Source organism: Taudactylus pleione, unplaced genomic scaffold (genome assembly GCF_031769625.1).
Source record: "Taudactylus pleione unplaced genomic scaffold, aTauple2 ptg000214l, whole genome shotgun sequence".
Lineage (NCBI taxonomy): Eukaryota > Metazoa > Chordata > Amphibia > Anura > Myobatrachidae > Taudactylus > Taudactylus pleione.
This window is the reverse complement of record NW_028284616.1, coordinates 2976778-3265135: the sequence shown is the minus strand read 5'-3', so window position 1 is coordinate 3265135 and position 288358 is coordinate 2976778. Positions and strand designations below refer to the sequence as shown.

At 43.5% G+C, this 288358-nt stretch overlaps 1 protein-coding gene across 1 annotated transcript; it reads left to right on the top strand.

The window, feature by feature from the left end:
* The first annotated feature begins 69211 nt into the window (after positions 1 to 69211).
* DGKQ (diacylglycerol kinase theta) lies at positions 69212 to 282892 on the top strand. Its single transcript, XM_088478399.1, has 23 exons — positions 69212 to 69518; positions 120797 to 120876; positions 164802 to 164904; positions 192864 to 192949; positions 199086 to 199211; positions 205638 to 205791; positions 207338 to 207406; positions 237503 to 237603; positions 237750 to 237973; positions 239542 to 239632; positions 240113 to 240167; positions 241278 to 241339; positions 241529 to 241679; positions 242836 to 242874; positions 246244 to 246359; positions 250908 to 251059; positions 262376 to 262524; positions 263803 to 263984; positions 271212 to 271312; positions 271520 to 271666; positions 273623 to 273734; positions 280281 to 280433; positions 280980 to 282892. The coding sequence occupies exons 1-23, from the start codon at positions 69215 to 69217 to the stop codon at positions 281079 to 281081; spliced, it is 2859 nt and encodes a 952-aa protein (XP_088334525.1). The 5' UTR covers positions 69212 to 69214; the 3' UTR covers positions 281082 to 282892.
* The last annotated feature ends 5466 nt before the right edge of the window (positions 282893 to 288358 follow it).

Genomic DNA, 288358 nt, shown 5'->3' with positions numbered 1-288358 from the left:
ATCTGCAATAACATCGGCCGGCTAAGTGATCTATAGGGTCACGCAAGCCGGCCACCGAAGTTACAACAAAGAGGCCAGAAAATCTCTGTCAGCCGATGGAGATCTTGACCTCTTCCCTCCCCCCAACAGCGGCGACAAACTTCTGTTTCAGTATGCTGCCACAAATGGCAGCAGGCTATCATATGTACATACTACTAAACACATACATAGTATACACATACAGAGCATACATACAGATATCTAGTATACACAGACACACATGTACATACTACTATACACATACATAGTATACATACAGATACCTAGTATACACATACAGAGCATACATACAGATATCTACTATACACATACACACATGTACATACTACTAGACACATACATAGTATACATACAGATACCTAGTATACACACATGTACATACTATACACATTCATACATATACATAGTATACACATACAGATATGATCTATACACATACACACATGTACATACTACTATACAAATACATACATATACACAGTATACACCTACAGAGCATACATACAGATACCTAGTATACACAGACACACATATACATACTACTATACACATACATACATATACCCACTATACACATAGACACATGTACATACTACTATACACATAGAGCATACAGATACCTACTATACACATGTACATACTATACACATACATAGTATACATACAGATACCTAGTATACACATACACACATGTACATACTACTATACACATACATAGTATACATACATTTACATAGTATACACATACGGAACACACATACAGATACCTAGTATACACATACATACATGTACATACTACTATACACATACATAGTATACATACCTATACCTACTATACACATACATAATATACATACAGATACCTAGTATACACACACATGTACATACATAGTATACATACATTTACATATTATACACATACAGGAACACGTGGGGGGAGGGTTTGGGTCATACTTATCAATGTTTTTTCTCTCCTTTCTTACCTGCAGCCATGATCAGGACAAGTGACTAGAGACATTTGCTGGAAGGAGAGATACCGTTAGGCATGCTTCATGACACACAGCAGCCATCAGCCAGGATCTCAGTCACTGTGACAGAGAGCAGGCAGCTGTGCAGGGGAAGGTATTGGAAAGCACTGCAACAGTCCGACTCAGTGGAGAGGAGGGGGCGGAGCCTGACTCCTCTATGTCAATATGATCTCTCTGCGCTTCCTGTTCCTACCTCCTACACCTCTCCCCCGAAGCAGCATGGGCGACCACACCCTCACACCCCTGCAGCAGCCTAAACTTAATCAGTGCAGCCTGCTTCCCAGGTTCTGCTGCTCCCGACTCCTCATCCCCTTCCCCCACAGCGTGTGATGTCATCAGTGGTGCTGGATTGGTGCAAACAGTGCCAGAGAGGAGCCGCCCACTGCACGCAATCACCCGCCTTCTGCCACCCGCAACTACAGTGACAGGGGGGACACTATAGCAGCCGGTGACCAGCGCTAGGCCACGCCCTCCAGCAATAGATGGCGTGGCTATGAAGCAGGGGGGCCCACCGGGGAATCCCCCGAATCCCCGGGAGCCCAGTCCGAGCCTATATCAGTGAGTGAGGTGGAAGCACTGTGATGGGGCTCTGAGTCCTGCCAAGTCCTCCTGACTCATGGAGACGGCTATTGCGTGGATGTCTTCTTCACTACTGTGTAATCCTGTGTAATGAGAGAGACATCAATAAACCGCTAAATTAAAATGCAGTTTACATACATTATACATGTGTATATATATATAGACCAAGTAAACAGCGGCACTCACGGGACTCCCAATAACGACTTCTAGACACAACAGTGTAGTTCAACGTTTCAGTCTCGGTAGACTTTTATCAAGAACGAGGGAGGGCACAAGGGCAAGTAACCCCCTTTACATTGTGGCGTGCCAGCACACATTGACTATATATATATATAAGTTAGAGGGCCACATTCAATTGCCGGCGAAAAGTTCTCGCTATGAAGTTAGAGGGCCACATTCAATTGCCGGTGAAAAGTTCTCGCTATGAAGTTAGAGGGCCGCATTCAATTGCCAGTGAAAAGTTCTCGCCGGTGACGTCATTTCGCCAGACGAGAACTTCTCCCCGTGTTCAATTCCAAAGACTTTTTGCCGGTGCGAAAAATCTGAGTCTTGTAACCAGCGGAAAAGATTCGCCTCTGAATGGAGGCCGAAAAAAGTGCAGAGTTGGGGGTTTGGGATGCAAAGTTGCAGGAACACCCCTGCAGCCTTGGGACAGTCCCCCATAGGGAAACTGCGTAAATTAAAAAAAAAAAAATACTTCAGATCACCCCAAAAAAGTACTTTCATTTTAGGGGCGGAAAAAACAAAGTTGGGGGACAAAGCTAAAAACTAGTGAACTAGACTCCATGGGGGTCCCCAAGTATGCCCCAGGTGTTTTTTTGATTGCAAGTGATTGCTGAAGGTGCGTTTTTTGCGATTTTTAAAACAAATGTTAGCGATTTTCAACCATGCTTGCACCCATTTTCATGTACCCCAAATTTGCTGGGACTACTTATTTTTAGCAAAAAAACCTGCTAAATGCTATTCTTCACCTCTTGAGCAAAGACGCTAAATAGCACCAATTGAGAGCATTTAAGCACCCCATTCAGCAGGGATATTCGGGGGGTATCCATAGTGATCCCCCATGTCAGTGCATCTTTTGGGGGGTGTCAGGCTGATTTCCCCAAATCTGACAGCACTTTTCGCCTATTTGAGTTTCGACGGGACGCATTTTCACGTCCTTTGCAATTGAATAGGGTGAAAAGCGGTGACGAGCACAATACTTTTCCGGAGGCAAAACTAGCAATGACGACGGAAAGTACACCATGCAATAAGTCCGGGAGTTTTCGCTGGCAATTGAATACGGGCCTAAGTGTTAATTGTGCAGCATAATATATGAAGAGTTTATATTACAAATACGACCCTTATACTATCTGTTACTGCTTACTACATATAGTACATTGGAGAATATATAGCACATCCTCTGCAGTTCCTGCCATATAAACATACTATGAGAAATGTGATATGTCCTATCTATAATGTATGAAGACTGTGGGACAGATACAATTATCTGAGACTCTATACCTCAGACCTAGGCAACCAGCGGCTCTCCAAGTGCTGTGACTAAAAGTGGCCCTTAGGCTTTGCTGTAAGTAGACCATGACACTCTGTGTGTGAGAACGGCCTCAGGAATGATGAGCAGAGGCTTAACTAAACTTTTTAGTGCTCTGTACCAGAGAGCATTGGCGCCCACCCCCCCTCCAGTTTTTAAATAGGGACATAGGACATAAGATAGTGCATCTGAAAAAGGGCCAAGGCCTCCTGGGGAAGGGCCAGGGAAGAGATAGGAGAGGCCAAGAGATACTGGGGATAAAAGAAGAGGAAGCTACAAGTGAGAATGATAATAAACAGGAAAATTGACAGGCCCAAACAGCGCCCCCTGCTCTGCAGTGCCCTGTGCCATGGCACTGGTCGCACTACCTTAGTTACTGCCCAGATGATGAGAGCAGGAACCAGATTGCTGAGCTTAGAATACAGCGACAGGACAGAAATAATAATACTTCTCATGATTGAAAAAATATCAGTAGTGATAAAGTAGTTTTGAACTTGCCAAGAGTAAATTGTAAAAACCAGAGCCATTCATCGATACTCCTTTACTAAAATATCACTTCTGAAAAGTTGCTCTTTCTGCGGAGACAGCTTTTCAGAAGTGTGAGACACTTCACCATTTCCCTTGCTGTTCTGTTAATATTCTCAGGCTTTTTTCAAACTACGCAATCGATTGTCAGTGTCCCCATAGCCCTCTTCCGTACCGTCTGCCAGTGTCCTCACAGCCCTCTCTCCCATATCCTCCGTATCACCTGCCAGTGTCCTTGCAGTTCTCTTCCATACTCCATCAGTGTCCCCGCAGCCCTCTCTCCTGTATCACCTGCCAGTGTCCTCGCAGTCCTCTCCCTTACTCCATCAGTGTCTCTCGTACCCCGTCAGTGTCCCCACAGCCCTCTCCTCCCATCCTGCTAGTGTTCATTTGGGCATACAGGCTGTGGGTGCAAAGGACGGAGGGGAGGAGGGATAGAGGTTGAGCCGGAGAGCCAAAGGGAGTGGAGACACAGCAGGGAGGGATGATAATTGCCAGCGGGTAAGGCTTTAACAGCAGGACTTTAGCCTTACCCACAATTAACATCATCTGCAACCATTATGGCAGTGCTAGCCAGCCGGTAGTGCTAGTGCAGTACCTGCCGGTCCTGGGAGATCCTGTGTTCAGTGGGAGATTGAGGTTGTTGGCAGGAGGTAGGGTGGGCACAGGGGGCAGCATACTCTGGCACAGTGTTCCCCAGAGCACTTAGCTGCCTGCCTGATGTGTGCCCAGCAACAGGAGCTGTGTCAGGCTTGCCTACCTTCCCTATTTGTCTGGGAGCCTCCAAATATCGGGTGCTGCACCCGGCCCCCCGGAAAGGCAGGCAAGCCTCCCGGCTGCTGCCTGCCCCCCCGGACTACTAATAGGAACCCCCACAGCAGGGGGGGAGCAATTACTTGATTCACACTGAATTGAGTCAATGAGGCACCGTCCCCTGCTTCACAATGCCTTCATTTCGGCATTATGAAGAGGGGGCGGGGCCACAATGACTCAATCGTGTGATCCCGCCATTGGCCCCCAATATGGGGTAATTACCTGGCCACGGAAGGAGGGAGCTGAATATCGGCAAGTATGAGCTGTGTAGCAGGAGACAGATACTGTCAGCAGGAGGGTCTCATGGGGGGCAGCAGAGTGTGCGGTGAGCTGGAGGCAGTGGGAGCATGATGTTGAAGTATGAGTATCCTAAAGAACGGCCTTTTATATTCATAAATATGTCCTCAGTGCTGGGACGTGGTGGCCATGTTCATGAAGTCCGGCTCATGCAATGTTTCAAATCAAGCCTGCCTACACACCTGCTCTTGATTTTTAACTTAGCCTCCCGCTGCCCCGCAAATTATACCTTAACACCCGTTTTTTTAAAATCCGGACTGCACATGCCCGAGTCCGGAAATGCCAGGGCAGGACCTGCATGGGAGACATCATAACGGCCAGCCACAGCGGAATTTTGGATAGCCGAGTCCGGTCTAGCTAGCAGTGCACGACTTACCTCATTCGGGCACGCGTCGTCCTGGATTCCGGCGTCGGGATTATGATAGGCGTTGGTATTTCAACGCCTATCATGAATCCCTAGCCGGCATTCTGCCATCCGCCGGTTACATAACTACATCCCTTTCATGCCCTGCATACCTTCAGGCCCTGTAGTGGCCACACACAGTGTGTTTTCATCAACAAGTAGATCTTACTAACAGCTCTGGGGCTCATTTACATTTGGATGTAAGTCACTTTTATGACACGTCCCTCAGATGTAGCAGTACATGTCCTCTTTACCGCGCGCTCATAGATGCTGCTTTCACCATCTCCCTGAAAATGCTTTTTCAAAAGTAGACCAGTATGTTTCTAATAGGTCGCTATACAGCGGCCATGTTCCTGTGGTCTATAGCATAGTTAGAGTGGGAATAGTCATTAGTTACTATCCACATGTACATAGAGGGGGAATATGAACCTGTGGCGAGGGGACAAATGTCATCTTTTGGTGGCCTTTATGGGCATGGGACTGCACTTCCGCCTTCACTGCACGTCACTTCCAGGTACATTTACTGAAGCCCGGTTGTGTACAGATTACCTTCAGTATTTGTACCAGGAAGTGACATAAAGTGAGGGCGGAAGTGCCTCTATGTTCACATGGATAGTAAGGGGAGTCCGTTCGATGAGGGGCATCTAGATGCTACCATAATGACGGTAGACACAGCCGCGGACAGGTCACTTCCTGCTCTTGGACCGCATAAAGTGCTTCCGCGAGTGTGGAGCTCCTGGTTTCCACTGGGTCAGCTCTCTGAGCAGCAGCATGATGTCCTCCGATCCCGCCGGGGCTCACATGAGTCATCTCCCCCGGGCAGCGGGGAGAACGGGAGAGCTGGGGAGGGAGCGGCGGCTGCCGGGGACAGAGGCACTGTGTACCCTCCCGCACGATGCACTAGGGCGCATTATAGCGGTTGCAACGCCCGTGTAACACCGGTGCCCGCCCCGTACAGGGCTCAAGGAATTAATCGTCACCTTCCCCGGGCACAGAGACTAAGCCAACGTGTTAGTCACTACGTTTGTTTGTCATCATTAGGACAGTAACATGAGGGTAGGTGTGATAGGTACAGTGTGTGTATGGTGTAATCATCACTAGGACACTAACACGGGGGTAGGTGTGATAGGTACAGTGTATATGCTGTAACCATCATTAGGACAGTCACATGGGGTGTGATAGATAGTGTATATGCTGTAACCATCATTAGGACAGTCACATGGGGTGTGATAGGTACAGTGTGTATGGGGTAACCATCATTAGGACAGTAACATGGGGGTAGGCGTGATGGGTACATTATGTGTGTGTATGGGGTAACCATAACTAGGACAGTAACATGGGGGTAGGTGTGATAGGTACAGTGTTTATGGGGTAACCATCGTTAGGACAGTAACATGGGGGTAGGTGTGATGGGTACATAGTCTGCCAACTGTCCTGGTCCTGGCAAGATTCTGGGAAACTGTCCGCTTCATGCTCCCTCTAAATGAGCCCCTGCTAGCAGCTCTTCCATGATGTAGGTGGTGTTAATAATGTTGGCTTTACAACTTAAAACATGATTCTTTACTATCATGTTTGAAGTTGTAAAGCCCAGTGTTAAAATGCTTTAAATCACATTATTACCAGGTCGGCATTATGGGTTCCACCTCACACTGAGTGTCGACATTGTGATTAGAATACCAAACCCATCATAGACAAATTACTATGTGACTGTGAGATATCCTATGTTGCTCTAAGGGAGCTTTCGGGACCACAAGGGTTTGGTATAACAGACAATGGACCTGATTCAGAGCTGGTCACTAAGGCGTAATCGCTTGATGCCAGGCGATTGTTGCTCAGTGCGCATGCGTAAGCCAGTCATTGTGATGGGGAATCGTGTGCTCGTAGCACAAAGCCAGAGCGCTACTTTGAGTGACAGATAGTGCCGTTTGTGGGTGGTAACACGGTAAGGTGCTTGTAAACGGTGGAGTGGTGTAGCAGACGCAGGCGTGTCTGGCCGACAAAACGCTGTTTAAAGGGCGTGCATAATTAGCAAAGTAGCGTCATTGTACACGTCACCTGCATGTGTTTCAGCCAGCACTGATCGCAGTGCTTGTGGCGGGGTAGGACTACCTCAAGGGCTGTGAGCAGCTCAGATGGCTCTCGATGTCACCGATTAATCCAATTAATCCTGGAGATGACGTGTTGCGAGGGGAAAGGGGGCGTCTTTATACGCTAGCGAGCGCTCAGTGCCGTAGCTCGCTAAGACATAGAGGGCATCCTTACGGCACGCAGTACGAGTGTGGAATTTGAATATCCGGCCCCTTTTTGCCAGCGAGCGGCTGCATCTTGCGAGCAGGTCTGAATGAGCTCCAATGTCTAGATCAGGGACATACAGCCAGAGGAGGCAGAGCCTCCCCTGTCATACTCCTGAGATTTGATATAAAAATGATTAGAATAATACAAAGAAGATATTTATAACATCTAAACATCTTCTTTGTTTATAGTAATCATTTATATAGTTAGCACTCACCAGCTTTGTGGAGCTCCCTGGGACTGCAGCTCAGCCTCACTTTTTTATAGTCAGATACTGCTTGCAGAGCTATGGGCAAGGCCACACAATGGCCAGTAAGCTACACAGAAAGAGAGCCAATAGAGGCATGCCTCTGAGTATGAAGGGCATGCCTTGAGTACTCATGGACACCTTGGATGTGTCATGTGATCAGGAAGTGCACTGCAGTGTTTAGAGATCGGAGCTCAGTCAGCAGCAAGAGAAGACATAGTGATGCAGGTAGGAGAATCAATGGATACTGAAGCTTAGTGTAGTGAGGGGAGAGTTACAGTGACTAGGGGGTGAGACAAGCTCCCAGCACTCAGACCCATCTCCATGTGTGCCTCCCCAGCCATGACCCTTACCACACGTCAGTGGTCTAGATGGATGTCCAACAGATGTTAGACAGACAATAGGTTGACAGGGACAAAAGTTCAAACACACAACCATTTTTTGTGTGTCAACCATATTTTTTTGCGTCGACCCTTTGTACCTGTCGACCTTTATCCATGTCAATCTTTTCTGTGTTGACCTTTTGTCCCTGTCGACCTATTGCCTGTCTGACATATGTTGTCTATCTAGACATTGTCTATTTACTGTCTATATATTGACTAGAACCCGAACCACAGATAGTATATTATTACTATCATCATGAGTGGATTATTTTAAGTGTAAAGCAATTATTGATGTTGCACACCATGTATGCATAACTAGTTTAGTTGTTTGCTTAGACACTTCTCGGACCTGGAGGGGGAAAAGCAAAAATTCAAGAGTATTGGGTGCGTAAATTGCTGTGATTGTAAGGATCAAGTGCTCCACATCTTTCCAGAGGTACTCCCACCAGCTATGACTAAAGCTGGATACACACTGGCTAATATATTGGGCTTTTAATTGAACGGGCGATATATATTGTGAGTGCGTTGGCAGATGTGTACCAGCGATACGTTTGTGAACGACATCATTCAGACATATTGTGTCGACTGTGCAGCAGATATATTGGTGCATTGTGCTGTGTGTGCGGGTGGTCAGTCGACAACCCGTACACTTGCTGCAGAGGCCACCGGTGATTAATGGCTGAACTGGGCAGGCATATGTAAATGCCCAGTTGTGACATCGATGTATCGTGCCGACGATTGGTAAGTGTGTATGCACTTACCAAACGGCGGATCAGCCGGAAAGCTGATCCATCATCCTAGTGTGTACCCATTAAGTGTACCTATCATGCCACGGTGTCTTCAACAATGACTGGAGGTGGTGGAATATACAGTACAGAGCGTAATCTGAAGATGACTAGATACCAATAATAGTTCATTTTGTAGGTGTTCTCATCTATGCAAATGCATATAGAACACTTTGCCAATTTGTTTCTACTCTTGTTCCAGTATTCAGGATTTAGGACCTGTTCCCATATGACTTTGTGATTTTCTTTTGTTTGTAAACTGCATATGAGGAATTATGGCCCTCATTCAGAGCCGTACGCTCTGAGCAGAGCGCACGCTCTGAATGAGGGCCGGCCTCCATGAAAATGGAGCGTCCTCCTGGCTGGAATGACAGGGGCCTGGAGGGGAGACAGGATGACAGGGACCTGGAGGGGAGACAGGAGGCCGGAATGTTGTGGGGCTGGAAGGGACACGGGGCTGGAGGCTGGAATGACAGATGGTTGGAAGGGACACAGGGCTGAAAGCTGAATGACAGGGGGCAGGAGGGGACACAGGACTGAAGCTGGAATGATGAGGGGACAGGAGGCTGTAATGACAGGTGGCTAGAGGGGACACAGAGAGCTGAAGGCTGGAATGATGAGTGGCTGGAGGGGACAAGAGGCTGGAATGACAGGTGGCTGGACAGGACACAGAGGGCTGAAGGCTGGAATGATGAGGGGACAGAGAGGGATGAATGGCTGGAATGATGAGGGGCTGGAGGGGACAGGAGGCTGGAATGACAGGTGGCTGGATGGACACAGATGGGACCCTTCTGCACTCTGTGCCAACATCTTGTGCTGGTTTCGGCCTGAAAATCGGCCTTACTATCTTCTCCGCTGTCTGAGCCATATTACCCAGTGCATAATATCAGTCAATAGCAATTGCAAGCTCTTCAAATGACAGTGGATAGCTCAGCAGAACTTATCATTGCAGCTCCAGTTTTAGGTTCCACACGCAAGTTTCTGACTGGCCAATTTCGTTTGGGGTATGACCAGCTTGCACATTGCGGACCCTGGCCTAAATTGTCATCTGCCTGCCCCAGAATCGCGGCTTTTGTCTGCCGTTAATTTGCCCCCTTGTCTTTGGGCATATCCACATCCACACTGTGCTCCACCTGTCAAATAAGAAGCCAATTTTGCCACCCACTCTTCTATTGGACATCTTCTCGAAGGACAACAGAAAGGCCCCAACATTGATATCATCTTCTGCATCACGGCAGGCCCGTGTTCACACAGTCGGAGCTGACTGAGCTCTGCATGCAACAATTTGTTGCTCTACAATTGGGCCTCGGCGATGGCTAGCATTTGGCCCTGCTGAACCTGTTGCACAGTGGCCATATAAGTTAAGTCCCTGAGGATTTCCTCCATCTTGTTGTCCGAGCCAACAGAGTAGCAAAATTGGACGCTGCAAAATGCTTTGTGCGTCTTTAGATGCCACCATCAGTTGCATCATTCCAACTTGCAATAGCCCTATGCTAGGTACAGATCATCTGTCTGAGTATGGCCTCTAAAGTGAGCAATTCAGCGTCTCTGTACACAACGACTTTCAACAACACGACCGTGTCACTCCAATAACACTACGTTACAACTACGTCTGATTAGCCAACCCCCTGTAACTGCCCAGGAATGCCTAACACATTTTAATACACTTCTTTCTGCGTGCATCTGACTCTGTACGAAAACCATTGGAATTTATGAGCAGTGCAACACAGACGCATACACAGATGAAAAACATTGATCAGGAGGAAATAAAACATTGGCCCTCACAGGAAAAAAATAAAAAAACACATTGGCCCTCACAAGTAATGGTAATATAGAAAGAGAGAGATGTCAGAGGTAAGATAGATGGTGATGTCTCAATATAGAAATCTCAGCCCAGAGACTGACTATGGCTGTGATAAATAAAAGGGACAGCTCTAGTCACTGCCAGGCCTCTCTCTCCATGCTGACCCTCATTATTCCTCGGCCTAGTGAGTGCTGGCTCTGGGAGCTGGGCTGGACAGAGACGCCGAGGTCTAATCACATCTGCAGGCCACCTTGTATATATATTATCACAGCCGGCAGAGTAGGAGTGCCTAGCCATCTGCCTGTGTGTGTCCCTGGGCCGAGCTGGGGAGTGTGTACTCTGTATTTAGGGGCAGGCTTTCTCTTCCCTGGCCAGGCTGGGAGCTGTGTCTCTTCCCCTGTGTATTCCACAGTTACTAGCCACCACTACCGCCCCTCTTCCCGGGCTCCCAGCGAGGAGCCTCGGCATGTCAGGAGAGCCAGACCAGGGACCTGCAGAAAGGGAACACTGTATGTGGGTTATATTAATGCTGCTGCTCCCGGGTAACAGCAGCTGGAAGTGCCTTCTAGCCGAAGCTTATGACTTCTGGTTTGTGTTCCACAGTGTGGAATGCAAATCTCGGAAGTGTGGCAACCAGCCGGGCAGAAGCATGCATCAGCCCGGGCTGGTAGGCAAGGTGGGCCGGCCCAACAGGCGGGGTAAGCCAGCCCAGATAAGAGGGGAATGGGACTAGCCCAGCAGGAACTTACCCACTGTCCTGGTGGCCCAATCCGCCCCCGTTGATGAGAGTAAAAAGTGAATGGAGAGGGCATAGAGTCATTGAAAGATATGAGGTGTTGGGGGTAACTTACTGAATGCATAATGTCTATATTGCAGATACAAGAAAAACTGGGAATTGGGTAAATCATGCAGCCCTGTAAGCTGTTGCACATATTGTGTTCCTCTTGGGTCAAATATATCACAGATAGCTGCAATCCCCTTGGTAAGCCAGCCATTGTAGTGGGAGATAGTGAGTGATGGTGTGAAGTCTGGGTAGCACTACAACAACAATGGTAAATATTTTGTAAAGTGAGATTAGAACCTAGGCATTTATGTATAGCCAACCAAGCAGTATTAGTATGCCTAAGCAGAATTTTAGTAGTAATTCCTGTAGGGAGTTTAGAACCTGGCATATGTAAGAGGGCTGCGGGCAAGTATAGGGAGAACAGAGATTCTTTTAAGGTTTGATGAAGCAATCATAGCCCAATCCGAAATGTAGCTAAAGGACACAACCCAGGAGAATGTCATTAAATCAAGGAGACCAATTCCCCCTTTATCTTTGGGCTGGATTCATCTCTGCCTAGCTATCTTCAGTTTCTTGCAGTTCCATATGAATCATAGGAAAGCTAGGATAGGCTAATTTGAGAAAAATAATAATTTTAATAATAGCAATCTTTCCCAGAAGAAACACAAGTAATGACTTGTTGCATAATTTGTATTATATAGATAGTATAGTATAGATACAAGGTATATCATTTTTGAAGTAGTAATGTGGACCTAAGAGGAAAAAACAGGGTGTTGGTGCAAACAGGTCAGGTCTTGTAAGAGGAAGAAACTCTGACTTTAATACATTTATTTTGAATCCAGTAAATGAACTGAAACAGGAAATATCTTTCAATATGACTGGTTCTGATATAGAAGGCCAAAAACTAAATAAAGTCATCATCAGGAAATAGGAAAAATTTCAATTCCATATGGCCAACCTTGATACTTTGATCATGTGCATTTGCACTCAGGGAAATGGCCATGGGTTCTAGAATAAGGGCAAACAACAGTGAGGGTAAAGGACAGCGTTGACAGGTGCCTCTTTGAATATGAAAGGGAGAAGAAATTAAACTGTTCACTACAATGCGAGAGGAGCAGGCAGAATTCAATGTTTGGATGCGTTGGGGAAGCCAAATCTATGCAAGGTTTCATAGAGATGAGCCCAAACAACCAGATCAAATGCCTTTTTGGCATCAGGTAACAAAAGGATATTGAGATCATCTTCATGAATGTCCTCTAGGATCTGCAAAGCTGCCAAGACTTTGCGTATGTTGGAAAGCGAGCTCCTGCCCCAGACAAAGCCAGTCTGGACCCAATGCACTAGAGAAGGAACTACAAGTTTGAAATGTTCCATTATAAATTTGGTAAAAAATGTACAGTATAGTTCACATTTAATAATGAGATGGGGCGATAGGACATCATCAATGTTGGATCCATGCCATGTTTAGGTAATACTTTGATTATAGCATCATTGTAATGAGCAGGGAGACAATTATCAGTAAAAATAGAACTGAAAAAGTGTGTGAGGGGTTCAACAAGGGAAGAACAAACATTTTTATAGACTATACCTGTAAGGTCACCAGGATCAGGAGATTTAAAAGACTTAGGGGAGCTGTATCAAACATTGGAGAGAGATAAAGTGGACGGAGATAAAGTACCAACTATTCAGCTTCTAACTGCCATTTTATAGGCTGTGTTTGAAAAATTACAGTTAGTTGGTACTTTATCTCTCTCCATTTTATCTCTCGACAAGGTTTGATGCATCTCCCCCTTAAGGCCTATGATGGCTGTAGCAACCTCCAGTTCAGTAAAAGGTTAAACTAAATAGGCAATTTGTGCTTCAGTCAATTGGGACAGAGAAATCTCATTCCAAAAAGAGGCCTTGCTAATAGAATGGAGTTTGTCTTGGGAGTAGAGGCTAGAATAAAAAGTATGGAGAATATTAATTTCAGGACCATTACATTGCAAAGAACGCGGGGGGAGCGGGTACTAATTATCCGGGTCTGGGCATGCTGGTGGGGCCTGGCAGGGGCCCAGGTCTGCCGCCACGCCCCCTCCCTCTTACATAAAAGCAGCCCAGCACACACTGCAGTGTGCTGGGCTGCACTGGTAGACTGCTCGCGGCTGCTAAGCAGCAGCCACAGCAGTCTCCAATGCCTGTGGGGAGAGCGATCACACTGATTGCGCCCCCCACTGGCTATGCGTTGGGCTGAGGGGCTCACAGCGCCCTCCTCCCCAGCGCGCACGTAGTTTAACCCATATCATGCAATGGTCTGAAAGACTGAACGTTTCTATAGCCAAGGAGAAAGTAAAGTCTATCCTAGAATGGTGTGGTGCATAGTAGATTGTAAATTCCTTATCTGGTGAGTGGTATAGATATCTGACATCAGAAAGGTGTAAAGGGTCAAGGGGTATCCAATTACCACTTTACATTGCCGATGAGGGCCTAGTGTAGAGGATTGTCTACCCATAAAGTAAGAGGCTATAACATTAAAATGTATAGCCCACCCCCCTCTCCCTTCCCAACATGTGATGTATCAGCAAAGGGATGGAGTAGTGCAACTATGGAAAGGAAAAAGGATTTATCTTATATGGCGGGTGCAAAAGTATTACAGAGAGTATAAAGAGCACCATTAATCTCAGTTTGCAGTAGCATAAAATGGTCTTCTGGGTGTTAATATATGCTGCACAATCATTAAGGGAAGGCTCTTGCAGGCATCAATAGCAACGCCACACAATTTGGTATTATACAAAGAAAAACCAAAAGTTTAAGATGTTCAGAATCACAGAAAAAAGAAGATTCCCTCCAGCACACTGCAGCAATATTAGCAAAAATACTTGAATCCTACATGATAATAGAAATTCAGAGGTATTGGCTGCATACATTTGTACCTTTTTACAATATGTACCTTTTTACCTCATTTTATCTCATTTAAAACATATTAAACACGTACAATCCAACTATTCATGTAATCTTATTTATTTTTATCTTCAAGTACTGTACCACCTATTTTGTTAGATACACCATCTGTGCGCCCTATAAGACCCAATCCACAAACAATCAAGAGAAGACTTCACAAGAGTGAATATAGAGGGTTCACCACAAGATGTAAACCATTGGTGAGCCTCAAAAACAGGAAGACCATATCAGAGTTTGCCAAACAACATCTAAAAAGCCATTACAGTTCTGGAACAACATCCTATGGACAGACGAGACAAAGATCAACTTGTACCAGAGTGATGGGAAGAGAAGAGTATGGAGAAGGAAGGGAACTGCTCATGATCCAAAACATACCACCTCTTCAGTGAAGCATGGTGGTGGTAGTGTCATGGCGTGGGCATGTATGGCTGCCAATGGAACTGGTTCCCTTGTATTTATTGATGATGTGACTGCTGATAAAAGCAGCAGAATGAATTCTGAAGTGTTTCGGGCAATATTATATGCTCATATTCAGTCAAATGCTTCAGAACTCATTGGACGGCGCTTCACAGTGCAGATGGACAATGACCCGAAGCATACTGCAAAAGCAACCAAAGAGTTTTTTAAGGCTAAAAAGTGGAATGTTATGCATTTCACTTGATGAAGACAAAACTGAAGGGAAAATGCCCCAAGAACAAGCAGGAACTGAAGACATTTGCAGTAGAGGCCTGGCAGAGCATCTCCATGGATGAAACCCAGCGTTTGATAATGTCTTTGCGTTCCAGACTTCAGCCTGTAATTGCCAGCAAAGGATTTGCAACAAAGTATTAAAAAGTGAAAGTTAGATTTAGGATTGTTTAGTTTGTCCCATTACTTTTGGCCCCTTAAAAAGTGGGAGGCACATAAAGAAACCGTTGTAATTCCTACACCGTTCACCTGATTTGGATGTAATTACACTCAAATTAAATCTGAAAGTCTGCAGTTAAAACACATCTTGTTTGTTTCATTTCAAAGCCATTGTGGTGGTGAATAGAGGCCAAAATATGAAAATTCTGTCAATGTCCCAATGTTTATGCACCTGACTGTATATACAATTCTAATCTCAAACTAATGTACAAGGAAGAGTCAACTCGTCTAATAAATTTCAGACAACAGAATAACATAATTTGGCATTATGGAGTCAGAATAGTATAAATGTCAGGATTCAGACAAAATGAATGTTTTAATAGAACAGAAATAGTCAACAAACAAAAGAGCAATGAGAAACTGCAAAGGCAAAATGGGTATACACACAGATGCATCAAGCAATAGTATACTTAGCAAATATTATGGAGAAGCATGCCGGGTCACGGTATTTGCGCAATCCAAGAACTCTACCTCTAAAATGCACTTAATTCTGTTTTTCAATAAACTTCTGCATTATATCCATCAATTTACATTGCATCAGTGTTTATAGTTTTACCTCTGTCCCTGGGAGGCAGCTTTGGTGAAAGTTTACTTTCATTATATGTTTATTACCCGTGGCAGAACTACACAGGTGCAACTTACAACATTATTGCTGTATTAATAAGGCCGGTATGCATGTATAATTACGATTATGATCGCAAAAAACAGTTCTTCCTTTGCGAAGAGAGGAATTGTAGGTCTATGACTCGGGAGTCCTTCTGCGCATGCGTGGCCAGCAGGGGACACTGGGAGGGATCCTTTTTGCACATTCGGACGCATGGATGTACACAAGGGAAGGACTTTGTAGCAGAATTTGCATAAAGTCGCCGACCACTAATAAAAGCAGCTGTGGGCACTTCTGCGTCCACCTCTATTCTACTTCAGGGTCCATAGTAGGCCCACAGGAAACCTTGGGGGTATAGGTGATGACATAGACATCCGGGCACCATGCAGTTATTTTTTTTCTCCCAGGATGCAACGGGGCCTCCCTCTATACACCGCCCCCGGGACGGAGGCTCCTCAGTTTCGTTTGGTGCCCAGCCGGAGTTGGGTCACTGTATTGCAGTGGGGCTATTACTAACAGCCCTAAAAAGTTCAAGTTTTTTCTAAGTGCGGTCAGCGTGAACAGTCCAGTGGAAGTCTGCACGGCCGCATCATCACTCCGCTGGTACTGATCCGTGCCTCTCGGCTGGCCTCAGGGGCTTGGCTAGCAGGGACCCCGGAGGATTCCTAGACTGCAGCTGGACGCTACGGGGTGCAGGCAAGCGACACGCACCTAGGGTTGTGCGTGCCGAGGCGCAGACTTTTTCCTCTAGGGTTGGGGGACACCCTTGTGAGGACAGCAAGTGTGGCCAGGCACTGAGTCCTGCATCCACACTAAGCCACCTGGGACTTGGGACTGCAGTTCTGCGGAACACTCCAGTGTCCCTGGGGTTAAACACTGGCCAGGGGAGGAAGCCTTCCCGGTTTAACAGCCGGCTCCTCCCCAATGCTGAACACGCCTTTCCACTGTGGTCTGGCTTGATCTGTGACAACTTTCTGTTTCCGGCTCCGCCTCCCCATGAGTTCTTCGACAGTCATTCTTCTGGCCCCCAGGGTCGGAGGCAGACTTCTTCAATTTGCGCAGTACTGGTGTCAAACTACCACGGATTCCTGTGTGAAGGAAGTGGTCTCTCTGGGTTATGCCCTCTCTTTAGACAGAAGGCCTCTCTATCAATTCTTTTGCACAGGGCTTCCAAAAATCTCGGACAAGGCTGTGTCTATTCAAGAGGTGGTACAATCCATGCTGTAGGCAGGGATCATTGTACCGGTCCCGTTGTCCCAAAGGGGAAGGGGTTATTATTCCAGCATTTTTCTAGTCCTGAAACCAAACAGTTCTTACCGTCCTATTCTCAATCTCAGGTCCTTGAACAAATTCCTCAGGGTACCCGGGTTCAGAATGGAGACTCTACGCTCATTTATACTGGCTATGGAACCTGGGGATTTTATGGTATCCCTGCATATTACGATTGTTTCAGCTCACCAATGTTTTCTCAGGTTCGCTGTGTCAGGAGCCCTGTTGGATTCACAACAGCAAAGGATTTTTCTGACAGCAGAAAAGATCTCCACTTTGCAGACGCATGTACTCAGATGCCTTCACAATCGCAGAGTGTGAGAATACTCAGCAATGCAGTTACATGGATCCATGGTATTGACATTCGACATGGTGGAGTATGCCCAGTTTCATTCCCAGCCTCTGCAGCTATTGATCCTCTCCAGGTGGGATGGATTTCCCCATCATATATGGACTCAAATGATGGTGCTCTCTCTGGAGGTATGCCTGTCGCTGACCTGGTGGCTACAGACGGCTTACCTCAACAAGGGGCCTCCCTTTTGGATCTTTGACTGGGTCCTTCTGATGACGCATGCCAGTCTTCGGGGCTGGGGTGCAGTGACGAGTCCACACTCCTTTTGCGGGTAGGTGGACCGCAAAGGAATCTGCACTTCCAATCAATATATTGGAACAGCGGGCAGTCTTCAGGGCTCTGCAGCAAGCCAGGCTGTTGCTTCACGGAAAGCCTGTGCAAGTACAGTCAGACAATGCCACGACAGTGGCTTATCTAAGCAGTCAAGGAGGAACTCGAAGTCTCGTATTCTGACATGGGCGGAAGGCCATCTACCAGCCATAAAGGCATTCAGGGGAATGGTCTCTTCACCAAGAAGTGTTTCAACTCCTAGTGGACAGGGGAGGCCTTCCAGATGTGGACCTCATGGCCTCTTGACTAAATCACAAGCTGCTTCAGTACGGGTCCAGGACAAGAGACGCCAGTGCTCTCTTGGTGGACGCTCTGTCAGTCGAGTGGACTTTCCAGTTTGTGTACCTGTTTCCTCCAATCTCCCTCCTTCCTTGAGTAATTGGAAGTTCAAACAAGAGGGAGGCATGGTCCTGCTGCAGGCTCCAGCATGGCCCCGACATCCATGGTACTCAGATCTTCGGAGTCTCTCCATCGACACTCCGTGGCTGTTGCCTCAACGTCCGGACCTGTTTTTTCAGGGTCCTTGCATCTACCCAGATCTGGGTCGTCTGTCTTTGATGGCGTGGCTCTTGAGACATCCCTCTTAAGGTCCAAGGGTTTTTCCGGCTCTGTGGTTAACACCATGCTCAGAGCACGTAAACCTGCTTCTGCTAGAATTTACCACAGGGTATGGCATACCTATTTTGAATGGTGTCCTCCAAAAAGTTATGACCCCCAGGTGTTTAGGATACCCAGAGTGTTGGCTTTACTGCAAGCGGATTTAGACCTTGGTCTCCACCTTGCTACACTGAAGGTCCATATCTCGGCCCTTTCAGTGTGGTTCCAGCGAAGGCTTGCTCCATTTCCTGACATCCGCACTTTTCTAAAGGGGGTCCTTCGTATCCATACTCCCTTTGCCCCTCCTGTAGCGCCTTGGGATTTGGCTGTTGTTCTTAAGGCTCTCCAGAGCCCCCCATTTGAACCACTGGGCTCAGTGGATCTCAAATGGCTTACTGCCAAGACTGTTTTCTTCTGGCCATTGCTTCCGCCAGAAGAGTTTCTGATTTAGGGGCTCTCTCTTGTCATTATCCATTTCTAGTTTTTCATAGGGACATGGCGGTGCTTCGAACTCGCCCTGGGTTCCTTCCTAAGGTGGTTTCTAGTTTCCACATTAATGAGGAAATTATTATGCCGGCCTTTAATTCCCCAGACCTCTCGGCAGGGAAAGCCTCATTTGATGTGGTACATGCCCTCAGGATTTACGTGGATCGTACCAGTTCTCTTCGGAAATCGGACTCCTTGTTTGTTCTTTATGGTTTCCACAAGAGAGGATGGCCAGCCAATACACAAACTTTATCTAGATGGCTTCGCATGACTATCTTTGAAGCTTACATTCATGAGGGCCTTCCAGTTCCACCCTCTGTTACTGCTCATTCTACTCGGTCTGTTGGCCCTTCGTGGGCAGCTAGTCATAGTGCCTCGGTTGTACAGCTTTGTAAGTGGTCTTCTATCCAGACTTTTTTGAGGTATTATGCCTTTGATACCTTTGCCATTCAGGATGCTTCCTTTGGGCGGTGGATTCTCCATTCTGCACAGGAGCGTCCCCGCCCTTGAGGGTACTGCTATGGGTATCCCCAAGGTTTCCTGTGGACCTTCTATGGACCCTGAAGTAGATAAGTAGAGATATGGTAAGAAATTACCTTTGTTATCTCTTTTTCTACGAGGTCCATAGGGTCCACAGGGCGCCCGCCCTGACACACTTGTGCTTCAGATGGGCTTCGCTCTGGTCACCGGTTTTCCGTCTCTTTCTGTGTTAGAATGTGATTCTTGAGTGTTCCAGACTTTCTTCTCTCTTTTATCCTCCTCCGGCCTTTGGCTTGCTAAGTAACTGAGGAGCCTCTGGCCCAGGGGCAGGGTATAGAGAGAGGCCCCATTGCATTATGGGAGAAAAAAATTTAACTGCATGGTGCCCGGATTTCTACGTCATCACCTATACCCACAAGGTTTCGTGTGGACCATATGGATCTCGTAGCAAGAGAGATAAAGGTAAGTTCTTACCATATCTCTACTAATCAGGCCCTATATGTGACTTATTTCATTTCATTACTGTAAAATTCCCAGGAAGTGCCAATGATTCCTTTGTGATAAGGAAATCAACTATAGTTCACAAACTAAAGGGGTCAATCTAATTAACCACCAATGTATCACGGGTGCGAGTCAGCGTGGCAGCAGACCTGCTTTACGGCAGTCTGAATGCACTCAAAACTGCTATCCGTTCCATAGGGCTGCGAGGAAATATGAGCAAATTTGTGCTGGGAGCAGGCCGCTAGGGGTGCGAGATGCGTTTTAACATTGTAGCAACAGCAACTAGCACCTTTTGCGGCTAATTGGATTGACCCCATAGAGTCAAGGTGAAGACACGTGACTATTAGGTAGTAATATTTAATTTCATAAAATTACTGAACATGACTTTGGCCCTGTGAATATTGCTAACCATAAAATTGCACTGCCACCCCATCCACCCGGAGCTGTGCCGTGAAGGAGGGGACAGGCATATTTACACAGTGCAGAGGAGGAGGATATACTGTAAAATGAGCCCAGGGCTTTCTTTTTCTTATGGCATTCAATGGTCATACTGAGTAGCCAGCACCTTTTTTTTCTGGTAACAGATAATTCTTCTACAGTCATTGATAGTGTATTTTAACACTGCTTCATAGAACTTGTATCCCCAGAATATTCTTTTCCAGCTACTTTGTAAACACTAACCTGGACACAGGACAGTCTGCAGTATAGGTGAGTACTGGTATCTTTTTTTTTTTTTTTTACTGAATGAGCACCTTCAAATCCCATGGCACAAATCTATGAATATCATTGATTTTGACAAATCAGCACTTATATCCTTTCAGCCCAAATGTTAGCACTCACAAAGCTGTATTTTACAGTTAGTTTTTCAAATAAGTAAGTGTAGTCCTTCCAGCTGCTAGTAATCAGAAAAAGATCTTCCCAGTCCAGACACCATATAATCCATAATCATACACAGGGGAGATTCTGGTTGTCTGAAAACCTCCATATCCGGCTCACACCATGACCAAAATAGCAATATTATATTTATAAATTTACTAGATCTGCATGTTTTACAGATCTCTTCTGTGTCAATTAAAAAAAACTGAACGGAACCGAGTAGAACCGAGCCTGCACATCCCTACAAATAATTTGCACCACCTGTTGATCTTTTAAAATGTGTCAGCAAGTAATGAATACACTGTGCGCCGACTAGATCTGGAAAACATGCACTCACGGCCGTAACTAGGGTAGTGCGATCTGGGCAGGGCCTGCTGGCCCGTTACGCCAACTACGCAGGTGCGTAGAGCGCCAGCTGGCAGAGGGCGCCGTGAATAGCCGCGTTCCCGGCACAGCCACAGACACTGGAGTGGAAAGATAACTCTCCAGCTCCGCATCCAGTGTCTCCGGTGTGCAGGCAAGCAACGTGGTGACATCACGCCGCACATGCGCCCGCCTACCCGTGCTTCCTCTGGTTCCACTAGGTAGGTCTACCAATCTTCACTCTCCCATTGGTCACATCAAACATAAAAAAGAAAGAGAGGGAGAAGGACTAACATAGTGTAGTACCTTTTAATAAATGTTAAAACAGGTGTTCAATAAACATATATATCCACCATTTCGACTCAAAGCATGAGTCTTTTTCAAGGTGAAACGCGTTGGTGCTATTTCCAAAAGGCAGACCATCAGGCGGTGCGGATTGTTCAGAGACACTGGAATTTGCTGATATATTACGGAGTCCTGTTCCCAGGAAGTTTATACTAAGCGACTTAAGGTGTATTTCTTTACACCCACACCATCCGATACGCCTTGATTTTATTTAATGGTGGATTTATATGTTTATTGAACACCTGTTTTAACATTTATTAAAAGGTACTACACTATGCTAGTCCTTATCCCTCTCTTTCTTTTTTATGTTTGATGTGACCAATGGGAGTGTGAAGATTGGTAGACCTATCCTATCTTTTACAATCATTTGTTTATTAATTACTCAATTTAGTATTTAATTCAAAAGCTAATATCCATCAGTTGTTTATTAATTACTCAATTTAGTATTTAATTCAAAAGCTAATAATGATTTTATATATATATATATATATATATATATATATATATATACACTGTATATAATAATTATTAGCTTTTGTATATATATATATATATATTTTTTTTTTTTTAACTCCCAAATGTGTGTAGTGTATGTATATATAAATATATTTATACACATATACATATATATATATATATATATATATAAATAGTGTGTGTATATTATATATATATATATTTTTTTTTTTCATGGTGCTGATACCCTGGAATTTACCTGGACAAACATTATCTTTTTATAGGTATTTGTTGACTGGAGGCATGCATCCAGCGTGACGAAAATGGGGGGCGTGACTTTCCCACGAGACCGTGCCTCAGGAGCGTGCGACGGTACCCGTTGGGGCGCCAAAATAATATTTGCTTACCTAAATTTTGCTCGGGCCAGCCCTGGATCTGGGCCATGGCACCGCAGGGCAGGGGGCGCTGTTTGGGCCTGTCAATTTTCCTGTTTATTATCATTGTCACTTGTAGCTTCCTCTTCTTTTATCCCCAGAATCTCCTGGCCTCTCCTATCTCCTCCCTGGCCCTTCCCCATGAGGCCATGACCCTTTTTCGGGTGCATTATGGGCCCGATTCAGAGCCGGATGCTCTTTCAGAGTGCTCGCTCTGAATCAGTGCCCTCCCTCTCTATTTTTTTAGAGCGGCCTCCTGGCCGCTCGCATAGCTGTGGCTGACCACCCACAGGTATAGCGAGCGGCCAAAAAGATGGTCGCGATGGTCAAGACCATCGCGACCATCGTGCTTGCGACGAGACCCTTGTGATAGGGTCTCGTCTGCAGCAAGCCCTGGAGTGCTTTTGGCTCTATCAGAGCCAAAAGCACACCCACTGACATCACTTGTGATGTCAGTGGGGCCGGTCCCAGACGGTAGGCGTTCCCATGGGAACGTCTCCGTCTGGGCAGCAACGCCCCCGGCATGCCCACCAAAGGGGGCGTGCTGTCACTCAACATCGACAGCACGCCCCCTTTGTAGCTATGCGGGTCTCGCGCATGCGCATGACGGAGCCGGCTCCCTCGTGCGCATGCGCACTTGGCCAACATCGACACGCTTGCTTGCAAGCGGGTCTGAATCATGCCCTATGTTCCTATTTGACACATGGGGGGGGGGGGAGAGGGTGCCAATACGCTTTCTGGCACAGGGCACCAAAATGTCTAGTTACGGCTCTGCATGCACTGTTAGGTATACACTGCTGTAGGCATCAATATTGTTAATTAGAAATACTGTTTAACATACTGTACACTATCCAGTGTATGAGGAGACCAATGTGTATTGTGTACACATATGTCCAGGGACGGTGCTAGGTTCTTCTGTCACTCCTTCGGACTCTCTTTGCTGACATGTCCTGGCAGACAAGTGGAGATGTTGCTCACAGCTCATAGATTGTAAGCTCCTAGGCACAGCCTTCTTCTCTAGCACTTCTATGACAGCCTTCACCTTCAGAGCTGTACTGTGTATGGAGAATTGTGTTGCTAATTGTTGCTTGTGTTCTGTTTATATTTTGGTTACTGTATTGTAATGTAATGTTCTATGTACCCTTTACTGTATGTACGGCACTGCGGACCACTTGTGGTGTGTAATAATAATAATAATAGCAACCAATCAGATTCTAGCTATTATCTCCTAGTATGTGCTAGATAAATAATAAGAATCAGATTGGTTTCTGTGGGCAACAACTCCACTTCTAAAAACCCAAACTTTAGTAAATATACCCGAGGAATCTATGTGCAGTGCAGAGAGATAGCTGGAGGATGTGCTCCTGTTCTGTAATTGACCTGTAGTGGGAGAAGAATCTGTTCTGGGAGCAGCTAGAGACGTTCACCACCAGGTGGAAGTAGTGAGTCAGCCACGGCATGCTGTAATCACATATACAGTATTAGAAGGTCACACTGACTAAATACATATTGTGGAAGAGTGAGGCAAGGGACTAAACTGAAATTCCCAGCCGGCCGTATTTGGCCCACATGCCGTATTTTGTTCACCCTTGCTTTATACTAACAACACTATCTAAGTATATTACCTCAAAAATATTATAGACAATATAAATTGAGTCAGCAGTCAGAGTAGACATTTATTTGTACTGTTTAATTATCTACTATCACTACAGAACCCACTGACCTCTATAAGATGTTTTGAGGTTTATATAGATAGATAGCCGTTATACTAACATTGCTGTTGCAATCATTATATATATATATATATATATATATATATATATATATTGTGACAAGAATCACATAGATCGGGTAAAATCCATCAGTAGCTATATTGCTCACCACGGGCAGCTATACAGGATATGGCAGTTTCACAGGCAAGATGTTACTCAAAGTCTTCCAAACAGCAATATTTCTTCAGTGGACTCCAGGTCCAGGACCACTAACACTAGTCACCCCCGGGCCTATAACCTGGGCGACTATCTCACCATCAGGATCAGTTTCCCCAGTGTCTCTGCCGTTTTTAAACCAGCCTCACACAGGTGTCTGTACTCAGCTGCCTTTCCAGACTCTGATTGAGTAAACACCTTAACTGGACATTACACATTCCTAATGCCTTTGCTCTGCCAAACCTGGGAGATCTGGATATTCCACATTTACTTCATGTGGAATTATGCTGACCCTGTCACAAAATATATATATATATATATATATATATATCGTGCGTGTGTATGATATACAGATATACATACTGTGTGTGCGTGTATGGTATACATACTATATCAGAGGTTCCCAAACTCCGCCATTACAGTCCATGTTTTAGGGATATTCATGCCTGAGTCCAGATGGTTAAATCAAATTGACTGAGGTTCTAATTAAGTCACCTCTGCTCAAGCATGGATAGCTTTAAAACATGGACGTAATGGCGGAGTTTGGGAACCTCTGTACTTTATACTTGTGGCATATTCTTTTGCTTTATGGAAAACTGCTCTCTATACCATACACAAGGCTAGATTATAGGGGGGATGACAGGGGCACCCACACAGGAGAGCAGAACAGCATATCGTTGCCTGCACTCCGGTTCTCCTCGGAGGCGGCTCAGCTGCTCCATATACAGCGGCCGCCGCTGCAGAGCTCCCTGCCCTGCTGTCTTGCAAGATGCTAACTTCTTGCGAGAATGTCTGTGTGTGTGTGTGTGTCAGAGGCTGTCACAGTGCTTACTGAGTCAGTCGGGCAGTCCCATAGAGAGCAGTGCTGCAGTGTTGGTTATGAGCACAGGACACCAGTGGCTACGGCTGAGCTGCTGCTGAATCCCAGAGAGTGGTCAGGAACCATTCAGTCGGTCAGGCAGGTACAGGTTGAGTCTCCCATATCTAAAATGCTTGGGACCAGGGATATTTTGGATAACGGAATATTCCGCATTTTGGAATAATTGCATACCATAATGAAATATCTTGAGAATAGGAACCAAATATACACACAGAATGTATTTATGTGTTATATACACCTTATATAGTGTTCCTTCTAGCTCCGGCGGGAGGCAGGGCGCCGGAGCTAGAGAGGGCATGCCCGCGCGCCTTCAGAGAAGGGGGCGTGGTCATCGGAAAAGGGGGCGTGTCTATAAGACGCGTCCCCTTTTCGTCACTCTTGGGGGCGTGCCCGGCACTTACGGACACGCCGGGCAGCCCCCAAGCCCTGCAGACAGGGAGAATAGATGCCGGGCGCATGCGCCCGGCGTCTATTCTCCGGCGGTGACCGGGTCACCGCATGTTTCTCCACCCGCGGGACATTGCGTCTCGCGGGTGAGAACGGCTCCCGCAGGCTGTGAGGGCAGGGCGCTTTTTGCCCTCCTCCTGGAGGGCAGGGTGCTTTTTGCCCTCCAGAAGGAGGGCAGGGCGCCGCGCCCCGCTAAAACAGCCTAGTGGGAACGCTACTTATACACACAGCCAGCAGGTAATTTTATACAATATTTTCAATAATTTTGTGGCTCAAACAAAGTTTGTGTTCAGAAATGAAATTCATTTACAGTCAGGTGCATAAATAGTGGAACAATTTTCATATTTTGGCCTCTATTCACCACCACAATGGCTTTGAAATGAAACAAACAAGATGTGCTTTAACTGCAGACTTTCAGATTTAATTTGAGGGTAATTACACCCAAATCAGATGAACGGTGTAGGAATTAGTATAGGAATTAGTGTTTCTGTCCCCCCTTCTTCCGTCATCTGGAGCCTGATCTATTACCATATGTTTTAGGCTCGACAGATTATGCTTGGTTTCCATGAAATGACGAGCCACCGGTTGCTCTGACCCCTTACCATTGATGACAGATCAAATTGCCGATCTGTGTAGGGCCATGCGTTCCTTAAAGGAGCGCATGGTTTTCCCTACATACTGTAGCAGAGTCGATAAGGGAATTTGATTAAATATACTACGAACGTACTCTAACAAGTCAGACGATGCCTTATCACATATCTTTCGAGCCTAAAACATATGGTAATAGATCAGGCTCCAGATGACAGAAGAAGGGGGGACAGAAACAAAAAACTGTTGATGTTGGAATCAAAATGGATTCATTATTTGGATATGTGCGAGACCCAAGGGTCTGAATGATCAGCTGAATTATAATATTTTTTCCTAGTTAATGTCTGCCTAGTTAAAGCTTTCTCCATAGTTAATTATTTCCATCTTTACAGTGGAACATTGGTTGAGTTGGTACAATTACTAATAATGTTTTTATGTACTGTTATATTGTTATCTCTACAGTATGCTCCATGCGGGCACCATAAGCACTTATTACCGTTTTTTAGATTTAAGTTCTGTTTTTTTCAGTTGTATCTATGTTTATTCACGAGGTGTTTGTGTTTATGTTTCCCCCGGTGACGGCCGCATCATCGATGTGCTGATGTGTTTCCGGTCTGACCGGAAGCGCTGCACGCGGGACGATAGGTGATCACTGGGACCCGACGCAGACCGGAGAGACAGTGGGTACATAAGGTGAGTATTACACTTTGCTCTGTGTTGAGGTTTGTGCAGCCTGATGAAGGGCAATAAAGCCCAAAACGGTGCAAATAAGGTGATGTGATGCCCTTACTTGAGGTCCGCTGAGTGCCGCACTTGGATCAGTGTGTGTGTGTATATATATATATATATATATATATATATTTATGCTTGGAGCCACCCCCGCCAAAAGGAGGATGCAGGCCACCCCGTCCACCTCCACCCAGACCCACTCTCCACTGGAGACCCACCTATCTTCTTATATTAATAGCCCCCCCCCACAAGTTTGTGGCCCAGGGGCCCCCATAAACCTTAAACCGGCCCTGACCATAGGTCACAGGCAAGTGTATGAATACAGCAATATAATCAAGTTGAAGAAAGCTTCAGAGTAATACAGTCAGATAGAGGATGACTGAAGAGTGATGGGTGTGACTGAGAGTTAGGACAATTCAACTTCAGAAATAAAAATGTACAATTTTGCTTTTGGTGGTTTTTTTATGTGAGATTTTGGAAAGGATATTTCTAATGCTGGGCATACACTATACAATTATCGATAATTGTAGTGTATGTGTGGGCAACTGAGGGTTAAATATCGATCGGTCAGGCATGCCAGATTGTCCAGCATGCCCATCAGATGCGATATTTTGTAAATTAAGTGTCGAGCACGTCAGGCAGTGTACTGCATGCCCAGCCACGGCCGACAGACATTTCCCCTGTTCCTTCCCATGGAAGTAATGGGGAAATGTGTCCTCCTTGGGGGAGGAGCGCAGATATCGGGGCCAAAACACTGTGAGACATCTCATAGTGTATGCCCGCGATATCTGCAGGGTGTCAGGCTGCCAGATAAAATGTCTGTCGGTCTGACAGGCATTTTATCTGGCAATATATGCCCAGCATAAGAGTGATATATGTTGCCAGGGAATGGTGGTGGATGAGGGGTATTGCAATGTCTGAGGTGTGGCATTAGGAAGTGATTGTAAAAGGATTTACAGTGGGTACAGCATTGTGACAGGTTTATTGGGTAAAGCTGGGTACACAGTTGTGTGAATATCATCCGTGCTGATGTCCAGGGACACCCTACAGCAATTAATGGAGGACAGAATTATCACTCGTTCCGACCATCATTAATATGCATGGTGCAGCACATCAAACCTGACGATGTCGCATGTGATCACATACCCCAACTAAGGGATATTACAGTTGGTGAGGTATGGGGTCAGGTAATGATAGTGAGGGGTATTACAGTGGGTGATGTATGAGGTCAGGGGTGGTGGTTAGTGATTTTTGTGAGTGATGTATGGTGTCAGGGAGCGGTGATGAGAGACGTATTTTAGTGTTTGAGGGTTGGCATCTGCTAGTGGGTAGAAGGTACTATATACTGCATTGATGGATGGAAGAGCAGTATTTAAGTTGTTGGGTATTTGGTGAGAGGTGTGTGTGGGGAGTGAGGTCAGAGGGGATCAGGTACTAATTACTTGGGCCCAGACTTGTCCACAGCCTCACCCTTCCTTACGTGTCAACAGCAGCAGCTTCTCTCCACGGCCCAGGCCATGCTGTTGTGGGCTGGGCTGCTGTGAGTTGAGGGAAGTAGTCTCCTCTGCCTGCATGGTGTGCATGGAGGAGGTAAGACCGCACTGATCGCTCCATCCTGGAACTGCCCCTGGATGGGGGTTTTGCAGTGCACATTTTTTCATGATTTTTTTTTTGTAGGGAGCGTGACCACGCCCCGTACAGTACCCAGGCCCGACCTTGCTCCATATGGTCCTGGGTGAGGTGTGGGTTTAGGATGTGGTGGTGAGTGGTATTTCTGTGGGCGATGTCTGGTGTAATAAATGGTGGTGACTGAGGGGTGTATATCTGTGTGTGAGGTGTGGTGCCACGTTGGCTGTGTCCTCAAACTACAAACATTTCAATGTTTACAATGACGTTATCTGTATTTCAGCAGGGAGTGTTAACTGTATATATTCTACTATGATACATGACTATTCAAAAAATTGCAGTGAATGGTTATGTGGTACTTGAAATGCTAAGTAAAATGGAAATGATCTTTCTATATAGAGAACTATAGCTAACACATGGGACATGTGCTATCTTCAATGGTGACTCCTATCAGCCAAAATGAAGGGGTTAGTGCCAGTATTTTCTCGCCCTGGGCCATAACATTTTTAGTTACTATAAGGATTCAGAATTTCTGGGCTTCTTCTTCTGCTATATTTATCTAGGGTAATATCGGCTCCTCATGCTTTGTATCAGAAGGATGTAGTCGGCATCCCGGCATGCAGGATGCAGACGGTCTGAATGACGGCTCCGAAATCTCAACAGGTCGGGGTCCAGGGACAAGTATCCTGGCCACCGGCATCCTGAAGGTAAGTATCGGGGTGTTAAGGGGAGGTTAGGGTTAGGCATTAGGGGGGGGGAGGTTAGGTTTAGGCACCGAGAAGGGGGCTGTTAACTTTAGGTGCGGGGAGGGAGAGGTTAGGTATAGGCACTAGGAGGGGAAGTTAGGGTTAGGCACCGGGGTGGGTGGGTTAGGGTTAGAAAAATACTTAAGTTACTTCCTATGGGTGTTGGGATTCTGGCTGCCGGGATTTCATACACAACCGGTATCAAATTGTGCATACTGATACAGTATATATGTATTTTTTTCATACAGGATGACAAAAATGGACACTCATCACAAAAAAATATATGATATCCAGATGCCAGAAGAAAAGGGTAATATAATCCAAGAAACAGAGGGCACTCCAGGAGTTTTCAATGAACATGTAAATTTATGTACCTGTAGTTTCAAAAGCAACATTTCTGAGTTGCTTCTGCAACTAACTAAAACTAATATGTTCAATCTCCTGGACTATAGTTATTTCATACCATATATATGTATAGATTATGTATTTCATGATATATATATATATATATATATATATATGTAAATCAATATCACCCGGCACTCCTGAGGCAGCTAACACCTTGAGTATATATGCTTGGGTGCCTTCCTTAAGAGTATACCATACCCCTTTTGCACATCCAAATAAATGAGGAGGCACTCCGAGTCTTGCGTGAAAAACGTGTATTAGGAACAGTCAACGTTTCGGGGACAGTCACCCCTTCGTCCTGACGAAGGGGTGACTGTCCCCGAAATGTTGACTGTTCCTAATACACGTTTTTCACGCAAGACTCGGAGTGCCTCCTCATTTATTTGGATATATATATATATAGCGTTCCCGCTAGGCTGTTTTAGCGGGGCGCGGCGCCCTGCCCTCCTTCTGGAGGGCAAAAAGCACCCTGCCCTCCAGGAGGAGGGCAAAAAGCGCCCTGCCCTCCAGGAGGAGGTCAAAAAGCGCCCTGCCCTCACAGCCTGCGGGAGCCGTTCTCACCCGCGGGACGCAGTGTCCCGCGGGTGGAGAAACATGCGGTGACCCGGTCACCGCCGTAGAATAGACGCCGGGCGCATGCGCCCGGCATCTATTCTCCCTGTCTGCAGGGCTTGGGGGCTACCCGGCGTGTCCGTAAGTGCCGGGCACGCCCCCAAGAGTGACGAAAAGGGGACGCGTCTTATAGACTCGCCCCCTTTTCCAATGACCACGCCCCCTTCTCGGTCGCGCACGCGCCTTCGGCGCGCGCATGGGCATGCCCTCTCTAGCTCCGGCGCCCTGCCTCCCGCCGGAGCTAGAGGGAACACTATATATATATATATATATATACATACACACATACATACACATGTAGTCCAATACAGGCAATCCGCACACCTTGATAATATGCCAAAAATATTTTTATAACTCTGTGTATGTATTCCATCAGCCAGCAGATCAGCAATAAAAAGTGCACAAAGTGCATTGTATTAGAAATTACAGAGTGCTTATCATCTAAATATCGGATCTGTGGCAGATGACCGGCAGCTTGACGTCCGACGGCTGTTTCGGTGCAAAAAAGCACCTTCTTCCATATATTGTACAATTGATTTATTATTTGGGGTGTAAAGTCTAGAGGGTATATTTACTAAAGTGTCGGTTTTTAGAAGAGGAGATGTTTCCCATAGCAACTAATAAGATTCTTGTTTTTCCACATCAAAATAATTAGTACGGTTACTTAGAAATCACGATTTATGTGTTTATATTTTTCTTTATTTAGCACCTAAGTTTTTGTATCTATTTTTCTGAATATGACATAAGTAAATACCTCCTAATGGTCCTGATTTCAATGGTACACTAAAAATTTGAGGGAAGTGTCTGTAAAGTCAGGACTTTTGTTCCAATTGCAAGGACTTCTGGGAGGTCTGTCCCATTTATCGCAGTGTGCAGCACATACCTGCCACAGGTGCACCATGCAATACAGGGAGAGTTTTAGGAGGAGGGAGGGCTTTTGGGATCAGCTTAGCAGAGACTATAGACAGGCCCCTAAGACATGTGGCATGCCCCAAAGTGACCATGCCCCGTTTTTGTGTGCACATGCTGTGGCTGATGCTGAATCACATGCAAAGTGGCTGTAGTTGGGTACAGCAGCAGACACCTGATTAACTACCGTATGCTAATGCGAGAATTTGTAGGACTAATGCAGGGGTTTGTGTGTCCACCATTGGAAACCCAATGCGGCCCCAGGATTTTTGCCAACCGACACAACCATCATCATTAGTATTGCCATTTGCACAAGCCTCATGTTAATTGCAAGAGATCCATAAGAAACAGGTTTCCCTTCCCTGTACGCGTGACTTGCACGGAGCTTTAGATACATGCCCACGACACTTCCATGATGCTCCCATAAGTTAGGGCTGATCTGTGCAATCACATTGTCACCACACAAGTTCCGTTACAAAACATGCTATTTTGTGGAAAGAGATCCAGTCGAGTTCCCTCCAACTCAGAATAGGACAGACATAGGCAAAAATGCATAAATCTTCATTTGCGCCTGTGGAAACAGATACGTCCAACGCAGACCCACTATAACAATTTGCACAGGGACATTGTTGGGAAGTACAGAACAAGAAACATATGCAAGAGATTAAACCACAATTAATGCAAATTTATTTTCTTATTGTAATTTTCTCCAATACAGATTTTCTTTGCAGGGAGCTTAATAACCATTACCTTAGTATGCGTTATATTTAAAGATGTATACAGTATACCAGGAACTTTGAAAGACAAATTGGATAAGCATTGCTTAAAAAAAAATTCTAATATTATTTTATTTGTCACATCATATTAACATCTACACAATGAGCTGGCTTTAAAGAATAATCTATGTCCCAGGGGATGCAGGGCTGGTTAGCAAATAGGAAAAATATGTCATAAACTGTATCACAACTACATGATGTACAAAAATAGTTGCAGCCCCTGTAGCACTCTTTTATAACTGGTTGCTGTAATGACACAGGAAAGTAGAAACAATATATACATTGTTGCAAACAGTCTGGAAAAAAAAATCGAAAATAACCGGTTATGCAGAAAACAAAAAAGTCTGACCATTAACACAGAAGTATCAAGTTAATTAATATATAGCATCTTATTATTCATTTTGTTAAACTATTAAATACTGTGTATTGCATTATTTATATGGAATGTGGATGATTAATTCTGAAATACTTAAAAAAATGCATACATTTGTAAGTCATACAGTATATGATATAATAATACTTTGGTAATGTTTCAAACTGCACTTTGTCTAATAAATGTGATTCACTAGACAACTGGGAACCTTTGGGCCCCACAACAAAATTGTTGTGGGGCCCTCATTGCTCCTTTGTAAAGTCATACCTACCACAATGCCTGCTCCATTCCTAGTTATCTAAAGGCCCCCATACACGGTGCGATGGCACCGTGCGAGGCGACAGGGGATCAGTCGTCCGACATATTGGGTGGTCCACACACACAGTGCGATCGGGTGGCCAACCGCCCGATATGCCGGCTCCCCCCTCTCTTACCCGCATAGCATTCCATAGGATCGCACATCGGATCCTCTGATCTTATGGTTCTGCAGAAAGATCAGGGGGTGCGATGTACGACCCCACCTGAGCGCACTCTGCCCAACATAAGGGCCATACACTGTGCGATATAGCAGGCAAATCGCACCAATCAGTCGGATCGCCTGCTTTACCGCCCCGTGTATGGGGGCCTTAATTGAGCAGAATGCTCATTGCAATCTGGCACATTACATTGCTATTATTATTCATTTTATTCTATTTCTTTATCTCGATCTTACAAAATAGTTATCAACCATTAACTGTACAGATCATGAATGCAATATGCTCCATACGGCTTTTTAAAGGAAAAAAAACTGCAATACAGTGAAGCAAAGAAAAATCATTTGTTATACGGATCAATCAAGGAGCTCAGGGCAAACACCACTGACAAATATAAAAATGACCAATAATATGTACCTTAATATTGTCACTTTAATAAAAATGTTTACTTTTAAGACAAACAAAATGATATCCCGCCGTGGAAAAGCTGCCACCAAGTTAGTTCCTCATTATAGGTACCCCCCTACCTGCAGTATAATCTATGGTACCCCCCTGGTTGCAGTATAATCAATGGTACCCCCTGGTTGCCGTATAATCAATGATACCCCCCTGGTTGCAGTATAATCAATGGTAACCCCCTGGTTGCCGTAAAATAAATGGTATCCCCCTTTTTGCCGTAAAATCTAATGTATCCCCCTGGTTGTGGTAAAATCAATGGTATCAACCTGGTTGCGGTATAATCACTGGTATCCCCCCCCTGGTTGTGGTATAATCAATGGTATCCCTCTGGTTGCAGTATAATCAATGGTATCCCCCTGTTTGTGGTAAAATCTATGGCACCAATGAATCCAAGCAAATAAATTAAAGCAGGCCAGCAGCACATTGGAAATAATACATTAGAATGCCCAGAAACTGTAACATGAACATGAACATAGAACCTTTAACTGTTTTGATGCACCTGGTGTGTGTATGACCGCTGACACATAATTCTGCAATTAGTACAAGCAATGTTCAAAAACAATGTATGGTATTCTTCATACCTAAATCACTAAATTAATCATCTGATTAAGTTAATATGAGACAATATAAAGATATTTATTAAGATTGCTGAAATGGTCATGTGTACATCATACTTGCCTACTTTTGAAAAAGCATTTCAGGGAGATTGTGAAAGCACCACCTATGAGCGCGGTGGTAAAGTGGACGTGTACTACTACATCTGATAAGTGTGTCATAAAACTGACTTATGTCCAAATGTAAATGAGCCACAAAGCAGTTATGGTGCGTACAGATGGTCAGATATTCTGGTCGATATAAACGATATCGTTTATCGTTCGATCGTTTATATCGTCCTGAATATAGCCCCTTTCAATGACCAAACGATGGTCGATATCAATCATCACCCGTGCATGCAGGCCAACCTGGTCGATATCGACCAGGTTAGCCTTTTTACTATAGGGACCCGCGATCATTGATCGCGGGGTCGTTATATTAGTTAGGTGTTTGGGGCATGTGCTGGATGCTCAATATCGAACATCCAGAACATGGAGGACGATCAGACAACGATATCTGATCGTTGTCTGATCGACCCCTGTGTACGGGCCATTAGTTAGATCTACTTGTTGATGAAAACATACTGATACTTTTGCTCATGTATCGTGTTTTATAAGTGGTTCCATATAAGTGGCCAAGAGAAACCTTATACGGTATGTAAATGCATGTAGCCATAGGGATCATTGTGCCTTATAACAGGGACATGGTACTGATTATACCATTTATTTTTCTTCCCAAGTATATAACAGCTACTTAATGGGGGTAAGGTGTAATCAGGGAGATTGCTGGGGGTATATTTACTAAAGTGAGAGTTTTTAGAAGTGGAGATGTTGCCCATAGCAACCAGTCTGATTCTAGCTATTTTCTTCTAGAAGGTGCTAGTTAAATGTTAAGTAGAATCTGATTGGTTGTTATGGGCAACATCTCCATTTCTAAAAACTCTCACTTTAGTAAATATACCCCCTGGACTCTTCAGGAAGTCAGGGAGATTGCTACTATTTCAGGGAGTCTCATTGACAATCAGGGAGAGTTGGCTTACACTAAGCCATATGTGCCTCCATTGTGCGACCTGTACTATACAGAAATAATGTATTTATGATGCTTTCTAACAAGGGTGAAATTATAGGGAGTAGGGCAGGCAAGGAGTCCTAGCAATGCCAGGTTAACCTCACCTCTGCGGCCCCAATTGTCCCACAGGAACCCCACATCTCCTGTCAAAAGAGCAGAGGAGAAGCTTCTAACAACTTTAGTAGACTCCTGCATTTTGTGTTCAATGCTAGGATCTGTTACTGTTATTTTTCTTCAAAATTATTGTTTTCGTTTCCATTTTAAATTAATAAATTTCTATCAGAATTTTGTACCAGACCAGTTTTTCTATGGCCTTAACATAATATAATTTAATAATCCCAAACTATAAGAACAAAGGTGCTCAACTGTAGAATCATCAAAGCAAATACGTTATATATAGAAAAATTATTTACAAGTTTTTGTGGTCTGGAAAAGTCTATAACAAACTAATCCTACAGATCAAAGGAGGTTTTTTTTCAGCAGATAACATGGACTGAAGTAAACTACTGTTATCTGCTGTCACATTGTACTTAATGCTCTTTCATTTAGCAGTACCACAGGCTAGTGGGACCAGGCTGAGATAAGTAGCTGCTGTGTCTACATCCATAAGAGAGTACAGCTAATAAGCAATTCATTGTATATTATAAGGGCATTTAGTTCACATCCTATAGTATATGTTCTTATGATGTGTGCACATTATATATGTATGCTTACATAAATTCTAAACATCAGTTTAAACTATTTAGTAATTGTTATATTTAAGTTTTGAAACACAGAAATTGCGAAACAGTAATATATCACTACTATTAAAAATATTAATTTCCTATATAAAAAAGCCATATACAGTACATACTTCTTGCTATACCGGCAGAAGGGATGAGCTGTAGTTATGTGGTTTTCCTGCTGTGGAAGGCCTGTGCCTGTGTAGGTACCTATACATGGCAGATACAGCATGACAACTATCAGAGAGAGGTTATTAGGAGATCAGAAAGCGCTCTGTGCTAGAATGTAGGTTCAGCTGGGTGTCTACACACAAAAAGTTGCTTGACAAAAGAAAAAGAACGGTGTAGATGCCTGGCGCTCCTTTCTAGGGCCAAAATGGTATGGGAACGGGAAATAGTATTCTAAAAGTGGTATTTTGAGACAACAGTCCCTGTTACAACTAATAAGAATTCATACAAAGAAGAATACATCCCTGTGTATAATAAGGTGTTCTCCCTTAGAATGTGTCTTGCTCTCCCTTTTGTGATCTCTTACTCCGAAGATTGTGGATCCATATAAGACAAATACATAAAGACAATGGCAATACGGAATCAGTTTCAATAATGTAGTATATGTAAACAGATTAAAATTTTGGGATATTTTAGGCAGACGATAAATATCACTTCTTTCCCAATGCGTACCCAGACTCACAATGGAGAGGGTAACCGAACATATACAAACTTATCTTTTGAAACCCTTCCAATGATGTTGTGTTTTGGGGTATCTGTATAGTATGGTGCATATCCAGATTCAATTTAGGAAATGTAGTACGGATTATATAAAGGTTTCTTTATGCATCCTCTTCTAGATAAAGGTACGACGTGCCAATAGTCACAGTGAGAGGGGGAAGATTATTCTTATAGAGGTATCTTTCCTCGTCCGTGCCGATTGTCTTCCATGCCATACACGTGGTGTATAAAAAGTATTTATTGTATTCACTAAACAATATATACAGCTTGTAAGAAGAATAAAAAAATGTATACAAAGATCTAAAAACAATTCTAATTTATAATCCCACTTGGATGTAGTCAGTCTGCCTTCCTCAAATCAACTTGCAAAGTCCGGACAAGGTTATGATAGAGGTGGGCTATACATACCTCTCCTGGGGTAGAAAAAGTAATCCACTGGTTACTGCAAGGCTGACATGTTTCGAGACACGCTTCTCTTTCTCAAGGCATGAGAAAGACATGTGTGTCTCGAAACATGTCAACCTTGCATCCAAGTGTGATTATAAATTAGATGCCTGCCAGGGAATATGCGTCACTCTGAAGGTGCAAACCCAGGCCTCAGCACGCCTACAAAACGGTGGCCACCAAATGCTGCGACTTAGGGGTCACTGCGTGTGATGACCCATTGGGTTTGCCTACAACTACAAATCAGGCCCATAGCCCACAAATGCTGGGAAGCTTTGTTTTTACACTGCGAATTAGATTTAAGTTTGGATACACCCCACCCAAATCTGAATCTCTCTGCACATTTTCCATCTGCCCCATCTGCAGGGCTTACGCTGAAGTCTATGCTAAATAAATTCTATATACAACCATAGTCTATAGGTAAAATACATACACATTTAATTGCACAGTAAAACATCTAGAACACAGGTTCTCAAATTCGGTTAAACTCGGTCCTCAGGACCCCAAACAGTGCATGTTTTCCAGGTCTCCTCACAGAATCACAAGTGAAATAATTAGTTCCACTTGTGAATCTTTTAAAATGTGTCAGTGAGTAATGACTACACCTGTGCACCTGCTGGCTGACCTGCAAAACATTAACTGTGTGGGGTCATGATGACCGAGTGTGAGAACCACTGATCTGGAAGATATAAAAATCACATAATGAATGCAGACACACACAATATAAGGCACAAATGTAGCTGATTAATAAACCAAAGTGAAATATCTCCTTTCCTTTCAATATAAATGTGAATGATAACAGAGAAAACCTAAACTATATCTATGCAGCACCTGTAGGTATATTGCAATGATTCAAATACCAGCAGGCATATAAATAATAATAAAGAATACCAAGCGCACTATCAAGTAGCAGCTGGAAAGAGGATGTCAGCCTCTAAAAAGTCAATGGACCATAAAACAATTTAGGAGTCCAGCGTTTATTGTAGCTTAGTAATACACACAGTATAGATGTAAACTCTTAGAGAACGGATCAGTTAATAAAAATATGACTTTTATTAAAAGAAGTATATACTCTAACATAATAACAATTCATATAGTCAAATTAATGTCTCATACAGATATAAGCTAATAGATCCACTAGGTCCCTCCTGAAAGAAATTTAAATGAAGACTTGCTCCAAATGTCCCTTCAAAAGTCCAGTATGCAGTAGATATTTATTATTTACCAAGTGGTAAATCACCAGATCCAGACAGTCCCATAGCACTAATTCCGCAGATGGTGGGTTGTGTCACTTTCCACTTGTAGCAATCGATGGGTCCCAATGGAGCAGATAAAGTCCAACATATATAGAATCGTTAAATCCAGTCAGGAGTGGACCAAAAATGTGGCCAGATGGCAAGGTAAAGCTTTACGCATTATGTTGGGCAATGGACACCCAGCTCCTCAGAAGCATAGTCCTAATGTCTCAAGGAGACTCCTTATATACCCCTTTGATTAGGGGAATGCATTACACCTGTACAACCATAAATTAGTGTGTAAAATTACTCATCTGTCTCTCATATTAGAGATCTCACATTTAGGCAATCTTACTAACACCCTTTAGGGATTGACATAATAAACTAGTTATATTTATTTTAAATCTTATAAAAATAACCAAATGCAACAAAAAACATTTTCATTTCCATCGGTCATTTGCCAAATCATGGTCATGTGGGAGGTCTAAACCTATTCATTCATAATCATATAGATATTTTATATAAGAAAACACTTTTATACCAATAAATTATTAAAGACAAAGAACTTGTAATAAAGATGCTAAATACAGTCCGGATCATTAGATAAAGTACAACATACTTAATTTATAGACCTATTAAGGTCACAATTAAGGTATACAACATAGCTCCATGTCACTTTATTTTAGATACAAATAGGAACTGGTTTAGCAGAGACAAAATAGAATAGGAGGTAAGCATAAGAATCAATGTATATGTGTTCTGTCCCCTGAGTTAGGTCACTAAATCACCAAATTTAATTCTGTAGCTTAATTTAGACCTATAAGATGTAAAGAATTGAATTGTAGCATCCAAAATACCTCTTTGTGAAAGAGACTATTAAAATGGTCACCTCCCCTAGATGTATGTGGGTCTGTTTATAGACTCAAAATTGAAAGACATACAGGGTCACTGTTATGTTTAATTATAGTGACGATGTACACTATGATTTATACATCGATTAAGGATGTTTCGTCTGTGTTCCATAAAGCGAGTACGTAGTTTTCTTGTGGTGCTGCCCACATAATGTAGACCGCAACCACAGGTCTTGAAGCTTTCAAATGATAAGCTTCTTTTTGTGTGGGTAGGGAGATTGTAGTAGTCCTTCTATCCATGTGGGAACACATTACATCTGGATTTTCCACAATTATAAAAACACGGTGGTCTTTGTACTAGCCAATATGAATCTCCTCCTTCTTTAGTATTTTATGAATTATTTGTTGTTGTTATAGTCCTTAGATGACTTGGTGCTAGTACAGTATTACGTTATCTATTTTTCCTATAGATAACTTGTGAATTGGGGGATAAATTGATACTGAGTATCTGATCCAGTCTCAAGAGTCGATAGTTACATATTACAATGTTCCTGATATCTCTAGCACAATTATTGCATTTACATACAAACGCTAGTTCTCTATCATCTCAGTTTTAGTATTTTTAGAAGAGTTATTTTGGAGGATGGATTTTCTGTCCATATGTAGAACTTCAGTATAGGCTATTTCTAACAAATTCTCAGGATACCCACATCTTCTAAAGGAGTCAATCTTAAACCCTGCTTGCATTGTGAAGGTATCTGTATGTGTACAATTGCACCTCAATTGCCCCTTTGGACTATTTCTCTTCCAAGAGATCATAATGTGCGCTCTTATAATGCAAGTAAGAGTTAGTGTTGACACTCTACAAACTTCGATAACATGATTTGATTATTAAGGATTTCTAGCGTCACATCCAGGAAATCAATATTTGATTTGAATAAATTGTAAGAGACGTGACAAAAGCAGTGGCAGAAGAACGGTCCCCATCTCAAATAATAAAAAGATTATCAATGTAACGGCCATAGTAGACCAGGGACCCACTCACTTCCCCACACATTGGACTACTCAAATTCTCCCATGTATAGGTTAGCATAGCTGGTCGCAAACCTGGTCCCCATGGCTGTCCCCATCACCTGTAAATAGTAGGTATCAAGAAAAAGAAAATAATTGTGAGAAAGAATAAAAGATACTATTCAAAAGAAAATATCTATGTTCATCACTGGGGTATCCATCAAGGGACAACCTTCTGGAAATGACATCACGGCCCTTATGATGAGGAATGTGTGTATATAATGATGTCACATCCAGAAAGAGAAAACATTATGAATCCCTATACTGGATCGATAGGATCTTATTTAGATAATAGGTAGTGTCCCTTAGATGATAAAAGGTGGGTACAGTGGGAAAAGAGGGTAGTAGGAAACCACGTTCCTCCCTGGATATGACCCCTGAAGTGATCATGGAATCCAGAAGGGTCACCCTCTAGAAGTACATAATTGGTGTTGTTTAATTGTCTTAATGATTCTGATATATAAACTTCATGATTCATGACCACCAGTTCACCTTCCTTGTCAGCTTCTTTGATGACAAGGGAGGACTCATGGGTCAATAATTTAAAAGCTCTTTTCTCTCTCCTGGAAAGATTATTATGTAATTTACTATTATTTTGGCTCTGGAAGCATAGATTCTTAAAGTATTTCAATGTAATCATATAAAAATCTTCAATGCTACTGCTTTTGGCAGAAATAGGGAAGAACTTACATAAAAAAGAACCACAGTCAATTTAGATTAAAATCAAATAGTTTTTTTCTCAGATGCAGGTAAAACCTGACTAGTATTATCCCCTCCTTCCACAATTCCTCCAAAGTAGACAGAAGAATGTCCGTACTATTAAAAATGATTGGAATAGAATCATCACAAATAGATAAAAAATATTTGGATTACTAGAGGGGAAAAATTAAAGACTCTTACTCAGTAGGGACAATTGTGACTCATCAAGATTTTTAGAAGATAAATTAAACACATTCTGCAGTGGAATATGATATTTATAGTGTTCTTATATTGTCTATATTCTTCTTGGGTTCTTTTTTCCCACGTTTCCCTCCTCTATTACCTCCGGGCTTATGTCTCTCTGTCTTTTTGGAGTATTTGTGTGTCTTTGAGCAAGTGTGTTGAGTAGATCCCAGCTTTTGTATCTTGGTCTTAACCATAAAAAATTCCTTTCAGTTAGGTGATCATTTCCATCAATATTCTTAGTTTGTCTCTTGGACCTATATTTAGGTATTCTGGGCCTGACTCAGATCCGGACTCTCTTTCAGAGCGCTCGTTCTGAATCAGGGCTTTTTTTTGTTTGTTTCAGCCTCCAGGCCTCTCGCATAGCTGTGGGTGACCATCCACAGCTTTTGCGAGCGGCCAGGTGATGGTCACGATGGTCGCGACCATCGGGGCATGCGACGAGACTCTTGTGGTAGGGTCTCGTTCCCGCAAGCCCCAGTGAGCTTCCGGCTCTAAACAGAGCCGGAAGCTCACCACTGACATCACTGGTGATGTCAGTGGTGCCTCTCACAAACGCCTCCGTTTGTGTAGCCACCCCCCCCTGCCTGCCTCCAAAACGGGGCGAGCTGTCAATCATAATCGACTGCCGCCCTGTTTTGGTGCGAGACCCGTAGCGATGGAGTGCCCGTCCCTGGCCGGGTCTCGTGCATGCGCACGCCGGAGCTGGCTCCGGCGTGCGCATGCGCAGTGGGGAACCATTGAAATGGGCCCTCTGTTCCTGGTAAACTCCTTTCTTCTAAAGACAGTAGTGGAAGGGGATTGATGGAATGCAGGGTTTGATTCCTCAGGAAGGACTTCATACCTATTGGGATTTACAAAATTAGTTGCCTCTAGAGGTTCTCTAGATCAATAGACATATTTTGGTTTCCTCCTATTATTTAATCTAGACCTGAATCCCTTAGCAGTTTCTAATATGACATTGGATCTATTTTTAAATCTATAGGTCCTCACTATATAATATTTATAATCAGACATATCCCTCCTGAGTTTTTTCTGTTAAATCTCCATCGGGTTTCTCAAATTTAATTACTCTCTCATTCACCTGTGTCTTCTCATGACTATATTGTTGTAGATTTATGCTATCCATCCAATATCTGGATTCAAACTTAAGTAAATCTTCTAATTTATAGAATGCTTCATTCATCTCAATTTTATCAAATTCAGGTAAGTACTCTTTGTGTTCTTCCCATTGGGATAGCAGCAGGAATAATACACTTTGAGAAAGTCTAGTCACGTGGATGAAACGCATTAGTGAGCTGTTTCCCCACAGTGAGTCCAACCACACACTCACTAGCGTGGTTTCTCCTGCATCCAGCATGTACTGCTGCCGGCGTTCCACTATCAGTGTCTGGTATAGCAGAATACACAAGGCATCCTTTAGCCACAATGACCAGGCACTATGTATCCATCTGAGTGGCGGGTCCACCAGCACTCAGCGCACCAGCCGCCGTCATCCAGCTCTCTGGACCCGGTACGGAACCCCCTGTATCAGCGCTATTCAGCTGTGAGGACCACAGACCTACAGCAGCAGCAGAGTTTCTAGCTCTGAAAGAGTTCAGATCTACATCGGACATAAATGGTTTCTCCACAAGGATGGTCACCCAAACTACCGGTAGTATGAATTTACAGCCCGCACAATTTGCTACTAATTAGCTATTGAGTGACACTTCTGCTGCAACATTGTATCTGAACCTCTGTTTCTAATGACTCAAAAGGTGACCCTGCTGATACTGGAATTATTCCTGCTGGTATTTGAATTATTACAATTACCCACAGGTGCTGCATAGACATATTTTAGGTTTTCTTCGTTATCGGACACATTTATATTGAAAGGAAAGGAGATCCTTCACTTTGGTGTATTAATCAGCTACATTTGCCTAATATTGTGTTTGTCTGCATTCATGATGTGATTTTTATATCTTCTAGATGTTTTTACTATGCAATTAAATGTGTATGTATTTTACCTATAGACTATGGTTGTATATAGAATTTATTCAGCATAGACTTCAGCGCTAGTAACCCCTCTTTTTTTCTTGTTTCTGTCTGCACCATTTTGGGAGGTACTGGCAATCGCCTCCCAGTTACAGCTGTAGAAGTTTTTATGCACCTGTATAATATTTCATACTTGTGATAGGATCACTGGTAAAGTGGTCTGTGGCACGGACATTTATCCCAGATTCCTGTCCTATGTGTTTAAAATCCCCAGGAGAAAGTCTGCAGTGTAGCAGGCTTGAGTTTCGGCTTTTTTGAAAAGCCGGTTTGGGACCTGGGGGTTGTGGGTGCGAGGAGAGGGAGGGCTCCACCCACGGCCACTCCAGGTTTTGGTTCTCTTAGCCTGGTAACAGGCTTGTTAGAGTTTTCCACCTGAGAGTGGCCAATATAAGCCTAGTTTGTTTAGGGCTGATGGTCTCATCTGGGAGAGCAGACAGGGAGTTTGCTCAGAGACACTTGAAAACCTAACTGTAAGTGGTGTGCTGTGCTTTTGTTGCTGGTGAGGGCAATAGGCCCTGCCAGGTTCTGGTAGTGAGGGAACTACCTGTGAAGTTAGTGCCCCGACAGGGCTAGGATTTACGTTTATATTTTCTTTGTGTTATTTCTGATATTGCACAATAAAGACTGGCGCCGACCAGCTTGTACTTGCATCCAGTCTGGCGTACTGTTTCCCAGCTGCTGTGTGTGAAAGGAAGGAGTCCTCTACCCAGGAGAGGGACCCCCTAACCTAACTGTGTCACAAAATGGTGGAGAATGCGGGCACCCACACACACTGAAGTTGCAGCGAGAGGAAAACTTTCCGTTTAAAAATTAAAGGGACAGACACCCAATTTGTGAGTGTGGAAATAACACTGTGTCCTTGAAGTCCCATAGAGGAGGCGTCAGCCAATGCTCAGAGAGGCAAGGTTCAGCTTCCAACCTACACCCCAGAACAAAATGGAGGAAATTATTAAGGCCTTGCTTCAAGCTACAGGAGCTCAGCAGGAGACGAACAAACTTCAGCAGGAGACGAACCAACTTCAGCAGGAATCTACCAGGGCTCAGCAGGAAGCTACAGCAGCTCAGCAGGAATCCACCAGGGTGCAACTGTTGGCCTTGGAGACAGCCCAGAGGCAACAACAGGTCGCCATCGCGGAAAACAGCCAGGCCATAAGAGAGGTGGTACAGCACCTGGTCGCCCGGCCCAGAGATGTTAATACTGGTCCTCCCACCACCACTCACTCCGTACGAGCCAGTCACTTCCTCCAAAAGATGACTTCGGGCGATGATGTGGAGGCCTATCTCGCCGCATTTGAAAGAACGGCCGAAAGGGAGAGTTGGCCCCAGGAGCAGTGGGCAAGTCTGGTGGCACCTTTTTTGTCTGGGGAGCCACAAAAAGCATATTTCGACTTATGCCTGGCTGATGCCAAGGACTATAAAAAACTAAAACAGGAGATCCTAACTCGCTTGGGAGTCACCACCTTTGTTCGTGCCCAACGGGTCCACCGCTGGGAGTTCCATATGGACAAGCCTCCACGTTCACAGATGCATGACCTCATCCATCTGTCCTCAAAATGGCTACAGCACGAGACGCTGACGGGACCACAGATCGTGGAAAGGGTCGTGATGGACCGGTACCTGCGATCATTACCCGCGACTCTGCGCAAGTGGGTGAGCCATGCAGACCCTAAGACCGCGGACCAGTTGGTCGAGCTAGTGGAGAGGTACGTGGTGGCTGAGGAGCTGAGGAGTATGCCCCACCAAGCCCCGATGGCGCACCGGCGAACTCCCACAGACACTGGTAAGACTGTTCCAGGGGAGAAGGGTGCTGGGCGGTGGGATGTACCTTAGACTGAGGGTGTAGAACCTGGAGACAGGTCTGCCAGGCCAGGAAGGTTCTTGCCCCGTAAACGACTAGACATTAATATGATTCAGTGTTTCCGGTGTGGTGACTTCGGCCATATTTCCGCTAATTGTTCACTTACAACTGAACCTATGCAATGTGAATGTGCTCATGTCTACCGCAGGGGGTCTTTCTTTGCACAGACAGCCTATACGGCTGACCGGCAGGCTGAGTCTGATAAGCACATGTGTGTACTCACTGTAGATGGCAACCGAGTAGAGGCACTGTTAGACTCTGGTAGCTTGGTGACACTTATAAAAGCTGAGCTGGTGAACCCCTTGAGGCATAAGGGGAAAACTGTTGGTGTGACCTGCATACATGGGGAAAATCGATATTATGTTACTGCCGAGGTGAACATCGAGACACCATGTGGCTCTGCTATAGTTTCTGTGGGTTTGGTGTCTGGTCTGATGTACGATGCAATATTGGGGAGAGACTTTGCTCACTTCTGGAAATTGTGGGAAAGCCGTTTTGTTCCAGAAGTGAACAACCCCGGTCCACTTGAGAAGGTTGTCGATATAGTGGAGGAGGGAGTTTCTTCTGAGTCAGAGTTATTCCCTTTTTCTACTATGATTGGCGAACTAGAGAATGCGGAGCGTGACGGTGGCCCGCCAACTGATGTGCCTCCCATTGAGGTGGGAAGTGTTGTTGGGCCAGTTGATCGTCTGCCTGATTTAGAGGTCAGAAGAGAGGTCTTTGCCGTGGAGCAGTTGAAAGACCCTACTTTGGTAAAAGCCAGGAAGAATGTAAAGGTAGTTGATGGTAAACCCGTAGACCCTGATAGTCCTTTGTCCTATCCCCACATGGCAATGTGTCAGGATTTATCCTGCCCTGAGTGTCAGTATCATGCTCCCAGACCACGTTTTAAGGGTCCACTAGTTCCATTGCCTATTGTAGAGGTGCCAATAGTGAGAGAGCACTTGAAACAGGCTCAACAGGCACAGCAGAGGGTATACAACCGCAATGCTCGGTTACGCAGCTTTGCTCCTGGGGACAGAGTGTTAGTGTTGGTTCCCACTGTGGAAAATAAACTTTTGGCTAAATGGCAAGGGCCCTTTGAAATCTTAGACAGAGTGGGACAGGTCAATTACAAAGTTTACCAGCCGGGGAAAAGAAAGCCGGAACAGATATACCATATAAATCTGTTAAAGCCATGGAAAGATAGAACGGTACTGTCGGCCGTCCGAGCCCCTCCAGTAAGTCCAGGGCCCTTAGTTCCCGAAGTGACAGTGGCAAAAACCCTGTCGGCAATTCAACAACGAGAGGTCAAGGAGTTTCTGGTTAGAAATAGGGTGCTGTTCTCTGACGAACCTGGGAAAACCTCAGTCGTTAAACATGACATCATCACTGACCCAGGGGTTAAAGTTAATCTAAAGCCCTATAGGTTACCAGAAGCACCAAGAGCATCGGTGTCGAAAGAAATTAAAAATATGCTAGAGTTAGGGGTTATTGAAGTATCACATAGTGAATGGTCAAGTCCCATTGTGTTGATTCCAAAGCCCGACGGGAGTGTGCGTTTCTGCAATGACTTCCGAAAGTTGAACAGTGTTTCAAAATTCGATGCCTACCCGATGCCACAGTGGAGAAGGAGGCGTTGGCCATAAAGTGGGCGTTACAAACTTTTAAATTTTCGGTGGAACACAGGCCAGGGGGCCTGTTGTTTAAAGCAGACGCGTTGTCACGCGTTCATTGTTTGGGGGCTTCAGTTGTTCCGCCCCATAGGTCGAAACAAAGGGGGGGGGAATATGCGATAGGATCACTGGTAAAGTGGTCTGTGGCACGGACATTTATCCCAGATTCCTGTCCTATGTGTTTAAAATCCCCAGGAGAAAGTCTGCAGTGTAGCAGGCTTGAGTTTCGGCTTTTTTGAAAAGCCGGTTTGGGACCTGGGGGTTGTGGGTGAGAGGAGAGGGAGGGGTCCACACACGGCCACTCCAGGTTTTGGTTCTCTTAGCCTGGTAGCAGGCTTGTTAGAGTTTTCCACCTGAGAGTGGCCAATATAAGCCTAGTTTGTTTAGGGCTGATGGTCTCACCTGGGAGAGCAGACAGGGAGTTTGCTCAGAGACACTTGAAAACCTAACTGTATGTGTTGTGCTGTGCTTTTGTTGCTTGTGAGGGCATTAGGCCCTGCCAGGTTCTGGTAGTGAGGGAACTATCTGTGAAGTTAGTGCCCCGACAGGGCTAGGATTTACGTTTATGTTTTCTTTGTGTTATTTCTGATATTGCACAATAAAGACTGGCGCCGACCAGCTTGTACTTGCATCCAGTCTGGCGTACTGTTTCCCAGCTGCTGTGTGTGAAAGGAAGGAGTCCTCTACCCAGGAGAGGGACCCCCTAACCTAACTGTGTCACATACTATACAGTAATTATTTCTTGTGCTAGCAGCGCCATACCATCCTTTCTTTTAGCTTTACCACCTGCAGTGCAGCATGGTTTTACCAAGACACTCACTTACTTTCTCTTTTTTAGCTTTACTTCCATCTCAGAATCATACCCTAATGCTGGGCATACACTATACAGTTATCTGTCAGATATCTGTCCAATCTGGCTGGTTGGAATGGAAACCTGGCAATGTATGGGAGCAAATGACAGTCGATCATATGGTTTTAAACACTGGAAAACAGACAAAAGAGAGTTGTTCAAATTGGTTAAATTTGTGTGTTTTAACCAATTTGTCTGTAAGACCATTTTTGTCTGTTTTTCAGTGTTTGTGAGCAAATGGTCGATTGTCATTTGCTCCCATACATTACCAGATTTTAATTTCAACCAGCCAGATTGGACAGATATTTGACAGATAATGCATAGTGTATGCCCAGCAATAGTGTGCACTGCTTTATTCCTCTGAAGTTTCATAATGGTGCGTACTCACGGTACGACAGGGGGTCGATCAGATAACGATAACAATCATTATCTGATCATCCTACATGTGTTGGATGATCGTTATCGAACATCCAACACATGCTGCAAGCCCCTTACAATTATAACGACCCGCGATTAACGATCGCGGGTCCCTATAGTAAACAGGCTAACCTGGTCGATATTGTCCAGGTATGCCTGCTTGCACGGACTACCAATGATGGTCGATATCGACCATGCGTGGCAGCGCATCGACCATCATTTGCACGGGCCAGAAGCTGTCAGATTTAAACAATAACGATAGGATCGTTATCAGACAAATCTGAAAGCTTGTTTGACCATGTGTACGCACCATAAAAGTTACATTTCAAACTCACCATTAAGGTGAAATTGTTAATTTTGCTTTTTACATTTTTGCACTTTCAAAGATAAAAAAGGAAAAACCAAGAGGCTCCCCTGAATCACACCAATGCCTACATCTCAAAGGCTATTACATTTCACCTTTTATATGTGATAAAACCACTTTGCACAATCTCACACTCTTGTCCTAGGGTGGTTGTGATAGCAACGGAGTGTTTTCTAGGTCCTCTTACACCTCAGGTGCCCAAGAAATGATTAGAAGAGTGTGTACCAATGGATATAAGGGTCCCAATTTTCCCAAAAGGGGTGGTTAGTTATTCTCACCCTTTAAGGAGATTCTCTGCACATTGGACATTCATTTAATGGCCCAATGTCCATCAGTTTATAAAGCAAAATAATATATTTGGGGAGATGTATCTAATAAAATGGATAAACATATAAAATGTAATTACTGCATAGATTATGCTTAAAACTACATACATTTATTAATGATACTGAGAAACTCAATTAGTACATATAAGAATCAGATGAATAAAAATCAACAAAGCACATCTAAATTTGGATATTGCTTGCCCAGTAGCCACTTTTTAAATTATGTTCTTATGTTGATTTTTATTAATCCATTCTTTTCATATATTTTTTTTTAACTTAGTTCAATATGATTCTCCACATTGGAGGATCTCTTGCGGCACATCTTAACCTCTTACACACAGAGAAGCCTCTGGCACGAGTCATCCTACATTTCCACAGTATCTTGTTAAATATGCAATAACTAGCTTTCCATGCTTTCCATGTAGAATATATCGCCTGATATAGCTGGGAAATGTTATTGCCAGAGATTCCCAGCAATAGCCATTTACAGGTGTGCAGAGGGGCATAAGTTCATACCAAGAGCCTGGAGGCGAGGTAGTTGTTGATGTCACCTCCACTTGCATTTACTACCAACACCACAGTCCCAGCAGCACTCAGATACACTCCCCCTAAACCACATTAACTACCAACACCCAGCAACATCCAGTCACACACTCTCCTCCCACTGCATGCACTTCCAGCACCCATACACATTACCCCCTTCAGCATTCACTACTAACACCCCAGCAGTACCCGTACTCTCCTCCCACTTTCACTGCCAACACCCCAGCAGCACCCTGACACACTCTTCCAAACACATTTACTATTAACACTTTAGCAGAACCCAAATACACACCCTCTCCCCTGCATTCAATGCTAACACCACAGCAGCACCCAGACACTTACTCCTTTCACTACTAACACTGCAGCAGAATCCACTATCTTGCCCCCCTGCATTCAATGCTAACATGCCAGCAGCACCCATACACACACTCTCCCCCTGCATTTACTGCCACCAATCCCAGCAGCACCCAGACACACACTTTCTGCCTCCTGCATTCACTGCTAATACCCCAGCAGCACCCAGACACACAGCCTCCCCCCTTTATTCACTACTAACACCCCAGCAGCTCCCAGACACACACACTTTCCCCCCTGCACTCACTATTAACACCCTAGAAGCACCCAGCCATACACCCTTCCCCCCTGAATTTACTGCCAACACTACAGCAGGACCCAAACACACTCTCCCCATCCGCTGCATTCACTACTAACACCTTGGCAGCACCCAAACACTCTACTCCCTGCATGCACTACTAACACCCGAACACACAATCTCCTCACCCCGCATTCACTGCCAACACCCCAGCAGCACCTAGACATGCTCTCCCCCTCAAATTACTACCAGCTTCCCAGCACACAAACACTACCTGTTGCTGATCAGGGTCTTCTATTCTTGCTATTTTCTGCTCCCATAGCAACAGCAGAGGAAGCATGTCCTGCATGTGTGAAGGGGGATGAACCAACAAAGGAGGTAGGGGCCATGAACTCTGGCCTCTGCCCTGCCTTTTTTACATACATTTGGTTAGATCCCCTTCACCTGCAGTGCCGCCCTGAAGGACCTTCTTGACAACAAGTGCTGGACGGAGTTGGGGGGAGGGGCCACAGGCAGTGGTGAACCTCGGGAGTCGGAGTGGTAATGACTGGTGGAAAGGACAGAATCCAAAGGACCTCTGTGCTCCGTGGTGTCTGTGCGGTGTGGCAGCTCTGATTGTGTGGCAGGTGGGTGGCGGCGGGACCCCAAAAGAGAAGTGGCCAGGACCTGGTGGCTCTCCACCTGGCTGACCTACTGTGCACAGATGAGCAACACAATGGTAAATGTCTGTGGTATGCCTAAAAAGAAGGGGGAGGTTGTGTGGGCAGTGTGCCCAGGTAGGGGTGTTAGCTAAGTGCGCTCAGTAATGGAAGGAGTGCCGTGTGCCCAGTAATGGAGTGGGGGTGACAAGTGTGCCCAGTAAGGAAGTGGGGGAGTAGAGTATGAATGAGACTGTGGGAGCAGAGAGTGTGTGAGGCTATGGGGGCTGCATGTGTGTGAGGCTAGAAGGGCAGCGTGCATGAGTGTGAGACTATGGAAGCAGAGTGTGAGACTATGGAAGCAGTGTGTGAGGCTATGGGGGCAATGTGTGTATAAGCAGTGGAAGTGTGTGTGAGGCTATGCAGGCAGTGAGTAAGTAAAGCTATGGGGGCTGCATGTGTGTGAGGCTATGGGGCAGCATCTGTGTGGCTTTGAGGGTCAGAATGTGTGTGTGAGGCTATGGGGGGGGCAGCATGTGTGTGTGAGGCTGTGAATGCTGCATGTATGTAAGACTATCAGAGCAGAGCATATGTGTATGAACCTATGAGCATGGCCGGTGTGCTGGGGTGTTCAGAGCCCCCGTACAAATTATAAATTTGTGCCCTCATATAGTTATCATTCACACATTTCTAATGCAGGAGCAAATGGCTCTATTAATAATGTGTCTAACTACAAAGTATGAGGCACTAGGTTCGAATCCCAGGTATGACTGTATTTTAAATAAATAAGAATGTGAAGTAGCTTCATATAGTTAGAACTCTCAGATTTCTGGTGGGGGCCCAGGGAGAGGGGAGGCTGGTGGCATATTCGGTGGGGGGGGGGGGGGCTGACTGCTCTGCTGCTGTATCAGCCTCTCTCCCTAGTCCAGCAGACAGCAGCATGTGCTGGGCTGGGGAGAAAGGCTACTGCAGCCTCTTTAATAGTTGAGAATGCTCTCTCAACTATCAACTCAACTATTAAATCGGACACTACTTTGCGTCGCCGCAATCCAATGCGCACAACTGCGAACCCACCACACACATACACTAATTTACATAACGCACACACAACAGACTTATATGCTTACACATAGACGCTCGCTAAAGACCTTGCTAAATTAATAGATAATATCACCGAGATGTATGATGAAATGTTCAGGTATACAGGTAAGGAGCTGCAGGCTTATAAAAAGGAGTTAGTACAACATAGGCTAGTGCTAAACTATTTAACATCTATTACTGGTGGATATTGTGTGACTTTGGCCACCCAATTTGGTGTCAAGTGTTGCACATATGTTACCAATAATACCAATGACCCCAAGGAAGTGATTTACCGGAAGATGGCTGAAATTCTCCAGCTGAAATGGGAATTTTGAAAGAACATAATTCCTCGCTAATTGAGACGGAGGAGAAGGTAGCAGAGTGGTTCTCATGGTTGAACCCTGTAAAATGGTTCTCGGGTCTAGGAGAGTGGGCACAGGAAATGGTTGCTAGCATACGTAAACTCCTTATCCTTATACTTGTTGTCATCTTAGTAATTGGTATATGTGTCAGGTGTATCTTTGCTGTGTTGAAGTGTGGACAATGTACCACTAAGGTGAACAGTAAAAATTAAATCTTCATGGTGGTGGTGATATGGGTACAAAGGTTGATAAAGAACTGCATTACAACCCTAACATTGCATGTGCCTACAGATAATAATATGCTAATAGGCTAAGTCATGTATAATAATAATTATTGTAAATGTTCCATTAAACATCCTAGATAATGTAGTCTCAATTTCCCCAGACTTCCTTTATAGGTTCTATGAGATCCCACATCCTACCCATGGTCCCGTGTAGATCCGCTGAGTGCGTATAAGGGTTGTTCTACCCTCTTGAAACACATTATTAACGTTTCGATGACCGAATGTGTCACGCTGTTTAGAACATTGAATAATACATTATTATGCATGACTGGAAAGGTTAAGATCAGAATGTGATAGTTTTGTTTGCTATCAAAGGGTGGACTGTCAAAGTCAAATAATTGAATATGATCGTTTGTAACTATTATCTGATGATCTAGTCGTCTGTTGTCTGATAAAGGGTAAATCGGACGCAACTTTGTGTCAGCGCAATCCAATGCGCACAACTGCGAACCCACCACACAGACACACTGATTTACATAATGCACACACAATAGACATACGCTTACACATAGACGCTCGTATGTGTAACCACATGCGTACACATAGACACCCACGTGCGTCCTCACATACATATGAACATTTCCTACATCAATGCACTGACGAACATATGCGAACGCATATGTATATAATCGTTCCTATTTACAATAAGTTAATAACGAGAGTTATTAAAGCTCTTTTTAACAACTAATTATGATGTAATGTGTACGTAAATAAGATCTACGGTTTAGAACATAGTAGACATGTCATGTTTGGTATTATATTAAATCACTGTTCATTTGCAGATCTCCAGTTCTATCGGCAAGGAGATCGCATCATGCATCCGCAAGTTATGAACTATAGAGAGTTATTGGTTAGCATGTTAACATTTTGTATGTAGTGTCTGTAGCCAGTTTAACCAGTTCTTCGGCGAGAAACTACACAAAGAAACTGCTGGAGAACTAGGACATACCTCTGATGACACCATATGAACTACCCAATGACCAGGATGACCAGGAGCAAGGACCATTGGAATTATGCCAGCTTGTCTCTATTGTTATATCTGTGACTGTAAGGTATATAGGCTAGTGCTCTGGACAGCATAAGGAAGTCATTTCCCTTCTTAGATGACCACAGGCTTCAGGATTGATGACGGAGAACTGGAATCCAGAGCGCTAGCGTATGTATCGGCTGTACCTTTGTATTTACTTACTTTTTGCGCTAATTGTTTAGATCAAACAGTGTTATACTTTTTCTTGAATAATATAACTTTTTGTGCTTTGGAACCACACGATTGGACTGGAAAGCAATTATTTCTTAAGCGACTAGTAGCACTAAATAGCGACAATTAGGTATGCCGATTAAGGGGTATCCATAATACATACATACACACATACAAATGTTGAAGGCCGGCACTCCGCATTAAAGCCTCAGCAAAAATGCCCTGGTGCCCTCCATGATATTCCCTAAGGATCAGTACATGAACAACAAAAATGAATGGCGGCACTCACGGGTCTTGGTAAAGTAAGGATCACACTGACAACTGTGTCAATCTTATTCGACGTTTCAGTCAATAAGTCTTTTATCAAGAACTAAGAAAGTCTTATTGCATGAACCGTTGAACAAGATTGACACAGTTGTCAGTGTGATCCTTACTTTACCAAGACCCGTGAGTGCCGCCATTCATTTTCTTTGTTTAAATATATATGTCAAAAATCCACTGCACTCACAGATTTGGGGTGCAAGCCTGCACTTGCCATTATCACAGCTGCCGACACTTGAGACTCCTGGGAGGAGGCAGGCCTACTAGGCACAATAAACTGGGGTGACTTTAGGAATTACCTTTTCATGAAATCTCGATAGCACGGAATAAAAGTAAATAGACTTTATTCACAGGAGAAATATAATAGCAACGTCTCACATAAAGTCTCAACAACACTGAGGTTCACATAAGCGATAATGAGAATAGGAGAAAACCCCCCCATATAGTCTTTAACACAGAAAAGTTAATATGGTAGGGAACCCGGAGTCCAGTATGAGGCTAACACTTCAGGATGGTATAGAGGAGCTTCACCTTGGTGGAACCCTGTAGTGATGGAGATTTGGAGCAAAGTGAGCACTGTGATGCGGTGAAAGATGGAGCAGGGTTTAGCCCTGTGATGCTGTGAGGTTGAAGCAGGGTTGAGCCCTGTGATGCGGTGAGGTCGGAGCAGGGTTGAGCCCTGTGATGCGGTGAGGTCGGAGCAGGGTTGAGCCCTGTGATGCGGTGAGGTCGGAGCAGGGTTGAGCCCTGTGATGCGGTGAGGTCGGAGCAGGGTTGAGCCCTGTGATGCGGTGAGGTCGGAGCAGGGTTGAGCCCTGTGATGCGGTGAGGTCGGAGCAGGGTTGAGCCCTGTGATGCGATGAGGTCGGAGCAGGGTTGAGCCCTGTGATGCGGTGAGGTCGGAGCAGGGTTGAGCCCTGTGATGCGGTGTGGTCGGAGCAGGGTTGAGCCCTGTGACGCGGTGAGGTCGGAGCAGGGTTGAGCCCTGTGACGCGGTGAGGTCGGAGCAGGGTTGAGCCCTGTGATGCGGTGAGATCAGAGCAGGGTTGAGCCCTGTGATGCGGTGAGGTTGAAGCAGGGAAAGCTTCAGTTTTTTGGCTATTTATTGTCAACTTAGCCTCTGTTACATATGTTGATTTACAAATCACAAAACCAAAACAAATTGCAGAACACTGGTGACTTTACCAAATAGCATTATATAACATTCCCGCCTAAGACTCATTTACAGACATGCAAACATTGGCCTCTGCCATGCATACCACTTCTTAAATGTACATAGTGTATTCACCTTTCATAAACATAGGTATATATCCATATTCTTTCAAGCTTGAAAAAGTCCCAGGAACAGGACGAAACGCGTTGCTGCCCATCACACCACTATGCTGATCTGTGCTTTACTGGCTTGTTGCACGCACATCCAAGAGATTGCTGTTTTCCCTCTCGGTGCGGGGAGTTCCTTGAAGTCGCGGCTGCGCTTCACTGCACGACTGGAACCATTATCTGTTCCCCCTTACCTCATCTCCCCAGCCGGCTTTTTCATTTGCTAGCCGGACAGGAAGCAACCCACTGGATCTCCTGTAACAGCGTGTCACCTCTACGCTGCCGGCTTCCACTCACCTGCAAGCCAGGCATCGAGCCACTCACTGGGGCTTCCAGAACAGCTTGACACCTAATGCTGATTACTAGCCGGACAGGAAGCCACTCACCGGTACTCCTACAACAGCCTGCCACCTCAACGCTGCCGGCTCTCACTTTCTATAGGCCGGGAAGGAAGCCACTGCACCGGAGCTCCTGCAACAGCTCATAACTCTTCGGCTGGTCAGTAACCTCCTATCCATTTCAATAAGCACTGTGGCGCCCGACGGAGCACACTTCAGCTATACACAAACACGCTATCCTGTGTTTTCTATTTACAAGTTCCATGCTGTTCTGGACACTATATGTGGATATAACTGCTACAACACGGTGGACACATTGTTGCTATACACAGGACACTATTCATGAATCTGTCAAGTGACAAGAAATGTTGCACTTTAACCATCTATCAATTTATGGACTATCATTTGGAACACAGCACAGTGATATTTATCACATTGGGTCATTTATTGCATTAGTTCAACATTTTTTGATTTTTTCCATTACCCCTTTTATCAGCCCTGTAGTTCTTTTTTTTTCCTTCATTCTCCTATATGTCTTGTTATTCTATTGGATATGTGATTTTATGTTTTATTAAATTTATATTTTTTACATTCCATTGTCCACCAGCGTGGTATTTCCTTTTATGTATATATCCATATTCTGGCATTTGGAAGTGCCCTTGTAACATAACTCTGCACACACTTTTACAGGACTGCAATCCTGGCTGGAACGCGCATGTTGAAAGGATCAAAATCATCCGTTCAAAGTAAAGATTAACATTTTACCAAAACCTTATTCACTAATTTAAATGTTTTTAACTTGTTCATAAAATATTCATTCTTTAAGTCTAATGTATGTTTGTTCAGTCATGAGAGTGATTGACTTTATAATACGTATCATAATTCTGTACTAATATTTTATTAGATGGGCCCTCATATAAATGTGCTTATCAACATCATGTGTGCATTGTAGATTAAGTCATCCCATGAAAAGTAGATAATTCCTGATGACACATCTGTAAAAATGAAGTCCTTTTACAGGAGAGCCTTGCTGCCATTTAAAAAGTAGTTAACACCAACCATGAACTCAACCCCATGAATCTCACCTAAAATAGCTCATGTTGCAAAATGAAATGAATGCAATTTCTGGTTCTAGATATCTTTTAGCTTAGAATTCCCAGACGTAGCCAACTTTTAACTGGGATGCAAAATGTTGTACCCCTACAAAAGCTACTATCTTGACATCAAGATCCATGAGCTTCCCATAAAAATAAGCATACACCCACAAAAAATAGGCGCATTCCATCCCCAAATAGTAAAAAAAAGTTGTTGTTGCACATTTGTGTAAAAAAAAGTGACTTGAAAGTGTTTATTCCCCTTAAAGCTTTGACCACACTGTATTGCAAAGGAGAAGTGTCTGCTTCAGTCAGCTTAAAATTACTGTATGTACTTTTGTTTTTAATACAACTTTGAAATAAATTTTTTTTAAAAAGCATTGTGTAGTAATACTAACAATTCGACTGAAACACAGATGTCAAATATATAATTTCACCACAGACAGAAATAAGGAACATCACTGCCACAATTAAAATGGTAAGAGTACATAAGTTACATGTGTTTGTAAATAAGACATACCGTTCCTTTGCTATACCAAAAAGGTGAGGGATTTCTGCGGCAGGATTTAAAGCATCAATTTTTTTTTTAAGACAATTTTTGACTTTAAAGAAAATTACCACTCTAATTCTCACAGCAAAAAAATTTTTTTTTTTTTTTTTTTTTGGAGAAATAACATTTTCCCCTTTATTTTGAGAAGGTATTGTACTCTTCTTTGACAAATTTTTATTAAAACACGTGATAAAACATTGTTTTGTCCCATTTATATCAGTATGTGCTGCCTAAAGCAGGCCACACACCTAAAGATTGTCTTTCCAACCAGCCAAGTAGCTAGCTGGTTGGAACGAAAATCTGGTAATGTATGCAAGCAAATAACAAGCAACCATTTGCTCCTAAACACCAGAACACCAGAACACGGGCAAAATCCATTTGATTTAAAAAAATTTACCGAACGATCGTTTTTTTGTCCATTTTCCACTGTTTGGGATAAAATGGTTGATTGCCATTTGCTCCGATACATTACAAGATTTTCATTCCAACCAGTCAACTAGTTAAATAATCTTTAGGTGTGTGGCTAGCTTTAAGGCCCCTATACACTAGGGACAGATTGCTGCGATCATGAGATGCCGGGTTGCAGGATCAGTGAAATCCATCATGTTGGTTTTCACAGATTTGCCGATAACGATCAAAATATGATAGTGATTTGCAAATTGGTGAAATTTAACAAGTATAATTTCACCGATCCTCCGGCTGATCACGGAACATCGATGGCCGCCTGTCGGCATTTCCGTCTGGTGGATTGGCGCTTCTAATCCGAATGCATGGGGGCCTTTAGTCATTATTAAAGCTTCACTTATACAAAAATATATATCAATAAAATAGTCCCACTCATTTAGCTTTTATAATGAAAAATTATTGCTTGCAATTACCAAATAGCATAATCTCTCAGATACTAAGACGGTATAGTTTTTTAAAAATAAAATTGTAGTCTTTTCATCACAAAGATTATTAAGATCATTTTTAGATGTATCCACTTTTATACAATGATAGTTTACTCATCAAGAAGAGTCATACAAATCAGGGGTTCTCAATCACTATCCTCAAGCACCACTAACAGGTGATATTTTGTCGATTTCTGTCTTTGGAAGCAGATGGGAAAATTACTGACCCAGCAACATAGACTAACTCACTTGTGCATGAAGAAATCCTTAAAACATGATCTGTTGGTGGTCAGGAGTGCTGAGAGGGGGTGGCGGAGAGGGTACAAAATCCACAGGCTCAGGGTTGTTGGAGGGTCCCAGCTCCAACGCTACCCCCCTTCTTATATATCAGCAGCAGCCTCTCTCCCAGCACATGCTGCTGTATGCTGGGCTGTCGTGCTCCTCTGCCTGCCTGCTGTGCAGGGGAGGGGGGGAGCTGTCACACTAATCCAGCTGAAATCTTAATAAAATAGTAGCTTTGAATAAAGTTAGTAAACTTAGGCCCATATTCAATTTGAAGCGTTAAGTCCGGATCCGCGTTAAGTTACCGCCGATGACGTCATTATCGCCTGTTTTGGTTTTCCTCCGTATTCAATTTGAAAGACTTTCTGCCTAGGCGGAAAGTCAATGCAATGTAATAGGCGGTAAAGTATCGCCTATGAATGGCAGGCGGAAAAGAGTGCAGAATTGGGGTTTTGGGGTGCAACGTTTCGGGAACCCTTCTGCAGCCTTCAGACAGCCCCCCAAAGGTAATCTGTGTCAAAAAAAAAAAACTTAAGGACACCCCAAAAATTGACTTTGAAAAAGGGGGTGAAAAAAAAAAATTGGCGGGTACAAAGTTAAAAACTAGCGGACCTGACTTGTTTGTTTGATTGCAGGTGTTTGCGGCAGGTTGGTTTTGCACGATTATTTCAAGTTCACTTTTTCAACTTTAAATATGCTGACCCCCATTTTCAAGTACCCCAAATTTGCTGGGATAAGTTATTTTCTGAAAAAAATACTCCTAAATACTATTCTGCATCAGGTATAGAAAAACGCTATTTAGCAGCTATTGAGCCCATTTAAAAACACCAAATACCTTCACCAAGCCAAATTGGGGGGTACCATAGTGATCCCCCATGTCAGAGCATCATTTGGGGGGTGACAGGCTGATTTTACCGAAAATGACAGTACTTTCCGCTTGTTACAGTATCGCCGGGTGCCGTATATGCGTACTTTGAAATTGAATAAGGGGTAAGGCGTGCAAGCGCGCGATACTTTAACGCCTACAAAACAGGCGAAGTCGGCGTTAAGTCCGGGCCGCGTTAACTTAATGCGGCTCGGCTCAAATTGAATACGGCTCTTAGAGAGATAAATATCAAGCAGTATAAAGAGTGGAGGTTACCCATAGCAACCAGTCAGCTTCGAGGTATCATTCATCATATACATTCTGTAAATAATTGATTGGCTGCTATCGATAACTGCTCCATTTTTCCACTCTTTACACTGATAGATACATCCCCCACCTAACCTCTGATCCAAAGAGATTCTTTTAGACCAATAATCCAGCGGCCAGTTCTTCATGTATAAATTCTTCTCCTGAGGCTCCTAAACTGTCTATCTGGCTAATACATTGAAAGTAAAAGTACCAGAGGGGAAGGCAATCTTGAGAAACTGATAAAACCCAGTATCAGAGAAGTTTGTCTCTCCATTAAGTGTAAATTCATGTGTTCTTCTACATTAGCTTTGTCATATAACTAATGCTCAAAGCAAGAACAAGAAAAATAGAGTGTAAATATTTTTAATACACAAAAATATTTGTAAAATATTAAGTTCATTGCTCATAGTTTTCGTTCTATATGGAAAACAATATTAAACAGTTTTAATGGAGTATACACACGGTCAGATTTGTCAGATGAACGATTTGACCAACGATTTGAACTATGAACGATTTTTGACTGCATTAAAATGAATGGAATCGTCCAAATCTGACTGCAAACACGTCAGATATCGTTATCGGGAACGTGCATTGTTCAGAAATGTCAGATTTTCCTTCAGATATGATCGATTAAACGATTTTTTAAATCGTTATCGTTCAGATCTGAAGAAAAATCTGACTGTGTGTATGCACCATAAAAGTGATTTATATGTTGATTTATTAAAGTCGAACTGAACAAAAAAACAAAAACTAATTATTGAAAAATCTCTGAAATCATTAATTTCTCAATGATATAGAACAGGTGAATGAATGAAAATTCTGCTCAGTAAATACATATTGGAAATATCCACAAATGTTTTCACTGTTTTCAGACACTAAAGATTAAGTCAAAGGTTCCCAAACGCAGTCCTCAAGGTACTCCAACAGTTCAGGTTTTAGAGATATCCATGGTTGAGCACAGATGGTGACATTTAATTGACTGAGGTACTAATTAAGTCACCTGTGGTCAGGCATGGATATCCTTAAAACCTGGTCTGTTAGGGTGCCTTGAGGACCGCATTTTGGAACCTCTGGATTAAGTCAAAACTATTGAGATGAAACAAAACAAAAACTTTTATGCATGTACAAGGATTTCAATTAATTAGCCCATTCATTTGAACGTTGTTTCCACAGGTACGTTAATAACTGTTGATAGGAATGGGGAATGAAGTTAATGTAAATAGTTACATCTATGGAGTTTTCCATTACTAGCCATACTAGCCATAATGATTAAAATAGTGAGCATGGTAAAGTAAATATTTCAATGGGCTCAATAATGAAAGCTTACTCTATCGTCAATACATTTTTAGTTGATGTTTCCAATAATCACTTTAATCACAAAATTAACTCAGGGGTGGGCAAGTGCCCTGGGTGACAGAGGAAGGAGCTAGCAGGAGAGCTGGTGCCACGATCTTGGGTGGTATTCAGTGTTTTATTTAACTGTAAAACCATGGAGTGAAGGGGTTTGGGGAGGGGAGGGGGGGTGAGGTCAGTTAGCAGCATATACTTCCACTGCAGCAATAGAATAGGCTGGACAGACCTGTCTCTCTTCTGATGGCCTATTTTTCTTGCAGTTTTGATGCGGGACACTATTCTTCCAGAATGCTGCGGCTGCAACAACAGGAAAATTAGATGAGATCACCTACAGGTAAGTTATACCCCTTATACTGCTTTTCCATCTGAATGCCGGGTTGCAACCAGGATTTTGTTCACGCGCCCATCCCGGCTGAGACCCCATAGAGACAGTTGCCAGACCTGGCACTAATGCTGGGTCGATGATGCCATTGGTATCACGTGATGAGCCGACGCTTGGAGGTACAGGACCCGAGTCGCATTGACCCAGGTTACCCGTTCACACTGCATCACGAGCTCGAATCGGCTGAATCAATCGCTCAAACTGGCTTTTTTGAACTTGCGCCTTTCACACTACACAGTTAACCAGGTTTCTGCGCGTTCACATGCAATAACCCGGGTTATTGCTGCTAGTGTAAAAGAGGTATTATACACCTAAGTCCCAGGTCTGACCCGGGATTTGGAACACAATTCTAAACTGGGTCAGACCTGGGACAGAGCCCTTTCACACTGTACCCTTGTTCAGTGGAACTCTTCTACCAGTGCTTTGAGATGACATAATCTCCAAGCACTAGGAAATCCGGATCTCCCCATGCTGTAAACAGAACCAGGGTCAGATTACCTGGATTACCCGTTTATACTGCAGGGTTACACAGGTTGTTCCTGTGTTAAACCCTGCAAGCTACCCGGGCTGGAATACCGGGTCACTCGACCCGGCATTCGAACCCTGGCCCACTGAGCAGCAACCCAGGTTAACCCGGCAATAACCCGGGTTTTAGCTGTCATATAAAATGGGTATTAGAGTATAGGGAGGAATAGGTATACTTTATGGAAGCTAATATTAAAAGTAAAGCGGTATTGGGATGAATTAAGGCAAAGGGTCTTTTATGAGATTGAACGAAGGCAATTAGGGTTAATATACTGTACATGAATGGAATTATTTTATTATGTTGGGGCTAATTAATAATGGGGATTTTTTATAGGTAATGGTTGTAACGTGGTTAATTATATTAATTATAACGAAAGGGGTTGTTACTATGATTGTAAAGTAGATCATGTTTTTTGAGGAGGGGTTAATAATTGATGAGGGAATGATATTGTAAGACAATCAAAAATACTATCTGTATTATTTTGTGGTCACAACTACTCTCATATCATGGTCACTGATGCCCTCTGTATTGCATGGTGATCGCTGATAGTCTCTATATTATACCATGATTACTGTGATGCTCTCTGCATTACATGGCTGTGACTGTGATGTTCTCTGCATTATATAGCAGTCACTGCAATGCTCTGTGGTGGGTGAGGTAGTGTAGTACAGGCAGCAATACTTTGAGTCTTGAGATAGTGGAGTCTGTGAAGACACCCCAGAACCACAGATAAAATGCAGCAGGTGCTGTCACCTTAATGTAACAGGATTAAAAATGGATTTTGACCTCATCCTATAAACATTTCAGTCTGTACAATGTTGTTGTCTGTATTCAAGCAAGCTGATGGTGACTAGATCTTTCTGGGATGAGAGGGGGGGGGGGGGGGGGGGAGTGCCGAACAAAGCCAACACCCCCCCCACCCCCCCCATGAAAAATTAAGAACAAATTAGTTAGCCATTATATCTATTGATGTGGTTTAAAAGAAAATAATAATTAATGCTGCTTGGGGGCCCTGGTAATATACCTCAATGTGAGCATTAATTTCGATGGAAACACCTTTGAAATTAATGGAAATCAATTAATTCTCTTTTTGAATCAATGGAAATCACTAAAAATTGCTGCTGTTTAGAAAGTTGGGACAAGAATTTTCCGTGTCAAAGAAACTTTCCTAGGTTCAAAAAAGTTAGCAAAATTTACCTCTTGTATATTACCCCCCATCATTGTGACTCTGAAACTATCTTAAAGTGTTGGCAACTATGTGGTTCGAAGATTTTAAGGGTCTATATCTCTCCTCCCCTTTGCCTCTAAACACCATGAGCAGATTGTCCACAGTCGCCTTACGGCATTTCTTTCCTCTCACTCCTTGCTTGACCAATTTCAAACTGGCTTTCGTCCTCTTCACTCCACACTACAGTCAGCAATTATCTCCTTGCTGCCAAATCCAAGAACAACTACTCTCTGCTCATTATCCTTTACCTCTTTGCTGCTTTTGATACCGTAGACCACACTCTCCTCCTGCAAATCCTACATTCACTTGATCTGTGTCATACTGCCATCTCCTGGCTGTCCTACCTTTCTGACAGTTCTTTCTCTGTCTCCCCCACTTCCGCTACCAGCATTTGTCCACCAAGGTTCTGTACTTGGACCTCTCTTTTTCTCCCCTTATACATCCTCTGTAGGGGTGGTGGGGGTATTAATGAAAGCTTGTAGAGAGATAAAATTGTGAGAAATAAAGAACCAACCAATCAGCTCCTGTCATTTTGTAAACGTGTCAATATAATTGCAAAGAGAACACAAAAAGAACAAAAAAAAATGTTTTTGGGGCACTCTTAAACTTGTATATCAAAATAGTACAAAAAAAAATGATATTAAGGGCATCAATATGCAAAGCATATACTGTATAAAATATAACTTTTAATGCACAATATTAAAAAGGAGTGATATATATATATATATATATATTTATTTTCACTCTAATCACATAATATCCATGAAAATGAATTGTAAACAATCTAAGTGATAAATTTATCATATAAATAAGAGAAAATTATATAGGGCGAAAATGTCTGATGTCCCCCTTATAGATATATAAATTAGTCTCAGAGACTTATAACTATAATATATAATTGTCCCGGAAACCTATAGGGAGATTCACACACAAATTAACATTGTTAATCAATTTGATGGCTGATTGAAGGAACGTGAATGCAAATCACAGGTATAATAATGATGTTTTGTTAACGTTATATATAGTGTCGATCACAATTAATCCAAACTTAAAGGAAATATAAACATCAATAAATCTGAATAACTTGTCCCTTATTGCATTAATATATTTATATTCACATTAAATAATTCATAAAAATCAGCCATGATTTCCAATATTATTCACCAAATCTACTATGATAAACTGTTGTGTCTGTTTGATTAAACAAAGAGAAGGATACTAATAAATAGATACAAATAAATCTTGTGTTAAGCAGTTTGGTGTCATTAGTCAGACAAGGCTTGTGACAGCATGTATTATTATATAGTGATTTGGGTATGATGGCAATATATAGGTTTGTATGATTCAAACAATCTTTAAATCAGTTCTGATAAATGTGGATTGATTACAAATGTTGAGTAACAGAGATGCTAATCAGCATGTGATAACACAGTAATAAATACAAATTAGCCCTGTGTACGTTGTAAATATATAGAATGAAGCAAGTAAAGCTCCAAACCAAGATGGTATCCCTCCACTTCTGCTTTCACCTGTCTCTGATTCAAACAGGGAATGAGAGAGTGGGGAACGCCATGTCTGGAGGAAACAACAGGAGAGTGCTTCTACTGTTTGGGCACCTGGTTGTATCACTCCCCTGTTACCGGAGGCATTGCAGAGGAGGGTACTTGCTTAGCCCACCTGAGACTAATTTATATATCTATAAGGGGGACATCAGACATTTTCGCCCTAGATAATTTTCTCTTATTTATATGATAAATGTATCACTTCGATTGTTTACAATTCATTTTCATGGATATTATGTGATTAGAGTGAATATATATATTATATCACTCCTTTTTAATATTGTGCATTAAAAGTTATATTTTATACAGTATATGCTTTGCATATTGATGCCCTTTATATGATTTTTTGTACTATTTTGATATACAAGTTTAAGAGTGCACCAAAAACAGTTTTTTTTTTCTTTTTTTGCTCTCTTTGCAATTAAATTGATGTGTACTGCACAAAATAAGTTTGGGAGCAGCACCAAATAAGGATCATCTAAGATAATGTTGATAGATAGATCATAACGTTGGTTCAGAATCATTTTTTCGTTAATTCATCAATTTATTATATTTTGTGACTGGTGCAGTCTCTTTTTCTGTATTTTTTAAACATGGTCTATAAAGTGACAGGAGCTGATTGGTTGATACTTTATCTCTCACAATTTTATCTCTCTCAAAGCTTTTGTGAATAACCCCTTAAGTGAGCTCATCAGCTACTTTGGCCTCCAATATCAGCTCTATGCTGATAACAATCAGATCTACCTCTCTTTCCCAGAACTCGCCCTCTCTCTCTTCACTTGTATCTCCAACTAACTGGCTCTCTACCATTTCCTCTTGGGTGGCCCAGGACTTCCTTAAACTTAACATGTCTAAGATTGAACTGATAATCCTTCCTCCTTCCCAAACAACCTCACTTCCCACAATTTCATTATCTATTGACAGCACCACCATCTCCTCTAGCCCGTAAGTGCGCTGTCTTGGAGTTATTATTGACTCCTCCATCTAATTTAAATCATATCACACGTTTCCATCTCAGAAATATCTATAAAATCAGACCCTTTCTCACCCTGGAGGCAACTAAGACCCTTATACACTCAATGAACATTTCCCAACTGGACTACTGTAACCTCCTTTTATGTGGCCTCCCTTTCCAATTTGTCCTCATTGCTGCTGCCCGGCTCATCTTCCTCTCCAAATGTACTACATCTGTCTCCCCTCTACAAGCCCTACACTGGCTGCCTTCCCCTTTTGAACCCAATCCAATTTCCCACACTAACTTACAAAGCCCTCACCCAGTCCTCTACCATTTACATCTCTGATATCATCTCCCTTCACACTCCTGCCTGCCCACTTCGGTCCACAAAAGAATGCCACCTCTCCTCCCAACTGATTACTTCTTCCCTCTCCTGCCTCCAAGACATTGCCCGTGCTTCTCCTTTCCTCTGGAACGCTCTCCCTCTCCCTATCAGACTCTCTGCCTCTCTACATATCTTCAAATGGGTGCTTAAGACCCACTACTTCATCAAAGCTCTCATCCTAACCCACTGCCCCATGCTTCTTGGTTACTGTCTCTCACCTCTGTTAACCCTGTCTGTCTGCAGCCTGCCACATCCCTTTAGACTGTAAGCTCTAATGAGCAGGATCCCTCTTCCCTCATGTGCTTTGCCTTCCCTCCCCACTGCCTAAAATGGCACTTATCCCTTGGGTTCTGCCTCCCTGCTGCGTTTTTGGTTATTTTGACTGCTGATGCAGCAATGTCTATAAACCATGTCTATTTACTTATTTATTAACAGTTTCTTATATAGCGCAGCATATTCCGTTGCGCTTTACAATTGTAGCCATTAATAGAACAAAACTGGGTAATAACAGACAGATAAATAGGTAAGAAGGCCCTGCTCGCAAGCTTACAATCTATAGATGTCTATGTCCTGCAATGTTACTGAAAGTCATTTTTTTCTTATTTTGTTCATACGGTTTCTGTACTTTATAAGGTGCTGTGGATCCCTTGTGGCTCCATATAAATAAGGGATAATAAAATAATAAAAACTGAACATTATTTCACTAGAATTGCATTTTAAGAAAAGCCTAACAGGAAATATCAGAGAGGTACTGACACTACAGGCTGCAGTTCCATTTATTCTCAATGGGGACAGCAGCCTCTGCCAATCTAGCGAGCTCATAAATGACTTAGCTTTTCAGATATATTGTGCGCTTCTGCCTGTGTGTATGGACAATCCTGACTATGACTCAGGGCCGTAACTAGGGGTGTGCGATCGATGCTGCTGCAAATAGCGCAGGGCTCTGTGGGCGGCATCATCGCTGCCCCACAGTCCTTGCTTCTGGCTAGCAGGGTGCCTGGAATAGTACTTTGCAGCCAAGATCACTGCTTTAGACGCTCCAGACAGGCACCCTGTACAGCTGATCAGTGTCCTCAGTCAGCACTGCAAATACCGGTGCTGCCAGCCCAGCCCCCTCCATGTGACGTAATGACATCATGCGCCCCACGTCATGATGATGGGTGCTAAAGGGGCAGGCTGGCAAAGGCCTGTTGCGGCTCTGCAATGATGTCCACCCTGGTTGCTCTGGTCAGACATATCGATCGGCCGATTGGTAAGTGTGTATGCACAGGCACATACTTAACAAAATCAAATCGTTCAGTGGATGCATCGGAAATTGTGTACCCCACATTACCCTATGTGTTGGAGAGCATCGTTGGAGAGGGATCTTGGAAACCTTCCTCAGCAGTCTCAATGCTCCTCTCCCAGGGAATACAAATTTGTATTGTGCAGTGTCAGAGTCGGCAATTGCCAGGATTAGTTGCTATCAGGACCACTGTTCAGGTAAAGGTTTTTTTGCTAAAAGTTCGGGGCACGATTGCTACCCATGATAAATGTACCCCATAGGTTTACTATATAATATTGTGGCTGCTCAGATCAACTTATACCACTTTCAGACATAAGACCCGGGAAATACACAGTAACTTCCTGGGTCTATCAACCCGGGAAATTCCCAGGTCTCAGTGTGAGACCCCCATTCACACTACACCAAATACCCAGGAAATCCCAGGGTTGGATATGTTCACACTGAACCCGGGTCTGCCCTGGAATTTGGTGTGGATTTAAAGGGAACACTTTGTTTTTTGTATACAATATAAAAATTAGCATTTTTAGAGTAATGGTGGGTACACACTGGGCGATATTACTGAGCGACTGCACGATTATGACATCGCAATCGTGCACTGTTATGTCGGAAACGACCAACGATGCGCACTCCCGCTGGTCGTTTCCGACATTGTCCATCGCCTGAACATGCAGCACAATCTGACGATAACGACAGATTGGCAAGTTCAGGAATGATGGACAGTGCCTACACTGAACGACTGATCGTTAGCGCCCCTGTCATTTACCACCCAGACCCCGATCATACATTGGGGAGAAGTGGTATCAGCACACATAACGTGCGCTGATACTGTTTATGGTCTTCATACATCTTCCCCATTATGCCACACGCAGTAATGCCCTTTAGAATACATTGCAGGAGCCATTCTTCTGTGAATGGGACTGCCTCTAGTAGTCAGTGTCAGTCTCTAGGGTTAAGTGGTACTTGGGTATGTGGTGGAGCCTATTTCCAGTGGCAAGTGGTACCTGGGTGTGCGGAAGAGCCTGCCTCTAGTGGCGAGTGGTATCTGGGAATGTGGAGGAGTCTGCCTCCAGTAGAAAAAGGTATAGAGGTAGGTGGTGAAGCCTGCTTCCAGTGGGGAGTGGTACCTGGGTATGTGGAAGAGCCTACTGCTTCAGTGGTAAGGTGTACCTTGGTTATGTTGCCCCCTCAGTGATAAGGGTTACAGGTGTATATGGATGCCTCTCAGCGGTAAGGGGTACCTGCCTGGGTATGTTTCTGAGCCTGCCTCCATTACTCGCTACCCCCTTGACACCACCCTAATACCAGCAGCAATTACACCCCCCCTTTACACCAGCAGCACCACTTACAAACACCCCAGCACCTGCAACACCCCCCCCCACTTACAAACACCCCAGCACCTGCAGCACCCCCCCCACTTACAAACACCCCAGCAGCACACTCCCCCCCTCCCCCTTTCCCAACACCCCAGCTGCACATCTCCCCACCACTTACCAACACCCCAGTATCACTTACAAGAGTACACTGGTTTAAAAAAAATCCTTACCTGATGCTGGTTTTCCGGTCCTAGTTGGCTCTGTAGTCTGCTGTCATCCACCCACACACTCGATGTAAGTAGCCATGCCCGGGCGGGAAGCTCCCAGAGCAGAGCACTGACTGAGAGCAGAGGAGGCGGAGCTTCTCAGGCTCAGCCTCCGAATATGCTGCTGCTATATAAATCCGGCTGCCAGTATTTGCAGCCCGGCAGCCAGCAATTCTAATGAAATAAAAAAAGCCTGCAAATGACAGGGTGACTCCGCGGCGCCCTCTAGGGGCCGGCGCTCCGGGTGACGGCCCTGTTAGCCCACCCCTAGACCCGACTTGCGCCCGTGGTGCAGTCACCGCAGCTCGCACAACTGCTAAAGATCATTGATCCCAGCAGCGAGTGAGACTGTAGTAAATGTGAGTGTTGGGTGCACTGTGAGAGTGTGATCTCTGTAGTACAGTGAGGGGATGGGCGGGGCCTGTAGTCACTGCCTAGCGTGGCCAGCAGCAGCACAGAGCACACCCTCACACAGACGCGGCTGCTGCTCTCCCAGTAGCTGCTGCGCTCCGTGCTAAGGAGGGGAGATGTTTTCCTACCATCACCGTCACCCAATCAGTGTGCTGCTCTCCATGGGAAGCCCCAGGCATTAGTTACCTGCCGCCGCGGCTGTGACCCTGCCAGACACCGTGCCCAGCTCTCCCTTCTTCCCGGCACGTTTCCTCCTTGTCTGCCTTTCGTGTGTTCTCCTTGGGCCCTCCTCCTCCCCCCTGCCTGTCTGCCCCTTTCTATGCAGGAGGGAGAGATGGCTGCGGACGGAGCTAGATCCAGGCTTGGGAATCTGGGCCACCGTGGAGGAGGAAGCAACAACAGCAGCCCGTCTTCCAGCCCCAAGCTGGGGGGAGGCAGGAGCAGGACACCCCCTCAGCAGCAGAAACACAGCCCTGCCTCACCTGGCAGTAAGCACCAGCAGCTCAGACAGGGGGTCCCTGCTTCCCCGGGGCATACCTTCAGGAGAGTCACCCTGACTAAGCCCACTTTCTGTCACCACTGCACGGACTTCATCTGGGGTCTGGCTGGCTTCCAGTGCGAAGGTAAGGGGCAATCACTACACTCACTGTAATGGGGGACCTTGTCTGTGGGTGACAGTGGGCTGATAGTAACCTGATGTAGGAGGCATGTACTACTGTGTATATAGCTTATATAGATCTCCCATGTTTACCTGTGATGCTTACTATGATTTCTAGTGGGGAAATGGTTACAGTGACGATTTGTCAGAGGATAGACAGAGGTGTGGCTGCCAGGTAATGCTGGAGGATATGTGAGCAACAGGGCAAACATCTCCTTGGCTGTACAGCAGGATGGTGTGTGTCAGGGAGAGGGCATACTGACAGTCATAGCATTTCAGGATACTACCCCATCCTGTGCCAGTGCTGCGCAGGCAAGCAAGTACAGTGCACAACAAGGATATGGCCAGTGCTACCCAGCATATGCTATCCAGTGCTAATTGCTCATGTCAGTCACCCAGACACAGCATATTGTTTGTTTGTAAATGCATTGCTCCTGATCATTGATTCCCCTCCCTCCCCTATGATTCTATGATATACTGTCTGTCATACATGCAACAGTCCTTATCGTGTGTGCCCTCATTTGATTATTTCTGTGTATCGCGCTGTGAGTTTATTTATTTTTCTATTTGCAGCGTGAGCCTCCATGTATATACTTGGCATGATCTAATGTATAAAACACATGCTTCCTCTGCCTGGCCGGGAAATTAGATTGCTGCAATTGCATAGCTGGCATGTCACCCTGAGCATTATACAGCTTTTACAATAGGCTCAACAGGTCATCTTCACTTTAGTTTTGTTTGTTTTGCAAGCAATCAATCATAGTAAAACAATGTAGTAAACCATATGGTGGTAAATCTGCTTTTCTATAGCTATGATTAGATTACGCTTATCTGTTGAAGTACTCATTTTGTTGACTGATTCAATACAATTAACACATTATATTTTGTTGTCACTAAATGAGTGAAAGTATATATTTTTTTCTGTTAGACATCCATACATAATATTAGGAAAAAATACATTCTGAAATGTTGTTTTTAAATTACTATGCAATTTTAAGTGCTATTTCATAATATTCTAGTATTTTAACATTGACCATCAATGTGATTAACAAAATGGTGTAGACTCTACGTATCTGTCCCCTGTTTTGGCCAGGGCAGACCACGTTGGTTTATTAAATACACACAGAAAAGAAGGAAAACATATATTATTTTTTTGGAATAACGATTTGTAAATGACATTTGCGTACAGAATTACATTGTAATTGGTTGATTCACATTGAAAGTAACAATGTTATCATCTTGACAGCAGTTGTGCTGCTCCTTGCCTTATGCTGAAACCCTTCATGCAGATTGTAGGGATGGTCTTCAAATTTAGTACATATTGTGATTAATTGCTCATCCACCGTGGCTGAACTAATTGGCAGACAACCGCTCAGCTCCAGATCATTGTTGTCTTTCCACTGAATAAATATTCTATCTCGCATGCTTCTAATAAGCCATACTTTAAACATAACCCTGTATGGGCACAGAGAATTTAGTCCAGTGCAGTATAAAGTTTTTAATTAGAGCTTGCAGAGGCCCAGTCTGAGGCAAAGGGCCACAGGAAAGCCCTATAGGACTTGCTTGGTTGGCTCTTTGAATGTATGGTTAATTTGCCAATTTTTGCATATTTGGACATGTACAAGCTTGTACTATAGATAATGTGCATTAAGATGTAATTTCCCATTGATAAAGTCCAATAAAATGTAGTTTTGGGCCAGTAATGTCTAAAAGAGTAATATATCATTGTTAATGTTTACGTAATGTAATATGGTATAGTAATGGCCATTACAGAGCAGTGTATAGTATGCCGTTCTAATGTTACTAGATACTAATGCCCCCTTATACTTACCCATGGTCCCTGTTTACCCATGGTCCCTGTTATTCCCCCCTCCCCCCCAATTAGTTCCTTTACCCCATCAATCTGGACTCCTATGTAAGGTGCCTAATATTGCATGACAATAGTCAACAGTGGACACTCTATCTGGCCACTATTATGTCCAAACAGAAGATGACGGTGTACATCACACCTCTTTTCAATTGCCGTATGGTATAAATGTTTTTTTGTCAGAATTTATAACTGGAAATTGTACCAACTCAATCCCAACCATTACAATAATTTGCTGTAGCCCTGCCACGGTTACTGACTCGGGGGAGTACTGTGGATATAACTGCGCTCTCCACTCTTGCAGCTTTGTATTTTTTCAATGGATATATTAGACAATAGGCCATTGAGCCCAGACCCTCTGGAATGGAGATTTTATTTTTCAAAACTGCAGTTAGAAAACACAGCACCTAAAGCAAATTACTCCTGTATATTAAGGAACTTTCTAATATTATATATTATGAAAAGAAAGGGCCTCCACTTTAATATTTATTTCTGTAGTGATTTCACTTTAGTTAAATAATTATCACATGTCTGTATAATTGATATTAGTGGTGGCCACAAGAGAGCACATGCAGTCTTCAAAAGGTTCTCTTAAGGCCTTTTTGATCAGTAGTATATTATCAGTTTAAGGAACAGTGCATTTTTCTCACCTTGCAGCTTATTTCCACCTATAAACATACCGTGCTGATACTTTGGTTACAATTGTAACCCATTATAACAGCTAAGTGGAAGTGCAGTGTTAATTTAAAATCCCAAGATGCTCCACTGTAATGTGTGGGCCATTTCAGTTACATGTGTGGCCCTTTATAAACTTTTATGTTTCTCAGCGCTAGGAAATTTGACAATTATCACATTAAAGTGCCAAGCTTTATTTTTTGAACAAGCTATCTGTAAAAATTACATTTATTTATTTTTATTTTAACTCCACTGGAAGAGGCAAACAAAGCATGCATTGATTCCAAAATAAATCAAACACAAGTTTTTTAAACAAAATGCCTTTAACTATTTTCTAAAAGTCTTAAGCTGGGTACACACTAAACTATGTGTGTACCCGGCGATGCGACTGCCAATGCCACCGGGTCAACATATCGGGTGGCTGGTAAACATTATACTATCTGGTGCCCGACTGCCCAATATTTTGACCCCTTCCACGTCCCGCAACATGGGGTCGTCAGCCACATCATCAGGTTGAGCTGCATGTAGGGCCGACCTGACGATGCGGCTGACGTGCCCCACGGAAGCGCGCACCGGCCGACATAGTGGGTACACACTTAACGATTTTGTCGATTTGTTGTTCCGATCTGTTGGAATCGGACAAATCGTTCAAAAAATCACTGAGTGTGTACCCAGCTTTACAGTTTCGCTAGGAGGACAATTCTATGTAGAATTCATGAGACCAATGACTTATGGCATTTTAATGAGCCCGAAGCCTTAAATGTGTATTTAAAAATCAAAAGGTACTCATGGAATATTAGTGTGGTTCCTTAATCTTGACGTGTTTCTCTGCTCTCCTCAAAAATAAAATGGATCTCCATTTCTCCTGTAAACTGGTTAGTTATGGTCGTCTACTGGGTTATTCCGTGTCAAATCAACACACTTTTTGTTAAAATTTTACCTCACCAGCTCAGATTTTGTTCAAATTTGGTATATGGAGAGTACATATGTAGTCTAAGAAAAATACAACATTTTAATTAAATATTTCATACAGTTTCCAAAATATGTAATATGTAAAGTTTTAAAAAATCTGTCAAAAACGCACAACCAGCATGTTTTCAAATTGCCATTGCAGCTCTCCTAATTAAGCTAGAGGGGTGGAAGTGGTGTTATTTTACTGGGTTTTTTATGCCTTTTTACTTATGATATACAACACAATAGGCTTTGAGGAAAAACCTTTTCCAAATTCAAACTGAAATTCTTGATCATGATTATCTCAAAAAGTGCATCGACAAAAAATTTCTGGAAATAGTCTATACTAATGTTTGTCAATTTAAAAGTGGAGGTTAATCGTTTCATAGTTAAAAATAATTTTAAGTCAAGTTAGTTTATTAAAAAAAGCCAGGTGTATTACAATTAGTAATAGGTAATAATAGATTTGATTGCTTCCTTAGTTTAATTATATAAACCAAGTTGAATAGAAATACTTGACATTGTATTAGTCAGTCAACAATGTTAGCTGAAGATAGTTTGGCAATGCCTCAGTGGTTTTTAAAGTGTCCTCAGGAGACATGACATAAATTCTTCCAGTTGGAGTTATAGGGTCGACTTTGCATAAGGCATCTATTAGACGTATCCATAGTACATCAGGCTTCCTTGGATAAAAGAATGATGGTGAAGGTCCAGCTGGATGAAGGAAGGTCACTTTTAATTAGTGGCTATATATCCGTTGTGTAGAACAAGAAATGGTTACTTGCTTATGTGATGGACAAGAATGAAGATGGGGGAGCGTGGTCTATATGCCACGCTCCCCCCACTGCAGCGCACACCAGGCACTTTGTGACACCCACCAGACCCTATTGCTACACCCGCCGGCCCCCTAGTGACACTCGCAAGACCTACCCCCGCCGCACATTCAGGGCCTCACATATCACCTGCCGGACTCCACCCGCCGGATCCCTCGCGTCACCCACCGGACACCCCCGCAGCACACACCAGGCCTCCTGTGACACCTGCCAGACTACCCCGCAAGGTATTCTGAAAACCGATATGATCCAAAATCCGAAATGCTCCTGGTCCCGAGCATTTCGGATATGAGACTCAACCTGTGTGTGTGTGTGTGTGTGTGTGTGTGTGTGTGTGTGCGTGTGTGTGTATGTGCTACATAAATTGTTAGTTACTAAAGTACATTTCTGCTATATCTCCTGTCATATATAATAAAAAGGCCATCCTGCAATCATTTGTCTCTACAAATATTCTTGATAATATAGTTGTAATAAATAATTCTGGTGTCCAAGTCTTAAATATCTCGTTGGTAGAAAGTATACACCAGAGAAAATTCCACTGCAGTAAACCATTCTTCTGGATTTTTTTAAATCTCTGCGTGATGGCCATTTCTGCTACTTGCAGGAGCCATTGTAATTTGGGGCCAATGAGAGGTCTGAGAGAGATAAAAGTAGCGGTCTAGTTGTGCTGTTGTACTGGTGGTGATGATGCACACATTGCAATGGAGCTCATTGTCTCTTCCAGCTGTTCACATTTGTTGATATATCCAAATATAGTACACTGAGTATCAACAAAGAGCTTTTTGCTGCTGGGCAGTATCATTATAGCCTTTATTATTTAGCAATTTATTAAATGCGGTGCTTAAAGTTATTGTCACAGCACTGAAATATCAACAGTAAATATTGTATTTCAGATGTTTTGAAACTGTCGCTTTTGTTGCAAAGTGTGCTACTATATATTGGTTTTGTGCAACAAATCACTTACATGTATATAACATTTCTTTTTGTAGACTAATTGCTGACTTTAGAAATATTAGCCATTGGGAATCCTGATGTTATTAATGTACTGTATCTGAGAAATTACTTAAGAAACACCCTTAACAGAATGCTCACATCTCAGTCTCTGCCATTCCTTTCTAGTCCCTTAGCTAAAAAAAAAGTGAAAAGCACTATGTAAAGAAACAATTTAATAACAATTATACAACTATATTTGAGTTTGCAACTAACATAGGGGTTAATCCATATTCCACGCTATGTGCTCGCGGGTGCGAGTCATCACGACAATGGGCGCTTTTGTCGGCAGCCCAAATTCGCTCGAGTCCCATAGAGCTCAGAACGTTTAACGCCTTGGCAAAGGCAACTTGCACCCTTCGCATGCAATTGGATTGACCCCATATTAAAAATCAGCAAGTGCACCTCACAAATATTTATGTTCTTAACATGCCTTGTTTAAACAATGTTCCTGACCAGAGGCGGTCAAAGCGACGGTCAATTGGTCAACCACAGGGCCACTCGACCAGTAGATCGTGATGACGTCCAGCAATGACTAATAAAGATCAGGGTGACTCTTATTGGCTGAGCGTCTCAGCCATTAAGATCATGCCTAACTTCAGCGGCGGCTCCCGAGCCCCAGAAAATCTATCCATGTTCCATCTGCCCACCCTCAACTTCTCAGCTGAGCAGGTGGCCAGCATTTGCAAGATGCTGGAGGAGACCGGTGACTTTGAGAGGCTGGGACGCTTCCTGTGGTCCCTGTCCGTGGCCTCTGGAGCGTGCAAGGCTATCAACAAGCATGAATTCGTCCTGAGTGCATGGGTGGTGGTAGCCTTTCACACCAACAACATCAGGGACCTCTACCACATCCTTGAGAAGCACAGGTTCACTAAGGAGTCCCATGTGAAGCTGCAATCCATGTCAAACATTTTCCAGTTAAAACTAGACCATAATTAACAATATACCTATATTATATATACATTTAAAACATGTTTGTGCATATGATCGTTGAGATAAGTTAAAATTTTTGATGCACTAAATGCTCCCAAATTTTAAAAACCAGTTCAGAATTACCATACCCAAAACACCTTACTAAGCATAGCAAAACATGGCCACAAACTAATTTGTTTTAATAATTTATAATAATAAAATTATGACTTAAAATAATTTCATTTACAGTCCTATTACCCCCTTCATTCTTTTGGTTCACTCTTAATCCTCTCCTTTGTGTGTAGTGGTCCCGATAACACATCTTTATTTTTGTTTGAGCTTTATTAATTAAGGCTAATAATATTTTATTTACTTTGGTGCACAGTTATCTGTGATCATAAAAAATCTTCTAAACTTGCAAGAGGCCTCCACAATACTTCACTGTTGCCTGCAGACATTCATTATTGTACCACTCTCCAGCCCCTCTGCAAGCAAACTGCCTTCTGCTACAGCCACATTTTTCACATTTTGACTTCTCAGTCCAGAACACCTGACATTTTTTCCACCCCTGTTCGTATGTTTTCTTGCATAGTCATGTTGCTTGGCCTGGTTTCCACGTCAAAGGTATGGCTTTTTGGCCGCAATTCTTCCACGAAGGCCACTTCTGGCCAGACTTATCAGAACAGTAGATGGGTGTACCTGGGTCACTGGTTTCTGCCAGTTCTGAGTCAATGGCACTGCTGGATATCTTCCGATTTCGAAGTGAAGTAAGCAAGATGTGTCTTTCATCTGATACACTAAGTTCCCTTGGCAGACCACTGCGTCTATGGTCCTCAAGATTGCCAGTTTCTTTGTGCTACTTCGTAAGAGCTTGAACAGCACATATTGAAACTCCAGTTTGCTTTGAAATCTTTGCCTGGGAGAAGAGACCTTACTGATGCAGTAAAACTACCTTGTGCCTTGTTGCAGTGCTCAGTCTTGCCATGGTGTATGACCTGTGACCTAAAACGGTCTTCCACAACGTTGCCTATGTAGCAGAGTTTGGCTATTTCTCACCCAGTTTTAAGCCTCCTACACAGCTGTTTCAGTAAATGGCTTTGTTTCGACCTACATATGAAAATGATGATCATTATCACCTATTTGGTATGATTGGTTAATCATACACCTGACTATAATCCTACAAAATGCCTGCCTTTGAGCTAGTGTACCTAGAATTGATGCTGTTTTAAAGGGAAAGGGTGGTCACACCAAATACTGATTTGATTTAGATTTCGCTTCTGTTCATTCCCTTTGTAATTTGTTAATTGATAAAAATAAACTATTAAGAATATTTTCAAAAATAGAAGTGTTAAGGGGCACATCCACTAGGCATCTTGTGAAGGACTGAACTACAACGATATCATTATCGTTCAGTCGTTCATTAAACTGTGCAGTGCCCACACCGAACTATATATTGTTCTGTGTAGCACCCTCCCTCATCTCTGAACATGGCCATTGACCGGCATGTTTAGACGATAATTGATATCGGAAACGACCAGCGAGAGCACGCATCGCTTGTATGTTCCGTCATTTTAGTGCCCGATTCTTGCACAATTAATGAGCGATTGAACGATAACTATATCATTCAATCGCTCATTAATATCGCCTAGCGGATGTGCGCCTATACTTTGCATTATTTTTTGCCACAATTGCCTAAAACGTTTGCACAATATTGGATATTTCTCAATGGTATTCTACATAATGCAAAATTAACTTAAAGTGCTGGTTTAGTCTTCCCTACAGTAACTGCACAAAGTATTTAAGCAACCTTCTCGCATTTTGTTAATAGGAAAACAATTAATAAAAATCTTTAACTTACACTTTTAACAGCAAAAACAAAATGATGTGCAATCAGGGGTGTAACTTTGAATAAAGGATCCCCTTGGCAACATTTTCAAGGGCTCCCATCCCTCGCATCATCTCCCCACAAAACACTGCTTGGTGATAACAGCGCTCATGTTGTTTTTCTTGCACATACCAAGCAGTTTGTAAACGCTAAACTAGTGACACACACAAGTTGCTGGTTGAACAGCTTTATTGTGTGTGTAACTCTTGCTCACCTACTTCTGTCTCTTAATGATAGGGACAAAGAAATGTAACTATGGACTGTTGATGATTTTCCTTTTGGTGGTGCTTCCACCCATATCTTCTGTCTTTGAAGGAAAGAGGGTTCACCAGAGTCTTCTCGGGGAAACCCCTATGACCTATGTTATTGGTGCAACAAATCTTATGCTTTTCTCTTTACAAAGAAGATCACACAAAATAATCCCAAAATAATGATGTGGATTTTATTAAATAAAAATAGGATTTTCAAATAAATGCAATATAATACAACTGCCCCTAAATTGAACTATTTTTCAAATTCACTTTCTTAAAAATAATAATTTACAGCTTGCACACTTGCAACACTTTACCAAGAATTACCCATTATCCAGATTCTTTCCTCCTTACCTAATCCCCAATATGCTTAAAACTAAAAACTAATATCAATTATGCCCAGCATACCCAATTTCCTCCCTCATCTAATCCCTCACTTCAAACACTTATTACCGTAACACTATTACTAGTCAACCTACTTCCCTTCCTTTTGACGTTCACCTACACACTCTAAATAAATAATACTTGACATATACTTGATCAGTAATTTAAGAGTCCTGGCAATTTTTGGTAAATTTTTTTTGTTGGTGCATTTTCTTTGGGTCAGTTAACCTGTCTTTTAAAGGATTTAACCAAAGTATCTTTTTGTTAGCTCTTAACTGCCCAGCGGAGGGTCAATTTGAACCTACTCGCTCTTGCAACTATCACTATTGGCCTCCACTGCCTGTAATAACACATGAGCAGGTAGCAATCCGGGTTATTTTGCTGTGTGAAAGGGCAGGGTTGACATAAGCCAGGTTGAGTGACCCGGCATTTCAACCCTGGTCACGAGCAGGGTTGAATGCGGGTTTAACCCGGCTCGTGAAGCAGTGTGAATGGGTTACCTGGGTCAATGCGACGTTCTCTGCTTAGGGAGAGCCAACTCTGGGAGATGAGTCGGTGTTTTTAGATTCTCTCATCACGTGATCCCGATGGCGTCATTGACCCGGCATTAGTGCCGGGTTTTGTTGCCTGTCTATAAGGGTCTCCGCCGGATTGCTCCCGGGATGGGCGCATGAACATCATCCCAAGTGCGACCTGGCAAAGCAGTGGAAAAGGAGTATTGTTGCGAGTTTTGTGGCAGCATACACTAATTTCATATACACTGCTGTATCTTTGCTAGTGCTATCTTCATTAATGTCTCTCTCTCTCTATTTCGGCATACACTGCTTTGACTTTGTGACTGCCCAGTGGAATGTTAAAACCTAGTGTTATTACCTTTTTCTTACATATTACCAGTCCTTGGAAGTGTATGGTTGAAGCGTACATACCTGCAGGTTTCTGCTGCATCGAAAATGTATTACAGTACTTAAAACAATTAACAAACGTATAATTTTGTTTTTGTTATGGTGTGCTTTTTATGTCCGCTCTTTAGGGGTAAATGCGCCATTCTCTAAATGAGCCCAATTTTATATTACAGTGGAACATAATATATTAATATACTGTCCATTCACATTTTAATAATTTGTGCTATCACTTCTTTATGGAAAAATATATATATTTTTTTTTTATCACGTTTGGCGTCAGTCTATTAAGTCTCTGCCACTCCGTGTGTCACTAGCTGTTACTGCATAAGAAATACATAAATGGAGTGATCTCATTTAAAAAAAGTGAAGCTCCCCAACATTTCCTCCCTTCGAACCATTAAAAGACAGTTTTTGTTATTCATTTGTAGGTTTTATGATTTCACAACCCAGGAGACCTGGGTAATCATTCAAATATATCGGCCATTTGAGGGACACTTGTCTCCTCTGCAACTTCATGTACAAGCATCTACAGCATTAAAACATTATTTGTGGCTGCATGTTGTCTAGTTGATATTACAGCCTTGATGTAACACATGAAGCCTTGATTTAGGGCTGACATTATAACCTTGACCTCTTCTGCAGTAGATAAATAATGTGAGATGTAGTTTATTACTCGTCGAGGGCTGAACACTGTATCTCAGTGAAGAATGAAAATTTACATACAGACTATTTGTATCCAATTGTTAACAGAACTTAGAGGTCTGTGTAATTTGCTCCTTTAAATTCAGTGACTTGCAATAATTTAAAATGTGAAATGTCAAACCCTTAGATAAATCGCATGACCTCATTTTATGCACTCTTCAAAAGTGTAAAGGTGGGTACACACCTGATAGATATATCTGCAGATCGACTGATCTGCAGATATATCTGCAGACTGTGCAGAACATATGTTCTGCATACAGTCTACACGATCCATGGTGACTGACGACACAGCTGGGCAGGCATTTACATGCGCCCACCCAGTTGAGCTGTCAATCACCGCCGGCCGGTGCAGCAAGTGGACCGCCCGTACACACAGCACAGTGCTCCAATACATCTGCAGTTATATTGGGACAATACGACACAGTTCAGGCATATCGCTGGTAAACACTGGCCGATGCACACACGATATATCGCCAGTTCAATTAAATGGCCGATATGTCGGCCATTGTGTACCCAGCATAAGATTCTCCATCTTACAGGGTTTTTCTGCAGCTGGGTTTCCTTTTCCTCACATGGGAAACTGTTTTTACTATTTATTATCAATGCATATGTGTATAGTAAAGTGAATGTACAAAATAAGAAATGATCATCTGGTGGTCCAGTGGGACCTGGGTGGCAATGCTAGAATCGGGAATAAGAGAAAAGCTCTTCAGGACATCCTTCCAGTAGCTCCAGAAATGTTTCATGAACCCACAAGGAGTACTACAACCCTACTGTTTGTTCATGTGCCACAGTGGAGCTCATGCATCCAATCCCCTTTATATTTGTAACACCAATGTCAGGCAGACTTATGGTGCGTACACACGGGATGATTTTAATGAACGATAACGGTATTGCTCATGTTGTTATCGTTCAGATCGGTAATTCTGTAATTTTTTTTTTTGTGCCTTCCAACCCTCCAACGACCAGCGATGCGCGGGCACGTGAGGCAGTCGGGAAGCCGACAGACGAAACCCCGACCACCGACTTCCCGACTGTCTAATCCCGGCAAGGTACAAATGACAGGCGTCAAAATCCCAACGTCTGTCATTAGACCTACGCTGGGAGCCTGAAACCCGGCTTACTGATCAAAGGTGAGCCGGGCGTGGACAGCCGTGGGGGTGGGGGTTAGTGGCTCCCGGGAGGAATTATGGTTAGGCACCCCCCGAGAGGTTAGTGTTAGGCTAGGGGAAAGGGGGGATTAGGCACCCCCCCCCCCGGGGTGACTTAGGGTTAGGCTGTGGGGAAGGGGGAGTTAAGTTTAGGCACTTGGGGGGAGGTTAGGGTTAAGGCGCCCCTAAAGGAGGGTTAGGGGGTAAAAATAGGTTTGTTTATACTAGCCTTTCTAGGTTCGTTGTCTTCACCCCTGCCGGGCTTCCACTGTCGGGATTAGAAACATGCGGCCAGCGGTAAATCATACTGATTCCCGTATGGACGATAACAATATCGTCCATCGGCCATGCATGCAGGCCAACCTGGACTGATTGTCCTGTGTGTACCCATCATTATGTTGTTAATTAGGAATATGACCTACTGCTATCTGACTGAATAGGACTATGCTCCAAAACTCTCCTGAAAAAATGTAAGGAAATCTGTCTGCTTGTTTCAGGGGTTGCAGATGACACGCTGTTTCACATTTAGGGGCCGATGCCTGTCCTAGAGTTATGTGATATAATCTGTAGGGTAGGGTATTTTTCACATGTCTTCAGCCTCAGAATTAGACAGCAACCATCTACTTTACTAGTGGGCATAAGTTTCAGTGCATCTAAGCGATAAGTTTCAGTGCATCTTAACACATTTTAGCTCTTAGGGATAGATTTACCGATCTACTGTATATCGATGTTGTGTTTCTGGGCCTAAATCTCACATTTACTAATACTTTAATAACAGACAATTTTTTTTTTTTTTTTTAAGTGTGTTTTAGCCCCAGAAACACATTGATGATGTTTGAGTGTGATCGATTTCATTGATTTTAAATCGATTCAAATCGACCATTAGTAAATATACCCCTTATAGTCCAAAACAAAAGGTATGCATATGGACCTTTTCATATACACTCACACTTGTGATAAGCTTTCACTTTGCTTTGCTGCAGTTTCATCCTCATCTGCAGCATTAATGTGATACCCCTGAAAAAGTTTGCTGACCCATTTATAAAATATGTATATTAACCCCTCACAGAGGGGAACATGGATTGGGCCGCCCACACTGGACTGTACAGGCAGGTGGGCGCGCGGCCAGGGACAAGTTAACCCACCGCTACAGAGGGGGAAACGTGCCCTATACAGAAAACATTGGCAGCCAGTGGCCAAAGCGGCGCGTGCGGGCGGCGGGAATCGGACCCGCACGCGACCGCCTCTATAAAGGGATGACCTGCAGGGGCCGTTGAAAAATTTGGCCTGAGCCAGTGCAGTGGAGTGGAGCGGAGCTCCTGTGTAAAAGTGTCCGGTACCTCAGGGACAGCAGTGACGGCGCCGCGGGCAGAGGGAGGACTCGCGGGTGCCGCTGGGGGAGTCCAGAGATGGAAAGGTCTGCGCACTCACTGTGGAGCCTGGAGAGGACCATCGGCGGGTGCCACTGATGGAGAAGCCACGGCATCGCGTAGGGAGTGCTGGCCGGGACCTGCGTGAGCAGCCAGGAAGCTGGGAGGGCCAGCCGGGGAAGCAGCATCAGCAGGGGCCGCCCACCAGCCTTCCCCCTCAAAAGTGACTGACAGCCGTGGGCTGGCTAAGAGGAGAGGGAGCTGTTCCTGGTACTGGAGCTGGGAGTCTGAGTGGCAGCCTGGGCGGAGCTGCAGAGCTGGAGAGACGGAGCATGCAGAGGAACTGGAGGGGGTAAGAAAGCAACTGCAATCCCCACAGACACTCAGTGACTCTAGTGCCCATTAAATAGAGGAACACAGTGGTCCATCGTTGCTGACACACTGTAGTAACCCCAGTCTTGAGTTTGGGGTTTACAGACTGAACTCCTAATCTTAAAATTAACCCCTGCTATAACCTATTGGAGAACAGGTACAACTGTTATCAGCAGTGCTAGTATAAAACTACAATGCCAGTATTTGTAATACTTCTGCTAGGATCGGATGTTGCTAAGTAGAGGACATACTGACTGAAATACAACCAGATAAATCCTAATGCAGGTGCAGGGAAACTAGCCAGGAGAGATGGCGACTGAATAACTATAATTAACTCTAGTTGGGTTTAAACAGCCACAGTTTCTTTGTTACCACAGTGATAGTGGTGCGTCAAACATTGGCCCTCATTCAGAGCCGCTCGTTAGCGGCAGTACGCTCGTTCCGAGCGATGTTTGCACATCTGCGCATGCGTACGCTTTTTAGTACGCATGCGCGAACCAGTCAGTGCGGCCGAAAATCGTTTGTACGCTATATAGCGAGTGCCTGCTATTTTGAGTGACAGAATGAGGCGTATGTGGGTGGTAACAGGGGAAGGTGCTTGAAAATGGGGAGTGGAGATCCGAACGCAGGCGTGCTTAAAGGTCAAAACGGGCGTTTTATGGGTGTGTATATTTAAAACAGCAGCGTCATTGACCACGTCACTGGGTTATTTTAGAGCCAGAACTGCTCGCAAATTTGTGGTAGCAAACACCAACCACAAGAATAGCGAGCAGTTCATACGCTGGTCGATGTACTCGATTAATCTAATAAATAGCGGACATGACGTATGGTGCGAGCGGCCAGGGGGCGTTTTTAACAAATAAACGAGCGTATGTTTTGCTCGTTCGTTCAGACTTAGAGGTGTGAACAGACTGCAATGTGCGTACGGATCATTTGAATAGCCACCCCTTGTTTTTAAACGAACGACCGCAAATAGCGAACGGCTCTGAATGAGGGCCATTGTACCCAGGCAAGTTGTCAATATTACTCCGCAAGAGAAGTCAGAGAGGATTACATTGTGAACATAATAGCAGCGGCAAGTAACTGTTTAAAAAGCATCAGTGCAGGACCTTGCATAAATAGAGAATACTTCATCTCATCCTTTAATGTTACCCTACAACCCGGGCAACGTTTGCAAATAGTGAACACTAGTTAGCTAATCCCTTGCATGCAGGGAGGACTAGAGGCTATTGTATTTTGTTCTCTTTCTCTATTGGTGCACCAAGTAGTTGTAGGTCATAGTTTTCTTTACTTATGCCATTGCCTAAGAATGTGATGCTATATGTATGTTTGTTTGTTTGTTTAACTTATTATTCCTGCAGTCGGATTGTGAATCCAGAGTTCCGGTTTTAATTAAATTTATGGATCCTAGTGAAATTTTCTGACTCAAATGTGTGTACTAAATTGTATTTAAACTTGTTAAAAATGTATTGCTAATTGTAGAAAGTTCTCATTTGACTAAACTGCAATTGTTTGAATAAATATACTCTTTTGTTGCACACTATTGCCTGTATCTAAATTCTCACCTTCCGGAAGAACCCAAGGAGATTCTGAGAAAGAGTTACTCGGTAAGGAAACACCCCAAAGAAACCACTAATAGAACAGTAAACCCTAATTGGGGTGATACATTAACACTAATGGTGCGTACACACGTAGCGATATAAATGAGCTATTTGAATGATAATGATATCTTTATCGATTAAATCATTAATTTTTAGGTCCCTACAAACTCACCGACTACTAGTGATGCACGGCCACGTATGGATGATAGCGATATCGGCCGTGCATGCAGGTCAACTTGCTCGATATCGAGCAAGTTACTATAGAGACCCGCAATCATTTATCGTGGATCGCTATAGTCGCCGGTGAGTATGTGGTGTGCTGGATCGATATTGATCATCCACCACACCAGGGAGGGAGCAGGACGATCAGCCAGTGATATCGTACCGCTGGCTGATCGCTAGGTGTGTATGCACCACAACATGATTATATACGAATACTAATATGACTCGATTAACAAAAAATTGACAGCATATTGTACATCGCTAGTAGATCTTGCTGCAGACGAGGTATAGCTACATCTACTAAGAAAAGTTCCTCAGGATAGTTGGGTGGCGCTCATCTGCCTGACTATACTGTCTGGCAGCCAGTCCTTTAAAGCTTCTGTACATGTGTGATCTGGCATTGCCAGTTCACACGAGGTCAGTGGACTGGAAGCCTGGATTTAGGCTTCATGTTCCATTGCTATACTGAAAATTCAATGGCAAAAGGACTGTGGGGACAGTTTGAATGGAGACACTTTCAGTAATATTTCTCACTGGCGACTTTTGATGGAGCAAAGCCCTATCTCCTGCAAAAATAGGTGGATGTGTGCACTTTGTTGCAACAAGGCTTTAAAGTATAATAATAATAATGCATGCCATTGAAATTTAGGCCATGCAATTTGTGGCTGCACATGCACCTTCTGTTTTGGAATTAAAATCAGTCTACTATTTGCAGCAACTGTTATATTTTTTGTCAGCCGCTCAAAGAATAAGAAAAACACGTAATTTTTGTGAAAACTGATTAAATAGATGGGTAAAACGTGTATGTATATATATTACACACACGTCATTCCATGTTAATTTTTAGAAGTTTAAATGCACCACACAAAATTAAACTGAAATTCAACATTTTAAAAATATTACAGTAATATATGGGGTACGTAGTCATAATATATTTTAAAAAAAAGAATACGCTTAGTAGTTAAGTTTTGTTTGTATGCGTGACTCATGTTACAACATAATGGACATAGCAACTGATGGGACTTGTATATTTAAACCTGCTCTCCTAATTATTTTTACAATATGATTGTTATATTATACACTGATAACATCCTAAACATTTGATTGACACACAAACAAAATGAATGTTACCCAAACTATACTTAAAATCAATTTTTATGTGACTCATGTTACATCTATGTCAGCGGTTTTCAACCGGTGTGCCGCGGCACACTAGTGTGTCGTGGCCGGTTGTGAAGTGTGCAGCGGGGCTGTCAGAGCCACCGGGCACATTTTACTGTACTTTAGCATCCCGGGCCACTGAGCTCTTCTGGGAGACTCAGGCGCGACCGGGTAGTGACCTGCAAAGATGCGGCGGCATGACATCACAGGTCACGCACGCGTTGTCCTCCAGCCTGCTCTGCCAGCCAACGCCCTGCACCAATCAGCCAGCCCGCGCTCTGTCCAGGCAGGCTCTGGAAGCCCGCCCGCACGCGATCCTGCTGCAGTGTGAGTGACAAGGGGGGTAGAAATGTGGGTTTTGTGGGGACCAGACATTTTTTTCTTCTTCGTGGGTACCAGCCATAGTTTATTTTTTCGTGGGAACCAGTCATGTCATTTTTTTTAAGTGAGAACCAGCCATATATTTGCCTATTTAATGGGGAACAATATGTTTTGTTTTTTGTTTCTGTGGGGCCAGCCATAGGTTTCTTTTTCTGTGGGGAGCAATTCTGTGGGGCGCAATGTGGTATGGTTGTTTTTTTTTGTGGGGAGCAATGTGGTTTTTTTTTTTTGTTAGGCCAGCCAATGGGATTGTTTTATTCTTGTGGGGGCCAATGTAGTGTGTTTTTTATTCTTGTGGGGGCCAATGTAGTGTGTTTTGTTCCTGTGGGAACTAATGTAGTGTGTTTTTTCATAGTCCGCGCACACCGCATCGCCGGATAGTGTGCCTTGGCAATTTTAAAATCTTGTGTAGTGTGCCGCGAGTTAAAAAAAGGTTGAAAATCACTTTTCTATATCCTCAGTCAAAGGGCTCTGATACCAAAATACTCAAATCTGTAGAATCCAAATGAATTTATGTAGGCCTGTTTATCTTCCTGATTAACTGTGAAGATATATAAAATATTTCACCTGGTGATGGTGGCCATTTCCAGTTGCTGTCCGCTTGCTCCATTATGCTCACTCAGTATTCACCATCTGATGTCCTTGTTCTCACCTCTTTTCATCATGCTAAACATAGAACTAGTCACCAACGTTAACTGCATCATCTGTAGTCACTGTCAGTTACATGAAGTTCATCAGTAAAAGGAAATGAAGTTGAAAATGGCCTGGCACCTGTTGTGATACAATTTAATTTTCATGCATTGTGTCCTATATTTCATGGAAATATATATATTATAAGTAAGGCTGAATCGAAAAAAAATCCCCAAAAACTAATATTAATAAATAAATATATATATATATATATATATATATATTAGTGTGTGTGTGTATATATATATATATATATATATATATATATATATAAGCACCAATCCACGGCACTCACCATTCCTAGATTTGGGGCGCAACATGGCATGTGACCACATTGTTTAAATAGAAATCACAGGGGCTCTGCACTCACCATAATAACTAATAATAATAATACACATAATAAACAGTGGGGTTTTGGTCAATGAATTGATCAATGCATTTAAGCTTGCAGCCCCCGTCACGGGACCCCACTTTACTACAAGTCCCTTCTCTATTGCTCAGAATTATAACATGGATATAGCCATCACATTAGTGTTAAACTCAGGGTATGCTATCAAGGTTTAAAGCTCACAGCAACTTTGCTTTTAAATGTGCATGCACCCCTTTTAACTAGTTATCTAACTTGTGTCAGCTGTTTTCCTAGGTGCTTTGCAACAGGTGTGCTTGGTAACTGTCTCACGTTTTAAAACCAAAGTTTTTAGTATAAAAACTTATACTTCAAAGAAACCCTTTTAGACACTGCAGGGACAACATCAGCGGAGGAATTGTTTATTCAGATTCTCAAATTAAAGAAAAAAGAAATTGATTATCATTTGCATGGGGTCACATTATCGGATTACCATAAGGAAAGAAAAATTCCTAGAGGTTTTAGGATTAAGAATGTTCCGACCATTGGTCGGAATAATGTCGACTTTTGTAGGAGATGGGTGGCGATTTTAAACAAATGTTCGCTTGACCTCATTCTTTTAGTTATAGAGGAATCCAGCAGAGAACTTAGCTTTATCCGCGATAAGATCAAATCCTTTGATACCATACATAAATCCTACCTTGTCAATGATAGTTCCAACAATTGGCTTGAGAAGCTGAATATCCAAATAGATGAATATAAAAGGGACCTAATTAAATATAAAAAGGAGAAACTAGCCAAAGTCAACACTGACTATCAGGAACAACGTGTCTATTCCTGGGCAACAGGGAGAACTCTTAATCCCAAATTCCAAAGGAACCGTTTTAGGAACCCTCGACGACCTTTTGACACAGAAGGATCCAGTGGGGCCAATTCGTCACAAAGTGACCAAGATCTCCCCTCCACTTCACTTCCAATCACACAACGTCCCCCTTTAGGGGTAGCCACACGAGCACAAAAAGGAAACGATCCCGCTCTAGACGTGGCAAACAGGGGTCGAGGCAGAAGGGTGTACAAAAAGAAAACGTAATTTTGAATCTATCCTCCAGAACACTCACCATGGCAGAATCCACACTATTACAAAAAGGTCTAACATTCATTCCCACATGCACATTCAATAGCTTCCATTGGAAGAAGGATCTATGGAGATTACATAGGAGTCTAAAACCCAAAGAGTACTTTAGTAATTCGGAGGCCATTCCTACAATGACACCCATTTCACATTTCAAAAAAAACTCTTCTTTTGATCCCTCTTCAAACAATGCCTCCATCAAGAGCTTTGTTAGAATGTTGGATCAGGAGGTAAGCTCACATTTTAAGGGGATGACCCCGATACGACACAATCTATCCAAAGAAGAATATAATGCGTTGATCTCTCTGAGCAAAGATAACTCTATAGTGATTCGATCAGCTGACAAAGGGGGTGCCATTGTTATCCAGGATAGAGCCCAAATGACTGCACGGAGCCTCCCCTGCCGAGAAAAGGACCCCGACCACCCCCTTCACATCGACCTCGGCCAGCAGAGCGTTCACAGCACATGGACAAATGGAGCCTGTCCCAACAGTCATGGGTCATGGGGGTGACCAGGACAGAGGCCTGGTAATTACAGGCTGTACTCTCTACACGCTTTCTCTGCGGGTTTGGTCTGCCCCAACCCAGAGAGCCCCCGCAACTCCACCCCCCCCCCATCGTTCCTGATCCGCGCTTATATATGGATGAAATGGGTGATCACTTTAATGTAATGGCCAGAAAATATTAAATTACGTAACATGTAACTAGAAGAGAAATAGGTTGGTGAGATTAACATTACATTTTTGCAGAGTGAATGTTTCTGACCTGTAAGGGAGCAAAATCCATCTGGACACTAATTGGACAACAATAATTTGATTGGAATTTCATCCAAACCAGGCTCTTTTATTATTGTAGAAATGTGATATGCTAGGGGGTATATTTACTAAAGTGAGAATTTTTAGAAGTGGTGATGTTGCCCATGGCAATCAATCAGATTCTACTTAAAATGTATCTAGCACATTCTAGAAGATAATGGCTAGAATCTGGTTGCTATGGGCAACATCTACACTTCTAAAAACTCTTAGTAAATATACCCCTAGAAATCAAAAGGCAGTCTAGGTAATCTTATTCCTGCAAGTTATACCCCTCTTCACACTGCCATCAAATAACCCGGGTTGCTGCACATGAACGCGCAGCAACCCTTGTGACTGTGCAGTGTGAAAGGGGCCAGTTGAAATTACCCGGCATTTCAACTCTGGTAGGGAGCAGGGTTGAACACGAGTTCAACCCGGCTCGCTGTGCAGTGTGAACAGGTAATCCGGTGACGTCATCGACCCGGCATTCGTGACTGGTCGGGCCGCCAGTCTCAAAGGGGTCTCGGGCGGGTCTCACCCGGGATCGACGTGTGCACAGATCCCGAGTGCGACCTGCCATTAGCGATGTGAAAGAAGTATTAGTAACCTTCAGAATAAATCAACTGGTATGTCATGTGTATAGATTTGATTTTTGTTTTATTTTTTTTTCTAAAAAAAATAAATAAAGAATCCTTGGCAGTATTGTTAAGCCGCATATCCACTACACGACTGAACGAGAACGATGTTGTTATCGTTCATTAATCGTTCATTATATTGTTCAGTAAACATTGAGCCCACACTGAAGATATATCATTCAGTGTGGGCACCCTCCCTCATCCCCGAACCTGCACAACCTGACTATATTGTCAGGTTGGACAGCAGGTTCGGGCGTTGAGCGACAGCATCAACTACCAGCGGGAGTGCGCATCACTGGTCGTTGACGGCATATCCACTGCACGACTAATGAACGATAACGATGTTATCGTTCAATTGTTCGGTTATATTGTGTAGTGGATATGCGGCTTAAGATGAGTCATTTAGGGGTCTATGTACTAAGCAGTGAAAAGTGATAAGTCTGTGATAAGTGCCAGCCAATCAGCTTCCAACTGTCATCTCACAGGCTGTGTTTGAAAAATTACAGTTGGGAGCTGATTGGCTGGCACTTATCACAGGCGTATCACTTTTCACTCTGTCACTTATCACTGCTTAGTAAATAGACCCATTAGTGTCCTTATCTGAAAAATCTGTGATGGTTTTATTTGATATTCTTACCTTCCTGGTCTGACAAGCAGACCACAAAACAACCCCTCTTTTCTGCTTGAGTGTAATTAGCATGTCTGGAGAGAAGCAGATCTGTGATTGGACTTGTCAAAGATGTGCTTATCTTCCTTTCTATCAACTGATGGGTGTGTTCAGCTTTAAGGGCCCGTCTTATGTGCTGTTGGGGATTTTTCCACCCGTTCAGACACACACATTCAAGGTTAAATTTAGTAATGTAATCATTTTCTATTTTGAACCTGTATAAATTATAGGTTAACCTATATTGTATAATTACATCTTTTACATAAGATGGTCAATTCCAAATTAATGGGAGACTCCTTTTTCCATGCATTATAATCAGATTACTAATGCAACCTTACAGATTCCTTTTTGAACACTCATATCTAGTTAACCTAAACCCAAATTGGGTTCTAGGAATCTGGCTCCACATAGAGGTACTTTTCTTACCTATATCATAGCGTTTTGTGTGTTGTTGTTTTTTTGTTTTTTTATTACGAAATCAGGAAAAATCATACATGAATAATAATGGGATATCACAATAAAAAAAAGTAAATCTAAAAACTAATTATGTGCATACTGCACATAAACAAAGAATAACATGCTAGATAATGAAACATAGCATAACATGGGGTAGCTTCATAGTGATAAACTTTATCCTGTAAAGGAAAATTTAAAATTAATAAAGGATTGAGGTAGTAAATAAGATAAAACCCTTTGTAGGAAGTAAACAAGTAAAATAATTAAAAAGTGGGGAGGTAATTAGAGGATCACAATTTGCAACTGCAAATAATTGTAAGAACTCTGCAAATATCCAGGTGGGATAAAAAAAAAGCAGAAAAGAAAACAAATAGAGAAGATAAAGAAATGGAGACTAAAAGAATTTCCAGAAGACACTGTCAGAGCGGGTGGGGCGAGCTGGGGGAGACAACTAAAGGAGTCCCTGAGGCAAAAGAGGGAAGGGGGGAGGAAGGACAACAGAGAGAAGATAGGAGTAGGGAATGATAGTTTAGGATAGACCAGGGATGGACACATTTTGAGATCTAAACCATGGTAATCAAACTGCTTGAAACCTATCCACCATGTTGTTTTGGAGGCTTGTTATATACAGTAACAAAATACAGTACAGGCCACAAACCAGATGCGGTTGAGGAGCTGTTGACGGGTCGGAAAGAGTGGTTGCTTCCATGATCTAGCAATCTTATATTTAGCAGTGCAAGAGATATGCAAGATTAAATTATTTTCATGTTTGGAGAGCTGGCAGGCCGGGGCGCACAGAAGGACCGAGGCTGGAGTGAGAGGAGAGCTATGCCATAACTGTTTTTATTGCACTTGTGCTGGTACATATCGTGACTGTAATAATACATTGTTTGCTTGTTGGTTCTCGCACCACCTGCTTTTAACCTAAATACAAATAACTGTATATAATATTCCCCTGTGTAGTAGCCAGATGAAATATGGTATGTTCACATTCATTTATATTCTTTAAAATTATTGTAAACAAGACTGCTCTCAGATGCGTGATTGGTTAAATACTTAATTTCTCCGAAACATATACCATGTGCCCCCAATCACATTATTATTATTATTATTATTATTATTATTATTATTATTATTATTATCCTTTATGTGGCACCACAAGGCTTCCACAGTGCCTTACAAAGTACATAAACAAATGAGCACACAGAAAATAGTTATTAACAGTACAAACAATACAGAACACATACATGATTTATAAACATTGCAGCATAACACTTAAATGAGCAGCATGGTGTCAGCAAACCAAGGGTTAGGTGCTGTTGTAAATTAAAATAGAATGGAAGGAGAAGCACATGAGGTAAGAGGGCCCTGCTCGTGAGAGCTTACATTCTACATTCTAGCCAGCACACACGTCAGGTATTTTCCTATGATTTCTGAAGCTCCCCGCTATTTTGAAAATATCTATTTTATGTCCAAAAATATAAATTTTACGTCCAGACAGAAAACGTGTGTATTGAATATCCTCTGTATTTGTATAAGTCTAGAGTTGCTCTTGGGAGGGCTTCTGCCTACAACAACCGCCCGTTGTTCCCATAGAATACAACTCACTCACAGGTACTTAGAATGCTGCCAGGTCTTAACCTCTGGACAGTAGGGGCTTATACAAACAGTGGGAGTTTGTAAGGTAAAACTGGAGTAGTAGTAGTACAAAAATAATACTGACCACGGAGCAGCCTGCAGCCGTGGACACAAGCAAGGTAGAATGCACATTAATAAACAGCGTGAAAATCCGCAATACTAAGTAATAATATTGCAATAATATTACCACAGAGCAGCATGCACTGCGGACAATAACAGAAAACAATTGCAAATAAACACAACTACATAAAACAGTTACAATCCCAAACAACAGATATATTGCGAGATGGTATAGCAATAAACTCAGATACACATACAGCTGGCAGTATGGAATTGCAGCATAACATATAATGCAGAATGGAATTGTAACATATTAACCAGCGTGTGTTTTTCACAGTATAATAGCAGCAAGTGGTATGTACATATATTACAGGATGGAATAGCAACTGTACACAACACGAATGTCTTGCAGAGTGAATTAGCAGGACAATAAATGTTCCAGGTATACTTGCAACAGGTACAAGTGACACAAGGCAGTACCAGGACAGGAACCAGGAACACCAAACAGATACAGGGACTGGATAGCACGATTTCCACAAGAAAATATCTCCGGCAAGGCAGGAATGGGCTCACTGCACTATAACAGAAGTCAGAGCCTATCCCGTGTGAGCAAACAAGACTAGCCGCTGGTAATTGCCACTATGACCACCTGAGTGCTGCATATTCACAGAGGCTTCCCAGCTGAGAGCAATCAGCCTGGACCAACCTCACTGTGGCTGTCTTTGCCTGTTAACCCTCTCAATTGCCCTTGACCATTGACCTATATTTGCATACTGTCACCAGGCTGTTGTTAAGTATACGTGTTGCCATCCTCTGCATTAATGTTTTGCTTTGCTGCCTCTATGGCATTTCTTCATTTGGCTGCAGCTCAAGTATACATGTTGCCTCAATACATTTGTGACATGCATGTTTTGGTGGACTTTTACATGGCTGTATTTTTAATACAATAACTTTAATTACTATTTGCATTAAGGTGGCGTGCTGGTCTCTCATTTCTGTTCTTTGAAACTGAATATATATATATATATATATATATAATCTATCTCTAATCTCCAGTGGAGAACCGCGCACACACAAGTACTTTCAACATCCGGGTGCTGTAATCCCGTAATCGATATATGTAATCTACTGTATGTGTGTGGTGTTCCTTTTTCTAACCTATAAGAACAGGTTATAAACACATTAATAAGCAAATATTTTATGTATAGTAGCTTTTCTTGAATGATCCAAGCCAGCAAATGATCTGAAATAGAGATGCAAAAAAGAGAAAACCAAGAAAAGCGCTTATGGTGTAGTATTTTCACTTAAAATATGGCCCTCCTTAGCTGAAAAAGAATTATGCATACCGGACCCAAACGTGTTTGTTAGCTTGTCAGGGTATCTTTTCCATGAGGAAGTCGAGCAACGAAATGCGTTGATTGAGTCCCTACTGTCTGGTATTGGACAGTAGGTACCCTGACGAGCTAACAAACCAGTTTTGGTCTGGTACGCATAATTCTTTTTTGGCCAAGGAGGGGGCATATTTTAAGTGAAAATACTACACCCATAAGCGCTTTTCTTCGTTTTTATATATATATATACAAGGTTACATTATTGCAATTATTAGTACTCAACTAAAATAAAAACAATCTTGGGCCAGACGAGCACAGAAATATGACAGCATGCAATTAGTTTACAGAGCTATTTTAACATACATAATATTCAAAGAAGTGTAATTCACACTAGTATTAAGCTGGCAGCACAGGGATAACTGCTTATCGTCTGGATCTGTGTTCAATTTGGCCACATGTAGGTGTCCAGTATTGATTTATCTTATTTTTTATTTTTTTCCAGGGGAGTTATTTCCTCTTTAGTCTATTTCACATTTTTTACACACTAATATTTCAATACAAAAAAAAACCAAAACTCACTTTACAAGTACCGTGTTTCCCCGATAATAAGACCTACCCTGAAAATAAGCCCTACTCTTACTTTTGTAGCCCGGTCTAAAATAAGCCCTACCCCGAAAATAAGACCTACCTTATTCTCTTTTTGAGCTGGGAACGCTGCAGAGCCCAGCGTTCCCAGTCATGCAGTGCGCGGGTGACGTCATGACGTCACCCGCGCGCTGAGGATCCTGTGCGGCCGCGCCTGCTGGATCATGTTAGATCCAGTCAGCGCGCAAGTGAGAGGGACATCCCGGACGGTGGCGACTCAGGTAAGTACCGTACTGTACTGGTGGGGGATCAATTACAGGGGGGCTTGCACTGCAATAAGGGGGTCTGCATAAAGGACACTGCTACAGGGGGGGCCTGCATAAGGGGCACTGCTACAGGGGGGGGCCTGCATAAGGGACACTGCTACAGGGGGGGCCTGCATAAGGGGCACTGCTACAGGGGGGGGCTGTATAAGGGGCACTGCTACACAAGGGAGGCTGCATAAGGGGCACTGCTACAGGGGGGCCTGCATAAAGGACACTGCTACAGGGGGGGGCTGTGTAAGGGGCACTGCTACACAAGGGAGGCTGCATAAGGGGCACTGCTACAGGGGGGGCCTGCATAAAGGACACTGCTACAGGGGGGGCCTGCATAAGGGGCACTGCTACACAAGGGAGGCTGCATAAGGGGCACTGCTACAGGGGGGGGCCTGCATAAGGGACACTGCTACAGGGGGGGCCTGCATAAGGGGCACTGCTACAGGGGGGGCTGTATAAGGGGCACTGCTATAGGGGGGGCCTGCATAAGGGGCACTGCTGTCAATGTTAGTTAAAATAAGACCTACCCCGAAAATAAGCCCTATGGTGTTTTTTGGACCCATAAAAAAAATAAGACCGTGTCTTATTATCGGGGAAACACGGTATGTATAAATAGTTGGCTGTATAGGGCATTTCAACATACTGAAGTAGTTGGACAGAGGCCAATTACGCATGTTCTAATTTGTAGTGACTCACTGAATGTAAAAATAACTCCTTTACAAATCTTTACTTGTGCTGATGACTGCACTGATTTTCTCCCCATGAATCACGATAAATAAACTGCCTATGTCACACTGTTATGCATTAGTCAAAATAGTTTGCCTATAATACTAGCAGTAGATGTGAAAATTACGGTCTAGTACTTGATGATGACATTGTGCTTTGATTTAAGGATGAGAATAAAGTCTTGCAACACTCTGTAAGGCGTGATTGATTACTGTCTGTATGTTATACAGTAATCATTGGTTGTCGTCACAAAATAAAATAGAATTGAGAAATGTAGTCACACACGAAAATATATGCTTTTTATAATATAATGTTTCCAGGAACAAATCCTCTGCCTACAAGAAAAATGTGAGGAAATATATTTTTTTATTTAAATGTAATAGTTATAGAAAGGGGCAATGCTACTTTTTATGTTATTTCATTTAACTTTTGTTATAATTTTTAAAATTTTTACAAATGTATTTGTACGTATATTTTTATTTAGTTGTATAAATACATAACTCAGCTATTGGAGCATTGTATGAAATTGTCAATATATTGTGCCTGTAATTTTCTTTACCTGTTATTTGCTAATGTAAAAATCAATCCATTTTTTTCATTGTTCTCATTTGGTGAGTATTGGATCTGAATTGTTTTGTAAATCAGTCACTCTGGAATGTAACTTAGTTCATCCAGGCTTTATGAATAAGGATGATGATGAAATTGGAACAGGGGAGTTACATGGTATGTGGGAAATAGTTAACTTTTTTATTTTAAACTGTAGTTGGCATATTTATGAAAATAAAATACTGTTTTTGTATAAAGATGCTAATAGGTGTATGCTGTCTCAGTTGTGATATTACCATTATTAATATTATAATTCTATTTATCCTTTTATATAGGACTAACCTATATTAGTGTTCACTCTATGTCCGGCGTCGGACCTAGAGAAAGGTCAATCTGGCGCGCGCCTGAAAAGGGGGCATATTCGTGAGAAAAGGTGTTTCTTTAAGACGCGCTCCCCCTTTTCATCACTCTTGGGGGCCGTACTTACGGACATGCCAGGCTGCCCCCAAGCTCCCCCTTTTCTGTGAATAGATGGCGGGCGCATTCTTCCGGCATCTACTCACCGGCGGTGACCGCTGCACAGCAGTCTTCCCCACCTGCGGGACACTGTTGCCTGTGGGTGGGGACCAGGCAGGCTGTTTTAGCGGAGCGTCGCCAAAAGGGGCACGGCGCACTCGGCCTTTATGAAATCTGGCAGGGGGTAGCACCCCACTAAAACAGCCTAGCGTGAACGCTATATGTTATAGCAGTGTTATACAATCAGGGAGAACTTGAACCTTTGGTGCAAGACAAAAAAGTGACTTGAAACAAAGTAACACGGCTGTGCGTGTTTAGGTGTGTGTAAGGAAATAAAGATGGGGCAAAAGTATATATATTTTTTTTTTATGGCATCAATATATACATCAATCAGCCATAACATTAAAACCACTGGCAGGTGAAGTGAATAACCTTAATTATCTTGTTACAATGACACCTCTCAAGGAATGGTATATATTAATCAGCAAGTAAAGTCAGTTCTTGAAGTTGATGTATTGTAAGCAGGAAAATGGATCTGAGCAACTGCCAAATTGTGATGCCTAGATGACTGGGTCAGAGCATCTCTAAAACGGTAGGTCTTGTGGGGTGTTCCCAGTATGTAGTGGTCCAAGGAAGGACAACCAGTGACTGGGTCATGGCGTCCAAGGCTCATTTATGCTGCTGTTGCACAAATTGCTGAAAAAGTTAATGCTGGCTAGATAGAAAGATATACGAATATACAGTGCATTGCAGCTTTCTGTGTAGCTGCAGACCGGTCCGAATGCCCATGCTGACCCCTGCCCACCTCCGAAGGTGCCTACAATGGGCACGTGAGTGTCAGTACTGGATCATGGAGCAATGGAAGAAGGGGGCCTGGTCGAATGAATAACATTTTCTTTTACAGGATGTGGACAGCTAGGTGCATGTGCGTTATTTTACCTGGGGAAGAGATGGCACCAGGATGCACAATGGGGAAAAATGAAGGCCAGTGGATGCAGTGTAATGCCCTGGGCAATGTTCTGCTGGAAAACTTTGGGTCCTTGCATTCATGTGGATGATACTTTGACATATACCACCTACCTACACATTGTTGCAGACCAAGTACACCCCTTCATGGCAATGGTAGTCCCTGATGGCAGTGCCTTTTTCAGCAGGATAATTCACCCTGCCACACTGCAAAAATTGTTCAGGAATGGTTTGAGGAACATGACAGAGTTCAAGGTTTTGACTTGGCCTCTAATTTCCCCAGATCTCAATCCAGTCATGCATCTGTGGGATGTGCTGGAAAAACAAGTTTGAGCCATGGAGGCCCCACCTAGCAACTTAAAGGATCTGCTGCTAAGGTCTTGGTGCCAGATACCACAGGACACCATCAGAGGTCTTGTGGAGTCCATGCCTTGACGGGTCAGCAGCTGTTTTGGCGGCACAAGGGGGACCTACACGATATTAGGCATGTGGTTTTAATGTTATTGTTGTATATTCATGAAGTTTCTTTAGTACTTGATAACTACAAGGACCAGCAAACAAGCTAGTTCTTGTAGTCGAGGCTCCCATTCAGACCCGGACCTGGGTGCTCTTTACCCACCCTCCCACTGGGCTTCTCTGTACACAGCAGTAATCCCATTGAATGGCACTTCAGTCGGCCTGTTAGTAAAAAAAAAATAGCTGATAGTAGGGTAGTTAGTCCTCAACTGTACAAATCATGTAAATATAATATCACATATTGCAAGTGCTGCCAAGCTTTTGGAACTTTTACATACATTTGTGAGAATGTTTAGTATTTATTTTTAATTTTCTGCAATTCCATTTTAGGTTTAGTGGCCCTTTTTAAGTGTTGCAGACAAAGCAAACCTATTCTTGAAATACCTAAAATAAAGTTGCAATAAACTTAATTTTCATCAGGATGTGGCACATCTACTAACTGACATTAGTAGTTGCTGCCAATGCTAGTCATTCAGCATAGCTAAACTGCTGTCATAGAAACATGAACATTCACACTGCTAATAAAGAAAATAGGTCAGTTACTCCGCTGCATTGAGGTACAACAGGGAAAATTGATAGGTTAAGAATAAAACTCTGCAGGTGTAGCGTAAATTAAGTCCATTAGCATTAGTTGAATTTCAGCAACTAGGATGAAAATTGCATACTGCGGTTTAATAGAATTTAAACCATTGTAATGGTGAAATGGGTCACTTTTATTGGAAACGTTCTGATGTTTTACCTTCGAGACTTGCCATAGGTAATTTATTTATTTTTTTCTTTAATATGGAAATGCCACTGGCTATACTGTTTTAATTTTATTTTTTTTTTCTTCTTTTTTTAATATATGTTAACTACAGACCCTTCCACTATTCACTTTGCTGTTACAAACATGGAGAGGAATTCAGTTTTCTTTACAGGGATGTAGCTCCTGGGTTAAGTGTCCAGAGCTATTCAATTGACATCGCATCGGCACATAAGCCGGGAGAAGCACTTTACCGGATCTCCCAACTTAAGTGCCTGGCGCAATGCTGTTACCGCATGTGTTAGCACTGCAACTAGCTCTGAGGCATTAGTTAGTGCGGATTTCTGCTTGCACCTCAGAGGATGGTTTTCGTGGGTTCATCACAGGTTTATCAATTGAGTAGCTATGGGCATTTAAGTCGGGAGTTACATCCCCATTAAGAGAATTGAATTCTCCCACGGAGTGATATTTCTCTGGGGTTACTTGTGGAATAATTTCTGCACCATTTTATGTACGACTAGAACTGCTCAGGACTTATTTATTTGATTAATTCCGCCTTGTGCTCAGCATATGTTCTTGCCAACATGATCAGATTAATCAAATAAACACTAATATATTATTTTACTAAATTAATTTAACTGTATTCAATTAATAATTAGAATTAAAAAGGCTTTTATTTCCTAACAGTTTGACAAACAGCTATTATAAAATGTTTCATGACAACATCCTTCCAATTCTGCTAGAATTATATTAATCTGCTTACATGACCTCCCCTCATTTTCTCACATTTACTGTGTATAGGCATTCAATACAGTTTGAGGACCCATCTTTTTACCGCTTTGGAATGTAGTGCTTTTGACCCCGATTTCATACGTTTGATACATTTTTTTCTATAGGACCCCTTATACCTCATTTATATTAATTGGGATACGGGGAGCAAATTGCTGATTGTCATTTGCTCTCATGCATTACCGGATTTCCATACCAACCAACTAGTTGGATGGTTGGAGGAAAGTTGGTGTATGGCCAGCATAGGGTCTCATGAGGTCAAAATTTTTGCTTTCGATGACTACAGTATCTCCTTCTTTGACTTGTCTCAAGCAAAATCCATGCTTTTTTTTTTTTTTTTTTTTAATTTCTTTTTATTTCAGAACTTTGGAAAATAACACAAATTATATACTTTCTTCAACAGTGTCGCAATTAACATTGTATAATCGAAAAAGAAATTAGATGTGTGTATATATATGTATATTTACATGTATACATACAAATATAAAATGACCAACATTTCTCAAAACAGAGTGAGAAACATAATAGGCTCAAACATCAAAGTCAAAATCAATAGGCGCGGCCGGCACATCCCCCAATGTCTAAGAAACCGTTGTTTGCATATCAATTGGTGTATCTCCCGATAAAAATCTGGTTTCATTCCAACTTGTGGAGTGAAAACATTTATGTAACTGAGGTAGGTCATTGCGAATCGTCTAACCTGTTTCCAAAAATAATTTACAAGTGGGCAATCCCACATACAATGTATGAATGTGGCATCTGGGCCCTTGCACTTCGGGCAAGCCCCAGAATCCGAGATCCCAATCAAAAATCTGCGATGTGGTGATAGATATCCATTATGAAATATATTGTAAAACGTTTCCCTGTACATTGAAGAAGATAATGTTCGTATGGAGTAATTAAAGGTTTTCAAAAGAATATCTATTGTTAGAGTAGGAAAAATCTGTGTCCAAGAAAAGATTCCTGCCTTTGATTTTGTGAGATCTACAAGGACATGTAGTATTTGGTAGAATGTGGAAATGGCTTTCCTGTCAGACGATTGTCTAGTTAATGTGACATCGAGAGGTTTGGACCAATCATCTGCAGAGAGGCACCTCGCAATCGAGCTAGCGTAATGCTGAGCTTGGTACATAGCTAGAGCATGTGATTTGGGTATGGTATACTTATCTGCCAGTACTTGTATCTGAAGAGGTGAATGAGATGTTATCTACTAGAGCTTTAACCTGAGATATACCTTTAGAACACAAGGAAAGGCTGCGCTGCTTGGCCATTTTGGAATTCGGGGTTGGCTATCCATGGGAGAAATAGCGAGTGGTGACTATGAAGACCCATTTTGTTTCTGGTTTTGTGCCAAATAATCCAAGAAGACATCAGCAGTGGATTTTGAGACTCTATGGAGGTTATTTTCTGCCGATGATTGTGTAGGCTATGATAAAAGGTGCCGATGTGGTAAAAAGGATTGATCAATGTTCGAAGTTGTGTAATGATCCGTACCATGAATCCAGTCTCTGATGTAGCGGAGAACACCTGCCTGGTTATATAATTTTAAGTTTGAAAGGTTTACCCCCCCCATTGGCTATAGGCTGTTGTAATTTGATTAAGCTTATGCGTGGTCTCTTATGCTGCCAAATAAATTTTCTAAATGTGGTGTTTATTAGTTTTTCATCCACTACAGACAACCATATCGGAAGCATCTGAAGTGGATAAAGGAGTTTTGGGAATGTAATAATTTTTAATATATGTACCTGTCCTTGGTATGATAACATTAAATGCTGCCATTTCCCCAATTCCCCCAGTGCTTCTTGAATTATCTTTTGTATATTCAAACTATATAAATTATGTATGTTTTTGGGAAGACAAATTCCGAGATATCTAATGGAATTGGAGGTCCATTTAATCCTATAATCTGCACACCAGGGGGGGTGACCCTGGGAGCCCAGCAACATGCCCTGTGATTTATCATGATTAAAGGTAAAACCAGAGATCTGGCCATAATCTTCCAAAATATGTAATACAAAGGGTAAAGTGGTTTCCGGATGTGAGATATATTTAATAAAAGGTCGTCCGCAAAAGCTACGATCTTTGTTTCTCATGAACCTAATTTAATACCTGTAGGAGTCTTAGGAGAGGGTCCAGGGCTATATTGAATAGGAGGGGAGACAAGGGGCAGCCCTGCCTCTTACCTCGTGCAGTGGGGATCGGGGAGCCTTTTTCACCATTAACTATCAATGAAGTAGACGGTGAGGTATAAGCTATCTAAAGAGTTGGGAGAAATCACTTCCGAAGGCAATGATCTCGAACACCTGCAGCAAATGTACCCAGGAAAAGAGGTCAAAGGCTTTCTCAGCATTTAAGCTGAGAAGCATGGTTGGGTTGTTATTCATATCATTGGCTGCTGAGATAATCGCAGCCAGGGCAATTCGGACTCCCTTCACATCAATTGGGATTTACCCATGGTAGATATTCAGTGAAGTCAGAATATCTGGCAGAATAGACTGAAGACGATTTGCCATTATTTTTGACAATATCTTGAAATCCTGATTAAGCAAAGTTATGGGGCGGTATGAAGATACAAGTTTGGGGTCCCTGTCTGGTTTCGGAAGCAAGATAGTGTGGGATTCTTTAAAGCTTAGGGAAAGGAATTTGATCTCTATGAAGCAAAATCCATTCTTCTAGCAACATCTCTGCACTGGTTAATACTAACAAATTGGTTGGTTTGTATTTATGCTTCAGATGCACGATCCCTCAGTGGGGTCAATCATTTCCAATACAATGAGAAGCATCTTCTCTGAAGTTAATTACAACAAGGGAAAACTGGCGCTCAACGTAACAGATAAATTATATAATTCTGATAAATTAAGACTGCAGCCTAGGAAACCAATGTGGGAATTATACCTCCCCACTATACCAACAAACTAAAAAATCACGTATTCAAGGCGCTGTCAATTAATACACATTTAATTAGCATATACTAGTCATTTAATTTGCATAAAATAACACACCAAAGATACAATAAACATATATATTCTCACAAAAAGAGATTGACCTATATTAAATGCACAAAAAAAGCCTACTTATTCCAAAGTCATTTGTTAACTCCTCGCAACACAGCTTAAATTGCCCTTTAACGATTTGTGCAAGGATTGGCAATTGTATTGTTAGTATCCAGTCTCTGAACATATGTAGCACTTTGATTTTCAGTAGTTTCCAGTTTTTATATCATGATTTATTTTATCAAAAAGAATGTGGTTCAATCCTTTTAATAAGGTGCACTGTGTATCCAAAAAGACACAATGTCAGCTGTGATCAATCTCCGGTTATCGGCAATATAGAATTAGTTGTGCAGCCACAACTAATCCTTTGCAGGTGAGATGTTTAATTGAATCAATAAAATGGAAGTTAGTCCTTCCAAAAGTGCGCACACTATCCAAATAAAAACACAAATATCACCTGTTTCATATAAATAACAGTATCTGGTCACTGACTATATGGTACCTTTTTGTACAGCCACATATGGACATTTGCAGGAGGGGGAGAATTTTACATAGGAGGATGTCTGCTATAACCTACATCAGTATTTAGACACCTCTTCCCATATATTCGAGTCCAGGTACTCCAGCAATGCCAACCGGACTAGGTATATCTCTCACCACCACTCCTTGATGGTCTCGCGGATTCAGTGCTGTATTCCTACAGTGACCGTTTTGTTGGCCACACAGCAAGACGTCTTCTACGTGTTACTCCGCCTATCACTCTCTCTGCGGCTTCCTCAGGAAATAATGGCCATCATTCTCAGTGGGAAACTTTGTGCGCACAAATGCTGGCTGTGTTCCATTTAACTATTAGTATTGATAGTCTCCTTGTACTCCGCATTTTGCAGCATCTGTGTGTTTTTCATCAGTATTCACCAATTGCTATTACCTATTTCTATTCCAGTATATATTTTTATATTCCTTCTATTACTAAGACGGCCTGTAAACTTTCAAATCTACACAGTTTAACATATACAATACATAAATGTATAAAAATTTACAATTCACAATTTTTTTAAGAGAAAATATATTTTCTTAAAAAAAACAATATTTTTATATCTTACTGTTCCACACAATACAAATGGTCTCATTGAATTAATATTCATATATACATATCAAACTATTGAACAGGGATATATACAGTATATTTGTGACCCATGAAAATAAATGACCACCCATATATTCCCCTTTCGTGTATGCCTCAATATTATCTAAACATAAGATGAGATTTACTATATATGAAGACCCAAATTGGGTACAGATAACAGGAGAAATAACATATAAAATATATATAAATATACATGATTTAATAAACATATATATATATATATATATATTAGTCGGGTGCATAAATATTGGGACATTGATAGAATTTTCATATTTTGGCCTCTATTCACCACCACAATGGCTTTGAAATGAAACAAACAAGATGTGCTTTAACTGCAGACTTTCAGATTTAATTTGAGGGTAATTACATCCAAATCAGGTGAACGGTGTAGGAATTGCAACGGTTTCTATATGTGCCTCCCACTTTTTAAGGGGCCAAAAGTAATGGGACAAACTAAACAATCCTAAATCTAACTTTCACTTTTAAATACTTTGTTGCAAATCCTTTGCAGGCAATTACAGCCTGAAGTCTGGAACACATAGACATCACCAGATGCTGGGTTTCATCCCTGGTGATGTTCTGCCAGGCCTCTACTGCAAATGTCTTCAGTTCCTGCTTGTTCTTGGGGCATTTTCCCTTCAGTTTTGTCTTCATCAAGTGAAATGCATGCTCAATCGGATTCAGGTCAGGGGATTGACTTGGCCATTGCATAACATTCCACTTTTTAGCCTTAAAAAACTCTTTGGTTGCTTTTGCAGTATGCTTCGGGTCATTGTCCATCTGCACTGTGAAGCGCCGTCCAATGAGTTCTGAAGCATTTAACTGAATATGAGCATATAATATTGCCCGAAACACTTCAGAATTCATTCTGCTGCTTTTGTCAGCAGTCACATCATCAATAAATACAAGGGAACCAGTTTCATTGGCAGCCATACATGCCCACGCCATGACACTTCCACCACCATGCTTCACTGATGAGGTGGTATGTTTTGGATCATGAGCAGTTCCTTTCCTTCTCCATACTCTTCTCTTCCCATGACTCTGGTACAAGTTGATCTTTGTCTCATCTGTCCAAAGGATGTTGTTCCAGAACTGTAATGGCTTTTTTAGATATTGCTTGGCAAACTCCAATCTGATCTTCCTGTTTTTGTGGTTCACCAATGGTTTACATCTTGTGGTGAACCCTCTATATTCACTCTTGTGAAGTATTCTCTTGATTGTTGACTTTGACACATATACACCTACCTCCTGGAGAGTGTTCTTGATTTGGCCAACTGTTGTGAAGGGGTTTTTCTTCACTAGGGAAATAATTATTCTGTCATCCACCACAGTTGTTTTCTTCCAGGTCTTTTGGTGTTGCTGCGCTCTCCGGTGCGTTCTTTCTTTTTAAGAATGTTCCAAACAGTTGATTTGGCCACACCTAATATTTTTGCGATCTCTCTGATGGGTTTGTTTAGATTTTTCAGCCTAATGATGCTTGCTTCACTGATAGTGACAGCTCTTTGGATCTCATATTGAGAGTCGACAGCAACTGATTCCAAATGCAAATGTCACACCTAGAATTAACTCCAGACCTTTTACCTGCTTAATTGATAATGAAATAATGAGGGAATAGCCCACACCTGTCCATGAAATAGCTTTTGAGTTGATATTCCTATTACTTTTGGCCCCTTAAAAAGTGGGAGGCACATATAGAAACCGTTGTAATTCCTACACCGTTCACCTGATTTGGATGTAATTACCCTCAAATTAAATCTGAAAGCCTGCAGTTAAAGCACATCTTGTAATATACACACACACACGCGTATGTAAAGATCATATGAACAATGGAAATCAAAACTCTCAATAGAGTTTATATCTCTACATAAATATCATAGTAATGTCTATGTATGTGGAGGAACTATATAAGAGAGCCTAGATATTTCAAATTATTCGGAACCTACATCTACTATTTAATGATTTCTATATAAATCAGATGTTATTAAGCTCTACAGTGTCATTCAGACCTTGTGGCATTAATGTCCTCAAATGGAATATCCAATATGCTTCCCGTTTGCAGAGCAAACTAAACCGGTCTCCCCCTCTCTTAGTAGGACCAATAAATTTGATTGCCATTATTCTAATATGGTCTAACTTATCTTTTTGGTATTCCACTATATGTTTGGATAAAGGATGAGTTTTTGTTTTCTTAATCCAAGGCCTTCTGTGTTCTAAGAACCTGACATGTAGTGGTATTGTTGTACAGCCTATATATTTCTCTCCCCTAGAACTCAGCAAACTTATGAAGACTCAACATTTCCCATGCAATGAAAGTATTCGCTGTTGAGTTTCAGAACTGGTATCCTCTTACCCTTTCCTATCTTGGCAGGGCTATTATACTTAAGATGGTCACTTTTCCTAGGCTGTTGTGTTTACTACAAGCTTTGCCCCCTTTACCCATTCAAAAAGATATCCAACCAATAAATGCCCACTTTCACACCTTCATTTGGCATGGGAAGAGACTGTGTATTAGTCTCCTGAAACTGTCAAACGAGATGGAAATAGGGGCATTCATTTCAATTACATCATGAAGTTTAACCATGCAGCTCAATTGCACTATTTAAAGAAATTACTTCAAGCAAGAGACCTCAATGCTAATACCTCTTTAGAATCACAATATTTAGACAAGATGCTATCACTAGCTTCTTGCATATTCATGTTTAAGTATGAATGCAGAAGCATATAATGTATTTATGATTACTGTTATGTATGATCTACAATGTAAAAAATATTTATTTATAATAAAAACTATTTTAAATTTAAAAAAAAGAATGCAACACATGCAAGATAATCCTCTTTTTGTATACAAGAAATGTTTGGCACCTTCATTGACATCATTTTGGTCTGAACACCCACATATCCCTCCATCTCTCGCTGCTTCGCAATTTGGAGTTTCAGAACGGAATGGCTACCTACCCTTTAGTAATATGGCAGGTTGTGGGAATTAGTTATATACACCACCTAAACAACTAAATGTCCTCTTACATTTACAGAAGCTTTGGGGAGTTATGAGACCTTACGGGCCTTCCAGGTGACAGTTCTGCAGGCACAACAAGATGTCTCCACAATTATACTGGGCCTAACAGCTAATGACTGCGACAGTCCCTTAGATAAGCTGAATTTGCAAACTTCCATATCCAAAAGGACCATCTCTTATTATACTTTCTTAAGATAACCCATTGACCATGACTGGGTTAGTGGCTTACGCATTTCACTTTCTTTTTTACTCAAGATATTCTAAGTATACTTATATTTTGTAAGACTTTCCTAGCCAGTATGTACCAAGAATACCATCTAGATTTCAATGTGTTACTAAGAAAAGTAAGAAGCTCCTCCTGGCAATTAATTCATATTACAGAATTGGCGCCACCCAGGCTTCCCTGTATTTTCATCAAATACAGAGCATTTATATTATCTATTTCAGATGGAAACCATGTTTGAAGCGGAAAAATGGGTTCAATGTTTGTTTGATACCTGGGAGAGTTGTATTGGTACACTACTTCCCACCATGCAAAGTCAGATTCATTATAGCTTCTGCCATACATCTTAGTATGAACTACAGATACTTTGGAAATCCTCTGATTAGTCTTGTGTAGCAAAAAATACCTTTTCCATCTAGTTGTACATTGTTAACGGCCATCTTCCTTTTTATATGCCTAATAATAACAAAATATTCTAGAAAACCACAAGTGCCTCTTGTTGATGTTATTGATACCATACTCTTTAGGTTGCTGGATCTCATGTTGTCCTATTATAATTTAATTCATTGTTGTATTTATTGATGCCCTACTGTATGTTGTACAATCATTGCTGATGATTCATTGATATATCCAGCCATCAGGTTGATGCAGTCAGGAAAACTAACAGGATGCATTTAGCACTTTTTGTGTGTGTGTTACAGCACTGCCTGCTGCATTATTCCACATTGTATCTTGATTGGTTGCCTGAAGTTCCCTGTAGGGGAGAAGGCAAATACCAGCACTCAGTAACCAATGGAAGAAATAGAGATCACAGGAACAGCATTCTATAATGCTGTGAGGTTACAGAAGACCAAACTGCACTCTGTATACAAATTCCATGTGTCCTCCTTTAAAATGTTTTATACATCTCACCCTTAGGGCAGTATTGAATTTGGCTGCGAAAAGCCGATAATTTATCGCCGATGACGTCAATTTTGTCTATTTTAATTATCCCCGTATTCAATTTCAAAGACTTTTCTGCTTCAGGGTCCATAGGGTATCCACAGGATACCTTGGGGTATAGGCGATGGCGGCAGACATCCAGGCACCACAGAGTTAAACTTTCAGCCTCCCAGGATGCACTGGGGTCCCTCTCCTATACCCCGCCCCCGAGCCTCAGGCCACTCAGTTTTCGTCGGTGCCTGGCCGGACCGGTCGCACCGTACAGAGGGGGGGTCTTTTTAAGGCCCCTGAAGATTTCTTCGCAGCTGTGGCTGCACAACTAGAGTGCTCCAGCATAGGACAGTCAGTATTGACGTCCATGCTGTCACTCCTACACCCCGCCGGTACCAGAACGCCGGTACCGATCCGGGGATGCTGGTAAGTAGCTGGGGTCAGAGCTAGAGGTGACCCCGGCTACCTGGACTGTGGCCGGATGCACGGGGATCAAGGTAAGCGGCGGGGTCCCGCGGTGGGCACCCGCCGGTAACACAGTCCTGTTTGGTCCCCAGGCAGGGGGCTCCCTGGGGACCGGCTGCGCGTGGGGCCAGGTACTGATCCTGCGCCTTCCACTAGACCACCAGGGACAGCGGACCGCAGCATGTACGGTACAGCGCGGCGTCCCAGGGGTTAATAGCAGGCCAGGGGAGAACGCCTTCCCTGTCTCACAGCCGGCATCTCCTCCGCTGCACAGTGCCATTCCACAGCGGTCTGAGCGGGCTGTGTCAGCGCTCCTCCCCCGGGCCCGGCCTCCTCTCTGCTCCTCGGTGGCCATTTTCTCACTACATGTGCTGGGGATGGCAAACGCTGCTGGAAGCTGATACAGGTGCCATTGCGGTCCGGGTCCCCCGCATACCTCGCCTTCAATTAAGGTCAGTGTATGCAGCACTGTTTCCTACCAGGCTCTGGTCTGTGTAGTTGTTCGCAGTGCTTCTAATGCAGGATGTTATCTGTGCATTGTATGTGACTTAAATGCTAGCGCTGTGTACTTTCATTTCTGACTGTCAGCCTTTTTCCTATCCCTGTTCTTCTGCTACAGCCCTTGCGGTACGGTGTTGCAGGGTGTTTATTACCTCACAGTAAACGTGTTTTTTCTGTGTGGGAGGTCACATACGCTCCGTTCACACTCCTCATGTCTGAAAGTGAACGAGGATATCCTCTTCCAGCTATAATGTACTGATATCATGTGCAGTTAGCGGAGGGATATGTAGACGCTCAGGGTTTATGGAGGGCATGTTGTATTCTGTCACTGTGCCTGCACAAAAAAGGGGACCGCCCTCGGCTAGCTAAGATGCTTACAGCCCTTGTGGGCAACGCCCCCTGCGTTTCCCCATAGGGGTTATCGCAGCCTGTGGTGGTCTCATCACATGCTGGGGTCCCTGGACAGTTGATGGTACCCCAGTGTATCCTGTGTTTCGCCCCCCCAGGTCTCGCAGGAGCCTGTGTGGGTGAATTTATTGTCCAAGTGGTATAGCACCTGATGGACGTTTTATAAGGGGAATCACCATTTCTGCCTTCTAAACGGCCTTTCGGGTCTCAGACGGGTAAAGGCATGACGTCTGATGATGGAGACGTTATTGACTTTTTCAGACACAAGCCCCTTAGTGCAAAGGAGGCGTAGTCTGGGTCTAAAGTCTATATACCTGGCCTTATACGGGCAGTCCGTGCGGCTTTGGTTATTACATATCCCCCGTGGCTAAATCCAAATATGCCTTCTTTAAGGATAAGGGTGTTGCCACTGTAATTCCTCTATCTGGTCAGGTGGATCATTTAGAGGAGGCGTGGAAAATCCGGGTAAGCGGTTCCAGCCTCAAAAACGGTTGACCTTTTGCTTACCCCTTTGCGGATAATTACATTTCCGAATGGGAGTTACCTTTACGGGTAGATTCTCATGTTACACGCCTAGTGAGGAGTGCTACGTTGCCCATGCCCTCCAGGTCCTCTTTGAAGGAGGTTCCAGATTGCAAGGGGCAAATATATCTAAAATCCAATATTCCCTTGCTGGATGGGCTTCCAGGCCGGCTATGGCCCTGTGCTGGGGGGCCAGAGCCATGGAGCGCTGAGTAGGTAACTGGATCTCTGCACACTGACTCTCCAGCAGAGCAGGTGGATAGTGGCAAATTCTCAGAGACTTTGCCACGTTCATAATGAGACGGTTTTACATATAGCCTACTCCTTTCCAGAATCTCCTCGGCAGCAGTAGCGGTTTGCCGCTCCCTGTGGTTGCGCTCTTGGAAAGCGGATGCAGATTCCATTTGGAATGCTTTGCCTTTTACGGGACAAGTCCTGTTTGGCCCTCGTCTGGACACAATTGTGGCCCCGCAGGCAGCAGCTACGTCTGCGTGTCTGCCATCGGCTACAGTCCCATCAGGGTCTGGGGCTTTGTCTTTTCGGCCCTGTGAGGCCAGGGTGAGTCTAAAATACAGCTTTCCAAGACAGTCAGTAGCCAGGAAATCTGCTCAGCCATAAGAACAGGCTTGGAGTACAAAACGTCCTACTCCCAAGTTGGACTATAAGCCTTCAGCCTCACTGGACGGGCCTCTTCTCGGGAGACCCCAGAGTTGGAGGCCGGCTTCTCCAGTTCGCCCAGTGCTGGTGTCTGACCACCACAGACACTGGGGTAAGAAGTATTTTCTTGAAGGTATGTCCTCTCCTCCCGGTAAAAGCCTCCCAGACGGTTTTTCGTTACAGGTCTTCTGTCAATTCAGGACAAGGCCCTGTAATTTTTGAGGGTGTTACACTCTATGCTCCAGGCAGGAGTTATAGTACCTATTCCGTTGCCCCAAAGGGAAACGAGGTATTACTCCATCCTCTTTCTGGTACAGACACCCAATGGGTCTTACCAGGACATTCTCAACCTCGAATCCTTCATCAAATTCTTAAGGGTTCCTTGGTTCGGGAGGGGGACCCTGCATTCCATCATTCAATGGAGCCTGGGAATTTTGTGGATATATTCAGGGTGACTACCTGAATATCCCTCTTTTCTTAGCACACCAGTGTTTACCTCAGGTTTGCAGTGGTCGATAAGCATTTCCAGTTTCTGGCATTGCCCCTTGGTCTGGCCTCCACGCCTCACGGTTTACCAGGGTCATTGCAGTTATGGCAGCCCACCTGCGGATGCAGGGGGTCCGCTTGTTACCCTATCCGGGCGACCTCCTGTTGTTACCACGGTCTCCAGAGATACTTCAGTGCCATATGCAACGGACAATATCTGTGTTGCTACATTAGGGCTGACTGATAAACTGGAAATGGTCCTCTCTGATTCTTCACAGAGGATGCTCCATATCCCAACATCTGAGGATCTTTGTGATTGAGGAAAAGATCTCTGCATTACAGGCAAGGGTACGCAGTTGCCTGCAGAGTCGCCGAGTGTCTATTTACTTGGCAATGTGGTTCCTGGGTTCCAGGGTGTCGCTGTTCGACATGGTGGAGAGTACCCAGCTTCACTCTGAACCTCTGAAAAACTTGATCCTCTCCGGATGGGATGGGTTGCCCCATAGGATAAAGTCAATAGGCTTTCCCCGGAGGTTTGTGTCTCTCTGGCCTGATGGCTGCGGAAAGCTCACCTAAACAAGGGGCACCCCCTTTGGGATTGCGGACAGGGTCCTTCTGACGACTGACACCAGTATCCGTGGCTGGGAAGCAGTGACGGGTCCACACTTGTTCCAGGGCAGGTGGACACCAGTAGTTTTTGCGCTTCCCATAAACATCTGAGAGCTCTGAGCAGTATTCAAGGTTCTCCAGCATGCAGGACAGGTCCTCCACGGAAATACCGTGCAGGTACAGTCTAACAACGCCATCATGATGGCTTATGTAAACCACCTAGGAGGTTCCCGAATTCTGGCTCTGGTGGAAGGCTATATCCCTGCCGTCATCGGCAGTGTTCATTCAGGAATCCTCAGATGGAAAGCAGGCTTTCTCAGCCATCAAGACGTGCATTCAGGGAAATGTCCTCTTTATCAGGAGGTGTTCAATCTTCTGGTGAACAAGTGGAGCCTTTCAGAGATGAGACTCTTCTGATAGATGTAGGTAGGTCCAGTGGACCTTCCAAATTGTGTACCTCGTCCCTCCGTTATCCCTTCTTCCTCCAGTAATAGCAAGAAGGAGGCACGCTCCTGCTGATAGCTCAAGCGTGGGCCAGATGGCACTATTACTCAGATCTTAGGAGCCTCTCAGTTAACACTCCGAAGCTGTTGCCTCTACGCCCGGACCTGTTGTCTCAGGATTCTGGCTGATACCCAGACCTGGGTTGTCTGTCCTTGACGGTGTGGCGGTGGAGACTGCCCTCTTAAGGTCTAGGAGTTTTTCCAGCTCTATAGTTAACAGGGGCTCTGTCCATGCTAAGAGCTCGGAAGCTTTTATCTGCAAGAATTTACCATTAGATATGGTATACTTTCTTTCAGTTGTGTCGCCCTAGAGGCTAGGCTCCTCGTGTATTCCGGATATCCAGAGGTTGGCTTTCCTACAGGTGGGCTTAGATAACGGTCTTCGCCTTGCTTACCTGAAGGTGCAGGTTTCTGCCCTGTTAGTATGGTTTCAGTGTAGGATTGCTACTCTTCCTGATGTCCGCACCTTTGTGCAGGGTGTACGTTATATTCAGCATCCCTTTGTTCCACCTGTGGCTCCTTGGGATTTGGCTGTGGTCCTTAGGGCTCTCTGAGGACCGCCATTTGATCCACTGGGCTCAGTGGATTTCAAATGGCTTACGGCTAAGACTGTATTCCTTCTGGCTCTTAATTTGGCCAGTAGGATCTCAGAATGGGAGGCTCTGTCATGTAGACCTCCCTTTTTCTCATCTTTCCTAGGAACAGGGCAGTGCTTCGCACTTGCCCTGGTTTTTTACCTACGGGGGTGTCTAGTTTCCACATCAATGAGGAAATTATAGTACCGGCCTTTACTTCCCCAGTCCTGTCTGCTGGTGAGGCCTCTTTGGCTGTGGTACGGGCGCTAAGAATTTAAGTTGACCGTACCAGTCCATTTAGGAAATCAGACTCTCGGTTTTGTCCTTTCTGGTTTCCATAAAAAGGGTTGGCCTGCCACTACGCTAACTTTGGCAGGATGGATTCACAGGTCTTCCTGTTCCATCCTCTATTAAAGCTCTTCCACTAGGTCTGTGGGTCCTTCGTGGGCAGCTCGACGTGGCGCCTCAGCGGTGATTGGCAGCCATGTGGTCATCTGTCCATATTTTTGTAAGGTATTATGCTTTTGATACCTTCGCCTCTCAGGATGCTTCCTTCGGGCGGCGGATTCTCCTTACACCACAGGAGTGTCCCCACCCTTAAAGGATACTGCTTTGGGACATCCCCAAGGTATCCTGTGGATACCCTATGGACCCTGAAGTAGAAAATATGAGATATGGTAAGAACTTACCCTTGTTATCTCTATTTCTACGAAGTCCATAGGGTTCCACAGGACTCCCGCCCTGTCGCACCTGTACTGCAGATGGGCTTTGATCTGGTCACCGGTTTCTCCTTCTCCTTCTTCTGGTGAGAATGTGATTCTTGTGTGTTCCAGACTCTTCTCTCTCTTTTTTGCTCCTGCTCCGGCCTATGGCTTGCTACGAAACTGAGTGGCCTGAGGCTCGGGGGCGGGGTTTAGGAGAGGGACCCCAGTGCATCCTGGGAGGGTGAAAGTTTAACTCTGTGGTGCCTGGATGTCTGCCGCCATCGCCTATACCCCAAGGTATCCTGTGGAACCCTAGGACTTCGTAGAAATAGAGATAACAAGGGTATCTCAGTGCGAAAAGTCTTTGTTAAAAAACGGGGATAACTTTTCACAATGTTTTTTACATGGTGAAAAAAGTGCAGAATTGGGGTTTAGGGGTGCAGGCTTAAAAAAAAAAAAATTGGCTGCACCCCTGGGAATGTCAAAAGTAAAAAAAAAAAAAAAAATCGAGACACCCCCAAAAAATGTACTTGAATTTTGGAGTAAAAAAAAATTTGGGGGGATAAAATCCTAAAGTAGCTAAATAGATTCCGCAGGGGTCCCCATGTATGCGGCAGGTGTTTTCATCATTGCAGGTAGTAGCGGCAGGTGCATTTTTGAAAACTTTTTCAAAATAACTTCAGGGTCTTAAAAATATGCTTGCACCCATTTTCATGTACCCCAAATTTGATGGAAATAGATTATTTGAAAAAAACAAAAAAACTAAGTGCTATTCTTCACCCCTTCTTCTTAAACTGCATTTATGCACCTGCTGCGGCTATTACAAACCCCGACTTCCTTCAGAAGGCAAAAATGGGGGTGCCCATAGTGAACCTCCATATCTAGACCTCTTTAGGGGGGTCCCAGGAACAATTCCCGAAAATTCCTGATTTTTTGCGATACTTACCTTTCCGCCGGCTCCCGGTTTCGTTGATTCCTAATTGAATCCGGGGATAAAGAGGGCACGCGCCCGATATTTTATCCGTGTCAAACCACCGATGTGGAGTGAAAAGTCCAGCGCGGACTTTTCGCTCAAAATTGAATACCCACCTTAGTCTGTAGTAATAGTATAGGTTTGTACTGGGAGACATTTTTTTATATATTTTTGTTTTGTTTTGTTTTTTCTTCAGGAAAATTGTATCCTCGTTAGACTGTAATTTAATGAGTTTATATCAACAACAGTTTGTCGCAAGGCTACTTCAAAGTAGACAATATACCAATGATTTTCAACCTTTTTCAAGTCTAGGCACACTACACAAGATTTTCAAATTGCCAAGGCACACCATCCAGCGATGCGGCGTGCGTGACCTATGAATGATCACATAATGTACGACATTGTTGTTCTGATGGTGATCTGATATGTAACACAAGAAACAAAAATTTTATGTAGATGTTTTTCTATTGTTATAACTTGAATAGTAAACCCGTTTAGATATTGATTTGATTCTAAACCAGTCTACTACAGGTTGAGTCTCCCATATCCAAAATGCTTGGGACCAGGGGTATTTTGGATAACGGAATATTCCGTATTTTGGAATATTTGCATATCATAACGAAATATCTTGGGAATGGGACCCCAATATACACAGAATACATCTATGTGTTATATACACCTTATACACACAGCCTGTAGGTAATTTTATACAATATTTTTAATGATTTTGTGGCTCAAGCAAACTTTGTGTACATACATGAAATTCAGTTATGTTTCATATACACCTTCTACACATAGCCTGAAGGTAATTTTATATAATAATTTAAATAATTTGTGCCTTTAGACAAAGTTTGTGTACATTAAACCATCAAAAATCAAAGGTTTCATTATCTCAGTCATGCCAAAATTATTCCGTATTTCGGAATAATCCGTATTTCGGAATATTTGGATATGGGAGACTCAACCTGTAATATGCTAATAGGTAAAAAGAGAAAAAAATCATCAACACTCTTTATGTATTATAAACATAGCTGGTTAATTGCAAATTACAATAATTATATAAAAGATTACAGCATATTCCCTAACAGTGTGTCCTGCACACATCCAGCAACACAACACAACACACTCAGGACTGGAGGTAAGAGAGAACCGCATGCATGTCACAGAGACCCGAGAGCAAAAAGTGTCCAGGCAATGAGCAGCAGTAAAGTTGTGTTAGTATAGTACCATGCCGTGTTCCCCGGGGTTACAGTGCCCCTCACCCAGCACTGCCCCAGCCGCAGGTAACATGATGCAGTGGCCTCACCTTGTACACATTCTCAGTCAGCCAGTGCAAATCCTCTGTGCGGGACATCTAGCTTCCATATATCGAGGGCCCCCACATCCCGCACTCCCAACGCAGTGGTGTGCATGCCTGAGCCTCCCAGAAAAATGCTGCAATAGACTTCTGAGCCTTATATTATAAACATAATATAACCTAAAAGTAATACAATTTAACTGGCAAAGTATCAATTTTTTCTATTCCTGTTTTGTTACTTTAGTAAAACAATATTGATATTAGTATTGTGATGCAGGGTTTTTTTGGGGGGTCTTTTCCGACTAATAGTTGACAAAGGTAATTTAATGAAACTTACATCCTTGTTGTCTGCGCAACTTCTCGGATCCTTTAAATTAATATTGACCTGGAAAACCTAATTAGGATTCCTTTTGCGTGCCTCCTCTCTTGTTTTGACATACTCCCACAACATGAATATGCCAGTTCCGAGATCAGCTTTCAGCATTCTGTGCTTCTAGGGACTGTGCTTGTCAGACTGACAACAATTACCCCTGATGTGTAGTCGCTATCCGATCAGTTTTATTTCCCTTTTCAGGAGATCAAAGACAGACTGTACAGAATTACAAACTAAGCAACATGAAAAGGACTGTCTTATCGGGACCCTTTCGCTTACAGAGGCTTTATGTTCTTGTCACTCCACTAGATGCTTTCTTTCTTCAACCACTGTTAATTAAGCATTCTGCTTCCCCTCTTGGCTTGTACTTTGTACAGTACTCAGAAAGTAACTATGTTCCAATTTTAGATGCTGCACTTTATAAAACTGGCACTGAAGACCTTTCTTATTTCCCATTGTAGTACAACATATGTGTGGAGAATAAATATAGATAGGCAAATGGCAGATAACCCTTTGTAATGGTGCATACACACGGTCAGATTTGTCAGATGAACGATTTCTGACCGTATTAAAATGAATGAAATCGTTAAAATCTGACTGCAAACACATCGGATTTCAGAGATCGCTATTTGACATGCGGGAACGCGCATCGTTCGTCGATGCATGCCCCACATGTCAAAGATATGAATGATTTTTACAATCGTTATCGTTCTTATCTGAAACAAAATCTGACCGTGTATGCAGCATAAGTCTTGGCTGCAGATATCCACAAGCCAAAGTATGAAAGATCTTTGTTTTAGTAAAAGATACATTAAGCGGTGCTATAAAACCGCAGTTAGAGATCATACACATTATATTTAATGTGACGATCTAAACCGTGATGTCAGACAGTGTAACAAAGTTCTTAAGCTGGGTACAAACTATGCAATTATCGGACCATTCAGCCAATATCAGCTGATAAGTATGTATGTATGTATGTATGCTGGAGAGTCTGCTGGTAAATGCTTCTGCAACAATCTGATTGGAAGTTTGGGATGTGTAGTCCTGATTAATATGTGATGTCTGACCTCCCGATCCCATTAAAGAAAGCACACATTGAGCTACAAAATAGCTTGGTTTGTACAAGGATCAGAGTGTTTATCTGGTCTGCAAAGTTTGTGCCCATCTTTACACATAACCATGCCATAGATGTTATTCAACAGTTATTGTAACATGGCAATGTTTGATTTTTTTCAAATTAAATAATGAGAGGGATTTATGTTTATTAAAAAAATATATACTGTCTGGGATGCTGCCATATTAGCATCTTCATAAGCAAGCTGGTATTGTGTTGCTATGTACAAAGTTAGATTTCCACAAAAGCTATTGTGAGCACAAGGGCTTACTCTACTGTCTGGGTTCTACACCTTGTAAATATACAGGTTACGTCCTACTCTTAGTAACGGTCTGTTACCAATACCTCACACTGGAACATTATTCAATTGTGGGCGATATTTTGAAAAAAAACATGTATTTCCTATTTAGTTGAAGCAGAGAAAATCAGGTGTGTTAGGAAATAACACTGTTTTATCGCAGCTTCAGAGCAAGTCCATTTATTTCTAAACTCATTATTTTAAGGAAAAATTGTTGGAACTTGCTTCAGAACCCCTTGGGACCTTCAATATGATAAATTAAACAATTGCAAGTTTACAACTAGCTTAATAAATCCATAATTACCTCACCATCTGGCAGCGCTGTCCGCTGCCACCCCAACATGTTGAAGGTCTCATTAACTTAGCGTTGTCTAGGGCATCGCAGGTCGGAGGACCACTTCCTCTCCTCTTCCACCTTCTGCAGATTCTCCAGCAGACCACGCATGGGCTGGGGCTGGAGGGCCGGACACTGCTGCTGGGCTGCAGTTGGGAGCTCTCGCTGGTCTGGCTGTAGGCCAGCGCCTGCATTCCTCCACAATCTCATCCAGTTCCTCCCGCTGGAAGACTGGTCCTGCATGTCTGCGGGAGGTGAGAAGTTATGGGTAGCGGGACTGTGCACCAGATAATCCCGGGCAGCAGGCTGATTTTCAAAAAAATCTGTATTCTCTGCGGGTTTTGGCTGCAGAAAAATTTGCCCCCAATTTTTTTTCGATTTGAATACCGCGTGTCTCGAGAGTACGTATATCTCAGTATTTCAAAATTGGTTCCGATACCCGAGGTAATTTTGTTGCCAAAATTATGCGCCCACTTGAATATTGCCCCTGTATGGTAAGAAATGTTGTCACTGCCATAACCATAATAGCTTATTCTAGTACCTGGCCCTCCCCCTCTGGTTGAAATTGGTTCCAGAAAGTGGCCAGGTCCTAGGACAACATCCCCTGGCTGCTGCTACTGTAGCTCTCAGAGCAACATAATTTATTTAGACTGGCTGGCATTAAGCATGTCCTGCATTTCCTGAATTAATTTGAATTCAGGAGGCACCATTGGAAGAGCTCTCCTGCAGCTGTTCACAGATGCCAGCAGGAGTGGTCTGTGTGGAGGCTAAGTGCGCCCACAGTTTACCATTGTACTACAAGAGATGTGGAAATCCCCCTCTAAGCACTGCAGATCCCCAGTCCACGTGGACAAGAACTGGAGTACCACAGCCACCACAAGGATGCCACAGGTCCTCATGGAACACATTAAGAATATTTTATTTGGCCTCAATGTACCTTGTCTCTCCGCTCTTGTGCATTAGCAGCCAACTATAGAATTGCTTTAGACTGGAAAGGAGGGCTTAGTGTCTATGCATCAAGGACATTGGAACAATCTTTCTTACCAAACTGGGATTTAGTCTCTCTCTTGCACACATCGCCACAGTTCATTCCAGAGACAGTTAAAAATTATGTATTGTTATCAACCACTTGTATGGCGTGGCGGGCCATTCGCTCAAAATTAAAAATTTCTAGATATTCCTCTATTTTTATGTCGTTATGGGGTAACCCTCATTTTACCCCGCACAAATTTTATCCAATATTTCATACATGGTATAATGGGGGTCTCGGTTATATCTATCAATTTCTCCAAATAGAGACCTTGACTATTCTTACTCTTTCTCAGCTAAAAGAGAAATATCCATTACTAGTTATTCCTTTATTTAACTTTTTACAAGCTAGTAGCTATATACAATAAGTTTTGTCAACCCTAACTAATGAAGATAGAGATTGCAGGATGGATGAGAGGGTACGACGCATGTCTGGAAACCCCTTTTCTACCTCTCTCATTTACGGGTACTCCCGTTCGTTAATCAATTTGGACTCTGGTAATGTGGGGCTACTTAAATGGAGAGCGGACTTCCCTGATCTCACGGTGAAAATTATATTAGAAGCCAACATATGATTAAACAGTTAGTTTCTATTTCTTATGCTGAAATGCATCATAAGATTCTCCATAGGTCTTATTTTAAAGTTTCTTATTGGGGATGCTCCTAATTCCAATTGCTACAAATGTGGATCGCCTGAGGCGGACATTGTGCACTGTTTATGGTCCTGCCCAAAAGACTATTTGGGGGTCACTCCAAACTTATAGTAACACTGATTTAAAGATTGAATTCACTGTTAACAAAACATGGGCTTTCTGGGGCATTTATACTAACACGTCCTCCCATAAATTGTCCAAGGGTAATCATGTTACTTGTTAAATTAGCTGCAGCTACAAAGAAAGCTATACTTTCTAGTGGATAACTTATGATCCTGTCCCTATATCTTTGTTGTATCCCCGAATCTCATTCCTGTTCCTAATGGACTGGACTGATACCACATTGTTGAAGGAGAAACACACTGCAAAGTTTTTTGTTTTTTTTTTGATGTATGGCTTCCATATATTCTTACCTTATCGACCACAGTCAGAGAAGCTCTGAGGAAGTGCTTTTGTCTCACTTCATGGTACAATATGGAAGTACTAACTTCTGGAATCCCTTTTTAAAGAGTTGTGAGATACTTATCTTGTTCTTTTCTTTTGATAATGTCTCCATTGTTAACATAGGTACCCTGGGATATAGTTTATTGCTTTTTGGGTATTATTCTGTATTTTGACATGTAATTTAAGTAATAGATACAATTATATAACCATTGCTGTTGCAAAATATATCTTGGTTGTACATTGTACAATGTTGATTTTATGTTGTATACCTGTCAATAAAAATGCTTGGAAAAAAAAAAAGAATATTTTATAAATATGTTTAAAGACAATTAAATTGCGTGCCAGGACTTAACCCCTGCAGTGCCTCAGCTGTTGGATTCAGTCCTGGTGTTTTGGTGCAATACTTTTAAAGCAAACACAAATTAAATAAAACTCAAAGGGGTGTGTGTCAGCAGAAATCCTGTACTTGGACTTACAAGCACGGTCACCCGAATCGCTACGAGAGCACCTTCCCAGGGCTATTCAGCATTGCACTGAATTGAATCGCCCCTCATAGAATTTGTCTAAAGAAGTTTAAATTACAGGTCTATCTAGTCAGCCCTTTCTGTGTGTGTGTTTTTTTTTTCAGTCTTTCTTTAGAGACTTTGTTTTTTTGTTTTTTTCAGATTTTTTTTTTTTTTTTTTCTGACTTTAACAATAGCAGTGTATTTGTCCCATGCATTATTTAATTATTTTTATGGTAAGAATCCCTGCCACAACTGCAGGGGGATATATACCTTTCTGTAAATAACTTCTTCCTTTGTTTTCTTTCATTTTCTTTAGCTGCTGCTAGACTGAAATACATAAGATTGCATTAATATATTTGATTATCAGAAATATTTTAAAAAGTAATGATTAACTTGAATTTCTCTTTTCTTTTAACAGTTTGCAATTTTATGTCTCATGAGAAGTGTCTAAAGCACATGAAGACCCTCTGTGCTTGTATGGCACCAAGTCTAGTCAGGGTAAGTAATCAGCAGTCCTTCATGCATTAAGCACTAGTTATCCTTTAAAACTGTTATTTTTGCAATCGATGTGTACAACCTGAATAATGGCAACATGACACAGTATGATACCATAAGGGGAAAGGTCAAAGAGAATGCCATTTAGAAGCTGTAAGGACAAGTCTAAATTTACTACAGGGTTGCTTTAATTAGCATCTATATAATCTCAGAACTGAAACGGGAATTAATATTTTTCTGCCAAAGCCGCTATTTGGATACGATTGCTCAGTCTAAACACAGTATTATATGGGGATGTAGTTATGAGGCCGATGGCTGTGATGCCGCCGACCTAAATCCCGATAAGATACCGATAGTCGTCGGTATTTTGACTCCTATCTTAATCCAGACTCCGGAATTTAGAAGGACGCCAGCCCGAATGAGGCAAGTCCGGGGCACCATTAGCTGTTAGCTGCAGTGGGGGTGGGTTAGGTTTAGGTAGCATAGTGGGGTTAGCATTCATTTTTTTGGGGGGGTGGGGTTTAGGGTTAGGCCCCCTAGGGGGATGGTTAGGGTTAGGCACCTGGGGGGTTAGGGTTAGGCACTAAGAGGGGAGGGTTAGGGTTCAAGGTTATGCTACAAGAAGAAAGGGTTAGGGGGAGAAGGGGGTAGAGTAAGTATATTTACCCAACCCCTGTTGGGATACCAACCATCAGGATGCCGATGTCGGTATTCTGACAGGAGGCATCCCGACAGCCGGTATTACATACCCATTCCATTATATGTACTATTTACCATAAGCTAATTGTTTACTGAGACATTGTGACTTGCTAAAGTAGACCTCCATTTCTGAACTGCTGACGTCCTTGCATTTCTGAAGTTAAATAACGAAATAAGACTACATGAGTCGACAACAGATATGGCGTGTAAACAATGTTTCAAAGCTTTGCCCTCCTCCAATACTTCAGTGTTATGGTAATGTTTAGCTCTGGTAATACAGTATGTCCACCATTAAAATATCGGTAACTTCCCACATAACTAACGATGCTTGTTATAACGGATACTGGGCTTGATTCAGCAGTGTTCGCAGATGCAACTGCGTACGCAGATCAGCCGATTGTTCACTAGTGCACGAGACTTACAGTTTCTGTGGCTGGCCAGACCTGGAGTAAATTGTGCGTGAAGGGCCAATGTGCGTCAATAGTACCGATGTATACTCCGTAGTGCGGATGTGAGAAAGCAGCAGTGGGCGTCTCTATGCCCACTGCAATGTGGCAGGCATTAGCATACATTCGCAGCTGCGTTCCGTAAGAATTCACAGCTGCTTACGCATTAGCAATCCTTGCTGAATCAGGCTCACTGTCCACTTTCAAAATTCATGAGCAATAATTGAAAAACAAAATAACATGCAAAGCACGTAAAAAAAACAATTAAAAATTATATTTTAAAAGAAATAAGTAGTACTAAACTGCAAAATACATTAAGTGGTACAAAGCAATAATTATTAGTGTATAAACAATAGTGAAGGGTGAAAACAAAAGAGGGTGGTTTATATGAAGAACAAGGTAGTTGCAATATAAAATATATTCATAGGCAGATTCAATAGATGAGTAAATCCCAACACATTGAACGCTTTTTTTTTACTTTAAGATTATTTTTAATAATGGTAATGCAGACTGTATTTGGATACCTGTATATTGCATGAATACCTCCCAAGTCAGTCAAAATGCTGATGGAAAAAGTATAGGTCGTTTACACAAATCTAAGAATTCGTGCCACATTTTAGTAATGTTTGGGCTAGTACAATCAATAATTCTTGATACTGTACATATTATCTATGTTAGCATATGTAGGTATATATAATTGTGTGTGTATATATATGCATCATGAGAAAATCAGCACTCATATAACTACTACTGCACCAACTTGCTCTCCAATGTAGATAGACAATAAGAGCTATAAATGGCGGCACTCACGGGACAAGAGACAAACCAGAAAATCATGCAATTGCGCTTCCAAAGTTTGAAAGCTGCTTAAACTGAAACGTTGGCAAACTTTATAGAGTGCACTCAACCATCCATCAAGGTGGATACACCACCTGGACACTGTGGCTCCAAGAGGACTTAACAATGTAATCAGTATCCCGACAGAGGAGATGCCGGCTGTCAGTACACTGACAGCGGCATCCCGAAGGTTGGAATCCCGACGGAAATGTTGAGTACTGTTCCCCTATCCGATTTACCCCCTAACCCTCCTTTTTTGTACCCTTATACTAACCCTCCCTACCCCGCACCCTAACCCTCCCGGTAAGTGCCTAAACCTAACCCTCCCCCCTTAGTGCCTGCTAACCCTCCCCTCTTAGTGTCTAACCCTTACCTCCCCCCCAGGTAGTGCCTGAACCTAATCCCCACTGTCTGGAGCCTAACCTTTCCCTTCCCACTGCCTAACCCTAAATCCCCCCTGGGCGACTAAGCCTAACCCTTTTTTTACTAATAAGTGTGACCTTATGCTTCTGTTCAGAAGATATTATATGGGACTGGACTAAACTGCATTCGAAATATGTAAATTTAGTAATTTTGATTTGTTCTTCTTATTTTTGTCTTGTATTTTATTTATTTTATTGGTGGCAGCACTTAACTTTTAATCCTATATAAAGTCCGCCGCATACTTGTAAGTTTCACTCAGTTCTTTAGACTCAATTGGTGGCTGTTTCTGGTTGTAATTAGGAACTATAAATTAGTTGACATGCCCTCTGTGCAGTCCATCCTGACAAATTTAGAAACTGTTGTTAAGCTTAATATTGTGATCAGGTGCATCAACAGACCTTTTCCGTTTGGATTTTATTTATTAGATATGTGTGACAATGGCCTGTTTGATGGTATTAAGCTGGTTGATACCATCATGGAAACCGGTTTGGGTTTGGTGCACAGCCTTTGATAACGGCAGGACAGACATTCAAGTTGAGCCACGATCTGGCCTCCACCACAGATGGACCATTGGTGCTGCATTGAAGGTCTGATTCAGGGAGGCAGACGCATTCGAGTTAGTGGGTACTGTGTACAAAATCGTTCATTAGCAACTTGGGTATAGGAAAAGTGTTTAAACTGGGTACCGAAGCAACTCGCAGAAGTTCACAAAACCAATAGGATGGTGTTGTCATTCACGCAGTACCCTGAGGAGGAACTGCAGCTTATTGTTACAGGTGATGAAACGTGGGTGCATCATGTGGCACCAAAGACAAAGCAAGCATCCATGACTTGGAAACATGCATCATCCCCACCTTTTAAAGACATTCAAAACAACTCCATCAGCAAAGAAGGTCATGGTGACCGAGTTTTGGGACCATAAGGGCATACTTATTTTTTTTTCTTTACCAAAGGAGTTAATGTGAACTGTCCACTATTAATGCTGTCCACTATTATGACACATTAAGCTGGTTGAGGAGGGCAATTAGTTGAAAACGGCCTGAGTTGCTGTGAACAGGCGTCGTATTGCTGCTCGATAACACCATGCCACACTCGGCCAACCACACGCGTGAGTTGTTATGGCGCTACCGTTGGGAGGGACTGGAAAGGAGTCCTGATATGTTGATTTCCATCTCTTTGGACCATTGAAAATGCCAACTGTCCTGACCTGGCACCTAGTGATTTCCATCTCTTTGTACCATTGAAGAAGTGGAAGGTGATTTGTAACCGACTGTGAAGTTTAGCAAGCCATTGTGTCCTGGCTTCAGACGCTTGACACTGATGCCTACTATTCTTGGATAGATTCCTTGGTGAACCGTTGGAACAAATGCTTAGACAAGTATGGAGACTATGTAGAAAAACAATCTGTACCCAGGCCATACTGTTCATAAACGTATATGTGCGAGTAAAATACATTTGCGCAATGAGAGTTCTGGTTACCTTATTTATTGAACTACCCTCGCGTATATGTATGTATGTATTATTTTCCAAAAGGAAAAGCACTCAGGGACAACAACGAAATTACATGGTATGTTGAACCATGTGCGCCTTTCCTTTAGGCTCCCATTGACTTTACAGACAAACAATACAAAGGGCTTACCAAGAATATAGAGCGCCCTATGAAGTGCGCATCTCCACCATTACCGAACTGTTTGTCTCCATCCACAAGATCCAGCCCACTGATGCGCTACTATGTGTTTATGGAGACCAGCAGCTTGCGTCCCACAGACACCGGCAGTACAGGTTTGTCTCCATGGGCTGTGTCTACAAAAAACACAGTACATATACAGTCATTTGTGAAATGCACAGAACCCACATCCATCCAGAAAGTCTTGCATAATGCATATAAAAACATATAGAACATGTAGATAAAACTTCCATATAAAGGATACATATGAAAAGTACATAAAAATCTATCATTTATAACCGTATAGAGCAAATTGGACAAAATATTCACAAGTATTGGATACACATGCTATAATTTTGAAGGCCAAGTGCATTCAACCATCTAAAATATGTGCATATCAGAGTGCGACTGCTCACCCAATGGTGGATCTTATAAAATGGCCCCCTTTTGTGACTAAATAGTTCTACTTGGCGATGACGTAGGGTGAAACAGATACAGAATATGATGAAAAATAGTCTAGAATAGGCTATTTAATTTTAATTATTTTTAATAAACATTTACCTGGGGAACAGTTTAAGTTAATAAAACAGTTGAATTTTTTTCTGTCAGAAATTTGTATTTTTGTCACTGAGGCAGTGCTTTTCTGTGTAGTCTCTCTGAGAGTGACAAGGACACTGAGAAAGGGTGGGGGTGAAGGTACTAATAACCCGTGCTCGTTGGAGGGGCCTGACTGGTTCCCTGTGTGCTAGGGCTGCGGTGTTTTCAGGAAGCAAGCATTTTCTGTGAGGGAGAGGGGGTGGCACTAACAAACCCCCCCTCTCCCCCTAAATCTGCCCCAGTTCAAGGGTGCATGGCACAACGTTGCATACTGATTTTATTGTTTATTTCTTGTAGGGGATGTGGCCCACCTCCACAATGAGGCCACACCCTTACAGTACTTGGGCTCGACACCACTCTCTATGGCCATGGTGAGTGATGCCATTTTTTAACACTTGTTTGGTGACTGTTTGAAACAGTTCAGGCATGCAGTTAAACTTGGAGGTGTACACCTGCTGTGAAATAATGCATGGTCATGTGATTTTAGTATGTCCAATCATGTTAAAGGGATTTCTGTAATTTTTACCACACTATTTAATGAATGTGTATATGTATGTGTGTTATATATATATATATATATATATATATATATATATATATATATATATTATAATATAATATATACAGTGCCTTGCTAAAGTATTCACCCCCCTTTGCATTTTTCATATTTTGTTCACAACCTGGAATTAAAATGGATTGTTTGAAGGTGTGCATCATTTAATTCACAGAACATGCCTACAACTGTGAAGTTGTGTTTTTTTTATATATTGTGAATCAAACAACATTTAGGAAAACATAACAGAAAACTTCAGTGTGCATAACTATTCACCCCCTGTAAAGTCAGTACTTTATCGAGCCACCTTTTGCGGCAATTACAGCTGCAAGTCGCATTGGATAAGTCTCTGTGAGCTTGCCACATCTTGCCCCTGGGATTTTGCCCATTCCTCAAGGCAAAACTGCTCCAGCTACTTAATGTTGGATGGTTTCCGCTTGTGAACAGCAATCTTCAAGTCTAACCATAGATTCTCAATTGGAATGAGATGTGGGCTTTGACTAGGCCATTCCAACACATTTATATGTTTCCCCTTAAACCACTGGAGTGTTGCTTTAGCAGTATGCTTCTCGTCACTGGAGCTCATTCAGAGTCGGTCGTGAGCGCTCACAACTGACTCGATGTTGCCCCACAGCGCATGCGCACGACGGAGTCTGCTCCGTCGTGCGCATGCGCGAGACCCGGTTAACGGCGGGCGCTCCGTCGTTAGGGGTCTCGTAGCAGAGGGGGCGAGCTGTCGATGTTGAGTTTGCTAGGTGGGCAGGGGGTGTGCCCGGCCAAACGGAGGCGTTCCAATCGAATCGCTTGTCGTTTGGGGGCAGCCCCACTGACATCATTGCTGATGTCAGTGGGAAACTTCCTGCTCGAGCAGAGCAGGAAGCTCCCTGGGGCTTACGAGTGCCCAGACCCTACCCTAGGGTCTGGTCGTAAGCCCTGATGGTCGCGATGGTCTTGACCATCGCGACCATCACCCATGTCAGTCGTTAGAGCTGTGGGTGTTAACCCACAGCTTAACGATCGACAAGGAGGCGGCCATTCAGGATGCAAGCGTCCGCCCTGATTCAGAGCGCCCGCTTGCATCTAACGACCGCCTCTGAATGAGGCCCATTGTCCTGCTGGAAGGTGAACCTCTATCCCAGTCTCAAATCACAGGCAGACTGAAACAGCTTTTGCTCAAGAATATCCCTGTATTTAGCACCATCCATCTTTCCCTCGACTCGAATCAGTTTCCCAGTCCCTGCTGCTGAAAAACATCCCCACGGCATGATGCTGCCACCACCATGTGTCACTGTGGGGATGGTGTTCTTGGGGTGATGGGATGTGTTGGGTTTGCTCCAGACATAGCGTTTTCCTTGGTGGCTGAAAAGTTAAATTTTAGTCTCATCTGACCAGAGCACCTTCCTCCATACATTTGGGGAGTCGCCCACATGCCTTTTGGCAAACTCAAATCGTGTCTTCTTACTTTTATCACTAAGTAATGGCTTTTTTCTGGCCACTCTTGCATAAAGCCCAGCTGGTACAGCTTATTGTGGTCACATGCACAGATACACTAGTCTCTACTGTGGAACTCTGCAGCTCCTTCAGGGTTACCTTTGGTCTCTGTGCTTCCTCTCTGATTAATGCCTTCCTTGCCTGGTCTGTGAATTTTGGTGGGCGGCCCTCTCTTGGCAGGTTTGTTGTGGTACCATGTTCTCTCCATTTGATGATATGGATTTGATGGTGCTTCGGGGGATCATCAAAGATTTGGATATTTTTTTATAACCCAACCCAGAATTGTACTTTTCAACAACTTTGTCTCTGACTTGTTTGGAGAACTCCTTGGTCTTCATGGTGATGCCTCTTGCTTAATTGTGTTGTAGCCTCTGGGGTCTTTCAGAAAAGGTGTGTTTATACTGACCGATTAAGCTACACTTAGATTTCACACAGATGGACTTCATTTCACTAATTACATGACTTCTGAAGGTGATTGGTTGCACCAGAACTTTTGAGGGGCTTCAAAGCAAAGGGGGTGATTACATATGCACATGCCAATTTTCAGAATTTTATTTATAAAGATTCTTTTTATATATATTCTTCTCATTTCACTTCACCAGATTAGACTATTTTGTGCAGATCCATCACATAAAATTCAGATTAGAAAAATAAATAAATTACAGGCTGTAATGTAACAAAAAAGGTAAAAAGCCATGGGGGGTGAATACTTTTGCAAGGCTGTGTGTGTGTGTGTGTGTATAATATATATATTTATTTATTTAGTCCAGGTCCAGTTACACACACAAATAAAAATGTGTAGGAGTGCCTGGCACATAAAGGTATTGTAAAAGTTCAAAGAAGGAGCCAGCACATCCACTTATAAATGCAGAACAAGTATCTTTATAGAAAAATCAGCAGCATCGTAAAGTGCATACAAAAAGGGTGTAAACCATAGAACATCAAGAGGCATGACGGAATGATAAGGTACTTAGCACAAGCGAGGGTGGTCAGGGGAACTGCCAGTCTGTCGTCGTCAGTGGACACACACAGGGCCGTATTCAGTTGCTGGCGAAAAGCCGTCCTCGGAGAAAAGTTTTCGCAGATGACGTCATTTCGCCTGTCGGAATCTTTCCGCCATATTCAATTGCAATGACTTTTCATCGATGTGAAAAGTCCGCCTTGCAACCAGCGGAAAAGATTCGCCTGTGAATGGAGGCAGAAAACAGTGCAGAATTAGGGGTTTGGGGTGCAAAGTTACGGGAACACACCTGCAGCCTTGGCATAGTCCCCCAAAGGTAAACTGCATCCAAAAATGTTACAAAATGCTTTACAGTACCCCAAAAAAGTACTTTAATTTTGGGGGCGAAGAAAAATAAAGCTGGGGGACAAAATTAAAAGAATGTATAGAGAAATACCCTTGGCGCTGGGAAGAATGAGATATAATTAAGCCGGTGCAAATTAATGATTATTGAAACCAGCAGCTGCTACCAGATGGTAGCCACCATCTACTGTATATCAATATAAAACTCAGAAAAAACACAGCAGCGCTTGGTATTCAATTAGAAACTATTGGAGGTTAATGGGTAATAAGTGTAACTGATAACCACAGGTGTATAGAGAAAATTAAATCAATCACAGTTTTAGTAATTACACATAAAAAACACATATAAAAACATATATAAAAAACACATGTAAAGATTGCATATAAAAACTGAATAAATTCAACCAGTGGTGTCGATGGTTAAACTTGATACATATTAGACTGTATATAAATACAATTGTTCCTCATATACATCGACTGCCTGTGATAATTGATCCAAATGTATGGTGGTATAAGGATATTTTATTCCCACAATGAAAGTACGAGTCCTGCAATGTGCAACAATTTTGATACAAGTAACTTCAATTGGTTGTGGCTTATTTGCATCTTTATAGAGCTCTATTTGAAACCGCATATTGCCCCTATGTGACTTTCTCCTGCTTTTTATTTATGCTAAAACCTACAGAGGATTTCTAATTATACAGATATAACAGTGGAGATCGCAGCTACGACTGCTTGAGGATTTCTCTCTGTATAGGAGGCCTCTATACATGAGATAACAGTTGCTGTTTCAAATAGAGCTCTATAAAGAGGAGGACGGCACGGTCACATGGGATGCCACCTTGTCAGTGAAAGCCCATCTAGCTGCTGTTGCATCCCAGGCCACTGTGGCAGGCAAATGGTTAAAGCTGAATTTTAGTTAGTTTTGTCTGGACTTCATAACAAGCAGGGGAAGCTATTGCTGCTCACTAGTCTGAAAAGGTTTATATTGCCATTTCCAAGCCGGATGATATCCGTAATCCTAAAGGTAGAATTTGCAGTAGCCTGTTTTCCTAGATGTCTCTGCAAATTAATCCAAAAAATACTGTAATTTTACTACTACTACTAGAGTTCTGTTGAAGAAAGTGTGACTCTGTAAAACAACTACAGCTTGGTTGAACATTGGATCATGCAGCATGACAATCTTACCAAGTACATCAGTAGGTGCACATCTCAATCGGTAAAAAATAAAGCAAATCAAGGATTTTTTAGTGGCCAACTCAGTTCACTCCTCAAGAGATGCTGAGGCAGGATCTTCACAGTGCTGCTCATAAATGAATGGGGCCAAACCGCATTATACTGACAGCAAGAATGGATCAAAAATGCTTAAACGTGATGATACATACACTCACACAGAAAACTGTTATTTCAGATTATTGCTGCTAATGCTGTTCTGCAAGTATGAGGGGGGGGGGGGCATACCTTTTTTACATGTAATGTTGGCTTATTATATTGTTGTGTTAATATTGACAAAATAAAATCTTGTTTGTCAGGTGAGATTAGATTTATCTATGTTCCAATACGTAAAAACTCAATGTCTGGGCATTAGTAAGCCACCCCGTATAGCAGAGCTATGTAATATAGTTTATTTTATGACTTGTTAAGACCCCTTCTAGAACTCTTCACTGAATTGCAAGATAAGATAAACTATAAACTACAGCAGTAGCTGCAAGACAGTACATATGAAGCTGTTGTGATGTTAAAGTGTCTTGGCAACAGAGGAGCTCTGTATAATATGACAGGGAGGCTGAGGGGAACGTTGTGTGTCCTTCGCTTAAGTCAAAGCAGGAACCTCAGTTTGAGACTGTGACCTTTTGTGTTAGCTAATACATGTGGAAATGAAATATTTTCAGATCAGGGCATCACCAAAGAACAATGGGTCACCTCCAGTTACAGCACTGATTTATCCTTTCTGTCAGGATTGCCTGGGGACTGATATTGGGAACCCCTACGTTGGTATTATGAGTAGGAAAGTTTATGTATTCCTGTCCCTTCAGCTCTATGAATGAATTAGTGTGTTTCCTGCTGTGTCAGTTCTAACTCTACATGCTCAACACAGAAGAGCAAAAAAAGTAACCCTTTTCTTAGTATGATGATACTGGAATGAATCCCACTTTTTCTTATGGCATTTGTACACAGACCATTGTTCACACACCAGACCATTTTGTCTATTGGTGAAACAGGAATTGAAGACGGCAAAATATATTGTTAATAGTCTGATTTTAAAAGTGTGTTCCCTGGGGTTGGGTATGAGATCCCGGCTGTCGGATTGCCGCTTGCCAGAATATCGACGGCAGCATCCCGACAGTCAGCATCCCGACACCCATAAGGAACAAGGTAAATCTAACCCTTACCCCTCCCTCACCATGGCCTAACCTCCCCACTAGTACCTAAACCTAACTTGCCCCGCACCCTAAACCTAACCCTCCACCTAATGCCTAACCCTGCACCCTAACTCTTCCTCTAACCACCAATACTTGCCTTCGAAATGCCGGCAGTCGGGATTCTAGTGCTGGGATCCTGACTCTTTTGGGATTTTGGCCGTCGGCTTCACGCACGCCAGGATGCTGACTACATCCCTTTCCCTACACCTGTCATTTATATTAGTAATTCCACTGATGTGGACTGTTTCCTGCTTGCTATAACTGTCACTCCTTTTCTGTTTTAATAAAGTGGAGAGAAGATCAAAATTATTACGGCTGGAGAGCGACTTGCATTTTCATCTAGTACAAATCTTCAACCTGTTAAATGTCATAAACTCTCATTGTTATAACCTATACGTAGAACAAACCGATAGGTCAATTTTTTTAAGCACAAACGCTAACGTAAGATAAAGCACTATAAATGTGTGACAACATATATGTTTGAGGGCAGCGGTCATTTTCCTGTGCAGCCTCAGGTATTCAAGAGATTAGCTTACCTTCCCAGCAGCAGTCTGGGGGGGGTTTCTCCTAATGATCCAAGAGTGCATTTTGAGAGAGTAGGCAAGTATGGTCTATATGCGGCTTAAAGAATATTGCTATATAGATAGGTCGGCAAATAGGTGGTTGTTTTTGTTGATTCGTGCTGCACCTTGATTTTGCACATTATACAGCACAGAGAATAGCAGAAGAGATCAGCTTATGAGTGAACAAATAGGGCAGCCTTTAGTGAGTTTTGCTATTTTATTATGAACTTACCTACAACCTTATCTAGAATATTTACCACCCGTAACCATGTTAACCTAAAATATTATCTTGCACCCCTTTTACTTTTGCGCCTTGGCTAGTTGCCTAGCTCACACAGCCCTAGGTTCTGACCGGTAATGACCATAAGCAGTTAAAAGGGGTGTTGTATGTTAGGTCAACATGTATCAGGTTGACATGAGAATGTAGACATATTTAGCATGTCATATCATGTTGACATGACAGTGTCGACCTAACCTCCCTGGTGGCCCAGCAGTCACTTACCTGGTCCTGTCGGCAGCAGAGTCTCCAACATCATCTTTCGGGTCCCGACGGACATGTGAGCAACAGTTTCAGCCCAGACGGGAGACTTGATGTTCCGTTTAGTATTTTTCCCCTAACTCTAACCTCCCCACGCAGTTTACCTGTAACCCTCCTGGCGGCACATAACCCTAACCTATGGCATTCTGAGAATGTCAGCCTGTTGAAACCTTGTCGACAGTCAAGTGTCAGCATTATCAATGTAACACGATACCATTAATAGTTCATTTTTAACTTGTGTGTGGAAACTCTCAACTCCAAATCATTTTGCAAGTGTGACTAATTTTATATGTATTAGTAAAGGTTTAAACTGCCTAAAATTATAACATTTGTTTGTTTATTACATAGCTGCTCTGTAATAGTTCAGATATATATTCAGTGCGGTGTGGTCAATGGCTGGGGAGGCACACATGGAGATGGGTCTGAGTGCTGGGAGCCTGTCTCACCCCCTACTCACATTAACACTCCCCTCACTACACTAAGCTTCAGTGTCCATTGATTCTCCATCACTGCATCACTGTGTCTTCTCTTGCTTCTTCCGTCTAAACACTGCAATGTACTTCGTGGTCACATGACGCATACAAGGTGTCAATCAGTGCTCAAGGAATGCCCCCCATACTCAGAGGCATGCCTCTATTTGCTTTCATTAGTTGCAGCCTACTGCCTGTGTTGCGGCCCTGCCCCCTGCTCTGCAAGCAGTGTCTGTATAAACAGAAGCGAGGCTGAGCTGTTGCTGCATCATTTCTCATCTCCCTGCAGTCCCAGGGAACTTCACAAAGCTGGTGAGTGTTAACTATAAAAATTATTACAATAAACAAAGAAGATGTTTATAAGTTATAAATATCTTATTTGCATTATTCTAATCATTGTTATATCAAATCTCGAGTATAACAGTGGAGGCTCTGCCTGCTTACCCTGGCTGCATGTACCTGGTGCTGTGATATATAAAGGAGAGTGGTTTGTTAGTCATTCCATATTAAGCTAAATTCTTGCTGAAGATGGCATTGAAAGAAGATGTTTTGAAGCACATGCATTTGATCACCCATAACTTGTAGAAAGGTCTACTAAATGGATCTTGATTTTGTTTTGTAGTTAATTTATGGCCAAATAGTCCCAGTGAGGTTCATAACTTGTTCTAGTAGAGCTTTAGTGTAGCTCTTTTGTCCAAATGGTTTATTAAGTCTGGTAGTGGTACAAATATTTGCTGTACTAAAAAGTGTTCTAAATCCATTGTCTATCTGTGTGTGTATAATGGTATAATATGTACACGCACTGGCAGGCCACTTAGCAAAGGGTGTAAGAAGTGTTCTCCAGCTTCAACAAATATTTTCCATAAAAGGTATATAATGAAAGAAAAACAAATATTACCAATACCTTAAATATTTGGGATGAGTACAAAAATTGTCTGCCATTCAAAAGTTAAGGTTGAATAAGGAACACAGTAATTTTGTCCATTTAATGCAGGGATGGGGAACCTCAGGCCGTTATAAGGCCCGCGGAATCATTTGGTCTGGCCCTCTGAGCTTTGTCCCTCTTGCCTCATCTGGCTGGCAGGGTGCCTAGAATGGCACCCTGCAGCCAGAATATATGCAGCAGTGCCGTCTGGAGTGTCCTTTGGACGCTTCAGACGGTCACATGACTGCCCTTACAGCTCCCCTGAGGATGCTCCGGGCATTGCTGTAATCACCGGCGATTGTGATCTCTTCCCCCATGTCACACTGCCTGCACCGGGCCAGCGAATAATGTCATATATTTTAAAACTGCCCTCGGTAGAAAAAAGGTTCCCCACCCCTATTTAATGGTTAACTTATAAAAGGAGTATAATCTTTATTCTATTATTATCCACAATATAACCTATATATATATATATATATATATATATATATATATATATATATATATATATAATATATATATATATTTTTTTTTTTTTTTTTTTTTTTTCGTGTATCATGATAGATATTAGACCAGTTCGAGGCACCCCTAGAGTCCTCATCATTTTTTAAAGGCACCAATAAGCCAAAATTATTACCGATCAGTAAAATTTTTAGTGGTTGGGTCAAAAGTATTTTGTTCAGGACAGAAATACTTATTATATTAAGTTGTTTGCAAAAATAATACACATAAATTCAAGGAACAGAATATTTTATATTCATGTTTATCGATCGTAATGGGTAAATACAAGTTTATGCTTGACATGCCAAAAGCAGTTTGAATGAAGTAGTGATGGCCAAGTCTGCAAAAGTAATGTCACTGCTGAAGGACAACAGCAATTGGGTGACCGGAATGATTATTTACTTTATTGCATATTATATGACTAAAAATTCTATTTTATCTGATGCATGATCTCTTTTGGAAGGATTATATTACTTGGGCACCCTCCTTGTGCTTTGTCACCTGGCCTTAACAGTACTATGTAAATGGACCTTTCTGGGCATCTTCTGTGAGGTTTCGGCTCTTCTGACCATAGAGATGTACAAAGCCTGCAAAATTCTATCTGCGCCTATATGCCCAAAACTGGAGCTAAAATTCGAGAATCTGGTCATATTTTATCACATTCCCTAGATATGCTATGAATTGCGATGCACGTTTTCTGTATAAACACAACTACGGCATTCTCTGATTTACCTTTTACGTTCCTTGCTATTTCTTTTTCTTTGGCTGCCCCCCTGAGGCAGGAGCGTAGCCACAATGACGAGATTCAGCGCAAATAATCGGCCACACTGGTAATCTGAGAGAGTAGGCAAGTATGAAGTAAAATGCTCTGGTTTAGACCAAATATGTGCTGCCCGAAACAATGAAACTATTCAACATCAGTTCCACGTGGAATGAAAGCAGTTGCGGGGAAATGTCCTGGCATTTTTAGGTCTGGTGGATGTTCTTTTGTAAAAGAAAAAAAAAAAAAGACAGAAAAAATCCTAGTGTATATGTATACTATCTGTATACAATCGGGAAGCCGGCTGCCGGAATCCCGACAGCTGGCTTCCCGACTGCTTTATCCCGGCGTGGGATAAATGATCGGGCATCTATATCTAGACGCCTGTCATTTCCCCGACGCCGGGAGACCAGCGTCCGGCATCCCGATCGAAGAGTTGCCGGGTTTAGGGCACCCTGGGGGGGACTTAGGGTTAGGTACCCCCCCAGGAGGGTTAGGCTAGGGGGAGGGAGGGTTAGGGTTAGGCACCCCCGGGGGGGACTTAGGGTTAGGCACCCCCCGGGGGGACTTAGGTTTAGGCAGCGGGGAAGGGGGGGTTACAGTTAGGCACTTGGGAGGGCCATGCAGCCCGCGGTATTTCATACCGATTCCATACTATCACATCAAATTGAACTGAATATTGTGCTCACCATATGAATGAAATCAGGCCTAAAGCTGCGTACACACTGGCCGATATCCATGAGCGATATGAACAATAACTATATCTTTCAAGTTCATATCATCCGGTGTGTATGCACTGACCGACAAACGATGCTCGCTCCTGCGGGACGATAACGATATCCTCAGTCGGTTGTACATGCAGCCAAATCTGGGGATATCATTAACGAATGCTGCATGGCCTTGTCCCCCCCCTCAAGGCCCCCCACCGTTGTTCATCGTGGCCAGCATCGGCAAGTGTGGATTGACTTGCTGATGCCGGCAGCACGGCCGGGCCCTGACGCTGCCGATATAATCTCATACACACATCGTCTAGGGTACTGTATATGAGCCTTTAGACAATCTTGCACCCTTGTCTGACAGTGATGCAATGATGAACTGAAGGTGGCTTCAAGGTATACAGCTGCAGGTATTCAAAGGGTTAGAGAAGCCGACAACATGGTGAATTCTTGTAAATTGCGCTCACCTTAATATAGTAAGTACACTATATTAACATTGTATTGTACCATCATGGTTGCTACATTACACTGATTTGGAACAAAGAATTCTACATTAGATTGTATAAGATGTTATTGAAGCCTCGTTAGAATGTCTAAATAATTTACAAAAGCTTTATGAAGGACATGGCAAGTTAATAAACTCGAAACGTTGACTTAGTGACTGGCATCTGTGCATGATTTACTTCAAGTCCGGAAAGTGACACCTACCCTGCCTGCTGACTACCCTCTATGTGTGTGCACCACGGCGAGTATTCTGTTATATTAGTGCCTACACCCTATGTTTTGCTATATATATATATATATATATATATATATATATATATATATATACACATATATAATCCCCCTCCCCTCTCTCTCTCCATATTTTTTTTATAATATGCTTACTACTCTGGTGGGGAAAGGGATGGCTTCCCATATGTTTTGGCTTACCACAATCAGTTGTATATTTGTTCGATTAGTATTTTACGTTCTCCAAGTGACTTGGGTACTTATCTGTACTATACATTTATTGAAATGTGTATGCATTATGTACGGAAAATTTTTTTTTTTTCTTAAGCATCTTTTCTACTCGGTGAATTCACACCACTGGTCGTATTCCAAGACCATTTCTGATCTTGCTACATGCAAGTGCAAGGAGATAAATGTTGAGATTACCCAAACATCGTCCTCTGAAGAAGGCCCTATGTGTAGTCCCCGTTTTTATTTTTTGTTTTTAGTCTTTATATTAATCTGGTTAAAGGATCAGTAATCCATATTCATCTTCAGTGTGAGATCCCTTCCTGCACAACACGCAGCCCACCCTGTTGTATGAGCTTTTCTGCTTCTCGCCAATACCTATTTACCATCCTTCTAACTCTTACTGGAGCAATTGTTGTGACGAAACCATCTGACGTCGCTGAGTTCTAAAATGGTTTTGTTTACATTTATTACAATAGCTGGTATGATGCATTATGACATGTCATTATAGCACACATAGCCACGTAGACATTCTAGGTTTGTTCCTTAGGTAAGCATGCTACACAGATGCATGACTTTTTTTGTATTTGCGCCTAAAGACTGATAAAGAACAATACCAGTAAAAGCTGTTTCCTGTGTCTGTGTGATACTGGCATGCTTGTGGTTAAAATGAGTCAGTGTGTAGATGCCTTTTCATCTAGTTGATTTGAAACAGCTTTTCGCTAATAACACACCTTGCTTTCAAATACATTTAGGCAAAATACTATAATATTTGCATATCCTACAATTCACAGGAATAAGTTAATGTGCACATGGTATTTAAAAATGTTTGAAAGCGTACAGGCCTGTACCAAGAATGGGAAGTGGTTGATTACCTTGTGCCATCAGTTTTGTTTTCCTGTAGTGAGACCTTTCACTAATGGTTCTTATGAACCTCAGTGTATTGTAGAAGTATGCAGTCATTTACTGTAGAAGCCAAACCTTTCTGGTCTCTTAAAAATGTTATATATATTATACTGTTGTACCTCCCAAATGTCCCGATTTTTGGTGTGTTTGTGCAAACTGAAAATATTGCAGATCCTCTTACATAAGGGTTCATATTTGTAGTACATTGGAAGCTGGTCCCTAGGCAGCAAGAAAGACCAATTTTAACCTGCATTTAAGAGAATGATAAAGCAGAAGTTTTATTTGCATTAACTTGCAAATGTTTAACCCCTTCACTACTGAATCTGTTTCAGCACTTTTTGTGCTGGTTACATTCTAACATCAATACCTGTAAATATTTATGCAGTTCCCATTCAAGTTATATGTTGTTGTTGTTGTTGTTGCTATGAATTTGCTTGGTTTGCTAATTTCTTCTCGTACAGAAAAGACAATTCAACTGAAATTGTCAAAAATGTCTTATTTTAGTAAAAAGAATTTGCGAAGATGTGAAATAAGAGTGTTTTTCTTTACTAAACGCCACACAGAAATCATTTGTGGGTCTTAGTTCAGCATTAGTATACCTTTCTAAAACGGCAAAAAGCCAGATTCTACACCAGCGGTTTGCAACCGCTGTGCTGTGGCACAGTAGCCGTCATCAACGGATGCCGGTGCGCAGCCGCTGCCTGTTTAACTTCGAGCCCGGGATGTGACCTATGAAATGTGGCGGTGTGACATCATAGATCACACGCCACGTCTCCGTCCCGCCTTCCCGAACTTACTGTTCTGCAATAAGTGCTTGAGTGTGACTGAGGCTACAATCCAGTGCCGGATGCCGGTGCCATCCCTGGCTGAGGGACAGGGATGACAGGGATGTCCTATCTCTGCTACCATTAGATCAGGTAAGTTTTGTGGAGAACTGGGGCAATAATTGAGTTTTATCTTTTGTTTTCTGTGGGGCCAATGTCTTTGAAATTTTTCTGTAGGGGCCAATGTTTTTTTGTTTTTTCTGCGGTGGGCACTGTCTGTTTTTTTGTGTGTGTGTGTGTGTGTGTGTGTGTGTGTGTGTGTGTGTGTGTGTGTGTGTGTGTGTTTTTCCCCATGGGGACTGATGATGTGCCTTGGCAATTTTAAAAAAGTGTTCGGTGTGCCACGAGTTGAAAAACACTATTCTACACGTTTGCTTTCAAAATACAATCTGCACTTACTACATATTCTATATAAATTATTAATAATGGGGTAGCCCAACTAGGCATACCATTTTGAAAAGTAGACAATCACACTCATCCTTATCATGGAAGAGGTTAAGCCACCCACCTCTTGCCAATGTCATTACCAACAGTTAAGCCCCATATACACTAGACGATGTGTAGGCCTGATTCAGCAAGGATCGCTATTCTGCTAGAACGTACGCACCGCAGTTGCTAATAATAGCGGTGAAATACAAATGTTTGCAATCTCATTGCGATCCCAGCTTACCATAAGGATGCCCACTACCCCTTACACACTTCCATATACTTGGGCAGCATAGCGAAATAATCGGTAACATTGGACCCATACGCACAGTTAGGGCAGGTCAGACCTCAGTCAGGAATTGCTAACTTCAGGTCATGCTATGAGGCCTCAGGCTGCGTATGGAATTGCAATGGATAATTTATGCACGCCCCTGCAACGCCGTCCCAACGCACTGGCATGCCTGCGTTTGCCCGACACCCCCCCACCGTCACCATCGACACACGGCAGTTCCTGTCGATCACTGTGCTCAGGGTCTGCGTTGCCTCTGATAATTAATTTCCCATTGCAATTGCTAGTTTGCACACGAAGCATGTGCAATACGAATTAATCGACCGTTTGCAACTGCGAATCTTGCCGAATCAGGTCCTGTGTACAGAGCGATATTGGCAGCGACGGGCCCGGTGGGGCTGCCGGCATCGTTAAGTGCATCCACACTTGCCGATGCCGGCATCGACTAACAACGGCAGGAGGGGGGTAAGTGGGACCATGCTGCATTCGGCAGCATGGCATCATTAATGATATCCCCCGATTGCACTGCATGTACAGACGACTGGGGATATCGTCGCCGACCCGTAGGAGCACGCATCATTCATCGTTGAGTTCATACACACTGGACGATTTGAACGATATATCGTTCAATTATATCGTTCATAAAAATCATCCAGTGTGTATGCGCGCCATTACACCTTGGTTGTATTGCTGTTCTGATATAGGCACATACTCGCCCACTCGCCCAAAGAAGCCTTTACATCTGGGAGACACAAGAATTATCAGGGAGTCCCCCAGACCTCCTGAAGAGTATGTGGCCCTCCTCCATCCTGCCTACTTCCTATTCAAATGGATGGGATGGGGGGCATTTTACTGTAAATTGCAAGTCTATGGGGTAGATCACCAATTCTCTGCATTATGCCATGGGTGGATGAGGCCTAGTGACGAGAAGCGCACAACACCTCCTCCACCAGAGGCCAGCTCCTGTAGTGGAGAAAATAGAAGTAGGCAAGTATGTGTAGGCAGGACATATATGCTGGCTGCTGAGAATATTGTAAATATTTGATTCCAGTATACGATCAATACTAAAAAAATATAATTTGTGCTGTGTAGCTCCCACTGGATCTCTCATCACTGCACATTTTGGCTGCCATATTGCCATATGCATTCCTGTGATTTGCTTTTCTAGAAGCCTTTACCACCTTCTGTTTTATATCATATAAACAGTTGGCCAAAAATAAAAACTAAACGCAATTAAAGTTAGTCCTGCTTTCAGAGAGAGATGTGAGCTCCATGATAAAACACTTTCACAATGTGGGAAGTGCATATTTCGTGAATACACAAATGGACGAAAACCTGTTGAATACAGAAGTTGCTTTTATCTAAAAGTTATGGTTTTGTTTTTTAAATGTAAAACATTTTCTGGCAAGTATAAAATGGGGGTGATTCTTCTAAACAGTAATCTAAGCAAAAACTACACAAAACATATCAAATTGTAATAAAAATTACAAAACAAAATGGCTTTAGGCTTCACTTTTGCGTTGAATATGCTTGTGCAATTGATGCCCACACATGGAAGTCATCAATGTTTGTTCTGGTTTCAGTCACTATTGGCAGAAATTATATATATATAATATATATATATATATATATATATATATATTATAGAGAGAGAGGAGTTCGAATCTACCTGTCTCTTTAAATTTTCCTGCAGATCGGCGCGTGTTCCGTAGAGGAACCGCGGCTGCATGCATTTCATAGCCGCGGCACCACAGGATGGAGCTGGAAGCGGGGACTCCAGCAGTGGGACTTCCCGCCTGCTGCCGACCGGGACTCCAGTGTACGTAACCACCTGAGGTGGGCCAATCCGCCTGAATAAACGGAAACACTGATGCATGTGTGCTGTCCTGTAACCAGCTTATTTCATGCCTGGAGTGCCACACCACCTGCTATATATATATATATATATATATATATATATATATATATATATATATTACAGTCAGGTGCATAAATATTGGGCCATTGACAGAATTTTCATATTTTGGCCTCTATTCACCACCACAATGGCTTTGAAATGAAAAAAAACAAGATGTGCTTTAACTGCAGACTTTCAGATTTAATTTCAGGGTAATTACATCCAAATCAGGTGAACGGTGTAGGAATTGCAACGGTTTCTATATGTGCCTCCCACTTTTTAAGGGACCAAAAGTAATGGGACTAAAACTCAAAAGCTGTTTCATGGACAGGTGTGGGCTATTCCCTCGTTATTTCCTTATCAATTAAGCAGGTAAATGGTCTGGAGTTGATTCTAGGTGTGACATTTGCATTTGGAATCCGTTACTGTCGACTCTCAATATGAGATCCAAAGAGCTGTCACTATTTTTCATCATTAGGCTGAAAAATCAAAACAAACCCATCAGAGAGACAGCAAAAACATTAGGTGTGGCCAAATCAACTGTTTGGAACATTCTTAAAAAGAAAGAACGCACCGGAGAGCTCAGCAACACCAAAACACCCGGAAGACCACGGAAAACAACTGTGGTGGATGACAGAAGAATTATTTCCCTGGGCAGTTGGCCAAATCAAGAACACTCTCCAGGAGGTAGGTGTATATGTGTCAAAGTCAACAATCAAGAGAATATAGAGTGAATATAGAGGGTTCACCACAAGATGTAAACCATTGGTGAGCCACAAAAACAGGAAGACCAGATTAGAGTTTGCCAAACAACATCTAAAAAAGCCATTCCAATTCTGGAACAACATCCTATGGACAGATGAGACAAAGATCAACTTGTACCAGAGTGATGGGAAGAGAAGAGTATGAAGAAGGAAAGGAACTGCTCATGATCCAAAACATACCACCTCATCAGTGAAGCATGGTGGTGGTAGTGTCATTGCGTGGGCATGTATGGCTGCCAATGGAACTGGTTCACTTGTATTTATTGATGATGTGACTGCTGACAAAAGCAGCAGCATTAATTCTGAAGTGTTTCGGGCAATATTATATGCTCGTGGATTAAAGGGTGGTGAACCGCGCTCACTGGTATGACTGTGGGGGTGGATTGGGGCAGGGGGGAGAAAAAAGGGGGGGGTGCCTCCATGATTAAGGCACAGCCGAAACGCGTTTGGAGATACACATCAGCCACCACGTCCTGGAACCAGTCTTTGCCGCCAGAAACCCCGACCCCTGCCGTACACAGCAACCGCTGTTCACAAGGCGCCGCCAGCACCTCCGGCGAGCGGCACCCCAGCCTTGTGACCGCGACGGGTCCGGCTCATAGCCTCCCCGCCCCACACTTGGCGCCTACAGCCGCAGGAACCACGAGGAGCCAGCGCACATCGCCAGCTTACGGCATCCCACATCCGAATATCCACCCTCCGGCCGCCCCGCTGCACCACGCGGTACATGCACAGGTACCGGTGCGCATCCCACATCGTGGAGACGCCAGCCTGCCGCAGTCCGCTCACCCAGCCAGGTTCCATCCACCACGCTTACCAAGTGTGCAACACCTCCCATCCTGCCAGCACAAACAGGATCGCTGGTGCCACCATCACGGGGCACAACCGCACCAGGAGCCACAGCACACCAAGAACGGCCATCTGACCTGCTGCTGCACACCATCAAAGACTGCCGATCACCACCCCCACATCGCAACGCCTACACAGGCACCTACCGGTAGGCAAGTTGCAACATTTGCGGGACGCCGCTACAGTATCCACCCCTATCAGACTTCCACCAACACTGTGCCGGGCGATAAGACTGTCGACCAAAGGTCCAGCAGGGACAACGTGCTGGTCCAGAACTGCACGGAAAAGAAGCCCCCTAAAAGGGTCCACCCACCTTCCCCCCCCCGTGCACCCATCCTGTTCTACCCCCCCCCCACTGCCCCTGGGTCAGTTGCCCTCAAGCAGCATTGTGCCTACTTAATAAAAACCTTGACCCAACACCGCCGTCTACGTCTCTCTGTCATACAGTCCATTCTGACCCAAGCACATTATACACCGCCCCATCATATAGAGAGCGCGCCTTACCCAGTATCTGCCAATATTATAAGCTCATATTCAGTCAAATGCTTCAGAACTCATTGGACGGCACTTCACAGTGCAGATGGACAATGACCCGAAGCATACTGCAAAAGCAACCAAAGAGTTTTTTAAGGCTTAAAAGTGGAATGTTATGCACTGGCCAAGTCAATCCCCTGACCTGAATCCGATTGAGCATGCATTTCACTTGATGAAGACAAAACTGAAGGGAAAATGCCCCAAGAACAAGCAGGAACTGAAGACATTTGCAGTAGAGGCCTGGCAGAGCATCACCAGTGATGAAACCCAGCGTCTGGTGATGTCTATGCGTTCCAGACTTCAGGCTGTAATTGCCTTCAAAGGATTTGCAACAAAGTATTAAAAAGTGAAAGTTAGATTCAGGATTGTTTAGTTTGTCCCATTACTTTTGGCCCCTTAAAAAGTGGGAAGCACATATAGAAACCGTTGTAATTCCTACACCTGATTTGGATGTAATTACCCTCAAATTAAATCTGAAAGTCTGCAGTTAAAACACATCTTGTTTGTTTCATTTCAAAGCCATTGTGGTGGTGAATAGAGGCCAAAATATGAAAATTCTGTCAATGTCCCAATATTTATGCACCTGACTGTGTGTGTGTCTCTGTGTGTATGTATATGTGTGTGTATATATAATATATATATATATATATATATATATATATATATATATATATATATAAAATTTAGTGTGTGCGTGCAAAAACTAGGGGATGCTAAACAGAATACATATAAGAGTGATAAAATCATATAAGATCAGTAGGTCGTCTTTACTGTGTCTTCAAGTCCTTTCCATTAGGATACCCCAAGATGTAGAATTGTGGAGGCTGATATGTCAGGGTTGTTCTTAAAAATACCCTCTCACCAAACATCACCCAACAAGAAAAAGGCCTAATGGCCAATCCGTAAATAATTGGCTTTTTTTTATTTTTGATAAAAAACAATGCATAATTTATTAAAATTGCTTATGCTGGCCATACACTAGTATGACCAGCATAAGATAAGATTCATCTTACGATTTCCCTTGAACTCCCTGGCAGTCCTGAACGCACCTTGGACACACGATGGACACCCGATGTACATACGATCTCACGTTACGATAGATTCTGTGCCTGCTGAAAAACTGATCATCATTCTTCAAAATGTCACTGAAATTACAGCGGTCGGCATACGAATACGATGGATCATATGGGCTGCACATCTGATCATATGATACGTTTTAGGAGCTGCGGGATAATGCATAATATCATATCCTACTTAAAAATCCACGATTTCTAAACAAGCTTACGACGCATCGAAAATCGGGCAATCAGCCCAAAATCGTGCTAGTGTATGTAAGTATCCACAATCACAGTACAATTGAGGTCATGATCTACAGTGTTCACTGGCAAGGGTGCCGGACCTAGAAAGAGGCACTTCTGCGTGCCCCCTTTTCATCACTCTTGGGGTGTGTCTTGCACTTATGAACATGCCGGGCTGTCCCAAGTTCTTCTTGTCTCTGTGAATCGATACCGGACGCATGTGCCCGGCATCTATTCACTGGTGGTGCTTCACCGCTATTTTTCCTACCCGCGGGACACTGTGGCCCATGTATTGGGATGGCAACCGGTAGGTTGTTTTAGCGGGGTGCCACCAAAAGGACAGGGCGCATTCTGCCATTTTGAAATCGGGCAGGGTGTGGTGCCCTGCTAAAACAGCCTAGCGGGAACACTAATATAATCCTGCCATCATCCTTACGGGTGTGAGCTTGACTGTCAGGATCCACCTTAGTGTATGAACGTGGCACCAGAAACCCTACGCGTTTGGCTAGCGAAAAAAAGTGCAGAATTGGGGTTTAGGGGTGCAGGCTTAAAAAAAATAGCCTGGACTCCTGGGAATGTCCCCTAAAAATGATCTGTGACAAAAAAAGTAAAAAAAAATAAAAAATCGGGACACCCCATAAAAAGTAAGTTTTTAATTTTGGGGTGAAAAAAAAAAAAAAAAAGGGTGACAAATTTCTAAAGTACCGAAATGATTTCCAGAGAGGTTCCCAAGTATGCGGCAGGTGTTTTCTTCATTGCGGGTGGTAGCGGCAGGTGCATTTTTGAAGAATTTTAAAAATCATTTAAGGGACTTAAAAAAATGCTTGCATCAATTTTCATGTACCCCAAATTTGATGGACATAGTTATTTTTTATAAACAAAATTCCAAAATGCTCTTCTTCATCACTTCTTAACAGTCGCATTTAAGTACCTGCCATGGCTATTTAAAATCCCGGCTTCCCTTCAGCAGCCAAAACGGGGATACCCATAGTGATCCCCCATGTCTGGACATCTTTAGGGGGGTCCCAGGAACATTTTCCAAAAATTCCCTATTTTTGCCAATACCTTTCCGCCGGCTTCCGTTTTCACTGATTCCTAATTGAATGCTGGGATAAAGCGGGCACACACCAGATACTTTATCCCCGTGAAACCTCCAATGTGGAGTGGAAAGTCCAGCACAGACTTTTCACTCCAAATTGAAAACCCCCGTAGTGTATGGTTGTGTGTGTACTTGGAGAACAGACATATGTTTGGAGGGCACTTTCACATTGTTCTAAATTACTTGTTGAATATAGTCCAAGAGTAAATGGAATGTTGGCTGTGCTAATTTAACACCACTATCAGTTCTACAGCGTTCTATAATACATTTATTACCATAAAAATATATTATGTAAATATATGTGCAATACAATTAAGAACAAATGACAAACAATATAGTAAATTTAAATAAAAGTCTAAAATTTTGATCCAAAGGTAGTTTCAATATGGATCAATATTTGTGATTCTGTGTATTCCAGGTTAATGATTTATATGAAAAGGATTGATTTAAATTGAAATCCAAGATATTTGAGAAAAATAGAAAAAATTTTATGAAAATATAATAGAGTTTATGGTGAAGCTTGATTAAGGCTAAAATGTGTGCGTATGTATGTGTACATACAGTGTTTTTATATATATATATATATATATATATATATGTATATATATATATATATATATAATAGAGTATGTAGGTGTAATATATATATATATCAAGAGATATGGTAAGAACTTACCTTTGTTATCTCTGTTTCTACGAAGTCCATAGGGTCCACAGGGTGACCTTGGGGTATAGCTGGATCCTGGATCCTCGGGCACCACGGAGTTAAAGCTTTCAGCTGCTCCCAGGATGCACTTGGGTCCAACCTCCCCTATACCCCGCCCCCGAGCCACAGGCACCTCAGTTGGTAAGCAGCCCAGGCCGGAGGAGGAGACGAAACAGAGAGAAGGAAGACTGGAACACACAAGAACCATACTCACAGAAATGGGAGACGGAAAACCGGTGACCAGTCACAGAGCCCATATGAAGCCAGGTGCGTCAGGGCGGGTGCCCTGTGGACCCTATGGACTTCGTAGAAACAGAGATAACAAAGGTAAGTTCTTACCATATCTCTTGTTTTCTACTTCAGGGTCCATAGGGGTCCACAGGGTGACCTTGGGGATGTCCCAAAGCAGTACAACTAAGGGCGGGGACGCTCCTGTGCTGATAGGAGAACCCGGCGCCCAAAGGATGCATCCTGAGAGGCAAAGGTGTCAAACGCATAGAACCTCAAAAAGGTCTGAATGGAAGACCAGGTGGCCGCCTTACAGAGCTGAACAGCAGAGGCGCCACGGGTAGCAGCCCAAGAAGGGCCCACAGACCGAGTGGAATGAGCCTTAACAGAGGCTGGAACAGGTAAACCCTCCTGCATATAAGCCTCAATAATAACAGAACGAGTCTGTTTGTTGGCAGGCCAACCCCTCTTGTGAAAACCAAAGAGGATAAACAAAGAATCCGACTTCCTCACAGAACTAGTCCGGTCCACATAAACCTGGAGTGCACTGACAACGTCTAAGGAAGCCTCCCCAGCTGAAAGATCAGGTGACCGAAAGGCTGGTACAACAATTTCCTGATTAATGTGGAACCTGGAAACCACCTTAGGCAGGAACTCAGGACGAGTGCGAAGCACCGCTCTGTCCTGATGAAAAATCAGAAAAGGGGGACGACAAGAAAGCGCCCCCAAATCTGAAACCCTCCTGGCAGAAGCAATTGCCAAGAGGAAAACAGTTTTAAAAGTTAGCCACTTGAGCTCCACTGACTCCAAGGGCTCAAAAGGCGGACCCTGTAAGGCCCGAAGAACCACCGCCAAATCCCACGGGGCCACAGGTGGCACAAAGATAGGCTGGATTCTCAAAACTCTCTGGAAAAAGTTGTGTATGTCCGGCATAGCAGCGATCCTGCGCTGGAACCACACCGACAGAGCAGACACGTGCACCTTCAGCGAGGAAAGACGTAATCCTAAGTCCAAACCCGACTGAAGGAAAGCCAGAATACGCGAAACCCGGAACACCTGGGGATCATAGTTTCTGGCCTCGCACCACTGAAATAAAGTGTGCCACACTCTGTGATAGATCCTCGCGGAAGCAGGCTTGCGCGCCCTCAGCATGGTGGTAATAACGGAGCTAGAAAAGCCCCGAGACCTCAGGACGGCTGTCTCAAGAGCCACGCCGTCAAAGATAGTCGACCCAGATCCGGGTGAAGACAGGGCCGCTGAGACAACAGGTCCCGCCATTGAGGTATTAGGTACGGAGCGTCGATGGACAGGCTCCGCAGATCGGAGTACCACGGGCTTCTGGGCCACGCTGGGGCCACCAGGATCAGTGTGCCTCCGTCCTGTTTGAACTTGCGCAGGACTCGAGGCAGCAGAGATATCGGAGGGAACAAGTAAGCCAGTTGAAACAGCCATTTCACCGACAGCGCGTCTATCAGACTTGCGCCTGCGTCCCTTGTCCTTGACCCGTACACAGGCAGCTTGTGATTGTGACGGGACGCCATCAGGTCCAGCTCTGGCAGCCCCCACTTGTCCACGAGTAGTTGGAATACCTCTGGATGAAGCAACCATTCCCCGGGATGCACGTCGTAACGGCTGAGGAAGTCTGCCTCCCAATTGAGGACTCCTGGGATGAAAACTGGCGAGAGAGCTGGAAGATAGCGCTCCGCCCAAGCCAGGACGCGGGACACCTCCGACATCGCAGCTCGACTGCGAGACCCTCCCTGGTGATTGATGTACGCCACCGTGGTGGCGTTGTCTGACTGCACCTGAACGGCCCTTCCGTGAAGAGCGGTGCCGGACAACTGCAGGGCTCTGTATACTGCCCGCAGTTCCAGGATGGTGATGGAAAGAATCGCTTCCTCCGCCGACCAACGACCCTGAAGTGACAAGGAGCCTGTCACCGCCCCCCAACCCCGGAGACTGGCATCTGTCATGAGCAGAACCCATTCCGGGATCCAAAAGGGGCGCCCCTCTAGGAGATGAGCCGTCTGCAGCCACCAGGCTAGGGACAGACGCACTTCCGAGGACAACACCAGCATCTGAGAGCGGATCCTGTGTGGCAATCCGTTCCATTCCAAAAGAATCAGCCCCTGCAGGGGCCTGGAATGGAACTGGGCAAACTCCACCATGTCGAATGCCGACACCATGTACCCCAAAACTCTCATCGCTGAGTGCACCGACACTCTGCCACTGCTCAGACAACTGTGAATCCGCAGCTGTAAGGAGGAGACCTTCTCTGGAGTCAGAAAAATCCGTTGCTGACGAGAGTCCAGCAGGGCCCCCAAATGAACCATCCGCTGTGATGGGATGAGGGAGGACTTCTTCCAGTTGATCAACCAGCCGTGCGCCTGTAGACAAGCGACCGTCAGGTGGAGATGCTGGATCAGTACCTTCGGGGAGCTTGCCAGCAAGAGGAGGTCGTCTAGATACGGTAGCAACCGTATTCCCTGGCTCCGAAGATGAGCCGCCATGACCGCCATCACCTTGGTAAATACCCTTGGTGCCGTGGAGAGACCAAAGGGTAGAGCCCTGAATTGGTAGTGGTTGTGGAGAATAGCAAACCGCAGAAACCGTTGGTGCGATGTTGCTATAGGCACATGGAGGTAGGCGTCCTGGATATCCAGGGAGACCATATAGTCCCCTGGTTCCATCGCCAGAATGATGGAACGCAAAGTTTCCATCCTGAATTTGGGAACCCTGAGAAACCTGTTCAGGGACTTCAAATTGAGGATGGGGCGATGAGAGCCATTGGGTTTCTGCACCAGAAGCAGCGTAGAGTAATACCCCATCCCACGTTGAGACTGTGGCACGGGTATAATGACCCCCGCCGTCAGCAAGGCCTCTATGGCTTCCTGAACCTGCAAGGCCTTGGTTTTGTCCTGAGAAGGACTTGTGCAAAAAAACTGGCCAGGCGGCCTGTGCCGAAAAGACAGGGCGTACCCCTGGGAGACCACTTCTCGCACCCAGGCATCCGTGGTGGTATTGTGCCAGCACTGGGCGAATTGAAGAAGTCGGCCTCCCACTCTGGGGTCCCCCAGAGGGAGGCCCGTCCCATCACGCAGAAGGCTTATCTTCTTGCTTGGAAGAAGGGCGCCTAGCACTCCAGGCTTCTTTGGCTTTGAGGCGGTCTTGGGTGCTGACTGCCTCGGGAAGGACTGACCCTTTGCCTTGCCCTGAACCCAAAAGGAACGAAAGGCCGAGCTCCGGACCTTAGCAGGTGTAGTAGCTGAAGGGAGGAAGGCTGACTTGGATTTTGCCAGGGTATCTACTATTTTGTCCAGGTCCGGACCAAATAGTAATTCTCCATTAAAAGGTAAGGCCTCCAAGCCTTTCTTTGAATCCGCGTCTGCTCTCCAAGACCGCAACCACAAGGATCTACGAGCAGACACTGCTGCCGCCGAAACCCTAGAGGTCAACAGGCTAGCATCCAACGATGCTTCTCCAATGTAGGAGGCGGCATCTCTCATCTGTCCTAACAACGCCCTCTGGACGTCCGGAGCTTCATCCGTAAACGTGTCCTCCAAGGCGTTGGCCCACCCCTCAATGGCCTTGGCCACCCAGGAGATGGCCATGGACGGCCGGGCTACAGCCCCTGAGAGAGAATAAATAGACTTTAGACAAGTCTCCACCTTCCTGTCCGTAGGATCCTTCAGCGAGGATATAGACGGCAATGGCAAAGTAGCACTCCTGATGAGGAGTGTTACATGGGAATCGACTGCAGGCGGAGTTTCCCATTTCTTACAATGCGCTTCCGGGGATGGATAATTGGACGCCAAGCGTTTCTGTGGCAGGAAACGCTTACTGGGTGTCTGCCAGGCCACGCCATGTGATCAGTCAACTGATCAGACAAGGGGAGCGCTGCAGAAGTAACCTTAGCTTTTTTAAAACTAGGATACCTCGACTTGGGAGCGGGTGCCTCATCCTCAATCAGAAGAATGGCCCGCACCGCCTTAACCAGAGCCCGCACATTGATGGAAGACTTAGTGTCTACCTCCTGGACTGAGGCATCTGAGGCTGTCATCCTGCACCTCACCATCATCCGAGGATCCCTCAGAATCCGAAAGATGCGCAGCCTGCGCCATGACTGAGCGTTTAGACGCCCTGGAGGGCACGTCACTGCGCAACATCGACTGAAAAGCCGAAGATGCTGCCGCCAAATCTTGGACAGTGTGGGAAAGCGCATCCACCCAGGGTGGAGGAGCTGCCACAGGAGCCTGAAACGGCACCACAGCCTGCTGTGCCACAGGGGTGGACTGAATATGCATTGGCAACCCCGCATAGGGACCAACAGGCTGAGACCCCGGGGGAGTCTGCAATAATTGTGGGACACCCGGGGAATGGGGGATGGCAGGCAGGGGCAACGCCCTAGTAGGGGCGGCAGTCGGGACCGACAGACGGTCCGCGATGGACACCAGCACCTGGGAAAACATCGCCCATGGTGGCTCCTGCGACATGGGAGGTTTAGACATACCAGGGAGCGCCTGGCACCGTCCGCACAGGCCGTCCTGTGACAAATCCCCCCTATCCACTCCTGCAGAACAGCGCCTGCAGGATAACAATACCGGAGCCCCGGAGTGTTCAATCTCCTCCTCAGACATGACTTAGGAAGAAAACGTGCGCACTCACCAGTGTGCTGAACAACAGCCCACAATATGGTACTGTGTAGCACACAACTGTATGTGACGGACCTCACAAATACGTGATTTATATAGGCGAGGTCTGTAGAAACACCCTTCCCCCGCACACCTGTAGGGCTTGTAGGAGAAGGAAAGGGATAGGTATAGGCTGACAGTAAGTAGAAAAAAGACACAGACAGGGCAGCACTAGCAAAAGTCACATACCATGCAGGAAGATATACTCACTGCACCTTTCCACTACAATCAACCTCCCAGATTCAGTGTCTGGGAGGGCTATAGTGCTGTGTACACTGTCCTTGTCGGGGGAGAGGTACACAGGGGGACCGGTCCGCGTGCTCCCTGAAGATCTGCGCTGCCACTTGAAGAAAATGGCCACTGGAGACCTCAGAGGAGGAGTGGCCGAGTAGCTGCAGCTCAGCGACGCCAGACTACGAGCTGAAAGGCGCGCTGAGCTGAGGGGAGGAGCCGCTAGACAGGGAAGGCTTCCTCCCCTGGCTAGCATATTAACCCCCGGGTTGCCGGCATCCCACTTGCCGCATAATTTACCCTGGTGGTCTAGTGGTCTGGTGGGGTATGCCTCCGCTGGAGGGGGGGCCCGCCGCCACCGCTAGTGCCCCGGTCTGTCCCCTAGACCGGGGGCATGGGACTGCATTTACAAGGAACCCGCGCACCGCCGCTAATCAGCGGTGCGCGGCTTACCTTAATCTCCCCGGCGTCTTCCGGCAGCAGTCCCGGGGGAAGCCAGAGTCCGGCTAGTACAGACTCTGGCTTCCCCCGCCGCGATCCCCAGTTCAGTGCTGGCGTCGCGGCGCCAGCAGGGTGAAGGAGCGGCAGCGCGGGCGTCTGTACAGACAGCCCATCGCTGCCGCTCTGGAGAAAAAAACTATAGTAAAAAAATTAAACTAAGTTAAAAAATAAAAAGCTTTAGGGGGCTGCTCCTGCAGCCCCCCCCCCCCCCCGCAGGGTGACCCGACTCCGGCCGGGCACCATCTTAAACTGAGGTGCCTGTGGCTCGGGGGCGGGGTATAGGGGAGGTTGGACCCAAGTGCATCCTGGGAGCAGCTGAAAGCTTTAACTCCGTGGTGCCCGAGGATCCAGGATCCAGCTATACCCCAAGGTCACCCTGTGGACCCCTATGGACCCTGAAGTAGAAATATATATATATATATATATATATATGTGTGATATACAGAATCAATTCTTCTAGGTACACTTAAGGCCCCCATACATCAGAGATTGATTGCAGCAATCGTGCAATTTTGCAATCATTTGTGTATAAAAATCTTTCCCTTTTTCAATCGATTGCAGAATTGCCACAATTGATTGAAAAAGGGAAAGATTTTTTTACACAATCGATTGCAAATTGCACGATTGTTGCAGTCAATCTCTGATGTATGGGGGCCTTAAGTGTACCTAGAAGAATTGATTCTGTTTTGAAGGCAAAGGGCGGTCACACCAAATATTGATTTGATTTAGATGTCACTTCCCATTCATTCACTGCATTTTATGAATTGCTAAAAATAAACTATAAACTTCTATTTTTGAAAGCATTCTTACTTTGCAGCATTTTTTCCACAGCTGCCTAAAACTTTTGCACAGTATTGTACGTATGTTTTAGTATGCGTGTATGCGTGTGTGTGTGTATATATTTTATTATAGTTTTCTTACAACAGGTAGTTTTTTCCCTTAAGGGGCAGCAAGTATTAACTTGTTAACACCTCACTTGGTCTAACTAGCGATGCATATGCAATATGTTTCTTTTGGCACTGTACAGATGAGCAATGTGATACACTTTCCATGCCACATCACAAAACTAAAGACGCAGGAAGAAACACTATGACATGGTCTAACAAAAGAAATTATCTATTTTAGGGACTAAACTAGTGATCAGATTTGCAGATCTGTGTAAATTGTATTTGGGCAGGATCATGCCCTCTGCACATGTAGGCAAGTACGGTTAAATGGCCAAAGAGGGCTAAATATTTTCATTAAAAGATTCACTTTTTTTAATGAATTTATAGATGAATGTTCAAAGCTTCCAAAATGATTGTATACAGACATGGCTGGTGCAAGGTTTCTGGGCGCCCTATGCAACATTTCACCAACTGCCCCTGCTCCCTCTCATAATTCATAATATGCCACGCATCAGTGTCCCCAGTTTATAATATGCCACAAAGCAGTGTCGAAATTCATAATATACTTTATAGAACATGGCACACAGCAGAGCACAAAAATCATAATTTAGCTCATAACACTGCTGCCAGTTCATAATGTCACATGGAATGGGTATGAAGTCCCACCAGGAGCCCGAAGGGAGAAGATACCAACAGGGATCCCCCCAACCCTCCCTTAGTGGTGCCTAACCCTCCCACCTAGGGCTGCCTAACCCCCCAAAAAACTTATCCCTAACCCGCTACATTCCTTAAACCTACTTCTCCCCCCTGCGACTAACAATAAGGGCGCCCTAGACTTACCTCGTTCGGGCTGGTGTTCCGGCGTCGTGATTAAGATAAGCATCAGTATTTCAATGCCTATCTTAAGTCCCTTTATCGGGATTTCTCTTTCATCCACTAGGGGACACTGGAGGTGCTTACGCTGGGGTATAGAGGCGTGGATAACTGGAGCCGGCACTTTAAATAATTTAGAAGTGTGAAGCTCCTCCCCCTCTGTCCCATCAGCCCTCAGTTTACAAAATGTGCCTCTAGGAGCTGGTCACATTATGCTGTGCTCCAGCAAATACATTTATTTTATTTAATTTTATTTTATTTTAAACATCTTTTACACTCCTATAGGTACCCTTCGCCACCTATCTAAAAGGTGGGGTCCGGGTACCTGGCGCCCTGGTGTTTTAGCAAACACCAGGAAGGAGTGCGCAGGGCTCATTACAAGAGCTCCTGACAGCTCCTTACCGCTACAGCAGGTCTTCACACAAGAAGAGAAGACGCTGCTGACCTGCCGAGAGAAGCCTCTCCGGGGACACGCAGTGAGTAACAAGCTGCGCATCCCCCGGCTCCTGCCCCCGCTGCCCGGCGCTGACACAGCATGCTGCACTGTGTTGCTGTGTGCATAGCGCTGTTAGCGCTACGAGGTCCCGCTGTCAGCGCTGCCCTGCACTGTGTTAGAGATACACAGCGCTACACGCGGCTCCCTGCTTCTCCCCTCTCCCCGCTGATACACGCCGGTAGCGCGGAGGGGAGGGGGGGATGGACATAACAGCTATAATGGAGCCCTTAGGGCATGAAGAAGAGGGTGGGGCCTAATTAACGCGGGCTCTCTCTATATTCGGCAAGCGGCTGTAGATAACAGCGTGGCTGCCATTTATTAACTCGTAACTGCCTGCATCTCTCCTTTACACAGGAGAAGTGCAGCAGAACTGAAGGCTGGATTCTTTGGCTCCCCATTCCTGGCTACAGCAGCTACAAGTTAAGCAGAGGCTGTGCATAATACACTGGGGGTGCAGGGAATCTGATCTGTGGGAAGGGAGTGGGGTGTGCTCCTCCTCTGTGTCCCAAGCCAGCCTTCTGTTTTTCTTTACCTCTGTATATACTCTGTCCCTCTGTGTGTGGTGACTGTGTGTATCCATGTCAAACAGAACAAAAGCGTCTCAAAAGATGTTTGTTTGTTCTAGGTGTAACAACAAACTATCCAAGCCTTATGCTGCTGGGTCCACGTTATGTGATGCTTGTATAGCAATTGATCCACCTGTGGCTAATACTGCCTCACCTGCGGCTACATGGGCCGCTGACATGGTAGGAGTAATGACGGACTTAACGTCTGAGTAAGCTGAGGCACGCAAGTCTCAGCCTCCCTAGGTTGCTGGGCTAACCAAGTCTCTAGACACCCTGGTACATGTAATGGGTACAGCTGTGTCCGCACCCTCCACTTCCTTACAGGGACCGACACAAAAGCATCCTTTATCGGCTATTCTCCAGTCAGAAGAGTCTGACGAGGAATTCCTCGCTACGGAGGAGGATACTGTGGAAGGGGAATTGGAGGAAGCATTACAGGACGATACCCCTCTAGAGTTAGAGTCCACCTCTCCCGGGGTGGAATCTTTAATTTTGGCGGTCAGAAAAATCCTTAACTTACCTGAGGATATTATTCCTGCATCCCAGGAGTGTGAATTATTTCATGAACAACCAAAGAGTTCGGCGGTTTTTCCGTTCTCACTTCATCTTCAACAGCAGCTCTCAGTGGCCTGGAAGCAACCGGATAAACAGTTCCAAATTCCGCGCCGGTTTCCTTCTAGCTACCCTTTTCCATCATCCATGATGGAGAAGTGGGAAACACCCCCTCCAGTAGATGCGTCCGTCTCCCGTCTTTCTAAAAAAACAGCACTCCCAGTACCGGGAGCTACAGTACTAAAAGATCCTTCGGATCGTAAATTGGAGACAGATCTATTTATACCGCAGCGGGTGCTCAACTTAGGTCCACCCTTGTTACTGCTTGGGTTAACAAAGCGGTGGTTTGCTGGGCTGACCAGTTGATTACAGGTTTGGACTCTGGTACTTCTAGAGCAGAGTTACGCTTACTAGCTGAACACATCCGCGAGTCTGCAGTTTTCCTGGGAGAAGCGTCAAAAGATATCAGTCAGATTAGTGCTCGCATATCTGCTTCTGCTATTTCCGGCCGCAGAGCCCTCTGGTTGCGCGCCTGGCATGCGGATGCAGAATCCAAGGTTGCGGTGGAGGGTTTACCATTCAATGGCGACATGCTGTTTGGCCCGGAATTAGACAAATGGATATCCCAGGCCACGGGGGGTAAGTCTTCCTTGCTCCCGTCAACTGCATCGGCTCCCAGACGATCTTATACTGGACCTTCCTTTCATTCCTTTCGTGCGCCACATTCCTTTCGTGGTAGAGCCAGAGGTGCTCCCTCCCAAGCAAGAGGCAGCAGAGGTAGAGGTCGCCCACACTCGGTTGCACGTAGACAGGAGCCTAAGCCAGCTGAAAAACAGGTGGCATGACGGTCTTCCGTCCCACCTGGGACCACCTACAGTGGGAAGCCGCCTGCAAAGATTTCAACAAGTTTGGAACCAGACATCTCCAGAGCCGTGGATCCGCAGACTAATTTCCCTGGGGTACCGAATAATAGTTCGAGGTCCCCCCTCCACCTCGGTTCTTCACTACAAGTCTGCCCATACCTGCAGACAAGGCCAGGGTTCTACAGGAGGCTATCCAGTCTCTAGTAGTATCATTTGTGCTAGTCCCAGTTCCAGAACATCAACGAGGTATGGGGTTTTACTCAAACCTGTTTGTAGTACCCAAACAGGATGGATCGGTGAGGCCCATCATGAACCTCAAGTCATTGAACCTGTATCTGAAGATGTATCGGTTCAAAATGGAGTCTCTGCAGTCCGTTATTGTGAGCTTGGAACCAGGAGAGTTCCTATTATCCATGGATATCAAGGATGCCTTATCTCCACGTTCCCATTTGGGAACCACACCAAGCCTTTCTGCGTTTCGCCATATTGAAGGATCATTATCAGTTTCGGGCATTGCCGTTCGGGTTATCCTCGGCTCCCCGCATCTTCACCAAACTCATGTCAGTCATGATTGCTCTCCTTCGGTCATCGGGAGTGAACATAATCCCTTATTTGGACGACCTGTTACTCAAGGCGCCGTCGGTATCTCTTCTTACAAGTCATGCCTTTACTGACATATCAGACTCTAATCCAACACGGTTGGATAATAAACTTCAAGAAATCAAATCTCAATCCATCCCAGAAGCTCCTGTTTCTGGGCATGATCTTAGATACGGCATCACAGAGGATCTTCCTTCCAGTAGACAAGGCCCGGGATATCCGGTTGTTAGATCAGCTGGTCCTCAGACCAAAGAGGGTGTCCCTCCTTCTTTGCCTGCGTCTGCTGGGGAAGATGGTAGTGGCCTTCGAGGCAATACAGTTCGGGCGGTTCCACTCCAGGGTGTTTCAGCTGGACCTACTAACACAGGGGTCAGGGTCTCATCTGCTCCTACATCGCCAGATCCGTCTGAGCCCAGCTACCAGAGTGGCCCTTCTCTGGTGGACACAATCCAACAATCTTCTTGCGGGCTGGAGATTCGGAGTGTGGGACTGGATCATCGTAGCAACGGATGCCAGCCTTCGAGGATGGGGTGCTGTAGTCCTCAATTATCATTTACAGGGTCGATGGTTCCCTCTAGAACAAAAGTGGCCCATAAATGTATTGGAACTCAGAGCGATCTACAATGCTCTGATAGAAGCAACAGAGTTTCTAAGAACTCGTCCGGTAAGAGTTCAGTCCAACAACGCGACGGCCTTCGCGTACATCAACCGCCAAGGAGGGACTCTGAGTCGCATGGCCATGCGAGAAGTAACTCAGATTCTCAGGTGGGCCGAGAGCCAGTCAGTAATCCTGTCGGCGGTATTCATCACGGGTGTGGACAACTGGGAAGCAGATTACCTAAGCCGACAGGATATCCACCCCGGGGAATGGATGCTTCATCCAGACGTGTTCAACGCGCTGATACGTCAATGGGGATGTCCTCAGGTGGACCTCATGGCGTCACATTTGAATCGTCAGCTCCCGGTATACGTGTCAAGAACTCGAGATATGCAGGCAGTGGCAGTAGACGCTCTGACAGTTCCATGGAACTACGACTTGGTTTACCTCTTTCCTCCGATTCCACTTCTTCCTTGACTGCTAAAAAGGATAAAACACGAGTCCGCCTCTGTCATTCTCGTGGCTCCGAACCGGCCTCGGAGGAGTTGGTTCGCGGACCTTCGGTCCCTATTGTCAGACGATCCATGGCCCCTTCCTCTGCGCCCGGATCTGCTACAGCAAGGTCCTTTAGTACACCCCAACCTAGCGCAACTGCGTTTAACGGGGTGGCTCTTGAAACCGATATCTTAAGATGCAGAGGAATCCCAGACTGTCATTCCCACCATGCTACGCGCCAGGAAACCAGTTTCGGCTGTGCATTATCATCGCATCTGGCGTTCTTATATCTCGTGGTGTTCCAGTCAGGATCTTCCATCTAGGACTTTTCGGTTGTCCCGGTTTCTGCTTTTTCTTCAGACGGGTCTGGATTCTGGCCTTCGTCTTGGAACTTTAAAGGTGCAGGTTTCTGCCCTTTCCATTTTCTTTCAACAGAAATTGGCCCTCATTCCTGAGGTGCAGACGTTTCTTCAGGGGGTCTTGCGGGTGCAGCCTACTTTTGTACCTCCGATTGCTAACTGGGACTTGAACTTAGTGCTTTTGTTTCTTCAGTCGTCCATGTTTGAACATTTGGAAGAGGTTGATATTAAGTACTTATCTTGGAAGACGGTCCTTCTCTTGGCTCTAGCTTCGGCTCGTAGAGTTTCGGAATGGGGTGCTCTATCCTATAAGCCACCTTACCTTGTGTTTCATGCTGATAGGGCGGAACTCCGGACGGTAGCCGCCTTCCTTCCCAAGGTAGTGTTGGCTTTTCATATTAATCAGCCTATTGTGGTACCGTATCTATGTTGATAGGACTGCTTCCCTCCGTAAGTATGAGTCACTTTTTGTCCTCTCTGATGCGGTTCGGAGGGGTTGGCCAGCGTCTAAGCAGACTTTGGCACATTGGATCCGACTGACTATTCATCAGGCTTATGTTGGTGCCGAACGCCGGCCTCCTTCGTCCATTTCGGCTCATTCCACAAGTTCTGTGGGTGCGTCCTGGGCGGCTGGTAGGGGAGCCTCCACGTCACAGTTGTGCCGTGCGGCCACTTGGTCTTCTGTGCACACGTTTGTCAAGTTTTACAAATTTGATACGTTCACGGTTTCGGCATCCCGTTTTGGCCGTCTTGTTCTGCAGGCCCCGCAGAGCGCTCCCGCCCGTGGGGAAAACTTTGGGACGTCCCCAGCGTAAGCACCTCCAGTGTCCCCTAGTGGATGAAAGAGAAAATGGGATTTTGGTACCTATCGGTAAATCCTTTTCTCTGATTCCACTGGGGACACTGGACGCCCACCTCTGCGCTCTTAGCCTGCCTGTTCGGTTTGTTCCATATGTTGTATGTTTTGATTATTGTGTGTTCTCTCCCTTTTTACTCCGCTTGTTCTCCATCTCCTCTCGGTCTTCATTTTCTAAACTGAGGGCTGATGGGGCATAGAGGGGGAGGAGCTTCACACTTCTAAATTATTTAAAGTGCCGGCTCCAGTTATCCACGCCTCAATACCCCAGCGTAAGCACCTCCAGTGTCCCCTGTGGAATCAGAGAAAAGGATTTACCGGTAGGTACCAAAATCCCATTTTCCTTGTTGGTCTTGAGACCGGCGGCATCACGGCCGCCAATCTCATATCTACATCCCTGTCACACAGCTGTGCCACAAATTCATTATATGCCACTCAGGTGTAAATTATGCCATACAATGCACCAATTCATGTGCTCACATGTACCCCCAAAACATTATGCCACACATCAGTGCCCCGATGCATATTTATTTTACACATCTGTGCCCCAATATATTATTCTACAGGAATTACATCCACACTAGTAAGTAGGAAAATAATTGCAGATTATGTTAATAGACCAATATACAGAAGTGTCACAACCAAATAAATGCAGGATAATACATGATTGGTGGTGCTCCCAGAAGTTTTTGTAGACAATGAGCTACATACTGGTAGATTATCTGAGGCATAAAGGAAAAAAAAGTCTTTCTCTTTGTCAATAATATCAATAAGCAATTAATTAAAATGGAACTTTTACTATTATACTTTTAAACCGTACAATCCTAAGGGTACTGTTAGAAATTATAAAAGGGAAATTTGTCCCAAATAAGTACCCGTGTTAATCAGAATTATCAGGTGCAAAAAAATGCACTCAACGAGGTGAAAATATATGAATTAGTGTTATGGGGCCCATCCAGCAGCGATGGATTGCCGCGATCCCGCAATGCTGCAACCCGGCATCGCGGGATCACAGAAATCCAACATGTTGGATTTTGACGATTCGATCAAAAAATTATCGCGATCGATAAATCGCTGACATTTAACATGGGAAATGTCTGCGATCCGGCAACGGTTCGCAGAACATCGATGGTGGAAGGTCGGCGTTTCCACACGGAAACGCCGGCACTTCCCATCGCATCACCGGATCGCAAAAACCTGTCTCTGATGTATGGCCACCTTTAGTTGGATTTCCTTTTTTCAGATGAACATGCAGAGTACCAATAATTAGCATATGTGGGTTCTAAATACAATCTAACATTCAGAAGAAAATATGCACTGTCACAGAGGTAGTCCCTTACTTCTAATATTGTACTCCTAATGGTCTGGTTCAGATGGCCATTCTGATCCCATATGTATTCAGATACAATTGGTAAACCTAGATAATTAGCAAATGCCAAGGGCATGAACATGGGGTTAGTAAATTAACTGTAGGTGCAGCAAGACCAGTACACAACACGTGCATGAGTAAATTAATGAGTTAATCATCAAAGCAATATCACATAACTTAAACTTACCAAATCCCCCCCCCCCCGCCTGTCAAGACTCCTTAATCCACTCTCACACTCCCCCTGCTAACACACACACACACTAACCAACCCTTTCAGCATCTATACACACGCGCTAACCCGGTCAGCACTCATACTCACTCACCCACTCATTCTTTCTCCTCAACAAAAAAGCATAACGGACACACCTTACCTGGCTCCATTCATCTGCAACAGGCTCTCGTGTTACTGGCGGAGCTTCCTATGTTAATGACGGGCTGGCAGCACCGGAGGGAAGCAGGAGCATGCAGGAGAGAGAAAGGGCTGCCGCTACTACTGCTGAGTTCTGAATCAATCGCACTGACAGCTGAGAGTGCAGTGGCGGGGATGGAAAGAGGCATCCATTTTTTTTTTTTTTTTTTGTGGACTCAGAGGCGCTCTCCAGTGGCAGCTGCCTAATGGTAGCGCCGACCCTGTATACCAGGCATGTCAAACTCAATCTACCAACCGGCCCAAATATTCAAGGTCTAAGAGTGTATGGGCCGCAACAAAAAAAAGTCTTATATGCAATTTTGATTAGGTTTATTAATAAAAACCAAAGCAGTGCCCCTTTTGCAATTCCCCCCTGTATTAGAGACCCTTATGCAATGCCCCCTGTAGTTGTGCCCATTATGCAATGCCCCTAGTAGTGCCCCCAAGTAATGCCCCTTATGCAGTGCCCCAAATAATGCCCCTTACGCAGTGCCCCAGTAATGTTCCTAGTAGTGCCCCTTATGTTGTTTCCCTTATGTAGTGCACCTTATGTAGTGCCCCTAGTAGTGCACCTTATGCTATGCCCCTAGTAGTGAACCATTATGTGTGCCCCCTCCCAGTATAGAACAGGCCCCACTCACCTGTGCAGTACTTGCCTTTCTTCACGATGGCCGCTGGGCACCGCTTCAGTACACGCCGTCATCACTCCCACCATCCCGCGTAGACGCTGCCGCTGACTGAATCTTATTAGATCCAGAGCAGCAGGAGCAGGCTCCTCTCATTGCGGGAGACGTCATGACATCACCTGCGAGCTGCATCACTGGGAACGCTGGTCTCTGAAGCGATCAGAGGCTTCTTTAGTCTCTGATCGCTTCAGAGACCAGTGTTGCCAGCTGAGCTCCAATCGTGGCAGGGGTGTAGGCCGCATATTATATATATTTAGGCCCACACTGAATAACCTGGGAGGTGCACGGTAAAAGGGGTCTGACCTGGGTCTCACACTGCTTTTTCCAGTGTTCAAAATACTGTATCGGACCTGGGATTTTGGTTTAAAAGGGCCATCAGTCTTTAAACGTTTTGTCATATTAAGCCCCTAATAATAATCTATGCAAAAATGACATTGTTGCACCTTGGTTACTGGTAAGATATTAAGACATCTTAATTGGTATAGCTTTGTCTCAAAGTGGGAAAGCTGGGAGGAACCTATACAGAGCCGCAGTGAATTGGTGCCTCATGGTGTATGTAGCCATGAAACAGATGTTTGTAGGAGAGAGCATCTGGACATCCTAGTGCTACATTCAACCAGTGAGTGCCCACATCCACAGTCCACCAAATAAATGCCCACATCCACAGTCCACCAAATAAATGCCCACATCCACAGTCCACCAAAGAAATGTATCTTAGCAACCACTCTCCTTTCATCTTATTTCAGTGATCTTCACAAAATTAGGTGTGTTGGAACACTTTCTCCATACTTTACAAGGGACGCCCTCTATCCTCCCTAACCTCTTCTCTGTATGGGCATACTTCTGGTTCTCCACAAACATTTTCTTGATTTGTAAATAGCCACACTGTAATGTTTTTGGGTTTTTTTGGGAATAGACTCATGAGTACACATTCACCGATGATGTTTTGCTTCGCAGCGTGCACAGTAGATTGTTTGCAGCGCTAATACAAATAAAAATGTCAGTAAATGACCATTAGTGAGTATGGTTATTGACTAACTGCAGCATAGCTTACGTTCCCTTGGTGTAAATTAGAGATATGTGGTTTGGTTCTCCATAAATTCAAATCCATCCAAATTTCGTGAATCCGGGTAAATCCGAGTCGCGGTTCTAATCTCTTGAGGAGATCTGGGTAAATCCAGATTGCGGTTCTGATCTTTTTGCGGTTCGGAGGATTTTGGATTGCATAAATTACATGATTTTAGCTGTTTTTAAAACTTTTTATCTATTTTTTATTTAAAAAAATCCAGATCCAAAACACTTGAGGGTGGTTTTGCAAAACCAAATCCAGATCCAAACTTTTAAGGAGATACAGATCCAAAATCAAAACACAGGGGTCGGCGCACATCCCTAGTGTAAATCATGCTTGCCGACTATCTGGCTGCCCCTTCCGGGAGGGAGCAGCCAGATCGGCTTTACTGGGGGAGGCGTGGCCACCAAACGGGGCGGGGCCGGCCAGACTAAAAGAGTATGCTGGCTGCCCGGGGGTGGAGCCACGTGATCGCGTCACATTGGCCCCGCTACACACTGCCGATATTACAGGTAGCGTGAAGCAGGGGGCGGGGCCAAAATGACTCGATTCGATGTGAATCGCGTCACGGGCCCCCTGCTGCCGAGGATTTTACTGTAATTGCGGTGGGGGGCAGGAGGGGTTTGCAGCCGCCGGGAGACTTGCCTGCCTTCCCGGGAGGTCGGGAGCGGCACCCGATTTTCGTGAGGCTCCCGACCAAATCGGGAGGGTAGGCAAGTATGGTGTAAATGCACCCAGTTGTGTGTCTGGTGTATAACCAGGTACATGCCCACATTTTACTTTTTGGAAACTGCACCCACTTTGAAAATCATAAATTACCCATGCTAAGTATTTTAGGACGAGCCAGATGAACTTTGAATGCAGAAAAAAATTAACTCTGATTAGTCCTAATGCCTAGAAAATTGCATACATGACGCTTATTACAGTAGAAAATCTAATAAGCAAAGCATTACAGTTCAAACTTATGAAAAAGTGCAATCACACACCCGAATGTCATTTTTCTGTGTACACATTAAGAGATCTATGTACTAATCATCGCGGTACTGCCGTGATTATTATGTATAGAAGCTCACGGGGGATATTTTCATTTTTATTGAAAATATCCCGGCTTTGTACAAAGGGGAACTCTCAGGGACAGCGGTTGCAGTAAACGCTGTACCTGCGAGTTATATCCCCTGCATTTATATAGAATATGCATTTTATAGAAGTGAAAGACTTCTCCAGGGGAATCCGATACTGCGCATGTGCACAGCGTCAGCTTCCGGGGGCTGCGGGGGAGAGATCAAAAGATCTTTCTCCTGCCCTTGGAACCCCCATAGGCTTACAGTAGCTTACACTATCTGAAGATGGGGCTAAACTCCAAAAAGCTTCACTTTTTGGAGTTTAATACATAGGGGTCAGATCATAGGGGACTGTGATCAGTAGCGCTAATTAGCACTTTGCTGGAGATTCCTGTGAAATCTTCTGCATTGTGCTATTAGTACATAGGAAATATATATAAATTTATGCTTACAGTAGTGTCTGTATATCAAAAAGCCTGTCCCCCAATATCCTATTTTCTATCGCTACTATTTGTCAGGGGAATTTATTTAAAAAATCTTGCTGGGGCAGCAGATTGTTGTTTAGCCCAGGCAATGCTGTCCAGCAGCAGTAATCTGTTACATTCCATATCGCAGGCCGGTCTAGGATATCTTTTGAACATGCGCACTGCACCTGGTACAATACAAAAATGATTCTTTTAATACAATTGCAACTAGAAATATTCTTTATTAGAATAATAATAGCATTTTTATCTGCAACACATCTGCTATTGCCATCCTGAAATGGTGAGATTTGCACAGGAGGACAGCCAGCGGTACAGGGACAAAACCACTTTTGTCCTTTAATATGTGGTAATAAGCTTCCCAAATTATTACATCAGATATCCTGTGATGTCGACCACCAACATTGCCTTTTTGATGACTATTACAAATGGGAAGGATCACTAAATCTAATGAAAACGGCAATTGGGGGCTTTAGGGATCTTCTCCCTTTTGATACATAGGCCCCTGTTTGCTCTTTAATGACTGCCAGAAGGATGCTGTGACAAAAGATGCTACAATGAAGACTAACCATATTTTCTCCTTCTTTTGCCAGGTACCAGTTTCACATTGTTTTCGGCCACCTGGACATTACAAAAAGAAGTTCTGCGCAGTTTGTAGAAAACTATTGGATGATGGCTTGGCTTTACGATGTGAAGGTAAGACTTTACTCCACACATTATTTACTAATGTAAAAATAAATGTAACCAATAACCAAATAAATTAATTATATTCAATCTTGTTCTTTTGGACATTAAATTAGACTTTTTACTCTAGGCTAACTGTGGAACTTATTTTACATAAAGATACTTTTTGCTTCTCTTACTTTGTAAGCTCTTAAGGGCAAGATCTTCAAGCCAGGTGTTGTTGTAGCAGTTATCAACGTGATCAAAGACCCAATGTTAAACACACTGTAGTTTTCCACACATTAGGCCTGCTTCATAGGTGCACGCTATGACGATGCCGCACGCAAGCAGCCAGTGTTTTCAGTCTGCGCACATATCCCAATGGGTACTGTCGAAAGATGCCGAACGAATTTGGATGCAAGCAGTGGCAATTTCAGTGGGTGTTTCTGAGGGTTCAGATGGAATTCTGAATATGTGCTATTGTGTTTGAGTGGTAAATGCGTGTGGAATGCTATTGCAATTTAAGAAACCAAAAATATTAAATAGAAAAAACCTCAGCGCTCAAAAAAATCACACTTGTACTTCACAGTTAACCTGCAGCGATAAAAGATTAAAGGGGAAAAAACTGCCACCTCACAAAAAACATAAGGAAAAAAAGGTTACAATACCGCGCTGGTACGAACATAAAATCAAATTTTATATATTTTAGCAGATATCTTTATATTTATTGTCTTTAAATGTAGCAAGTATCAGAATACTAAAACCAATCATACTAACACAATAAAACAGTATAATGAATATATACATAAAAAATAGATTGTATGTCACTTTATTTTTAGAATATTAGAGAATGCTATATCCCGAATTCATAATAAAAGTTATTTGGCTTGAAGTAGTAGAGTGCAAATTGTTTCCATCAAAAAGATAATCATGTCTGTAAATCAATTACAGTGTATCCACCACTTGCTTGCGTGTAGAATAAGTCCGTGCTGTTAACTGAGAGCAGTGGGGAAGGTCTAATCGTCAGCATAAACACAGACTGCCGGATCCCACTGCGGCAGTGTGACTCCCCGCCGAGCTCCACGAATAGCTTGGTCGGCTATGTTACCTCACTAAGTAAGGTCATCAACGTAGAGGACACAAGCCCCTGGATAGAACTACGGCTGTGTGATTCTCTGAGCTCTCAAATAGTAATGGGGGTGTTCTTACCACATATGAGTGTAGTAGCGCGGCCATGACTTTAGCGGGAATCCCCACACCAGAGAATGTACAGCTTGTTCCTGGACAAAAGCGGCAATACAAGTGTGGCTTCGGGACATCAGCTAGTTCTAGACAATGGGCAGCAATGGTTGCCGCTTTTTGTCCAGTAACAAGCTGCACATTACCTGTGTGGGGATTCCCATTAAAGTCGCGGCAGCGCTACTACACTCAGATGTGGTAAGAACATCCCCATTACTATTTGAGAGCTCCGAGACAACTGTTATCTAGCACCCATTTGTGGTGCCTGGCGGGGAAATCACACAGCCGCAGTTCTATCCGGCGGCTTGTGCCCTCTACGTTGATCACCTTACATATGCTGGGCATACACTCTACTATTATCTGTCAGCAGGGGCAGTTTGGGGATTTAAAGTGGCCCTGGAGAAAAAATGAAAGTGGCCCCATGTGCGTGTGGCCTTGTGGAAAGGGGTGTGGCCGCATATGAAATGCTATGCCCGCAAGCCTGTCCCCTCGTTTTCATTATGCTGTGGGCATGCCCACCGCTCCGGGAGCTGATGGATATGCCCCCCCCCCGTCCCTCTCCAGTGAATAAACACAGCGAGCATGTGAATAAGTATTTTCTTACCTATATGATTTCTCTGCAACAAGGAACCTCTGAAAGAATTGCTCCTCCCTGGACAGGCAGTGTCTTGAGTCGGTATTCACTATTCACGCAGGAGATCACATGGTCTGGAAGCCGCCTGTTAGCATAGGAATAAAGACAATGTCATCAACATGCAACAGAGGTTCTCGCCAGCACCATCCCCCTGTCACTCTCCAATACCATCCGCATGGGTCTCTCTGTCCAGCTCCTCTTTGTCCCCAGGGCCATCTCCTTTTCTCCCCAACACCATCTCATCTGTGCCCCTAGTGTCAACCCCCTATGTGCACCCAATGCCATCTCTTCTCTGTGCCCCCAAGCTCCACCACCTCCTGATCAGTGTGACAGGGTGTGAGTGGACCATGGTCAGTGTGACAGTGTGTGAGTGGCCCCTAGTCAGTGTGTCATTATTTGAGTGGCCCCTGGTCAGTGTGAGTGCCTGGTTAGTGTGAGAGTGGCCCCTAGTCAGTGTGAGAGTGGTCCCTGGTCAGTGTGAGTGCCTGGTCAGTGTGAAAGTGGCCCTTGGTCATTGTGAGTGTCCTGGCCGAGGCTGGTAGATCCAGGGTGATGCTCTGAGCTCCGGCAGACATGACCTCCACTCTAATCCCCCTCTCCTGTCCTGGCTGGCCATGCACATTACCTTGTGGACATGGTGAGGGCCGCTGTTTGGCCTGTGTACTGCTGAATCTGCGAAGCTGGAAGGGGTGAACACTCGGCGGATGCAGCTGCAAGGGGAGCACAGGATCCATGCTGCAGGCCGCACTGGACGCAGGGCAAGAGGAGCTTCGGACAAGTGGATCCTGAATACTGCTGGGTGCTGCTGCTGCAGGCTGCGATGGCCATGGGATGAATGGACAGGCGCTCCAGAAGGGACTGGTGGACGGGCTGCTGTACAGGGGGGGTCCAACTGTGATGGACACAGCGCGGCATCCACAGCTATAGTGGTGTGCCTGGGATCAGGAAGAGGTGGGCTGGATTGATCCTGAAGCACAGCAATAGGTGGCTGGTCCCTAGGGTGGGAGGGGCCAGCCACCATCAACAAATCAATTTCCATTACAGCTAGCTCCCAATTAGTGCTGGCGGGTTCATGAAAAAAAAAAAAAAATTGATTATTCATTTCATCGGCCCCAAAACAGACCGGCCCACCGGGAAAAATCCCGCTGAGGTTTAATGCCAGTGTGCCCCTGTCTGTCAGATATCTGTCCAATCTGGCTGGTTGTCATGAAAACCTGGTAATGTATGGGAGCCAAATGCAATCGAACATATGGTCTTAAACACTGGAAAATGGGCAAATATGATTGGTCAAATTTGTCAAATTCATTTGATTTAACCAATTTGTCTGGATGACAATTTTTGTCTGTTTTCCAGTGTTTGTGAGCAAATGGTCGATTGTCTTTTGCTCCCATACATTACCAGGTTTTCATTCCAACCATCCAGATTGGACAGATATCTGACAGATAATTGTATAGTGTATGCCCAGCATTAGTGAGGTAACATAGCCGACCAGGCTATTCGTGGAGCTCGGCGGGGAGTCACACTGCTGCAGTGGGATCCGGCAGTCTGTGTTTATGCTGACTATTAGACCTTCCCCGCTGCTCTCAGTTAACAGCACGGACTTATTCTACACACAAGCAAGTGGTGGATACATTGTAATTGATCTACAGACACTATTATCTTTTTGATGGAAACAATTTGCACTCTACTACTTCAAGCCAAATAACTTTTATTATGAATTCGGGATATAGCATTCTCTAATATTCTGAAAATAACATTTTAGTTCATAAGTGACATACAATCTATGTTTTAAGTATATTTTCATTATACTGTTTTATTGTGTTAGTATGATTGGTTTTAGTATTCTGATACTTTTTATATCTATGGTCTTTAAATTTATCTGCTAAAATGTATTTAATTTGATTTTATGTACGTACCAGTGCGGTACTGTGATATTTTTTCCGAATGCTATTGCAATGCTTGTAACCCCTGTGACTGCGACAAGTGCTGCCTGGCCAACACAGATGCCTGATAAAGGCATTTTATATGGTGTCAGCCCGCAGCAGTTGTTGAAGATTAATAGGCTTTATAATTAAAAAGTGTCTATCCTGATAGGAAGGACATGCTGAGCAGGTGTCTAAAAACCTATACCTGCCTCTTACTGAAACCTTGCGCATCTGCACGGTTATCTCCATAGATGTCCTAAGTGCTGCTGTCTGACAAGCATATGGTTCCTATTCGGTAGTGCTAATCATCATAGTGATGTTGGTCATGGAGGCTAGCTAATGAAGGGAAGAAAACCATTTTGGACATGAATACCTGGTATTAGAGAAATGCAGACTTTGTTGAGAATATTTCTTTTTTCACAATTTTTTCTTTGTCATTTTGTAAATCATTCATTTTTTAGATAATACACTATATAGGGGCCAGGGCCGGACTGGGACTAAAAATAAGGCATTGCATTTAAATCACACAGGCCCACCTCATGTCAGCATCTGGCTCCTGACAGACTTCTACCCTTTCTACTCCTGACTCCTCCCACTTAGCTTATGCCATTACAAATATAATTAATATTAGAACATACAAGAGTACATCAATCTCTGTATTAATATACACATACAGAGAGCTCACCTTGCAGGGGATTCAAATGTGCCATAGTCAGACATTTGGTTGGTTCTGTTAGGTAAAGCTGGCACTTCATTGTTGTAAGTCACAGGTTCCAAAACTCGGTCCTCAGGACTCCAAACAGTGCATGTTTTCCATGTTTCATCACAGAATTACAAGTGCAATAATTAGCTTAACCTGTGGATCTTTTAAAGTGTGTCAGTGAGTAATGAATACAGCTGTGCACCTGCTGGGTGACCTGGAAAACATCAACTGTGTTGGATCCTGAGCAGGGCCGTAGCTAGGGTGGTGCGGCTGGTGCCGCCACACAGAGCGGAGGATGCTCTGGGGCGGAACCGGCCACCGTTACGATCTCAGTTTGCCAGGCACCCGCTGTGATGCTCATGACAGTGGTGTGCCCGGCTTCTCTGCAGCCTGCAATATCCGGAGTTCCGCTCCCCCGGCTCAGTCTTATGAACAGAGAGTTCACTGCTAAATAGCTGACCAAGGAGCAGTTTCCTGGTAGTGGCAAGCGCAACACGGCGCTCTGTCACTACTGAATCCATGTGTGTGTGCAGTCTGCAGTGTGCGGGAGACAGCAAGGCTGAGCTCACAGATGCCGGGTGGTGAGTGCTGTCACTGTCATGACTCACCCTCGGTAAAGGCAGGCAACTGCAGAGCAGTTAGAACCTGCCATGGAGGGGAGGGGGAGAAAAATCAACTGTCAAATCAATAAAGATCAATAAAAGGAAAAATCTAGTCCTGCTGCTAGATCATCAGGCAGTTTTTGCCCAGCTGCAACAGATAAGCCTGATCTAGCACAGGACTAGTGTATTATAGTAAAATTCATACGTATTCCTAATAATCATTATAATTGTCTGTGGTATGTGACAGTGGGGCATTGGAATATGTGACAAGGAACAGGGTTGGCTGTGATTGGGGGCAGTGATGGCTTTAAGTGGGGTGGTGAGCTGTGAGGGGGGCTGTGATTGGGTGTTATAACATATATAAATGGCACTACTGCGTAGTGTAATGTGTATTAAGGGGTTTGGGGTACTACTGTGCAGTGTAATGTTAACAACAGACACTAATGTGCGGTGTAATGTGAATCGGTACTTTTGTGATGCCACGCCCCCCTTTATTTTGGAGCAAGCCTTCACCGCACACTATCCTTGTTTGCTCTTTCTGGCACAGGGCACCAAAATGCCTAGCTATGGCTCTGGTCCTGAGGACAGAGTTTGAGAACCACTGGTGTAAGTCACACACAAAGAAAAGGGAAGGCATTTTCCCAATTGACCAAGCCCTAGCATAGCAGTTGTAGAGGATTAGATCGTGATCACTGTAGGAAATGTTTAGAATAGGAATGCTGAACACAGAGAAGGACACATCTGTGCACACCAAAGCAGAGTTGTAACTACACATTCTGGTGCCTTGTGTACATAAAGAGCATTGGTGTCTCCATCCACAATTGAAGGAGGGAGATAGCAGCGTAGGGAGAGTGCTCACCGTAGGCAAAAAAAATCTGGTGTCTCATTGCGAAGGGGCCTGATCACACAATAGTACCCCCAATTCAAATTACGCCAAACAGTAGTGCCCCTTCATCACATTGCACCCATACTTGTCAACTCTCCCACATTGTCAGGGAGACTCCCTGAAGCAGTAGTAATCTCCCTAAAGAGATCTATACATTCAAATGGGATTATCACTGCCATTTCCCTGCATTGGTTATAAGGCACAATGATCCCTATGGGATGTAGTCGGCATCCTGGTGTGTGGGATGCCGTTGGTCTAAATACCGACGCCGAAATCTCGACAGCAGTATCCCGACCCCCGGCATCAAGATGGTAAGTATCGCCAGTTAAAGGAGGGTTAGGTTGCGGAGTTAGGGTTAGGCACTAGGGGGAGGGTTAGGCTTAGGCACCAGGGAGGATTAGGATTCGGGAGCGGGGAGGGGGAGGTTATATTTAGGCACTATGGGGGGGGGGAGGCTAGGTTTAGGCACCACTGGGGGGGGTTAGGGGTAGGCACTAGGGGGGAGAAGGTTAGGGTGTGGGTGGGGAAGGTTAGGGGGAGGGTAAGTATACTTACCCGACCCCTGTTGGGATACCAACCATCAGGATGCTGCTGTCGGTATTTTGACAGGAGGCATCTCAACAACCGGCATTAGATACCGATTCCTTAAATATCTTGAATTGCAAAGATAATGCATATTTGTATGCCTAGTTGGCACTCAGCCAGAAACAACCCCTACCCGTCCAGCTTTTCCCATAGAAAGATGAGAACATATTGCACCCGTGCAGAGACCACCCTCGTGGCCAGCAAATCTATTTTCACTATAGAAATGGGTTAATTTATATAAATACGAGTGCAGGTATATCTGTCTGAAATGTACATGTTCCATTTTTATAAATAATCTTCAGAGAAATAAGAGGAAGGATCGAATAATAGAGGGCTCCTATGGGGGGAAACATAAGTGAATTGAAATAACAACACAATCAGGTATAATGAGCAAATATAAATGAATAAGTTTGTGTTATGACATAAGACCAGATCTGGCTAATATTTTAAAATTACTGGTACTGTACATTACATGTACGGCCCCGGCGTCTGCATTTGCCTGGCATCTGTAGTAGGTGGCATCCATCAGGTGTCTCTGAAGAAGGCTTTGCTCACTTTCCACCCCCACCTGCACTAGGCTTTTCATACCTGACCACATCGTGACGCAGCCGCACATCACACTCTCCTCAGCACGGTGCTGCTAGGCAGCTCACAGGAGCTGTTAGAATGGCTTCCAGCCAGATTAACTCTGGGCCTCACCCTCACCGTACATCTTCATATCTGGCCACGTCATGACATCATTATGTGGCCGCGTAATGACGTCATGACGCGGCCGCACATAACAGTGGGCAGCCCTGCACGTTGCCAGCTCTCAGGAGCTGTCTGAATAGTGTACGACCGCCCGCCCGGTTCCAAATGGTAATGTCTAAATCTCCTTCACGGAGAGGACCCTGATGTCATCAGCCAGTGTCCAGCCTCATTCCCTACCATCCAAGTGGGCATAGAGGGGGAATATAACCTTGTAGCGAGCCACTGAGCCCAGGGGGGGCGAATTTCTTCTTTAGGTGGCCTTAATGGGCATGGAACTGCACTTTCGCCCTCACTCACATCACTTCCAGGTCCCTAGCATGAAGGGGAAATGAGCTCTACTGATTCCAAATGTCCAAATGTTTCTTACACACAGCTTCCAGCCACGTGATGTCGCGGCACATAGTAAACATGGATGCAGTGCCGGGTAAGCCTGCGCTCGGCCAGATTGCCCTTCTGATATTTGCCAGAAGTGCCAGATGGCCAGTCCGATAAGCCCTGATAGGGGCTTATTGCATTCCCTAGTAAATCTATTTGTAACAACCAAGTCAGTATTTTAAGTCGTCTTGCAAGAGATAATTGACAGAGAAAATTATATCACATGGGAATTCCCTCTAAGCTGGGAGTTAATTATTCCCTTGGGCCCATACATATGGTAACAATTGACAGAGTATCTTTATAGAACATTCAGACTATCATAGAACAGTGAACAACTGCAATTACGGTCTTCCTCTAAGCATATCCCAAGAGAGTGGTGTCTGTTATGCATGGTTTCTTTAGACAGGTTGAAATGATGGGTTGTTTTGGCTTAAATTACTTAAAACATGTCCAGAAAGCAAAAGCAGAAAACATAGCTGCATAGAGAATATGCTGTACTATATTCCACACAGGAGAAAAACAGGTTTGGCAGCTTGTTAATTTTGATTAGAGTAACAAGAATTTGCTGGGGAAGCTACAGATTTGTATCTGTAGAGTAGCGGTGGCTTACTGTTATATCTCACTTGCTTAATGTGCTACTAAACATACATTTGTATTTCCAGAAAAATGTAGCTGAGAGATTTTGCAAAGAAGACTAGCGTATAAGGATAGACTATTCTAAAATATTTTTTTTAGCTCCAAGGAAAGTTTTTGTTTATGTATAAAAACCCCTTTCCCCATGGGTTTCTCATTATACTTACCCTTCCCACTGTCGGTGATGGTCCACCTGACACCTGGAGAACCTTCAATAACATAGGGCACAGCAGCCTATCTAATAAGTATTCTGATTAGATGAATTTAAAATGTAAATGTCCTGTGCCACAGATAACTGCAGGTGAGATTCTGTAGCAGTGTAGTTTCAGGGATATGATTCCCAATGTCTGGTAGATAAAAATCAAGGACCAAAATCCAGAGGTTCAGTACAAGTGTAGACAAGCACGGTTGCAGCAGATAGCCAAAGGATTGAGCAGAGCCAGTATGTAGCCAGGGGTATTAGAGCCAGACAGGTTGTCAAAAGAAAAAGCCAAAGTCAGAGTCCAAGAAATCCAAATAACAATCTGGAACAGGTACACCGAGATCAAGGGTTAGACCACAATAACTGGGCACAGGAATTAATGACCACCTCACCACCTGCTTTTCATGCCCACAACTGCAGGGGATTGGCTGCAGGATGCTCAAGAATGACCAACAGCAGCTATCATGGCTTTGACTGGTAGCAATGCATGATTTGAGAATTAAGATCTGTGAGGCGCATCAGTTATTTTTCTTGCGTGACTCTGATATCCAGTCAAGAAAAAGCTCATTGATTTTGCTATTACAATTGAAGACATATTTGAGGATATTTTTGGAATGTCTATTTCAAGAATGCAGCGACAGTTTGTGCCTAAAAGAGGAACATTTAAAGATCTAAAAATGCTTGTCTTGTCCTATTTAGACTTTTTTGTTTTCCATCCTTTTGGGAGAAAATCACATTTTAGCCGTCTTGTTATTATATTACAAAGGCGACACTTCCTCATAGCTTCATATATTATATGGGGCACATATTAGTTTCTGGAAGTTTTGCGTTTGTTTTTAGTAATTTGCACAGCAAACCTGAAGGAAGTTATTACTATATGACTCCAATGGGTTGGGTGTTCAGCCGCTGGGTGAAAAAGTATACTAACCCTACCCTTCTCCTCCCCCCCCCCAACCCTAATCCACCCTTAGGGGTGCCTAACCCTCCTGGGGGGGGCCTACCCCTAACCTCTCCCCGGTGGTGCCTAACCCTAACCCTCCTTCCCCTAGCCTAACCCTCCCTGGGGGGGTGCCTAACCCAAAGTACCCCTGGGGGTGCCTTATCTTACCCCCTTACCTTCGTTCGGGAAGCCGTCTGTCGGGTTTCCGTCATCGGGCTAAAGATAGGCGTCTGTATTCAGACGCCTATCTTTAGTATTAATGCAGGATTTCGATGCCGGGATTCCGTCAGGCGGCTTCCCATGCGGCAGTATTCAAACTACGTCCCAAATCGAACACATACAGGAAATTACCCCTAGGATTTGTGAGTTGTGATGAGGACTTGACAGTATTATCTGCCTTTCTTGCAGACTGTAGTAACACTGCAGGGTCCTTTCCACTATTTGTGATATTTTTGTGTGCACCTTACTATGTGTTTCCCATACTGTACTGTGCAGTATAAACAAAAATAATATATTTAATTCTACTCATTATGGAGAACACCACTGGGTATTATTTCCTTGTATGCCTCTGTATTCAGAGCTGTTTCTTTCTTTGCACCAAGATCTAAATCTATTTCTTTTTTTTCTTTTTTTTTTAAACACTCTTTTGATTGGTAGCTGATACAGAAGGGAAATAATGGAGGGAGAGGAGCAAACTCAGTATGCAAGGGAACTTGACTTAAAGATTCACTGAAACAGATTTATTAGAGGCAATGAGAGTATAAAAACTCTCAAATGGGATCATATTGCAGATATTGTATCAGAGGAGTTCCGTGATATGTACATTTTATAAACAAACCTGATCTTTGCAATAATGTAACTAAAAGGTGGTGGACATTTGAAGCGACATGAGACTGTTTAATATAGCGTGATGGAGTGTTTTGTACTAAGAGGGATATTACAGGACAGGGTGTCTCTCCTTAGCCATGCCAGAGGATAGGCAAAGTGTTCGGTATATTTTATGAAGTTGAGAAGGAAGAAGATACCAACAAAGGTGGTATTTTCACATATAGGAATACAACAGGAGAAGTTACAGCATCTGAACTGAAACATGACCATGTTTTGAGCGACTTCTCAAAGTCAAATTCCCAGGATAACTAATGTGGGTCTTTATGGAAGCATTCATTAACATCATAACACAATGAATTAAGGAAAGTAAATCTGTGGCAAGAGATTTGAACCGGCAGAGGGATTCAAGTGGGGTATGCTGGGGTCTTGCACGATATCTACAAAGTGTTATAGAAGTGGTACCTATCTTGAATACCAATAAAAGAAGGGAAGCTTCTGAGAGAAACAATATCACTAAGGAAAATGAGACAGTTTTGCATTGGCATGCGACAGTGATTATTTCCGGGGGTGTGGGGTGTCTGGAGATAAGTTGTACCATATTGGGGTTGCGGGGCTGGAGGGTTTTTTTTGAGTGTGCATATCCCAGATTATGAGAACTACCGTGGGAACACAGTTGAATTCTGGACATCTGCCATGGGGGGAAATAAAGAGCCAGACTGGGTAGGATTCTAAAGAGCGTGAGATCCTAGAGCAATGTGGTGAATGCCATAACACACATTGAGTATGAGGACTAGCTAGGAAGTCAAACTGTAAGTTAGGGACTCCGAGGGCTCTCTCCTTATTTGTAGAACAACCATTTGTATCCTCTGACGTTTGCCAAACCAGATGAATTAAGATAATTTACACTAAAGAAAGAGGAGAACTTTTTATGGAATCTTGACTGAGTGTGCCTGGATCACAAACAGACCTGGCAGAAAATTAATTTTAATTGCGTTAGCTCGGCTAGTCCATGTGATATACAGCAAATGCCATTTTTTGTATTCTGATATGTCTAAATAATGCTGGATTGTCTGCCGCATATATTTGATCATACACTCTAGTCAAGCTGCATACACACGTAAAGATTTTCTGTCCAACCATCCAACTAGTAGATTGGTTGGAATGAAAATCTGGTAACGTATGAGAGTAACTGATCAGCAATTTGCTTCTAAATGGCAGAAAACAGATTAAAATGGTCGTTCAGACAAGTTTGTTAAATGTTTGATCTAAACAATTTGTTCAAACAACAGTTTTTGTCCATATTTCGGCATTTGGGAGCAAATTGCTGATTGTCATTTCCTTTCATACCTTACCAGATTTTCATTCCAATCAATCAACTAGTTGGATGGTTGGACAGAAAATCTTTTTGCGTGTACCCAGCTTAAGAAAGACCCCTACATATCTGTGTTCTTGACATCGGATTATAACATTTGATAATGCACCTAGTTTTGCAGATTGACAGGTGCTCAATACACTGAACATTTTAGAAACTGAAAACCTGCTGCCGCTTTAAGAACACATATTTTATTAATTTCAACCTTTACATTTTTCTCCTAAAATACTGCTTGTTTTAGGCAAATGCATGGCTTCAATTATTTACGATTGAGGGGACATAGGTACTGTCTTTACTACTTATCACCATTTATCGTGCGGACAGAGAGGCAAATGGAAGGTGCAAAGTGCAGTCCATTATAAATTTAGGAGCAATACATGATCCTAGACCTCAGTGGAGACAGTGTATTCAAGGTCTTTATCTTGTAGAAAAACACTGCACATCTCACAAAGCAGGAATCTGGCACCCTGTTCACCTTTGTCATATTTAAATGAACCTACCATGCAGATTTGAAATCTCCTTTCTACACTTTATTGCACTGGTTTTTCTAATCTGCACTCCGCAAGTAACAGCCTTGATATGCCGAAATTTCTTCCATCGGTCACATCTATAAAGATGGAAGATTGTATGCAGGGAATTCAACAGAAAACATGGGACCCAGTACAAATGAAACAGGTAGGGCCCCTCCACATCCTTCACCTGCCACAAATTTGAATTACATTTTTGTCCTGTGCAGGATATTATTGTGTTTCTTGTCCACCAGACATGCCTGCCTCTCAGTCCATCCCATGTGCATAAGTCTCTGACAACCCCATAAATCACTCAGACCATCTTATATAACTCCACATGCCACTCAGACCGTCCCCTGTGCCTCCACAAGCCACTTATACCACCCCACATACCATTCAGACCTCTTTATGTGCCACCCCATACTAATCACACCACCCAATATCCCACTTAGACCACCACATGCAATTCTGACCTCCCCACATGCCTCCCATGCCAGACTGATCTTCCCACCTACCACAACAAATACCGCTCCTACTTCCATCCATTCCTCCACATACCCCTAACACGGTCTCCAATCACTCTTTTGCATGAGCTGCTTAGTAAAAGTAAAATGTATCCAGTTGATCCTCACCTCCCAGGGACTCTCCACGGATCATGTATCTGCTGGGACCGGCTGCTGCTGATCACCGGTGTCAGTGGGGCCCTGTACACCGGAATTCCCTGTACCACCCTGATGGCAACACTGATTGTATGTATGTCCTAATGTTTATTAGACACATGATTTCTTTTCCATGATCTGCATTTAGCAGCAAAAGTATACTTTACCTGAATCATTGATTGCTAATAATAAAAGTTAAGAATTTCTGATATGGCTTAAAATTGCAGCAGTGCAAAACCTGGTAAAGCTAACCAATATAATCTCAACTACCCAATAAAAAGTACATATAGGTAACATCTAATCAAACATAAAGTACTAAATTTACTAAGCAGTGTGTTCAAAATCCTGATGGTTTTTGTACGTTTTTTTGCAACGCAACAATTAAAAAACCACCGCAATAAAGCATACTTTAAAATAGAATATAAATTAGACCAGAAAAAGAATAAAATAGAAACCCCTGGATTTATCAAGCTGCTGTTTTGAAAACCACTGGCAAACCCGATCAAAACAAAGCATGATAGCTGAAACAGCAGGTAAATTAATCAACTCTGACAGGCAGATTGATTGACAGACATATAATACAATTGGGCTATGGAGGATAATGATCTCTCATCAAACATGACTAGACTTTAACAGAAATACACAAACAAATGTTTAAAACCATTAAAGAAAAACAACATAATGGCACTAATCTCACACACAAAAAAACACCCAGGAATTGAAAGTAGAAAAACAGACTGTATAGAAAACACACCTCAAATAGACATTACACAGAACAAGAAATAAGACCACTTTAAAAAAAAACTCACCACAATTAGCAATCACTTTATCTTTCTTCTGATACTTTCTCTTTCTCACTTAAACTCCTCACAAACTCACAATGTGAAAGTAACCAGCTGTATGTTTCTATGACTTCAATTAAGTGGTGCTTTCTATAACTGATAGAGTAGCACAAGTAGATTAATATGAACCGAATAGCTTCTGATCAGGGCCGGACTGGGACTAAAAATAGGTCCTGGCATTTAAAGCACATAGGCCCACCTCTGTGTCAGCATCTGGCCCCAGGCGTAGACTCCACCCCTTACTATTTCTGACTACTCCTCCTCCAACTTCGCATACGCTCTTACAAATATAATTAATAACATTCAGAATTTCTAACATACAAGCGTACATCATTCTCTGTATTAAAATACACACAACAGAGCTCATCCTGCAGGGTATTCAAACATGTGCCATAGTCAAACATTTTTATTTGGTTGGTTCTATTAGGTAACACTGGCACTTCACTAATGTAGGTCACACACAAATAAAAGGGAAGGCATTTTCCAAATTGACCAAGCCCTAGCTTAGCAGTTGTAGATGACTAGATAGAGGGCTTTACTCAACAAGTGTCGCTGATGCGATCGCGGCTGCAATTGCAAATACAGCTCTGCTGCAAAAGTATATTAATAATTGTAATCGCAAAGCACTTGCACGGACAACATGCGGATCCGTAATACCTTGGAATCCAGCCAAAACATCGTTAACATCGAAGTACATCGGAGCCACTGACACATTTAAGGCAGGTCTGACCCTACCATTAAATTGATAACATTCCTGCACACATTGAGATCTCAGGCTGTGTATGCCATCGCAGTTGCTAATTTATGCACGCCCCTCTAATGGCGTTCAAATGCACTGCCAATCCTGTGTTTCTCCGACGCCACCACACCCAAACGGTCAATTCTGTCAATCACTCTGCGATGGGTCTGCGTACTCACTGCGTTGCAGTCCCGATCGCAGTGAGGCATTCACACACTGCAATGCATGCGCTGTACGCAACAGTCGACCGTCTGCGTAAGTTTTCTACTTCAGGGTCCATAGGGTATCCACAGGATACCTTGGGGTATAGGTGTGACGTCAGTCGCAGGGCACCAAAGAGTTAAGCTTTCAGCCTCCCAGGATGCACTAGGTCCCCCTCCTATACCCCGCCCCCGAGCCAAGGCACCTCAGTTTAGTTTGGTGCCCGGCCGGAGTCGGGTGCACCTGTTGGAGTGGGGGCTAGAAGAGCCCCTGAAGCTTATTCTTCATGCAGCTGTGGCTGCACAACTGGATGAACAGCATGGACAGTCAGTCCTGACGTCCATGCTGTCTACCCTACACCCCGCCGGTACCAGAACGCCGGTACTGATCCGGGGATGCTGGTGGGCGTCTGGGGTCACAGCTAGCGGTGACCCCAGATGCTCCGGACCATGGCCGGATTCAAGGGGGACAGAGGTAAGCAGCGGGGTCCCGCGGTGGGTCCCCGCTGATCACATGGTCCTAAGTCCCCAGGCAGGGGGCTCCCTGGGGACTGGCTGCAGCGTGGAGCCAGGCGACCAACCTGCGCTTCCACTACCCCCTGGGACAGCGGACCGCAGCAGAGCGGTAGCGCTGCGGCGTCCCAGGGGTTAAATGCATGCCAGGGGAGCGCGCCTTCCCTGTCTCACAGCCGGCGCCTCCCCCGCTGCACACAGCCCTCTCTGCATGCTGCCGACTGGTCCTGTGGCAGCGCTCCTCCCCCAGGCCAGCCTCCTCTCTGCTCCTCGGCGGCCATCTTCTCCAGAACGCATGGTGAACGCTGCTGGAAGCGCTGGAAGGAAGCATCGTGGTCTGGGTCCCCCCGCATACCTCTCCTCCGCTGTGGTCAGGTCTGTGTATGCAGCGCTGTGTCCTACCAGGCCCTGTGTCTGTGTAGTTGAGTGATCAGCGCTGTTAGTGCAGGAATTGTTATTTTTCTGCATTGTATGTGACTGTGCTAGCGCTGCTGCCTGTAATCTTTTCTTCTCTAAACTGTCAGCTTTATTACTGTCCCTGTTCTTTCTGCTAAAGCCCTTGCGGTGCGGTGCTGCAGGGTGGTCTCTCGCCTATTTAATACTTAATTGGTGAGAGAGGTCACATACGTGGTGCCATCATGTCTGAAAGTGATTTTCCCCTCCGGCTACAGTGTACCACGTGCAAAGTACCGTTAGCGGAGGGGGAGGGTAGCGCGGAGGGCCTTTGCCGGCAGTGTTTGTCCATGGCGCGGCCTATTACGGTTACAGCACCGGTACAGGAGCCGCCCTGGGCTTGTTTCGCTCAGGCGTTAACAGCTTTAGTGGGCCAGTTAGCTCCGCAGCCCGCGTTTACTCCGATGGGTTTGTCCCAGCAGTCTGTGGTGTCGTCACCCATGCAGGGGTTCCCACGACAATTGGTGGTACCCCACAGTCTCCCTATTTCCCCGCTCCCGGGTTCTCAGGAGCCAGCGTGGGTTAACTCCCTGACGAGTTCTGTACAGCACTTGTCGGATGTGTTGCAAGGGGAGTCTGTGATGCGGTCTCATAAAAGGCCGGTGGCGTCTCTGTCCGCTCCTTATGAGGATGACGAAGGGACGTCTGATGATGGGGAGATTCTAGATCCTTACGATCAGGAACCTCTCCATACTAAGGACGCTGATGCTAAGTCCAAAGTATATATTCCTGGACTTATTCGGGCGGTCCGCACAGCCTTGGTGATTGAGGACGAAGTTCCCCCAGCGGCTAAATCTAAGTATGCCTTTTTCAAAGATGTGAAGGGCGATGCCACAGTCTTTCCTCTTTCGGGTCAGTTGGTGGACCATTTAGAGGAGGCGTGGAAACAACCTGGCAAAAGATACCAGCCGCAGAGACGCCTGGCGGTGGCTTATCCGTTCGCGGATAATTATTTTGCGAAGTGGGAATCCCCTCCACAGGTGGATTCTCACGTGACCCGTCTTGTCCGTAGTGCCACATTGCCGATGCCATCCATGTCCTCCCTTAAGGATGCTACGGACCGCAAGGTAGAAATCTGCCTGAAGTCCGCTTATTCCCTTGCAGGGGGGGCAGCACGGCCGGCTATGGCCATTTGCTGGGTTGCCAGAGCGATGGAGCGCTGGGCGGATTCATTAGAGGCTTCTTTTGAATCCGACTGTCCGGCCGATCAGGCGGAGTTGATTGGCAATCTCCGTGATTCGGCCACCTACATCAATGAGGCGGCTCTAGACATTAGTACTCTGGTGTCTAGAATTTCTTCAGCAGCGGTAGCTGCTCGTCGCACCTTGTGGCTGCGATCCTGGAAGGCGGACGCAGATTCCAAGAAAGGTCTGGAAGCGTTGCCGTTTACCGGAGAAGTTCTCTTCGGTCCGGATCTGGATAAGATTGTGGCCACGCTGGCGGCAGCCAAATCTGCCTGTCTCCCGTCGGCCGCTGCTCCTTCTGGTTCGGGACCATCGTCCTTTCGGTCATCTAGGGCCCAGGGCAGGCCCAAACCACAGTCGTTTCCTCGACAGGCTGGCCCTAAGAAATCGGTCAAGCCCCGGAAGCAGGCATGGAGTACCAGACGTCCGGCCCCCAAGCCAGATGACAAGCCTGCGGCCTGACGGTCCGGGCCTCCCTTTGGGGGATCCCAGGGTGGGAGGCCGCCTGCTACAGTTCGCCCAGTGTTGGTCGACCACTACGACAGACACTTGGGTTCTGGAGGTGGTTTCCCACGGATACGCCCTCTCCTTCCGGCACAGACCCCCGGCTCGCTTCTTCACCACGGGTCTCCCATCAGACCGGAACAAGGCTACGGAGCTGCGGAAGGTATTGCACACTATGCTCCAGGCTGGAGTTATAGTGGCGGTTCCATTCTCCCAGAGGGGCCAGGGTTTCTATTCAAATCTATTTTTGGTACAGAAACCCAATGGGTCATATCGTCCGATTCTCAACCTCAAAGCACTCAACAAGTCTTTGCGGGTCCCGAAGTTTCGGATGGAGACCCTACGGTCCATCATTCTGGCGCTGGAACCTGGGGACTACTTGGTGTCATTGGACATACAGGACGCTTACCTGCATGTCCCTATTCTTTGGCGCCATCAACAGTTCCTCAGGTTTGCAATCAGCAGCGACCACTTCCAGTTTCGGGCGTTACCTTTTGGCCTGGCAACAGCACCACGTGTTTTCACCAAGGTGATGGCGGTCATGGCGGCTTCTCTGCGGCTGCAGGGAGTCCGCATGTTGCCGTATTTGGACGACCTGTTATTGGTGGCAGGATCTCCAGAGCTCCTGTTACACCACTTGGACCTGACCATTGCACTGCTGCAACGGCACGGCTGGCTAATCAACTGGCAGAAGTCCACTCTAATCCCGTCTCGGAGGATTCTGCATCTTGGAGCCTTATTGGACTCGGGACAGCAAAGGATCTTCGTGACGGAGGACAAGATCTCTGCTTTACAGTCAAGGGTACGCAGTTGTCTGCACAGCCGCCGGGTGTCCTTACACTCGGCGATGAGGTTACTGGGCTCCATGGTGTCGGTGTTCGACATGGTGGAATACGCCCAGTTTCACTCCAGACCTCTGCAGCACCTGATCCTGTCCAAGTGGAACGGGCTGACTCAGTCTCTGAAGTCCCAGACGATTGTGCTCACCCAGGAGGTTCGCCTGTCCCTTACGTGGTGGTTACAGATGACCCACCTCAACAAGGGACGTCCGTTCTGGGTTCCAAATTGGGTCCTGTTGACAACGGACGCCAGTCTTCGGGGCTGGGGAGCAGTTTCGGGTCCACACTTGTTCCAGGGCAGGTGGACGCCGACAGAAGCGGAGCTTCCAATAAATATCTTGGAACTCCGTGCGGTCTTCAATGCTCTCCAGCAGGCACAGCGGTTTCTCCAGGGTCGCCCGGTGCAGGTCCAGTCGGACAACGCTACCACCGTGGCCTACATAAACAGGCAAGGAGGAACTCGCAGTCGGGCGGCTCTCGTAGAGGTCTCTCGGATCCTGGTTTGGGCGGAGCGCAATCTTCCGGCCATATCAGCGGTCTTCATCCCGGGAGTGCTCAATTGGGAGGCGGACTTTCTAAGTCGCCAGGACGTTCATCCGGGGGAATGGTCCCTGCACCCGGACGTTTTTCAACTACTGGTGGACAGGTGGGGTCTTCCAGAAATCGACCTCATGGCGTCCCGGCACAACAACAAGTTGCCGGTGTACGGGTCTCGCACAAGAGACGAAGGGGCGTCTCTGGTGGATGCTCTGTCCGTCCGGTGGACGTTCCGGTTCGCATACCTGTTCCTTCCGGTCTCCCTTCTTCCACGGGTAATCCGGAAATTCAAACAGGAAGGAGGGACGCTCCTGTTGATAGCTCCCGCGTGGCCCAGACGGCACTGGTTCTCAGACCTTCAGGGTCTGTCCGTGGACATTCCTCTGCGGTTGCCGCTACGACCGGACCTTCTGTCTCAGGGTCCTTGCCTTCACCCGGACCTGACTCGGCTGTCTTTGACGGCGTGGCTGTTGAGACGGCCATGCTGAGGTCCCGGGGGTTTTCCAGCTCTGTGGTGCGTACCATGTTGCGAGCTCGGAAACCGTCTTCCGCGAGGATATACCATCGCGTGTGGCATACGTTCTTCCAGTGGTGTCGACCGAGAGGTTATGCACCGCGGGAGTTTCGTCTGTCTCGGATTCTCGCCTTCCTGCAAGCGGGACTAGATCATGGGCTTCGCCTTGCTTCTTTGAAGGTACAGGTTTCGGCCCTATCTGTCTGGTTTCACCGTAGGATTGCTACAATCCCGGATGTGCGCACCTTTATGCAGGGTGTTCTCCGCATTCAGCCGCCCTTTGTTCCACCTGTGGCGCCTTGGGATTTGGCTGTGGTCCTGAGGGCTCTCCAAGGACCGCCGTTTGAACCACTGGGCTCAGTGGATCTTAAATGGCTAACAGCTAAGACTGTTTTCCTTCTGGCCATTGCTTCGGCCAGACGTGTTTCTGAGTTAGGGGCTCTTTCTTGTAGACCCCCTTTCTTGGTTTTTCATGGGAACAGGGCAGTGCTCCGCACTCGGCCCGAGTTTCTTCCCAAAGTTGTTTCCCAGTTTCATATTAACGAGGAAATAGTTGTTCCGGCCTTTAACTCACCGGGTCTTTCCGTGGGTGAGGCCTCTTTGGATGTTGTGCGGGCCTTAAGGACTTATGTTGACCGCACTTCTTCGTTTAGGAAGTCGGACGCTTTGTTTGTCCTCTTTGGCTTCCGTAAAAAGGGTTGGCCTGCTTCAAAGCAAACTTTGGCAGCCTGGATCCGTATGGCTATTTCTGAAGCTTATCTTCATGAAGGCCTACCGGTCCCTCCTTCTCTGAAGGCTCATTCCACTAGGTCTGTGGGTCCTTCGTGGGCAGCTCGACGTGGTGCCTCGGCAGTTCAGATCTGCAAGGCTGCTACGTGGTCTTCTGTCCATACCTTCGTGAGGTATTACAGGTTTGACACCTTCGCCTCTCAGGATGCTTCCTTCGGGCGGCGGATTCTCCTTTCTGCACAGGAGCGTCCCCACCCTTAAAGGATACTGCTTTGGGACATCCCCAAGGTATCCTGTGGATACCCTATGGACCCTGAAGTAGAAAATATGAGATATGGTAAGAACTTACCCTTGTTATCTCTATTTCTACGAAGTCCATAGGGTTCCACAGGACTCCCGCCCTGTCGCACCTGTGCTGCAGATGGGCTTTGCTCTGGTCACCGGTTTTCCGTCTCCCTCTGGTGAGAATGTGATTCTTGTATGTGTCCAGATCTTTGTTCTCTCTCTTCCTTCTCCTCCTCCGGCCTATGGCTTGGTAACTAACTGAGGTGCCTTGGCTCGGGGGCGGGGTATAGGAGGGGGACCTAGTGCATCCTGGGAGGCTGAAAGCTTAACTCTTTGGTGCCCTGCGACTGACGTCACACCTATACCCCAAGGTATCCTGTGGAACCCTATGGACTTCGTAGAAATAGAGATAACAAGGGTAAGTTCTTACCATATCTCATATTATTGCAATGCTTGCTGAATGAGGCTTAGAATTCACTGTAGGAAATGTTTAGTACAGGGGTGCTGAACACAGAGAAGGACACATCTGTGCACACCAAAGCAACTACCATATTGGTCTTCTGTGTATATAAAGAGTATTGGTGTTCCCCTACAGGTGCGCATGGTCTCGCTGGGAAGGGACATTGGTACCACCAATTCAACCTTAGTCGCATTACATCACACAATAGTGCCCCTTATGCATGGTACACCACACAGTAGTAGTGCCTTATTACACATTATGCCACGTAGTAGTTGTGCCCCTTAAAACACATTATGCCATGCAGTAGTTGGGTCTCTTATAGCACATGCCATGCAGTAGTAGTGCCTTATAATATTATGCCACACAGTAGTAGTGCTGTCAGTCTGTGTTTGTTGTGGAAACAGGAGCAGACACCTGAACAGGTTCATACAGGAAAGGTGGGTTGTTTAATGAGACTGTTTGTAGACATGAATAATAAGATAACTAAAGTCCAGTAATAAACAAACTGTTATATCTGGCTGAAGGGAGCTGTAGTGAATGGGAGTAAACAAATGTCCAGATCAGTTACAGAGATTAATCCAGATAGACTGTGAGAGTGAAGTGTATCCTGGTTTGCTGAATAGTGGCTGAAGGGGATATCCGGAAATGCTTTGATGCTTGGCTGAAATGGGAATCCGGAAATGCTGTGATGCTTGGCTGAAATGGGAATCCGGAAATGCTGTGATGCTTGGCTGAAATGGGAATCCAGAAATGCTGTGATGGGTTTAACTGAGGAGACAGGTTCAGGCAGGAGTGGGTCCGGTGGAAGGTGCAGGAATGATCTCAGCAGAGAGCAAGGCAAGGCGGAGCAGTGCAGGCTATGCAGGGAGCCAGAGGCCAACAAAGAGCTTAGGGCAAGCACTGGAGCACAGGTCCAGGGTTCAGGAGCGCAGATAACTCTCACAGCTACGCTGTGAACACTTTGCACTGGCAACTACAGGGAGCTCCAAACACCCTTAAGTACCCAGTAGCGGAACGTGATAGGCCAGAGAGAGCAGGTGACCTACAGACGATTGGCCTGCTATGTCACATGGCCACAGATAACATGGTGGCGCCCAGACACCTGTGACGCAGAGATACCGCTAGACTTATCCATGCCAGGATGGCCCAATGCTGACAGACCTCTGCGTACAGCAAATGCCAGTCTCCACATGCCAGTTCCCCCGACAGGAGGACCGCGCCACAGCGCCCTCACCGGTAAGGACCGCAAACCTCCACGCCGCGAAACCCTGGTCGTAACATGTGCCCCTTATAACACATTATTCCACACACCGTAATACCCCTTACACATTATGCCACATATAGTTGTAGTGACCCTTACACATTATGCCACACACAGTAGTAATGCCCCTTATACATTATGCCACACTGTTTTCAATCTATGTTCAACTACAGCAACACCAACCTTTAATCTAGATAGATTTAATGGCTAATGACTCATAGATGCTGTGCAGCACGTCGGCGCCGGTGCCTGAGGATTGTGCCCGCCTGGCGTCCTCATCAGCACACAGCCAACTCAGCGTTCCCCTCCCCGTGCAAACACAATTCATGCACTCCTACGTGGTGGTGCACAGTGTCAGTAAGGAGGCGAAACGGAGGACGGTATCGGCCAGGAGGGAGCCAGTGCTGCTCGGACAGTCTTGCGGGCAGCCAGACCGGCCCATCTGGCTTTAGGACCCTCTGGCATTTGCCAGGTGGCCAGTCCGGCCCTACTTCTGATCCATGTTTCTGTAAAAGCGCCATTAAATTAACAGAATAGTTTCTAATCCACAGTGGATTCAATAGAAACTGCGGCCATATAGAACATGACATGGCGGTTTGTAATTTCTAATCCAAAAGGGATGGACTATGGATTATGGTTAGACATCAAAAAAGACCTTTAGCAATTGCAATCAATTGACAGCGGTTTCCGGCAGGTTCTAAAGGACACTGAACTCGTCACTTATTACTTTTAGGGGGGTATTCAATTAGGCTGCGAAAAGTCGGAATCTGCAATGATTTATCGCCGATGACGTTATTTTCGCCTATTTCAATTATCCCCGTATTCAATTTCAAAGACTTTTCACAGGTTCGAAAAGTCTTTGAAAAAAAACTGGGATAACTTTTCACCATGTTTTATCATGGCGAAAAAAAGTTCAGAATTGGGGTTTAGGGTGCAGGCTTAAAAGAAATAGCCTGCACCCCTGGGAATGTCATTTAAAAATAAATTGTGTCAAAAAAAGTTAAAAAAATAAAAAAAATAGGAACACCCCAAAAAAATTAATAAAAAAATTGGGGTGAAAAATAAAGAAAGGGGAAACAGTGTTTAAAAATAAGGAAATATGTTCAGGATGTTCTGTAAGTATGCGGCAGGTGTTTTCTAGAATAGGCTATTAGCGGCAGGTGCATTAATTAATGAAACTGGAGATCTAAAATATGATTATGTGTGCAGCGACACAAAATCCATAAGGTCTGAGAATATGGGGTTGATCCAGGTTTGCTTGAATAATTAATTTACCGCTGCCGGCTCCATTTTTACACCACTGATGATGTCGCAGAAATGTTCCACTTTTCGTTGTCATAAAAGTTTGATGACCTTACTGCTTTGTTGGGGAGGGGATGCTATTTGAGGTCATGACCATTTGGATTTTGGTATAGCTAAAGAAATTAGGGGTCTTTGCTGTAATGTGACCATTTGCAAATCAGGAATGTTTGATTTATGGTTTAAAGGTGGGCAGACATCTGTAGATTCAAGCCAGCAATATTTGAAGACTTTTACAGCTAGCACCTGGTGGTAGCACACAGTAGGTTTGATAAATAGTACTACTGCAAGGTACTGACATTTATGTAAACCCATTTTTGGAGGAAGACGTTCTTGCAGTCGCTGACATCAAATGTTTCTTCCGACAACATGACAAAGTTATATCTCAATAAGTTAAGGAAAAGCTTTTGCTATGAACTACCCAAAAACCATGGCACATTTTATGCCATTAGGTGGACTTAAATGCCCATAACTCCTAACTAATCTTCCTTCACAAAACTGATATTAAAGATGGCATGGCTTCTTAACCTGTTACCATCTGTCAAATGGGGCTTATGACGCAGTACATCAGTTGGTCAATAAGAAAACTCCACAAGCCCCTAACCTATTACGAGGCACCAGATTAACATGGATCTTTGTGTTCCTATACCTTATAATTTTTGCAGGACAGCACAATGTTAGTCACACTGTATGTCTCTTTTCAGATGCTGACTGGCAGAACCAACTGGACCTTCTACTGTTTCAACCCCCTCTTCCCACCATAAAGGCTAATTCCCTTTACTATACCGGTTTATGGGATGTTTTAGCTCACTCAATAGTGACCACTGGTGTATCCAGGTGGTTGATACATGTTCCCTCCCTCACTTTGTATTGCACACTCTTTTCCATTATACCTATTTATCGTGCTAAAGGAATTAACAAATGGGTCTCACCTTTAGGCAAAGATGCTTTCGATGTACTAAAGGAAGCAGTCATTTACTTTTGCTTGCTTGTTTGTGAGACATTTGGTTAAGCAATATGCAAAGCAATTTAGTCAACTATAAACACGCCAGGATGAATGATTGTAGGCGTATATATAAAAATCATAGGGGCTCTGCACTCACCATAATAACTAATAATACACATAATAAACAGTGGGGTTTTGGTTCATGAATTGATCAATGCATTTAAGCTTGCAGTTCCCGTCACGGGACCCCACTTTACTGCAAGTCCCTACTCTATTGCTCAGAATTATAACATGGACATAGCCATCACATTAGTGTTAAACTCAGGGTATGCTATCAAGGTTTAAAGCTCACAGCAACTTTGCTTTTAAACGTGAGACAGTTACCAAGCACACCTGTTGCAAAGCACCTAGGAAAACAGCTGACACAAGTTAGATTAAACAGGTTAAAAAGGGTGCATGAGAAAATGTGATCACAAAATGATTGATTAATTATAAAAATTAATCAAATAAACTAAAAGCACGCTCTTTATGAAGGTGGTCTAGACCGAAACGGCCATCGGGCCAGGGGCATTTCTTACATGATGCATGATGTCACAGGGCTGCTGCTAAGTATACATGCTTTCGTTAGATATGAGACAAGCGAATATATTTATTCTATTTGAAGATGACGCTGTTATAATGCAGTTTTTCTACTAAAATATTTTTTTATTCATCTTTGTGGTGTGCTGGCCTCTTGCTTGCTTCTGTTGGAGCTTACTATTGAGATTATATATATATATATATATATATATATAGAAAATACAAGGAGCTGGTATAGAGCGCCTACTGTGCTTATATAACTTATTATAAAGTGCTAACAATATAAAGTGATATCGTGCAATAAAAGTGCTAATGCCAGGATAGTAATATCAAATTATCATTATCCTCAAATATTTATGCAATTTATTATATATAAAGTATAACTTATAAAATAACAACGGTCTATATGACTAAAGTGCTATTGCAGAGATCCTTCAAGGATCATAAACTAAATTAACAATCATAACATTCCATAAACATGTGCAAAAAATGCATACGTTTCGTCCGTATCCTGGACTTCTTCAAGTCCAGGATACGGACGAAACGCGTTGGAGGCTGCTATTATCTTTCCATTCATGAACTTGCCATTTTTATCAGATAAGCTACGATTTTTATTCCTATTTATTCTGATAAATCTATAGTTCTTTTTTATATATACACATTTTTGTCCTTGGTTTTATGTGTTTTTATGTCATTTATCCTTCATGTAGGAGGATATCTATTGTTGTGTCTGATTAAAACTAATTCATGTTATTTTAAATGAATTTTTGCACTTTTATTGATTCACATTTTAAATTATTTATGCATTTTTTGCACATGTTTATGGAATGTTATGATTGTTAATTTAGTTTATGATCCTTGAAGGATCTCTGCAATAGCACTTTAGTCATATAGACCGTTGTTATTTTATAAGTTATACTTTATATATAATAAATTGCATAAATATTTGAGGATAATGATAATTTGATATTACTATCCTGGCATTAGCACTTTTATTGCACGATATCACTTTATATTGTTAGCACTTTATAATAAGTTATATAAGCACAGTAGGCGCTCTATACCAGCTCCTTGTATTTTCTATTTGTTTGTATATGTAATAGATCACCACTGTTACATTATTTTGCTGGTTGAGCTGACACTCACACATTTTTGGGGGTGCATTTTAATAGTGTCACATTATTACAAATTTTAGTGTGAGACAATAGACACACAACTGATAAAAATACCACATTGAGGGATTTGCACCCAACTGGCGCTGTGATCTTCTGCTGCATATATATATATATATATATATATATATATATATATATTAGTCAGGGTAGGGGATCCCTCTCCTGGGGTAGATGGACACCTCCTTACAGCAGCCAGGAAACAGCACACCAGTCCAGGGTTTTCGTTCAAGCTGGTTGGAACCAGTTTTATTGTGCAATAAAACCAAAAAGCAGGCACTGAACCAAAACCTAACACAGCTTATCTGAACCACTTCCAGGTGAAACTACTAATCACAAACAAAAAAATGGCAGCTGCTCAATGAATCTGGTAGTACTTTTTTCAGGTGCATGAAAGGGAGGGGTCATACCAAGTAGAAAAGAGAGGTGGGGTTTAACCCCCTATTGTTCCTCAGCACACTGAAATATACTAGCAACAATATATGAATACTATATGGTAATAGAATTTCAGAGATATTAGTTGCATGCATTTGCAAATACATGGGATGCTGCTAGGCCTCGTCACGGCTTCTCTGTCACTAGCAGTCCCTACACTAAACGGTTCACGTCTGGGGCGCAGAGGACCCCAAAATAACGTCCAGCCCAGGACCCCCCCAGGGCATCACACGAAAAATGGAAAAAGAGTGACAGTGCAGTGTAAAGTATAGAAGTGTGCAAGTAATTACTAAGTGTTAAGGGGTTAAAATATATGTGAAAAATTACATGAATAATAAACATAAAAAGGTGATGTGAAAAGTAACTATGTGTATTAAGTGGTGATGCCCTCAGGAGGCCCAGCCAGAGCAGCCTCGGGGGCCCTACGCCCAAACGCTCACCCCAAATGTAATGTATGCCAATTAAAGCCTCATAATAAAGGCACATATATATTTTCGGTAAATGTAAGGCCTCATGATAAAGGCACATACATAAATGCATCCGAATTGAGAGCCAGCTTACCTGGGAGTCACCCCTGGGAACTCCAACTAGCACTACTAGAACCAGCATGCCCTGCTAATTTCAGCCTGCTCTCAGACTGAAAGGCCCAACAACTGAAATGGCCTGTGGATGGAGCCCTCCCTTTTCTTCTCACATCCACACCCCTAGGACTACCTCATGAAGCTGATTGAGAGAATGCCAAGAGTGTGCAAAGCTGTCATCCAAGGAAAGGGGGGCTACTTTGAGGAATCAAAAATATAAAACATATTTGTTTAACACTTTTTTTGTATACAACATAATTTCAAATGTGTTCTTTCATAGTTTTGATGTCTTCAGTAATAATCTACTATTTTGAAAATAATTTAAATAAACAAAAACCATTGATTGAGAAGGTGTGTCCAAACTTTTGACTGGTACTGTATGTATATGTAGTATGGTTAAGGCTAGCCTACTTGTAACCCAGTCAGGATTCCGGTATTGGGATTCTGAGCGCAGGGATCCAGAGCACTGGCATCTCCTACCCAACTCTGTGAGATGACCATGGCATGTCTGTTTAGGTACTGCTGCCGGATAAAGTACAATAATAAACAGTAATTTACATATGATATGAATGCAAATTATATTAATGAATTAAAACAAAATAAATTACAACTCCGGAGGATGCAAGCAGAAAGAAGCATCAACTCAGGGCTGCTCGAGGGCTAATTACTGGTCTCTAATTTAATAGCTCTGGGCACTTTGCCTGGGAGAACAGACATTGCGATACAACCAGCAGCTAAATGAATCTGCCCATTTTTATGGATATATATGTATATATACCTATTTATTATAATTGATACATTTATGTGGCCATTTCAAATTTTGGGGGGTTTCTATTGGGACATTTCTAGAATTCAAACATGGACAACGCAAGAACTAGCCAAGCCATGGATACAGTAAATGAGCTGCAGAAACATGGACTTTTTTGATCGATCTAAAGCTAATTAAACAGCTTGACAAGTTTGTTTTTTTATTTATATAGCACACTGCATATTCAATATAGAGACATCCTGAGGGTTTTAGTAGTATAATATATATATGTAATTAATATCATTTTTTTTTAAATATTTTGTCTTCTAGTTTGCGAACTTCATGTACATGCAGACTGTGTCTTGTTTACTTGCAGTGACTGTCGACTGTGCTATCATGACTCGCAGCAAGATCATGTAAGTTTGTTAAGCCGTTACAACTCTTGCATGCAAACTAAGGGCCTGATTCAGAGTTGGGAATAGAGAGAGAAATAGCACTTAACTGTGTATCTGGACAAACCATGTTGCAATGGAAGGGGTGTAATACATATATATATATATATATATATATATATTTTTTTTTTTTTTTTCATGCAGGTTAAATACTGGCTGCTTTTCCATGTAGCCCACAAATACTGCACAGCTTTATTATTACTCTTCAATTTAGATGTCAGTTTGGAAACACTCCTCCCAAATCTAAATCTCTCTGCACATTTTATATCTGCTCCACCTGCAGTGCAGCATGGTGTCAGTATATGTTGGCTTCTCAAGTGTCGGGAAGGGGTGTCATGTATTGGGTGGCCATGACGGTACATAGTTACAGCCCTAAGTGGGGTGAATATGTTGTGGACAATGGAGGAGGTGCCCCTTCAGAGCTGGAGCCCGGCGGCAGGTGCCTCCATTGTCTCCCACAGTTCTGCCCCTGACCGCAAAGTCTTGTAAACCTAGATTAAAAGTCTAAAACTCTTTTGAGTACTGATGATCCGCTTCCTTTCTGTGGCAACTTATATGCAATGATAATATAAAATAACTACACGTTATGTTTTGATAAGAAACAGTCTCATTTATTTCAATATTGCACGAAAAAGGGACAACATTTAAATAAATGTTTCTTACATAATGTGTAGCTATTTTTATTATCATTGCAACACAGCGCATTGTACTGTTCTTTTCGTGGGTATAATCTTCAGACATAAGTAAAAATATTAGATATAGTACATTATAGATTTTGTAAATTAGTATATATGCACTAAAAAGATTATAATTATAAATTCAGATTCATGACTGAGAAGGTTAGCGCTAGGGCATGACCCAAACGGTGAGCAAGCAATTTTTTAAAGAATTATATAAGCGAGGTTGGTGACCTCACTCCTAAGCAGCTTCCGCCGTAGGTGTCCACAAAGTTTCATAAGTTGCGCAGCGGTACACAGCCTTTCATTCACAACAAAGTGCCAGAAGGTAATTAATCTGGGGGAGGGGTAGTTGGGGTAGGGGTAGTCTCTGTGTGGCTGTGGAGGGCGGTAGGCTCTGTGTGGCTTGGTGGGGGCCCCCACAATTTAGTTGCCCCAGGGCCCCAACAAGCCTTAATTCGGCCCTGCTACCTACAGCTGTAATCTTGGTATGAAACCTCCCCGGAGGCGCAGTAGCACACTCCTCTTTTAACCGTTAATAGGTACTTTTCTTTACTATATTACTCAGGAATATATTTTTTTTGTGTGCATGTTTGGCAAAGTTTTTTTTTGAGCACGGGATGGAGTTTTTGCTGTAATACAAGGGTTTTTGAAGTTTTATTGATGCCTAATAGTAAATGCATAAGTATATATGATACATGCCTGGTGTGAACCAGGCACATAAAGATGTGTCCTTGCTCATCTAGCCTCAATACGCCATGCAGCGTCCCGTGCAACTCTGCTAGCGTCTGGCCTTCTTTTTTTTTTTCCGACAATGCATCTAAGTCACAGTGCAATGCATCTAGAATGAGACTGTGCAGATTAAATTGATATGTGACACTTGTATATATGTGTGCACCTGAGTCTGTATACTGAATTTGATGCAGAAAAAAGCTGCAGCTGCTACATCGTAGAAATGCATATGCTTATTAAGCGACTCGGTCGCACACATATATACAAGTGTCACATATCAAATTAATCAGCACAGTTTTCTGGTACGTGCTACTCACATCACATTGCGACTTTGACGCATTTTTTGACACGACGCCTGGCACTAGCCACCAGGGGCGCCATGATGTGCTGTTTGGCGCTGCTGCATCAAAGGCGAGTGACACATCTGTATGCTACTAGTGCAGATTTGCACACATCTTGCATCAGTATTATTTCTTCAAATAAACAAAAAGTTGAATGACACTTGCGGCGCTGCTAGTACATGTATTGTCCTTGTAGGGTCTCTTCATCCAATGGTGGGATGCGTTCCCGTTGGATATGATATAGTGTTCCTTCTAGCTCCGGCGGGAGGCAGGGCGCCGGAGCTAGAGAGGGCATGCCCGCGCGCGCGTCCGAGAAGGGGGCGCGGTCATAGGAAAAGGGGGCGTGTCTATAAGACGCGTCCCCTTTTCGTCACTCTTGGGGGCGTGCCCGGCACTTACGGACACGCCGGGCAGCCCCCAAGCCCTGCAGACAGGGAGAATAGATGCCGGGCGCATGAGCCCGGCGTCTATTCTCCGGCGGTGACCAGGTCACCGCATGTTTCTCCACCCGCGGGACACTGCGTCCCGCGGGTGAGAACGGCTCCCGCAGGCTGTGAGGGCAGGGCGCTTTTTGCCCTCCTCCTGGAGGGCAGGGTGCTTTTTGCCCTCCAGAAGGAGGGCAGGGCGCCGCGCCCCGCTAAAACAGCCTAGCGGGAACGCTATGATAAAGTTCAAAGGTAGAATATACGTTGTCATAAACCAGATGATGATCTGAATATGTTCAAAAATAGAATATCCCAGTGTGCATCAGATTCTTTCTTACACAGGGAACTGACCATATAGGATCAGAATGTGTGCAATATGGAGCTACTCACTAACAAGGCACACTGGGATATTCCGTTTTGAACATATTCAGATCATCTGGTTTATGACATTGTATATTCTACCTTGGAACTTTATCGCACACAATGGGAATACACCCCACCATTGGATGAAGAGACCCTACAAGGACAATACATGTACTAGCAGCGCCGCAAGTGTCATTCAACTTTTTATTTGTGTATTCGTGGCCATTTCTTGGGACTTGGTGGATACCAATACTGTGACGCTGTGGTTGCTGTAGTCTAGTGCGCCAGTGTTTATTCCTAAAAGTTTTTTGTATAAGTATTTCTTACAAATATATTTATGTAGCGCACATTCCACAGCACTTATACCAGATTTGCATATGCATGCAATTGTAGCTTTTCACAAAACGCATTTTATTCCTGGCAATTTCGGTTGCAATTGAGGCCTACTTTGCATCAACCCCCATTGGTTTTTCATAGAAAATTATTCCAAAAGTACAGTGCTTATCCAAGTGCGCTCTCATCATTTTGCCAGGTTTTTTTTTTCTTTTTCTTTCCCTATATTTTGGGAAGGTAACATATCCATAGGAGTGCATTCTGAAAAACAAAAAAACTGTTTAGTTGCATGCGGGAGTGGGGACAGTGTTGCTTACTCTTAATATGGCATGAAAGAGAAATCGGCATCCATTCAGTAGCTCATTGTTATAACCATTTTTGGTTGTGTTTTGATTGCTATGTGTTTCCAGGTCTCAAGATGCCTCCAAACCACATGAAACTATTTCTGTGGGTGTAGCCAAAGGGCTAAAAACAAATAAAACAATGGAGAGAAAAGAGAGTGCCATATTAGCGAACTGTAATAATACTATGTCGAGTTTGGTAATTGTTTATTGTATGGGTAAAAGAATTAGGAATAAATAAAGATTCCCTTTTTGTAACAATGACAAAAAGTTACAGAACAGAACTATTAAATGTAATCAGTAGATGACACTAATGTATATCTTATAAGGACACTATCATGAAATATATATTTTATGCTTTTAAATATAGGGCGTTGTCTGCTATCACAATAATTTCAGGATTATAGATTTGTAGTCTGTGCGTACGCGTGCACTAACATATCCCTATTTGTTCTGGCTGCTTGTCACAAGTGCAGAACAGACAGACATGTCCATACTAGCAGCTTCTAATTGGAATCTGATCTTGTTGCTGGTGCCATACACTGTGTTCCAGCAGGAGCAACTAGTTCTCACATCATCATGTCTGTTTCTTTGTTCAGTCATATTCACTTAGCTCGGTCTGCCTATGCCCTAAACAGTATTGGCTAGTTAAGATGTACACACATCAAATGGGACAGGATTACTACCCAGGTTGGACATAGATCTGGACATTTGGTGCTTGGGCTGAATGGAAGGATTATCTATGGCACGCTAGTGCTGACGTAACAGGACTATGTGCATATTTCATTAGCCGTAATCTTCGAACCACATTTTCCACATGGCCATAATGTTCCTGTATATTTCCATAAATTCACTATTGCTATTGTATTTATTTATTTTGCTGCCACACACGACAATATAGAGCTGTTTGCTATAGTATCTGTGATAATTTCAAGTACCGAATTATTGAAGCACCGTATAAAAAGTGATTTATCATTGAAGGAGAAAAGCAGACTTTAAAAATGTGTTTTGGAAAACTTTTTGTATGATTTTATTTACACAAATAAGTATCTGCTATATTATATCAAAGGTTTAAACACACAGGTAAAAAAAAAAAAATACCACAATGCTGTATGCTGCTAATATTTATTTATACAAAATAGGAGAAAAAAAAGAAGGAAAAGACTTGCTAGTCCGGAAGGCTATTTTTGTACCCACAAAAAATATATATACTGTATAATCACTATACAGTAATTACACACAATTTATCATAAAAGATTGTATAAAATAACAGTATGTGTAGGGTTAGTATTAACTTCACTGTATTAAATAGAATTATGGCTGGAGCTCTAGCTGCATCAAGGATGTCTCTCCAGTTAGTACAAGCCTGTGAGTCTCTTTAATATATCTGTATCTGAGCTCTAGCTGCATTAGGGGCTCCCCATGTTGATAGCATACAAGTCCAGTTGAAAATAAAAAAGGTATTAGTTGTACTGATACTGGTTACTTGGATACTGGGCTATTAATATATGGAAATAAGACTTTTCTAAATATTTGCGTGTTGGCTATTAGTGCAGACAGTTAATAACATGATTGTTTGGGTATTTTCAGACCGATCTAAATTGTTCCTGCTGATATTTAGTACATGTGACGTCTCTACACTCTAAATCGATCAACTCTCAGTTAGGGTCCAGTAAATTGTAACCAGCATAAGAGAAAAAGCCATCAAGATAGCAAGACTTTTGTGCAAAGCCCTATCTATAGAAAGCAATAATGCCTATATATTCCTGGATCCATGCCAGGGAATGGCTATCTAGAAGTGCTTTACTTTGTCCCTCCACAGCATGATGTCTATTAGGGATGTGCAGGCTCGGATAGGTTCGAGTTTGCACGTTGAGTTCGGATTTTTCCCTCCAAAAAAACGGAACTCAGAAAGAGGCAAAACGTCATCTTTGTCCAGGAATGATGATGTTCGTCCATGTAAGATGACGTTTTGCCTCTTTCTGAGTTCCGTTTTTTTATGAGGGAAAAATCCGAACTCAACGTGCAAACTCGAACCTATCCGAGCCTGCACATCCCTAATGTCTATACACCTCTATAGATGGCAACACTGTGGCCCTCATTCAGAGCCGTACACTCTGAGCAGAGCGCACGCTCTGAATTAGGGCTGCCCTCCATAATTATGGAGCGTTCTCCTGGACGCTCGTATAGCTGTGGGTCACCACCCACAGCCTATACGAGTGTGCAGTTTGATGGGCGCGATGGTCTTGACCATCGCGACCATCGCCACTGCGAGCCGGAGCCTGCGGTTGAGTTTTTCAACCGCAAGGCCCGGAGTGATTTTGGCTCTATCAGAGCCAAAATCACTCCCACTGACATCACTAGTGATGTCAGTGGGCCGGCTTCTGACGGTAGGCGTTCCCTTGGGAACGCCCCCGTCAGGGAGGCACGCCCACCAAAGGGGGCGTGCTGTCAATCAACATCGACAGCACGCCCCCTTTGATCAGACACAACGAGCGAAGGAAAGTCCTTCACTCGTCGCGTCTGGTGCATGCGCATGACGGAGCTCCCGCCGTCGTGCGCATGCTCAGTGCACAACATCGACCCACTTGCGAGCGGACAGCCGCTTGCGAGTGGGTCTGAATCAGGCCCTATGTCAGGTATATACTTGTTGTTGGTTATAATTTTCAGATTTATACAATGAGAAGATTACACTAGAACCACATATGCTAGTAAACCATGGCGCAAATGCCAATTATCTTTGAAAGAACACACAGCATGATCCAAAAGCAACTGCCTAAATACATTTCTGTTTTTTAAAATGAAGCTTTGATCCTAGCCCAGTATTGTGGATATGTGCAAATGAAATACTGGTGTTGTTTTTATAAAGACTGTTTTTCTTATCTTAGGATACATATCATCATCACTGGCGAGAAGGAAACTTGTCTTCAAGTGCCCGCTGTGAAGTCTGCAAGAAAACATGTGGTTCTTCTGAAGTTCTTTCTGGCATGAGATGTGAATGGTGTGGCATTCAGGTATATTAGATTTAAGCGTATATGTCTGCTTATAAAGGAAGTGTTTACTAACTCAGGCTTTGTTTCCTTGTGCCTTTACATTAAAAACGCTTCTTTTATTCTGTGTTGCATATGACTGTTTCTATTCTTTTCTACTTCAGGGTCCATAGGGTATCCACAGGATACCTTGGGGTATAGGTGATGACGTCAGGCATCGGGCACCATAGAGTTAAGTTTCAGCCTCCCAGGATGCACTAGGGTCCCCCTCCTATACTCTGCCCCCGAGCCAAGGCATCTCAGTTTAGTTTGGTGCCCGGCCGGAGTCGGATGCACCTGTTAGAGGGGGGCCATGAAGAGCCCCTGAAGTTTCTTCAATGCAGCTGTGGCAGCACATCTGGAAGTACAGCATGGACAGTCAGTCCTGACGTCCATGCTGTCTTCCCTACACCCCCGCCGGTACCAGAACGCCGGTACTGATCCGGGGATGCTGGTAGGCATCTAGGGTCACAGCTAGCGGTGACCCCAGCTGTTTAGGACCATGGCCGGAATCAAGGGGGACAACAGGTAAGCAGCGGGGTCCCGCTGTGGGTCCCCGCTGACCCATGGTCCAGAGTCCCCAAGCAGGGGGCTCCCTGGGGACTGGCTGCAGCGTGGAGCCAGGTTCTAACCTGCGCTTCCACTACCCCCTGGGACAGCAGGCCGCGGCAGAGCGGTAGCGCTGCGGCGTCCCAGGGGTTAAATGCATGCCAGGGGAGCACGCCTTCCCTGTCTCACAGCCGGCACCTCCCCCGCTGCACACAGCCCTCTCTGCTCTAGCTGACTGGTCCTGTGTAAGCGCTCCTCCCCCAGGCCAGCCTCCTCTCTGCTCCTCGGTGGCCATCTTTGGAAGAAGCATGGTGAGCGCTGCTGGACGCTGATGAACGGTGGCATCGCGGTCTGGGTCCCCCTGCATACCTCTCCTCCGTTGGATTAAGGTCTGTGTATGCAGCGCTGTGTCCTACCAGGCTCTGAGTCTGTGTAGTTGAGGATCAGCGCTGATAGTGCAGGAATTGATTTCTTTGCATTGTATGTGACCTATGCTAGCGTCTGCTGCCTGTACTTTAATTTTCTATCTGTCAGCATTTAACTGTCCCTGTTCTTTCTGCTAAAGCCCTTGCGGTGAGGTGCTTGCAGGGTGGTCTCACACTATACTAACGAGTATCAGTGAGAGGGGTCACATACTTACCATTATGTCTGAAAGTGATTTTCCTCTCCAGCTTTTATGTACTACATGCAAGGTACCTACAGCGGAGGGGGACGGTAGTGCGGAGGGACTTTGTCGACGGTGTTATTCGTTGACGCGACCGATACGGTCACGGCTCCGGTACAGGAGCCGCCCTGGGCTTGTTTTGCAAAAGCGCTTACAACCCTCGTGGGCCAGTTAGCTCCGCAGCCTGCCTTCACTCAGATGGGTTTGTCCCAGCAGTCAGTGGTGTCGTCACCCATGCAAGGTTTCCCAAGACAATTGATGGTACCCCACAGTCTCCCTATTTCCCCTCCTCAGGGCTCTCATGAGCCTGCGTGGGTTAATTCGTTAACAAGCTCTGTACAGCAGTTGTCAGAAGTGTTGCAAGGGGAGTCTGTGATGCGGCCTCACAAGCGGCCGGTGGCGTCTCTGTCTGCTCCTTATGAGGATGGTGACGGGACGTCCGACGATGGGGAGATTCTGGATCTTTCTGACCAGGAACCTCCCCGTACTAAAGAGTCGGACGCTAAGTCTAAGGTGTATATACCTGGCCTTATTCGTGCAGTCTGTACTGCTTTAGTTATTGAGCATGAGGAGCCTCCAGTATCAAAGTCCAAATACTCCTTTTTCAAGGATGTTAATGGAGATACCACAGTGTTTCCTCTTTCGGGGCAATTAGTTGACCATTTAGAGGAAGCGTGGAAACTGCCAGGCAAACTACATCAGCCTCAAAGGCGTTTAGCAGTGGCGTGTCCGTTTGCGGACAATTATTTTGCCAAGTGTGAGTCCCCTCCACAGGTGGATTCTCATGTGACACGCCTTGTCCGTAGTGCCACATTACCCATGCCATCCATGTCCTCTCTTAAGGATGCTACGGACCGAAAGGTGGAGATCTGCCTGAAGTCCGTCTATTCCCTTGCGGGGGGGGCAGCGCGGCCAGCTATGGCCATTTGCTGGGTTGCCAGAGCTTATGGAGTGCTGGGCTGATGCATTGGAGGCCTCCTTCGATTCCGACTGTTCGGCTGAGCAGACGGAGTTGATCGGCAATCTCTGGGATTTGGCCACTTATATCAACGAAACGGCCTTGGATATTAGTACCCTGGCGTCTCGAATTTCTTCAGCAGCTGCTCGTCGCACATTGTGGTTGCGATCTTGGAAGGCGGACGCGGATTCCAAAAAGGGTTTGGAAGCGTTGCCTTTTAACTGAGAAGTTCTCTTTGATCCGGACCTGGACAAAATTGTAGCCACGCTGGCGGCAGCCAAATCGGCATGTCTCCCGTCTGCAGTTCCTTCCGGTTCCGGTAAGTCGTCCTTTCAGCCTTATAGGGCCCAGGGTAGGCCTAAAGCACAGTCCTTTCCCCGACAGGCTGGCCCCAAGAAATCGGCCAAGCCCCGGAAGCAGGCCTGGAGTACCAGACGTCCGGCCCCTAAGCCAGATGACAAGCCTGCGACCTGACGGTCTGGGCCTCCCTTTGGGGGATCCCAAAGTGGGAGGCCTCCTGCTGCAGTTCGCCCGGTGTTGGTCGGTCACCACGACGGACCCTTGGTTCTCGAGGTGGTCTCACACGGGTATGCCCTCTCCTTCCGGCACAGACCCCCGGCTCGATTCTTCACCACGGGTCTACCATCAGACCGGAACAAAGCCACGGAGCTGCGGAAGGTCTTGCACACTATGCTCCAGGCTGGAGTTATAGTGCCTGTTCCATTCTCCCAGAGGGGCCAGGGTTTCTATTCCAATCTCTTTTTGGTGCAGAAACCCAATGGGTCGTTTCGTCCGATTCTCAACCTCAAAGCTCTCAACAAGTCTTTGCGGGTACCGAAGTTTCAGATGGAGACCCTTCGGTCCATCATTCTGGCGCTGGAACCTGGGGACTACATGGTGTCATTGGACATACAGGACGCTTACCTGCATGTCCCTATTCTTTTGCGCCATCAGCAGTTCCTCAGGTTTGCAATCCGCAGCGACCACTTTCAGTTCCGGACGTTACCTTTTGGCCTGGCGACAGCACCACATGTTTTCACCAAGGTGGTGGTGGTCATGGCGGCTTCCCTGCGGCTGCAGGGAGTCCGCATGTTGCCGTACTTGGACGACCTTCTCTTAGTGGCAGGATCTCCGGAGCTCCTTCTGCGCCACTTGGACCTGACCATTGCGCTACTGCAACGGCACGGCTGGTTAATCAACTGGCAGAAGTCCACCCTGATCCCGTCTCAGCGGATTCTGCATCTCGGAGCCTTATTGGACTCGGGACAGCAAAGGATCTTTGTGACGGGGGAAAAGATCTCTGCCTTACAGTCGAGGGTGCGCAGTTGTCTGCAGAGCCGCCGGGTGTCTCTGCACTCGGCGATGAGGTTACTGGGCTCCATGGTGTCGGTATTCGACATGGTGGAATATGCCCAGTTTCACTCCAGACCTCTGCAGCACCTGATCCTGTCCAAATGGAATGGACTGCCTCAGAATCTGAAGTCCCAGACATTGGTGCTCACTCCGGAGGTTCGCCTGTCTCTCGTCTGGTGGTTGCAGACGACCCATCTCAACAGGGGTCGTCCGTTCTGGGTGGCGAATTGGGTCCCGTTAACAACGGACGCCAGTCTTCGGGGCTGGGAAGCGGTCTCGGGTCCACACTTGTTCCTGGGCAGGTGAACTCCGGCAGAAGCAGAGCTTCCAATAAATATCTTGGAACTCCGAGCGGTTTTCAATGCTCTCCAGCAGGCACATCGGGTTCTCCAAGGTCACCCAGTGCAGGTCCAGTCAGACAACGCTACCACCGTGGCCTACATAAACCAGCAAGGAGGTACCCGAAGTCGGGCGGCTCTCGTAGAGGTGTCTCGGATCCTGGTATGGGCGGAGCGCAATCTCCCGGCCATATCAGCTGTCTTCATCCCGGGAGTGTTGAACTGGGAGGCGGACTTTCTCAGTCGCCAGGACGTTCATCCAGGGGAATGGTCCCTGCACCCGGACGTTTTTCAACTGCTGGTGGACAGGTGGGGTCTTCCAGAGATCGACCTCATGGCGTCCCGGCACAACAACAAGTGTCCGGTGTACGGGTCTCGCACAAGAGACGAAGGGGCGTCTCTGGTGGATGCTCTGTCCGTCCGGTGGACGTTCCGGTTTGCTTACCTCTTTCCTCCGGTTTCCCTTCTTTCACGGGTAATCCGGAAATTCAAACAGGAAGGAGGGACGCTCCTGTTGATAGCTCCCGCATGGCCCAGACGGCACTGGTTCTCAGACCTTCAGGGTCTGTCCGTGGACAGTCCTCTGCGCTTACCGGTCTGACCAGACCTTCTGTCACAGGGTCCTTGTCTTCACCCGGACCTGACTCGGCTGTCTTTGACGGCGTGGCTGTTGAGACAGCCATGTTAAGGTCCAGGGAGTTTTCCAGCTCTGTGGTACGAACCATGCTAAGAGCTCGGAAACAGTCTTCCACGAGAATATACCATCGCGTGTGGCATACGTTCTTCCAGTGGTGTCGACCGAGAGGTTATTCACCGCGGGAGTTTCGTCTGTCTCGTGTACTCGCCTTCCTACAAGCGGGACTAGACCACGGGCTTCGCCTTGCTTCTTTGAAGGTACAGGTTTCTGCCCTGTCTGTCTGGTTTCACCGTAGGATTGCTACAATCGCTGATGTACGCACCTTTATGCAGGGCGTTGTGCGAATTCAGCCGCCTTTTGTTCCACCCGTTGCGCCTTAGGACTTGGCTGTGGTCCTGAGAGCTCTCCAAGGACCGCCGTTTGAACCACTGGGCTTAGTGGATCTTAAATGGCTTACAGCTAAGACTGTTTTCCTTCTGGCCATAGCTTCGGCCAGACGTGTTTCTGATTTAGGGGCTCTTTCTTGTAGACCACCTTTCTTGATTTTTCATGGGAACAGGGCAGTGCTACGCACTCGTCCTGATTTTCTTCCCAAAGTTGTTTCCCAGTTTCATGTTAACGAGGAAATAGTTGTTCCAGCTTTTAACTCACCCGGCCTTTCAGTGGGTGAGGCCACTTTGGATGTTGTGCGGGCCTTAAGGACTTAGGTTGACTGCACTTCTTCGTTTAGGAAGTCAGATGCCTTGTTTGTCCTCTATGGCTTCCGTAAAAAGGGTTGGCCTGCTTCAAAGCAAACTTTGGCAGCCTGGATCCGTATGGCTATTTCTGAAGCTTATCTTCATGAAGGCCTGCCGGTTCCTCCTTCTGTGAAGGCTTATTCCACTAGGTCTGTGGGTCCTTCGTGGGCAGCTCGACATGGTGCCTCTGCAGTCCAGATCTGCAAGGCTGCTATGTGGTCCTCTGTCCATACCTTTGTGAGGTATTATGCGTTTGACACCTTTGCCTCTCAGGATGCTTCCTTCGGGCGGCGGATTCTCCTTTCAGCACAAGAGCGTCCCCACCCTTAAAGGATACTGCTTTGGGACATCCCCAAGGTATCCTGTAGATACCCTATGGACCCTGAAGTAGAAAATATGAGATATGGTAAGAACTTACCCTTGTTATCTCTATTTCTACGAAGCTCATAGGGTTCCACAGGACTCCTGCCCTGTCGCACCTGTGCTGCAGATGGGCTTTACTCTGGTCACCGGTTTTTCCGTCTCCCTCTGGTGAGAATGTGATTCTTGTGTGTGTCCAGATCTTTCTTCTCTATCTTCCTTCTCCTCCTCCGGCCTATGGCTTGGTACCTAACTGAGATGCCTTGGCTGGGGGCGGGGTATAGGAGGGGGACCCTATAGGAGGGGGACCCTAGTGCATCCTGGGAGGCTGAAACTTAACTCTATGGTGCCCGATGCCTGACGTCATCACCTATACCCCAAGGTATCCTGTGGAACCCTATGGACTTCGTAGAAATAGAGATAACAAGGGTAAGTTCTTACCATATCTCATATTATTCTACGTTCCATCTCTACTGCACCATGTGTACTGTTTTGTGTGTGATTTGTTTTCACTGTCCATTATTATGTCCGTTGGGCAATGAAGTGTCATTTGTCATCCTGGAGAAGTGATCGGATGCTGGCAGCCCTCATAAGTTTTACTTTCTGTCTGTCGTAGTTTTTTTTTTTTTTGTTTGACAGAATAAATGCACCAGTTTATGTAGATCATTACCAGCCATAGCTGTGCCTTTGGTGAACCTGGGTGCACTTATGAGACCATGGTAAAAATGCCAATTAGTGGCCTACATGAGCATAGTATATGGTAATCAGCATATGGAATCGGTCATCCTGTTTTGTTCCCCTTTGTTCTTTTTCAGGCACATGCAGCTTGTTATGTAATCTTGACCCACGAGTGTACATTTGGAAAATTAAGAAACATGGTGCTTCCACCCAACTGTGTTCTCCTGCAATCCCGTAACTTTAGCAAAATGCACTGCTTTAGAATATCGGAGAGTCTCCAAACTGAACAAGGTTTGTACTTAGCCCCGATTTCTCCTTCGTGTGATATTATTTTATCCTTCTCTAGCAGTGCACTTGGCATTCTTCTTAATGTGCTTATGCTTCAGTCCTTTTATTGGAAAGCAAATTTATGAAATTTTCACATTGTTATGAATTAAAAGTCACAAATCTCTAATTTAATAACATTTGACATTTATATCAAACCAGATTTTATGAAGCTGGTGCTTTTACACAATTTTGTAATATTGTTTTACTATAAAACACGATGTAATAAAGGACCTTTTTATTCAGTGAAATTAACACAGCGACTGTAAAAAGTGCTACTGTGGAATTTTATACTGGGGGCGGTGAAAGGAAAGGACGGGGTTTCCGTATATGTGCTCCAGTAATTTGTACGCATTGTGCTCATAATTATTAGTAATACTTTACATGTAAAAGTGTAATGTTTTGATAAAATACCAATTAAATTGATGCAATTTAATCCTGGATCAATCAAAATGTCTTTCATTTCACAATTGGTAACATAATTGTATCTTCTAGCGAAGGTTTATTTTTGAAAATATTTCTTGAATGCAGTTTACCCATGGGCACGCATCAGATAATAGAACAATTTAGGTTTTGGTTCTTTTATTTTCCCCCAAATTTCAATAACTTTGTTAGGTATACAATCGGGAAGCCTTCCCGACTGCTTTATCCCGCCGTGTGATAAATAACCGGCGTCTATATCTAGACGCCGCTCATTTCCCCGACGCCGGGAGACAGGTGCCCGGCATCCCGATCGTGAGGATGCAGGGCGCTGCGAGCGGACAGCCGCGGGGGGGGGGGGACGGTTTAGGTTTAGGGCACCCGGAGGGGACTTAGGGTTAGGCACCCTCCCGGGGGACTTAGGTTTAGGCAGCGGGGAAGGGTGGGGTTAGGGTTAGGCACCCCTAAGGAGGGTTAGGGGGGTTAGGTTAGATTAGACAATACTTACCTTACAACGATCAGGATTTCCAGCGCTGTCAGGGTTCCGCTGCCGGGCTCTGCTGTTTTGTCGGGCTGCCGCTGCCGGGATTCGAACTCCCGGCCCTGCGGCAGCCGGGATATCTTACCGATTCCCTTTGTTAGATGGTAGACTGTTTAATTAAAGATACGAATGAAGAACGATATGTAAATTTTATCCCGTCTGTAAAACAATGATCGTGAGATACATTTCTAAACATTGACAAATATATCCATGTTTATTAAAACGTTGATATGAGGTTTGTTTACTAACCTCAATTGTCCGGAATTAGGGGGAGTCCTCCCAGCCTTCAAAGAGCAGGCAAGTTTCCCACCGGGTGTTGTAAGGTTTACATATTTAAGACTGTTTGAAATAAAATAATAATAAAAAAAGCTGATCATAAATCTGTCCTGTTGTACATACTGTATGCTGAATATGCCAACTGTTGGGTGGACAAAACTTTGCTGATTTCTATAGGCAACAGTGCAGTCTTGGGATTACATAAAAAGAAGTAGAAACTTTGCATACTAGGAACTGGCACAGGCAGTATTAAAATGTTTATGCTTATTTTGACAGATGAAGACAATGACACAGATGGAATAACACAAGGTTCGGTGAAGGAAACCCCCACGTCTACTGATTCAGGTATACAATACTGATGAGGCTAGAACATTTAAGTCACATTTTCCTGAAGTGGAAGTATAACGAATTGTAACATTTCAGTAAATTGTAGTAGAATTAAAGTAAGTTTGCCTTGTGTGGGTTAGTGCTATTACATGATTGGCAAATGTAATAGGAATCCGGCAACTGCTGAGGCAAGTTAGCAGTCAAATTTAAAGCTGAAATGTTTAGCAAGGGAAAACCAGGTTAGTTTTGCATTACTAAACATTGCTGCTTTAAATTTTGACTGCTAACCCATCAGAATCTCAGTATTTTCAAATTACCTCACCCAGTGGTTGAAGTGGGGGTAAGGAAAATCTAAGGTTGTACTTATGCGTCCGCTGCAAAAGGGGGCATGGCCACAAAGGGCTGCAATCAGAAATTGTGGGGCCCGGGACTGACAGAACAGACAGGGCCCCCCCCCCACCGTTATTGAATGCAGCCTGTGCGCCCTTCCTTTTTTTTATACACCTCACTCATATTCCCCCCCGTTATTGATTGCAGCCTGTGCGCCCTTCCTTTTTTTTTATACACCTCACTCATATTCCCCCCCGTTATTGATTGCAGTCTGTGCGCGGTGCGTCGAATTTCTGTCTTTTTTTTTATTACCTCCCTCTCCCCCCAGGTTATTGTGCGCCATTTCCCCACTTACGATAAGAAGGATCCGGCAGCAGCTACTTCCTCCACGATCCAGTGCAGCTCCCCTCCGCGGCTCCTCCGACATCGACCACCAGACTCCAAAACAAGCTTTATTGAAAGCTTGTTTTGGAGTCTGACTGCTTCACTGTAAGCTGGTGGAGGAGTGGCCCGAGCCGGGCTGCTTCCTCCAGCTCCATAATTTAGTAACGAGGATGGGTCGGTGTCGGGTAGTTCAGGCTGCAGGCTCTGCAAAGGTGGTAGCAGCGGACAGGCCCTTATCGGTTCAGCCAGAGGCCGGGCCCAGGACTCCAGTCCCGGCAGTCTCCCCCTGATGGCGGCCCTGACCACACCATAGTACCCCTTATACCAGGGGTGTTTCTAGAGAGGAGGGGGCCTGTGTGCAGTCTCCGACACCGGCCCCCTCCTCTCCGTCCGGCGGCTGGCTGCGCACTGTGTGGTGCACGGCCAGCGCCGCACTTATAGACTCTGGGCACTAGAGTGTGCCCAGAGTCTATAGCGCATGCACAGGTCCCTGTGAAAATATCCGCGGCGGCCATTTTCCCTGTAGTACGTAACGATACTTAGAACCTCTATATACCCCTGCCTATACCTTCTAATATCCTACCTATAAACCTCTAAGGATGACGCCAATTTGCGTACGCAGTCATACAGTAAATAGAGACTCCAGACTTAAACATGTGGTTCCAAAGCACAAAGTATTATTCAAGTAAAAGTTCAGTCAGTTACACGCTATTGATCCAGACACAATTCGGCGCAAAGGAATTATACAGACCCAAGTACAGTATACATACGCAGCGCTTCCGGACCAGATGTTAGGCATCAGCAAGAAACCCCTCGTCAATCAGCATTCAGCACGAAGACTAAAAACCCAGCGCTGGAGCACATATTTATACCCCCCAGGAATAAACAAAACAATAGAGACGTTTTTTGCTGATGCCATTGGTTCCCAAGGGGGATACATCTGTTACAGAGCGTTTAACAGGCTGATACAAATAGACCCAACCCAGCCTCTAACAACTGGGGGTCTCTGAATTCCCGCCACATGCAACATCCTAACAGTTGTTCATATTATATACATTTTGTTGCTTGAAGTCTCTGCGGTCCATAAGTTGAGAATGCATGATGCGATCTCAACACCGACTATACCGGAATACTGTGGAAAGAGTACGCATCAGTACAAAACCAAACACTGCTTACTTACCATGTATAAAACCTTAGTTACCAAATAATCTTTATTTCACAGCATTTATACTAAATGCACGAACTTAAATCATATACCTTAAAGCTTATGGAACCTTGTATGTGGATATGTAATGTGTGAGTATGCTGGGTTTGATATACCAACGCTAGTTAACGGGACAGATGCGTGCGCATTTAGCTACTAAACAGCGTTTTCATATAGGGTCTTATGCATTCGCTAATATGCGACTAGTTAACAGCGCAATTGTGCGTATTAATGCGTATATGAGAAATGATGAAAGATGCAATCGCAGGGTGCTAATAGTAATATCGCCATATGTACTTAATAGTGAGTTTATCTAAAATGGCGCTTGGGCGGCCATTCGCAAAATGGCGTCTTGCGATCTAATTTCCAAGATTGCGTCTTGCAGCCAGTCGCAAGATGGCGTCGCCGCGATTCAATGTTAAACTGATCTTGTCTCAGCCAATTATCCAGCTTCAACAGTCCACCCTTTGATAGCGAACAACATGCTATCACAATCTACTCTTTGAATTTAATTTATGCATACATTTACATATTATTTAGTGTTATTATGGGATGTCACAAGGTGGTTCTTAATCCATCAATAATGTGTCTCTGGGTGGGGGCATAAAACTACTATTATACGCACACCGCGGATCTTGGAAGATCATGTGAAAGGTGTGGGAATGCACCAGTCTTATAAAATCAGTCTTGAAGGGGAATTTAGACTTTACATTATCTAAGGTGTTTTAAAAATAAAATTTCAATAATACATTCTATGTATTTCTAAATATGATACATTAAATGATGGTATTTCCTAGTTCAGGGTTGTAATGCAGTTCTATATTTACCTCGGCATTCATATTGTCATTACTGACCACCATCATAGTTTCGTTCTTTCATTTTACTCTATTTTTACACTTTCCACACTTCAACACAATAGGAACACACCGGACACATATGCCAATCATTATGATGACAATTAGTATAAGGATCAAGAATTTGCCTATGCTGGCGATCACTTCCTGAACCCATTCCCCTAGACCTGAGAACCATTTTACTGGGTTCAGCCATGAAACCCATCCTTCTATCTCTTCCCCTACTTCACCCACTGAAGCGTTATGGTTCTTACGAAACTCCCATTTTAGCTGCAGAATTTCATCCATCTTTCAGTCTATCATCTCCTTGGGGTCGCTAGTATCATTGGTGACGTAGGTGCAACATTTTACTCCAAACTGGGTGGCTAACGTTACGCAATACCCTCCAGTAACAGCAGTTGAATAATTCAACACTAGCCTGTGTTGCACCAGTTCTTTCTTGTACGCTTGCAATTCTCTCCCTGTATATCTGAATGTGTCATCGTACATCTCGGTGATATTATCTATCAATTTAGCAAGTTCCTGAACATACCTAAAATTTTATGTACCCCGAGCAATCCTGGTGGGATCCAGTGCGACTAAAACTTGAAAGCCAGTTGTCTCACTAATTAACTGAGTGGCTTTATGCACATCACCAGGTATCATATTTCTTTTGCCTCTGTGTTCATATTGTGTGTGAAGATATGGTGACGGTGTGTTTTTATGTAACTTCTGGGACTACTCTTCCCAGGTAACACAAACCTTCGGAACTCGGGGAGAGCCACTTATACGCTTTTCTTCCACATATAAAATATACATTATCAGGAAGAACATAAGGGATGGTATGCATCATTATCATTAAGCACATTTCTCTTGCAAACAATCCTATTTCTGGGTCTTCCATCTGGTTCATGCAAGTCTCTGGCTGTATTATTTTAGCACAATAACCATCTGGCACCTTACCAATAATTTCTTTGGTGGAACTCAATGTATACCGATACCTAAAATGTTTCCCACCAGATTTAATTGAGCGTAACAGATCATGGTTTATGGACTCATTATCAGCTCTCTGTGAGAAGCTCATCGTCTGATTATTCCCCGTCACTTCCCAACTCCTGGGTTTATTGGGGTTGGTTATGTTTAAACAGAAAGTGATCTATCTACTTGGAATTGATGGAGTTTGAAATGAGGTGGTTTGGATGAGAGGAATTTTCCATCCAATGTTTTCCCTTTTTATAATTCTAAAATTTCTGTGGTATTCAGCGGAAATGGCACCAACCCTACGTTATGCTGTCCCTGTGGCATGTGTGAACACACCCAGCAATCAGTTTGATTTAACAGTTTGCCTACCATGCTATGATAGTCCTCTAAAGGATACCCACCCCAGTACGGGTTATATTTAGGTTGGCACTGTTGGATACAGTTCTCATCAACTAGGGACCCACATAGCTCACAAATACAGGAATCTTCAGACGATAAGCCTCCACACCATCCCCGAGTATCCGGAATGACAGCTCTTTTAACAATAACAGTGCTAAGATTGGTCAGACACTCCCCTGATTGGCATTGCACTCCTCCTGACTCCACTCCATCAGCACTGCCATCAGCTCCTGTTTACTCAATCGGTCTCCCATCACAGAAACTGGATATTCCCAAACCGACCAGGATGGTGAACACTCTAAAAGAGAATATGAAAATGAACACAGCAGGCCCGTCCATTGTCACAACGAGACCTGCAAATTTCTCTTAATTCAGGTATCTCACTACGACCTTTTCAATCCTCCCAGAACAAGCTCGCGAGCGTCAGTTCCACGCTATCAGCCTCGTCTCCGACTTCTTTCTCCACCGGTTGATTGACCTTTTTGCAGTGAGTGGAATGGACCCAGGTATCTCTCTTGGCCACCTTCAAAGATGTAGTACTCGTCAGCAGCACCTGGTACAGACCTTCCCACCGATCAGTCAAACAACCTGAACGCAATAAATTTCTGATCATAACATATTCTCCTGGTTCAACATCATGACAGTTAGTTTCAGGCATATCATGGGACAACAATTTCAGTTTCTGCTGCTGCTGTTTTAACTGCTTACTCATTGATATAAGATACTTTACAGTTACCTCGTTGTTACCCTTCAGGTCTTCCTGTGGACTTATAATCAAGTGAGGTTGTCTACCGAACAGTATTTCAAATAGGGACAGATTTAGAGGAGGTCTAGGAGTGGTCCTTATGCTATGTAGGATCAAAGGTAACGCTTCTGGCCATCCTAGTCCAGTCTCTGCCATGATTTTACTTAACTTATTTTTAATAGTCCCGTTCATCCTCTCTACCTTGGCACTGGCTTGCGGTCGGTAGGGGGTGTGAAGTCGGCTATTAATACCCATCAGCTTACACATATTTTGAAAAACATCACCTGTGAAATGAGTACCCCTGTCACTCTCGATGATTTTAGGGATACCGTACCTGCATACAAATTCCTGAACTATTTTATTGGCAGTAGACGCAGCAGTATTAGTGGCCGCTGGGTAGGCCTCAACCCAATTAGAAAATACATCCGTGCACACTAATACATACTTAAGGTTCCTGCAGGGTGGTAATTTGATGAAATCAATTTGTATCACCTGGAAAGGTCCATTAGCCGGTGGAATGTGGGACGGTTCGGTAGGGATCGCTTTCCCTATGTTCTTCCTCAAGCACGTCAGACAGGACATTTCTATCTTTTCTGCTTGTGAAGAGAAACCTGGTGCACACCAGTATGCTCTCACCAACTTGCACATACCTTGTTTTCCTAGATGAGTCAGACCGTGTGCTGCCTCAGCTAGGCTGGGGTAATATGCCTTGGGGGCTACTGACTTACCTTGTCCGTCCCTCCAGAGCCCGGAGGACTCTTGCCCACATCCCTTGGACTTCCAAATGGATTTTTTCTGAATTGAACACAAATTTTGCATCTCAATTTCAGCATATCAATTGTTTGGAAAGACATAGGGCCTGATTCAGACCCACTCGCGAGCGGCTGTCCGCTCGCAAGTGGGTCGATGTTCTGCACTGAGCATGCGCACGACGGAGGGAGCTCCGTCGTGCGCATGCGCCAGACGCGACGAGCGAAGGACTTTCCTTCGCTCGTTGTGTCTGATCAAAGGGGGCGTGCTGTCGATGTTGATTGACAGCACGCCCCCTTTGGTGGGCATGCCGGGGGCGTGCCTCCCTGACGGGGGCGTTCCTCCCTGACGGGGGCGTTCCTAAGGGAACACCTACCATCAGAAGCCGGCCATCAGTCAGTGGGAGTGATTTTGGCTCTGATAGAGCCAAAATCACTCCGGGCCTTGCGGTTGAAAACCTCAACCGCAGGCTCCGGCTCGCAGTTTCGATGGTCGCGATGGTCAAGACCATCGCGGCCATCAAACTGCACGCTCGTATAGGCTGTGGGTGGTGACCCACAGCTATACGAGCGTCCAGGAGGACACTCCATAGTTATGGAGGACGGCCCTCATTCAGAGCGTACGCTCTGCTCAGAGCGTACGGCTCTTAATGAGGGCCATAATTTTTTCAGTTGGAGAAAACATTTTTAGCCCTGCTGCCCATTTTGCAGATTCATCGGCTCTGTTGTTGCCCAGTGACACCGGATCATCCTCACATGGATGGGCTTTACATTTAATTACTGCCACCGCTTTGGGAAGTTGGGTTGCTTCTAAAAGATGTTTTATGTGTTGGGAATGTGCAACTGGTGTGCCTGCTGCTGTCATTAAATTTCTCAGGCGCCATAGAGCCCCGAAATCATACACCACCCCGAACGCGTACCTCGAGTCAGTGTTAATGTTAACAGATTTGCCTGCTGCCAGTTCACACGCTCTAGTTAGTGCTACTAACTCTGCCACCTATACCGAGTGAGGAGGACTAAGAGGTTTAGCTTCTATGATGTCTGTGTCATTTACAACAGCATAACCTGTACATAATTCACCTGTGTCTGTTTGACTATGACAACTTCCATCTGTATAAAAGTCACATCCACATTCTCTAAAGGTCTGTCATGTATGTCAGGTCTAGCAGTAAAGGTCTGATTCAGATATGTCATACAATCGTGCGTATCATTATGTCCGCTGAACTCACCTGCCGCCAGCAACTCGTCTCCTTCCACCCTTTGTACATCATGTTGTACATATGGTAAACACGTTGCTGGATTCAGCGTGCTGCAACGTTTAACAGTGATGTGTGCAGGTGCGATTAGAGCTAGTTCCCATTTGGTAAACCTAGCTGAAGAGATGTGTCTGGTTTGAGCTGAGTTCAACAGAGCAGATACAGCATGGGGGAGTGTAGACAATCATACCATGACCCATTACCACATCCTCACTTTTACTCACCAATAGAGCGGTAGCTGCTACACTTCTCAAACAAGTGGGGAGTGATCTTGCTACAGTGTCCATTTGGGCACTGTAGTATGCTACGGGCCTACTGGCATCACCATGTTTTTGTGTAAGGACACCTGCAGCACAACCATCGGGTTCCGTACAATACAAATCAAAAGGTTTTTCATAATCAGGTATTCCCAATGCAGGAGCTTTTGTCAGACTATCCTTAAGATTAAGAAAAGCCTGCTCTGTTTCCTCTGTGTGTATGACACGATCGGGCTTTGAGGAAGAGACTAATTCCTGTAAAGGCAAGGCCAGAATAGAAAAACCTGGGATCCACATTCTACAATATCCACACATTCCCAAGAAGGTACGAATTTGCTGTTGATTCTGCGGCAGTATCATGTTTTGTATGGCCTGGATTCTATCATTTGTTAGATGTCGTAACCCCTGGGTTAGGCAGTGTCCCAAATATTTTACTCTGGATTGGCACGGCTGTAGTTTGTCCTTAGCCACCTTGTGTCCTGTATGCGAGAGATGAAGTAACAAAAGTTTAGTATCATTCAAACATGACATAAACGAGTCAGAACATAGCAATAAATCGTCCACATATTGAATTAGAACAGATCCATTTGCAGGTTGAAAGGATTGTAAACAGTGGTGTAATGCCTGGGAAAAGATACTGGGGCTGTCTATGAAACCTTGGGGTAACCGTGTCCATGTATATTGTACACCTCTGTATGTAAATGCGAATAGATACTGACAGTCAGGGTGGAGAGGCACAGAGAAGAAAGCAGAACAGAGGTCAATGACAGTGAAATGGGTTGCATTTGGTGGGATCTGCCTCAGGATGACAGCTGGATTTGGCGCTACAGGGAATTGGCTCTCTACTACCTTATTAACACCTCTAAGATCTTGTACCAGTCTATAACCCCTCCCACCACTCTTCTTCACTGGAAAGATGGGACTGTTGGCTACACTAGCTGTACAAACTTAAATTCCCTGTTGCAATAATCACTCAATTATTGGAAAAACCCCTAATTCTACCTCCTGTTTTAGTGGGTACTGGGGAATTTTTGGAGCTTTCCTACCACTTTTTAAATTTACCATTACAGGGCTTACGTTTGCCATTAATCCAGTGTCCTGTCCATCCTTAGTCCAAAGGGAATCTTGAATTTGGGACAACATTTCATCTACCTGAGATGGATTTTCAGTTAAACTTGTAGAGTGATACATTATCCTTTGGGGAGTGTCCAATATATCCTGCACCTCGTGTGCAACTCTCTCTGGGATATCTAAAAATACACCATCAGGGGTGCAATATATAACACAACCCGTCTTACATAACAAGTCTCTATCCAGCAGGTTAGTAGGAGTCGCAGCAGCCAGAAGGAAAGAATGTCTGGTTTGCAACGGCCCAATAGTAACTTCTGTGGACTTTGTTAAAGGATAATGTTCCACTTTACCTGTTACACCCATTGTTGGTACTGTCTCTTTGGTCACCTGTAAATTAACGGGAGATTTTATCACTGACCTGGTCGCCCCTGTGTCTACAAGAAAAGGATATTCACTACCAGCTACATCAACCATCATGACCGGTTCTTCCCTAGTACTTCCCATTAACCTGACTATCTGTAGACTACAGGTATGGACTGACCCCTAGCGTTGGCTACCATTCTCCAATAAAGCATTTACGGCCACAATTGGAGCTGGTACCTGCTGAACATTTGCTGTTCTCTGTGCATATCCCTTATGGGGATATCCAGGTCTTCCCTGATTTGGAGTTCCTATTCTTTTTACTGTACAGTTTCTACTTAAGTGTCCTGTTTGTTTACAATTAAAACATGTTCGTGGATCGGGTGAAGACACGTGTTGTTGTGAGGTTTGAGCAGAGGGTAAAGGTGGTGGATATGGGTAAGGATAGGGAGGGTAAGGCTATTGTGGGGGATATGGGACCTGTGGTTGTATTGGGTTAGTGGAATAGAGCTGTGTTTGTTGTTGCGTGAGGTTAAGGAGGGCATATAACTGTTCAGGTGTAAGTGTGTGTGCAGGTGCGAGTGTGTCTGTTGGCTGTGATGTTACCGTCATTCCCTCCAGAGCTTGGATACTGACAGCCATTAGTTTTTCGCTCTGGGTCTCTCTCTTTTTTTGAGATGTTTTTATCATGTTCTATGGCAGATTCTATGAGTGTATCTAATGTGAGTCCCCGCCAGCCAGGCTGTGAGGTCTGAACCCGAGTCTTTAAATTCTCTTTCAGACCGTCCATTAGTACCGTGACTATCATTCCCCTGTGGTGAGTGCTATCTTTAATATCTTCTATCCCAGTGTACTGGGTGATAGCCTGCAGAGCCCGATCGCAATAATCTTCTGCAGTTTCACTCTCTTTTTGCTTAATGGTGAAAATTTTGTTCCAGTTAACTACTACTGGAAAATATAAACCTAATTGAGTTACAATGCGGGAAATGTTACCTTGGTTTACTTGGTCTGTTAAGGGAACGTCGCCACCCAATACACAATCCGTGATAAACTTTGTCACTTCGGTATTGCGTGGCAGACAGGCCCTTAACAGCACACGCCAATCTTTATTAGTTTTGACCTGGTTACCTGGCTGGGGGTTTAATCTGCTGCTGCTACGTATGGTATGAACAACTTCCTCTACGGGTGCAGAGGGTGTTAGCACTTCCCTTGCTGTTACCGATGGAGATGGCGGCACCACCCATGATTGTGGTGATGCAGCATCTATCATTTGCACAGCATGGGAAATGGCAGACATTACAATAGGCTCATCATCCACATCATAAACATTTTCTTTATGGTTGCTTAAGAGAGGGTACAAATTGCTTGTTACATTTTTATGGGTATTTTTGGTAGCTGTACTGGCACCTCCATCCACATAAGGTGGGGGAGGTGAGCGTGAACTGCTGACAATACTCCCCACAACGCTACCTTGCCGCTCGTGCGCGCCATTTTGCGGCTCGCCCATATTGCAATTTAGCATCGCGGATGTATTCTCTGGCAATGTGCTCGCGACACTAGTTTGCGTCGCTTGCACATTTTTAAGCCACCCATCCCCTTCATGCTGCCATAATTTTAAACATTCATAATATTTAACCTTTTTCTCTCGGGAGCGCATCAGACTGATGTGATCCCGGACATTATCTAAAAGATCTTTATCAAAACTACCAATTCTGGGAAACGGTCTAACACTCTTCATCGTCATTTTAAACCATACATCACAATACCTTATTGCATAAGTACCGTACTTAGTATGCATAATACGACGAGCCGATCCGATCGGCGCCTCCATTAGCAGCACATCATTGTCTAACATCTCTACTGTTTGCGCGGCTCCCATTCTGAGACAAAATCCTACGCTTTTCAATAAGGATTTAAACTGGTTAAAGACAATCAAGATACTTTCACTTACCTGTGGACGATTGAAGTCGGCAGTGCCCACACACCTGGATAAGATTTGAAAAAGGCAACTTCCACACCCGGATAAGATTTAGTAAGGCAACTTCCACACCTATGGAAGTTTGTATGTCGGCTACTTCCACGCACCTCTCTACAGCAAAGACAACATGTACACCTGCTCCTGTGTATAGAACGGTAAGTTGCTTACCGAGCGGCTAGACTAACCCTTGCACCTAGCCCTTAAGGATCATACGATACCCTTAACTGTAGGGAACAAGTTACCCCTACCAACAAATACTCACTGTTACACACTTTTTCCTGCACAGAAAAATACACGTAAACCTAGATATTGATAACAATTGAAAAATGTAAACCTCAACGGCTTTATTTAAACACGTGGCAGTACGACCGGAATTACGTATACGCTATTGTGCGACCAGTCGCATACACAATAATGCGACTACCACACAACCGTATAACAACTTTTTAGCTGCGTACGCAAAAGTGCATCTTTGCTGTGCGCAAAACTGCGACTCAGCCGCGTACTCAATACTGCGGCACCCCTTTAAACGTTAGGTTCCATCAACAAAGGAGAACAAACTTTTTCCTCTCTTGTCCCTGGATTCTAGTCAGCTTCCTTGGCTCACACGAAAACGGATAGCGATCTTTCAGCATAAAGCGGTTGCAGGTAAACCCTGCATGTGGCCACTCCACCCTTTGCTGAGATATCGATAGCCGTATGTGCCGTGCGAGCAGGTAAGTGACTTCACTACGAGCCCCCAACTAATGATACTTACTTAGAACCTCTATATACCCCTGCCTATACCTTCTAATATCCTACCTATAAACCTCTAAGGATGACGCTAATTTGCATACGCAGTCATACAGTAAATAGAGACTCCAGACTTAAACGTGGTTCCAAAGCACAAAGTATTATTCAAGTAAAAGTACAGTCAGTTACACGCTATTGATCCAGACACAATTCGGCGCAAAGGAATTATACAGACCAAGTACAGTATACATACGCAGCACTTCCGGACCAGATGTTAGGCATCAACAAGAAACCCCTCGTCTATCAGCATTCAGCACGAACACGAAAAACCCAGCGCTGGAGCACACATATTTATACCCCCCAGGAATAGACAAAACAATAGAGACGTTTGTTGCTGATGCCATTGGTTCCCAAGGGGGATACATCTGTTACAGAGCGTTTAACAGGCTGATTCAAATAGACCCAACCCAGCCTCTAACAACTGAGGGTCTCTGGTTTCCCGCCACATGCAACATCCTAACAGTTGTTCATATAATATACATTTTGTTGCTTGAAGTCTCTGCGGTCCATAAGTTGAGAATGCATGATGCGATCTCCACACCGATCACAGGATTTATACTAAATGAACGAACTTAAATCTTATACCTTAAAGCTTATGGAACCTTGTATGTGGATATGTAATGTGTGAGTATGCTGGGTTTGATATAACAACGCTAGTTAACTGGGGACAGATGCATGCGCATTTAGCTACTTAACAGCGTTTTCACATAGGGTCTTATGCATTCGCTAATATGCGACTAGTTAACAGCGCAATTGTGCGTATTAATGTGTATATGAGAAATAATGAAAGATGCAATAGCAGGGTGCTAATAGTAATATCACCATATGTACTTAATTGTGAGTTTATCTAAAATGGCGCTTGGGCGGCCATTCGCAAAATGGCATCTTGCAATCTCATTTCCAAGATGGCGTCTTGCGGCCAGTCGCAAGATGGCGTCGCCGCAATTCAATTTTAAACTGATCTTGTCTCAGCCAATTATCCAGCTTCGACATACGCAAATGATGGGAAAATGCCGACAGTAGTAGTGCCCCTTATACACTATAAAAACAACAAGTAGGGGCTGCGCCTACAAATCATACACCAGAAAAATGTAATTCAATATAGATGAATTTTACTAATTTTAAATATTTTCATATCATAATCATAATGACAAAAGACATTAAATACTGCACATATACATATATATCTTTATGGTTATAATAAATTGTAAATTATGTGTAAAAAATAATGAAACAATAAATCCTTGTTCATATATAACTTGTCTGATAATAAACTGGGAAGAAAAATGTGACAAGTACTTGCAACAATAATTAATGTCTGCCCAGATTGAGGTGTGCACGTAGCAATTTGTATAAGTTTCACATATTCAGACATATTGAAAACCACAAAGGTATTTGAGCCAATGATTGTTTAGAATAAAAGTGCATAATATATAGGCTAATTGTAGATTAGTGTTCCGTTCTGTAGGTGTTTATAGTTTAAAATACCTGGACTGTGTTTTCCATACACCTCTTTTTTGTATGGGACGGAGATGAGGAATCAGCAAATATATTTACAGTTGCGTCACATACTTCGTAATTGTTCTAATATAGATTAATTTAAACAACATTCTGAATTGCAACTATAAGCATTGAGAGATAGAGGATACCCTGAGTCGCTTTTACAAGATTCTTTTGAGACAGTTTCAACATTGGATCATAGTGTTCATTTTAAAAGCAAATCGGAGAAGGAAATTTCTACCGATTCCAAATTCACTAAAGCCCTGCAATTTATCACCAGATATAACTCAGCGGCTAATGATCTAAAAAAGATTATTAATACAAATCAAAAATATTATACACAGATCCTATGTTAAAGCATGATTTGGGCACTGGTACAAAAATTATTTTTAGAAGAGCCAAAAATCTATGCAATTTTTTTAGCTCCTACTTTTTTTTTAGAAGTTCTAATAATATTCATTCCAACTCCTCTGATAAAAATTGGTTGAAAAGAGAAATCATAGGTTGTTTTAGATGTGGATCCACTCAGTCTATTAGGTGTGGATTCATTCAACATAGGACATCCTACTTAATTTGCTACAAAATAAATTTTTTCTATTAATACATACATTAATTGTAACTCCATATACATTGTATATCTTTTACAGTGTATATGTGGAGTACAATATATTGGACACACCACTCGTAGATTGAAAGACAGGTTCCTCGAACATCGGAGGAATATTAATAAAAAATTCAAAGAACATTCAGTTTCATGTCACTGTCTAGAAGAACATGATGACAACTTCCAATGTATAAATATTATTGGTATAGAACAAGTCATGCCTACACCAAGAGGATGGAGACAGATACTCTTGCCTCTGTCTCAGGGAAACATATCGGATGCACAAAATGCGAACATTACAACCAGACGGCCTGAATGAAATCTCAGAGACTGATTTCAATGTTTAGGGGGTATGGTACCAGAGGTCCCTCTGGGCCATTTTCATGTTAGCATTTTGACATTTTGTTCCACATAATTTAATTCCATAACACTACTGGCTTATACCAATAATAAGTATTCAATGGATTATTATAGTGATGGGAGGATGCATTAGACTAGGGTATTTTATAAAAGGGGAGGCGGCGATATAAGCAGAAGATTGGTGGTTAAATAGAAACCGTGGTATTTATGTATGTTAAGCTTGTTTCTTACATAAGATAGCCACCACGGGTGATATTTGTCTGTCCATACTAATAGCCCTCTCAAGGTATTTAACCAATACATTTCTCCCTACCATTTTCATTGTTAGATTAATTTTACTTAACTCCTTTTTTAATATAATATGGATTTTTTTAGTCAGGTTCTCTTTTGGTCTGATATCTGTGATACAATGAGCATAATAGGATAGGATAACACATGCGTCTCTAGTATTGTTAACATAGGCTTTACAAGGCCGGCAGACATGGAACGGCCTTTAGAGATTATTTAGGCCTGCTTATACCAGATTGTACTCCTTTAGGATATTCAACCAGCTATACCTTCCATATCCTCATCATTGTATTGATCTCTCTCACTCCTATCTTTATATATATATTTTTTATGTTTTATTACATGTTTTTGGTTTGATTATATGTGACAAATTAGGTTTAATACATATTGATATTTTAGATACAATACTTAAAAAAAAAAAAAAAGTATTTTATTTATTCATATTTTAATTACAAATCACTGCAAATTATGAAGGTGATTCGAGAAAATACAAGAGAAATACCATTACACTGGTTACTATGAACCAAATAACCAGTGAATTCATTGTATATACACAGAATTATACAATTTTATCTTATGGTTTAATTTTTTCTATAAAAACAAGCCAATTCCAATCATTAAGAATATATTGATATATATATTTTACTGCCTGATTTATTTTGATCATCCCATTTTACACTAGTCTGTGTATTAGTGCATTTTTTCTCTCCTTTTCAAACAAAGGGGACCTTACGTTCTTCCAATCAAATTAAGTATTTGCGCCTAATTTTATATTGGAAACACCTGTTTGCCATCTGCTCAAGCCCTTTAAATTGCCAGAAGAGAGGGAGAGAGAAAGTCATTCATTTTGGTTCTGGAGAAGGTGCCTTTGAGCTCGGAAACACGTTGAGCTGACATTCCTATACATCTTCAACATTCATTATTTCAGCTGGGTTCTGTGATCCACTATCCACTAGTTGCTGTCTGCATGTGTTCTCGGCCACCAACCGGAGCAGCTGAGCCCCAACTAGCCGCCTTCTAACAGTGGCGAGCTCCTGAGCCAGACGCGATCACCAGGAGGGGTCATACTGCCCAGACCATCGTGCCACCCACCACTCTTAGGCGGACAGCGGCGATATCATTATACTCAGCCCACATCCAGTGATTAAGCTGCCGGCAACTACACCGAGAGGACATTATCAGCATTACCTGCGGCATCCAAATTCACAGTTGTATGGAAAACACACTCCAGGTATTTCAAACCATAGGCACTTCCAGAACGGGACACTAATCTACCATTAACCTATATATTATGCACTTTTATTCTAAACAATCATGCCTTTGTGGTTTTCAATATATCTGAAAATGTGGAACTGATACAAATTGCTATGTGCACACCTCAATCTGGGCAGACATTAATTATTGTTGCAAGCACTTGTCACATTTTTCTTCCCAGTTTATAATCGGACAAGTGGGTAGGTTATATATGAACAAGGATTTTTTGTTTTATTATTTTTTACACATAACTTACAATTTATAATAACCATAGAAATATTTATGTATATGTGCAGTATTTCATGTGTCTTTTGTCATTATGATATGAAAATATGTCTCTTAAATTAGTAAAATTCATCTATATTTAATTACATTTTTCTGGTGTATGATGTACGCGCAGACACTACTTGTTGTTTTTATAGTGTTTAGGAGAAATATACCCAGTCTTCTTTGTGGCAGCTGCGACAAATTTTATGTTAATTGCACTGAAAGCTACACAATCTGCATTACTGCCCCCTATACATTTCCCACAATAGCAATAGTACCCCGTGTAGTATTGCACCCTATACCATGCCCAAGCTAGTAGTGCTCCTTACACATAATGACATAAAAACAGTACTTACCTGAAGCTCTGCGCCCACCGCCGTCCGACAGCTCCTCACTCTGCACTGTGGGGAGAGACGTCATGGCGTCTCTCCCAACATCCAATGCTGGAGCTGGAAGGCGTAGCTCGGGAGTGAGCTCCAGCCTTCGGCTGCAGGGAGGGAGCCGCTGGGCGTCTGCTGGTAACACAATCTCAGTGAGTGACCGGCATATAAAGAAGGCAGCAGCGTTGCCTTCTCCATATGCCTCTCGGCGGCGGGCGGCTCAGTGCTTGAAGTGCCAGTATACCATACCGTTGTATACTGGCACACCTCGAACACTGACGTCGCCCTCATGTGGGGCCTATATCTCTGAATTTCACATATTAATGTTTCAATGCATTTGTTGTGTGGTTATGCAAGTAACAAACTGTAGGGGTGGATTTATCTTCCCTTTTTTTAATTTATCTACTTTTCAGTGTAATACTTCAAGCTGGGTTATGTTGTATCTAATGCTGGGTAAACACTAGGTTAAGCCACCGACCTATCTGACGATTGGTAAGTGCATATACACTTGCCAATTGTCTGCCCAATGTGTTGGGCCTGACGTCACAACTGGACGGGCATTTAAATTGACCTCCCAGTTTAGCTGTCACTCACCGCCGGGTCCCTGCAACATGTGTACAGGCGATCGGCAGATATTTCATAAGATTCCTGCAACAACGAGGGATTACATTTGACAGCCATGCATAGATTAAACCGTGAAATAACTGACTGCTATTCAAAACTGTTCACTACATCGTACATATGCAACACATGTGTATCTGTCGTATACAGATTCAGAGACTCAGTCGCACACAGATATACAAGTGTCGCATATCAAATGAATCCGCACAGTCTGCAGGTGTTTCCTAGTCCCATCGCATAGCAGAGTCTCACGGGACATGGCGCGCCAAGAAGGGCTTTTTTGCGCGACTGTAGCAAGGATGTGTAGGATCACACCTGTATGTAAGAGCTCTGGCACTCTGTCTTATTGGTGGCTGAAGCTATATAGAAGATGTTATAATCCTTAAGTATGTAAGAGTTAGTGGAGAAAGTCATTCACACAGATGATATCTACGGCTGTCTTTCTACTCCCTTTTAAACCGCTTTACAAATGGAAAACCACACAGTATTTGTGACCTAAGAGACCCAGCATACAAAGGATAGGAATCATAGTCTGAACAGGACATAGGCACCAAAAACAATACAGCATCAAAATATAGGGCCGGATTCATAGACGTACGTTCATCCGATGATGAACGTACATCTCCAATATTTCCGGGTCTGCGTCTGCACAGGACACTTTCTGCGCATGTGCAGAATAGGTCCATCGGTTGCAGTGGTGCTCGCAAATGCTGCAAGGAGATGGCTGACACCTCGTTCTGCATTTGCATTGTGCAGCTCTGCAATAATGTCTATCTCTGAATCGGGCTCATAATTAACTTTGTACATTAAATGTTGAGCCCTGATATTATTATCACTGAGCTTGTCCCTTAGTCTGATGTGTAATATTAAGAGACCTAAATACCAGGTAACTCACCAACTCTGAGGTAGACTGTATTCAGTAGATTGTAAGCTTGCTACCAGGGCACCCAAACCTCTTTGTTCATTATTACCCAGTATCTTTTTATTACTTCTATAAATCAATATTAATAACAAATTCATTAATATAGGCCAAGCACAGTGGTGAGCGTAATTCAGTTTCCCTTCTTCAAGATTTCCTGGTGGCCTGCTGGTTCATCTGATCTCATTTCCTCTTCTGGCTACCAGTCTTCATTTTGTGATCTGGATGGTTATTTTGATCTAATGTTTTGGTATTGATCGCTAAGTATCAGTGAGTTTTGAGACATTGGTAACAAAGCTGATGTGTAGAATGTCTGATGGTTCGACAACAAAAGATAACTGTACAAACTGAGCTGACTTAGGCAACTCTAAACTCTGCTAAATTGTGCACAATATCCTTAGTGACAAACATTAAACAGGGGGAGAGGGGGGGTTTACCACAAGTTAACAAAAATGTGGCTATTGGCTCTTCAAATTGCAATCCAGTCATACCTGTTTTCTTCTTACACCAACACTCTGCTTGGTAAATGTAGCCCCATGTATTGCCAAGGCCCACTGCCAGCTATTCACTGTGCTAAGAACTAGTCACTGCCAGATTACATTGTGATTTTACCAATTAAGGACAGTACAGTAGTACAGTAGTTGAGCAAGTAGTACACTACAGACAGATTACAATGAAAGCAAGTCACGATGTATTTGTTACAAACAGGAGCTATTCATAAAACCTCCCTTATTACAGTTCAAAGTTGTGAAACTAAAAAAAATGATATTTTTTTTAGAATGATTTAGGAGGTTATATATATTTTATTGCTGTAACCATTTATATAATGGGAAATGCCGCTAATTAATGAAAAAAATAAACAATACTCTGTATAAGACTTGGATTGAAGTTATAAAAATAATAATTTTCATTTGTCATCATTGTAGTAGAAATACAGGTATTCATTTTTTAAAGTTTGTACTAAATTAGCAAGAAACACAAAAACATAAGTAATCGCTGCTGATGAAAACATTTTTATAATTTACAAATTAAAAAAATATAACAATATGAAACAAATCCCACACTCTGGTATTGTTGCCGTGCCTGTCTACTTCCTAGTACCACTTCTCTGCATCTCTATGCTGGGTGGAATTCTCATAGCCTATTTTTACATTGCTTGGATGGATAACTGCAAAATACTCCCTGCAGACTTCTGTACGCTGGGGGAAACTCTCATCATAGGCCTGATTCTAAGTCGAATGCACTGTCGGACGCAGTGCAGCCATTGTTTTTACTACTGTGCCTCCGTCCTGATGGTGTTCGTGGCAGTTGTGATTTCAGATGCACGCTCAGAAAAGTGTCTTCAAAATGTAGTGGGTACTTCCTGGTGCCAGGAAGGTGTCTTAATGCACGCTCAGGGATGGTTCGTCTTCTGGGCGTGAATCAGCCCCTATATATTCTTACTCTGCATGTTAGATAGTCATAGGTGAATTAAAACAAAAAGGCTATTGCTAAAATAGTTGTCTGAATGCTGTTTGCAATAACTTAATCTGAGAACTCTGAACTATGGAGTGCATGCTTTGTAAGTGAAGGCTTTGCATGTGATTTGTAAACTCTGCAGGTTTTGTTCTGTCCCTCCTATTAATTCCTTAATATTATAATAATGTTATTTTTTATACTCAATCAGATCCCGACCCAAACAAGTTTATGCTACTTAACAACTCACAGCGACAGAGGCACTGTGTAGTATAGGCCATTCTAATGTCTGTTTCCAGACTGTCTCAAAATACATTTTTCTCCAGCCATATAGTAAGTGTAATCCTATTTTGTGATGTAATGTAACATCCTGTGTGTTTTCGTAACATTTTATCTGGAATTTCCGGCACTGAGAATGTTAAAAGAAAATAACCTGTATTAAGGACAGTATGTAAATTTGTAAACAAGAAGGAAAAAGTTGCGCTGCTGTGGCTGTGTAAATTGTAAATACTTGATTGATTGGAAATCACCTAAGCCTCTCTGAATCATATATAAAAAACATTTATTGAACATACAATAACTTAAAGTATAAATAGAATGTAGCTCTTGGATACAAATAAAATCACAATAATATGATTGTTGCCCCAACTCTTAGGACCATTACAAAGTATCTATAACGTGTACTTATGTTTTTTATATATGATTCAGAGAGGCTTAGGTGATTTCCAATCAATCAAGTATTTAGAATTTACACAGCCACAGCAGCGCAACTTTTTCCTTCTTGTTTACTGGTTGTAGTTTTATGTTAGATTAGCAACTGACATTAAGTTTTGCAGCGCTGTGTCGTGTTATTGATACATCCATTATTCCACAAACATTCTTTTTCAATTTTTGAGTAGTGTTCATTTGAGCGCCAGGTAAAACTGAGGATGTCTGGTTGATCAACCTCAGACTATTCATTTTGCTCTAGTATGTCAATTTGTAACTATAAAAGCATTCATCATAGTAAAGCACGATTTATTCCATTTAGGATGTGAATTGTATACAAAAACTATAAAAAGGCACAATCCAGTATTAACCTTATTTGTATGTATCTTAAAAAAAAAAAGAAATGTATATAAGAATCACAGGCCCTATATGTCACACATCTCTTGGAAAGTGTAATAACAAATAGAAATATCAAGGCTGCTCTTTGGCTGGTGTCACAAAGGCATTTGAAATACTAGGACATTTATTCTACAAAAGTACTATGTTCATAAGTTCTCAGTTGCTCCTGTGGAGACAAATTGATGGCAACACAAAAACAGCTTTCTGTATGGAGTGGTGTTTTTGCTTAATTTTCCTGGGATTTTGGAAAAGCATTATCCTTAAACTTCAACACCTCATTCAGGGAGCTATTGTCTGCTTATAAACACTGTTCTTTATCTTGTTAAGGAAGCGGTAGCATTTTAAGCATACTTTGATCTCCTGGAGGAAAGGTAGAAATGAGAGATGCAGGCCAATTCTCTGCATCTCATCAAGTGGACCAGCCACTTAATTGGGGAAGTAGTAGGGATCCAGAAGTTATTGAGTGCATCAGAACTCCCCAAAATTCAGTAGTCTCTTGGACATGGGAGTTAAGGCACATATGATTTCTCCTTTTACAGTATGTCCCAAATAAAATTCTGATGGGAAGCAGTCAGCATCCCGGCATATGGGATCCTGGCTCCAGTATCCCGACCGTCGGCATCCCGAAGGTAACTATCAGGGGTTAGGGGAGGGTTGGGTTAGGGGTTAGGCACTAAGGGGGGAGGGTTAGGTGTAGGGATGGGGAGGTTAGGTTTAGGTATCGGAGAGGGAGGGTTAGGGGTAGGGGTTAGCGTTAGGGTACTTACCTGGTAGTATCAGGATTCTGACTGTCTGGATGCCTCTGTAGGTATTCTGACCCATATCCAACCCAATTCTGATAGATGAGTGTTTCTTAAACAGCAGGATTTCTGTCTCTGGAAACAGGTAGGATGCTTACTGACATAGTCAAGTAGAGTAAGTCACCTGCATAAGGAGTGGAGATGAGAAACGCTGTTTTAGGTGGAGGTAGTCATTTAAGATGTGGGGAAAAAACAGTGTGGCAATATAAATCCCTGTGGCCTTGCTATTGAAGAGCAGTGTCATTGAAGGCAAAATACAAAAGGGTACATCCATGACTCTGTCATCTGGTAAACAACTTGCTTTATGTGAAATATATTTATATTGTATAAAAATCTAGCAAGCTGGCGAACCCGAAATATGTGCAAACGGAATAACATTTTTATTGCCACATAGAAGTAAGAATTAGCAGCACTGTACTCATCTGTATCAGGATACCATGATATGGCATCTATACAGATACCATGCTGCTAAAACTTACAATAATAAAATATTTTATTCTTTATTTCATTCCAAATGTATTTTTGGTTGGATGGCCTAATGATAGAGTTTTGATTTAATTTTGCAATGCACCCTGCCTTTGGGTGTTCTCAAACAAGCCCTGACCTGCTTGGCACGGACTCTGCAAGACTTCTGAAGGCATCCTGTGGTATCTGGTACCAGGATGTTATCGGCAGACCCATTAACTACTGAAAGCTGCAAGGTGGATCCAACGTGCATCGAAATTGTTGTTCCTATACATACCACAGATGCTCGATTGGATTGGAATTTGGTGGATTTGGAGACCAGGGGAATAATTTGAACTCCTGTTCTTGAAAAAGTCTGTAAAGCATTGCTGGGTGCATTATCTTGCTGAAAAAGTCCACTTCCATCAGAGAGTATCACTGCCATGAAATTATATACCTAGTCTGCAATGATGTTTACTCGGTGGTAAACGTCAAATTAATTTCCACCTGAGCGACTAGACTCTGGTTTCTCAGCAAAACATTTCCCAAAACATCACATTCCTTCCACTGGCTTGTTTTTTTCCCCACAGTGCCTCCTGGTGCCATCTCTTCCCAAGGTAAATGTGACACATGGTACATTAGAAAATGGGATTCATCGGACTAGGCAACTTTCTTCTATTGATCCAAGGTCCAGTTCTGGCACTTTTGTGCCCTTTTTACGATGGACAGGGGTTAGCATCAACACTTTGATTGGCCAGCAGTTATGCTTCTCCATATGCTGCAAAGTTCAATGCATTGTGTGACATTACTCCCATCACCATCACTAAAATGTACTTAATTTGTATCACAGTAGCCTCGTGCATGAATGAGTCTTGGCCACACAACACACTGTTTTTTTAATTGTTTTTTTCCTCCCCTGAACACTGTTGGTAGGTATTTACCATGGCTGACATCAAGGACACCACAAGCCTTGCCATTTTGGAAATGCTCTGACCCAGTTGTCTGGCTATTAAGTCGCTCAGGTCTTTCCACCTGCCCATATCTAATTACCCAATGTCAACTTACTGTCTAATATAGACCTGACATGGGGTATTGTTAAGAGATAGTCAACGTCATTTGCTTTGTGTGTGAGTGGTCATAATGGTTTGGCTCTTCTGTGTATGTTTTCATACATACATATAGTTAGGACACATTTATTAGCTACACCTTTCTAGTACAGGGCAGGACTCCACTTTACCCCCAGAACAGCCTAAACTCTTCACTGCATGAGTTAAACATTGTGCTAGAAACATCTCCTAGATATTCTGGTCCATGGTGTCACTTTAAGTGTAGTTGCAGTAAATTTGTTGGCTGTACATTCATGCTGCAAATCTCTTGTTTCACCTCATCCCAAAGATGCTCTATTGGATTGAGAGATAGTGACTGTGAAGGCCGTTGGATTGCACTGAACCTATTGTTATGTTCATGGAACCAGATTCAGGTCATGTATGCTTTCTGATATGGCGTGTTATCCTGCTGGAAATAGCCATTAGAAGATTGATTGATTGATTGTGACGTTATTAAAGGGTGCACATGGTCATTAACAATACTCAGGCTGTGGCATTTAAATGATGCTCAGTTAGTATTAAGGGACCTAGGAGCTCATTCAGACCTGATCGCAAGATGCGGCTGGTCACTAGCAAAAATGGGCCAGTTATTTAAATGAAGCGCTTGCACTGCGTCGCGTAAGGAATCCCTCTATGTCTTTGTGAGCTATGTTAAAGAGCGCTGGCAAATGTATAAAGACGCCCCCTTGCCACTCGCAACACACATAATCTCCGGGAATTGTAGGATTAATCGGTGCCATCGATCATTGCGGCCTGAAATACATGCAGGTGACGTGTACAATGACGCTACCTGACACGCCTGCGTCCACAACACCACTCCCCCGTTTACAAGCACCTTTCTCTGTCACTCAAAGTAGTGACCTGATAGTGGCTTACGAGAAACTAAAATCAGATTGCAAAGACTGGCTTGCGCACGCGCACTGCGAATTATATGCATGCGCAGATGGGCGAAAATCGCTCATAGCAAGCGAGCGCAACTTAGCGACCGGGTGTGAATCAGGTCCCTAAACATTCCCAACACCTTTACACCACCACCACCAGTCTGAACCATTCACACAATACATTTTGGTTTTATGCATCATGTTTTGTATACTAAATTCATTATTTATTTATTTTTTATAAACTTCAACTGTCCACTTTTGGTGAGCCTGTGCCTACTTCAGCCTCCATTTCCTGTTCATATATGATAGGAATGGAATGGGTATGCTCTGTTGCCGTTGTAATCCATTTACCTCAAGGTTCGTGGTGCTGTGTATTCACAGATGCCCTTCTGCATTACACTGCTGTAAGACATGGGGGTCTATTCACTAAGCCTTGGAGAGAGATAAAGTACCAACCAATCAGCTCCTAGCTGTCATTTTTCAAACACAGCCTGTAAAGTGACAGTCGGGAGCTGATTGGTTGGTACTTTCTCTCCATTTTATCTCTCTCTCCAAGGCTTGGTGTATTGACCCCCATGGTCATTTGTTACTGTCACCCATCTGCCAGCTTGAACCAGTCAGACCATTCTCTTTCGGACTGACAAAGGCATTTTCACCCCCAGAACTGAGTTTGGGATCACTTAGAAATGTCCTTATTTTTGAAAGAAAAGCACATTTTTTTTCAATGAAGTTAACATTAAATTAATCAGAAATACACTCTATACATTGTTAATGTGGTTAATGACTATACTAGCTGCAAACGTCTGGTTTTTAAAGGAATATCTACATAGGTGTATAGAGGCCCATTGCAGTGTTCTAATGGTACATTGTGTTTGCTAAGCGCGTTAGAAGACTAATGGATGTTTAGAAAACCCTTGTGCAATATGTTGGCACAGATGAAAACGGGTTTGCTTGTTAGAGAAGCTATAAAACTGGCCTTCTTTTGAACTCGTTGAGAATCTGGAGCATCACATTTGTGGGTTCGATTATACCCTCCAAATGGCCTGAAAAAGAGAACTGTCATGTGAAACTCGTAAGTCTATTCTTGTTCTTAGAAATGAAGGCTATTCCATGCGAGAAATTGCCAAGAAACTGGACATTTCATACAACGGTGTGTACTACTCCCTTCAGAGAACAGCACAAACAGGCTCTAACCAGAGAAATGGGAGGCCCCGGTGCACAACTGTGAAAGAAGAAAAGTACATTAGAGTCTCCAGTTTGAGAAATAGATGCCTCACAAGTCCTCAACTGGCAGCTTCATTAATTGGTACCCGCAAAACGCCAGTGTCAACATCTACAGTGAAGAGGCGACTCCGGGATGCTGGCCTTCTAGGCAGATTGGCAAAGAAAAAGCCATATCTGAGACTGGCCAATAAAAGGAAAACATTAATTTGGGAAATAGAACACAAACATTGGACAGAGGAAGATTGTAAAAAAGTGTTATAGACAGACGAATCGAAGTTTGAGGTGTTTGGATCACACAGAAGAACATTCGTGAGACGCAGAACAAGTGAAAAGATGCTGGAAGAGTGCCTGACGCCATCTGTCAAGCATGGTGGAGGTAATGTGATGGTCTGGGGCTGCTTTGGTGCTGGTAAAGTGGGAGATTTGTACAAGATAAAAGGATTTTGAATAAGGAAGGCTATCACTCCATTTTGCAACTCCATGCCATACCCTGTGGACAGCGCTTGTTTGGAGCCAATTTCCTCCTCCAACAGGACAATGACAGAAAGCACACCTCCAAATTATGCAAGAACTATTTAGGCAAGAAGCACGCAGCTGGTATTCTGTCTGTAATGGAGTGGCCAGCGCAGTCACCAGATCTCCATTGAGCTGTTGTGGGAGCAGCTTGACCGTATGGTACACAAGAAGTGCCCATCAAGCCAATCCAACTTGTGGGAGGTGCGTTAGGAAGCGTGGGGTGAAATTTCTTCAGATTACCTCAACAGTTAACAGCTAGAATGCCAAAGGTCTGCAATGCTGTAATTGCTGCAAAAGGAGCATTCTTTGATGAAAGCAAAGTTTGAAGGACAAAATTATTATTTCAAATAAATCATTATTTCTAACCTTGCCAATGTCTTGACTATATGTTCTATTCATTTTGCAACTCATTTGATAAATAAGTAATTTTTCATGTAAAACGCAAATTGTCTGGGTGACCCCAAACTTTTAAAACGGTAGTGTGTGTATGTATGTATGTGTGTATATATATATATATATATATATCTATCTATATATCACAGGGGCTCTGCACTCACCATAATAATAATAATAAACATAATAAACAGTGGGGTTTTGGTTCGTGAATTGATCAATGCATTTAAGCTTGTAGCCCATCGTCATGGGACCCCCCTTTACTGCAAGTCCCTACTCTATTGCTCAGAATTATAACAAGGACATAGCCATCACATCAGTGTTAAACTCAGGGTATGCTATCAAGGTTTAAAGCTCACAGCAACTTTGCTTTTAAACGTGAGACAGTTACCAAGCACACCTGTTGCAAAGCACCTAGCAAAACAGCTGACACAAGTTAGTTAACTAGTTAAAGGGGTGCATGCAGTAAAGTGGGGTACCGTGACGGGGGCTGCAAGCTTAAATTGATCAATTCATGAACCAAAACCCCGCTGTTTATTATGTTTATTATTATTATTATTATTATTTATTATGGTGAGTGCAGAGCCCCTGTGATTTCTATTTAAACAATGTGGTCACATACAATGTTGCACCCCAAATCTAGGAATGGTGAGCCATGGATTAGTGCTTTATATATATAATATATATATATATATTATATATATATATATATATATATATATATATATATATATATGAATGTGGAAGAAAACTTTAGATTACTCACCATTTACTAATTTTTTATTAATGTTGCTTTGAAATTTGGCATGCAGCAGCGGGGACAGTTCTACGCATCCATGCCAAATTTCAGCTCAGTACGTCCAATTTTGATCTATAGCCTCTCAAACACTATGCCCCCTCTCAGGAGAATTTTGTTTACTTGATTCAGCCTTAATATAGGGGCACAACCTTATAATATGTTTTATGATAAAAATACACTAAGATGATTGGACACACTAGATCACATGACCGTGCATTATTTCCCAATGATCACACACCGCCCAGTGGTAACCGCACACCTAAACTGTCACCAAAACCTCATCACAAAGCCACAGCAGTGTCAATCCACAAGTGTAAATAATAGCATCACTCACAGAGAAACTATTCAGAGAAAAGCAGCACAACACTGGCTCACTGACAGAAATACACATTTCTGACAGAAATATTTCATCCGTTTTATTCACTTACACTGTTATCCAGGTAAATGTTTATTCATTGAAAATAATTCAAATCAAACAGCCAATTCAAAACAATTTTTTCCTCCCGTTCTGTATCTGCTTCACCCTATTTCATCACAAGAGAGGCCATTTTATGAGACACCACTGTTCGGTGTGCAGTCGATCTCTGGCGCCTTGAGTGGTTGAACTCACAGACCCTTCTGATATACTCACATCAAGGCGTGCGTATATCAAAACGTGACCGCTCGCAGTGGTATACGATTACATATATGAATGTATATAAAATGTAAAGTATGTAAATATATATGTATGTATATAAATATATGTATGCAGGGGGCATCGGAACGATTTTATGTTGGGGGCAACATAAAATCGTTTGGGCTCCCCTCTCTTCCTTCTGTCCCTCTTGCTCACACCCTCTTACCTGAGCGATGGCCGCGGACGTCAGGGGCTGTGCTTTATAGCAATAGGGTGCACATCCCCTGCACTGCACGGAGAAGGAGGTGTAATGTGCAGTGTTTTAACTTAAAGACAGGGGCCATACAGCCTGTTGCTATAACCACAGCCCTTGACAGTCTACGGACGACTCTCCTTTCACATGTTTGGGGGGGAGCCAGCCGCCCCCCTTGCACCCCCCTCCCGTTCCTATGCCTATGTATGTATTGTATATGTGTATTGTGTTTATATATTTGTGTATATAAGTTGGTGATGCTATAAAGAAAAAAAAACACCTTGTTATTGGTTTGCATTTTACCAAATCATTGGCGGATCTTTTCAAAACACAAAATCATAAGTAGGGCATTTCCGACATTTCCAGTAAAATTTAAGTTGTAGAAACCCCAGAACATACTGTAGCTTAATTATTTATAAGGTGGTGTGCCTATAAATGTGCATAAAAGGAAACATTGTGATTTCAAAATAGTCAGGCACAGGAAAAGCCCTAACTATACCCTGTATAGTAGTCCTTGGATTAGTTTCCTAGAACACCCTACCTCCTTTGTGTGTGCCCGGAAATCCTTTTAAGCATAGTAAATGTTCCTGCAAGAAAAGGTTTCTATTTTTATCCCTGGAGAAATACTGTAAAGCTAACTGATCTATAGATCGCTTCCACTCTCATATTGTCTTTCTGGCTGAGCCTAGCATGGGAAACTGTCTTTGAAATTCGTATTAGTCATTTCTGTGGGTGGAATTATCAGATGATCATAGTCTGTTACTAGAAAACAGTAATACTTGTTTTTATTGCTTTTTTTTTCTCTTTTAGATTGTAAGCTTTTATGAGAGAACCCCATTTTTTTGATAGTGCTTCTAAAATTGATGGTTTATCTTCTAAATGACAGCAATTTTTAAATTAATGGATGGTATTAAACTATTTGTATAATCATCCATTCAAACCTGTAGTCTACCCACTTTCTTTCTTCACAAACTACTACAATGCCTGCAGACTACCATCTCTGGTTCATTTGCATGGTGTTAAACCGAGCCTTAATAACAATGCATTACAATATGGATGCTAAGATCTGGAAGCTGTTTTCAAAGTTCCTATTTGCCAGGCTATTTTATTCATTGCTCTGAGTCAGGCAGTGGGAGATTTAAAAGTAGCAGACTGGTGAGTTGCAGCTGCTTGTAAATGTACATCACAAAGTTTCATTACTCCCGCTACTGGCATAGTGCTGTGAATAAATGTCGACGTCAGAAAGTTTTGGTAAACTGCTTTGAAACCACTGCATAGCTAGCTAGTATACGCATTTTTAAGTTATTCAGTGAGACTTGTAATGTTATAGTGTAGCTCAAACCTGTAGCTGCTATTCACTGAATAGAGCAGACAAACAAGCAGCAGGAGGAGCTGATGGGACTGAGGAATCCACTGTCAGGAAAGACCTCATAGAGTGGCTTCTGTATAATTAACAAGTACCAGTTAAGGTACTAAAGTGAATAAAACATTTATTAGCATGAAAAATAATTTCTTTGCATAAACATGGGAAAATGAAATAGTTGGGCGATTAAGTAGTATACACGGTTGCAGTAGCGGCTCCAGGCACGTGCAAGCCGGTCCGTCGCCCGGAGCGCTACTGTTTCCGGAGGGCGCAGGAAACGCCCACCTCCCCTCCCAGCACTATAGTCTATATTTAAGCTCAGGAGGGAGGGAGTGGAGGAGGGAAGGGGCGGCAACATAGGACGGCGCTGGGCGCAGCACAGCCTAGCCACGGCCCTGCACGGTTGCTATGGGAACCCAAACAATATGAGCTTCCTTCTAATCTGGGATGTTACAAATTTGATCTGCTAAAGTTGGACAGTACAATGTTAGATATATACACACCTAGTGCTGGTGCTCTAAGAGGGTACCTGGGATGGTTACACCTAGCGGCAAGTCTGACCTGTCTCAAACACCGCATCTGTCCTGACATGCAGAGAGTTCTCATGCTGCGAAGGAGAATGCAAAATAGCTAATGTATGCACGCCCATTAAACAGCGTTTAGACGGTCAGGCAAGCCTGCGTTTGCCTAACCACCCCCCCTTACCTTCCCCAAATGCTGACTACCTGCTACCTGTCACTCACTTTGCGAATAAATCCTCTGTGCGAGCACAATCACACAACGAATGCGGCTTACACGCATGTGCAATGGCAAATAAATACTCGATCTGCATAAACATCTGCATTTCATCCATCTCTGAATCTCAGGACCCTATAGCCTTCCCTTTGGAAAATATTTTGAAATGTTGGCAGCTATAGAACACACACACTTTCCATAAATATATGGACATCAAAAGCATTGTATGTTTGGGATATGATGGCTGTCCTCTAGTTCTATGCAAGTGCTTTCTCACTTTTTTAAATTTAATTTTAGAAATGGTCACGTCAGGGGTGTCTTTAGAGAAGAGGGGGCCCGTGTACATCCCCCGTCATGGTGATGGGCCCCCTCCTCTCACCCCAGCAGCCGACTGAAGCAGCTGTCCAGCCACTGCAGAATCCGTATACTCTGGGCACTAGAGTGTGCCCAGACTCCACTGTGCATGCGCAGTGGACGCCATTTTCCCGGCAATTTCCTCACAGGACATGCGCAAAACGCAGGAAAAATGGCCGCGGTGGCCATTTTCCGGCATTTTGAGCAGCACTGAGAGACCTGACACGGGACCTCGGAGAAGTAAGTTTAGATAACATGGGTGCAGGGTGTGCGGTGCGGGCTTCCCCTGGACCTGGGGGCCTGTGTGCGCCATGCACACTGCACCCAGTATAGATATGCCCCTGAGTCAAGTAATGTATCAATAAAAAATGCTCCCCTTCAAATTGTTTGAAAAGTATGTTTTCAAGTTTGTCAATCACACTTCTCCAATAAAGACTTGCACAGTAATACTTATATATAGTTGTGAAGTTCCTTTAATTTGTTGAACTTTCTATTCATGGTTTTTTTTATTTTTTTGTAATGCATCTTCCTTACAGGCAAGCAAAGTTTAAAGATTTACGATGGCCATGATGCAGTAAAACGGAATCAGCCCCGGATTATATCAGTGCCGAGAATTGCAAAGAGTGAAGAAGTAGTGGTGAGACAAACTGTTTAGTCATTTGTCCTATAACTGTTACATCAACGAATACATCTCCTGTGAAATGGGTTTGATTGGAGCGATTAAACCGTAAAATGCTTCATTGTCTGGAAGTGAACACCTATATTTATGTCCCTGGGTTACAGGAGGCTGCCTTGAGGGCATTCTACATTCCTGATGAGCCGCAGGACTATGAACTTCAGACACTGACTCAACAGACTTTGGTCTCTGATGACATCATTAACAGAAATGGTGCTACAGATGATGGCAAAGTCAGTTCAGTGTTCAAAGAGGCCACACCTGAAGCTTGGATAATTCGGGCTAAAGCAAAGGAGCGTGAAGTCATTAAAGTATATCTCGGCTGGATGAAGTAGGTGCACTCAATTTATCCTGTATATAGCTCAATTTCAGCTACTTGTCAGCAGGTTGAGTTTATGCTGGAAGGAGAAAATAAGTAAATTAAGTTGTTTTTTTTAATCTGCTTTAACTTTTACTATTTTACTACATAAAGTTAAGGGAAGTTTATAGTGCTCAGTAGAGAGAGATCCTTGGGGACATTGAACCTATGGGCTGGATCACTTATTAATCTTATCTATTTTAAAGGCAACTGCACCCATATAATGGTCACATCACTAATCAAATTGGCTTACAAGCGACAGGCCTCTCTGAGATCAGTCTCCCATTACCTAAAGCAGTTGAAATGTGCACATTTTATTGTAGTGATTGTACAGGGAAAATAAATGTACTGCACAGCCACCCATAGCTCATCCATGGACCAGCTAACCTAAATATCTATTGCAGAGCTATTTGTGGCCTCCAGTACCAAGAGCTGTAGCTTTTGAGTAATCTCTCTCCCTCCTGTTGGGCAGGGGGCAGATGGGGAGCAAAATTTTTATGGACCTCTCTTGCAATACATGGGGCAAATAGCTAATTAACAAGGGGTTGATTAAAGGGAGCCACTTTGTGATTTATAGCCACGTAACAAGAATCAAAGCTTGTATACAGAGAATATAGTGGAAAGCTGTCTGCCATCATATGTTTAGAATATGCAGGGCCATAGAGAGTGGGACCGTGTACTGTAGGGGGTGTGTCCTAAATGTGAAGGTGTGGCCATGGCCCCTACAAAAATCTGAAAAACCGATGCACAGCGCTGCACAGGGGAGGCCCCTCAGCAAGGGGCAGATACACTGCGACCACTCCCCTAAGCACATCATGCAGGCAGAGGAGACTGCTGTCTTACTGGACCCACCGCAGCCCAGCACACAGTAGCTTGGGCTGGGGAGAAATGCTGTTGACTGTTAAGGGGCAGTGGCGGTTCCTGCCACGTCATGCCTCTCCAACAAGTCTGGGGCCGAGTAATTAAGGGCTTCATTTTTACCGTACAGACTGTTTTTGGCACATTCATCTTTTATCTTGCTGTATGTATGTGTGTGTGTTGAAAAAGTAATTTTGTATTTATTTTTGCATAATCATTCATTCATTTTATGTTTCATGTTTCTTGTATTTCACTTTTCAAACATTCTGCTCCTTTTGTATGTGAGGAATGGCAGCATGCGCTATCTGGTTGTTGTCACTTAAACAGGAAGCTGCTTGACATTTGTCATCACATAAATTGTCCATTTCAAAGAGGATGTGGTGCCTGTGGATGACATTATTTTTGTGGTTTACAAACGTCTTGAGAGCAAAATTCTGTTACATTCCAAACTGTGAACTTTTTGATATCTCTGCTTAATTGTGCTAGGACTTTGAATGCTGTTGTGCGTTTTGTTCTGTCCATCAGATGAATGCTGCACACATTACGCCATTGTACAAATGCAAACGTCAGTGCGTTGCACAGCTCTGCATATGCATTTGAATACTGTTCAGCAAGTTGTTGCTCATGCTAAACAAAATATACACATTTACCTTCTTTTTATTCTTAACACTTTGTATTCCTAGAGTGGGTGTGGCCTATATCTCCATTCCAGTAACTCATGAGACCACAGTGAAAAACATCATTCAAGAGGTTCTTCTACAGCTCAGGCGCCTGGTAACAATTGTTTTTTTTGTTTGGTACCCTTTAAAGCAGGGGCAGGCAATAAATGACCCTTCAGCCACTGTTGAACTGCACATCCTAGCATGCCCTGCCCTTGTTTTAGCATGTGGTGATGGCAAAACTGTGGCCGGACTTGCTGGATGTGTAGTCCAACAGAATCTGGGGTGCTGCTTATTGTCCATCCCTGATTTAAAGGGTTACTCTAGTGAAAAAAAAAAATGTAGTTTGGGTAGAGTATCAAAAACATGACATGCCCACTGCTTATCAGCCCAATCCTGCGCCTCCGGCAAAATGGCAGAGCAGCAACAGTGATGAGAGTGTGGCATACATAATAAGGCTCTCTGCTCTTGTTGACCTGGTCTGGTTTTGTAAATGGGAGCATAGGAAAGGGAGCTGATCAGCAACACTTTTTTATAGTTACATTAATGAAATGCACACTGAGATTGCTTATACATGTATGTCCTTGTTTTATAGAAGGAAAAATTGGAGGCTTTCAGGCTGGTAGAAGTCCTTATGGGTAGCAAACAAGGTAAGTACCCTCATATATTACCTCTTTGTCTCTTTTAAAGCTTTGTGGCGTTAAATGGGACAAATGTCACGTTCTCCTCTGAGTACACATGCCAAAATGACAATCTCTGCTTTAATTGGGAGAGGCATGTGGTTTTTACAGCCTGCTGTAGTTTGACATTGTGCTGCATGTATTATGTTTCTGGTGGGTTTGGTTATTATCTTATTGGCATCTAGGATAAGGGGAGGTAGCAGTATGTAGAATGGGCCATAAAGAACTGTAATTTTGGTAACGTCCACTGCCAGCTGCCAAGGTTTTTTGTTTTAGGACCATAACGCCAGCATCTTAGGGAACTTATATAGAATTTTCAGTGTAACCTAGGGACTCTTCTCCTAGCAGGTGAATCTACAAATATATTTTAAGACTTGTAATGGGGTTTTTATGGGGAATGTCTGAAACTACAATAAGTTTAGGACAAGATCATCTTTTTAGTGGATGATTCTCTCCCCACCCATGATATAATGTGTCTATCCCACTTTTCTCACTGTTTTTAGTTAACAGGAATATTTTTATAAATTAATTTATGCCTTAATAATTACATTAGATAAGTACAAAGAATATAAACAAAATGGGTTGGAGTCTTTATAAATGGTTGCGTTTATTATTTACTGCCTGTGATATTAGTAATCCCTTGTAACATTTTGTCATTGTTAAGGCAATTCCACAACCATTGGTCACAATTGATTTGTTTCATGTTCACATTACACTGAAATAACTAATGGAATCTGTGCAAACAATTTCTAAATTAAGAGATAACTGAAGGTGTAATAATGATGGGCAATAAGGCCAGTCTAGTCCTTTTTGGCCTCAAATTGCAGTATGTACTTTATGGGCACAAGAAGACCTCCGATTCAGGTTATCTGATCAGGATCTGTCCGGGATCCAGCAACATGGCGGATGGGCCAAGTATTGGGACCTTTAGGTTGCAGGGAACATTGAAATGCTGACTCTGTCTTTATGCTGTCCTCTTCCCTAACACCTATATAGACATTTCTATAGTTTTGGCCTGCATGTGATTGCATTTTTTTTAGCGGCATAACATTGTAGTAATTTATCTCTATCTTTCCATAGTGCAGAGAATGGTTCTGCCAGTTGAAGATTTAATTATTGACAGACTTAAAGATATACGGAAGGTTAGTACATTGGATATCTGTTTTCTAATCATTTCCCATGTGATGGTCTACAGGATACATAAACAGCTAGAAAATAGAAAATAGCAGCAGTCATTTTATATTATTCTGGCTTTAAAAGTTTTATTTTTTATTTTTGCCAATAATATGAGCAACCCAATTTAACTAATCTGCTTTTGATTTGCATGGCAGACGTCTATACGACAGATGAACCAGACCAGGTTTTACTTGGAAGAAAACCTAAAGCCTGACATTAAAATAGAGATACTGCTCAGTGGCTTGCCTCCTTTGCTTTCTGCAGAAGAATACACCAATATCTTAAAAGATGCCCTGGGAATTAAGGGTGAGCTGATTTTCTCAATTAAATGAAATGTAAAACTCCATTGGTCTTCGATTTCTCAGTGGAGATTATTGATTTCTTTCAAAGCATGTTTTACAGAGCTTAGCTCATAATATGAAGTCATCTGATTTAAATGTGATACTTTCTAAGCCCTTCAAAAGTCTTAGAGATAAGATAAGCAATGTATAGAAGGTTTTGGTTAGTAACAAATACAGGCTTTACTGCTCTACTCAGATTTCTTACATAAAGGTGGGTACACACTATAGCCATATATCTGCAGATCGAGTGATCTGCAGATTTATCTGCAGATGATGGTCGTTCATACACACTGAACGACCATCATCTGCATGCTGCAGCAGGTTGGGCTGGCCTGGGGGCGGGTAGGGTGTGTGGCCTAATAGCGGAACTTGTGGCCATGCCCCCTTCGGAAAAAGCACAGGAAAAAAAGAATTTGCATCGCCGAGCGCTGGGGAGGGGGCCGCTGTTTCAGCGTGATCGCCCCCCCCCCATTGGCATAGGAAACTCTCCGGCTGCTGTGACCTAAGAGGGATGGGGAGCAGTGCTGGACCCGGGTAATTAGCACCCGCTCTTGGCTCCTCCCTCCCCCCTCCGCTCACCGTCCCTGCGATCGGCTGATCGCCCGTACACACTTGCCGATGGACAGATATGTCTGCAGACATATCTGTTCATCGGCTGTGCAGCACAGCCAACGCAATATGTCTGTGAACGATGTTGTTCACAGACATATTGAATGTACACATTGGCCGATGGGGGCATGATATATTGGCCGATCCAGTTATTTTGCAATCTAGCAATATATAGGTGAAAATTTAGTAAGCATTGTGTTTGCAAAACCACAGATTTTTTGGTGATTTCACCGACTGTTTAGTGTTCAGGCAATTTTTTAAAGGCAGAATCGCTATGAAATCACTATGTTTTACAACCTGACCTTCACTCCTTGCCGTCTCAGTTTTTACAGTGGAAAAGATAGTAAATATCCAATTCAATAAGCAGCAGTTTTGGAGTTTCATGTAATTGTACTGTATGTAATTACTTTATCTTGAATGCCCCAATGTATAGTGCTGTGCAAATAAAATCATAAAATAATAATAGATATGTCTTTTGGACTTATATTCACAATACATTGTTTTCTTTGCAGAACATTTGGTTACTGTGGTTCCAGCTTATGCTCCCCAAGGTAATGCTCATCCTGTGAGGCAGTGTTTTGCTATATATACTGTACCCCCCAAAGAGTGTTTTGTAATCAAGTATTATTAATTAGTTAGTCAAACTGAAAACTTCACTACAAATTGTAGTGCAGTGTTTTTTGTGTGTGTGTGTTCTTTAATCAATATATTACTATGGTGGGATGGCCTCTCGCATGTACAGATTACCTACAGGAATTAGATTTTTTTTAATTATTTTTTTAGTTTCCGTTAATTTTGGTAAATGATAACCTGTACAAATATATATCTTGGATTTTTTTTTTTCTTTCATTTTGAATCATTTTCCATATGTGTAGCTGTGTTTGTATGTATGTCACAGACATCCATAATTTCATGCTCATTCCTTGAAATGTAAAAGACTGCAATATATATAGCTAAAGTATCACAAATGGTTTCCAGCTGCATGAGACAAGTTGATATTTTTGCCTGTGTTTTCTTGATAGAATTAACTGTATCTGACTTTATACTTAATATTACTACTGTTGGATAGTCCATAATCAGAGATGTTCAGCATTTACTTAACTTTGTGGGCCAGGCTGGGGAGACCCAGGCTGCTGCCGCTGGCAGTTAAGGGGGGTGGGATTTAGACTCGGGGCCCCTCCATCAAGCCTTGGGTAATTAGTACCCACCCTCCCCTCGGCACCCCTGCTTAACTTGATTATGTTTACCTTATGTTGAGTACATACTGGCCGACATATCAGTCGTTCAATTGAATGGCTGATAAATCGTGGCTTCGTCAGTGGGTGTGTACCAGCGATCTCTGTGAACGAAGTTGTTTATAGACATATCGCGTCGGCTGTGCAGCACAGCCGATGCTTAATATATCTACAGATATATTGGTGCATTGTGCTGTGTGTATGGGTGGTCAATCGACCGCCTCTACACTTGCTGCAGAGGCTACCGGTGATTGACAGCTGAACTAAACGGTCCAAGTTGTGACGTCAATCACAACTTATCAGGCTGACAATTGGTAAGTGTGTATGCACTTACCAATAGTCAGATTGCCCACCCGTCCGATACTCCATCCTATCAGTCATCCGAGTGTGTACCCAGCTTTAGAAGTGGTGTAGAAAGCATGCAGATTTTTTTTTTTAAGAAAAAAAGTCTTAGTATATATTGCTATTATTTTTGTAGCCCAAAACTTGGCAACCATTGTCAGATACTAGAACTAGAGGGGCATTCAATCTTTAAAAAGGTGTCTTTAATATCTAAAGGCCCCCATACACGGTGCAATTTGTATACGATGCGACCTCATATGCAATCACCCTTGAACTCCCTCCGGCAGCTAAAGTGAACGATGTGCAGCAAAAGCTGCATGACGTTCACCCAATCTATCGTGCACGATCTAATGATTTGCATAATCATTAGATAAAGTGTGCTATGACACAGATGCATGTAGCACGGACCAGGGAGATCCGTGCTACATGCATCTGTGTCATTGACACAGAGCACGGACGGAATCAGAGACACCAGCCCCGGGCTTTTAGTGACCCAGTACTGGTTGTGCTTAAACAAAGGTCGTAGGGGTCTCCTGTTCTTAAGCACAACCAGCATCGGGCTAGTCAGAACCAGCCCTGGTTGCCAAAATACAGTGGACAAACGACGTAGCGGTCCCCCGTACTTTGAGCAAACAGCACTGGGCTCTGATCCGGTCCTGGTTCTGGAAATACAAGATAAACTTCTACTTGTACGGTGTGTGTGTGTGTGTCCTGTGTTTATTTTAATATTGCTTTTGCTGTGGAACTACAGGTACCAGTGGGCCCGTAATGCCCCGCATGCTGGTGGTACTTGTGGTCAGTGACACAAATGCATGTAGCCACTGGCATCACAAGGGGGGTGCGGGCCGCACTGGGTGACACCAATCGAAGGGGGTGACATCAGAATAGCAGAGCTGCTCTGCTATTTTGATGTCACCGTGGCGCCAGGATGCGGAGAGAGGCAGGGAGAGACACTGGGCTGCCCCAGCAGCTGCAGGAGCGCTGGGGAAGTCCACTGTGTGCCTAGAATGGGAGGCGGTAACGCCCCAAGATCGGCACACATAAGAGGCGCGACTTCGCGGATGATACCACGCCCTCTTATTGTGAAGCCACGCCACCTTTCGGGATTGCACGCCTACGGCGCGCAGAAGGATTAAGCGCCCGCACCAGCTGTCACCAAGGTAGGTGACGCCACTGCATGTAGCACTGAACCCCTGGTCCGTGCGTGCATCTGTGTCATTGAAATACACAGCAGCACAGACGGGTCTCGCTGGCCCATCCGTGCTTCTGTGTCAATGACACAGATGAATGTAGCACGAGTCTCCCTGGTCCGTGCTATATGCATCTCTACCGTGCATGATGTGCACAAACACAGTACGATGTGTGTCACATCATACACAATGGGTCGAAATCTTACTGCAGGTTCAGTTGATCTACGATGCCGATACACGACGCCGGGGACTCGCATCGTAATCGTCCAGAAAACTACACTTTTTTACACGATTGATCATTATGATCGATCAAAAACAGCCAAATCGTGTAAAAAATCGCACCGTGTATGGGCACCTAAAGTGAATATTTCAGATATATTACACCTATCTTCACACAGACTTCATTAGACATAATGAGGGTGCCTGGCATATCAATATATAAATAATATACACTGAATTAATTGAACAGCACTATAATAGATATCCATATAAAATTGAGTGCTCTTCACCGTATCATTCACTTCATAAATTATGTGTTTACTTAGCTTTAAGGATTTTTTTGCTAGGATCTACAGAGTATGTGGAAAGGGGGCCCTGGACTGCACACCCTGAAAATATATATAATGGAAGGTGCTACCTGTGGAGACTATTGTTGCAAACACACAAAGAAGAATTACAGATGCACAACTCCAACATTACTCATTACATATAATAATACATTTTGTAATAGAATTTAGCAAATAATAAAAGAGGTTTTGGCATAATCATGGCCATGGTTATGGGCCTACCCACTGCGCCCAGGTAACCTCTGAGGGTAGGTCCCTAACATACTAGGGTTGAAATCCAGAGCGTAGGCCACCCCAGGGCATCACTCCAATAAGGAAAGGTGAAGTGTAGGATAGATGAGAGCCATAATGAGGGTGCCTGGCATATTAATTTAAAAATAATACACACTGAATTAATTGAACAGCACTATAATAGATATCCATATAAAAATGAGTGCTCATCACTATCATTCGCTTAATAAATGATGTGTTTACTTAGCTTTAAGGAGTTTTTTGCTAGCATCTACAGAGTGCCTGCAAGTACAAGAAGGAAAGGGACTGTGTAATCTTACTTCAGAAATGACGAATACAATATAAATCTTTTCCAGGTGCTGTAGTGTTGCAGATTTCTTGTTTCTCTGAAGCTGAGCGAATATTTATGCTAGTAAAAGACACCACTGTCAACACCAAGCAGATTACAGCAGTTATAATCCCCCATATTATGGTAAGTGCTGTCCGTGTTTACAAACCGTGGTCACAGTTGTGACATCATAAGATTTGTAAAGTGGTGTGCAATGTAGCCAACACACCTGTGTATGTCTACCGCATCCAATAACACTATTTTTAGAAAGAGAAAGGGTTACTATAGCTGGTGCGCGCTGAAAAAGAAAACTTATAACACACACACTTCTAAATTGATGGTAGTTAAACTTGCGAAGTGATGCTTATACTTCGCACAACACTGAATAGCAGAAGAATATTTTATTTTTCTTACATTGAGTGGATACTGTAATTTACAAACTACAGCGAATGCACAGCAAAAACAAAAATGTGGTTTTACACCAGTGCACTTTGTAATGATCTCCATAGTAGGTATTTCTGGTTATTTTCATTCATCCTTGACAACACGTGCATTTTTTTAAAACATTTTTCTTTTTTCTTTTTTTTTTTGCTCTTAAGCAGAAAAACAATACAATGAGTAAACACACTACCTGCACAACAGTATCAACTACAAAGAGAAAATAATAAACCCATAGAGCAAATATAAATAAGCAGTGGTCCACAGAAAAGATCGAGGACCCACTGGTCAATTGGTATCAACATATAAAAAACAAAGTAGTGTGTAATACACAATATTAAGGAAAAAGAAAAATAATAATAAGAGGGGAAGGGTGGTTATGGAGTTGTTTTGCTAATTTGTGATGTATTCCATTGAGGCCATAAAATTAACCCGTGCTCAGAGGTCCGCTGCGGACAAGCCACAGGAGACATCCAGGCCTTTGCTATCATAGATTTGGCAGCATTAGATATATGAACCACTAGTCTGTATAGGTGTTTATCAGTATGTGTCATTGGGGCATTTAAAAGCACTATGGCAGCTTCACAAGGAATGGATACACCTGTTGACTTTGAAATCAAATCCCATACCAGGTCCCAGATCCAGCTAATAATGGGGCAAGACCGCCAAGTGTGGAGGAATGTTCCCACCTCCCCACACTGTCTCCAACAGTTACTTGATGCATACTTGCGATTTTACAGAACTCCTCCTGGGGAGCAGCTCGGAAAGGAGACTCTGCATACATCGGCAGGGGCGGACTGTAGATGGTCCGCGAGGAGGGGCTGGGGCTAAATTATGTGATTCTCGTAATTTTAGCCCCAACCCCTCCCAATGGACCCATGAATTCCTAGTAAAATCTCCTCATCCTTCCCAGTTCACTAGGAAGTTGGCGGGATGCGGGAGATCTGCCTACACTTTCGGGGGTGCGGGGAGCTACCCGAAAAATCGCGAACCTTCCGCGACTTCCGGGAGTGTAGGCAAGTATGACTTGATGTCTTTGGGAACATTCAGTTTAGAAGGTACTAAGTACCATCTAGTGTAAACCTACTGTACATATGTAAAAATGTGCTCTGTAGTGTGTGTTTCTTTATTCTCCATGTATATTTGTTTAATTCCCTTCCTTCTTATATATTTTATATCATAGTAATAATTCTAAGTGTTGGAAGTGAACGTTATTACAATCTTCCAATGCTACTTAAAGTGAGACTATAAACGTAAAAATGAAAGTACATGCTGAAGTCTTATGGTACTGACAGAAGTGAGCTTTGCCCTATATATTTTATACAAGTTCATGAAAGCTCTTTAAAATACGTGTAAAGGAGGTAGGGACAGATAATTCATTATGCAAGCTAGACTGCAGCCTATTACACAACATATACAGTACTACCTGCATATTACATCAACATTGCATTATACCAGTATAACTTCCGAATTATGCCAGAGCTAAACAAAACAAAGGCATTATTTTAACTTGAAACATGTATGTACAATACAAAACTCTCATAATGTAAGGAGGGGAGTGGGACAGATGGATAGGGTCAGACTTAAGGTGGGTACACACTGGGTGATATATTGGGCGTCCAATCGAGTGGCTGATATATAGGGAGCGCGTCGGTGGGTGTGTACACCCGATATGTCTGTGAACGACATTGTTCACAGACATATTGCTTCTGTTGTGCAGTACAGTAGACCGATATATCTGCAGATTTATAGGCGCATCCGGCTGTGTGTACGGGCGGTTAGCCAACCGCCCGTACACTTGTTGCAGGGACCTCAGGTGACTGACAGCTCAACTGCGTGAGCAAATTGAAATGCCCGCTCAGTTGCGATGTCAGGGAACGCACACCGTGCGGCCAATCGGTAAGTCTGTATAGCTTACCTGATCGGCTGCTGTGTCGGATGATCCTTCGGCACAGTGTGTACCCAAATGTAAAGAAAACTAAATATATATTCTGCGCTACACAACAGATGAAAATGCTGCTCAGAAACAATGTGATCCCCACCACATTAAATAGACTGTAATACAAAAAAGAGATAACCAAGCGCAAATTCTTTTTAGGATACCGTTGTCAATTCTGATCTCTCATATACATATGTCCATTGGTAACGTCCTATAATCTGTCCATAGACCAATTTTTCTTCTTAACACAAAACCTCCTTCATACGTTCCTCAAGAGAAAGAAGCGTGTACCCAGCTTTAGTAAAATTTGTTTGAACTGATAGAGAAAGCATTAGAAATTGTAAATCTCACTTCACAAACCTACAGCTCATTTTCGGAGCAGTTCAGATCACAATTAAGGTCTCCATTTAAAATGCTTTTTATGGTGTTATTATAGCAAGGTTGCTCTATTAATATTTACGGAAACAGCAATTTCCACATAATTGTCACTAAATTAAGTAAAAGTCCTATTTATCAGGCCGAATACTCAAGAGATCACAGATATCTCCTGCATTAATGGCAGAACGGAGCACCACCGTCACCATATTATATATTTTTAATATGTTGTATTAGATGGTTTTATCTTCGCCTGCTTTCACAACCACTTAAGCCACCAAGTAAATAATTTATTGTTTTTTTTCTGTATGCACTGCCATAGTCCTGAGAAATTAATGAGCTGCCATAGATGACCTCACTTCAACCTAACTCGCGTAGTAATGTTGTCTAAAGTTTTAATCTGAGTACGGATGTCCTCATACACTATTGCTGTAGTGGCGCCAAACAACTCTTCTCGGCGCACCAGGTCCTGTGTATAATGGCTTGCACCAAACGTTATTTGGGAATTTTCACCCGAAAATGTGTCTTAATTACAATGTGATGAGGCAACACTGCTTCACAAGGCTTATTGATTAATTTGATATGCGGCACTTGTATATCTGCGGGCTATACACCATTCGGTGAGGCTCAATTGCGCCTCGTGATATTAAGTGTATGAGGATATATATATATATATATATATATATATATATATATAGATCCTGCACAGACCGCCTCATGAAGACCACCTAGGGGCCTAGTTCAAAACATGTGGTATTTTTATTTTATTTTTATTGGCACTTATTGTATCAATAGAAAACCTATTACTGCTGCAATGTACAGTATTTTTTTTAATCTTGCAAGGGCAGCGGGCTGATACTCCATTGCCTTAGCATTAATAACCTAAAGCAGTTAGCGTTAACGTATGCTTTGCTGAGCCAGACTAAGGGAAAACGCACATGAGTGACCTGGCTGCTGGTTCATGCATGTGCTGTGGAACTAAAAGCCAGTGTTTATGTGTGTGTTAGCCATGTAATCTGGTTTCTCTGCATATGCCATAAACATACTGGTAGGTTAATGGCAGCTAACAAAAATGTACCCTAGTGTGTATGTGTGCTTGTGTGTTAGGGAATTTAGATTGTAAGCTCCAGTGGCGTAGGGACTGATGTGCGTGACAAATATTCTCTGTGCAACACTGCATAATTGATGATGTTATATATATGAATAAACAATAATAATAATATAAATACATCTATTTTTATTGTCTGCTTGCAGAGCCTTCTTGGTAAGATTTAACTGTCTATGGTTTGACCATACAGTTAAAAAAAAAAAAAAAATATCCTCCTGTAGTTGTGATTAGAATACTAGTAATAATTAGTGAATTAAGAACCTTTTATGTGACACATGTGAACCTTTTACCTTTGTCTGTCTATTTCTAACATTTAATGGTATAATGCTATTTACAACAGGACTGAGTTTCAGGTAAGTTCTTCTTACCAATAATAATAGATGAACGCTTCCCTTTTCCTACAGTAGCTCCTCATCCTAATTTACTAGCCAGACTGATGAAATACAAGCCAATTGGCAACTCTTACATTTGCAAGTTTAGCCCTTAGTTTCAGTCATCTGTGAGCAGTATGATTTCTGGATCTCTTCTACTTGGAGAACTAAACCATTGGCACCTGTAGACCTGCACTATTTTACAGAATGTGCTATGTGGCCTATGAGGTGCAACACATCCAATCAGGCCTAGCACAAAGACAGTGTCACAATGCTCTACTATGGCTATGGGTCCTCTGGTAATGTCAAACAAAAGGATTTCTCGGTCCCATCAATTCAAAAACAACTGTGTCCTCTCTACTTACCTGGCAATGAACTGGTCTTTTCTTCTTTGCTAACAAGAATAATTTTATAAGTAATTTGATGTTTTTAATTGTTTTGCTTGGTTTTATTCTGTCCAGCATGAAAAATTACCTCAATATTCTTGCCCCCTGCTGGTATTTGTCAATCCTAAGAGTGGAGGTCTTAAGGGCCGTGATCTTCTCTACAGTTTCCGCAAGCTTCTTAATCCACATCAAGTTTTTGAGTTGACAAATGGAGGTCCACTACCTGGGTATGCATTTTTTGTTTTATTCCATATTTTTTTGTTTTATTACGTGGTGCGATTAATAATTTTTAGCACTTAAACATAAAATGTATGATTATAAAAATAAATGTGCTGATTAAATTTCTTTACATTTTAGCCTAAAACAAAACTGTCTAATGGCTTGTCAGCAGGAATTTCATTTTAGTATACCACTCTGTTTCATAATCCTGCACTTGAACTTTTTCTTTTTTTAGTAATTGGAAAAAAATATTTTTTTGAGGAGTTGTGCTAAACAAAAATCCAATGTACCCACAATATTTGTTTTTGTTTTTTTTACAATGGCTACTTGAAAGAAAAAAAAAAAAGCAGGTAGAATACTATAGATGACAGGCATGGAATGTGTGTTTTTTTGTTTTGTGTTATGTATCTAAGGGAACAGGCAAGTTGCTAGTCAAGGGCAGGACTTAATGTTTCCACTTGTCTGATGTGAGTTGAAAACTGTGTGTATGAAAATTTCATGGGCTTTATTATGCTTTATAGAAATGGGACTTTCCGTTCCTTTCATTTAAGTAACCGCTGAACCTTTCTGATTCACCCTCATAAAATAGTAGTAAAAACAGTCGGGTACAATTAATTGTGTTCCTTCAATCTTTTATCTTTTTCCTAAGTTTTGTTTTAATTAAAGTATGCAGCTGGAAACTAAAATATTAAAGCATTGGCACATATTTTAGAGAATGGCTTAAATTTCTTACATACAGTTATAGAACAGGTCTACCATATCGGCGTGATCTAGAGCAAAGCAAAACATTTATGTAAACATTAGGAAAGGTTTAGTCACAAGTGTTGCTTATGCTAATAATCTATGTATGTTTTTAATGCTACATTGGTTACTGTATTGGTCATAAAGATATATGTTGATAGCAGCAGGCTGCTGCATGGATTGTTTTGACTAGATGGGGTACACAGGAATGAGGAAGGAAGGGCCCCCATACTTTGAATACTAGAACTCAATGCAATACTGTGCAGTTTCTATAGAGAATAGGGGCATTTATACCCTATACGACAGCATTTTACCTGCAGTGAAGGTATCTCCGTCCACCACAGTGTGTGTTCAAGGTACGTTCTGCACCTCAAGTAGTATGTAACATATGTTACCATAGAAAGAGGTATTTTAAATGCAAGGGAATTTTTCTGATCGTATTCAGAGGTAACTATTATATGCGCTGCCCATTTTAATGCATTTCTTAAAAAAATGATGCTTAGAATGTTTACATCGTATGAACACCTCATTTTTACGCACTCCAAGATATGGTATGTTTTTTTTAAACAAATCTGTTATCACAGCTTCAAACCAGCCTGTGAATGTAATATTGCTTAGCGTCTGTGTATTGGCCGCACAGTGGTGTAATTGTTGGCTTTACTGCTCCACAACAATGGGGTCATTAATTCAAGAGGTCAAGGGGTAGATGTACTAAGCCGTGGAGAGAGATAAATACCAACCAGTCATCTCCTAACTGTCATGGTACAGGCTGTATTTGAAAAATGACAGGAGCTGATTGGTACTTTACCAGCATCTCTCTCCAGTTTCTCTCTCTCAAATACTTAATACATCTCCCCCAAAGAAAGAACAGAAGAGAGTTATTGGTTGTGTCTAATGTAAGGAAAGCAGACATTGAAGAGATGGAAGCAGAAGAATTTGGGACTGTATGTAGATAGTGAAGGAGAGGGAGGAATCGAGCATATCAAGAAAGAGCACAGAGAACAGGAAGTTGGTTATAGACAGCTTACTTAAGAATCTTGGAGGTGAAGGGGAGGATAAAGATTGGGTGGTAGTTAGAGAGAGTGGCAGGGTCCAGACAAGAGCATGTTTGAAGGCGCATGGGGGAAGGTTCCAGAAGAGGGTGCCAAATTGAAGAAGAGGGGATATGGATGAAGCGACTGGTGGATGTGGAAGATGATGAGAGTAGAGCATGGACTTCATTCCCATTGAAGGTGAAGTGGGTGGCAAAGCCAAGGGAGGAGTGGTGTTCAATGTCTGAGTTGAAGGTTGCAAAGAGATGTTCGAGGACTGGGAAGAAATATGAGCTCTGAAATATCTTTTAGAGAAAGATGGGGCAGAAATGTAAGAAGAGGTAATGAATTTGAAGAATATTAAGTCAGTGAAAGAGCATGTGTTCCTCCAGTGATGCTCAGTGGCGCAAGAACATTTTTGTACGTAATGAGCAGGGCTGGCCCGAGCCCAAGTTTTTAGATAAGCGAATATTTTTTTAGGCACCCCCAGTGGTACTGTTGTGCGCGCCGAAGGCCTGTGACTGAAAAAGATAAGGGGGCGATGGTCGATTGGAAAAAAATGTACATATACCAAAAGCATGTTCACATATGTAAATAAATATGCATCTACATATTTACACACACGGTTGGTTTGGGAACTAAAAGTAGCCCTGGAAAAATATCTAAAAAAGTGGCCTCATGTGGGCTTCACCAAACCAACCATAGGCGAAACCAACACCAAATTAGGCGGGATTACTACATCACTATACCTGGATTAATCAAAAAAAAAAAAACGGAAATTCCTCTCAGAATAAATCAAGCTATTAAAAAATATTTACTAAAGGGCCCCATACATCTGCCTGCCATTTTATCAATTCCATAATGTGGCCGGAGCCGCCAGTCTGTCGATCAGAAATGCAGATTGGTGGTCATCTATTTTCACCGATCCAGTCGGGGAATCTGTGAAATTCTTTGTTAAAAATCCCACATTTTCTGATCCTGATCATATGTTAGTCAGGAATGGTAAATTAAACATATTGGCGTCTGGGGATAGGGGAATTACCCCAATATATATATATATATATGGGGCCTTTAGACCAGATATGAAATAAATGCATGCTACTATGAACTATTTGCAAAATCTTGACCAGGAAACCACTCACACAACTCCTGGTAAAGTCCTCTAGTTCCCCACAAATAGAATAATTCCAGATTATAAACAGGCAAAAACAATTTCAAGTAATCTGAGAAACGTGATAAGGAAAACAGCATATCATCTTAGAAACAATGCACATGATCAGTGGGATCCCGACGGCTAAAGCCCAACACAGGACTTAAAATAGGCATTGAAATACCGGCACCTATCTTAATCCAGATGCCGGAATACAGAAAAGATGCCGTCCCGAACGAGGTAATTCTGGGGCGTCTTAGCTGTTAGCTGCGGGGAGGGTGGGTTAGGTTTAGCCACCCCCGGGGGGATTTAGGGTTAGGCATCACCCCGGGAGTTTTAGGGTTAGGCACCACCAAGGGAGGGTTAGGATTAGGGGAGGGAAAGGGGAGGCTTAGAATACTTACCAGCCCCAGTCGTGATCGCCTCCTGTCGGGCTTCTGCAGTCATAATTGAACTGGTGTCTATTTCAATCCCATTCCATGTTTTCATCCTGTTTTATGTCATTAAATCTAATTTGTTTGCATCATGATCCTTACATTGTACAGCACTACGTAATATTTAAGCACTTTCTGTAGGTTATCACCCATTCTCATTTTATTACTGTGCCCCAGTATAGGTAGTGCTTTATAAATTTTAATAAAAATGTAAATAAAAGGTAATTTTCATTTGCAAACCAACTAAGCTGAATGGGGAAAATGTGGGAAGCCGGAGCAGCGATGACTAATGTTGAGCACCTGTGGCCTACATCTACCCGGCCGTATCAGCTACAAAGTTTCTTTCCAGAATGCCCCCCTGAGCTCCCGACCCTCACCTTGTAAAAATCCCGGCACTGTTCCTAGGATTCTGTCCTCCTCCATTTTATCTGCCAGCAGCAGCCCCTACATCAGGTGGGTGAGGAATAAGCGGGGGCTGCCGTGTGAGAGGATTGCAGTACCAGACTGACAGCCTCTTCTCGCGATATCAGTGACTCCTCTGTCAGTGGCCACTCTGCCTGCTATGACAGGCAACCGGTGGGCTCCCTCTCATACAAGATGTATCCGTCCAGCCATGGCCCGCCACCTAGTGCTTTGACTTGCTAGACAGCGCAGCTCGATGCGGCGCATACTTACCCTCAGGGTGCCCATTAGGACCATTGAATAACTCGCTGTCCGTGACTGCCTTGGCGCGTCCTCCTCAGTCTGGCGTTCTACGCGGCCGCATACCCGGCGTATAGGTCAGGCCGGCCATTATAATGAGTCAGCTTGGAAAGCTCCCTTTGTAGTGTGAACCACAGAAGGCAAAGAGTGAATGCTGGGGGGGGGGTAAGGGTGTGATTAGAGGGAGAGAGTCTGGTAAGGGCAGGAAAGTGTAGTGATAGTGGAAAGAACGAGTCCACTAAGAGAGTGAAGATAACACAGGAAGGGTGTCAATGTTTTGCTTGGTGAGATGGCCTTAGTAAAGAGGGCAGGCTAAAGGAGATGTTTGTTACAGAGCATGAAATGGGAGACTGTTCAAGAAAGTGACCGCTATTGTACGAGTTCATTTTTAGAGATCAAATAAGGAAGAAAGTGAGAAGATTGGAGGCAGCAGCATAAGCTGTATTGTCACTCAGAATATTTAAGATGCACCTCAAGTCCAGGAGTTAGAAGGAAAGACCACTGAAAGAGAGCAGCAGAAGAGATGTTGTCTGACAGGGAGAAACCGGTTTCGGAAACTCAGATTTTCTTCTTCGGGTTCCATAGGGTCCACAGGAATTACCTTAGGGTATGTGGTTGGAGTGATCCAGGCACCAAACAGTTAAAAGCTTTAGCTCCCAGGATGCACTGGGTCCTCCTCCATATATACCCCACCTCTGGCTACAGGCACTTAGTTTTGTTTGGTGTGCAGGATCAGTGCACCTTGTAACAGGGGACTGCTTAGGCACTCCCAAGCTTTATTTATGAGTAAGCAGCACTAGGCGTCCGGATGTATGCCCGTGCTGTTGCTCCATCTACCCCTGCCGGCGCCGCAACACCAGTGAGGGAACTGGTGATTTCGGCGGGCGGCAGCGGAGTTGATAGACGCTGGGCTCGGGACTGCAGCCGGAGACATTGGGGATGCAGGTAAGGTGCTTCCCCGCTGGTGGAGAATCCCGTTGCAGTCCGTACCTCTGGTAGTGGAGACGTGCCGGAGGCCGCTGTTGTGAGGAACCAGGGGCGACTGCTTCCCCACTAGACCACCAGGGCATATAATTCTGGCGCCAGGGACAGTAAAAGGTTTGGTCAGTCTCCCTGTTTACTTCTCCTTAGGTGGCCAGGTTATACAGAGCTCAATATCCTACTAAGCTTTTGTGCTGTTCGTAGTTGACAAGAGCCTATTCCATGCATATATAATATATATATATATATATATATATATATATATATATATCTTTGCATTGTATGTGACTTGTGTAGTTCTGCTGTGTGTTATACTGCCTTTTTTCCTGAATAACTGTCAGTTATAACGATCACTGCTATTTCTCCTCATAACCCTTTGCTACAGGTGTGTGGGTTATTTTGGGGGTAACACTGTCACGTTATATTGTATATACATAACATTGTATTGTTTTGTTATATCTAAAGATAAAGAGAAATGGGAGGTTGAAACCCCTGTGCTGGTTTCGTGTATGGCCTGTCAAGCGGGCTTGTCCCCTCAGGATTTCATACAGGATGGATTATGTGGTCGCTTTTATAAGAAGTCACCACATCAGTCCAGCCTACCAGCTCCTGGGCAGGAACCCCCTTGGGCTTCTTTTTCTCAGATTATGGCACAGGTTTATCTACACCCATGCCGACCCCTACAATGGGGTACCCTCATCAGCTACAACCTACTATGTTTATCCCTCCTATACATCCGTCATGGATGGATGTTTATGCCCACTCAAGCCATGACTCCGTCCCCTGCTGCATTTCAGCAAATGCTGCAAGCAGGCAGGCTGGTAGTGCCTAAAACCAGAACGCAGTCGGCTTCTTCCTTTCAGTCCGTCCAACCTGCAGATTCTGATGCATCTTTAGATGAATTTGAAGAGATACAGGTCTCCTCTCGGGAGTCTCTCTCAGGAGAAGAGGACCACCTGGCAACAGTGGATGTTCCCTCTTTAATTAGGGTGGCCAAAACTATTTTAAACATAGATAGTGAAGAGCCAGAACCTAGGAAGGCTCCGGTGTTCAAGCGCCAGAGGGTCGTAAAGGCTGAGTTTCCTAAATCTGAGCAACTCTCTGAACTTATGGGGGAAGTGTGGAGTTCTCCGGATAGACAATTCCATGTTACAAAGAAGGTTACGCCTTTATACCCCCTCCCACCTGACGAATGCGCTAGGTGGGAAGTTCCGCTGACTGTGGATGCTCATGTGGCACATCTGGTTAAGAGTGCCACATTTCCCATACCATCTGCATCCTCCCTTAAGAATTCCACAGATAGAAGACTTGAAGCTTGTCTCAAGGTGTTTTTTTTCTCTGTCAGGAGCAGTTGCCCGCCCGGCCATGGCCTGGGTATCTTAAGGCCATTGAAGAATGGACAGGGGCACTGGAAAATACTCTACCAGAGGCTTCCAGAGAGCAGCTGACGGTCATCTCCTATATCATGGAGGCAGCCTCGTATCTGGGAGAGGTGACATTAGACGCTGGTGTTCTGGCTTCTTAGGCATCAGCTGCCTCAGTTGTTGCTCGCAGAGCCCTATGGTTAAGGGGCTGGAAAGCACATACAGGGTCCAAAAAGGCTTTGGAATCCCTGCCGTTTACGGGAGGCCTTCTATTTGGCACAGAATTGGATAATATTGTAGCTACTTTGGAGGCTTCCAAGGTGGCTGGTCTGCCTTCAACGACTACCCCTAGACCTAGGTAGTTGTCATTTCGGGCCTTTCGCCCACAAGGAAAATCGAAAGGTCAGTCTTCTTTTTAGACAACCCAGTTCTCGTAAGAGAGTGCAAACTAAGAGATCTTGGGCAATCAGACATCCGGCTTCCAAGTCAAACTATAAACCCTCGGCCTGATGGGGTGGGCCTCCCCCTGGGGAACCCCAGGGTGGGAGACCGATGACTTCAGTTTTCAGATACCTGGCATCACACAAGAACAGACTCCTGGGTCCTGGAAGAAGTCTCTCGAGGATATGCCCTTAGTTTCTGGAAAAGTCCCCCACAAAGGTTTTTTTGCACAACTCCTCCCTCGGAGCTTGCAAAGGCCTTAGCCCTCCAGCAGACCATTCATTCCCTGCTGGATTCAGGGGTAATAATCCTGGTCCCATTGGATCAACAAAGAAAGGGTTATTATTCCAATCTATTTTTCATCCAGAAGTCCAATGGGTCCCACCAGCCTATTCTGAATTTGAAAGGTCTCAACAGATTTATCCGGCTGCCCAAGTTCCTTATGGAAACTCTTCGGTTAATTGTTCTGGCAAATGATCCGGGGATTTTATGGTGTCCTTGGACATTCAGGATGCATATCTTAATGTGCCCATGACACCTTCCCACTAAAGGTTTGTGCGGTTTGCGGTTCTGCAGCAACATTTCCAATTTCAGGCGCTGCCTTTTGCTTTGTCAACAGCCCCATGGGTCTTTACCAAGATAATGGCAGCAATGACGGCCTACTTCAGGCATCAAGGAGTCAGAATACTGCCATTCTTGGACGACCTCCTGATATTGGCACAGTCTCCAGAGGTATTGCAGCATCATCGCAGACTGATGATTGCCTGCCTACACAGACACAGCTGGATCATAAATTGGAAAAAGTCATCGCTTTCTTCAGTACAGCAGATGGTGCATTTAGGTGCACTCCTGGATTCTCTGGCACAAAGGATATTTCTGCCAGGAGACAAGATTGTGTCTCTTCAATTGCATGTTCGCAGATTTCTCTGCAATCAGATGGTGTCTATCCACTCAGCGATGCAGGTTCTGGGTCCATGGGGTCCATCTTCGACATGGTGGAATATGCTCAGTTCCACTCCAGACCACTGCAACAGCTGATCCTCTCCCAGTAGAACAGGGACTACCAGTTAATAAAATCACAGACGATCCGTCTTTCCCCAGAGGTTCGGCTTTTCCTCTCATGGTGGTTGCAGACGTTTCATCTGAACAGGGGCCACCCCTTCTGGATTCCAGATTGGGTGCTCCTCACTACCGATGCCAGCCTCCGTGGATGGGGCACAGTGACGGGTCATCGCACTTTTCAAGGAAGATGGATGATCAAGGAGGGTCACCTATCCATAAACATCCTGGAACTTTGTGCGGTATTCAGAGCACTCTTGCAGGCACAGGATATACTGAAGGGCAGGCCTGTCCAGATACAGTCCAACAACGCAACCGCAGTAGCCTACCTCAACCATCAGGGAGGCACACGAAGTCTGGCAGCCATGGCAGAAGTGACAAACATTCTGGTCTGGGCAGAATGTCATCTTCCAGCAGTCTCAACAGTATTCCTACCAGGAGTCCTCAACTGGGAAGCGGATTTCCTAGGTCGGCAGGATATACACACCAGGGAATGGGCTCTTCATCCAGATGTCTTTCAGATCTTAGTGGAGAAATGGGGACTACCAGAGGTAGACCTCATGGCCTCAGGCCACAACCACAAGGTCCCCAGGTATGGGTCCAGCACCAGGGACCCCGCAGCCGATTTTGTGTACGCTCTAGCAGTGAAGTGGGACTTCAAGCTAGCGTATATTTTTCCTCCGATCTCCCTCCTCCCAAGGGTCATCAAAAAATTCAAGTAGGAGGGCGGAACAGTAATACTGGTAGCCCCTGCTTGGCCCAGATGCCATTGGTTCACCGACATTCAGAGTCACTCCATAGACACTCCATGGCCTCTTCCTCTAAGGCCATACCTGTTAACACAGGGTCCCTGTCTGCATCCGGACCTTCCCAGTCTGTCTTTGACAGCGTGGCTCTTGAATCTTCCATTTTAAGAGCCAAGGGTTTTACGACTTCTGTAATTCAGACGGTGCTTAGGGCACGGAAGCTCTCCTCTGCCCGCATCTATTACAGGGTTTGGCACTCATATTTTCAATGGTGTAAGAAATTATGATCCTGACATTTTAGGGTCTCACGAGTGCTTGCTTTTCTCCACGCTAGGTTTGACCTGGGTCTCTGCCTGGCCACCCTGAGAGTTCAGGTATCTGCATTCTCAGTTTGGTTTCAGCGGAGGATCGCTCCGCTGCCTGATGTTAGTACATTTTTTCAGGGTGTTCTGAGGGTTCAGCCTCTCTTTGTCCATCCAGTAGCTCAGTGGGATTTGTCTTTGGTTCTCAGGGCTCTACAGGCTCCCCCATTTGAACCCCTGAAATCAGTAGACCTTAAGTGGGTGACAGCGAAAATGGTTTTTCTTCTTGCTGTCTCCTCTGTCCGCATGGTCTCTGATTTGGCAGCCCTTTCTTATTGCTCTCCCTTTATAATTTTTCATCAGGGTAGAGCTGTTCTTCGTACCAGGGCGGGTTACCTGCCTAAGGTAGTATCCCGTTTTCATGTTAACTAAGAAATTGTGGTTCCAATCTTCAGACCTCTCGGTAGGTGAAGCTTCTCTGGATGTGTTGCGGGCCCTACGTATCTACGTGGATCGCACCAATGCCATTAGGAAATCGGATTCTCTTTTTTGTTGTATGGCTGTCATAAGCGAGGCTGGCCACCTAACAAACAATCTGGCTAGATGGCTTTGTATGACGATTTCTCAGGCTTGCACACAAGCTAATCTCTCTGTTACAAACACAGTGACAGCACATTCTACTCAATCTGTGGGACCATTGTGGTACCTCTGCTGAACAATTGTGCAAGGCAGCCACGTGGTCTTCCAGCCACCCTTTTCTAAAATTTTACGCATTTGATACTTTTGCCTCTCGGGATGCTTCCTTTGGACGTCAGATTTTCCTTTCTCCTAAACAGGAGCGTCCCCTGCTTTGGGACATCCCCAAGGTAATTCCTGTGGACCCTATGGAACCCGAAGAAGAAAATAAGAGTTATGGTATAACATACCTTTTGTTAACTCTTTCTTCGAGGTCCATAGGGTCCACAGGGCACTCACCCTAATGCACCTGGTGTTATTGGGTAATCTTTTTTTTTTTTCTTTTGTATTTCAATGATTCCCTCTTCTTAGAGAGAGTTTTCTGATGTACAATTGTCCTTCCTTCCCCTCTTTCCTTCTCCTGCCTTGGGCTTGGTAACAAACTAAGTGCCTGTAGCCAGGGACGTGGTATATATGGCGGAGGACCCAGTGCATCCTGGGAGCTAAAGCTTTTAACTGTTTGATGCCTGGATCACTCCAACCACATACCCCAAGGTAATTGGCATATGACTCAGGTATAAACATATACAGATGTATACTGTCAGCATTTTATACAATGAGTACATAATATTGCCTCTAGGTATAATATTTATACCTAATAAATCATTCTGAATTCATCTCTTGATATGTATAATAAAAAACAAAGACCTAATTGACTTATTTTCTGTTGAAACAATGTACCCCAGAGCTGTCATATCTTACCGCTTTAACCACAATGGGGGGTATTCAATTAAGTGCGAAAAGTCAGTTTCTACAGAAAAGTTTCGCCGGTGACATCATTTTGCCAGGCGAAAACTTTTCCCCGTATTCAATTCCCAGCACTTTTCGCAGGTGCGGTAAGTCAATGCATTGGAATAGATGAAAAAGATTTGCCTATGGAACTTGTCGAAAAAAAGTGCAGAATTGGGGTTTTGTGGTGCAAACTTGTGGGAACCACTTGGCACCCTTGGGACAGTCCCCCGAAAGGTAAACTGTGTCAAAGTAAAAGAAAACCTTAAGAACACCCCAAAAAATTACTTTGTACTTTTTGGCCCCCTTTTTCAAAGTTGGGGGGGAAAACTTAAAAACTAGCGAAATAGACTCCAGGGGGGTCCTCCAGTATGGGGCAGGTGTTTGTAAAATTGCAGGTGTTTGCGGCAGGTGGAGTTTTAAAGATTTTTAAAACTTCACTTTAGCAAATTCAAAATATGCTAACACCCATTTTCATGTACCCCAAATTTGCTGGGACTACTTATTTTCTGCAAAAAAAATATGCGAAATGCTGTTCTTCACCACTTCTGCAAAGATGCTAATTAGCAGCTATTATCATTTAAATACCCCAAATACCTTCAGCAGGCCTATTCGGGGGTATCTATAGTGATCCCCAATGTCATTGCGTCTTTTGGGGGGTGTCATGCTGATTTCCCCAAATCTGACAGGACTTTTCACCAGGTCCGAATTCGCCGATTTTGAATTGAATACGGGGATAAGCGGGGACGAGTGTGATAATTTTCCACATGCAAAACCAGCGACGACGGCAGAAACTCCAGCATGCGAATTCTGGGACTTTTCGCACCTAATTGAATATGACCCTTTGTCACAGAGTACACTATAATTATACAAAATGTATATTTCTAATGGTTATTTTATTTCATTCAGATTTCATACATTCTCTCAAGTTCCATATTTTCGAGTTCTAGTATGTGGTGGTGATGGGACAGTCGGTTGGGTACTTGGTGCCCTTGAGGAAATACGACACAAGTTAGTTTGTTCAGAACCTTCTATAGCTGTCCTGCCTCTAGGAACAGGTAGGTTCACATTGATTTGCGCATGACACAATTATGTACACAAAAACAACAGTAACATAAAGAAGGAAATATAAACTGATCATTCTCACTTGGAGAACATATGATAATGATGTGTCATCTAAGAAGGCATTCACATGCTCGAATAATAAAACCTGTATTCTGTAGCAGTGGGAGTGCTCAATGTCTTTGGAGAAGGCCACCAGGAGGTAATTTGGCCTCCGTAAACGTGGACCCAATATGAAGAGCTTAATGTGATGTAGTTAGGGTGGGTCAAACTCCTCTGATCTGCATATCGGGTCTGTCTTTGCAGACGCTTGAGTTACGGTGGACCACCCTGGTGCAAAAGGTGGGGTCCAAAGGGAAGGTACCCCATTCATATTTAAAAGAAATATCCAACAATGGAGATGTCACTTAAACGCTTTCATAAAAGAATGGTGGACATCAGCATGCAAATTATTTACTACTTTAAATCTTTGCTTATAATTGTTCTGTGCAAACTGATTTAAACATTGTATTGTATTCATTGGGAATTTGTAAGAAACGTTATTAAAGTCTTTCCACAATACAGTTGAACAATGGGGATTTATTGCAGCGATTTATCTAGGGCCTGTGATGCCTGTCGTAAATAGTCACAATTGTTATTAACACAACAGTAAACAACAGAGGGGAGATTTGTCATCAAGGACACAAGTCATTACTCATGTCAGTGTGGAGCTGTGACTAGAACACTACAGAACCGCATCCTCTGTCACTTTACCCTCTGTCTTGCAGCCATTGTGCCCTTCACGCTGTCATTTAAAAGCTAAATTGGCATGGGTATTGCACAAAGCCATGCTAACACGCACACAAACAGCTTCTTTCAGCTCTTGATAAGATAGGAAATCCAGCAGAACTTATGCATACTGCAGAAAATAGCTGCTCTTGGTGGAGCTTATGCAGTAATTATCCTTTTATCTTTTTCAATAGTGTGTAAGTTATTATACACCATGTGCCACTATTGCCACATTTTAGTATGTAATGGTGATTCATTTGTTTTAGAGTTCAGGTCTGGGTTATCATGTGTGATTAGTCTGATTGCTGATAACGCCTTCATCCATCTTTGTGAACTGTGTCTGCATTGAAAAGTTGAATTTTGTTCAAGGTTATAGAATAGCACCATCTACTGGAGGGATGGTTTTATAACATGCATTTAACAGTTCCCTTGTAGAATAGAGAGTTGGTACATTCACATGGAAAGCTCATCTTTTTTTTTTTTTTTCTTTTCTTTCATTATTCCAGGGAACGATTTGGGCAGAGTCCTTAGATGGGGAGCCGGTTACAGTGGAGAGGATCCGTATTCAGTTCTCCTATCTGTAGACGAAGCAGAAAATGTCCTAATGGACCGCTGGACAATACTGCTTGATGCTCAAGAGGTTGTTGACTCAATGGAAAATGGTATTTCCGAACCAGAGCCACCAAAGGTATGGCCCTTTTTTCCCCCCATCAATAATGATATATTCTTGGGAACTTTGTATATGGTTATAGGATAATTGCATATTTACCACTTTTAGTTTGGTCTGCTTTTTCACACTGCAGTTATAGCAAATACATTTATTTAGTTTTTCTATTACTGTAATGTGTAATACATTGCAAGCATATTAGGTTTGTACTATTGCATATACTGAATACATTTTGAGTTTGAAGTCTTAGAGATATTGGCACCTTTTATTTTTTTCCATAATTTAAACAAAGGGGTCAATCCAATTAGGTGCGAATTGCGAGTTTGTTTCATGAAACTCGATGACTTCGCACAAATACGCGCTCCCGAGAATTCTCCAATCCAATAAAAAATGCCTATTCGCACTACTCGCAGCGGAGGGGTGCGAATTGACTGGCAAATGCGATGTGAGAGAAGTGCATGAAAAACTGGGGAGACCATCCTAGACCCCCAAAATTGACCATATAGCAGGATCATATGGGAAAGATTTCTGGACTGCACAACCTGACTATATATACAATGGGAGGTGCTACCTGATGAGACTAATTGCAGGCACAGAAACAGACAAATCTCAGGTGCACAACTCCAAATTATTAGTAATATATATAAATGCAATAAAATTTTGCAATCAATAGAGGTTTTTAGCATAATCATGGCCAAGGTTATGGGCCTACCCACCATATCCAGGTAACCTCTTTCGGGTGGGTCCCTAACATACTAGGGTTCAAATCCAGAGTGCAGGACCCCCCAAAACTGGCCCAGCCAAGCCGCCCCAGGGCACCACCATAGTAAGAAAAGTGCAGTGTAAAGAGATAGTTAGGAGCAGCTGCATATAAAGAATGAAAATAAAAAAGTGAAGTGTGTATATATATATATATATATGTGTGTCCTCATGTCACATAATAGTTCCATTTAGTACCCTCATGTCACAAAAAATTTAAAATTCCCCTAAATGTCACATATGTGCAAGTCATAGCCCCCTGTCATACCATCCTTACAAGACAGCCTCAGACTCTCTCATTGCTTTATATATGCCAACCTCAGAGCACCTTGTCAAGCCACCTGAGAGCCTGTGTAAGCTCACAAAAGGACTAAATAATAGTCACTACAAAAAGAAAACTACGAACAGTTTTGCGCTAATTAACCACTTAACTGGCTAATATTTTTTCAAAAAAGCATCCCCACAATTGTGAATTTTTTTTATTACCAAATTATGTAAATAAGAGCTATTTAAACCTGATTCAATTTAATTTTTTTAACAATAATGTTAAATCAAGTTTTTAAATAGCTATTACATAAAGTGATAATAAAAAAACTAAACTTTTTGGGGATGTTTTTGAAAAAAATGGCTCTAGTTTTTAAAAAAAGATGGGGATAGTCAGAGCGAGGAACAGGTGTGTGTGTATAACAGTGTGCACGCACGTTCGTATGTACGTCTAGTTTTCTATATCCAAAATGCTCAGGACGTGGGCGTCCTGCTTGCATTGCAGGGATCTGGCGGCATCCGCGGCATGGTGCAGGGAGGCTCGGCGGCGTCCAGCTCTGTGGAGGTGAAGCAGCTGGTGAGAGAGTGGCTGCAAAGCCACTCCCCCGTCAGCAGTCATTGGACAGTAAGACAGTGATATCATGACGTCACGGCAGGTCCGAAATATTTAACAGTCCTTTCCAGCAGCACTCCTCAAAAATAATTTTTAAATTCAGTATTTTTTTTATTGATTTTAAGAAAATAGAAACAAAAATACCCCCCAAAAAATGTGGTAGACAATAAGAAATGAAAAAATACATAAATGCAGCATTGATAATAGCATATATCGTAAACAACATGTTGAAGAATATATATGAGCAAACAGGGTATAAATACAATCCCCAACAAATAATTGAACAGAACAGGTACCCGAAGGCGCCATCCGAATACCTGCAACTTGAAGTGGGACGTGGAGAATAACTGCACACTATATTATACGAAATATATAAAAAAAATAGAATAAACAAACCCAATCTACCAAAATAAATGATAAACCCAAAACAAACCACCCAATTACCCCCCACCCTGTATGACCTAACCCCAACCCAGGCACACTTGGATCCCCCAAACAGCCCACCCCCCAAATCTGCACTAGCTAGCTAAGAAACTAACCCCCTCCCCCTCCCTCCATCCCTAATACAGGATATTAGAACAATGTAAATAACCAGGGCTATAAATTAATGACCTTAAGCTAGGTCAACTCATCTCTCCCGCTTTACAGAAAATAATTATGGTGCTCCCTCCATTCAAATGTACAACAATCAGGATTATATAAACTATAATATTAGTCTGGCAAGGTCTCAACCTCTTGCCAAAATAAAAACAGAAAAATTGACCTGTCCCATCCTACTTGGAAACAAATAAAAAAACAAGTAAAATATTTGAATTCAAAATCTTGGAATCTCAGCGCATCTAATATAAATAGAAACAGAATTTTGTGGCAAACAATTGTAAGCCCAACACCCCCAGCCTCAAGATAGCTGACAAATTCAGGCAGGTCCACAGCCAGTGGAGAAAATAAGTCCAGAATATCCTCTTTTGGAGAGGATATGAGAACAGCAGGAACAAGAGATTTAGGCACAGCCATTTCAGGCCCATCAGATATCAACCAAGGAGCAGAACGGGGAGTCATGGTATCCATCTGTAAATTGTCTAATTTACTGAGAATATTCTGAGTAGATATTTCAATTGCCCGAAGGATCTGATACAAATAACATCCTTGAAGTGAGCGAGCACGGATATATCCAAAATGTGTGTGTGTGTGTAGCATAAATTAAGAATAAGTCCAGGATATCAAATAGCAGAATATTTGGAAAACAAATAGCTTATCACAACTGAGGTGATGGGTGGGGAATTCTTACACAAAATGTACCAAACCAACAGGTTTAAGTCCAGGAAAGTGAATATCAGGAGGCGTTAGGCAGGAAGTTACCAGTGTGAAGAGAGACAAGTGTGATGATCATCCAGTCTGCATTCTAAGAAGCGTCAGCACCACAAGGATACTGAGAAGGCAGCCAGAAGGATCCTAGCAACAAAATTGCGACGGATCCCCGTCTCAGGTGCCCCAAACACCGGAGCTAGCAATTTGCGACCACGGAGAAATCAGCAGCAGGATGTGGCGGCAGTACATCAGGAGACACTGCCAGAGGTAAGTATGAATCCAGTAAGCTCTACCCACTCCAGTAGGTAGTTGTGGGAGTCAGAACAGAATCACCAGGACAGGGTATAGAGGAAGGCCCTGCTTCACCGATAACTGAGGATAATGTCGTAATATATCCATCAGAGAGTCTCCCACGAAGCACAAAGCAGGCAGGAGAGATTACCCCACAGTAGGAGGCAATCTGGAGCGAAGACAACCAAATACAGGATATTTTATCAGGATTTCAGTGGGAGAGCAGAGAAGATGCTGCCTACTCCTAGCTACTCCAGGCCACGCCCTGCACTCCTCATAAATATAATGAATACATCAGCGCAGGAGCCTTCCTGACTTAAAGACTCATGATGGGGAATCCAAGTCAAATAACACTGAGTAGACAGGCAGCACTCATTGCAAATCAACACAGGAGACCAGCGTTCACTGACGTTCAATGTTTTTCATAACCCTGAGGAAAATATTTACATATACATTGAAACGTCGGTAAACGCTGATCTCCTGTATTGATTTGCAATGTGCGCCCCCTATATATACAGCCGGTAAAAGTAGTATTGAACACATCAACACTTTTCTCAGTAAATATATTTGTAATGGGGCTATTGTAATGAAATTTTCACCAAATGTCAGCAACAACCCATGCAATCCACAAATGCAAACAAATCAAAGCATAGATGTCCATAAATTAAGTTGTGTAATAATGTGAAGTAACAAAGGGAAAAAGTATTAAACACGCTTACCGAAATTTATTTCATACTTCGTACAAAAACTTTTTTTGGTAATGGCAGCTTCAAGACGCCTCATGTATAGAGAAACTAGTCGCATGCATTGCTCCGGTGTGATTTTGGCCCATTCTTCCACACAGTCTTCAAATCTTGAAGGTTCTGTGGGCCTCTTCTATGAACTCTGATCTTTAGTTCTTTCCATAGATTTTCAATTGGATTCAAGTCAAGTGATTGGCTGGGCCATTCTACCAGCTTTATTTTCTCTCTCTGAAACCATTTGAGAGTATCCTTGGCTGCGTGTTTGGGATCATTGACTTGCTGAAATGTCCACCCTTGTTTCATCTTCAGCATTATGGTAGATTGTAGCAGATTTTTATCAAGAATGTCTCCGTACATTTTTCCATTCATCCTTCCTTCAAATACAGGAAGTATGCCAGTACCGTATGCTGATAAACAGCCCCCACACCATGATGTTCCCACCTCCAAACTTCACTGTTGGTATGGTGTTTTTGGGGTGATGTGCAGTGCCATTTTTCCTCCAAACATGGTGTGTATTATGGCACCCAAAGAGTTAAACTTTGGTCTCATCTGACCAGACTATATTCTCCCAGTATTTCACAGGCTTGTCCAAATGTTGTGCAACAAACTTTAAATGAGCCTCAACATTCTTTTTCTTCAGCAATGGAGTCTTGTATGGTGAGCGTGCATACAGGCCATGGCGGTTGAGTGCATTACTTATTGTTTTCTTTGAAACAATTGTACTTGCTAATTCCAGGTCTTTCTGAAGCTCTCCAAAAGTGGTCCTTTGCTCTTGGACAACTCTTCTAATTCTTTTCACTCCTCTGTCAGAAATTTTGTGAGGAACACCTGGCCGTGGCCAGTTTATGGTGTATCCAATGCCATCAGTTTGTTTTGCAACAATAAGGTTGAAAAGGTCTTGAGACCTTTGCTTTTACCCATCATAAGATGTTTCTTGTGTGACACCTTGGTAATGAGAGACCCTTTTTATAGGCCATCAGTTGGGACTAAACCAGCTTATAGTTATTTTACTGAAAAGGGACAGGAATGCTTTCTAATTACTGATAGACTTTTTGCATCTCCCTTTCTTCATGAGTTCAATACTTTTTCCCTGTGTCTTTTCACATTATTACACACAACTTAATTTATGGACGTCTATGGTTTGATTCCTTTGCATGTGTGGATTGCATGGGTTGTTGCTGACATTTGGTGAACATTTCATTACAATAGCACCATTACAAATATATTTACTGAGAAAAATGTTGATGTGTTAAATTTTTTTTGTTACCTGCTGTGTGTGTATATATATATATATATATATATATATATATTTATTATTAGTTCAGCAAGGAAACCGCACTCACAAGCCTCCAATTTGACCAACTGCTGGGGAGCCACATCTCAGGGAAGTCCATCTCTTGGAAACACCCAAATAAATTGAAAGTACATTTGGAGAGCACTCACCAGACTACTTAAAGATTTTTATGCAAAAGATACGTTTTTAATCCACATAAAGTCAGTCGACGTTTTGGCTCACAACAAGCCTTTGTCAAGACATAGACAGACATCCACCAACACTGACCAACAGCAACTAAAAGTGTGTGCATTACCAAGGAATCTTTATACCATAACTGATTAACCACTAATTAACCATGTGCACCGCCGCCGGAAGTATCCAAAGCACGGGTTAGACCCAAGTAATATAGATTACAGCTGTACCCACCTTCAGCTTAATGCCAGCAATCCTGTCCATTTGGACTTTGTAAGGGGCACCACATTACAACCAGGCTCAATAGCAAGTACAGCCTGGGTACAGCGGGCAGACGTCATCACGCACGCACATATCACATGATGCATCGGCTGTATTGCGCCAAGCCACGCTTAGCAGCACATACACCCGGAAATATCAACATCAAATGCATAGCAACAGATTCTTCAGTATAACACTGCGATTGTATTCGGAATGCACTGTTCCTCACTAAAACTCCAATGGCCCTTTTAGTAACCCGTCTCCCCCATTGTTAACTACAATAGTAGTTTAGTTATGCACACACTTAATAGTGCTACACTTTTAAACAAACAACAATAATACTAACAGTACATAAAACATAGTGAAATATTCCATTCTATTAGGATTCAGGTTAACATCAATATCTCATAAACTTATTTATCAACTTGCAAGCCCGATGGTCGCGATGGTGACGAGACCCTTGTGGTAGGGTCTCGTAGCCACAAGCCCCAGAGAGCTTTCAGCTCTAACAGAGCCGGAAGCTCTCCACTGACATCACTCGTGATGTCAGTGGGGCCGCCCCAAACGGCAAGCGTTCCCTCGGGAGCGCCTCCTTTTGGGCAGCCACCCCCCCGGCCCGCCCACCAAACGGGGCGAGCTGCCACTCAACATCGACAGCTCGCCCCCTTTGGTGCGAGACCCGGAGCGACGGATTGCCCGTCGCTAGACGGGTCTCGCGCATGCGCACGACGGAGCCGGCTCCGTCGTGCGCATGCGTTGTGGGCCACCATCGACCCGGTTGCGAGCGCATAGCGGTTACACACTGCCTGATGTGGACGCTATGTCGTCCAATCCGCTGGATTGGATTACATATCATCTAGTGTGTACTCAGCATTAGACTTGGAAATAAGTTGGACCAGAACATCAATGATATATGTAGCTGCTGTGACCCAAAAATATCAAAGCAACTAATACATATTATTAACACACAGTTTAACATGGTAATTGTATCTATATGATTACTATGTATACACACATGTTCTTCTTATGGAAAATGTAATATAATTTTTTGCACATTTTATAATAAGTTTCGCATTGTGGACTAGTGCAGAGCTTTATTAAAGGGGGGAAGGGCGGTTGCCCCGGGTGTCCCACACATGGTCGGTGTGACCCTGCCGAGAATAGGTGTCCAGTGGCACCTGTTCCTGGATGGGGGCTGAGTTGTCGCAGCTCTGTGTTCTGAATGCAGCAGCAGAGGCAGCGCTGCTGCATACAGCGCAGAGCGGCTCCTGAGTCCCCTCATCAGCGTCATGTGATGCTGATCACTGATTTGGGGCTTCAGGAGCCGCTCTATACAGCAGTGCAGCTTAGGAATATTATTACTAATTTACTAGGAATGATGTACCCTTGAAAATAATAGGCATAATAGCAGTCATTTCCTAGTTCTGTAACCGTTCTACTATTGTAATCTATAATTCTAGATTTCTAATATTTTGATATCGTTTTATTTAAATACACGATTGCACTGGTTCTTCATTTCCCAATCTTTTTTGTTTTCCCAGATTGTTCAAATGAACAACTATTGTGGAATTGGGATTGATGCAGAATTAAGTTTGGATTTTCATCATGCCCGTGAAATTGAGCCTGGAAAATTCAATAGCAGGTAATTTATACTCTGTCAGATTTTAAAACAATTTTATCTAGCCTGGTACTGTCATCCATAACTATTTTTATATTGGACCTAGCCTAAATGAATTATCTTTTATAGTGAATATTTTTTTTTTTTTATTAAAACATAAAATACAGATTGTACAGATATGAGCGTAAAGGTATACTGAATTTGGTTTAAAGTCATGACTTTCTCTTAAAGGTTCAAAAATAAAGGTGTGTATGTCAAAGCTGGTTTACAGAAACTAAGTCACAATCGAAATTTACACAAAGATTTAAAACTTCAGGTTGATCAACAAGAGGTGGAACTGCCAAATATAGAGGGGCTTATCTTCCTAAATATACCAAGGTAGGTTATCTGTTAAGGCAATTATCTAAATTTTTCTTCATTTCAACAGACACTTTGCTTGATTTTTTTAAATTGAGTAAATCTTTATTTAGCTTTTCAAGAGAATACAAACACACACACACACACACACACAAAAAAAACAACTGAAAGCAAACCGTAAAGGCGCATATCCACTACACAATATAAATGGATGATTGAAAGATAACGACATCGTTATCGTTCATTAATCGTGCAGTAAATATGCCGGCAACGACCAGCGATGCTCGCTCTCGCTGGTCGTTGCCGGCATCTGTCATCGCCTGAACATGCAGGCCAATCCGCCGATATCGTCAGGTTGTGCATGTTTGGGGATGAGGGAGGGTGCCTGCACTGAACAACATATCGTTCAGTGTGGGCACAATATCCACAGCACAGTATAATGAACGATAATGATGTCATTATCGTTCAGTCATTCATTAGTCGTGTAGTGAATATGCGCCTTAAGATGGATTTGACATCATGCAGCTAACAAAATGTCTGTGTGTTTGGAGTTCGGATAAGTCATACACAAAATGTAACACGGTTACGTATAAACTTAGCACTTACTTTCTACCTACCACGTCTAACTATAAAATGAGGATTGGCAGTGCCCTCATTTACACCTAGCAGCAATTACTCCTATTAGAACATTGTAGATCAGCACATCCCTTCCCATCACCTATATTCTATTAACCTGAGAACCCGGAACCCTAGCGAGGGCATACCCAGAACGAACTCAGCCATCTGTTACAAATGTGGGCAAATTTGGTTTCAGCTTTTCGAGTAGCATATAAGCAGTGCTCATGTTTAACAGTGGTATTAACCAAGTATAATCAAGAGATAAAATCAGGTCCCGAGGGAGCTATCCAAGTGTGAGCAACACATACCATGGCTAAAGTACAAATATTGATGACTGACTGTCTGCTATAATTATCTAAAATACTGTCACCTATAGCCCACAAACAACATGACATGGGTGTAAGAACTAAAGTGGAAATACCAATATTGGATAACACAACTTTTAGTTGTCCCCAAAAAGTGCTAACTATGGGACATTTCCAAAGGAGATGCCAGAAGGTACCTCTGGTAGCTCGGCACTTAGGGCAAGCTTCAGACCTCTGCCCACTAAACTTCTTTAATCCACAGGTTTTAAATACGTTCAATGACCTGTGTAAACAAATGCTAATTATAGTTTATAAACACTAGTATTTTGGACCCGTCATTCATATGGTCGCTAGCTATTGTTCTCAGCGGTGTAGTGGTTTTTTTTTTCCTCTCACTGCCTCATCTCCCTCTTCCTGCATCTGTTTCTATCTCCACTACTTCCTCCAATCTGTATCTTCCATTCTTCCGCTTCCCTCTCTGACTTAACTGTCCATCCCTTACCCTGATATAGTAGAATAGTGATCAAGTATGGTATGGTCACCCACCAGATGCGGATGCGCTCGCTTCTTCTGACCTTATTGGGGGGAAGAGGGAAGGGATCTTCTACTCCAGAGTTCCTTCCTAATTATTGCCAATTTAAGGGAGATGAGAGTAGGGAGCGTGAGAGTGCCACATGCTGTACTTGCCCCAGACTTACACCTAAGAGATTTTATAATAAATATCTGCAATCATACAAAAGTAATATCATTGTCAATTACATACATTATATCTATATAGCGCCATGCACAGACAACTTTATCCAGTCACATCAATTCCTGCCCAGTGCACTTTGCAATCTGTTGTTCCTACCTCAGCCACACAAACTGGAGCCAAATTACACAGAAGCCTTTATTTTTTTGTATGTCTGATCCATGGGAGCAAAAACATTCTAAAAAGCTGCAAAATGTAGCAAGCCAATAAAAGGCAACAGAATACATGATAAAACTCGACTAATTGTACGAAGATGACATTACATTTTTCTATGCAACATATTGCTTGCTTTGTTTTTATTAGTTGGGGTTCTGGAGCCGATCTGTGGGGCTCAGATAATGATAATCGATATGGAAAGCCGAGAATTGATGATGGATTGCTTGAAGTTGTTGGAGTAACTGGTGTTGTTCACATGGTGAGTACATATACACTGTCATTTAACAAGCTTTTCTACTTCAGGGTCCATAGGGTATCCACAGGATACCTTGGGGTATAGGTGTGACGTCAGTCATCGGGCACCAAAGAGTTAAGCTTTCAGCCTCCCAGGATGCACTAGGTCCCCCTCCTATACCCCGCCCCCGAGCCAAGGCACCTCAGTTTAGTTTGGTGCCCGGCCGGAGTCGGGTGCACCTGTCGGAGTGGGGGCTACAAGAGCCCCTGAAGCTTTCTTCTATGCAGCTGTGGCTGCACATCTGGATGTACAGCATGGACAGTCAGTCCTGACGTCCATGCTGTCTTCCCTACACCCCCGCCAGTACCAGAACGCCGGTACCGATCCGGGGATGCTGGTGAGCATCTGGGGTCACAGCTAGCGGTGACCCCAGATGTTCCGGACCATGGCCGGATTCAGGGGGGACAAAGGTAAGCAGCGGGGTCCCGAGGTGGGTCCCCGCTGATCACATGGTCCTTAGTCCCCAGGCAGGGGGCTCCCTGGGGACTGGCTGCAGCGTGGAGCCTGGCGACCAACCTGCGCTTCCACTACCCCCTGGGACAGCGGACCGCAGCAGAGCGGTAGCGCTGCGGCGTCCCATGGGTTAAATGCATGCCAGGGGAGCGCGCCTTCCCTGTCTCACAGCCGGCGCCTCCCCCGCTGCACACAGCCCTCTCTGCACGCTGCCGACTGGTCCTGTGGCAGCGCTCCTCCCCCAGGCCAGCCTCCTCTCTGCTCCTCGGCGGCCATCTTCCTCTGAACGCATGGTGAACGCTGCTGGAAGCCTGGACGGAAGCATCGTGGTCTGGGTCCCCCCGCATACCTCTCCTCCGATTTGGGTCAGGTCTGTGTATGCTGCGCTGTGTCCTACCAGGCCCTGTGTCTGCGTAGTTGATTGATCAGCGCTGTTAGTGCAGGAATTGATATTTCTTTGCATTGTATGTGACTGTGCTAGCGCTGCTGCCTGTAACTTTTCTTCTAAACTGTCAGCTTTATTACTATCCCTGTTCTTTCTGCTAAGCCCTTGCGGTGCGGTGCTGCAGGGTGGTCTCTCGCCTATTTGATATATAATTGGTGAGAGGGGTCACATACTTGGTGCCATCATGTCTGAAAGTGATTTTCCTCTCCGGCTACAGTGTACTACGTGTAAAGTACCGTTAGCGGAGGGGGAGGGTAGCGCGGAGAGCCTCTGCCGGCAGTGTTTGTCCATGGCGCGGCCTCTTACGGTTACAGCACCGGTACAGGAGCCGCCCTGGGCTTGTTTCACTCAGGCGCTTACAACCTTAGTGGGCCAGTTAGCTCCGCAACCCGCGTTTACACCAATGGGTTTGTCCCAGCAGTCAGTGTTGTCGTCACCCATGCAGGGTTTCCCACGACAATTGGTGGTACCCCACAGTCTCCCTATTTCCCCGCTCCCGGTTTCTCAGGAGCCGGCGTGGGTTAACTCCCTGACGAGTTCTGTACAGCACTTGTCGGATGTGTTGCAAGGGGAGTCTGTGATCCGGCCACATAAACGGCCGGTGGCGTCTCTGTCGGCTCCTTATGAGGATGACGAGGGGACGTCTGATGATGGGGAGATTCTGGATCCTTACGATCAGGAACCTCTCCATACTAAGGACGCTGACGCTAAGTCCAAGGTATATATTCCTGGACTTATTCGGGCAGTCCGCGCAGCCTTGGTGATTGAGGACGAGGTTCCCCCAGCGGCTAAATCTAAGTACGCCTTTTTTAAAGATGTGAAGGGCGATGCCACAGTCTTTCCTCTTTCAGGTCAGTTAGTGGACCATTTAGAGGAGGCGTGGAAACAAGCTGGCAAAAGATACCAGCCGCAGAGGCGCCTGGCGGTGGCTTATCCGTTCGCGGATAATTATTTTGCAAAGTGGGAATACCCTCCACAGGTGGATTCTCACGTGACCCGTCTTGTCCGTAGTGCTACATTGCCGATGCCATCCATGTCCTCCCTTAAGGATGCTACGGACCGCAAGGTGGAGATCTGCCTGAAGTCCGCTTATTCCCTTGCTGGGGGGGCAGCACGACCGGCTATGGCCATTTGCTGGGTTGCCAGAGCGATTGAGCGCTGGGCGGATTCATTAGAGGCATCTTTTGATTCCGACTGTCCGGCCGAACATGCGGAGTTGATTGGTAATCTCCGTGATTCGGCCACTTATATCAACGAGGCGGCCTTAGACATTAGTACTCTGGTGTCTAGAATTTCTTCAGCAGCGGTGGCTGCTCATCGCACCTTGTGGCTGTGATCCTGGAAGGCGGACGCAGATTCCAAAAGGGGTCTGGAGGCGTTGCCATTTACCGGAGAAGTTCTCTTCGGTCCGGATCTGGATAAGATTGTGGCCACGCTGGCGGCAGCCAAATCGGCTTGTCTCCCATCGGCCGCTGCTCCTTCTGGTTCTGGACCATCGTCCTTTCGGTCATCTAGGGCCCAGGGCAGGCCCAAACCACAGTCTTTTCCTCGACAGGCTGGCCCTAAGAAATCGGCCAAGCCCCGGAAGCAGGCATGGAGTACCAGACGTCCGGCCCCCAAGCCAGATGACAAGCCTGCGGCCTGACGGTCCGGGCCTCCCTTTGGGGGATCCCAAAGTGGGAGGCCGCCTGCTGCAGTTCGCCCAGTCGGTCACTACGACAGACACTTGGGTTCTCAAGGTGGTCTCCCACGGGTACGCCCTCTCCTTCCGGCACAGACCCCCGGCTCGATTCTTCACCACGGGTCTACCATCAGACCGGAACAAGGCTACGGAGCTGCGGAAGGTATTGCACACTATGCTGCAGGCTGGAGTTATAGTGCCTGTTCCATTCTCCCAGAGGGGCCAGGGTTTCTATTCAAATCTTTTTTTGGTACAGAAACCCAATAGGTCGTATCGTCCGATTCTCAACCTCAAAGCTCTCAACAGGTCTTTGCGGGTACCGAAGTTTCGGATGGAGACCCTACGGTCCATCATTCTGGCGCTGGAACCTGGGGACTACATGGTGTCATTGGACATACAGGTAGCTTACCTGCATGTCCCTATTCTTTTGCGCCATCAACAGTTCCTCAGGTTTGCAATCCGCAGAGACCACTTCCAGTTTCGGGCGTTACCTTTTGGCCTGGCGACAGCACCACGTGTGTTCACCAAGGTGATGGCGGTCATGGCGGCTTCTCTGCAGCTGCAGGGAGTCCGCATGTTGCCTTACTTGGACGACCTTTTATTGGTGGCAGGATCTCCAGAGCTCCTTCTATGCCACTTGGGCCTGACCATTGCGCTACTGCAACGGCACGGCTGGATAATCAACTGGCAGAAGTCCACTCTAATCCCGTCTCGGAGGATTCTGCACCTCGGAGCCTTATTGGACTCGGAACAGCAGAGTATCTTCGTGACGGAGGAAAAGATCTCTGCTTTACAGTCGAGGGTGCGCAGTTTTCTGCTCAGTCGCCGGGTGTCTCTACACTCGGCGATGAGGTTACTGGGCTCCATGGTGTCGGTGTTCGACATGGTGGAATATGCCCCGTTTCACTCCAGACCTCTGCAGCACCTGATTCTGTCCAAGTGGAACGGGCTGCCGCAGTCTCTGAAGTCCCAGACGATTGTGCTCACCCCGGAGGTTCGCCTGTCCCTTGCCTGGTGGTTACAGACGACCCATCTCAGCGGGGGACGTCCGTTCTGGGTTCCAAATTGGGTCCTGTTGACAACAGACGCCAGTCTTCGGGGCTGGGGAGCAGTTTCGGGTCCACACTTGTTCCAGGGCAGGTGGACGCCGACAGAAGCGGAGCTTCCAATCAATATCTTGGAACTCCGTGCGGTCTTCAATGCTCTCCAGCAGGCACATCGGGTTCTTCAGGGTCGCCCGGTACAGGTCCAGTCGGACAACGCTACCACCGTGGCCTACATAAACAGGCAAGGAGGAACTCGAAGTCGGGCGGCTCTCGTGGAGGTCTCTCGGATCCTGGTATGGGCGGAGCGCAATCTTCCGGCCATATCAGCGGTCTTCATCCCGGGAGTGCTAAATTGGGAGGCGGACTTTCTAAGTCGCCAGGACGTTCATCCGGGGGAATGGTCCCTGCACCCGGACGTTTTTCAACTGCTGGTGGACAGATGGGGTCTTCCAGAGATCGACCTCATGGCGTCCCGGCACAACAAGTTGCCGGTGTACGGGTCTCGCACAAGAGACGAAGGGGCGTCTCTGGTGGATGCTCTGTCCGTCCGGTGGACGTTCCGGTTCGCATACCTGTTCCCTCCGGTCTCCCTTCTTCCACGGGTAATCCGGAAATTCAAACAGGAAGGAGGGACGCTCCTGTTGATAGCTCCCGCGTGGCCCAGACGGCACTGGTTCTCAGACCTTCAGGGTCTGTCCGTGGACAGTCCTCTGCGGTTGCCGCTACGACCGGACCTTCTGTCTCAGGGTCCTTGCCTTCACCCGGACCTGACTGTGCTGTCTTTGACGGCGTGGCTGTTGAGACGGCCATGCTGAGGTCCCGGGGGTTTTCCAGCTCTGTAGTGCGTACCTTGTTGCGAGCTCGGAAACTCTCTTTCGCAAGGATATACCATCGCGTGTGGCATACGTTCTTCCAGTGGTGTCGACCGAGAGGTTATGCACCGCGGGAGTTTCATCTGTCTCGGATTCTCGCCTTCCTACAAGCGGGACTAGATCATGGGCTTCGCCTTGCTTCTTTGAAGGTACAGGTTTCTGCCCTGTCTGTCTGGTTTCACCGTAGGATTGCTACAATCCCTGATGTGCGCACCTTTATGCAAGGTGTTCTCCGCATTCAGCCGCCCTTTGTTCCACCTGTGGCGCCTTGGGATTTGGCTGTGGTCCTGAGGGCTCTCCAAGGACCGCCGTTTGAACCACTGGGCTCAGTGGATCTTAAATGGCTGACAGTTAAGACTGTTTTCCTTCTGGCTATTGCTTTGGCCAGACGTGTTTCTGATTTAGGGGCTCTTTCTTGTAGACCCCCTTTCTTGGTTTTTCATGGGAACAGGGCAGTGCTCCGCACTCGGCCCGAGTTTCTTCCCAAAGTTGTTTCCCAGTTTCATGTTAACGAGGAAATCGTTGTTCCGGCCTTTAACTCACCGGGTCTTTCCGTGGGTGAGGCCTCTTTTTATGTTGTGCGGGCCTTAAGGACTTATGTTGACCACACTTCTTTGTTTAGGAAGTCGGACGCTTTGTTTGTCCTCTATGGCTTCCGTAAAAAGGGTTGGCCTGCCTCAAAGCAAACTTTGGCAGCCTGGATCCGTATGGCTATTTCTGAAGCTTATCTTCATGAAGGCCTACCGGTTCCTCCTTCTGTGAAGGCTCATTCCACTAGGTCTGTGGGTCCTTCGTGGGCAGCTCGACGTGGTGCCTCTGCAGTCCAGATCTGCAAGGCTGCTACGTGGTCTTCTGTCCATACCTTCGTGAGGTATTACAGGTTTGACACCTTCGCCTCTCAGGATGCTTCCTTCGGGCGGCGGATTCTCCTTTCTGCACAGGAGCGTCCCCACCCTTAAAGGATACTGCTTTGGGACATCCCCAAGGTATCCTGTGGATACCCTATGGACCCTGAAGTAGAAAATATGAGATATGGTAAGAACTTACCCTTGTTATCTCTATTTCTACGAAGTTCATAGGGTTCCACAGGACTCCCGCCCTGTCGCACCTGTGCTGCAGATGGGCTTTGCTCTGGTCACCGATTTTTACGTCTCCCTCTGGTGAGAATGTGATTCTTGTGTGTGTCCAGATCTTTTTTCTCTCTCTTCCTTCTCCTCCTCCGGCCTATGGCTTGGTAACTAACTGAGGTGCCTTTGCTCGGGGGCGGGGTATAGGAGGGGGACCTAGTGCATCCTGGGAGGCTGAAAGCTTAACTCTTTGGTGCCCGATGACTGACGTCACACCTATACCCCAAGGTATCCTGTGGAACCCTATGGACTTCGTAGAAATAGAGATAACAAGGGTAAGTTCTTACCATATCTCATATTTTTACTTTACATGAAATAAGATTTCTACACCATTTAAAATGAATTTACAGTAGTATTATTGAATCCTTGAAACGTGGACCTGATGCTGATAGAACTGTTGGTCGGATTTGTGTTGTAGTCACCTTTGATGACTATTTTGTTTGGTTGCCATATTATTTATTTAAGTTTTACAAGGTTAGTGAATTGTTTCAATGCATTATGTGTGTTCTTAGCCCAAACTGTATCACGCAAAACTGACTACAGACCTGCATTCTGATTAATTGGCTACATTATGAAAAGGCCTTATATTTTGTAAAAGGTAAATATACAGATGAATCTAGTTACAACGTTTATATCTATGTGGGGGTATTATCCAGTAGTATTGTAAAGAAAATATTTGATCAGCTTGACACTCAAAAGTTATAATTTATGATTGTGGGGAGATAGCATTTAAGTGCCAAGTATTCTCAACTTGATAAGGGGAATATTAAACCCATAATATGAGCATTATTTTGAGTATACACTCTTTACCAAGATGACTAACTATGTTGTGTTAAATTGTAATATATCGGTACTTGGATCATTGTAAGTTTGCTTGTGTTGCCAGGGCCAAGTCCAAGGGGGACTCCGTTCAGGAATTCGCATAGCACAAGGTTCATACTTCCGAGTGACACTTATAAAACCTATTCCCGTCCAAGTGGATGGCGAGCCCTGGATCCAACCACCAGGACAGATCATTATTTCGGCAGCCGGACCAAAGGTAGGAAAACAACATATTTTCCAATTTGTCGCTGTTTTTTTTTTTTTTTTTTTTAGATATATAACTAAATACTTAGTTTAGAACTTTTTTTTATGACATTATTTCTTGCTCCCGAGCCAACAAATTAACAGTATTTATTTGTTGTTATGTTTAAAATATCTGCCTACACTAATAAGAGCTTCATATAGCTTAGTGGGTTTTACAGCATTGTCCTAGCACCTTTATCCCAATATGGCCACACACGTGCTTGGTCAGACATGAGGACTGTAATTGCAGTTGCTGATGGTAGTTATCTGCAGAACATATTTATGAGCATGCACTCATTTTGGAGCCACAATTATGCAGATCATTTCAGTATATTTGGCATCTCTGGCAACCATCTTCTTGATGCAATAGTAACCAACTTCCTTGCTTCTCCAACAAAATTTCATTCTTGATATATGCTTTTTTGTTTCTTACAGTTTACCACATGGAATGTGTATTTTTCTCTACTACTGACATTAACAAAACTAAATCCTAGTATTTTATATATATTTATATCTATAGGTTCACATGCTAAAGAAGTCTAAACAGAAACAAAAGAAAACCTCTTCAAGTTCCAAAGACACAAAAGGAGATTCTGTTACACTCAATGACAATGGAAGCTAAGAATGATGAAATGAAATCTTTACTGGAACTTTCCAATAAAACACTGCAACGCAGACCTGAGGCAACGATAGGACTGGAGTCCATCTACCCATCTTCTGCAAAATGCTAGCTGACCGAAACCTCTTCTTCCATAGTATAGCTATATAGTCTTAGTGTGTTTTGCAGAGCATTTGCCTCTGCAGCTTCTAGTAACAGTATGACTGTGAAAGTCTTAACAGTAATAACAAAATAATCAGGACTGTAGCCTTGTATATCTAGATAATTACCTTTGTAAAGGTAACCGCTTATGCATGATACAACATGGCTGCACAAGTGCATTGTGGTTGTTTTTGGCTTAGACAATGTGCCTTGGGTGCCCATTTTCCATTCTAGCTATGTCTAGATGTCGCAATGTTTAGTATTTTGTTTGCTTTGTTGTTGTTTTTTTATTTTATTTTTTATTTATTATTTCTGCTTGTTTTATACAGTGCTATATGATTAGCATTTGCTTGAACCTTTACGGGACATAGTATCAGCAACTCATATGGCAAAAATGCCCATCCCATGCATAAAGTACGTAATGTTCTATTTTTTTTGTTTTTTAAAGTGGGATTATCAATATGATGTACAGGATATTCTAGACATTTGAACTGGTTAGTTCTAATCAGACAAGTAACTTCGTGGAAGGTAATGCAAGGAAAATATGAAAAACTACATTTTGCCAAGGATGATGTATTATCAACGAAAAACAAAAATATATGTAAATATTGTTTTACAGAACATTGAGTTAGGTTTTTGTAATGTGATTTAGCAACCTTTAAATGTTTGAAAACATCCAGGAAGTATTTATTCTTTATGTATTATGTCTGAATTTATTTCTCAAAAAGTAGTTGTTGCTACTGATTGTGATTATTATTTTCAACTATATAGGATTTTGCAAGTGAAAAATTCAATAATTTATTCTTGATATATAGATGACTAAAAAACATTTTTTTAATGATCGCTTAATGACCGTGATTAGGTTTTACCAAAAAAAGGATAACATGACTGTGTATTGTGTAGTTGTAAGAGTAACAAATTCATGTATTTGTAGTATATAAATATTGCATCAAACTTCAGTATGTGCTGACATCCAAGTGCTTTCATATTAAAGCTACATTGTCTGACCGTTAAATAGACATTTACGTAATCGTACGTAGTAATCTCTCAAGTGCCCTACTTTCTGAGCTTTAGCTATTGATATTGTTAGTATATGTTTATTACACTTGGAAGGAGTCATGTAATGGCTTTTTAGATAAAAAATTCTGCAGATAATGCACTCTAAGTAAAGAGTGTGTGTGTTTGGGGGGGGGGGTGCATAATCACATAGGTGGTGTAGACATTTGCTGCTAAATAAAAAAATATTGCTTAAAAAAAAGAATTAGAAAACATTGTAACAACATATTAGTTATATCCCTTTGAGAGAAGAAGCAAGCCAAAGCTCCTTTACTTGGAAACTTTCATATAATATAATATCTTACATACCTCAACATAGGGCAACTATACCAATGTTTGGTGCATTTTATAGCATAACTGTTCTGTGGATTATACAATGTACTGTGCCATGATATGCATCAGTGTTTTATAATATAATTTCCTTTACAAATCGATTGGTTTGAACGATAGTAGGAGGTTGTTGTAATGACATTGCAATGAATGGAGGTGAAAACAAAGGTATAGACACAATTTTAATATGGATTGTCTAGTTGATTATTAGAGGGCAAAAGCTGTGGTTTATTAGATTGTTGGGATCTTGTAGAACTTGATCATTGCATAATAAAATAAGGAACTTGTGTGTCGATCTCAGAGTTGTGCTTTATACACTTGTGAATTTAGCCAAAAAATGGAAGTCAGCAAAATAAAACTTAACTTATAAGTAAATTAATTAAATACTAACAGAATACCACAGAGTTCTACTACCATCAGAGAGACGAGAAACTCACCTGTTAAATTCACTAACTCCCAATTATTACTTTTTATGTTTTACTCGTAGACTTGAAGTATTGTTAATGTGAAACCGGTTGGGTTTGCCTTTTTACTGAATATATTTGAATTTCCCTGGCTCTTTAGTAAATGGTAAATGTATGTCTTGGTAACATTTATTTTTTTTATGTAGAATTTAGCTACATATACAAGCAACTTTTAAGGATTTAATTTTAAGGTTATGTAAGCATTTAGAGAACAGTACCAATGGACTACACAACTGTATAAAGCGATACATCTATTAGAAGTAAAAAAAAAATCTGAAATATGTGGTAAAACATTGTTTAAAACAAGCGTTTTATGTTAAAAGTAATTTGGGGGCTAAAATATTTGAAAAGTAATTATGAAATTTTTGGTTTACAATATGTGTACTCCATTTACATTTAGAAGTAATATTTATAGAGTCATTTGAAACAACACCCATTAAAATAACATGATTCGTAGTTTGTGTTATATCAGATAAAAATTAGTAGATTGATATGAAAATATAGGTGTTTTTTTACACAATATTGTATATTTAAAACCGTGCTAAGTTTAATGTAATTTAACACTACTTTCTGCCTACTCCATCTTTGATTGAAGACTCCATTGAGTAAAAGGGTTGGCAAGTAGTAACTTTCCATGGCCGGATTAAGGTTTGTGGGGGCCCTATCAATAAAAGGTGTACAGTAGCATTCCATGCAAGAAAGAATGAACTAGGCTCGCCCTTGCTTGCAAAGAATGCCACCATATTATGCTGGTTTTGGATATATCTATCTATATCTATCTATATATATATATATATATATATATATATATACATATATACATACATACGCACACACATATATTGCTGCTTACCCCTCCTGATTTCAGAGGCAGCAGGAGGACCAATGCAATTTGCGGGTCTTTGAAGAGGGGGCAGAGCTAAATGCCAGGAGGGGCGAATCTTAATCGCGGGCTGCGACAGGCTGCTCCTTTAAAAGAAAAAGAAAAACTATTAATCTGGGGGATGGGGCCAAGGACGGTGTGTGGGGGCCCCAGGACGACTGCCCCTGACACCCTGAATGTAATCCAGCCCTGAATTTCTCCAAAGAGAAAATGCACTCAATTGATAAACCAAATGGAATTTATAATCAACTGTGACACACTGAGGGGATTCAATTGTTTTGTGGGCGGCTATTTGTTTTGGGCGTCCGATGGAGCAATTAAATTTTTCTCTAATTCAGGCGCAATAGTCACCGGCATTTCTACTCACACTCTCAGGAGGATGCGAGCAAAAATGTGCAATAAAGCCTGTGTAATTGGGCACGAACACCGCGATAATTAAAGAGTGAACAGAACAGTTGAATTACAACACTGGGTGCCTATTAATTATTGCCGCCCACAAAACAATTGAATTGCCCCCAGAGAGAACATGGAACAACATGTTCTATTTGTGTACATAGAAAACCCATTGCTTTCACTACAATAAAATAAGGTAACAGGATAACTACAGAAACACAGTAAATAATATATATACTCTGTATATGTATGTATGTGTGTAATATATATAGTTGTAACTAAACGCATTCCTGACAGCAATGAATGATCTGCGCTCCAAATTGTTGGGATGATGGTAGAAAATGCAAAATCACAAATTAACACTAAGATAAGTGTCAGTCCAGTCCCACAATGTAAAAGCACAAACTTATCAGTCAGATATGGAATCTTTGATTGTTCACCGTCCGTATGTGTGAACCCTATTCATCCGAATATAATTTTCCTGTTTATATATCGCTTCGGAGTGGATACCTCTATTCTTTGCAATATGGTACCTCAAAGAAATGGGATAGAGCTCCACATAGTGTAAGATCTGATCATTTTTAATTAAGTGAAACAATAAAACAATAATGCAATCCAATTAAATGAAAAAATGAACAACCAAATGGGGTTTCCCCATACCAGATTGGGCCTTTTGGGAAAGGCACACTTGGAGATATAGATATGGTGAGCCCGGGTACTCTCCTCTCCTCCCTGTAGTGGTCTTAATCCAAGTGGTCCAATGGGTAAATGGATGAATCCCCTCCACCAACGCGTTTCGACCAATTGGTCTTTTTCAAGGTGTGAGGCTTATCTTAGTTTTGCATTTTCTACCATCGTCCTAACAATTGGGAACGCAGATCATTCATTGTTGTCTAGATTATTTGAGTGGCTAGTGTTTCTCCGCTTAGAGTCATCTGCTGCACCCTGATTTTAGGAGCGTGATCTTTACACATATACATTTTAAACACATTCCTATTTCCTAAATGTACATTAGTATCACATTTACAAACTGAAATACACCATAACATCAGGAAGTATGTTTTTCAAGACTCTTCTACAGCCCCAAAATATAGTTATAAATTAATTCAGTTATAATTGTTTAAATTCTTAAAATAAAACAATACCTAAAATATCAGTAATGTATCTTATTTATCTGCCAAATCCACATATTTTACATTAGGTGGCATATTGAACTTGTGACCATTATGACATTAATGCACTACGAAAATAAAATATTTATATATGGTGGAACAAAATAAGCTATGGATTAATGTGATATTCTGTGCAGTGATTAATATAGAATGATTTCAGTGATATAAGTAATACACACTTTAATGTAAGCACACAAATGCAAGTTTTTATTAGATTTATTAATCATGTCATTTTTATATTTATTTGATAATTTTAGTAAGTAATTTATATACAATTTAACATACAATTTGCTTTTTTTGTTTTCCAAGTAATTTTTTTTTGGATCACACATTTTGATTTAGTACAGTTTATTTTTCATGATGAAAAATATTTTTTTTATATATTATGTAAATGTGTAATTCCTTCTCATAATACATATTTCAGGCTACTGAATCAAACATTTCTTATACATATTTGATGGTATGGGAAGAGACACATCTAATTTAGTAATATTATCCTTCAATTCTTTGTATTGCGGTTTTACTTAATTATAACTAGCCTCATTATTCCATTGTGCCTTCATATACCAAATTTCAGATCTACTGTAGTTGTGATAATTGGTAGCCTACTGTTTTGATGACCATTCATTGTTTATCATTCATTAAATTAATAAAATACATGCCAAATAATCAATAGCTTATCACCAGGAATGCAAGTAATAAAACCGAAAGCAACATTATTAATTTCTTACAATAAATGTATACTATTCTTAAATTGGCCAAACTAATCACATTAGTCTCCAGAGAACGCACAACAAGGAAGAGCACTGCTGCATTCTCCCCCCACACATACAACATATAGGGGGAAGATCTTCCCCCACCAGAAAACTACCTCTTCTGTTAGGTAAAAGGAGCGAGACAGCACTCTGATACATCATATACCTGTACTATGAGGCCCACCCACCTTTTGCTGTATGTTGGAGGCCATGATTTATCATAAAGGACTAGACATGAATGCTTCAATGCGGTGTTAGATGAAGCACTCTCTGGTAGAGAAATTACATATCCTCTTGAAGCTGAGGGTTCCATTGCTAAATAATAAAATCAACAAAATCTAGTGGCCTTACTTGGTGTTTCTTTCTGGTCTATTTTATGTTCTCAAAGGAAATTGAACGAACCAGTGTTTGCTTACTTTTTTCTATATTGGTAGGAGTATAATGTTTTTGGCTTCATTTAATTACCTTTTTTACTTTGTTGGCTTCAACCATTTTTCTTTCAAAGCACCTGATAACGTATTTTAGAGTGACAAGTTTGTTTTCTGTGAATCACAGTACATTGGTTGCTGCTGAATTATACACTTAAAAGCAATAGCTACATATTTTATGGCTCTAACGTGCACTTTTTTAATAAGCCAGTGTCACCTGTGTAACATTGTGCGGTTTCCCCCCCATAAAAAGGCTGATTAAAAGTGCTTTCCTTCTGTAAGCAGAAAAAAATAATCATGTAACTCACAACCCATCCATTGTGCCATGTTTGTTTTGTTTGTTATTGAAATGTAAGAATAATGTTGCTTTCATTTTATTCTAGCCTGTAGTTTGGGTATAAAATTCACATCTCTCATGTTTACTTGTGGTTTAAGCTTGAAGACCTGTGTTCTTGGCGTTACGTGTGTTCTCCTGTCTCATTTGCAAACCACTGTATTGGTGATCTAAATATTTGTGGTTGTTTCCGAAATGTAATATTTTGTATTTAAAAGCTGTTGTGCTATAGTATGGTTCTAGCATAAAAAAATGTATATTTTGGCAATACAGCTGTATATATTTTTGTTTTGTCAATTTAATTTGCACTGATTTCAGTCATTTGAGTGTATACTGTATGTGAATGTCAGAATATAAATATATATATATATATATATATATATATATATTCTAATAAAGTTTTTGTGAAAGACAACTTAGTTTTTATCTTATTCCATTTCTTATCTTTGACACATATTTTAACAATATCCATGCTGCTGCTTTTGGGAAATTGAAAGGGGGACTTTTGGCTTCTGCTAAAGAGAGACAAGGGGGCTAAGACTGCTGCTACAGAGACATATGAGGGGAATCTGAGGCTATGCAGAGACACCGCAGGGGAAACTAAAACAATGGAGAGACAACCAAAAGCCTCTGCATTGGTAGTCTGCTCTGGGTGGGGCATCGATACTCTCTCACACAGGGCACCAAAGTGGCTAGTTACGGCTCTGGATACATTCACTTATTTTTATAGGCTGGTGTGATCTTTACCCCAAAAACTATTACATCCTTTTTTGTTTTCTTGCTAGAGTAACTCCAATGAGATATTGTAAGTCATAAAAACAATTTAAAAAAATTGGGGCTAGGTTTAGTGAGTGGAAGCTTTTGTAGTCCATCGATGCTCTGCGGTTTTCACTGACATTTAAAACGACAATAATAATAGATGCAAAACATGCCTGGTTTTGCATTTAGTATTGTTGTCGTTTTCAATTACAGGGTTGAAATTTGCAGAGAATCGTAAGTTTGCAAAAGCCGGCCACTTAGTAAATTGCCTTTGGACCTATTTTCAAACAAATTAACTTTTTTACATACTATTGTGGCAAATGTGAAATATTAAACACATTTATTTTTGTTTTTTATGCTTTCGTGGGTAACTATGCTTAAAACTATATGTAAATAACAGCTTTTAATTGTTTTTATTTAAAAAAATGCATTACTTTAACCACTTAATGAGCAGGTCATTTGCATGTCTTTATGCCCAGATTAAAGCTGAGTACACACCTGAGAGATATATCTGTAGATGATGGTTGTTCATACACACTGAACAACCATCACTGCCATCTGCCCG

Excerpts from the sequence above, each read along its gene's own strand:
- DGKQ (XM_088478399.1), top strand. The coding sequence starts at position 69,215 with ATGCAGGAGGGAGAGATGGCTGCGGACGGAGCTAGATCCAGGCTTGGG. Across the intron at positions 263,985-271,211 it reads CCGAACCAGAGCCACCAAAG|ATTGTTCAAATGAACAACTA; the intron begins GTATGGCCCTTT and ends TTGTTTTCCCAG. Across the intron at positions 280,434-280,979 it reads TTTCGGCAGCCGGACCAAAG|GTTCACATGCTAAAGAAGTC; the intron begins GTAGGAAAACAA and ends TTATATCTATAG.